Source organism: Melitaea cinxia, chromosome Z (assembly GCF_905220565.1).
Source record: "Melitaea cinxia chromosome Z, ilMelCinx1.1, whole genome shotgun sequence".
In the NCBI taxonomy this organism is placed as follows: Eukaryota; Metazoa; Arthropoda; class Insecta; order Lepidoptera; family Nymphalidae; genus Melitaea; species Melitaea cinxia.
The window spans coordinates 19699698-19972776 of record NC_059424.1 but is presented as its reverse complement, the minus strand read 5'-3'; the positions used below and the strand labels follow the sequence as shown (position 1 = coordinate 19972776).

Sequence of the window (273079 nt, the reverse complement as noted above, 5' to 3'; positions counted from 1 at the left end):
TTTATATAATCACAACCTCCCAGCGGTGATGGTTTTGAAAATTTTAATAATGTAACCTAGGATGAAAGAACTTTTAAGTGGAACTACTCAATGATATTTCAGATTAGCTTTTCACCAACTTTTAAGTGTTGTTATTCAGTTGTTCGAGATCCATACGTATTAATTATTAGGTAATTTATAAAATATATTCAGCGTAGTTTCGGGCTAGTTTTGTATATCCGTCCTAAGAACTTTTAATGGACAAAAATTTTCTTTCTTTGTTCACATTGAACTTTAAATTGATTATTAGATTAGAGATTTAGATAATTTTGTATTCTATTTTAGAGATTATATCTTGAAGCTTTAATTATAGATCCTATTTAATTTCAATAATTACTACAAATTTTATTACTATTAATTTTTTGATTGACATCGCGAAACTTCATTTCACTTCGTCCGCGTAATAAAAAAAAAAATATTCAGTTCGCAGTTACAAAAAAAACATTCAAAAATAAAAGTAGTCCAAGTTACTCCTTATTACATCAGCTATCTGCCAGTGAGAGTCACGTCACAATCGGTCCAACCGTTACCAGACAGACAGACAGGTAAAAATTGTAAAAAAATGATACAACATTCATTTTATCATTTTTTACAACAATTTTACATAGTTAATGCTTTGGGGAATGCACTACCGCCAGTAATATTTCCAAGAGTGCACTTTAAGCACCATATGCTTGCGGATGCTCCAGCTGGAATGATAAGCTTAGTCACGAAAACTGGCTGGATGAATTTGGAATAACAGTATTATTTAGCAAAATTACCAAGAAAATAGGTATCTGAGAGATATCTATTTTCTTGTTAACGGTGACTTGTTAATTTTTGATGAGACTTTAGAGTAAATGGTTTAAGACTGCCTAATAGTACAAATAAACGAGTGGAAATGTCTTTTATTGCATTTTTTTTTTCAATAGATCGAGTATGCCCCTTATGATTCAGTGTAACCCATGAGATGATCCAAAGTCCACCCCCGGGTCACAGTGGATCATTTCATATATTTTTAAAAAGCTGTTATTACTTGAAAGTTTATGTAGTAATTGTCGATAAGTTCCTTTTTTTTCTTTAAAGATTAGGTACACGTTCTATGACTAATTATCAGAGATTAGTTATTTCGGTATAATTTGCAGATTTACAAGGCTTTGATAAAAAATGATTCACTGTTACCCTACGTACCGTGTACACATCCATATTCATTTAGTTAAAAGCGGTTATTTTAATATTACAAACAAACACTTCAATTTTATTTATTTGTATAGATGTTAGACTATAAACTAGCCTTAAAATTTCATTAAATCTTAAAATTATATTAATATATAATCTTAAAATTTCGTAAAAGCACCAAAACCCAAATAAGTAACCCGCTGATGTGGTGATACACATATATGGGTCGGTACGTTACAAACAACGTACCGATTTCAAAAATTAGTCCGGTATCGACAGTGTATTAAACTTATACTAACTTACAAACTAATATGAACGTTTGGGCAGTGTAAGTTTAATATTGACGATACGGAATTATTCACGGCTATATATATTTAGCTGATAAGAATTTTTATAGCGCGATTTAATTTCGTACAGTGCCATCTAGTGGGTGGATTGTTGATGTTAAACGTGACATCCCCATTCTACTCTCATCCCAATCCTCTTCACCCTCCCCCATAAAAGACTTATATAAGCCCATATAAACCTTATTTTATACACAATACGGCTCGAAATAACAATTATCCATTATTTATTAATAAAATCCTTTTTTAAGTTTATTGAAAGGAAAATATAGTTAATCAATGTAATTATTTTTAGTTTTAAAGTTAAATCACGAATATGTTTTTTATTTGATGTGGTTTTTTCAAGAAATAATGTCAAAAGATGAATTATATGTCAAATTAGCTGTGTCCGCGACTTCGTCCGCGTGGAATTTAACAATGAAATGAAATGAAATGAATGATACACCAGAGCGGTTATTAAGTGCGTCACGTATTAAGTTTGGACTTCTGACTTCTTCACAAAATATCGTCGTTACGTTAAAGACGTCTTGTTTAGAAGAAACAAAGAGCTGTTAAGTTAAAATTTAAAATGCATTTTTTAATCTAATATTTAAATCATTTCAAAAATCAAGAAACGAGGCTCGAGTCAAACCTAAAAAGGGTTTTGTGACTTCGTTAACATTAATTATATTATTTACTAGCCGTGCCCGCGACTTTGTCCGCGTGGAATTTATTAAAAAAATTATTGTTCAGTTCACAGACTTATAAAATAAATAAATTTCTAAAATAAAAGTAGCCTAAGTTACTCCTTACTAAATTAGCTATCTGCCAATGAAAGTCAAAATCGGCCCAGCCGTTTCATCAGCCGGAATAAACAGATAGAGACGGACAAATATTTAAAAAAAATGTTATTTTGGTATATGTACCGTGTATACATACATATGAATTTATTAAAAAGCGGTTATTTTTATATTACAAACAGACACACTTGTCTATAAAGTCTATAACGGATTGGCAAACTTACCACAAATAACAATAGTTATCTAATATTTATGATGTACCCAGCTAGACTCGTAAGATCATAAAGATTATAGGAATATTCGTAAGATCTAGGCTAGAAAATAATAAACATTCTTACAAATACAAGTACACTTTCCTAACAGGAATAAACTACACTGTCACAATCGACAGATTCTGTAAATGTAATTTGAGTACAACGATATCAAAATGTTTGTCTATTTTGTTATATATCCTTTCCTATCTTTTGATATACCGGAACTTCAAATAAAATGTGCTCTCGATTTCACTAATAATAATATTTTATAACTTCCTCAACAAAAACATTAGATTTGATTCGGAATTAGAAGATTAGGCATTTAGATTAACAAAGAACTTTGTTGTGTATAAATAAACGAAAACATAGAACTTTTGATTGATACGAATTCCCAAGTTATTTAAACAGGAAAATATCGCTTATTCTAGAAACAATAGAAATAGTCTTTCGAAATGAAATAAAATTCGCTGAAATTTGAATTTCACTACTAGCTGGATTTGACTTTCCAACAAAGTGGTTAAATCTTTAATTTCAGCAAGAAAAGCCTCAATCAGAGGCCTTTTTTTTAAGTCGAAAATTGGAATTCCAGAATTATTTTACTTCTAGCTGCTAAAATACTACAACGGATAGGTAAGTTTGTTTTTTATTTTTATTTTAAAAATTATCCATCATTTTTTTTTTTGTAAATATCTGGTCAAGACCATCACAGCCTAATTCTTACTATATTCACGGAAGCGATTCTTACTGCCCTTACTTAGAGTAGTTCTAACATACTAGCACCCACGCCCACACAACACACACACACACACACACACACACACACACCATCTAACCCATATCATACCACGAATAACATAAAATATACTAACCTTAGATATACAAAGTTACTATCTCATATAATATTGTTTACAACAAAATTGTTAATGCCCGTATGATGGATGATAATTGAAATGTACTTTTTGAAGGGGTGGAGACCTGGTGTCCTGAAACACAGGCCGCGAGCCTATCTTAGGCACCAGTCTCCCACAATATTAGTGCTCATGTTATTATCTACCTATCTAATGTCCTGTAGCAATATTGTGGTGAGAAAATAAATAAATCTTCTTATTATTCTTATTATTATATTAAAAATTCAGTAATGGAAAGAGAATCATTGATAAAGTATGACAATACTGATTAATAATTTTGCTCCATCAGACAAAGGCTCGGCTAAAGCAGACAAATAACACCCACGTCGTACTTATACTTAGTCAAAGCTTTGTGCTAGCCTAATTGTTGGTAAAGTAAGTAGCACCGTACATTAAAATAGAGCAGCTAAATTTATCCGTAAGTAGAAATGTGGATTTATTGTTGTAAATGTTATTAAAAAGTACTTTTTAATTCGCATGAGGATCATATGTTAAAGCGTAGTCAAAGACCGACTAAACTACACTGTTAAAAATATTTGTAAAATTACAATAATTTTACGGAACTATTCGTCGAATTTCCTTAAAACTTTGAGATTTACAAACACTGTTTGTAATTTGGTTTACTAGTAATTTTTTATAAAATTACAAACAGTACAGTAAAATAAATTAAAATGGAGTCTTTTTTAAGATTTCAATTTACTGCGAATTTCGTGTTATGTTCTTAAATACATATATAGATGGAATGTATAGTAAAAGTACAATAAAGCATTCTAAAATTGCTAAGTTGATTATGATGACGCTCGCAAAAATATGGCTGTGGAAGTTGCTGAGTCTTGTTACATATTATGCTTAGTTTGCATTTTGTTGAATCAATCTGTACCAATAGCATAAAGCAGAAGAGTTTGTTTGTTTGTTATAGTTAGAATTTAGTATTTTTGTGGTAGATGGTCCATTTACAGATATAAATATAGGATAATAGGTTATATGTATAATATTTTTACGTGGATAAAACCGTGGGTTGCAGCTAGTAAAATATAATGAGCTAGTAATATATTATTAATTTTATGCCAAACCCTTGAATTGTAATAATTATGAATTGATTATCAGTTAACGATCAGCGCTAATTTAATCATATTCAATGATTATTATCAACGTTTTAATATTAAATTTATATAATAAATAATAGCGAATAATAGCGTGAAGCAAAAACTTTATACCCATTTTTACGAAAATTGCGTCAACGGAGAAGAATAAAATTTCGCACACTTATAGTTTATATAGAGAAGGAGTGAGAACGCTAATATTTTTTTTATTGTGCATAAAAAATACATTAAATCAATAAAAGAAAACATTACACACACCCTGTATTTGAAACACACACGCGTATATACTCTTTTGTTTATTATTATAGAATTATCGTTCTTTGACAACGCAACCTTAATAATGTTCAAACTTATAATTTAAATAAGGTAGATCGATTATCGCCCTCGAAAAAAAAATTTAAATTTCATGAAAATCGTTGGAGCTTTAGCCGCGTTATTTCATCATATATATAAAACAAATTTTCTCTTATTTATCAATCTCATTGGTCCACACCATTTAGAATCTATCACTAAGATAAATTACATTAAACTAAAAAATCTTAAGTATATAATATATATATATAATATAAAAACTAAAAAATATTATTAAGAGGAGTCCCTTTAGGCAAGGTTCCGAAGATACTGGCAGCGTTCCCCCTTTGAATAGCTAGACTAATTCTTTGTATGAAGTAGCTGCCAGCTACACACCACCTTTCGATTAAAAAAAATTTGTCGAAATCGGTCAACACGGTCAAAAGTTCTGATGTAAAATACATAAAAAAATACAGTCGAATTGGGAACCTCCTCCTTTTTGGAAGTCGGTTAAAAAAACCACTTAAATGGTTTTATACATCATCTGAACTTTATTTTGTGTACACTATATATATTAAAGTAGATTTATATGTAATATTAATTTATATGTATAATATGTTATTGATTATTAATTTATTATAATTGGATGAAGCGGAATTAATTAACACTAATTAATTGACATGTATTTGGATGTTACGATACCCGTTTTACATTTTGTAATTAGGTTAGCAATAGGCATTTGATAATAAGCATAATAAAAATAATTTATACTACATAAATATTATAATTTTTCATTAATTTACATAATTCATAATCATTTAATTCATAAAATGAAATTCATGTGGTTCTTAAAAAATTGTTTTAGGCTAAGTTGGTGTAATTTGTCAATTATATACATATTCTAGCTGACCCCGCAAACGTTTCTTTGCTATATATGTTATTAACCCACTTAATCCCCCCCCCCCCCCCCCTTATAACTTCGGGGTATGAAAAATAGATGTTGGCCGATTCTCAGACCTACCCGATATGCCCATAAAATTTTATTAAAATCGGTCGAGCCGTTTCGGAGAAGTTCAATGTTTAACACCATGACACGAGAATTCTATATATTAGATGATAGAAATAAGCCGCCTAATGATTTATTAAATTGTTTTGAATATGTTTCTCAGATTATAATATTTTGTGTACAATATATTAATTTGTAAATTTGCTTCATGTAATTTTAATATCATATTTCGAAGATACTTTCAGTTTTTTATAAAATAATTAATGATAATAAAAATATTGTAATCTAAAAAAATATTGTAATCTATCTTCTAGGAAACGATTTAAAACATCTTTACAGTAATACCCATAGAGAAAATCATTTATTTATAAAAATGTTTTTATTCCCAATTAAATATACTCTTAATTTGAAAGTTTACTGTTCTATTTTAATCTTAAAATTTGAATTTTTTTACTTACAATACCAACGGTGAAATATAACCACAGAAAGGAAATACTAAACATTGCGATTCTCATCATTGTCCTCGTTGCCTATCAATTAACTGCTATTTTCTCGAATGCTATCGAGGAAAACTTCTGTTTAGCAAACAATTTTTCGTTTACTCTGTGAGTAAAACGTGACCTAAAATTGTTTGGGTTAAAATGTTTTCAGACGTGATTAAAAACGCTGCGTAAAATAATGAATTTGTACATTCTATTGTTCTTTGAATCGTCGTCAATATTGTCATTAATGATGTGATATTACAAGTTAATTTTATTGATTAAGTTAATAGGACAGAAGTGATACAATTTACTCACTATAAAAATATATTTAGGTATAAGTATGATGTTGATATATATACTAGCTGTGCCCACGACTTCGTCCGCGTGGAATTTAACAAAAAAATTATTGTTCAGTTCGCACAGTTATAAAATAAATAAATTTCTAAAATAAAAGTTACATCAGCTATCTGCCAGTCAAAATCCCGTCAAAATCGATGCAGCCGTTTCAGAGATTAGCTAGAACAAACAGATAGACAGACAGACAACAATTATTTTATAGTGTATACGTCCATGTGAATTTATTAAAGTGGTTATTTTAACATTACAAACAGACACTCGAATTTTATTTATTTGTATAGATGACTGTTAGTTTTAATCCAAAAAAAAAATGTAATAAAATAATCTAAACGGCGAGTGACGGCATCGACGGCAGGAATCAACATCACACTAGAGCGGTTTTTGATTTGATTTTTGTTTGTTTTTATTACGACCATTGAAATGATACCCTTTACAGGATATCACTGCCAAAAAACACTACTCTGTAGCATTGTTGTGTTTCTGTAGTGAGTTAGGTAGCCAGAGCTCCTCGAGAAAGTCGAAATAATGCTGCGAGCATCAACAGGCTACATAAGCCTGTAATCGCTCACCATCAGGCGAATTCTTGTTTACCAAAAATAACCGTGCGATATTTCTGCTAGTCTGAAAGTTCTTTAAGGTAATTTCGTTCTCATTACAAAGAACACTAAACAGTTGCTCGTTATGTAAGCGATTATAGCAAAAAGTATATTTGTGCACGTAATATTATACTTAAGTTAACATAAAAACCCTTTCTTCAATATTTTAATCCATTACAGCTTCTTAATGTCACACACAGCTGAGTTCTTTAACATATTGGTCTATAAAATATAGCCATCTCCTCTCTCTTCGTGGGTGTCATAAAAGGTGACTAAGGACTAAAAGACTTCTACTAGTGATAGTGTTGTTTTAGAAGTGGAGTTCTTCGAACTGTAGAAGCCAATACAGGGGACGATAACCATTGTACTCCTGGCTTTTAAGCGTCAAAAATACAAAAATAAATTGTACACTTGTATTTGTATTTATTAGAATTTAAAAGACTTTTCCACGTGGAAACAGTACATATATATGTGTGTGTATTTATATTTTTATGAAAGAGTATTATTTAGATCTCCTTATGTAGAAAGTTTTTTTACTGTACTATCAGGGTGACAAACGAGTGTACGATACATCTTATAGTAAGCAGTTAATGTATAATATTCATGACTGCAAGACCAAAAAAATCACCAGAACTTTGCCCACCCAGCTTGTTCTGTCCTCAGGAGTACAGATTTTTTTATACATATACACAAGAACTCTACACTACTGGGCTTCAGTATTATTTGTCTGTCATCTTTTGTAAAGGTCGATGTACTTTCATAGTCAAACTGCTTTCTTCTTCGTCTAACCTCAATTGAATAATTTGTAAAGGTGTCTTACGAACTATAGAAACTATCACTTATAAAAGAAAGTCAGTAAAATGCATGCAGCATTTTCCATTTTAGAGAACTATTAAACTTTTGTACTTAATTGAACTCGTACATAGTCTCAAAGTTAATCAAGTTTAAAAAGAGAAATCGGCAACTTAGGAATAATAAATTTAACTCCAGAGGATTATATTTTATTAGATTAATTAGTAAAATGCTGATAATAAAGCTTGGGAGTACGAATTTCTAAGTTTACAAGGCAATGCCATTATGCTAATATGTCACGCCAAATATTTACATAAAATAAATTAAGGTCGAAAGTATGATGTGTCCATAAGCACGGTTAACTCGTATAGATACGAGAAACGTAAATATATCTAAGACCTCGGCAGAACTGGAGCCGCTAAGACGTATGTCGTCCCCCAAGTATGTCAACTGTTAAGTAAGATGATCGAGTTTATTATATAAAAACACCTCTTCACTGCCATACAAAATGGGAAACAATTACATAAAATTAAATTCATTTGCAGAAGGAGGTGGCTTGGCTTGACCTGTTATGGTGGTGGTTATCCAGAGCGGTTTTGTTCACTCCCTGTTTATTTAGAAGTTTAGTTCACTCTATTACAGTCTACTATTGGACATAAGCCTCAAGCAAAGCAAAGCAATCAAAGCCACGTTTGCTCCAACGGCCATCGGTCTTGCGACACAGGTGATCAGCCTACTGCCACTTCAACTTGCTAAAAGTAATACTATTCTTCGAGAAATGCGTCAACATACGGAGCTGAGACGTGGACATTGACGAAGGGACTGGTCCACAAGTTTAAAGTCACTCAACGTGCAATGGAACGGGCTATGTTTGGGGCTTCTCTCAAAGATATGATTAGAAATGAGGTTGTTTAGATGTGTCGGGGAGTTTATGAGATGACTTCTATATTATTTTTCAGATCAAGAATATATATGTATATGAGCTGTGCTTTGCTCTGTATATAACGTTAGCGTTTTAACGTTACGTTGTTTGTTGTTGTTATTCAGTCATGAATTGATCTCCGGTGTTTGTGCAATGCAATGTAATCCAGTCGGCTACAAGTATAGCTTGTCGACAATGTCACAACTAAAATTTGCATTCGATTTGCAACGCAAAACATGGCGAATACCTCATTTGCTGACGGATCCAAGCTACTTGTCTAATGTAATATCTAGACGGAATTTCGTGTACATTTAGCCTCAAAATTAGTAAGCGATTACCGTAGCTTATACACACCTGCAACGCCAGACGTGCGTCAAAAGTATGCGTGTAGCCAAATATATCAGGCCGTAATTAAAAAAAATCAATTAACTTGATTAATAAGCTTACACTTCCATAATAATATTTATTTTGTGTTTAATCATTGAGATTAAGAACCATTGCTCTTGAGGGATATTCGAATTGAATTTATAGCTGCGTTATATATATTATGTGTATAACTTAGGGAGGCTTATGTCCAGCAGTGGACTGCAATAGGCTGAGCTGACTGACTGACTGAGCTGATATGTCGTAGATAGTCAGAGCTCCTGGGGAAAGTTAAGGGTAGATTAACGTGTTCGCGATGATACAGATGTTGCAGGCGTCTATAGTAGTAATATGTTGTAAATTTTGGTTCGTTTCTTTACTCTTGTATACTAACTAAATCCAAGAAAAGTAAATATTCCAAAAATATTGTGTACGAAAATAATTACTAAATTATGTTATAAATTGTATAATTCCGATAAATCATGATGACACAACTTAATATTATTAATATTTTTGGTGTTAATAACATAAAAGTCAATTTACTCGTTATGTGATTATGGTTTAAACTTTCAATAAATCATTTCGAAATATGGATATTTTGTCGGCGTTACTGGCTGCAGGAAACAACAGCCTACAGTTTGAATACTAACATATAATGAAACAACTTTTTCGGACGTGATTTTCTCCCGTGGCCATGGTTGCTGTAGTATTCGAAACGTTAGGCATTTAAAAAACTTAATAAGTCGCGATAAAATACGAAAACGTTTTTTCATTATAATGCGTGAAATTAGCGTAAACATTAGAAAGCAATGTAACATATAATTATGAAACTTAAGAATTCAGCTACTATATAAAATTGTTAAACGGTTTTTTTTTGTCTAGTTTTTCAAATTTTTCGTCGTAATATACCATTTTCGTACCTACTAGTTATTGTTTAAGATAATTATTGCTTCATAAAGAATATTAGATTTAGTATTAATCTATACTAATATTATATAGCTGTAGAGTTTGTTTGTTTAAGCGCGTTAATCTCAGGAACTGTTAAATCGAACTGAAAAATATTTTTGTGTTGGATAGTACATTTAACAAGGATCACTATAAAAAAAGTTTAGAACACTGTTCCCTTAAATTAATGGGAATAAAACCGCGGGTTATTACCTGAAAAAATATAAAAGGGAATATGGAAATGCGATGAGCTCTCTGTAGGTATTTACTATATAACTTTTAAGATAAAAACTTTAGGGCTCCGAAGGGTTCAGGAAAGGTTATCTAGGTATTGGAAATAGGTTAGTAAGGAACTGTCATGAATAAAAAATAGGTGAATCAAAATATGTAAGATACAAATATAATGCAAAAATAAGTACGTAAATAAACAACCCACAACACTAAACAGATGTCAGACTTCTGTCAAGAATCCTGTTTTGAGACAATCGCAACACACACATACAACAAATATCTGTATTATACTTCTAAATATTTGTCAAAACACGGTTCAAAGCCGCGATCGTCAGAGCAACAGCAAATTGCTAAAACTATTGCGGTAGGCATTTGTCAAATGAATCTATACTAATATTATAAAGAGGTAAAGTTTCTAACTTTGTTTGTTTGTAGGGGGTAATTTTCGCAAACGCTGATCCGATTATGAAAATTCTTAACAGAAAGCTACGCTATTCAGGACTTATATAGGCTATATTTTATTGTTATTAAACAAAAAATTCAGTGCAAAATAATAGTTTATGTAAATAAAGTCGGAGAAATGCGAGTGAGATGACAACGTTACCTACTATATATTTGCATCACAAAAATAATAATTAACGCCCAACGAAGTGGGCGTGGGTCAGCTAGTATTATATAAATCAATTTTTAATTTAGCAGCATTTGTACATTTTGAATAACAAATGAGGATGGTAAAAGAAGAGTCGATATGATATATTGTACCGTTTTACGACAATTTATTATGAAAATAAAAAAGGTTCAAGCATAAAAACGAAAAATACAAAATAGATAATAAAATTACATTGAAACATTCAGAGCCAATGTATCGAATCTGAGTCGGCTTTATGAATTTCGTCAATACGAAGCTCGGACTATGCGACGTTGCAAAAATTAACAATCCGCTTTGAATCAATCAGTATCGACGAGATCTTATTGAATACCCTCTGAATATTCACAGAATTTTAATAAACGTCAAGTTTCAGAACAAATACAGACTACAATACACTCTAGGGATGATTTGAACAAAAGGATTTTTATTACGGAATATCATGATATCAATAAATACAATTAATGACTAAAGGTTTATTTCATCTTCTAGTGATAAAATCTATAAATAATAGAGTCAGGACCTTTTATGAGGACAGAAACTAAAGCTTTTGATATTCGACATTAATGTATTGTAAAACATTTTATGCGAAAAAGGATAATTATATTATAAGATGAAAAAACTTTTTTGGATTTTATCGCGGTTTATTAAGTATTTTTTTGATGCCCGACGTTTCGGATACTTTACAGCAACCATGGTCATGACGACACTCACACAACTTCTTACTTTACAACATTTCTTTTCCTTACACAACTCTTAAAGGTACAGTCAAAGACACTCGTAGAGTTAAAGGTAATAAAGCCAAAAATAACCCCACTAAATCCAAAAATCGTAGTGTTAGTGATTATGAAAGTTTAAAAACTTGTAAAATAAAAAGGAGCTTAACATTGAAACTCTAAAACGCTTAAAAGTTTATTTTGTTTTACTAGAGGTACCAGTATAAATGTCAAAACAAAAAAACTTTTTTTTATTAAAAGTATGGCCTCCGCGAACGCGACAGACTTTCATAAGCTCAGCCTTTCCTATGTCAAAGCAGTTCACGGAGTAAACAAACAAAAAAAAAAAAACACACACACACACAAAAGCGCGTATGCGAGCGAGTTTTTACCTTTTGTCGGAAAACTAGTATGTAAATTTGATAGAAACGTAGCACTATTGAGCGTTTTAAGCCTGATTTTTATATCTTCTCACGCATAGTAAATAGAGGCAGTTAGAGTGCAAAAATACTGCAAATGAACTCAGATCCCAATAGTAAAATGGTCATTATGAATTTTAAGTTGGGAATAGTCGCCCAGTCCTATATCATACGATGTGTATTTAAGCGTGTTTGTAGAAAGTGACAAAGAAAATCTTACAATTCGCTTTAGAATAAAACATTTATAAAGATTCTTAAAAATATTGTTTAAGAAAAATATTAAACATAATTTATACTTATAAGGCTGAAGAATAAGTTTGTTGAAACACTCATTAGGGTACGATTAAAAGATCCAACGAAACAAAGGAGGTACGATATAACCTTCCAGTATTCAGTTATAAATATAAGAAAATTAAGAATTATTTATTTGAAACAATCTCGATCGAGTCCTTGAGGAATGTCTAACGAAATATTTGTAAAATTTACTTGATCTTATTTATTTGCTAAAACTAAAGCATCCATGTTTTTTAATTAAAAAATTATCTTTAAGTAATTGGATAAATTTAAATACGAAATAAGCACTTTAATCGAATTAGCTTTTGAACGCTTTTCATGATTGATTATTTATTCTTCTATCTCACTAAAAGTCGAGAATGGCTGGATCGATTTGGCTGATTTTGGTCTTAAAATATTTGTGAAAGTTCAGGGAAGGCTTAAACGGTGAGAAATATAATTAATAAGAAAGGAAAATTACTAAAAACGACAATTTAGAATTCTAGCATTTAAATAATTCTGTACACTGTAAAAGCTTTGTCCTTTTGATAACCTTTTAACGTAGGTTTTAAGCTTGGCGAGTGGCAAATGTGAAATTAATTATTTTATCGCTGTAAGCGCTGTGGATTACATTAGTAACCTCAATTGTATTTATATTTAGAGCGAAAAGATCGACAAATAAACGAAACGCTACATAAGTTGCTTAAATTCGCCTTTTAATGATTTTTTGTTAACGATTATTTTACAATGACTATTGTTTTCGTAAATAGCGTTAGACTTATAATTAACGGTTCACTTGTGAGTATAAATCCTTAATGATCAACGATTTTTATAAGCAATACATATTTTTCTGTAGTATTTTAGTTGTATTTTTTTATTTAATTATAAAATAAACTATGTATATATATTGTATATGTATATATTGTATATGTATATATTGTATATGTATATATTGTTTATATAGTAGTCAAGGCTGGTGGATATGCTAGAGTGTGCTAGTTTTATAAATATGTATTAGAGCAGCGAAATATTTGTTGTCATTAGAGCATAAGCAGATGGTTTATTGAGCTGACGGTCCGTATCAATTCGTTATTGTCATTAACATCAAGTCTCATCCAAGTGTCATCAATGACCAGGCTTCGACTGTATAACATCGTGACTATTAAGAAACTGAATCAAGTTAGAATGATCACTCCTTTGATATATATATATATATATATATATATTCATATAGCTAGGTCAGCAAACAAGCTTACGGCTCACCCGATGGTAAGTCATTACCGTAGCTTATAGACCACCAGAATTATCGCAAGCGCGTTACCGACCCCATCCGCGATTCCTTTCAGGAGTTCTGATCATCCTACTCATCAACAGGAACACACTGCTTAAAATCAGGTCGAGGTACTACTCCAGACGACGACAGAGATATTTTGAGCAGAAATTGTCCAGCTGTGTACCTCAGTTAATATTTAAATATGGTATTATTTGAAGAATAAAAATAGATTATCAAACGATAGCAAAATTTGAAAAAAAATGTATGATATAACTAGCTGACCTGGCGAACTTTGTACTTCTTACTTCTTGCCTTCTTTATTTTTTTCTCAAATATAATAATTAATATATCAAAATAAAATATAGCCTATCTTTCAAGTTGGATCGAACTGCACATGTTGTGCGAATTTTATTATAATCGGTTAAGTAGTTTAGGAGTCCATTGAGGACAAACATTGTGACACGAGATTTATATATATTTAATGTAACTTTGTAGCTTTAAAAAAACTTTTTTTTTTATCCCTACTAATATTATAAATGTGAATGTAAGTTTGATTGTTACGCTTTCACGCGAAAACTACTCGACCGATCATCATGAAACTTGGTACACATATTCTTGGAGGTATTAGAAGTAACATAGGATACTTTTTATTAAAAAAAAATCAATGCGAGCGAAGTCGTGGGTAAAAGCTAGTACCATATAAGTACGTTTACAGAGATTATTTATAAAGTCTTTAGAAAAGCTTTTACTAACTAAAATTTGCTCATAGAATTTGAAATATACTTAAATAAATTTATATAGTCGTACTAGAATAATGGTACGTAGAGCTGCATACTACTATAATTCAACTTTCATTTTAATGTTATAATGCAGTTCAAGTTAAAACATTAACTATTCTTAAAACCGCTTGCGACCTCTTAGTGATGAAAACCGACAAGATAAGTGGTTCATACAGGATTTTTTATTCTACTCATCTACTCACTCATTCATTTTATCTCATTCTTGAATATCTGGTAATTTTAAGCAAATATCATGTGTATTATATTATACATACATACATGCTCTGTATACATACATATTCTGTACATAAAACTGTAATTGTATGCATTATATGTAAGCATAATACTAATAAAACGAGGATTTTATAAATGCGAAAAAAATGGCAATTAATTCAATTCGTGAAATGGCAAAATGGAAAACATTCATGCCACAGTTCCCTTAACAAAATGGTAATAATATTTGCCTAGCTTGTTGATGCCCTGCTTTCTGCTATGATGTTCGTGAGTTAGATGCCCGACTCAAGTTTAGGTGTAATATATATTTATCTATAGATGTATTGTTTATTTATATATGTATTATTTATATATATATATATATATATATATATATATATATATATATATGTATTATTTATTTATATGTGTATTATTTATTTATATGTGAATTGTTCATTCGAAACCAGCAATTTATACTAAGCTAACTCATAAAAATGAACTTTACAATAGAGGCTTATAAAAGGAAAAAACGTGATACCTTTTATATTAATTAAGAAACTTATTTTAATATTTGGTATCTTTAATAGTTAATTTATTCATTGCAATTTCACAATTTTTATTATTACAAAAAAAAACAAATTTATTCAAGTTGCATTAATAAAACCAACTTATCGAAAATTCGAGTTGGCGTAGTATAAATTATTGGTGTCGATTATATATCGAAGAAAAAGAATTATTTTAAAAAGTACTTTAATTACTTACATTTAGAAATGAAATTCGATGTGAGAATTTGGAATGAGAAATTTTATACAAAAAATAATAATAATTTATATTGCGTCGGCGGCGTCGGCGGCACGTGGCTGGATGGACGTTGCGACATGGGCTGTATCGGCTTTCCTTGTTTATTGCAATAGATGTTAACTGCTTGGTCAACAGTATTATGAGTGAGATTAGGATACCGTATGATAGACAGTGCGGTTCTGTACTTACCAAGTAGATATATTTATTATCAAAAAAATAAAAATATTTAAGTATATCTAGTTGGCTTGTCAAAAATAGCTTAATTATGACGAAAAAATCATCGTCAAACGTTTAAGGACATTATGGTTTTTGTTTATAAATTTCCCGTCGTTGGAAAAAAGCGCACAAATGTCCATACACAACGTACTTGCTTGAAAAATAAACACTGAAACGACACGGGAACAAATTGACTCTTTATGCAAATCTTTTAAATCCACGCACGAAGCGGCGTCGTTTAATTGTAAAACTCGTTTGACGCTATATTTATTTAAAAAAAGATTATTCACTTAAATATTGTTTAAAGAAATTTCGTTTTAGCGTGCTTTATTTTATAAGAAGGATAATGATTCTTACCTATTATGCCGCAGCACTTAATTCATGCAAACTATATATAAGTATACCTTTTTTTTCATATCTTCTAACACACACACACACGCATACACACACACACGCAAACGGTCGTCTGTTTCCACGGTAAGCAAGCCGACTGATATTATTATATTTTTTGATAAATTCACATAGAAATTATAAATACGAGTACAAATATTACACCCGAACTCAGGCGGGAATCGAAGTCATACCCCCGAAGCAACCGAGGCCATTACAAACTGCGCCAACGGGCTGGTCATATATTAAACTTGCGGCTTATTATCTTTTGCAGAATAAATTGAAATACATATATATCATGAGTATATGTGAAAAATTGTGCTGTGTGGTTACGGCAGTATAGAATATAGCCACGCTCTCTCTTCCCGTAGGTGTCTTAAGAGGCGATTAGGGAATGACACAGTTCCACTACCACCTTGGGACTCATAAAGGCGACCGATAGCGGGATAACCATCCAACTGCTGGCTTTGAAATACACAAGCCGAAGACGGGTAGCAGCGTCTTAGGTGCGATAAAGCCAGCCCTGCGGTCAGGTCACCCGCCTGCCCAGCGTGGTAACTATGGGCAACACACATGAGTACGCGCCATTTGTGTCGCGAACTTGTGGAGGCCTGTGTCCAGCAGTGGACGGCAGTAGGCTGAAATGATGATAATGATGACTTAACTATCGAGCTATCGGTGCTTTTTAATGATCAAATATTATATATTAAGGAAACAAATACTATAATTGACTAACTATAACACTACTGATAATGAGGAATTTAAGTTTCGTGTGTTTTGAAAATCATATATATATATATATATATATAGTTTCTGTTTTTTTGTAATATATTCGTATATATATTATTTTATTTGATATTAAAATTTATTGTTTAAAGATATTTTACGCATCGTACGGTAAATAAGAATAACTTTTAAAATTTATGTCTTTCTGTGTGACAAATACTAAGATTAATTAACTCGCAGCAAAGGCTTCGGCGTCGTTGGAGAGTTGTATTTACCATTACTAAAACATTAATAAAAAAGAAATTAGAAAAAAGTGTAAACTAATTTAATACCACGACTAATCACTTTCATTTAAAAAGTTCTTTTATGTCGGACTCCCGGCTTATTAAAAATATATGTGTATAATTTTACTGGAAGGTAAGAAACAGAAATGTTTAATATACTTCTATTTCTTGGACATTGACTATATTCAGAAAGCCTAGAACCAGAAGCCTAAGAACGTAATTTCGTAACCGACCGTTCCATGTTTTTTTTTTTTTTTTTTTACGTGGGGTAAATCCATCATGGAACCCTCCAGCGCGGAGGCGCCAGAGGGTTATGTCAGACTCCTACTGACTAACAACCACTACGTGTGAGCAGTCGTCCGCCTGGGTGGGGCGAGATGGGGTCGCGTTAGCATTCGCTACTTCGGACCGTTCCATCTTGTCTTAGCCCTTAGTACAGAGTCCATTATATCTAAGGAACAACGTTTTTTGGACAATTAAGATTTCGAATTCCTGAAATTATAATGTCAATTTTTTTTTAAAGTTAGAGGAACTGTGTTTAACAATACAATTACTTTACTACAATCTGCAACATCGTTCTTGGGGTTAGTTGCCTCTGCTACTATTGAGATTTTTGTCGATTCTTCTCATAAAATGTACACAAGATTCGCCAAATTAGCCAAAATTATATTAATGTACATTATATTTTATGACTTAAAAGCGCTTTATCGTTTTTTTTAACCGACTTCCAAAAAAGGAGGAGGTTCTCAATTCGACGGTATTTTTTTTTATGTATGTTACATCAGAACTTTTGACTGGGTGGACCGATTTCAACAAAATTTTTTTTAGTCGAAAGGTGGTATGTGCCAATTGGTCCCATTTAAATTTATTTGAGATCTAACAACTACTTTTCGAGCTATATCTAATAATGCGTTTTTACTTGACGCTTTTTTCGTCGACCTACGTTGTATTATACCGCATAACTTTCTACTGGATGTACCGATTTTGATAATTCTTTTTTGTTGGAAAGGGGATATCCCTAGTTTGGTACCATGATAAGGAAACCAGGATTTGATGATGGGATCCCAGAGATATCGAGGGAAACTCTCGAAAATCCGCAATAACTTTTTACTGGGTGTACCGATTTTGATAATTTTTAATTTAATCGAAAGCTGATGTTTATCATGTGGTCACATATAAATTTTATCGAGATCTGATAGCTACTTTTTGAGTAATCTTTGATAACGCGTAGTTACTTGAATATTTTTTCGTCGATCTACGTTGTATTACTCGTCGATATAATTGAAGTCGGTTTTTTTTCGTTTGCGAGCTAACACAATTATTAATGTTTGTTATTATAAATCTTATCCTTAAGCGTATGAAAGAAAAAGTTGCCTTACTTGTCATTCAGTAGCCAAAGTAATTAATGCATATCGATCCCCTAAATTCAGCGCGGGTCTTTCTAGATTGAATACTAATTTTTTTTGTGAAAGTAAATACTAAAGTTGCTCGCTTCAGCCTGTATCCCACTACTGGGCATAGGCCTCTTTCCCCATGTAGAAGAAGGATGCAATGCGGGTTGGCGGATATATTCCCTACTATGAGTAACGATCGCTATCAGGTGTACATGATAACAACCGGGACCGACGGCTTAACGTGCTCTCCGAGGCACGGTGGGAGACCCACAAGGACTCCATAAACACGTGGTCTGGCCACGGCAAGCACCTGTATGGCCGATACAAATGTTTGTCATGTGCGGGGATCGAACCCACAACCGCTAGCGCAACAGGTTGTAACCGTTGCGGCAACGCGGCGTCAAGTTGCTCACATTGACTAAACTGGGAATTCGCTTTGCTCTATGAATCTGGATGATGGAATATACGCAAACTGTTTGTGAAAGAATGTCCGTAAGTCATTTAACAAACGTGGCCCGGAGCTAAGAGATGAAATGAATTGATTCTCTGTTTACGTATTTAACACGATATAAGTAATGATTTGCCAAGGCGCTTGTAGTTCTCGTTCTCCATGTTACACTCACTTTACTAATAATATTTTTATCTTATTGTCTGCAATTATACTTGTTGACTTTAATGCATACGTAGTGACGTAGCCACATATTTCGTCATACGTGTCAAAATGTTGTTTTAGAGAAGAAATTATATTTTTCATACTTTAAAGTTGATAGGAATCACAGTAACGAGCCTTTCTGTTTTATACGAGTACTAGCTTTTACCCGCTGCTTCGCTCGCGTTGATTTTGTTTAGTAATAATTGTGTTTGCTCGCAAATGAAAAAAAAACCGACTTCAATTACATCGACAAGTAATACAACGTAGATCGACGAAAAATTGTCAAGCAACTACGCGTTATTAAAGATTACTCAAAAAGTTCTTATCAGATCTCGATGATATTTATATGTGACCACATGATAAACATCAGCTTTCGATTAAATTAAAAATTATCAAAATCGGTACACCCAGTAAAAAGTTATTACGGATTTTCGAGAGTTTCCCTCGATTCCTCTGGGATGCCATCATCAGATCCTAGTTTCCTTATCACAGTACTAAACTAGGGATATCCCCTTTTCAACAAAAAAAGAATTATCAAAATCGGTACATCCAGTAGAAAGTTATGCGGTATAATACAACGTAGGTCGACGAAAAAAGCGTCAAGTAAAAACACATTATTAGATATAACTCGAAAAGTAGTTGTTAGATCTCAAATAAATTTAAATGGGACCAATTGGCACACACCACCTTTCGATTAAAACAAAATTTGTCGAAATCGGTCCACACGGGCAAAAGTTCTGATGTAACATACATAAAAAAAAAATACAGTCGAATTGAGAACCTCCTCCTTTTTTGGAAGTCGGTTAAAAAGTATCCTATGTTACTTTTAATACTTCCAAAAATATATGTACAAAGTTTCATGATGATCGGTTGAGTAGTTTTCGCGTGAAAGTGTAGCAAACAAACTTATATTCACATTTATAAAAAAAAATAACAATAAATATGGAAAAATCCGAAACAGCTGAAACTATAGTCAATTGGATTGGATATTGACGTGACTGTCGATAATACAGTGCAACGGTATTACAGTACTCAGGGTTGGAACTTCATTACTGGACTGCTAGATGGCATAGAAGTAGCTGATTTTGAGATTATTTGACAAATAATTTTTTTATTTATCGTAAAAAAATATTTTTTTTTCATAAAAATTATCCTTTGTTACTTCTAATGCCTCCAAGAATATGTGTATAAAGTTTCATGATGATCGGTTATTTTCGCGTGAAAGCGTAACATACAAACTTACATTCACATATTTATAATATTACGAGTAGGTAGTAGGGATGTTTATAATATTTGTAAAGATCAATCGTAAAGATAATAATCTTGATAATATATTACTATTCGAAACTAAATTGTAGACATCAAAGTGAACCCACGTCCAATTTTAAAATTGATATATTAAGGCGACGTTAACGAAGCTTATTGAAAATATAGTTGAAGATCTAAACACAAAAACTTTTTTATGAATAGCATCCAACAAGCTTAAAATATACCAATAAAGATGAAGAATTAGTAATAAATAATAATAATAATAATAATAGATAAAGTATTTGTTTGTTTCTTAATCTCAAGAGTTACGATAATGCTAAAAGTTAGTCAGTTTTAGAAATATTGAAAATCAATACGGATGAAATCACAAGGACCGCTTATAAACTTTAAAACTGTCCATTTTCTGTGAATAACTTTTATCGTAAAGTAGCCACTTTTTCATAAAACGAATTTCCTAATATTATTATGATTAAAAAAATATCGAGGAAGAGTACGGTGGCCCATATCTTATTTATTGTTCAAAATTTTGACCAGCCTCACCAGGCTAGTACTACAATCTTACATAGTACGTTACGTTGCGTTTCTGTGGCGAATAACGTAGCAGGAAATCCCGCTCCTCGTGTTGTAGGCTATAGGCTACGACATTAGCATCCCTTGAAATGGACAATGCACTCGTTTGCGATCCTTATAGAATACAAATATTACACATACAAAATTTTTGTTGATTACAGATTACGTAACGTACTATAATTAAACATCTTAACTAATAAATGGAGCCGGTTTTTTTTTTGTTCAGTTATACTGCGTGAACTACTAAACCGAAATAATACTTGCACCATAAGATTCGACGTGTTTTGGAGTTTTATATATATAAGAGTTGCTAGTATTATTTATATACCAAGAAAAATTTTATGGCTATAAAGGCTGTATTAAATATCCTAATAATATAGGTGTGTGTGAATTGTCCAAAATATAACGATAATTGTCAAGTAAGTCGGAAAAAAAACTGCTATCTGCGAGCTATTCTGGCGTGTGATGCAAAAACTGTAGAGTTGACATGTATATAATGTGTAAGAGAAATGTTTATCTTAATAAGTCCTACAAAAAGTCCGCGACAGCATATATCTTTTATGAGTATAATACCATACATATAACCATAAATACAATAAAAATTGATAATATATTTCTAATGCACATTGCACATCTCTAATGCAATTGATTTGGTATAATTTGATATAAATTGTTTTTTTTATATCGTAGAACCAATTTTGATGAATTTTGGTATAAAGATAGGTAGAAGATCAGCTAGTACTTTATATACATGATTATTTTTTTACATTTATTAACTTAAGGAAGACTTATAGTTAATTATAAGGATGACAGAAAAGAAAATATAATATGAATACGAAAGGCCAATTATAAGTTTCCACTGTAATTGATAAATATACAGTGTTTTCTATACAGTGTTTTTGATAACACTGTTAATTTCGTATAATCATTTTTTATAGTAATAGAATTTGAATCTAGAAAACGAGTACGTATAGAGCTTTCAATGGGTTCATAATCGAACCCATATTCAAAAATTGGGATGAAATTTTGAAACGATCTGATGAATTACGGGAAAATTTTCAGCCCATATACTAACACGTGAACAAGTCGTCAGCGCGATTTAATAGAGTACAGCGACATCTATTGGCGAGGAGGTAGGGGATGGTGACGGGCTCACCCTCTTCCTCATACCAATATCTAGTTTCCCCTTAATATATCTAACATATAAACCTAAACCTTATCTCTATCACAATAAGGTAAAATTAAAAAAAATAAAAAATTTTGAAAAAAAGGAATTGATATTTAAAACGCGTTAGATATACACATTATAGCTTATTTTACCATTTTAATTGAAAATTGTAAATTTTGTTGCTTATTAGAATTGAAGGAATAATCGGAAATCGACTGTTAATATTTTTTTATTCTTATATTTTCATTTTTTGTTTTTGATCATTAGTTTTGAACAGGAACAGTAACATTTTGAGAATATTATGATTGTGTTGAATGTTTTTTATTGTTGTTTAATTGACGATTTTACGAAATTTAAACGATTGTGCAACTCCACTGAAATAAAGAAGGGTTTTTTTGATTTTTAATGTACTATATAGTTGAATCTGAGATTTTATATATTTACTAGCTGTGCCTGTGACTTCGTTCACATGGAATTTAACAAAAAAGTTATTGTCTAGTTCGCATAGTTATAAAATAAATACATTTAAAAACGTAGCCTAAGTTAATCCTTACTATATCCCGTCAAAATCAGTCCAGCCAATTCAGAGGTTAGCTGGAACAAACGCACAGACAGACAGACGAACATTGTAAAAAATGTTATTTTGGTATATGCATCGTGTATCCATATGCATTTAGTAAAAAGATTATTTTTTACATTTATTTACTTAAGGAAGACTTATAGTTAATTATAAAAATAATAGAAAAGAAAATAGAATATAAATACGAAAGACCAATTATAAGTTTCCACCGTAATTGATAAATATACAATATTTCTGTACAGTGTAATATAATTGTTTTTGTTGTACGACGAAAAGAAACCGACTTAAAAAAAACCACGACATGTGAACAAAAAATATGCATTATTAGCTATAGCTAAAAATCTATTCGTCACATCTCGCTAAAATTTAAATGAGACAACATGACAAGTAAGAGCTTTCAAACAAAAACTAATCATCAAAATCTATACGCCACTTGAAAAGTTACAACGCTTTGAGTGGGGTATTTAAAAGATTTATTTTGCTAAAATGTTTAAATAATTTAAACCGATTATCGTATAATCGATTTTGATAGTAATAGATTCTGAATCTAGAAAACGAGTACGTATAGCGCTTTCGATGGGTTCATAAATCGAAAGCATTTTCAAAAATTCTGGTAAAATTTGTAATAATATGAGGAATTACGGGAAAATTTTCAGCCCATATACTAGCACGTGAAAAAGTCGTCAGCGCGATTTAATAGGGTACAGCGACATCTATTGGCGAGGAGGTAGAGGATGGTGACGGGCTCACCCTCTTCCTCATACCAATATGTAGTTTCCCCTTAATATATCTAACATATAAACCTAAGCCTTATCTCGATCACCATAAGGTAAAATTTAAAAGAAAAATTGAAAATTTTAGCATGTGTAAATTGAAAAAAAGGAATTGATATTTAAAACGCGATAGATATACACATTATAGTTTATTTTACCATTTTAATTGAAAATTGTAAATTGTAAATTTTATTGCTTATTAGAATTGAAGAAATAATCGGAAATCGACTGTTAATATTTTTTTATTCTTATATTTTTATTTTTTGTTTTTGATCATTAGTTTTGAACAGGAACAGTAACATTTTGAGAATATTATGATTGTGATTTGAAAGTAAGTTGAATGACTAGCCCGTTGGCGCACTGACTAGCCCGTTGGCGCAGTTTGTAGTGACCCTGCTTTCTGCTCCGAGGGTTGTGGGTTCGATTCCCACCCTGAGTCTGGGTGTAATATAAATATTTATTTATATATTTATTTATATATTTATATATGTATTATTTATAAGTATGTTTATCGAAAAAAAATATATGTAGCTATATAGCAGTCGGCAGTTACCTATAACACAAGCATTAAGTTGCTTACTTTAGGAACAGACGACCGTGTGTGTAAAAAAAAATGTTTTTTTATTATTGTTTAATTGACGATTTTACGAAATTTAAACAATTGTGCAACTCCACTGAAATAAAAAAGGGTTTTATTTTTTATTTTTAATGTACTATATAGTTGAATCTGAGATTTTATATATTTACTAGCTGTGCCTGTGACTTCGTTCACATGGAATTTAACAAAAAAGTTATTGTTTAGCTCGCATAGCTATAAAATAAATAAATTTTTAAAATAAAAGTACCCTAAGCTACTCCTTACTATATCCCGTCAAAATCAGTCCAGCCAATTCAGATATTAGCTGGAACAAACGCACAGACAGACAGACGAACATTGTAAAAAATGTTATTTTGGTATATGCATCCATATGCATTTAGTAAAAAGCGGTTATTTTATTATTACAAACAGACACTCCAATTTTATTTATTTGTATAGATTCTTGTTGTTTATTGTTCATACATACACATAGACCTCCATTAACTTCGAATTAATCTAACAGAAACAGACCATGAAAACTAAATCAATTAGAAAGTGGGCGCTATTTATTCGGATCAATATATCAATTGAGAAGAAGTGTATCATATAAAACAAGTTGTTACGAACAGTTTTGCTCGCATGCGTTTTTTTTTAAATTTCGTCTAGAAAATATTTTACTGAAAAGTTCTTAAATAAAGTTTTGGCTATTTTAGATCATTCACTCTAGAAATTTCTGAATAGCGCTGAAAATCTCGCATTTTGGTCTTAATTGGCGAAATTTCAGAGTACTAACTTCTATTAGTATAATATGGTTAATTGAGTCTTTCTTGAAATTTTAGAAATTAAATCGTTGAGGTATAACAGACATAGGTTTCTACAGTTATTATATTAGTGTGAATGCCTCGGTAATGTAATAGCATTGATACCGATAAATATACAAGATTTACGTATAGCGTAAAGGAAATGTTTAGGCGTGTCTCACACATAGTATTTTGAAAATAGATCTTGTTACACACACAATTTAATATATAAAATTCTCGTGTCACAGTTTTCGTTGCCACACTCCTCCGAAACGGCTTGACCGATTTTGATGAAATTTTTTGTGCTTATCCGGTATCTATGAGAATCGGCCAACATCTATTTTTCATCCCCCTAAATGTTAGGAGTAGTCCACCCCTAAATTTTTATTTTTATTTTTTAGACAAAATTTCTAATTTCAATTTTTTATGATACTACATTAAAAATACATATAACCCTAAATTTTCAACCCTCTACCATCAACCCCTATTTTTAAATAGCGCTTAGCGGCAAGACAACGTTTGCCGGGTCAGCTAGTTTATTATATGATTTTGACGATGACTATGTACAAAATGAGGTAGAAATGTATGAATGAATATATTAATAAGATTATAATTTTGTTTAACATATGTATTATTAAATTTTTACTAAGATTTGATCCAAAACATAAACAGGAATCGATAACTGCCCAAATGTCTCTCTCACATTCTACAAAGCATTTTACAAATCAACATAAATAAATTTAAAAAAAATAATAACAATCCTGCTTGTATTTGATCTTATGCTACTTATAAATGTAATATTTGTATGTAAAACAAAAAACGGATATGATGACATCGAATTAAAAACAAGTGCACATATAAATATTTGTCTTAAAGGTAGTTCCGAAACCTACTTTATGGCAGTTCAATACACTCACAATACCATTCTCTACACTTTTGATACAAAATAATTTTCGGTCAAATTGTACATTTTATATGATTACAATGGAAATAGTATGTACGTGTATTCTAAGAATTACATTCATTCATGGAGTGAATGAATAAGAGTTAAACGAAATATTCTATCCAGTTAGTTGACCTATAATAAGATGCGATTATAAAATTAATTCTAAAAAGATTTTTTTTCAAAATGTGTATTACTTTTGACTCACACTCTTTACAGCATCACCAGTGGAGCACCAGGGTATTGAGACCCAGCCGTAAATATTAAGAGCTCTCTTAGAGTCTCACATTGGACGTTGGTTCCAAGGACGTCTGTTGTAGCGAAATAGTACCTCTTCGGATATCGTCGCAATAGCGTTTTCTTTGTAGGCATACGGTGAACAGTTAATATTTATTTATACAGTTTATTATAAAGAATACTAACTCTGATATATTTTATCAATATTAAAGTTCATTAATGACACTTTTGTTTTGTTTTCTTAGCTATGCATGAAGATGTCTTCAATGCAAACCCCAGCCAAAAAGCCTATTTTGTATAAATTTTTAGTTACTTTTCTATCGAGCCATACAAAATTTAAGTAGGTATCTACGATAATATCCATACAGAACAGGTTATATGCATACAGAACACGTTCTCTTATGTGGGGTGTTATCATAAATACATATACTAATGTGATGTAAGGATTTGATCGATGCTACTGTTTGAATTTTGTTTACTACATTGTAGACTCAATATGATCATCAATAATGTCCTCACTTATGATGTGTCACCTTGTGTTTGTTTTGTGATTATTTCTGAAATTTATTTCACTAGGTATAAAAAGTTATGCTACGGCTTCTTGGTGCAATTAAACGTAAAAGACATATTACTATGTATGGCTAGGAAATTAGAAAAAAGGAATATTCTATTTTTCTGAAATTTAAATTTTTATGTACCTAACTTGAAATATGACTGGTTTTTCTAAGAGGCGTTTCAACTTATACTTCAACCCACTACATACTGTAACACTTCTAACATCTGAACAAAAACATTCAGACCTATTTTACTTTCAAACATTATATTAGAAGCTACGGGTTTTCCCAACATCTTTCAACCCATTTTCATCCCCCTCCAAGATTTATTTGCAAGACAAAAGGTAGCCTGTGTTCTTCTCCGTACTTCAATATATCTCTATTTATCCATTGGCTGTTGATAAGAGAAGAAAATACAAAACCTTCTTTGTCTATACTTTGTTGCATAAACTGTACATTTTCTTGTTTCGTGAGCTTCGAGTCAGAATTCTTTGAATCAAATGAATTAGTCTTTGTAAAAAGTTTACAACACCAAGATTAATCGATTCTCCGAACATGTCGACAGGTCGATCACTTTATGACACATTGAATAATTTATATTTAAGTGAAAGAGTGGTTGTTTGTTTTCGTCGAAGTCTCGTTTTTTGTTCGCCCGCGTGGCCTCACAACCCAGCTTGTTTATTTATTATTTTATAGGCTTAATGTATTTTTACGCCAAATAACAAAGAACGCCTAATTTTTTTAACGCCGTCTTATCGTATTTTAATACATTTTATTTTTATTATCTTCAAAGTTTAAAGATTAAAATTATGTATTATAAAGTAAAATGGGCGGACTTATGGCTAATTAGCCATTTCTTTCAAACAACCCAAATATTATCTCAATATATTAACTAATAAAAGAAGGTTGGATATGGTGTAAAATAACGATATCTAAATATTGACTGAGAAAGTGTAGTAGGATTAAAAATATATAATGACAGGAAGCTTTTATTGTGACGCAGGTGACACCACAACGTCTTTTATACATATACTAGCTGACCTCGAAAACATTAGTTTGCCAGATATGTTATTAGCCCCCTTAACCCCTAACCTCCTATAACTTAGGGGTATGAAAAATAGATGTTGACCGATTCTCATATCTACCCAATACGCACACAAAATTTCATAAAAATCGGTCTAGCCGTTTCGGAGGGGTATCGTAAATAACAATGTGACACGAGAATTTTATACATAAGATAAGAATAATTTCTTCTGATGGCCATTTCCACAGGTCACTGATAAAATTTTATCTCATACACGAGTGACTGACAAGTTTTTCCAGTAGGAATTAAAACATGATCAGATTCCTTTTACATCTGTTAGGGAGTAGAAAGAAACATCTAACAGATAAAGTTGTGTTGGACGATGAAAAAGACAAATATGTCATAAGCCTGTATGTTACGGATTTCGTTTTGCGTCAGATAAACTATCAATAACTAGTGAAAAGACTCTTAAACAGTTGTTAGTCGTAATTGTGTAGTAATTGTTAATTCTGGTTTGTAATTAATAGTAGGAAAAAAGATATTTTGTAAGGTAGAAGTACTTTCATAATGTGTGAATGATAAGCATGATATTTACTTTTTGACCATAGCTCAATAAAAATAGTGTTAGTATCGAAGAAAAGTGATTTTAGTTTGTTTCGCGGTTATGGTGATATTATCCAGTATATTGTATCTATTGGATTAGTTGTGGATGTAAAGACGGTCAGCGAAAACTTACATAAACAACCACTATAATATTTTTAATAAAACTAAGATCGATGATACATGATTTGTCTGTCACAAATATGCGTATAAGATTCTGTGCCTGAAAAGCACAAATAGTACCAGTCAAGCAGTTTGGTAATTTATATATAAAAAAAAGATAATACAGTTATAAAACTTTTTCTTTCTAAAGTTAAAAAGTAATTCATAATAAATTTTCGTAAGGACGTCTTTGTTATTCTATGAACCACTCAATTACGTTTTTTTAGTAAACTTGATTTTTTCATTTTTCGCTGTATTGAGAATAAAATGCTGTAACCTAGAAGCGTAAATCGTATATTGTTATATTTAAAGAACTAAAATCAAAGTAAATTTACCAATACTCCGACTAAAACAAGAGAAAGTGAACAAAAGATTTCGTGTTCGACGGTATTAATACAAAACCTCTTAAGTAAATCATTATTATTTCATATTTGAAATTTGAAATTTAGAATATTTTTTTTTATATATAATAAAATTATAAAAGGAAGAAATATATAATTTTTATGGGAATCTATAATATTGAAACTAAAATTTGTCTCTCGTTGACTAGGCTGCGTATTGCATCGAAACTACTTTTCTACTACCTATATTTGGTAAGTTTAAAATGTATTTATTTATTTCGAAACACGAATGAAAAGAACACTACACTCACATAAAAATTATTAATAAAAAACGTTAAAAGACCGGGTTGACGCATTGGTCACAGCACTGGTTTGTGGCTGTTGCGCTGGCGGTTGCGGGTTCGATCCCCGCACATGACAAACATTTGTATTGGCCATGCAGGTGTTTGCCGTGGTCTTGGCGTTTGTGCAGTCCTTGAGGGTTGCGTAAGCGAAACGTTCTTCAACATAAATATTACTTCCAGTTCCCTTGGAAGAGGGGATGAAAATCAAAACATTTATTGAGGGCACAGAAGAATATATTTTGATCGGAGCCCGGAGCTACCCGACTGAGAAAGTAGCTTTTTTTTTAAATTTATTGAGAGCTGGATTCGAGTCCTTCGCTCTAGAAAGTAGCTCAATATTTCTGAATATCAAAGCTAAAAAAAAACGAGTGTGTTTTTGACCACACGACTGAAGTAATACTTCTTTAGTTGTACTACAGTAATATACGGAACGTAACTCTCTGTTTCTATCTTCACTAACTTATATCTCCCTCTCGACTTCCGTTCGTCTCGCCTGATCACACTTTTTGTAACGCTATCGTCACGGATCTACCAGCTTACTCTACAAGTCAAGCGTGCGTAAAAAGTTTTACTTCAATAATCAGTATTAAATAATTTAGCATGGTAGCCAGAGCTCATGGAGAGGATGGAGAGGGTCTGGCTAGGGTCGGTTATATGCTTGAAATGCTCATTTTTTCCGTACGCCTTGTTAAAGATGTCAATCTTTGTAATATTGTTTATTGATTTGTTTGTCTATTTTTACAGGTTTTAAGATCCAAGTCATACTTATAATACGACAAGAATGCTAGCGTTTGTTTCCAACAAAATTTTGAAGCATGGTTCCGGATATATTAGATTTTAATTTTTTTCGAGGATACAGAAGAAAATACACTGTAGCCAAGACTTATTTTTTATTATGCAGTAAGTCTAGAAATCACCCACAAAATTTTATAAAAACGCTCCGAATAGTAAATGAATGTGAGGATTTTTAAAATAGGAAAAATTATGAAAAACGTCAATTTCACTTGTGTTTTGAAAGGATGAGTCGATTGCCTTCATAATAAATATTTTACACAGTTTTGGTACTCCACTAATTAAATTCCTTATCAATGACGCTTATGACCGCTTAAAATGTCAGGTCAAAGTCTTACTCATGTGATCATAAAATATTTATAGATTACGTCCGTCAGTAAAGTAAGTACGGAGAAGTATTTATTTCATTTGTGTATTATTTTTTTTTATCGTAATAAGATATAAAATATTGTCCTGATTAATTCTTAAAGATATTATAAGAAATAAATGTTTTCGTTTATTTCTTTGTTTGTAGTTGTAATAAAGTATTTTATTCGTTAAAGAAGATATTTGCATTTAATTTTACATGATATTAAAAAAAAATGAACTATTCTTTTCAATTTATCGTGTTATTAGAATATAGGTATTACAATTCATTGAATATAAATATCATTAAAATTATTTTTTTTTTCATTTTCTTGCAATTGAATATTGAAATAAACTAACTTAATTCACTATTATTTTTTATTTAATATAATATTTAATGTACTTATATAGTAATATAGTTATCTTATATGTAATGATAGAACTTATATTTCTAGACTTATGAAAAAAAAACTTTAACACATTCACGAAGCCGCCTTTCACGAAACAAGTGTCACAGTAGACTGAAGAACACACAGATAAAAAATTAAGATTTAATTAAACATAATACCTAACTTGTGTGATACTAACCTTTTTAATTCGGGAAATTTTCCCGCTCAAAGGCGCGGTTTAGATTGATCGCTGTAGAAAACATTCGAGATGTATATGTATGGTGTACATGTATACAGGAGTTTTGGGCGTTAGGGATGAAGGATCGAGGGGACGCTACCCGGGCTAAGCAAGAGACGCGTATATATATTTTTATAGACATTCAATGTTTTGAGCGGTCGTTAATGGTATCTGAAATTAATAAATTAATTCTTTTCTTTTCTCGTTGATTTATTGTAACTAAATATAATTTGTTCGGGCAAAATTTTAATTTAAGTTTTTTTTTTTATACATGAATACTTTTATATTATTACTTTATAATACGTAGTTACTAATTTTAATTAAGTTTTATTGTAAGTAAATATGATTTCTTTTTATTGATGATATTATGAATTTTACGACAAACTTTTATATGTAAAAAGTTTTTGGTCATTATTATTTACTATTTTTTTTTTACTATAAATTGTTATGTCATGCTTTTATGCCTTTTATCCACTTTATATATCAAATTTAGAACGAACCGTCCTAATAAAATTAAAAATATATATATTTCAAGTAATTATTTAATACAATATCGATTCCATAAAAATTAAACGTTTTAAAGGCAAGGATGACAGAACACAAATAAAAAGAGAGCTGTAATGGTGCGTTAGGGACGGTACGAGTTTACGCATAGGGTAAGTCTAGCGTCGGTAACTCCGTACACTGCGTCCGTCACTCGAGGCAAGCTCGCTTGAACGTTTGGCTCACCGCTCAGTTCTTACTCGCGACTACCCGTGGCGAACGCGTTCGGATCACGCCGAGCCTAAACTTCGCGCTCATCGATACACAAACGTACCTTCGCCGTGTCTTTCATTACAGAAAGGTCAAATACCTTTTCATGAACTAAATAAGTTATATACACAAGCGAAATATGACGTTTTCGACTCTTACAAAAACCGACTCGAACAAAATTTCGTATATGAGTGATCAGTAATTTGTAAACACAGCTGATTAGAATATAAAGGTAAGTTTTTATTATTTTAAAATGCTTTGCGAATTAAAGAAAAATAATATGAATTGAATGAAATTCCTGTTTTTCCCTCTGCGATTGTAAACGTTTCGATGTTAAAAGTTTTCGAAGATAGAGGGTTGGATAAGTTTTAGTTGTTAGTGTACCTACTTCGGTGTTTACTTTTAAAATAAAGTTACGATAACTTAAATAAAATAATACATAAATTAAACTACTTCTGTAGTAGTTTGTTGAACGGAAGTCCTGAGTTTAAATTGTAATAAAGATGCCTAAAAGTTTTGCGCGATGTTAAATCTTGCGAGCTTTAAATTTAAATGTTTTTATTCTTAGAAGTAAAACGATTGTCAATTAATATTTTTATTTGTTTGAACAATTATTAAATAAATATTTTTTCACTAGCAGATTTATTGAAACCAACCTTTATTTTATTGGAAGCTTTTATGATATTTATTTTATAGATGAAACCTTGTTTTGTCATTAATTTGTTTTCGAAAATAATTTTTCGAATTTCGAATTTTTTATAGATTAACTAATAAGATACGTAGTCTGAATATTGTTACGAAACTTACCTAGAGTTTACAATCTTTTACGATAAGTGTATTTTTAGGTAATAATTAAAAATGTTTTTGTTTACACGCTTCGTATTCAGTTAAATATGCAAATAAATTTCTATTAAACATTGGTGTATGCTTGTGATGTTTGTTATAAGTCAGTTAATATGAATAAATATTTGGTTTATTATTTATTGTTATAATAAAAATGGTAATAAGTTAAGATGCTGCTGATGCGATGTATTTATATCTTAAAAACGCTTAGCGATATATTTCATTTCGTTTAGTTCGACGAGTTCTATGTCGTTATTATTCTTTTATATGTGTACTAAAGCATTCGATTTCAAAACAATTTTGGCTTTTAAAAATTAGGTAGATTTCATCCATATATTTAAATGAGAATACATTTCTGATAACATATTTTAAGAGATTTAATAATTTACCTTTATAACATTGCGAAGAAATGGTATCTCTGAGAAAAAAACCTCTAAAACCGTAATAAAAACAACAATCCTTATTATTAATAGATTAAAATCATAGTTACTAACAATAAGTTATTTACAGGCTTTTTCCACAACATTATAAAAGCCCTGTGTGGGCACAATGTTTGTTGATGTGATGTCAAACAACTAAAGATCTTATTTTTAACTTAAGACATGTTTGAAATCTCCGAAACCACTGGACCTGATTAAGTGATTAAATGTTAGCTTATTATCATAACTCACATATAAATAGGATTCGTACCGGTTTTACTCATATATATTTTTATATCTCTTGTTCGCAGTTATAAAAGAAAATCTAAAATAAAAGTTACTCCTTATTACATCAGCTATCTGCCCGTGAAAGACCCATCAAAATCGGTCCAGCTGTTTCAGAGATTAGCCGGAACAAACAAACAGACAGACATACAGACAAAAATTGAAAAAAAAAATATTTGAAATGAAATGAAACTTTGGGTATCGATTAACGCCATTTAATTTCTTCATTAATTAAATAAAAAAAGATTTATACGTACTTAACGAAAGTAAAAAAACTTTGCTAATAGGAGTTGAAAATAATTTTAATCGGTCCGTGTTTCTTTTAGATAATGCAACTATCTAATAGATACAGAGTTATTAAAATCGATTCAGGTAGTTTAGTTTTACGTGCTACATCTAAAGTGTTTCTATTTTTAACATAACTTTTTTTTGGTATAGTAAAAGTTTTAATTTGATTAATATAATTATTATAAATAAATACTATTTGTTAGAGTACTACTAACTACGAATACATCGAAAGATTAGTTTCGTTGACGACGCAGTCAGGTCGCATTCAAAATGACATTGATTTTAAAAAAAATTGCTAACTTTAGCAATAGTTATTTCTTAGTTCGAAATAGTGATACACAAAATTGTACCTAATTAGCCTTACAATTACACACATTTTTGCTCACACCCCATACAATTTGGCCTCCAGTGCTCGTAGAGTATTTTAATACTTATAATATCGCGGAAGACTATCTGGTCTAATTTCGGGATTAAGGTCACCTATTTTAAAGAAATATTTTCTCATACTATTGTGTTCTTCTGTGTGCTTATTTAAGATATAGTTATTATTAGCTATAACTAAGCAGAACTTTCGACCGTTTTAGTTTGGATGAGTCTCAATCGCCGCTGTCATGGCGATTGTAATCGATTCATTTTTAGAGTATAAATTTGCCTGTGCACGAATACTTATTGTTGATCTGCGTATGTCCTTGTGTAATAAATAATAATCATAAATACCTTATAACGATTTTGATGGAATAATTATTCAATATCCGCCCATAGAGAAGCGTGTGGTACTAAACGACTACCCTTTTCACTGTACTAGACCATCATATAGCCTATAGTCCTCCTCAGTAAATATTAATAATAATATGGTGGGTAAGATCTATATAGTATACCTTGTTTTGTTTTGGGATTTATTTCCTGTGTTTTCGTGTGGCGGCACAGGGTTCACTTTTTAAAGCGCGTCTTTTTGAGAATTTTTTTATTCGACTAATGTGCCAAACAAGCTTATGTCACATGATCGTAAGTGTTTGCCTTATAGACAAATGCAATACACGAAGCATTACAAACGCGTTGCCGGCCCTATCCCTAACTCTACCCAGAAGATCCGTATCAGATACGTTACTCGCCACAGGAACACAATACTGTTTGAAAGCAGTATTATTAAGCTGTTATCTTCTGTAATATTGAGGTACTACGCCCAAGACGAGTTGCTTCAGATTTTGAGCAAGATGTTTCATGCTCTATCCTCCTTCAATGATATAGGCTTATGAGTTTGAGGCGTTTGTTTATTGGAACGAAGTTCCTTACGGCAGGCTTGACATTTGGCTGGGCGATCGAACTGAAAAATATGCGATACTAAGACCGTAAGAAAAACATATAACGGAAGTGACGTGATATCAGTCAGACGACTGTATAATATGACGTTTGTAAAACTTAAATATTACTAGTGTAAAATTGTGTTTCTTCTATACTATCCGAAGGAACTTCATTCCTACCCGGTGTCCCATGACACCACATAATTATTAATTCATTTATACAGTTAAAAATTCAAACGTAGTAAATCACAAATGACTATTTCCAATTCTGTTCAGAACTTTCGTGTAATCTAGTTATCTAAATATCGATACGTTAAGAAAAAACTTTCTATCCTTTTGACGAAAATAGCGCGGACGGAGGAGTATGAAATTTCGCAAACTTATAGTTTATATAAAGAAGGAGTGTAAAATGCTTGCTTTAATGAAAACAATAGCATCATAACAGTATCAAGTAACTGTGACTAAACAGGAAAAAATACGCTTAGGGTAAGTGTGTACATACTGTTAATGTAATATCTGCAATCGCTGTAGGAAGTATAAATTATAAGGCGATAGGAATTAGTTTATTTACTACAGAATTTGCAATGCAAGAAGTTTTCATAACGTTCTCAATGGAAATCAAAATTTGAGACTGTAAATTTGCGCTTGGTGTTATGGTAGTAATATTGCCATGTCTTGTAAAATAAACAAAAATAAAAAATAATATACTAATTACGAAAGCCTAATATTTCGATTAATCTCTCTTCACCCTATCGCAGGTCATTGTTAGACATACGCATCCCCAAGTTCGCGCCAATCATTCCGGCTTACCGCGATCAATGAATCAATTTGATATAAAAATATTGTTTTTAGTAAAGAGAGAGTTTGACCAAACTTTAAAGGCATGTGAAGATAAAGATATACAAATAATAAGCAGTATTTTATTCATTATTTTAACAGTTTTTCGAGTTTACTCCCTAAGTCGAGATTTAAGTCACATAATTGAAGTAAAACTTACGAAACGTAACTCTCTCTCTTTCTATCTTCAGTAACTTACATCTATCTCCCTCTCACTTCACATTTTTAATTGATTACCGATACAAGTTCAAATCTAATCGTAGAATATACTATTATTGTGTAGAATTATGCTATTCTTCCGATCTGTGCTTTCATTATTCTGTGCTTTTACTTTTGCGCTTTTAGCACAAATGTGAGTGTTTAGCACAACGTAATAAACTGTTGAGATTACTAATACTAGCCAGTTGTGATATCTAATAAAAAGTAAAAAGTAACTAAAGTATTATATTTAGTAATTTATTTCTTCAAACCCGTTAATTTTCATAATTTCTCCATGTCATAAATAATTACTCAACCCCAGTTACTTTATATTACCTATACAATGCACACATTTCTAAATATATACTCGTATACTACATAAAGTAAGTAGCGGTTCAGCCTAACGACTTGAAAGCATGCAAAATTTTCACAAAGAATTTTCGTAAACGCTACGTACATTTCATACAAAGACGATACATAACGACCATTCTTTTACTTTTTATAATATTCTTTGAAAGAAAATGACAAAACGCAACTAATATATTTTTATTAAAAACTAGCTGTACTCGCGTCTTCGTCCGCGTGGTGGAATAGTGACTTTACATGTTCTTCTTCTTCTTCTTCAGGGTTAATGGCTTTCAATACTGCCAAATGGGATTTACATGTTCAACGTGATTCTTTAAATTGCCATAACTTTTTTATTTATGAACCGATTAACATGAAACAAACACTAAATGTTAAGCTAAGCTTGCCACAATATATTAGTAAAAACCACATCTAAACGGGATAAACCGTTTATGAGATTAGAGTATCGGATTTGCGGTTCAAATGAAAGTGCTGTCAGCAATTTTACCACAATTTTACGCGGACATGATTTATACTTATTACAATTAAATATTTATATAATATATTATTTTATTATTTCAGGATTTCTTATATATACGTACACTTAATCACTTACTCATATAAACACATACACAGACACTCACACACACAAACACACACACACACAAAATTTGCATTTTATATTGATTAAATATTGTAAGCCTCGGTGGATGATCGAGTTACCCAGTAACACGGGACACCAGCCAGTATAGGGGCTCTTGCGACTTGTTCCTTAAAACTTACTTATAGTTGCCCATTGGTCGAAATTCGACCACAATTAATTTAAATAAGTAAACATTATTAAGGTTCTGTTCGAACAACGAACGGGGTTGCGTAGAAGGCGCTACTTAATGCGCTTCTAGTAACGCTCCTGTGCCCGTGTCGGGCCGAGATGGAACCTGTTAGTTACGGCGTCGTCGGAATTGTTCAGAGATGAGCTGGAACGTCATCACGGAGAAGAAGTTTGGTCGGTATTGCACCCCCAAGTGCTGAAGCCGACATACGGTCTAGGACCGCCTAGCTTGGCGTCCTGGATATCACCCGTAAATGAGTTCCCCTGCGATACCAAAAAAATAAGGTTCTGTTGTCACAGACTAATATACTATATTAAATACCCAAAAGACTATACATGTGTCATCAGTGTGCTAAGAATACATCCGTGTGTGTGTCAAATACATAGTAGTGTGTGTAATATTTTTTTATTGATTTAATGTATTTTTATGCATAATTTAAAAAATATTAACATTCTGAACTCCTCCTCTATAGAAACTTTAAGTGTACAAAATTTCATACTCCTCCATCCGCGCAATTTTCGTAAAAAGCCGTAGAATTTTTTTACTTCACCTATTATTATATAGATTACGATAAATAAACTATTTTGTGTTTTTTAAATTATATAAAAACGAATGTTTGTCTGTATGTCTTTTATAGAATCGTAAATTATGTATTTGGTCATGTCATTATCTTCAGCCAAGTGTTGTGCATGAGGCTATAAAGGTTTCTGAGTTGGTACGACCAAAATAAAAAGCGTAGCAACGCGCACAGGGTACAGCTAGTAAGTTAAATATATCTTAAGTATTTGTTTATGTAAGAATATATCTATATAAATAAAAATGAATATTAAAAATGGAAGTTTGAAAATAGCACTCGTGACGGAGAAAATGAGGAGCAATAGGTTAGCGTGGTATGGGCATGAATGGAAGAGGGATGAACGCTATGTTGGTCAAAGAATGTTAGGGATGAATGTCGAAGGACGAAGAGCGATCGGCAGACCAAAAAGCGATGAATGGATTGTGTGAGTGAGGATATGAGAAAGAAAGGATTAAGAGCTGAAGTGACGAATAATAGAGAGGAATGGAAAAGGAAAATATGTTGTGCCGACCCTACGTAAGTAGGATAAGGGCAGGAAGATGATGAAATAAAAATGAATTTTGCTAAGCACATAACTCGAGAATGGCTAGATTGATTCGGCTCATTTAATTTTTGTATGTTCCTTAAGACAAACAAGGTTTTTATAACAAAAAAAAAAAGTTTACTATCAACTTTTCTGTCAACGAAGTCCGTCCGGGCAGCTAGTTCTGTATAAATAAAAATGAGATGCCAAAATGCAAATAGGTACGCCCATAACTTCCGAATGACTACACCCAATTGGATAATTATTTTTTTGTTCGTTATTGTCAGGGCAACGTTAGTATCAAAAAATGTAAAAATCGATAGATTTACGAAAAAAAAAGAGTGTGCTTTAGACCACGCAACTGAAGTAAAACTTCTTTAGTTCCAATAGTACTATACAAAACAACACTATCTTTCCCTCTCAACTTCTTCGTCTCGCCCAATCTAACTTTTCGTAACGTTCTCATCACGCATTCACCAGCTTACTCCTCGAGTCAAGCGTGCGTAAACAAGTATTACTTCAAAAAAAAAAAAAACAGTGTGCTTTAGACCACACAACTGAACTAAAACTTATGAAACGCAAGTCTATAGTAGTCTATCTTCACTAACTATTATTGAAATATGTCGAAAATTAAAGCAATCGACAAAAATGTTATCAGGCCTCCAAAACTAATTCGACCAAATACACCGCGATTTATCGGAGTATTACCTTTATTTGCGTTAAGGTTACTTTTTAACTAAACCTTTCTCACGTCTCATATTTTATAAATGATACCCGAGCGAAGTTTGGACGGGTCACTAGTATTATTATTGTTAATATTATTACATATTTAAATTGTCACCAGTATTATATTACATATGTATAGTGATGGCAAGTAATGAATAAATAATTAATATTTACAGCATGGATATAGCTTTAAAATTAATGTCGGGTTTAGGTAATAGCCGGTTGATATATATTTTTTAAAATTATGCAATAATAAAATATAATAACTTCTTGTTCTATGTATTAATTCGTGAAGCAAAAACTTTCTACCTATTTACAGGAAAATTACGCGGACGGAGGAGTATGAAATTTCGTACACTTATAATTTATTTAGAAAAGTAGTGCAGAATATTATTTTTTTTTTTAATTATGAATAAACAGTACATTAAATCAAAAGCAAAAGGCAGAAACAAAAAAAAACTTACCGTATCCAAAAATTTGAACAAGTTTATCAAAACCAGACGTGAGTGAAACCGTCGGTGAGGCTTAGCTTATATTTAACTTTGTCTATTCGTCACATTTCCACCATTTTAAAAGATTCTAATCTTTTATACGAAAATAGTTTTAACCTTATAATATAGTTTTAGACTAGACTGGTGCAGTTTCCAGTGACTCTATTTTCTGCTCCGGATTGTAAGTTAGATTCCCGCCCCAACGCTTAAGCCTGTAATATCCCACTGTTGGGCATAGGCCTTTTTCTCCATGTAGGAGAAGGATCCGTGGATGGCGTGGTCTGAGTGTTTGTACAATCCTTGTGGGTCTTTTTACCGTGCCTCGGAGAGCACGTTACGCCGTTGATCCCGGTTGTTATCATGTACATCTGATAAGGATAGTTACTTATAGTAAGGAATATATCCACCAACCCGCATTGCAGCAGCTTGGTGGATTAAGCTCTGATCCTTCTCCTACATGGGGAAAGAGGCCTGTGCCCAGTAGTGGTATATTACAGGCTGAAGCGTATATGTGGCAGTGTTCTGTGGTAAAGTTTTGACGTTAAAAATAGCCTGAGATATGCAGTCAAGTAAATAGTACGACATGATCTCGACCAAAAAACTACAGGTTCTAATGCTACACACTGCTTATTAAGCTACAGACTGCTTATTATACATAGGAGACATCCAAACTCAAGACTAAAATTGTTTAAAAATATATAAAATGAAATGTCCTCCTTTTTTTTAAAGTTGGTTAAAAATATCAATCATAAGTTGACTAGTCCGTTGGCACAGTATGTTTTGGCTCTGCTTTCTTCTCCGGGGGTTGTGCGTTCGATTCCCGCCTGAGTCTAGGTGTACTATTTGTATATATTTTATTTCTTTGTATATTTATCAAAAAAAAATGCTATAGCAGTCAACTGTCACACAAGTATTAAGTTGCTTACCGTAGGAACATACGAAAGTGTGTATATTGTGAGAAGAAATTTTATTTATCCATAATTTCTAAGCCTCTATACATAATGAACATTCTCAATATCCAATAATACCCAGTCGAGACATAGATTCTAATATACTATAAAATAAAAGCCAAATTATACTGATAGCAATCAAAAGCATTCAAAATCACTTTACAATATTGCTTCATTCCATCATTATTGTTCGATTCTATCATTTGTGATCCATTTTCATTCAATATATCTTTATCCAGTACTTGCTGACTCGGCAACTCCATACCATCATTTGACAAATATTTGTATTGGCCATATAGATGTTTGCGGTATCTGGGTGTTATCATGTTCACCAGATAGCGATCTTTACTCATAGTTGGGAATATATCCGCTAACCCGCATTAGAGCAGCGTGGTAGATTAAGCTTGGATCCTTCTCCTACATGGGGAAAGAGGCCTAAGCCTGTGTGAAGAAGTTTTATTTCAAAAAATAATAATAATATAACGTTTAAATAAATCAAAAATAGACTACAAACAGACAATTATTCATCATATCTTTCTTTGAAACAAATAACCGGTTTGATCTTCTATTATCTATTTCGGGTAACAAGTTCCAGATAACGTATCAAGAGCCTTTGTGCGGTTTCGTATTACGGGTAACAAACTTCCTCAAATATGTTTCTTGTATGTCTATGTATACGTCTTGTCAATATAAGTTACATGTGATCGATATAATTTTTACATGAATGTTCATCTGGCGCTTAAGTTATTGATTTGCTATTTGAAATTTATCAGCGAGATCTAACAGACCAAATAGGACCTTAAAGTGCGTCATTTAAGGTTTAATTCTCACGCTACTGCCTGTAATATCCCACTACTGGGCATAGGCCTCTCACCACGCTGCTCCGATGCAGGTTGGCGGATATATTCCTTACTATGAGTAACGATCGCTATCAGGTGTACATGATAACAACCGGGACCCACAGATTAACGTGCTCTCCGAGGCACGGTGGGGAGATGCACAAGGACTGCACAAACACCCAGACCACGGTAAACACCTGTATGGCCAATACAAATGCGCGGGGATCGAACCCGCAACCGCCAGCGCAACAGGACAATCCATGACTGTAACCGTTGCGCCAACGCGGCGTTAAATTTTTAAGTTATTGCTATCCATTTTGCTAGCAGAAATAAAACAGTCAAAAGAAATCATGGATATAACAACTCCTAAAAGATATCAATTTATCTTGTATCAAAAAAACTAAAATGTAAATAAATTATTTACAAGTAAATCAATATTTATATAAGTAACTCTATTATTTCGTCAGTGATTAAAAGCTACTTGCTATCTGTATTGCTTGTCTATACATAGGTAAGATTAATTTGTTCCTAATCAATAAACTCTAATATTAATAAACTGATTTTAATGATCCTTACATTGTTAGGTAGATACTTTGTGTGAAAGGTATTGACGGAGTTGTTTAGTAGTAAAAAAACAAATGGTCAGTTGGTTTCTTAGTACAGAGAAGCCCACTGACCATTTGTTCTTTGAATGTTTAGAGGATGATTCAAGTAATTCTGGTTAGAATGTTTTGAAAAAGGCGAAATTTACTATCACCTCTATCTCATACCGCATAAAATGAATCTAACATATTGTAGAAGTTTTGAAAGGTTACATCACTGTTTTCTGTATAGGTTGTATTACTGTATATTTACGTAAGGGTAAATGTGTATGTGTTTGTAAGTGTGTGTGTGCGCGTGTGTGTACTCACACACTCAAGACATTGCCACGCACGCACTCGACTATGTTGCGTGTGTGCGTATGTTTGGGTTGTTTTCAAACATATATATCTTAGATTTACCACATTTTTTATCTGTGTTTTTATTTACATAATAAAAGTAGTTGTCATCGTTAGAGTCACGCGACACGTTAGATCAATATTTCGCTAAAGATGCAAGTCATACTGGTGTTGGTAATCGTACTACAGCTGTTGTGAATGCTCGTTCACGTAATTTTGACATATTATGAAAATCATTTCCCGACGGCAGAAGTACCTCAACATTACAGATGATCACAGCTAGATAATACTTTTCTTCTGAAAACTACTTTTTCTACAAAAACTACACTCATGTGGTAGCGTAGAGCAGCCCGAGCTAGTGGACCTGAAAACCTGAAACTTTTGTGATGCTCCTGATGTTACAGCGTATGAAAAAAATATGAGAAGTAAAATCTACTGAACGAAAGACCTCTTTATGTTTTTGTTAACGCTATTTATCGGAACCCAATAGGGTTCCGACAGATGGCGTTATTTGATTCGTTTATTTAATTTGATATGGTATTAATCTTTTTTCGACTACTAAGCCTTTTTTGTAACTATTTAGGCAGTCGATCTAAAGGAGTAAACTCCAGTCGTGCGTCAGAGTTAACACACACACTTTTTTCTTTATAACAATATGGCGGCGAACAGCGTACGATACGCTTGGTGTTAAGCGATTAGGTAATATTATATCCATCTCTAGATTCATATAACGTTTTTGTGCTGAAGTTTTTTTGACTGTTTACAATGGGTATTCGTCTCATACAAATCGCAATGGATATTTGACATATCATCACCCCTTATGTCCAAAATGATGTTAGACAGCATAATGGAATGTCAAAATACCGTGTCAGACATTGTTCGCTACGCCCATACATAGTAATTAAGGACGTAGAATACAAAACATTGATATAATAAATTAGCTGTAGAAATATGTATATTTAAATTATTTATAACATAACACTTACTCAAGTTTACACAAACTCGATGCTCGCGAATAAATAATGAAGATAAATTTGTTCAATCAACAGAATTTATTTGAGTACAGACGTTAGAATGACCTGTATAATTGCTGTGTAAAATTTAGTAGCAAATATATTATACATAATATTCGTTAAATAAATTATTTAACACTTTTACAGTCACACACATCCATAAGCACGCACACAATCAAACCCGCTTTAGTGTACGTACGGGCTCCACACATGTATATACGTATACACTATAAAACTTACTCGGTAAAGTTTTTTTTATTCAGCAATGCTTTCGTGTGGTTTTTTAACGATTTATTCCTCTTTCCGTCACAAAAAAGAAAAAAGAAATGGAAGAATTTATCACTTCTATATTTATAAGACTAAGCATCCCGCCCCGGCTTAGCACGAATAAATGTAATATAGCCTATGTCACCCTTGGATAGTACAGCTTCCAAACCGGGAAAGAATTTTTCAAATCGCTTCAGTAGTTTCAGAGCCTATTCAATGCAAACAAACATAGAATCAAATATTTCCTCTTTATAACATTAGTACAGGTAAATTCGGTCCAGTTGAAAGTCCCAGAAACGTGCAATTAAAATGCACATTTATACGACTATCCACCAACAGTCAGTGGAGCAGCGTGGTGGAATAAGCTCCAATACTTCTCCTAACTGGAGAAGAGGATGGCCAGCAGTGGGATGTTGAAGGCTCGAACGGACCGCTAAGATGAAAAACAAGCTTGTACGCTTGTGTCCGCTATCTATATTCTACCAAGATTATTGGAACGAGGTTCCTTACGGCAGACTTGACATTTGGTTGGGCGACCAAACTGAAAAAAATGTGATACTAAAACCATAAGAAAATTATATAACGGAAGTGACGTAATATTATTCACACGACTATAATATGATGTTTGTAAAACTAAAATATTACTAGTAAACTTTTTTTAAAATTATTAATGTAATTTTATACTGTCGACAAAAATAAACCAAAGACATGTTTTTTTATTTCACTTCATAGTTTGAATCATTATTATTATCGTTATTATTTTGTTTGATTTATTTTATTTTACGGTATTTGTTATGTATCTAAAATACTAAATTTCCTAAATACTTTTATGTACTTAATTAAAAACCAATCAATTAAATAAAAAAAAAATCAAGAACTAGAAAATATATATAAAATTCAACTTTTTTTTCAAATTGTGTTGCTTCTATACTATCTGAAGGAACTACGTTCCTACCTGGTGTCCCATGACACCACATAATTTTTTCTATTATTCTACTCAAAAAACAATTACTAACGCAGTATAAGTAAGTTGTCCAAATCTTATAAAATAATTAAATTTCAATGGTCGTTTACTATTAATACAGTGTGTATAGCAGGGGTTCCCAAACTTATTTTGTCTACTGCCCACTTAGAGAATAAATTATTTTATAGTGCCCCCTTTCAGCAATCTTTTAATTAATATTAGTTGACATTCACAAGTTGTAGTCGAGAGTCCTAATAGATTAAATCTCTTACCCCCTTTAGTACTGCAGCTCTCACAAGGGGGCGTTATCGCCCACTTTGGCAAAGGCTGGTGTACAGGAACAGGAAGGAGTAGTTTGCTTTATTGTATTTTGCTTGTAATTTGGAATCTAGAAGATTTTTTACTGAGAATGGGATTATTCTAGGTAGTAAGGGATAGTCTCGTTAAAGAAATAATTTGGACATAGTTTAGGCTTTAAAAATTATTGCTAAACATAGACGGTATACTGACCAGGCGTAGTATAGAGAACGTGAATACTAAAATTGAATCGAAGATCTTGCCAGGTTTAATATAGCATTTTTATCTTTCATAAATCTTAAAGTTCCTTTTTACTGCATATTGCTAATATTTGCTTCCTGCTTTACGATTATATACCTAAAATAAACCCATAGTTTTGTCGATGAAGGCATTTTCTCTTCAATCAGATCAGGTAATCTTGACTCCTTTAAGGAAATTAATAATAATAATAATTTATATTTTTAAATATTTTTATTTATCTTTTTTATAAATATGTAAGGAACTAAATTGAATAAAAGAAATAATAATGGTAATTGAATAGCTTATTTAGTTACTTATAAATTTGTCATTGGTATTTCTTTCTCTCTCTTTGATATTTAAACTTTACTATATAATTTAATTTTTATTTATTTTGTCGATTGCCTATAATTTTATTACATGTTAATAAATTATTTATTGGGAATTGTTTTTTGTATTTGTAAAAGTATATCTACACACGGCCGTTTTGTATCTAGCGAGTTTGACACTTCATTACACAGTATAAAACAAAACCGCTTTCCCGCTGTCTGTATTTTTAGATGTTTAAAACTACGCAACGGATTTTGATGCGGTTTTCTTTAGTAAATAGAGTAATTCCAGAGGAAGGTTTATATGTATAATAAGTGCAAAGTACAGTAGAGAAACACTGACAATTTTTTAAGGTTTCTAATGTGATGTCGTAAATAAACACACTTTTTGCGCGTATACTATATACATATTATATTTATTTTTTGTTTTATATTTAGTATGAGCAGTGCACATTTCTTTACTTAACTTTTAGGGAGTGTATAGTATTAATGTAAATATATTATTTAACTAGCTGTGCCCGCGACTTAGTCCGCGTGGTAAGTAACAAAATAGTTATTAAGTTTGCAGAGTTGTAGAATAAATACATTTCTAAAATATAAGTAGCCTAAGTTACTCCTCACTACATCAGCTGTCTGCCAGTAAAAACTCCTTCAAAATCAGTCCAGCCGTTTCAGAGTTTATCCAGAACAAACGGACAGATAGACAGACAAAAAATAGTAAAAAATGTTAGTTTGGTATATGTACCATGTATACATCCATACGCATTACTAAAAACCGGTTATTTTAATATTACAAACAGACACTCCCATTTTATTTATTTGTATAGATAATTAAATAAATAAAAAAAAGGTATTTAAGTATAGTGACCGTACTAGGTCTATTGACGGATAAAACATGGTATATTGAGTAAGCAAACAATGGAACTCAATCAAAGTTCTAAAGCCAGGTACAATGTCACCTTTATAGGTCGTGAAAGTTCCTGATTAGTATTTAGTAAGTAAATCTGTTTGGTGTTTAATTTTAAATTAATTTTATCGTTCCAAATATAGCTTTTCGGTTTTAAATGAAATAATATTTTTTAATAGCTGTGCCCACGACATCGTCCGCGTGGTAAGTAAGAAACAAGTTATTGTTCAGTTCGCAGAGTTATAAAATAAATAAATTTCTAAAAGTAGCCTAAGTTAGTCCTGCCAGTGAAGGCCCCTCCAAATCGATCAAGCCATTTCAGAGATTAGCTGGAACAAACAGACAGTCAAACAGACAGACAAAAATTGTAAAAAATGTTACTTTGGTATACATCCATTTGCATTTAGTAAAAAGCGGTTATTTTAATATTGCAAACAGAAACTCCAATTTTATTATATGTGTTTTTAATTTTTTCAATGTATTTATTGACATTATATTTGATAAAAATTACAAATTACTAAGAATAACTCAAACAGTACTCGTTAGATTTAAACGGGACCTCATGAAAAGCACCATATATTTTTTTCTCTATTAAAGAATAATTATCAAAATCAGTCCACCCAGTTAAAAATTATGAGAGTTATGCATATTTTATATACTCATAAGCTATCATACATAAAAATACAGTCGAATCTATTCTTCTCGAACTTCCTCATTTTTTTAAAGTAATTTAAAATATAATAACAAGTTATTTGATAATTTTATTGTATACTAGCGACCCACCCCGGCTTCGCACGGGTGCAATGCTGATACTAAATATACTACAGAATATCTTTATTTATTGTGTCCAGCTAGCTTATAGCATGGTTATTAACATAATAACAACAACATTCCAATATGCGACGTTAGATTACACGTTGTTACAGAACGCGTTGAAAAAATAAAGGTACTCTGCTCGTTCCCCGTAGGTGATAGCGTGATAATTTCTAGCCTATATGTTGACCTGACTTCTTAATAATATTCGTGTAAAATTTGAAGTAAATGCATGCAGTACTTTTTGAGTTTATCCCGGACATACATACAGACAAAGAGACAAAAATTCTAAAAACGATATTTTTGGCTTCGGTATCGATTGTAGATCACACCCCAAGTATTCTTTTAATAAAATATTCAATGTACTGTTTTCACTTTCCTACCGTGTTTATAGTATAGTTTATAGTGTATGTTACAATATGTATAGACAGACACTATGCTGTATAATAGACACTGTGCTGTGTGGCTACGGCACTAAAGAATTTAGCCACCCCCTCTCTTCCCGTGGGTGTCGTAAGAGGCGACTAAGGGATAACAAGGTTCCACCTTGGAACTTAAGAAGCCGACCGATGGCGGGATAACCATCTAACTGCTGGCTTTGAAATACACAGGCCGAAGACGGGCAGCAGCGTCTTCGGTGCGACAAAGCCAGTACTGCGGTCACCAACCCGCCTGCCCAGCGTGGTGACTATGGGCAAAACATATGAGTTCACGTTATTTTTGGCGTAAACTTGTGGAGGCCTATGTCCAGCAGTGGACTGTACAGGCTGTAATGATGATGATGATGATGAGACAGACACATTTTTAAATAAACGGTTTTCGTAAATAAATGTTCAAAATAAAGGTTAATGACAGTTAATGAGCGAGTAAACTAAATGGTTAAATTTTTTAAATTACCATTGAAATATATAGAATCAATTGATTTTTTAAATTTGTATATTCGAATTAAATGAATTTCATTCGTAATTAAATACAATAATACTGCTTTTTGAGGAGTAAATTATTATTTTTTATGTAATTGGTGGAAACTTTGCTGGATTTTGTACAATGCATTTGTGATAATGTACTTTATTATGTACATATCTGTTTGTTTCCAAAACATAAATAATATAGAATAAAAATCATTATGTGTTTTGGTATGATACGAGTATATGTATAGAGCGCCCGGCGATAGAGCGAGGATCGTTTGGCCTATCGTGCCGAATTGGGAAACAGAAAATAGTTTTGTTCTTTACAAAATTAAAAATAAAATAAATTTAAAAGTTTTCGTACTCATTAAATATCTATACGTCAGTAAGTCAGCTCAGCCTATTGCAGTCCACTGCTGGACATAGGCCTTCACAAGTTCGCGCCAAAAATGGCGTGAACTTATGTGTGTTGCCCATAGTCATCACGTTGAGCAGGCGGGTTGATGACCGCAGGGCTGGCTCTGTCGTACCGAAGATGCTGCTACCCGTCTTCAGCCTATGTATTTCAAAGCTAGCAAGTGGATGGTTATCCCGCCATCGGTCGGCTTTATAAGTTCTAAGGTGGTAGTGGAACTGTGTCATCCCCTAGTCGCCTCTTAAGACACCCACGGGAAGCGAGGGATACGCTATATTCTTTAATGCCGTAGCCACACAGCACAGCATTAATGCTTTTAGTATGTATTAATTCCTAAATTAAGCGTCATTCTTTAATACTAAAAATATCAAAATTCGAACTATAAATTCTTAGATTAGCGACCTTAAAGACAAAAACCTTAAGATATCTTTATAATATTATATATATATTTTACTATACAATAATTGTACTGTAGGTTGTGAATGTTCGACAGTTGGAAATGAGAAGAAATATTTCTCATATGGAGTAGAGGCCTTGAGCCTTGAAGAGGATAAGAGCTTAATCCGATGCGCTGCTCCATGGCATACAATAAATATGTCAAATTAAATACTGTTGTGAATAGTAGAACAACGGAATGTTACTTTTTATGTTTATAATTATTATATTTATATATGTATATATGTGTTTATAATTATTAAAATATTAAAGTGGAATTATATAAACTGTTACTATATTTTTGTTACTTTTCTGTTTGTTACTCAAAAAATTATTTACTGCAGTGCTGTTTTGACATTCTTGAAAGCTGTTAATCTAAATTAATTTAATTAATTAATAATTCTAATATTTATGAAAGCTAGTGATTGGAATTTTTTCATAACGCCTAACCAAAGATTTTAAAACAAATTGAATGTGTAGAATTGTTTGAATTATTAGTCACCATGATATCATGTGCACTATTTTTTTTAATTAAACATAACCCTTATTTTAACACCACAGCATATGATTCGGTTCTCAAAAACACGAAACCACAGAGTAAAAATAAATTATCTGTCAAATGTTCCATTTGAACGAAGACGCGGGAAAAGTTACTGTTACACGATTGACCTATTTTTTCGAACGGCTATAAGTAGGGTGGCAAATGGGAATAACGAAGGCGGTTGCAAAGGAATTATTTGACTAAGGTATAAGTATAAAAACATATTGTCTTGTTAGGATATCTTTTATAACAATTATAGGATATGGAAATTGATTTAATGATAATCGATTAAATCTTTTTATTTATACAAAATTTTGTTTTACTGCGACTTGAATGATAATTTCCCACAGTTTCGTATACTGTCTAGACTCATAAAGTAATTTTTTAACTTTAAGTATATAGATCTAATTAATCGTTAGATAAGTTAATGTTTTTAAGGTTACGAAAATAATTTAAATGTATGAAATATATGCACAGCGCCATCTATTATTGGTTATAGAAGTTGTCAGCAATTAATTATGGGAAGTCGTGCTTGGGAATGTCTTGTCAATAAATATTATGGTACTAATACCATTGTAGCGCAAAGTCAAGCATAAAGGTATCCTTTATCCTGCTATTTCACGGTAAATTGGTTGATATTTTTCTAATATATTTTCCAACATATGCAGGGTTTCTCACGATATTTTCTTTTATCGTGAAACAGATGAATTATAAACAGAAAGGTACTGAAGGGAGTAAGTGATACTGATTTGATTTTAGCTGCTTGAATTACATCTTTTAAAATAGGTTTCAGTTATATTTTTAGACATAATAAAGCTAGATAAGGACTGTGGAGAACCGGCGAGTTTGACGCGAACTTGGGGAGGCCTATTTCCAGCGGACGCGGAGCGTGAGGCTGAGCTACGAGAGGCTGAAGCAATAGCGAAGCAACGTTTTTTTTTGTCAACGCACTGGTGGAGCGGTCACAGTGGGACTGTCTGTTACGCTGACGGTCGCGGTTTCGTTCCTCGCTTATAGCAAACATTTGTATAAGCCACACAGATGTTTGCCAGGGTTTGGGCGTTTATGCTTGTTTACTGTTTATCTTTCTGGACCCGACAGATGAGAGAATCCTACTGGGAGACGTTGAGCGTGATGCGTTAAGTTATTTACAATATTCTTTCTTTATCAATGATATCATAAGAATTAGGTTTTATTCAATGGCTAACACTTTGTTTGATAAAAATCGAGAAAAAGTTATATCATCAAAAGCACCACAAAGGGTCTTGCTTCGACGTAAATGAAGAATTTGGTTATATTTATATTTTTTGTCATTTTACTTAATTTACATCACATCAACCTATCGTAGTCCACTAATGGACATAGGCCTCCACAAGATCGCGCCAATGATGGCGTAAACTCATATGTTTTGTCCATAGTCACTGGGCTCGCACCACGCTGGGCAAGCGGGTTGGTGACCGCTGAGCTGGCTTTGTCGCACCGAAGACGCTGATGCCCGTCTTCAGCCTGTGTATTTCAAAGCCAGCAGTTGGATGGTTATCCCGAAATCAGTCGGTTTTTCAAGTTCCAAGTTGGTAGTGGAACTGTGTTATCCCTTAGTCACCTCTTACGACACTCACGGGAAGAGAGGGGGTGGCTATATTCTGTGTTCCCGTAACCACACAGCATTATTTAATTTTAATCTTACCTAATTATTTTGACTAACCTGTTATACGTTCGATTTCTGTCTGAATCTGTGTGTATTATTTATACTACCCCGTTGGCGCAGTTTGTCGTCACCCTGCTTTCTGCTCCGGGGGTTGTGGGTTCGATTCCCACCCCGAGTCTGGGTGTAATATATATATTTATTTATATATGTATTATTTATATGTATGTTTATCGAAAAAAAATGTGTAACTATACAGTCGGCTGTTACCTATAACACAAGCATTAAGTTGCTTACTTTAGGAACAGACGATCGTATGTGTATGTTAGAGATATTTTTTTATTTAATCTATTTTTTTATTTTATTTATTTACTTTACAATTCTAAAAGTCTGTATTGTTTTGATGTCGCTCCATATCTCTGGCGATCCTGAGTTCGATCGCACTAGGAGGGGCGTAAAACGTCAACAAAGCCGGAAATTTAATTTGATTTTGTTTAAAACAAAAAACCGTTACAAAAAAATTGCGATAGAGCCGTAGTGTGACTGAGATTAGCGATTCCTCTCAAAGCCGTGGGACCCAATTCTGTGCCTCCTGTGATAAGTGATATAAGTCGAGTTACACCCTTTTTGTGATATTAACAGATACGCAATAAAAAAAAATAACGATAATTTTGGTCCACTTCACGTTCTCCTATCTGTCATGGAAATATTTTTTACAAAAGTGATACTCGCACTCGTATAACCCTGTTTTGAACTGAAAATCGATATTTGTCAAGTTGTACCACTTTGTCAGTAATCAATCACTCTAAATATTCAACACCATTTTTCGTAGTTTCGTGCATTTCATGTTTAACTTTCAGTACATTTTTCGTAAATACTGATGTATCTAGTGTTCCCTTTGAACCTAAAACTTTCGTAAAGTGGTCACATTCACTAAATTATGTAAATAGGTGTATGATAACAGAAAAAATGTGTCTATAGGGTTATTTTATTTTCTTTTCTTTGAGGAATATTCCATTAGGATAATTATTCAAAAGTTTCTCGCGTCAGCCTGTAATATCCCACAGCTGGGTATAGGCCTCTTTCCCCATATAGGAGAAGGATAATAATAATAATAATAATAATAATAATATTTATTTAGATGAAGATTACATTATGAGGAAAATAAGTTATAAGTAATTTTTACACAAAGTTTTTTACACAAAGTTTGACAACACGATTAGCGAAGGACTGGTGCTCAAAAAAGGTATAAAATACCTGTACTATAAGTCACCAGGTCCCCCCCCCCAAAGTTAAGAATACAGGATCATGTGCTCAACTTGTCCAAATGGAGACAAGCCTCGCAGATGAAGGTATATGTAAACTTGTTTTACCAATTTATAGTAATTGCCAACAAAGACCCAAAAGGTCAACAAGAAAATTTAGGTAATTAGAAAGAAAAATAATAATAATAATAGTAATAATAAAATACAAACAATTATATACCCAGAGTCAGCTGCTAGTGAACAAGTAGGTTTTCGGTATCATCGTATGTGAAAGATCAGCTTAATCCACCATGCTGCTCCAATGCGGGTTGGCGGATATATTCCGTACTATGAGTAACGATGAGGGACCGACAGCTTAATGTAGTATTTTAGATTTTACATAAAGACAAGTTATAGATGTAAAGTAATTTAACTGTACAAGTATCTTTGAACACTTAGTGAGAACACTGAAAAAAACTCAACTCAAAAAAAGTTTTTTCGTAAAGTACTTCTAAGATCTAAGTCCCAAAAAAAAAAAATTAAATAAAATGTATATTAAAAGAAAGTGTTTTACTCTACATAAGGAGATATTCTTGTTGAACCGAGCCCACTTAGTTCACGAACACGAATTTTTTGAAATCTTGTTTTTGCTCTCCTGTAAAATGGTGATTTTCGACTTGCGTTACTTGTCACAGGAAGCACAGAATTATTTCAAAGTGGCACAAATCTCTCAAGCAAGATAGACTTAACTAAATTGGTATTCAAGAACTCCAGTGATCAGTTAAAGTAAATAAAAATACATTAAAGTTTGAACATTTATTCCTAAACATTAGGAATATTATTGTGCCTAAAATGGTACTTCTTGAATCATCATATTCTGATTTTTTAAATATCATTTAGAATAAAATATAAATGTTTTCATGTAAACCAAATATAATATATAAATATAATAAAAAATACGATGTATGGATGAAATGCAAGGAATGAATGTATGGAATACCATCAATTAAAAACAGCGTTTCTGTGGTTTCAAAGCCTAGTATTAAAAGAAAAATAAATAAGTATATTGGTAGTTTTTCCGCAAATACAACCATTTATATCTATTTAAGGAAAAGACATCCGTGTATGTTAAACAAAATAAAAATAACGCTTCAAATAATATATTAGGTAATCCGAGTAATCTGTCAAAACTAATGCAATTTTTTCAATTATATACGCAAGCAAAACGAACAAGCGAGATTGCTGCGACATCGCTAGACGGTCACACACCAGCGGCTGGTACCCTAACAAAACAATTTACTACAAAATCGATTTATCCAAGCATCTAAGTAAACGTTACCCTTTAATCAGTATAGTGGGCACTAGACAAGCAAGTCAAGATATGTCGACATATCATATGTACCAAGGTAAATCTCGGTCCGTCAAGTTCAACTATTGTCTTACGACATAACAATGGGGTTTCCTTAATTTGATTTCCGAATCAATAATCTCCATATCTCCGTTCTTCACTATTTTACATATATGAAATTTAACAAGGAATAACAAATCATTTTACTATTTGATTATCTTGCTTTGTAGGTAAAAGTGTTACAGTTACGGAATCTCCCAAAAGAAATTAGAAGAATTGGCTGACTTAATCTGCCTTACTTCAATACTTAATGTGGATTGGCGGACATGTGATAGTCCTCCTCACGGGATTTGTATAGAATGAGGTTTTTACAAATACCTTTTTTCGAAAGGGAATGTGTCTGCCAAATTATTGTAAAACACGTATTTTACTCAAGAGAGGCGAAATACATTTGCTTATATATTTATACAGGATGTTCGACACTTCATCAAATTCCATCAAATGGAGGATTCTGTAGGTATAATAAATCATGCTCCGCATTTAAAAAAATCCTAATCTAACTTTAAATTTTAATTTTTTTAATAGATGATCTACTTTGATAGACTCGTTCCGCATGATGCTTTTCGTGAGTGCGTAAGCAAGGCTATAATTTAGAATGAAAAACGTTTTGCAAGAAAAAGAATTCGTTTACATATGCGGTTCTTTAGTTGTATGCGTCAGTTACGTTTTTTGGGGTGATGAAAAATAGTATTGGACGATTATGTAAAATTACATGCTGTAAGTAACATTTAAAAAAGGACTAGGAATTATTTTTGACGTGAAACGTAATCTATAACACCTACAAAACCCCAAAACCCAAAATTTGAAGGAACGTAGCTATATCACACGCATGCCTACATATAGAGTATGCTATAGTTTTGTCAGTGTTCACAAAAGCACCCAGACCGGCAATTTTCTCACCGAGTGCGCTGACCTAATTATCTATATCCCATAAAACATTCAGCATATGAACAAACGCGACATGGAAGCTGTAATATATTTATTTATCGATACCTCCAAGGAATACCAAACACCGTTTTAGGTGTTTCCTGTTTTTATGTATTATTTATAAATGTCTTAATTATGTCTTAATTTTGTGCTTTTGGTGTATGATATGCTTAAAGTATTGGACGAGAAAGATACTTATTATTTTTTTGATTTTATTTTAATTTAATGTATAAATTAATTAAAAAAATATTAATTATTTATTTTTACTTTTATAGAACACTAAAGATATTCAATTTAATTTAATAAACAAACAGCCATTGCAACGAGTGCTAAGTATAGCTTATAAATGAAAACAAATCCTATCAGAACACAATAATAGATAATAGCACAAACTCTACTGCAGAGGATAGTAACAAAATCTAATTTTACTATCTGAATATTGATAGCACGATTAATAATAAAATATCTATTGTTATTTTGGGATCGAGATCCGCATGGACCCAACGGAATATGGATCGAAATGAACGAGGGTCGAATTCAGGCTGGCTCCGTCGAGTTTTCAAATGGTAAATTTGTGTTTATAATTCATCTCGTGCTGAGCGTTGAAGGAAAACATCGTGACGAAATTTACGTTTCGGTTGGTATTCTTAGATATGTAAATATGTCGGTTGCTATTCTAAGATGTGTAGGCACATAGTTGAAGAGCGTAGAGGAGTTAGACATAATATTCACATATAAAAATAATAGATACCGACCTAGTGATATATATAAAAAAAAAGATAGCAAATAGATAAAAAAATTATTACCCACTGTGTTTATTTATTAAGGAAAAAAATAAAGTGTGTGACCATTTTTTTTGTGATTGTACCATTACGTGAACTTCAAATAAAATCATGAAATACATTTTTTTTTTTTAATAGTAAATACGATACAATTTTTTTATAAAAAAATAATCATATTGTATACTTATATTTCGTCCAATGAATATATTGTGTTTCATTAGTGTAACTACTATAGTTTTTGAAAAATACCCGCTCAAGCGTCTATTTGATCCAGAACGCAACGAGATGAGAGGCTGAAATTATGCCCACGGTAAGTATGTATCTCCCCAATGTTGTCACATAAGTTATTTTCAATATATCTTTCCGGGTACGCTTACTCCACCTTATCCTGCTAGACCCTTTTTGCGTAGGCCATAGCCATACAGATGTTAGTCGCGGTCGTTTGTGCGTTGTATAATTTATCTTCGAATCCTTGACACAGGACTCTCATCATACTTGGGGCCGTTACGTGTGAAGTGTTTATTAATATTTATTTACCACTAAAATCAGAGAAGTTAAACCAAAATATGAATATAATTTTTTAAGTTTTCCAAATCATATACATATCACATTTTAAAACCTAAGACTCTAAGAATTTGGCTTAAAATTAATTACGATGGTTGTACAAGAGTGCTCTGGTGAATTCTCGGGATTTTAATTTATTCAAACCTTAGATAAGGCTTAGAATTTACCTTGAATGTAAACGAATCCTACAGTATCAGTAATGATAATATATTATAAGAAATTTATAAAGTATAATTAAATAAAACTGAGAAAATTATAAAGATAAAACTTTCTTTTAATCTTTAATTTGAAGAGGTAATTAAAATTGAAAACTTTCAGGCATTCTTTACTAAAGTTTTTACGTGATACAAAAAACTTTTACAAAAAAATGTGTTTCTAAATCTAAAGATTTAAGCTGTGCTCAGTCGAAATAACAAAATAGACATAAAAATACCTTAGGAATAATAAGATCTTTGTGTATTCCTGAAAGTTTATTTCTTCGGATACGTTAACCGTATTTCATTCTTGAGTGATGTTAAAACTTTGCATGTTTGAGATTATAAGTTTTCTCATCAAACAACTGTTTGCTTGTTGTCGTGAGTTAACCTTATCTATTGTAAATTACATGTTACCCCACATAAAAGGAAGGGTTATTCGAGTACAAGGGATGGTGTTATTTGTTTCAGTAATGTTAGAGGGAGACACAAAATGTAAACGTGTCCTCAGCTGTAATGATTACGCATATTATTATGGTCGATGTTTGGTTGAATTTGAAACAACATTGTTTTAGATTATCATTTATATTATTGTAGTACTTCTTTACGCATGCTTGACTTGGGGATTAAGCTGGTGAATTCGTGACGAGAGCGTTACGAAAAGTGTGACTGAGCAAAGCAACGGAAGTTTGAGGAAGATATAAGTTAGATGGAGCTAAAGAAGTTTAACTTCTGTCGTGTGGTTTAAGGCACACTCGTTTTATTACCTAGGCATATATAAAGAAGAATGCAAGTGCAGTTTCTCGGCTTATTGTATCTCTTTTTGTTTATAACATTTCTGCTTATATATCTTATATATATATATAGTACCTGGGTGACCGAGCTAAGCTCGGTATTTTTAGTAAATCGTGAAGGATTGGTAGTAGAAGAGAGAGTTAAAATGATTCGCTGCCGGTTTGGATGAAGTCTTTTTTAACCGACTTCAAAAAAGGAGGAGGTTACTCAATTCGGCTGAAGGAAACTCAATATATGTATACTGCACCTTCGGTGCAACAAAGTCACAATTCAGGACACTTTTTTTGTTATGTCTTTTATTAGGACTTTTTGATAATCAATACATATAATAAAATGGTAGGAAAGTCAAAACTGTACATTGAATATTTTTTTAAAAGAATACTTGGGGTGTGATCTACAATCGATACCGAAGCCAAAAATATAGTTTATAGAATTTTTGTCTGTTTGTCTGTTTGTCTGTATGTATGTCCGGGATAAACTCAAAAAGTACTGCATGGATTTACTTCAAATTTGGCACGAATATTATTAAGAAGTCGGGTCAACATATAGGCTACAAATTATCACGCTATCACCTACGGGGAACGAGCAGTGAACCTTTATTTCTTCAACGCATTCTGTAAGAACGTGTAATCTAACGACGCATATTTGAATGTTGTTATTATTATGTTAATAATCATGCTATAAGCTAGCTTCACAACAATAAATAAAGACATTCTGTAGTATATTTAGTATTAGTATTGCACCCGTGCGAAGCCGGGGCGGGTCGCTAGTTTAATATAAGATTTTTAAGCTATAGCAAAGAAAGTAAACTATTAATTTTATAAAGATTTCAAACCTACCATAAATAGTAATCCAGAAATGAGGAAGTAAAAGCGAAAAAAAATAATTAAAAGTCCTCTCCTGTGAAATTAAGAAATGAGCTGTTTAAAACAAAGTCGCTTTCTCTGTCCCTATGTCCCTATGTATGCTTAAATCTTTAAAACTACGCAACGGATTTTGATGCGGTTTTTTTTTTATTAGATAAGGTGATTGAAGAGGAAGGTTTATATGTATAATAACATCCATTAAATAGTGGAGAAATACTGTTATTTTTGAGGTTTCTAATGTGATGTCGTAAATAATTACATTTTTTCCGCTTACATTGCAAACGCAGCCTGAACCCTACGAGATTTATTAAAATAATGTACTAAGTATTATACACATTGAAAAGTTCTACAGAAAACTCCGCTACGGTATATGTCTATCTCTTATGGATATCCCACAATAACATTTTTTTGTCATTTACTTTTTACGACAAATAATGGCTAATTTTCAAAGCGATTTTAACCAATACAGCATTAATCCTTATCTAATTAAATACCTTAAATACATTGTTGATTTAATATAGATCTCTATGGCCCTTTACAGCATATGATTTAAATGAATATTTTTGAAGATATTATAGATTTAAAAATAAAAATTGCGATACGTAGCGTTTGCGGCAGTTACGGCCGGCTTTTACTCTAAAGTTAACGCGTGCGGGCCACGGGCAGTAATGAATAAATCAAAACTACTGGATCGATTTTAATCATTTTTCAGTGAATGACATAGGCTATAATTATATTTTATACCCGTGCGAAGCCGGAGCGGGTCGCTAGTATATATTTTAATGTATGTTCGGGGATAACTTTGTCGTTTATGAAAAGATTTTGATAATTCTTTTTTTGTTGGAAAGGAGATATCCCTGGTGTGGTAGCATGATAAGGAAACCAAGATCTGATGATGGGATCCTAGAGAAATCGAGGGAAACTCTCGAAAATCCGCATAACTTTACATTAACTACATAATACTTAACATACTACTGACTGTACTGATTTTGGTGATTTTTAACTTAATCGAAAGCCGATGTTTATCATGTGATCATATTTCATCGATATCTGATTACAACTTTTGGAGTAATCTTTGATAATGCGTATTTCTTGACTGTTTTTTCGTGTACCTACATTGTATGATTTGTCGATGTAATTGAAGTCGATATTCCCTACTAAGCGAGTAACGATCGCTATCAGGTGTACATGATAACAACCGGGGCCGACGGCTTAACGTGCTCTCCGAGGCACGGTGGGGAGACCCACAAGGACTGCACAAATACCTAGACCACGGCATACACCTGTATGGCCAATACAAATGTTTGTCACGTGCGGGGATCGAACCCGCAACTGCCAGCGCAACAGGTACAATCCATGGCGTAACCCTTGCGCCAACGCGTGTCACACACAATTACAAGATCGAGAGCAATTGCTTCTCAAAACTGATAGGCGCTCCAACAAATCGTGTTTTTTTTTAAATCATATTTACGAATTACATATTTATAAAATATGAATAATATTTTTTTTACCGACAATAATAAAAAATATAAATAAAAATAAAAAATCAAAAATAAAAAATTATTAAAAATAATAATGATAAAATATGAATAATATTTTTCGATTTTACTGCCATAATAATAAAAAATAAGAACTGCCTATTTAAATAAAAAATAACGAGTGCAATTAGAAAAAAAAAAGAAAAAATATTGATCAGGGACATGGGGATTTGAACCATGATCTTCTCGGTTGATCCCGACCGGCCGACTTCCCACCGAGCTATTGCAACTAACTTGATAAATGCGAAATTTACCTTCGTATTCTAACGATATTTTTTTCACTCCCTAAAAATAGGGATAAAACGACATTTTCTGAAAATGAATCTTAGCTAGATAGATTTATCTCCCCCGAAACCCCCTATATACTAATTTTTATGAAAATCGTTGGAGCCGTTTCCGAGATCCAGATTATATATATATATACAAGAATTGCTCGTTTAATAATATAAGATATAGTTGTAAAAAATAGATCCACTAAATACTTCTGTATCATGAGGTAAATTGAATTCTTACGGCGACAAAGCAGCATCGCTGTGATATCCCGATGACGTACTAATAAAAAAAAATATCATAAAAAAAGGTTCCAAAGTATATATCACTGATTTGGAACACGTATTTGATTACAGAAATACATCATTGAACAGATTATAGGTATATTGTAACTGATTTTTAATGAGCTTATGTAAAAAAAATATTAATATTGCTCACAATTAAGTATTATTTCGCCTACGCAAACAATATCTGTAAATCATATGTCTTGGTATCTACATAATTTTATTAATTCCAAGGATGTTGCTTCCTATCACACACTTTTATGATAACTTCTGGAAAGTTCTGTATATGAATAGTCCATATAATAAAGGTACGGACTCTGACTATAATCAAAATATAACTAGCTACATTCAAACAGGCTTGAAATGACTATTAATTGCGTAGGAAATGATGGACTGAGATATCAGAAACGTCAATTCACTATCGAGGCTAAATAGAAAACCCGTAATTAAAAATATGATAATTGGATAATTTATGACCAGAAACGAAATAAGTCATGTAACCACAACCCAACATCCGGCAATCCTTGAACAATACGATGATTGCTCGTGTCATCACAATGGAGTCCTTTATCAGGCAAATGAGAGACGTCGGTGGGGAATTTGTGAAACGAAATCTAGTGCCCTTTGTATTGCTTAGCCTTGTTATTAAATGGACGAAATGAGAAAAAAAAAATATGTCCGTAAAATCGTGGCTTGGTTGGTTTTGTGAAGAGTTCGCCAAAAATTGGTTGAGTGATTTCACGTTTAAAATTCCATAATAATTTTAAATCCAAAATATATTAATCTTAAGAATAATAATGAAGGTGAAGTTATTTTAAAATCAAAATATTAAAGCAAAAAGTAACGACGAAACGCTTGAGATTTATAAGGAAATTTCTTAAGTGTTTGTATTCGATAAATTGGACCAACAAAATTGTAAATAAAATCTTTAAACCATTTTTGTCTCGTCTCTCCTTTACCCTGAATCGTGTCTTTTTGATTTTTCCTCAAACATGATTATCGCCTTAAATACAACATTACGTAGCTTCCTCACCCATCATTGCTGAGAACCGGGATGTTTAGTGTGGAAGTGTGGGCCTATTTATAGCAGTGGATTGCAAAAGACTGAAGCGATCAAGCGAGCTATTTCAAAATCTTTAGGTCCAATGTTACTAGAGTAAATATCACCAACAATAACTATAAATTTTCTTTAGTTACATGAAATTTTTAATAAAGTTAATGTGTAAGTGTCTAGTTACATAACTAGTTCTAATATATCATTTTTTTTAATAGTTCTTATATACATTTAAAAAAAAATCATTAACACGCTTTTCATATCTTAATATATATAAATCTCGTGTCACAATGTTTGTCCGCGATGAACTCTTAAACTACTTAACCGATTTTAATCAAATTTGCACACCGTGTGCAGTTTGATCCAACTTGAAAGATAGGGTATATTTTGTTTTGATATATGTAATTATTATATTTAAGAAAAAAAAAGGCGATACGAAGTTTGCCAGGTCAGCTAGTAATTGTTATAAATCGACATAATGAGAAAAACTACACATAAAAATAAATAAAGCATATTTATTTTATAGATATTAACACTTTCACGCGAACAAGTCAATATTGTAGCTCTATGCGATATTGCACATCATTTTTTCATATAAATTCGAGCGGCGTCTAATGACGTTGTGCAAATAGCTGATGATATTAGTATTTAAATATATTGCGCTGACGTTCCTAGACGTCGTCAATCGTCAAGTCGTAATCAGCATCCGATCCAAATTCTCCATCGTCAACAAAAGGGTCTGTGGGGTGATTTCTCGTGATAACGAAAGTTCTAAGATTTTCAAAGAAGATTCCTTTTTTAGTTCATTTTACATATCTAAAACAAACAAAAAATACTAAATATGTATTTTGAACATATTCAGAATGATTAAAATAAAGTAAAATAAATTATTATAATGTATATAATGTAGTAAGATAGTAAAAATACTGACATTTTACGTCAATATTCTACGCGAACACAGATTCGGCGCACGCACTACCCCCGCGAGGCGCACAAGTCGAGTGAAGTAATAAAACTTCTTAGGCGAAACGACGTATAGTGACGTTGTGCGCTAAAAAAGTAGGTAATGTATCAGGACTGAATGCCATCAAAGAAGGCAAAATTAAATCGGTGCGGCGTAGCACTACAATTTTTAGAATTTGATATGTTGTGGCACAGCAACCAAACTTTTAAACATTAGTATGGCCAGGCACCGAACCATTACGTTGTGCTCAATAAATCGGGGTTTTGCTGAACGTTATAGTACGTTGTGCCATATCATATCTACCAATATATGACGTACATATACGTTGTTCGCATGAAAGTGTTAAAAATGAAAACGTAATTGAAGACTATTTTATGATTCGCAATCACGTCTTCACAATCAGGGACATTTGTTTAGTAGTAAAGAAATGTACCAATTTAGATATGATGCCTTGTGTGAATGTGGAGGAGCATCTTTCTTATTATATAGTGTAGCCGTAGTTTCTAGTAATTTTCAGGACAATCACTTTCAATAACCTATATATATACCTATACAAAGAAAAATAAAATATGTTGACTTGTAAAGATGCCTAATTTGAAGTCATCTGCACATTAATTAGACTAAAAACTTAAAAATAGACTTGACTAGCCCGTTGGCGCAGTTTGTAGTGACCCTGCTTTCTGTTCCGAGGGTTGTGGGTTCGATTCCCACCCCGAGTCTGGGTGTAATATAAATATTTATTTATATATTTATATATGTATTATTTATAAGTATGTTTATCGAAAAAATGTAGCTATATACCAGTTGGCTGTTACCTATAACAAAAGCATTAAATTGCTTAGTTTAGGAACAGATGACCGTGTGTATATTGTGTATATTTTTATTTATTAAAAAAAAAATTATTTTGATGATTTGCTTCAGCCTGTAATATCCCACTGCTGGGCAGAGGCCTCTTTCCCCATGTAGGAGAAGGATCGGAGCTTAATTCGCCACGCTGCTCCAATGCGGGTTGGCGGGATTCGTTGAATAGCTGAGGTAAACTACAAATCAAATAATAGTTGAAATTTCGATTTAAACTACATCTGGTAAAAGGTGTAGCGGTATTTATTGTGCGCGTATTTTTAGTACATCATTTTCACAGATTACATATAATATTTACGCACAGAGTACGTAAAACATTGAGAAACTAATATTATACAGTAAATTTTTAATAATATCTAGAAATAAGTGACATTAGTAAAGTACATTAACATCGACGCGTTGGCGCAACGGTCACAGCACTGGTTTGTGGGTGTTGCGCTGGCGGTTACGGGTACGATCTCTGAACATGGCAAACGTTTGTATTGGCCATACAGATGTTTGCCGTGGTCTGGTCGTATGTGCTTTTGTATTGTATTTCCGGATCCTTGACAGGAGTAAATGCTAGTGTGGTACCGTGGGGTGTGAAGCATTTATTTATTGATTTATCGATTTTTTTTCTTAGTTTTCCAACCTTATAAATTATAAGGTCTGTGTTATTCACTATCACTTTACGATAGAAAAAGTTATACGTACTTGAAAGTTTAATCGGTGAGCTATAAAGTTTTTTTTTTTGCAATAGTAGATGGCTCCCAGGGAAACGCAAAACGGTTTGTTACACTCTTGAACAAAGTTTACTATTAAAATTAAAACTACGTTTACATTTAAAACTAACAACTAACTTAACATTTGTTGTTATACTTTTAACAAGCGTTGCTAACAGATGAATTTGAAAAAGGAATTTCTCGATTGTTCGATTCCCGCTTGATATATATATTTATATTTATACAAATATTTCTTTCCGGTTTAGGTTTCTGTTCTTGTGGGTGTCCTCATTGTGTTCACTGTTGTACTCTTCTTGGAGAGCACGTTAAACTGTCAGTCTCGGTTGTTATCATAGACGCGCGATAGTTACTCTAACTTACTAATAGTAGGGTCATAGTATATGTCCGCCAACCCACAGTGGAGCAGCGTGGTGGATGAAGCTCCGATCCTTCTCTCGCATGAACAAAAAGGCCTATAACCGGCATTGGGATGTTACAGACTGAATTGTATCTAGATTTTCTCCAGTTCTTCTAATACCTCATAAATTACCTACCTCCAAATATTTCGTATGTTTGCTAAATTCTCTGTTCCTTTTAAAATTCGGCGGTGGTTAATTATAATAATAATCTTTAAAAACAAAATAAAAAATGATAACATAAAATGAAAGATCTACAAAGGCGATCTTATCGCTGAAAGAGCGATTTCTTGCAGAAAATCTTTGGATATAGGACACGACGAATTTAAATATTAATAATAAAATATAACGATATTAGACATACTATATACATACTCATATATATACTATTCACATTCATATCATATGTAATCGTATCTCATACAAATATATAAAGACTATATTATAAAGACGATCATGAAGTGCTTAGTGACAAATAGAGTTCACTGCTGAATTAACCCCCAACCAGCAGTCATATCTAAGCTGAAAATCTCAAGTGAGATTGATTATTTCTGCGTTCTTACACAGTTCCTATTAAACACTTCACTGAAATTGTAGCTTTATAAATCGGTAAAGCGGATTTTCGCTGAAAAAGCACTTAAAATCTCATTTGAACAAAGTTTATTTCCAATTTCGAAGCGATGCAGTTCAATTTCCTTTATTCACATACGAGTGCTATTGGTCACTCACTATCCGTTCAAAGTTTTAAGTGTGAATTTTTTTAAAAGCGTGGGGTGCTTTATATATTAAATGTAACAATTATTCTACTTGCAACTATCTTTGTGCGGAGAGTTATAAAAACATAGTAAAAAGTTATGAAAATATAGTAAAATCACCCCACGTTTTTTACTCTGAATTAACCTGTTCTCTTAATAACTTAAATTTTATTATAATTTTATTTTGAAGTAATTAATTATGATTGATTGTTCGATCTTCTACTACTGTAATATAAACATTTTGTAATAAAAAAATAATTTCTACTTTTAGTTAGATTAGCTATAAAGGCGTGGTTTTTTTTAATGTTTTTTTAAACTATAATTTATTCAATATAATGAAGGAATTAAACAAATGTACGGTCCACTTGATGGTAAGCAGATACTATATCCAATGCATGCTTGAAACATTAGGAGCATTGGAGAGGTTTGCCCTTCCCCAGTTGGGCTGCTCCAAATTTTTAGCAACATATTTCCTACTGTACCCTACCTCAGTAGAACCTATGGTGATATTGTTGAGATTATAACCTACCTATGGTGATATTGTTGAGATTATAACCTACCTATGGTGATATTGTTGAGATTATATTTATGGCATGTAATCATTTGAGCTATGCTAATCACATTGTTATTAAAGAATTATCAAGAGAATCCGGAAGTGATCAAGAAAACTTAATCACTTCAGTATCTATATTTTCAAAATACATTAAAAGATAAATTCCGTCAATCAAAGTCGGAAGAAACGACGGATAAACGATTTTTATTTAAAACAACTTTAAAACGGTATACAAGGTCTTGATTGTTAATGAAGATTTCTACATAGATATTATAAAACTCTTGAACCGTCTAATAACAATGTTTTGTGAAAGAAACCATATTACTGCCAAGCTAGCGTCTTATAGAGGTCCTAAAGATGAAACTGACTGCGCTATTCAAAACAGCAAGACGTTCAATTATTTATTTAACATTCAAGTTAACAAAGATAGAAACAATAAACTGTGATACTTATAGAAATAAAACAAATAAATTTAAGCATTCCCGTTTTAATAGAGTACAGAAAATTATCTTGCTGTATTTTAAAATTTAATAAGGACTGCTCTTTCACGATACTATAATTCACCTTAATAGCGTTTTGCAATTATAAATTGTAATAATTATACCTCAGACCGTGTTATATTGAAGCGAACTATTGTTTTAGTTTTTTTTTCTGCGAATAGTTCCAATAATTATATCTCACTGAACGATAAATCTCAGTTATCAAGTATTATAAAGAAAATAAAACAATTTTTATTAAAACACCTTTGGCAAACTAAGTAAAAAAAAACGAATTAAAAAAACGAATTGATAAAAATTGCGTGCGTACAAATTACACATGTCAGAAGTGAAACTGTTTTGACAAACTAATAAAAAAAAACTAATTAAAAAAACGAATCCAAGTACTGACCGCGCCCGATGTTGCTTAACGTCGGTGACCGGACGAGAACCGGTGTATTCAACGTGGTATGGACGTTTAAAAATTCGCGACGCGTGACGCGTGTCATCCGTAAATATTTTACCCTCACGCGCCTAGAAGTTTCACTTCAAAAATGTAATTAAAAATCCAACTTCTCCACCTGTATCCGTTGATAATTAACAAGCTGGATTTGTTTCGTACACTGTACTCAACAACGATTATTAAAAAATAATAAATTACGGATTATCGTCTTTCGAATATTGATACGACTAAACTTAATAAGTTTTTTTTTTAAATTTATGACACTTTCGTGAGTTTCAAATTTAAATATTGTTTTAATTAAGAAAAAAAGAAAAAAGCTTAAAGAGAGAAATGGGAATTAATGTTTCGAAAGCCACAGTCGACCGGAAGAACAATATATGACAGTTTATTAAATTTTAGAGGAAGCCTATTTGAGTTCACGCGTTCACTGTACAATGAAGCTGAGATACGTTTTCAACAAGGACCAGTAACAATCACGTCTCAAAACTCGCTAATGAACTGCTATTTTCCTCTCAAAATTCTCTCTTGTAATATTTCTAAAGGCTTGATTTTCAAAAACTACACAATATTTTTATTTACGGTATTCGGTAGTCTTTAGTACCGTAGCCACACAGTACAAAGATTTTTACCAGTAATACCTTTTAAAACATTACCAAAAGTATATACGGTTATGTTATACAATAAGTTAATTTCTTAAGGTTACGACATCAGATTTAGCACCATTAATTTTAGAATGTTCAACTGTTCTTGACAAGGTAGAAATTATTGTATAAAGGGTACATGGTCTTATCTACACTCGATGTACCTTTTATTTTTGTACTCTTTTAAGCAATCGTAAGATTGTATGAGTATTGCGTTTCGAGAGTAAGGAATATGATTAAATTTGGATACTTCTCTTTAGCCTATAGCAGTCCACTGCTGGACATAGGCCTCCCCAAGTTGGCGCCAAACATTCCATTTTTACGCAATCCTCATCCGGCCTCCACCGGCAATCCTACGTAGATCGTTGATTCAGCGGGCGGAGGACGTCCAACACTGCGTTTGCCTACACGCGATATCGCCTCCAGGACATGTCGCTTCAACGACCCGATCGATCCTGCTAGTTTGGTGACTGGCTGGTCGGCTACTTTAGTTCATTCGCGAATACTCTCATTCCTGATCCTATCTTTGAGACCCCAAGCCCCATTCCGTTACACATTAAACCACCTTAACTTGTGGACTAGTCCCTTTGTCAGTGTCCTCGTCTCGGCACCGTATGTTGAAACAGGCATGATCGTGGGAACTTCGAAGCGAAGAGTCGAAGAAGTCTGCCAAACACCGCTCAGCTCATCCGCATCCTCCTATAGGCTTTCGTCTCTAAGTTGTTTCAGCCCAGTTTAATTGTATAGCTTAACCAGACATTATCCTGAACAAATCCGAGAAGGGTACCATCGACAGAGACCTTGCCAGATTGTTATTGTCAAAAAAGAAATCTCAAAATTATCATCTTTTCATCACATCAAATTTGTTATTTCTATTTGTTGCGTTAGGATATTAGAGGCTTAAGCGAGCAAGCACTTTGTATTACAAGTTAATGTTATTTTCTGGTTTAGATATTTTTTTTTTTGACTTTAACCTACTGAGTTAGAAAAACTGCGTCAGGCCATAGGTTTATTTTATGGGTATATTAATATAATAAAGACCTGGTTACGACCCTTCCTCTTTGTAAGAAAATTATCTTCCAACCAGTGAATCGCATTAAGTTCCAAACCATCTCCTAAGTAGGGAAAAGGGTCTTTGTTTGACAGTGGGACATGTTTTTTCAGTTTCAGTTTGATATAATTATCAAAGACAGTTTAAGTTACACAAAAACCTTTATTCAATGAAGACAAGATAAAATGAGTACACAGTATAATTCATAAACATTGCTATGTTGTATTGTATTTTTAAATAATACAGTGACATTTCATTTTAAATCGTAACTGAGTGCCGCCGAGGGTCACAAGTAATATATAAAACAAACAAAATCAAGCATTCTCGTTCCAAAAAAGAAAAAATGACCACACTTTTTACCGCTTAAGAGAATAAACGCTCTTGTGAGTTACAATGAAAATAAGAATTTGGAAACGAAATATAAAAAAAAAGTATAACATAAACATTGAAGTAAATTCGTTCATAAAACTTTTAAAGGTTAAGTGTACAGTACGATTTTGTTATACAATTTGTATAACAAAAGTGTATTGTATAAAAGTAAAAGGTTTTTTCCGATTGCATGAATGTAAGCGTTGTATATTGCGTTTTTATACAAACAACGTAAAACGTACACATTATACGCGTATACATGAGCTTTTGTGTATAGTAACGCCCCGCGGTGTCATCCGTAGCTAAAATATTATAATTACTATTTGAGATTGCGTATTCGCTGTGTGATTACGATAGTAAAGAATATAGCTACCCCGTCTCTTCCCGTGGGTGTCGTAAGAGGCGACTAAGGGATAACACAGTTTCACTACCACCTTGGAACTTAAAAAGCCGACCGACGGCGGGATAACCATGCAACTGCTGGCTTTGAAATACACAGGCCGAAGACGGGCAGCAGCGTCTTCGGTACCGATAGAGCCAGCCGTGCGGTCACCAACCCGCTTGTTCAGCGTGGTGACTATGAGCAACACACATGAGTCGATCACGGGTTTGATCCCCGCAGATAACAATCATTTGTATTAGCCATACAGATGTTTGCCGTGGTTTGGGTGTTTGTGCAGTCCTTATGGGTCTCCCCAACGTGCCTCGGATAGCACGTGAAGTCTCGGATAGCGATCGTTACTCATAGTACGGAATATATCCGCCAACCCGCATGGGAGCAGCGTGGTGGATTCAGCTCTGATCCCTCTCCTACATGGGGAAAGAGGCCTATGCCCGGCAGTGGGATATTACAGGCTGAAGTGAAATTATTATGATTATTTCACGGATTGACTGTAGTCAATAATAATAATAAAAATTGTGAACATTTTACTATAGATTCTTGTCATATCTTTATACCATATTCTTTTTAACAGTCTTTTTAATAATAATAATTTAAAATTAGAATTTCCTGGAAACATACGAAAATTCAAAAGATATAAAAGTAAATAAGTGCTATTGTTATATTAATCTTGATTCTTCGAAAGTAATAAAAGTAATGGTCAGTTAAAGAATATTATTTAATCCGAAAAAAAGAAAATAATGTAAATATTTTGCTGTTGTATTCTAAAGTACATTTTTTAACTGATCAAGTACTCGTACTTCACTCACTTTTATAATGAACGTTTATAACTTCATTTGTAACACGTGGTTGGCTAAGAAGCGTGAGGTTCGCTTAATAATTCGCTTAATAACGGATACAATAGCCTTAGGACTTCAACAAAGGATTTATTCTTGTGTTAATTTTTATGTATATATATACTAGCTGACTCGGCAAACGTTGTCTTGCCGCTAAACGTTATTTAAAAATAGGGGTTGGTGGTAGAAGGGTGAAAATTTAGGGTTATGTGTATTTTTCAACGCTAAATTATAATAAAATAAAAAACAAATAATTTATTTAAAAATTAAAAAAAAATTTGGTCTGGACTACCCTTAACATTTAGGGGGATGAAAAATAGGTGTTGTTCGATTTTCAGACCTACCCAATATGCACACAAAATTTCATGAGAATCGGTCAAGCCGGAGGAGAGGTTCGGAGGAGTTTAACTACAAACACCGCGACACGAGAATTTAATTATTTTATCTGTTAACTCAAGTAAATAATAACATTTTATTAACAAATTAATTTAACTAGAAACAATAACATATATTTTTTTTACAACTCATTGCTGAGTGCGCGCATCACTAGGAGTCTTGACTACCGTACTAACTACTACAGGAACACATCATATCTTTTCATCACATATTTTCCACAATCTAAAGATTGCAAAACGAGCAAACGAGTAGACACTAAGCTTTTTAACATTCATACATTAGTCATTTTTGATCGTGCCGTCAACCCGCGTCACCGCTACGTTTATCTCGAGTGGAAAATTATCCATTATGGCTAAACAAACTCCGATAACATTGACATTTACTATCGAAGAGTATATTCTAATATATAAAATTCTCGTGTCGCGGTGTTTTAGTTAAACTCCTCCCAAACTTGACCTTGAAACGGCCTTGACCGATTCTCATGAAATTTTGTGTGCATATTGGGTAGGTCTGAAAATCGAATAACATCTATTTTTCATCCCCCTAAATGTTAAGGGTAGTCCACCCCTAATTTTTTTTTAATTTTTAAATATTTTTTATTTTTTATTTTTTTATGATACAACATTAAAAAATACATACAACCTTAAATTTTCAACCCTCTACATTCAACCGCTATGTTTGAATAGCGTTTAGCGGCAAAACAACGTTTGCCGAGTCAGCTAGTTACGATATGTTAATATTCAAAAGTTACATTTTTATTTTAAAAATCGTATCAAAAAGTTTTTACGCTATTTCTAATGATTCTTTTGTTGTTTTTTTTAATTAGTTATTTCTTAGTCTAAACTTCTTTTTGTCTCTTCTTCTATAGGGGAAAGAAAAGAAAAAGAGAGGAGGCGAGAGTTTGAATTAGTTTCATTTCTTATCCTTAAATGCTTTTCAGTATAGAGTCATAATTCTATAACTTTTTATTCATCATTCCAGGGACACAATAATAAAGGGGTCGTCGTATTATGTGCCCACTTAAAACAATCGCCTCAGACCCAACGTGAATTATAATAACGTTGAAGGATTAGGAACTTTGTAGATTATTTGATGAATTTAACTAATCATATTTTAAATCGCAACCGAAGGTATATACTCGTATAGAAGTATATGCAACTTTGCTTATAAAATGACGTACAACGTAATAACTTAGTTAAGGATACATAATTGGTTATCGAGACAGTATCGTAAGAAGTATAGAATGAATCGGTAATCTTATAAATGTTAATTACATTCTTGTTTATATCAGCTAATTATCTCTCTAATTAACAAAGGGGATGCGCAATTTCCCAGGGGCTAATAAAAATATATATATTACAGTCTCCTGGAGTGTTAGCAAACGCATTATGGGGCGCCGTCGGGCTCGCTGGACCGACGATCTACGTGAGATTACCCGTGGCAGCTGAATGAGGAATTCGAAAAACCGGGATGCCTGGCGCGAAATTAGGGACGTCTATACACAGCAGTGGACTGTGAGGCTGAACTGACTGAAAATAAAACTATGTAGTAACATGTGTAATATACTGCTTTTGTTTCAACTTGAGTGTTTAACGGTAATTTTAAATTTGATACATTAAAAAAAGTATTTTTCAGATTTCATCTCTCTCCCGCATCTCAGAAATAATCCCTTTACTTCAGTTGTGTTTATAGCTTCAAACTGTGTTTTGTAATGGCATAAGTAAGCCCGTTGTTGATGAAATTTACCCATAAGGGAGTAAGATACGGGTAAAACTTTGTTTGAAATACGCTTTGTTCTGACGTCAGAAGTACGAAACCTTATTTTCGACTTTTGATTACAAGAAAAAAAACAAGATATTAATGTTTTAGGCATTTAAGGGACTTAAATGTGTGTTTGGTTAGGCTGGAATCTTACAACTCAATTTTGAATCATATAGATATATCCACCATCCATATCCATCTTTAATCGATTGAGTAGCTTGTGGCGAGATTGAAGTACTCCTATTTACTTGTTTTAAATTAGTACATAGTTGTAAAAACTATTTAGGCTAGATAACTGACTTAATTGTCTTTGCCTAAAAAAAATATATAGTTACTTTATTTACTTTTGTTTAGAGTCCGTGAAAATCTGTATAGTAATTTCAGAGTTCCCTATATGAGAATAAGACTCCTAAGCTTCGTAATATTGCAGGCTGTTTACGTTCAGTTCTTAAAACAAAGGAACAATTCCGTCCTCTTTTTTACTTCAATATACACCAAATAAGTTTTGGTACCTACATTTATCAAATCAAATCAAATCGAAATGACTTAATTCAAATAGGCATCAAAAGCGCTTTCTATTTTTTAAACAAATGTACATATTCAAAGAAAAAAATATTAAAAAAATGTTCGTTGATTTAACCTTGAGCAGGCGCTATGAGCATTTTTCTCACCAAAATTTTATATCAATATTTTTTTGTCTTGATCGCATTGTGGGCTTGCTAGCTTCTCAGCGCCTTCCTAAATATTGCTCTCGTTCATAATACGCGTGAGAAAGTGCTACTCAGTTCCACTTTAACTATACTAGGAAATATGTGACACGGTCAAAAATGGCGGCATTTTGTTCATCGCGCGGCCACCCGTGTACGATTTTTTTTCTTTGTTAAAAAATAAGTTTTACAGTATTTCAGTGAATAATAATTGTACATAAATAGTTAGCAAAAAGACTACTTGGAAGAAATATAACTTACTTATCAGGTATTAAGCAAGACGTTAAGAATTCAAAAATTAAATAATAATGAAATTTTATAGGCAATATAGCTTTTAAAGTGAAATCTACCACGACTCATATGTATTCAAAATATTTCGGTTTTTTTTTTTCATATTTTAACTTTGCTATTAAGCTATATGTATCTGTTCAAAGTGCCAAAATGAGCGTGGACCTAGTGACAATGTTCATGAAGTCCATGAATAAAAAATAGACATTATAAAATAACGTAGATTTTGTGCCATAAGTTACGATGTACCTATCTAGTACGTGACATTTGTTGTAGTATTATACGCTTCTCAAGAGTTCACGGAAGAATATTGATTGATGTTGATTTTTTGCAGTCTGGCAAAAACTGCATTTATCCTGCTCATTTGATTACTTGTAATAATATGACTATAATAAGAAATCAATGTTACTTTTTTTATTAGAATTAATTTTTATAGAAAGATATTTTATATTATCTTAACAAAAATAATTAATATTTAAGAGCGAGTGAGCATTTCACCCGCGCACGCCTACTCTGTGATTTTTATGGGCACGCCTTCTCGCGGCTTTACTACATCACTGGAAAAAAATATTCTGAGCAATCCCTATGAATGGAAATTAATCGCTAAATGTTTTTATGTGCGCAAAACTCGTGAATGGCCGAACCGATTCGACAAATTCTATTTGTTATATTCTGTAAAAGTTCTTACAGAATGAAAAATCAAATAAAATTGTACAGAAGATTTAAAACTGCATTTGACAGTTTGCAAGACAAAAGTAATTATGTTGGTTAGCTAGTGTCATAAAAAAGTCGGTTTAAACTTTCAGCACAATATTTCGATTATCCCAACATTAGATATATGGTACGTGTTTGTTTTCACAACATCAGAACAGATCGCGTCAATGGCTCAGAACGATCGTAGACAAGTGTATACGTTTGCTCCGATGCTATTTGTGTTGTAATTCATTTGGTTCGGTCATTATGAAACACTTAGCGATGGCTATACGCGTCAATAGGGTTGCCACAACTATATACTGTTGTAGATTGTATATATATTATTTTATAAGAAAATATAAAAATTGTAGAAGATTTATTATTACAGGCCAAAATTTAACGTTTAACATTTTTTTGATAAGTTATAAATTTCAAAACGTGTATTTCAACCGAACAATATGTTATGTTTAGGCCACGGGCTATTAGATGAAAAGGGTATTTCAATCAATATTTTACTTATATACCTACATATCTATACTAATACTAGCTGACCCCGCAAACGTTTCTTTGCCATATATGTTATTAACCCGCTTAATCCCCCCCCCCCCCTTATAACTTAGGTGTATGAAAAATAGATGTTGGCCAATTCTCAGACCTACCCGATATGCCCACAAAATTTTATTAAAATCGGTCGAGCCGTTTCGGAGGAGTTCAATGTTTAACACCATGACACGAGCATTTTTAAACGGTTTTATTTAGCTCACCCCGTTTGTTTTATTTTTTTTTTATTATTTATTCTTGGGTCAAATTTAGTAATTCAAATTTCACCCTCTTCCTGTCAACCGATTAATCTGAAATTTTGTATACACTTTGGATTTTGGTGACAATACAATTATGTTTATTCATTATCATTATAAATTCAAGATGGCCGCCGCTACAAAATGGCGGATAATTTATGTTTTATTAATCCCATCAATATGGGTATCAAATGAAAGGGCTCAACAAGCAGAATACAATATACTATAAAAAATTGAAATCCAAGATGGCGGCCGCTATAAAATGGCGGATAACGTAGGTTTTATCAATCCCATCAATATGGGTATCAAATGAAAGGGCTCAACAAGCAGAATACAATATACTATAAAAAATTGAAATCCAAGATGGCGGCCGCTACAAAATGGCGGATAACGTAGGTTTTATCAATCCCATCAATATGGGTATCAAATGAAAGGGCTCAACAAGCAGAATACAATATACTATAAAAAATTGAAATACAAGATGGCGGCCGCTACAAAATGGCGGATAACGTAGGTTTTATCGATCCCATCAATATGGGTATCAAATGAAAGTGCTTAACCAGTATAACAATGTACTATATAAAATTAAAATCCAAGATGGCGGCCTCTACAAAATGGCGGATAACTTAGGTTTTATCAATCCCATCAACATGGGTATCAAATGAAAGGTCTCAACAAGTAGAATACAATTTACTATGCAAAATTGAAATCTAAGCTGGCCGCCGCTACCAAATGTCTGATAACAATTTTTTATCAATCCCACCAATATGGGTATCAAATAAAAGGGCTTGACAAGAAGAATACAGTGCACTATACAACCTCAATATTTAAGATGGGCCTTGCAATAATGAAGCACTAAATGAATTAAACAGAATGTGAAATAAAAACTAAAAACTAGAAAATAAAAATAGGTAAAAAAACTTTTTAAGTTAAACGGTTTTATGTTAAACATACATTGCAATGTTTAAGATAAATGTACTAAAAACCAAAAAATAATAAAATAGATACAGTCGTGGGAATTATAAACATATACATAGACTAGACTAAAATAAAACCGTGGGGCACGTCAATTGTCTACAAATTATCGACTTAATGTGCGATAGAAGAATCGTTTAATTCGTCGTTAAAATAGGCAGTTGGCCCGCAGACGGTGAGAAAATTACTTACTATTTTCTTGCTCATGGAAATTCCAATAGTTATACACTCCATGTAAATAAAAGAGATGTTTCAACTAGTTTATCGTTGGACATTCACACTGCTGGCTGGCGAGGAATCGTTTCACTGCTCGTAGTTTGTCTTTAATCGACAAAACATATGATAAAAATACTACTCGCTCACCACTATGAAACCCTAAAACTCGCTTATAATCGAGCTTGCTAGCTTGTTTCCACATTCTAGCCCTACTTATCACACGTCCATCTTTGTCGGTTGAACAACTGCCTAATTATAGTGTAACATTACAAAACAAACATTTTAATCAACGATTGTAGACAATTGACGTGCCCCACGGTTTTATTTTAGTCTAGTCTATGCATATGTTTATAATTCCCACGACTGTATCTATTTTATTATTTTTTGGTTTTTAGTACATTTATCTTAAACATTGCAATGTATGTTTAACATAAAACCGTTTAACTTAAAAAGTTTTTTTACCTATTTTTATATATATTAAGATTACAAAGTTGATAAGTGTGTTCGAATTGAAAAAAAAAATCTTTTTGTGTGTGATAGCCCATTTATTGAGAAAGGCTTTTTTTTTTTTCCTTAAATTAAAGCTGATGAAACGAGGGCACAGCTATTTAACATGAAACTTTTCTTTGACACGAGTTGTACTGTGCTATCTTCAATCACCTATCTAAGAGTAATTGCAGCTTGCGTTGCCGATACTGCTTAGCAGTTTCGTAGTCAGTGGATTGTGTGACTGATAGGTATATCCCATTTAAGGGATTTAATCGTATTACTTTAGGTTACTTACACACGCTAATACCGATTAGATTAGATTGAAAGTTGGTGCTTGTTATATGATCCTATTTAAAATTAATCGAAATCTAACGGATAATTTTAAGTTATTGGCACATACCTACATCAGCCTATTGCAGTCCACTGCTGGACATAGCCTCCACAAGTTCGCGCCAAAAATGGCATGAACTTATGTGTGTTGCCCATAGTCACCACACTGGGCAGGCGGGTTGGTGACCGCAGGGCTGGCTTTTTCGCACCGAAGACGCTGCTAAAGTTGTTTGAGCGTCGCTGTAATTGAAATCAGTTTTTTTTTTTCGTTTGCGAACAAACGCAATTATACATTATCGAGTTCGATCTGATTAGACTTGTCAACTGCTCCGCAAAAAATAATTAATCTTGTTGTCGAGAGTGGCAACCCTATTCCGTTGTTGACTATTATTCAATCATGCACACAATGCGTCTCGTGTTCTTATCCCCTAAATATATTAAATATTGTCTTAGCAAAATATTTGCTCAAGTTCTTAACGAAATGGCTCTGTATAAAACTTTGTTCATAATTTAAATTTACACAATACATCATTTGAAATTGTATTACGTTCATTTTAAATTCAGGACTCATTTCTCATTCGTTCTATTTTTAAAGTTCGATGAACTTTTCATAATCTTTTGAAGGAATGAAATGAATAAAATTATCGCTTCAATTTTTTTAATTAATAGAAATGAAAAGTATGGCAATTATTGACAGCAGTTGTTATGACAACACATTTGTCGCTATCATAATATCGAATAGTGTCTGAAAAAGAAAACATGTCATAGTTGTCTTACCAACTGCGTTGCTGTGCTGGTGTGCTGAAGTCGCTTGTTTGGATTTGACTTGATTTAGATGATTCCCGTAGCATAGTAGTCCCGTGGTAATTAACCTTGTTATTATCTGAGTGTCTAGAATATAGTAGATTAGGGGTTTACTTTCATAACTATTTTACTATTTTAATATTAAAATTGTCTATACAAAAGTTCAACGCTTTAAATAGAAAGCAAAGCAAAATGAAGATCAGCATTGAGCTTTCCAAACTCCCCAGTTTTTATACTCTTCAAACACGCGAACGAAAGTTTTGATTTTACATAAATTGTTTTATTTAACATTCACATTTAATTTTCACGAAACAACTTTACAAGAAAACTATTTGTGTATTTAAAACCACACACAAATAAGTTGGAAAAGGCTGTGGAAATTTATTGCAGACAAATGTACTTTATAATCAGTATTGTGCTACAGTTTTACAGCCTTTATGTGTAATACAAAGCGACGTTAACGCTTATGTGATATTTTTCAATCGCTTAATATTTTTATACAAATTTTTGTACCAGAATTTTATGTTTATATTGATTTCATACTGGGAATACTTCGATAGTCAGACGTTCGAAAACTTAAGCAAACTGCAACTATTACCAACTATTACTTTTGGAGATATGAACTCTAAAACACTTTCGTCAAAAAGGGTGATTAGGAATATTTTTGTTAGGCTTTACGTATTTTTGATATGAAGCCTAATTCAAATCAAATATGTTGTGAATTTCTAATCACTATAATCGCTAAATAGGTATCTCTTATGTATATTTAATTTTCTCACAAATTCAACTGAGCGACTCATTTCCAAACTTATACAAGCTTTTCATTACGATCCTTGTAAACTTTGCGGTCATTTAGTCTATAACATGTATTTACCCAATTTCCAACAACTTAAACAAGAATTTTCGTAAGTTTATATGATCCAAACGTTTTCTGAATTTTATTACCGCAATACGAATTAGCTCCTGTTCCCGCAGTTGAGCAGCGTGGTGGATTAAGACCTATGCCTAGCAGTGAAATGTTACAGGCTGAATCAATCAATCGAGCATCGACTTATAGTTTTTTTCTTATAATGGCATCAGCACTTGTTGAGGTTTATCATCAAATAAAAACTTTGTTCGAATTTCTATTTTTTGTGGTGATTGTTTATGGCCTATGATAATAATTAATAAAGTGTATGTTTTATTTATTTTTTATTTTTTATACAACTAGGTCGGCAAACAAGCGTACGGCTCATCTGATGGTAAGCGATTACCGTAGCTAATAGACGCCTAGAATACCAGAAGCATCGTAAGCACGCTGCCGACCCTAACCCTAATGAAGAAGCTCTAGTAACCTTACTCACCACAGGAACACAACACTGCTTGAAAGTAGTATTATTTTGCTGTGAGGTCGAGAAACTTATCCAGTTGATGGGTTACTCTAGATTTTGAGCAGGATATTTCCTGCTGTATCCTACCTCAGTTAATTTTCTTACACCATTGGTAACTCCTGAGATTCACCAACTTATGCGGTTTTTATAAACACTTATTCTTACGAGACTTTCAGCGATCGCCATTTTGAAATTTCCGATATTACGTCGATGATGCAGAGGCCATAATCACGGCTGGCTGCGAAACGTGTGGATGACACTTAATACGAGGAAGGCAGTTATAAAATGACAGTCGCAGCAAGTTACGTAATAGTATTTACTAATAATTTTAGTGTGTAGCATGTTTTTGAGAGATCATGACACTAACTCTGTCACACCATAAGATTTTCAATTCCAATTATCCGAGTAAGCAGTCTTAATCACCGTCCTGAACTATTTTAGGTATTTTATATTTTCAATATATAAACAAACTTTTTATCATTTAAATATTCACATAATATTCCCCTTTGTGCCCAAAACGCAAAGGAACATTAGTAAAAATGTATAGTACAAATTGTTTACTAGCAAGCGTTCTGTCACTGTAACTGTCTGTATAGCCCATAGAGGCTTCACTGACGTTTAACGAGTAAAGCGAAAACGTTAAAAACTTACTTCCTTTTAATAATGAAATGAAATAATGTAAAGTATATTGCAATAAATAAATTATATTTGATACTTTAGTAGTTGCGTTGGAGGTTTGACATTGACTTCAATTGACTAACGATTTGTTTAAATAATAGTTTCTTTATGAATTTTATTATTATAATATAATAAAAACTTACTAATTACCTACTACTTTTGTGAGACTTTGTAAGTAACTGATTGACGTGGTGTAAATAAATAATACTAAGTATTAAATATGTAATATGATTTATTTCCGAGAGGAGCGGCAACCAAGAAAACCAGACTGACATTGGCTGACCTGCTGGCGTTAGGCTTTATATATACACATACTAGCTGTGCCCGCGGCTTCGCCCGCGTTGAAATTAGTGTGTCACAAAGTTTTGCCGGCAAACTTCCAGTGAAACTCTCATCAAAATCGGCTTAGCCGTTCCGTAAACCTTCCTCTTGCCGATGGTGGAGCCCTCTCTACAATGGTGAAACCGCATGAAAATCCGTTCAGTAAATTTTGAGCGAATCGATCACATACACTATTGGGGACTTTGTTTATAATACACTAACTGTTGCCCGCGATAACGTCCTCGTGGTTACGAAGATATGTATTACTATTAAGATGTTTAACGCAAATTATTTTTTTATTTCAGTCACTTGAAATGCTTATCAAACTGAGTAACTTTTTAAAAGGCACAATTTAGTATAATTTAATAGTTATTTTTATAAAACCTCTCTATACACCACATTTTTGGTTTTATTTTCAGGCTGTATATATTTCATACAAACTATCAACGCCCTTAGCGATGGAATATCGTAAAATCCGTTCTTATCGGACGTCTGCTAACTATAATGTACATCCCTGCCAAACTTTATCTTTGTGCAATCTGGATGGATAGACCATCCAGCGGTTTTTGAGTTCTCGTGATGAGGGAGCCAATGACCTTTCTCTTTTATATATTACGATGCATTATTTGGACACCTCCTCACCATCTATAGAGCATATATTTTAAATTTCAAGTCTCTTACTTCAAAAACATGGGACTTACACACAAACTTTCAACCCCCGATTTACTCCTTTAAGGGTCGAATTTTGTAAAATCCGTTCTTAGCGGATGTCTACGCTCTATAAGGAGCCTTCCTGCCAAAGTTCAAGTTTGTAGGTATTATAGTTTCGGAGATTTCGCGATGAGTGAGTCAGCCTACCATCCCCCGTTTTAACCCCATAAGGGAGTTAATTTCTAAAAATACATTATTTGGACACCTTTTCACCATCTATAGAGCTTACATTTTAAATTTCAAGTCTCTTACTTCAAAAACATAGGATTTTCATACAAACTTCCAACCCCGTTTTACCCCCTTAGGGGTCGAGTTTCGTAAAATCCGTTCTTAGCGGATGCCTACGTCTTATAAGGAACCTACCTGCCAAATTTCAAGTTTGTAGGTGTTATAGTTTCGGAGATTTCGTGATGAGTGAGTGATCTTTCGCTTTTATATATATTATAGATATTAGAATTAGAAATTTACAAAACAAGTTTTTGCATCAAAAAATATAACAAAGAGTAACTCTGACATAATTTTTGGTCAGTAATAATATTAACGCCTATACAATATCTAGAACCGAAACAAAGTAATGGCCTTGAAGTTGACATTGAATAAAAATAACAGAGAGCCTTGCAGGCTCTTTCATAGAGCCCACGACCAACATAAAGTGAGCTTTGTTTTCACATATCATTTTATATCTACAAGCTGCGTCCCGCTTTTTACCAGTCCCGATTCAAATCAGATCTTAAAATATCTACAAAATATCTTCAAATATTAAGTTTTATTGCAAATGCAAGTGCTTTCTACATTTGTAATATTAATATGATCCAAAAACATATTATTAATATATTTCTAAATTCGGTTTCGTTCGATTAGATTGAAATACTTAAATTTGAGTCACAGAACATTAGTAAGGGTTTAATGGGAAAATTGTCTAGGCAGACCTTAACTGTAGCGAATTAATTACATCTCATCAAAGATATTTAAGACTGTTTTGTGTTGTGAATAAAAAGTCCGGAAGATAATATCCCCTTCCTTTATTTCTTTCTTTTTTTTATTTTTTTGATTCGCAATTCTGTATAAACCATCTACAGAAGAAAAGAAAAAAAAAACACCAATGCGTTCATTTTAGATTGTTTTATTAGAAGTTGGAGATAATTATACAAAAATTACAAAATAAATATGATCATTGAATTTTCTAAATATACTTAAAAAAATTTTTTTAACTGGCATTATTTTGACTTCCCGAAACGGTTAACTTCACAAAGCTAAAATTCACCAATTAAAATTCGATGAAACTGGCGAAAAAATTTTCAATATTCAACGCTGGCTCAGCTGTTTTGAGTTTATCCATTATCTAACAGAAATAACCCTAAAATTAATAATTACCAACGCCAAAAAGTTTGTTAATCTGTTCTGTATAAACTTGGTTTTAGTTATACTCTTGCAAAAGGTTATTTTATGATACATTTTATAACCAATCTGTTGGGTGTAATTTTAACGATATTTTATACATTTTAAGTGTTAAGGCCTTATCTTCTTGTAATGAAAATAATAGAAACTTCATACGCTTCTTTGTCACATATTGCCAAATAGTTAAGTCTCAAAATTTCTGATAAGATTTACAACATTCTTCAGAAAGTTTCGAATTAATAGCAAGTAAACAGATGTAAACACAGTCATTTATATTTTTTGGATACTAATAAATGATTTTAGCTAGCAAAGCTAATTGCACATTCTTTTTAGTTGGTTGGAATGTTTGCCCGAACCACAAACGTACTCGTATGTGTGTATTTTTGTTTATCTAATATATAAAATTCTCGTGTCGCGGAGTTTGTAGTGAAACTCCTCCGAAACCGCTTGACCGATTCTCATGAAATTTTGTGTGCATATTGGGTAGATCTGAGAATCGAACAACATCTATTTTTCATTCCCCCAAATGTTAAGGATAGTCCAAACCATATTTTTTTTAATTTTTAGATAAATTATTTACTTTTTATTTTATCATGAGTTGGCGTTTAAAAATACATACAACCCTAAATTTTCACCATTCTACCACCAACCCCTATTTTTAAATAGCGTTTAGCGGCACGACAACGTTTGCCGAGCCAGGTTGTATATATATACATAAAAATTAGCACAAGAATAAATCCGTTGTTGAAGTCCTAAGGCTTAGTATTCGTGTAGCATTAAGCGAACCTCACGCTTCTTAGCCAACCACGTGTTACAAATGAAGTTATAAACGTTCATTCAGATAGTCTAATATATAAAATTCTCGTGTAGCGGTGCTTGTAGTTAAACTCCTCCGAAACGGCTTGACCGATTCTCATTAAATTTATTGTGCATATTGGGTAGGTCTGAGAATCGAACAACATCTGTTTTTCATAGGTTATAAAAGGGGGGATTAAGGGCTATATATTGCAAAACAACGTTTGCTGGGTCAGCTAGTGACTTTGTATATTTTATGTAGACATCCTATAACTCACTTGCCTATCACGTAATAAAGCTATCACTGGTCCTTCGTTTTGTTTTATAATGCTTTCTAAATATATACGATATATTCATATTTCTAATAATCCTCCTAAAGATTAAACATTTAATTATATATTCATATATTTTATTTTATTTTTACATTATTAGTAACTTTGAACAAAAATAAAAGCATTAAGCGTTATAGGTCGTTTCCGAAGGATTTAGGAATTCTTGTACCCCGACTTATATTCTTTAAGATCTTTTGATTCTTTATGACTTTGTACTTTATTAACTCAAAGTATTCAATGCGATTTGGAAAGGCCCTGTTTATTAAAGGGTTTTACATCAAAGGGTAATTTTGTTGGTATGTATTTTAGCTTGGAAGGGTAGATGATTCATTAGTTGGATGTTACAAAAGCATCCATAAGATACACTGTGTAACATAATAATAATAGTGGATAAATTGAATAGAGAATTATAAATTCGTTAAGACACAAATACAATATAATATATTTCAACTGGGATATATTTCAATCGGGAGTATTAAAAGATGATAATAAATGGAAATAAAAATAGTCTAATTGATTGATTAATTGATTGTTTTAATGGCTTTTAGTTGTGCCAGAGAAGCACGGTTGATTCCGCCAATGTCACGTAGAGTGGAGAACACACGTAGGAGATGGATTGATCGGTGCAGTTGAGATAACAGTCTCAATTTAATTTTGAAAACAGGCAAAATAGTAAGACTTTCATTGTTACACCTTAACCTGAAACAACACAAACATTTAATGTTAGACTAAGACAACCACGGTTAGTAACTAAACTATTAAAAACTAATTACACTAGGACAGACACACACAGACAGGTTTATTTACAACTTAATTTTATTTATTTCAAAATATTTACACAAAAATGTACAGTAGGGACTAAACACTAACATCAACAAACATTGAACATTTATAGGGCGGGGAATATCATAGGGAAGGATGTCATATATAGGACGGAGGAGTTTGGGACAGGAAAAAAGGATGTGGGAAACCGTGCCTTCGTCAAGGCCACATTCACACAATGAGTGGTCACGAACTCTGATTTTGGCAAGATGAACAGGTGTACACGCATGACCAAGACGTAAGCGACATATGCTTGATGTGACCCAGCGACTAGCATGTCTATGAAGAAAAAAAATAGTCTAAACTGGTGTGAAACTTTTACAAAATATGTGTCATCACACTAGGTAGCGGGTAGGCGGGTCTCATAAACGTGACAAGCTGTCACGAGGAAGGGTTAGGGTTCAAAAATCGTAAAATTCATGTGACACAATTTATGGATGGCCCATGGAGTTACCAGTAATAAAGGTATTTTGTACGTGGCACGAAGACCAGATAGCAGATCTAATCCAATTTCTCTTCACAAAGGGCACGTCAAAGAAAAAAATGGACAATTGGCAAGAGTTAAAGAGCGTGATACTATTATAGAGTACTATTAGATAGTAATCTATATTTATAAAAATTTCATGTCACGATGTATGTTAGCGATAAACTTCGAAACTATTAAACCAAATTTTATCAAATTTTGTAAGCATCTGTAATTTGGCCCAACTTGGGAGATAGGTTCGTTTCTATCTCAATTATTGATCTCAATAGCTGTTATTGCCAATTAAATGCTTATTATACGAATTTAGTGTGTATTTATCGGTTACTTCTATAAAATCCTGAAAGATGGCGGTTTGTTTAAGTAAGTTCTCTCTTGATCTAAGTTGCACTGATATCCAGTAGATGTCGCCATATTTCTATTTCTAGATTATAGATGGCACGTTTGAATATAGAATTTACATATATTTTAATAAGTTATAATAACTGAGCCACAGCAACGCATAGATTGTTCAGCTAGTCTTATATATAAAATTCTCGTGTCACAATGTCAGTTACCATGCTCCTCCAAAACAGCTGGACCGATTTTTATGAAATTTCGTGTGTATTGATATGCACCTACCTGATGGTAGGTCTGAGAATCGGCGTAGCTCTAGTTTTCACACCCTTAAGTTATAAGGGGGGAGCGATCAAGGGGGTTTATGACACATATGGCAAAACAACGTTTGCAGGGTCAGCTCATCATTACAGCCTATACAGTCCACTGCTGGACATAGGCTTCCACAAGTTGACGCCAAAAATAACGTGAACTCATGTGTTTTGCCCATAGTCACCACGCTGGGCAGGCGGGTTGGTGACCGCAGTACTGGCTTTGTCGTACCGAAGACGCTGCTGCCCGTCTTCGGCCTGTGTATTTCAAAGCCAGCAGTTGGATGGTTATCCCGCCATCGGTCGGCTTCTTAAGTTCCAAGGTGGTTGTGGAACCTTGTTATCCCTTAGTCGCCTCTTACGACACCCACGGGAAGAGAGGGGGTGGCTAAATTCTTTAGTGCCGTAGCCACACAGCACAGGTCAGCTAGTATACTATATATTTTGGATGTGATTATTTATTTTTGAGTATGTTACGTGAACTAAAACAACAATTAGGTAAGGTGCAACTACTAAGCTAACCTTTTTTGTTGACAAAACATTAATGAATTTATATAATTAGATTTTTTTTTATAATTTACAAGCTGTGTCCACGAACTTCGTTCTGCTGTTTTTTTTTTTTTATATTTAAATTTATACAACTAGGTCGGTAGACAAGCGTACGACTCGACTGATGGTAACCAATTACCGTAGCTTATAGACACCTGTAACACCAGAAGCGCGTTGTCGACCCTATCCCAATGCCGCCAGGAGCTCTGATAACCTTACAAACCACAAGAAAATAATACTATTTCAAAGCAGTCGTTTGTAAAGTTGAGGTACTTTCCAAGCCAGACTGCTCCAGATTCTGAACAGCATATTTCCTCCTGTGCCCTACCTTAGTTATTATATTTATACAAATTTGCTTTCATTATATAAACGGCTAAACATGAAATGGGAGTATAATATTCGTAGTGGAAATATGTTACACGACGCGACCGCGTAACCTAACGTCGTAGAGCAAGTTATTTGTTTGATAGAAGACGCTGGCCTCATAAGACTAAAGCAATAAATATCGAATCCAACACGTTTGAAACCACAAAGTACATTTATATAAGCTTATAAAACTTAATGTTGAATACACATTCTCTGCTTTTTTTATATATAACATAAACATCCATGGGCTCTTAAGTGCCCATGCCTTTTTTTTTTACATTTTTATTTATCAAACATTCAGGCGTATTGGTTTCAACATTGTATGTTTCAAATTAGGAACTTAAGCTTAATAATCTCTAATTTGATGGCGAGTCTAGAACTGACCATCGAAAATGGCGCGAACTCATGTGTTTTGCCCATATTCACATATATAACATATAACAACATTCTCAGAATATTAATATCATAAAAAAGGTCTGGTAATCTTATATATAAAATTCTCTTGTCACAATGTTAGTTACAGTACTATTCCGACACGGCTAGACCGATTTTTATGAAATTTTGTGTCCATATTGGGTAGGTCTGAATCGATCAACATCTATTTTTCATACCCATAAGTTTTAAGGGGGTTAATAACATATATGACAAAACAACGTATGCGGCCGCACTCAGCTAGTATAAGTATAAAAAAACTAAACAATGCAATTTTCCATTGTATCTTTGATAGTGTCTGCCTCTTAATATGGCTCTTTGAATATTCCTCTAAAAATATATTTTTGTTTCAGTTACCAAGTTCTACAGTTCCACGATGCCTATAATACAGTCGTGCTGTTGCTGGCGAAGCCTCCGCCGAGGATGCTACGCTTCAGCGATTTACACAATGGTAAGAAATTATTTATTCTATGTTTATATTTTGATTTTTTTTCTCTTTCATTATGATAAGTGAGATCCTATGTAACAATAAAATAGCAGTGACGCTGAGTGAAGCTATAAGGCGCTTTCAGCCGTAGTGGTATATGTATATACCGCCATTTACCCTACCGATAAGAAAAGCGAGTGTCGATTTGTGTTTTAATTTTAGAGTTTTATTTTTTATTTGATTCATTTAAAATATTATTTTAATTGTTAAATGACATAATAATCGTTTTTAAAGAATAAACTCCAGTCGCGGGTCGGAGCTGATAAATACAACTATTTTTGAATTTCTTATTTATAAATAAATAAACATTATTTTTCCTAATCTTAAGCTATATTAATAATTTAAAGATACTGTTGTATTTTTGCTGCTATCAACCTTGATCCCTTAAGGTTTAACATTTCAGTATTGAATTATTAATTCTTTTGTGTATATACTAGCGACGCCTCGCCGTTTCATCCGGTTATTCTCGTTCTCCAGCTACCTAAGTAACAAGTTTCATTGCAATCAGAATATTTTTTTATCAATTAAAAAAAAATGTATAATATCAGTAGGATTTTATTCTTTTTCATCTTTTTTTCCCATTAATTTCCTCCAAGAAACTTTTTTTTATCTTTTTAAGAATAAAGAAACACTTAAATAAAAAAATAAAAAACATTTATAAAAAATTTCAATTTCAAAGTATAGTATTATGTTTTTATCTTTATAAATGAAAACGTAACATCATCGTTAAAGTAGGTACGTCATAAATGATTCTGCTTCTCGACATTAATATTACAGGCGGAAAACTGGAAAATATTCAAACATTTAGAACAAAAAAAAAACGAATTAAACGTTCGAGATAAGATTTTTATGGGCTATGTAACAATAAGTCATAAAAATAATTTCTTGTGTCACGTGATGTTTACATTAATTATATTTACAATTTATAGGTAAATACTGTCGAAAAAATACAAAATAAGTAGTAAGTAGTCCTTAAGTTGTGACTTGTAAATTTTTATAAAGATTAAAAAGCAAAATTTTAGAATTAGTATTAATTTTATCCTTATTTTTTATAATAGACTAGATGTATCCGCGACTTCGTTCGTGTGGAAGATCTTGATACTCATTGTTTTTAAAGGCGTGATCCTGATCCTATGAGAATTATGGGATAAAAAAAGTATATATTGTAATGTGATCTATTTTATCTTATTTTAGCCGTTCCAGAGGCAGATGTACAGACATATAGACACAAATTTAAAAAGTTTTTAATTTTTCATTCAATTAAAAAAAATGCTATAAAGACTGTTTTTGCTTGCGAAAATTATCGTACTTATTTTATAGGAAAATGTTTAGTTATTTCATATATAGGTAGGTACGCACGCGATTATTTACCACGTAAATCCCGATTTTGCGAGATTTCCGGAATAAAAAGTAGCCTATAAATGCTCTACATAATCCAAAATCTCAATAAAAATCGGTACAGCCGTTCCGAAGAATAGTCCGAACAAAGGAAAAAAGACAGACAAACATTTTAAAATCGTTTGTTGATGTTTTAGTATCATGTAAATAAATATATACACATGAAAAACACAGTTATTTTGAAATCTCAGACAGACACTTCAATTTTATTTATTTGTACAGATGATGGTCTGTTTCAGATAATTTTTATTTAATGCTAATTTAAATTTGGTTTTTTATTTCGGTCTATAGGATAATTAGAATACTTATTTTTCTCTTATCTAAGACGTAGTGCTTTTCTTTCTTTCTCTTCGTTATAATACGCATTTCCAAAGATGTGTTGAGTTAGCGCATATTTGCGTTGTATAATGAAAAATTATTATAATGTTTAAAAATGGTAACGTTATAAATTGTGTTGGCTTCCTATATAATCAGTTAAAACTTTCGACCCCCATAGAAATATCAAGCCAAAAGAGTTTTAATACAAGCTATTTACGTACAGAATTTCATTACAATCTATTCAGCAGTTGCGTACAAAAGTAACAAATATCCTTCAAACTTATGCACTTCTAATATAATATATTATCCTAATCTAATATAATCTCTTAATATAATATAATACTCCTAATATAATATAATATTTCATAGAAACGTGAAAACCATAGTTTATTTTCGTGAAAGATAAAATTAATCAAATATTAATATTATCTAATCCAAAAGAATTTCCGTTTTGGAACGAAGTTCCTTATGGGGCGTTGCGGAGGGGGTACACTAGCCAGCAAAAAACGTCCAAAACGTTCAATAAAACCGTAAGATTCTTATGTATCATGTATGACAGCTATACAGTGTCTAATGTATAGTCTAGTGATGACTATTTTATTGCAGTTTGCTGTTATTATTATATCACTCTATAATTATTATATCATATCTTATATATAAAATTCTCGTGTCACAATGTTATAATACTCCTTCGAAACGGCTGGACCGGATAAAATTTTGGGTACATATCGAGTAGGTCTGAGAATCGGCCAACGTCTATTTTTCATACCCCTAAGTTATAAGGGGGGGATTACTAATAATATATATGGCAAAACAACGTTTGCAGGGTCAGCTAGTATTTTTATAAATCATTGAAAATAAAATAAACGAGTAAAGATAATTTTGTAAAGTATTTTTTTTATTTTTATTGATAAAAAAATCATAAAAAAAATATATACCTGAATAATAATTTTCTTTATACCTCGAATAGAACTTGAAATTAATATTTCATTACGTGGTTTTTTAAAATAATTTTTGAAGTAGTCTTTTTTAGATTAAGCAGCAATGGAGATAGAAAAGAATGGAATGAATGAGTGAAATGTTGCAGGATAATAATAAAAATATTTATTACTTTACGGAAATTATCACTATTGTTAATTACGATCACTAAAACTTAAAATTTCGTAATTTTTTTTAAGATTAAAAAGTAGTAGTTTTGCTGAAAAATACCAAATAGTTCTTATAAACGTTTGTTCTTAGAGAAATACTACTAAAATAGATAAAAATACTTCTCATACAACATCTCACAGGTTCGTTTGACAATAATGAAGAACGACGACCTAATAGAGTTTAGCTGTCGGAAAAAATGAGGTTGGGATAATGGATGTAAAAATAACACTCGCACATAAAACGTTTACTAATTTATGATTTCGACTTATTCTTGCGGAACTTTTGTCGCCAAATAATTTTATACTGATCAAGCTTGAGCAACTATTTTTATATGACAGCCGTTTTGGTATAGCATTGAGAGAAGTTACCTTAACGCTACCTGTCCGTTTTCACTTCATCACTTCAGTCATCACTTCAGTCTATCGCAGTCCACTGCTGGACATAGGTCAAGTTCGCGCCAGACGTTATGGCGCGAATTCGTGTGTTTCGCCCATTCGCATTTATACAAAAAAAAAAAACATTTGATCTAGAGTCCAACCGGTTCTGGATGGCTCCTTTTACCATTAAGTAAATTAAGCACATGAATTAAGCAAGATGGCTTTCATGGACTGATTTTAAAGGAATGAAGTTGATAAGAAACTGGACAAACTGAGGAGACTGATCAAAAATAGAAGTTCCGTCCAATCCCTAAATATATGTAAATACCACATGCAGAGAACGAATACATCTTACAGAGTTACAGCTGGTAAGAGTCCGCCAGTCTTCGCCGCGATGAGCAATAGCTTTAAGGATGTCTAAATGTTATCACGGATATTACACAAGCTTCTCGCAGGCCTCCTGCTTTTTTTGTAATCGTTGTTTCTGAAAGCACATTTGAAACCAACATCATAAAATTCAACAAGATACTATTTAAATTGAGCCTTATTGGTATTACAACAGAGTTGAAATCGAATAATCAACAAAATTTAATTAATAGAATAAGCACCTTTATTTCCATTTGCACTTGCAATAGGTTAATAAACTGCCGCGTATTTAAATGGAATAGCAAGAAAGCACTGACATTAGTTTCGATAGTTGTTGTAAAATGAGGTAAAAATATTATAGGTTATACGCCAATTTTTAAAGTTTTCCGTACTTGTACATAAAGCACAAAGAAATTTAAGATGCGTTTGTCACAATATTTAAGCAACTTAAATACAATGACACCGCGTTGGCGCAACGGTCACAGCCATGGATTGTGCCTGTTGCGCTGGCGGTTGCGGGTTCGATCCCCGCACATGACAAACATTTGTATTGACCATACAGGTGTTTGCCATGGTCTGAGTGTTTGTGCAGTCCTTGTGGGTTACCCCACCGTGCCTCGGAGAGCATGTTAAGCGGTCGGTCCCGGTTGTTATCATGTACACCCGATAGCGATCGTTACTCATAGTGAGGAATATATCCGCCAACCCGCATTGGAGCAGCGTGGTGGATTAAGCTCTGATCCTTCTCCTACATAGAGAAAGAGGCCTATGCCCAGTAGTGGAATATTACAGTCTGAAGCATGAAATGCAATGAAACATACCTAATAATGTATACTTATCTTCAATGTAGATGCCAGTGGTACTTAGAGTCAGTTATTGAACGATTCAATATTTCCGAACTGGCTTTTGTTTTTAGTTTTTATATTTTAAGAGTCATCAGATAGATAGGGTATTGAAAACACTTGGTACAGTTTAGGCCATTTACAGAGCAGTGTTATTGATGGTTATGCTGTCACAAACATTTCCACGTTAATTTTGCGCTAGTGCAGCTGTAAATACACATGAATCAGTAACGTAAGGCGCTGCAGAAAATGTCTTGCTTGAAATTTCAGAGCAGCATGAGTGAGAAGGTAATTCAACTTTACAGAAAATCACAGCCATATATTGTTTCCAAATAGTTTTGTGCTAAGGCAGCTGAATGGAAGGTTAAGGGTAGGATCGACAACGCGCTTGCAATCTTCCTGATGTAGTTACAGTATCTGAAATCAGGTGGATCGTATGGTTGTGTATACCAAAGGGCAACTTATATAAAAGTTGCATATTTTTATATACTTATTTCAAGACTATGTTATACACCTCGATTCAGTATATAATTCAAGTGCCAAATACTTCCTACAATCTAAGTAACGGAAGGCTGTTCTGCACATCTTGAATGAACTTGCTATCGATTAAGGCATCAATAACGTTGTGGTTGTTATAAGGTACACTTGAACCAGGATACTGCAAAACCAATCGGCTAAAATTTTAGATGGCTGTCGATACTGATACCAATTTGGTATAACAGTAGTAAAGTCATAATACATGCGTACAGTGACGTACCTGATTGATTATATAAAGGTACAACTTTATGTTCCTTATAATCTATCTTTCGCTCACTAGAGACAAAGTTTTGATTCAATTTTCATGGAAATAATGTCAAATTTTTACCATAAGCAGAACAATGGATAAATCCAACATTGCGACTATCTTTAAGATGGCGCAGTAGTTATTTTTATGCATTCCTACAATATGGGTATCAAATAAAAGAGATTACTGAGAATAGCTCGAAACATGAATTTAAGTTGCTCCAAATCCAATATGACGGATTTTTAAAAATGGCGTTACTAGTTAGGCGCGTAGCCATTGTCATTCAAACTGAACGTGTATACAAAAATTTAGCTTAATTGGATAAAAATACATGCATCGAAATTGAGTTGCAAGATTTCACCCTAACAAACACACATACATACATACATACTTGCATACATTGCAAATTAAATATTTTTTTTAAAGGACCTGTTAGTCGAAAGTTTCCTGAGAAAATTGTTGCACCGATTTACAGTTTAAAATCTTAAGATATCAAATTACGAAGCAAGAGTGTGTGATTGCACTACGCGATATTTCGTTTCATAAGTGAAATCCATATTCTTGGAGATTGAACGACCTGACGTTCCTGAGCTGGACAAATCAAGAATCTACAGCGATATACACAATTTGAAATACATATATTAATTCATACAAATCTGAATATCATTGAATATATAGGTGAAATATTAATTTACAAAAAAGGAGCCTAGAATTTAAAAAAAAAAATTGCTAACCAACCCGAATGACAAAATTTGATATAATAGTTTGAGGTTCATTAGCGATCAATTTATATTACAACTTCCAAAATTACCGTGATTCCAGTGCCATTAAATTCATTTCCTCATTAAGCGAGTGATTCTAGCCGCGGTCAACTGGTTAAGTACACTTAACAAAATTCAAGTTACACGTATCATACCACAGAGTATAATTATGTATGTCATGTAAAGTAATTAAAGTAAGTAATAGTCCTTAAATATTCAGGAGGGCGAATTACCCTTCACCTATTTGAGACTTAATTTTAACGCGTGTAGCATAGGCATATTTACGTTTAAAGTGAAGTGGCTTTTTCATAGCATAATTATTCCAGTTATGTGCCAGTTTAGTTTACTCATTATCCTCAGAAGTTCGATTTTCGCTTGCAGCAAATATTTGTATAAATTTTATTGGTCTAAATACTTTGCCGTTGTTGAGGTGAGTCACATTAATTATAAAAAAAAACTAATGTAATTTTTTTGTTACAAACGAGCATGCGGCCTGCCTGGTGATAGGCCAAAATCTTAACCTTTAAGCTTATGGGTACGTTTTTGTTTTATAAAACTACGTCGGTAAACGAGCGTATGGCTCACCTGATAGTCTGATGGTACCTTACTCAGCACGGGAAGACCACTCTACTGGAGAGCAGTGTTAGTGTATCTTCTCCAAGGTTGAGATAGTCCAGTCTTTGCGCCGTGTGGGACTCGCAGCGGCGCGCGCTTTCGGCGGTCCTCGGACGGGATCTCTCACTGCCGAGCGTCGTAAAATTCATGCTCGACAGTGAGAGATCGTGGCAGGCGGTGGTCTCCTTCTGCGAAGAGGTGATGACGCAGAAGGAGGCCGCGAAGCGGGCCAGGGAAAATGACGTCTCCGCTGAACCACTCCGGCGCAGACGTACCGGGGCAAGGAGGACACCGACGACCCCACATGCCTGAGGGGTGGCCTTGTTGTGAGCGAGGCCACCCCCACAATTGTGCCGGGGCCCGGAGGTTTCGTCCGGGCCTACCGCCGGGGCAAGGTGGAGAATGCTAGCGTGACCCTTTTTCGCCCCACCCAGGCGGACGACTGCTTACATGTGGTGGTTTTTTAGTCAGTAGGAGTCTGACATAAGCCTTGAGCGCCCCCGCGCCGGAGGGTATCCATGATGGATTTTCCCCATGTAAAAAAAGTCCAGTCTAGTACTTATGGTTCTATAGTTTGAGGTACGTCAGTCGGGCTTCTCAAAATTTCAAGTAAAATATTTCCTGCTGTACCCTACACCAATAAACTTATAGTCTGTAAATGATAAGCTCGGTATTAACCGTTAAGCTGAAATTGCACGGTGGACTAATCTCTAAACCTTGTCCTCTATAAACGTTATTTATTGTCAAAATACTTTGCAAAGAATTTTGTGTAATTTTTTATTAAAACGACTGGAAAATATTTATCTGTTACTAAAACGGGATAAGGATGCGATTCTAACACGGATTTATGACTGAGTGTTCCTGATTTATGGTTCGTGGCGAATAAATCATGAAAGTTTAAGGTCTCAGCGGTATTATTTTATATTAGCCGTGGTTTCCTTGATAATACTAAATCAGTTAGGGAAATAAAAGAGATTCAACTTGATGAACCGATAAGGATATTTTTTGTCGAATCTGTACAATTCTGGACTAATGTGATTTTCTTTGTCTTTTATATTTTGAATCCTTTTAACCCCTTTTTAATATTAATTGACTTATCTTTATTATATACTAGATGCCCGGACAAACTTCGTCTGTCAAAAGTTAATACTAATTTTTATTATTTTTTTATTATTAAAAGCCTTCCGTGGGCCTTAAATGACATACAAAAAAAAAAAAAAATAGCCGAATCGTTCGAGCCATTCTCGAGTTATGTGCTTAGCAACATTCATTTTTATTTATATAGATTATGAATGTACTTATATATCTGTTGGTAATCATAATTGTTAAATCGTTTTATACTTTATTTTTTATTAGATGAAAGTGGAAAGATGAAAAAAAATATTCTTTTGTCCTTCAGGTTTATTTCTCCGTAACAATAGTGACAATGGGTCACTTCATTGACGTGGAACAACGTTATCTCAACGGTGACATGAAGGAACCAGAGTCTGAAAGCTTCTTGGAGCCCGATAAAATAACGCCAAGTAAGTTGATTTATAAATCACCTTAGATTTTTTTCTCTTTCTTTCTATAGTAAAACATTGTACGTGCGAATGAAATGGGTATATCTAAGTGTTTCATATTAGCTCATAGTTTAGCCACTTTGATGTATTCTTATGATCTATTTTGTGGACAAGAAAACACTTAAGTCGTATTATAGAAATTGTAAGAACAGTTTTACTAATACGATCATATCTATCAATTGTTGTTTATTTTTTATCTTTAATGTTTTTTTATTTTTGTTATCTTAATTAGGCTTATGATTAAGGTTCCATGATTACAAATTACATTCTTTTATATTACTGCTAAACTTGGAAAATGAGCTTTAATTATTTTTTCGAACTCGATTCCAAAATAATTTATTTTCTATGAAATCATTCATCATCATTTCAACCTATCGCAGTCCACTCCTGGACACAGGCCTCCACAAGTTCGCGCCAAAAATAGCGTGAACTCATGTGTTTTGCCCATAGTCACCAGGTTGGGCAGGCGCGTTAGTGACAGCGGGACTGACTTTGGCGCACCGAAAACGCTGCTGCCCGTCTTTGGTCTGGGTATTTCAAAACCAGCAGTTGGATGGTTATCCCGCCATCGGTCGGCTTTTTAAGTTCAAAGGTGATAGTGAAACTGTATTATCCTTCCTTAATCGCCTCTTACGAAACCCACGGGAAGAGAGGGGGCAAGCGTTGGCTTGTCTATTATTTTCCTGGCATTACTGACTTACGCTGGCGGTTGCGAGTTCGATTCCCACACATGATGAACATTTGTATTTGCCATACAGATGTTTGCCGTGGTCTGGGTGTTTGTGTAGTTTTTGTGAGTCTTCCCACCGTGCGTCGAAGAGGACGTTAAGCCGTCTAATCTTACATGCAACGAATTACAAAGAAGCCTATGCTCAGCAGTGGGATATTACAGGCTAAAGCAACTAAAGATAATTATTTAATTTTTATCCATTAAGCAGCTGAGTGAAGATCATGTCTACTTTGGATCTTAGACTATTAGGACTATGTTTTAGATTATATCGTAAAAAAAATGTTATTTAAATTGTACAGATATTATTACCCTTCTTGGTATTTCGTTAAGTTGAATAATTTATGTTATTTTTATATAATTACTAGCTGACCCCGCAAACGTTGTTTTTCCATATATATTATTAACCCCCTTACCCCGCCCCCATCCAGTATGAAAAATAGATGTTGGCCGATTCTCAGATCTACCCAATATGCATACAAAATTTCATAAAAATCGGTTTAGCTGTTATATAACTAACATTGTGACATGAGAATTTTATATATAAGATTCTGTATTGAATGATTTTTGTAATAATTTTTTGTTTCCCAAATAAAATAAATAAAGAAAATTGATATTTTATTACAATCAATCATATCGTATTTCTCTTATAAAGGTGATCTATTTGGTTGAAATGTATTTAGCGTCGAAGTGAATTCGATTCAATACAAAAATGAATCATCAAATTCAGATAACCGAGTTCAAATTCACGCACGATATCGCCGCAAATAATCCAATCAATCATTGTATATTGGTATGATTCGATTTTAAAATATTTCAAAATTAGAACGCGAATATTTGGCGCGAACTTGTGGAGGTCTATGTCCAGTAATGGACTGCGATAGGCTGAAATGATGATGATGATAAATCGTTTTCTATATTTGCTAATGTTAATTTTTTTATTTTATTGCGCTAATTCTTTTGTTACAATAATTTGAGTTGATAATCTGATTTGGTCATATCTATCGAGTCTTTGGTAAAAATTAAAAATAAAGGAACTCCCTAACCACAAATCAAACTCTTATATCGGTATAGTAAAAACAATAAATATCAACCAATTTCAATAAAAGCTAAAACCGGTTAAACTCTCTCGGGACCTCAAGCCACTTTGCCCTAAAATTTACTGTACCGAATTTTTTTTAGTACTTGACATTATTTTGAGTAAAAAAAAATTATAATTGAAAATATGAGGCAAGTCCGTCATCTCTTTGATCGCTTTCCTTACCTAAGATCAAAGTAAGTAATATTATATTTTGTAAAGGACATAAAAACACTGAAAGATAATGATCATTAATTTTTCAAACGGTTTTAGTCAATTTCGCTAATGCGTGAAGGCGCGCCGTTTTCAAGTTTACGACAATTGATATGGGAGCGTAGCAAAGAGGTAATTAGTGGTTGAACGGTATTTTAAGAATTATGCGTGGTTCGCGATTTCGTTTAAACTTCTTTGAAAGTTTCATGTGTAAACTATTTTTTTTTTTTTTAATTTAAAAGTGATCTTAGTAAATGATGATGAAGTTACAGGTAAAAACTAAAAATAAATTAATGTAGATTTAGAACTGTATTTTAAATAATTTAAAAAATAATTCTTTGGTTGTATATAAAAATTAATATTGGCAGATTATAATTTTAATTTCAAATTAATGTTAACACATTTATTTATTTTTTCCATCTGTTTATTCATTAATTATTTTTGTATATTGCTGTTGATTGTATGGACTTTGTCTGAAATAAAATTATTATTATTATTATTATTATATAGAAACAAAAAATAGAATATTTCTTTTTACGTCGTAATCACATGGTCATCATCAGATTAGACTACAATTATTGAAAATCATAAAATTGTGGACTTGCTCTGCTTAAAATTTTTAAGACGCACGAATCGAAAAAAAAGATGAAAGATGTAAAAGGGGGTATTTGGATAAATTACCAGCTTATGACCATGAGTTCACCCATATGAATCATGAAGAAACTTGTTTGTATGTCTTTTGACTTTTGTAACATTTTTGGTTGCCCCGTTCCTATCGATACTATCATCACTTCAAGCCTATATAGACTTTCCCGATAAAATAATAATAGTGATAATATCGTTATTTTTAATTCTAATTGTTAATAATTCAACATTATTCATTCATTGGCTGAGGCACAGTAAGAAATATCCTGCTCAATATCTTACAGAAGATCACATCTAAATAATACTGCTTTCAAGCAGTGTTGTATTCCTGTGGTGAGTAAGGTGACCAGAGCCAGGGGGATTAGGGTTGGGTCAGCAACGCGCTTGCTGGTGTTGCAAGCGTCTATAACCTACCGTAATCGCTTACCAACATGTGCTACGTGCATCAGGTATGGTTTGCCGACCTATTTGTATAAAAAAGCAACTATAGTATTCTGGAAAAATTAATAATATTTTTTTTTTTAAATTTAAACACAAAGTTTAAATTTATAGTTTGTAAAGGTTTTTAAATATGTTTAAAAAATCCTGTCGCAGGTAAAAGAATAATACTATAGCATCTATAATTAATTTGTTGTTTTTGTAAGTTATAACTAAAAAAATTACAAACTACATCAATCACAGGTAGACCACTATATCTTTTACCTTTTTTTTTTAAACCCAATCTCTTTAGACGTGGTGCACTGAACTTAACCTTAAGGAACGTCAAAGCAATTACTCACTTTGAAATAAACTTCGAGTAAATTTGTAATCGCTCAAATTTGAAAGTCAAAGAGCCTGTGAGTCTACACTAGTTCTGGATAATTAGTATGGCAAACAAGTACTATCAACCAAAAAAATCACAATAACAGATTAAATGTTTTTTTTTTTTTTTTTAAATATTCCCTAATAGCTTATTAGGCTCTTTCTATTTCCCTCCCTCTACATGTTTCAATCTTGCTTATGACTTTATTTTTCCTCCTTTTATTGTATTTCTCCTGTCCTCTTTTTTACTTTAATTTGATGTAGAGCTTTATTTGCTAATTTATTTTACTATAATAACGTATTACAAACAAAGCCTGTTTTTTTTTCTGACATTTTTATTATACAACAGATTAAACATTTAATAACAGATTAAAGTAGGATTATATAACAGTTAAATTAAGGTACAAACTTTTTTTTTATTCAACCTCAATTACCAAGTTGTTAAGCTAATGGAAGTATACCTAAGTAATTTTGAATCGGTGCCGAATAATCAATAAACAAAGATCTCTAAATCACCTTAAATTTATTTATTGTTTAAAGAAATAACCAAATCAATATATAATACCTACTCTCACTTTTCTAGTTTTTTTTTTTTTTTAATGCTTATTTGGAAATTTCAGATTTGAGGCAAGGAAATATCATATTTTAATGACTTGTGCGTTTTTGATGCTACTGAGTTTTATTTAATCGTTTTCTATAGTAATATCACTGTTCTTGTAATTTTTTACTAAATCATTTATATTTACATTTAATTGTAGTATTTAATATGTTTTCGAGTGATGTCCCGAATAAACGTGTTTCTTTATTTGTTTATTTTTGAATTATTTTGAACAGCTAATACTGGATGCTTCTGATAGCTATATTTGTTATTCTATATTAACCGATGATGGCAAAACTGACTCAAAAGTAAAGTTTTCAGTTTATTACTTTACACAGAGAATATATTAGTTTGTGGGATCATCAGAATTCAGTATGCAAATATAAAGTACTTCTACAGCAGTTAGTTTCTGTTATTATATCAAATATATATCAAACTTTAGGCTTCTTGAGACCATCGATTTTACCAATGTGAGGTAATCTAGTTTAGCAATAATCTTATGTGACATTTACCTACTTAGGGATTTTCTTCATTTGGATGACATATCTGGTAAGTGAAGAAAGTACCAATTTTTTTTCCATTGATTCTAGAAACATAATAAGAGAGAATACAAATTTGCTACTATACGCTATCTATCAAAACACTACATCGATCAGTTTTTTCTCCTCTCTAGCTATGAGGGAAGGAGGAAATAGTGACATTCAAGCGATATGGGACCGCTAAGCCGGTGAGAGCGTCAGTTTCTAGACTTTTTCGCGCAACATGCTTAATCGATGATATATTCTTTCGCGCAAGAAATATCTAGTTACCAGAGCTTCTCGTTACCAATCAGTGTGATACCTCCGTCAATTACCACCAATATTATATAACAGTTCAGCACTAGCTGAAATTCAGTGGTGAACTTCAAAACCTCATTAAATCATATCCTAACGCATAAAACTATGCAAAGCAGCTAGTATCGAGTGAATAAATATAATAATCTACATATAATAAGATAAGAGAACGTCAAAAAATAGTTTTTAACTAATTTAAATTTAGGCATTAAAAACGTTATACTTAAATACACTTCAGCCTGTAATATCCCACTTCTGGGCATAGGCCTCTTTCTCCATTTTGGGGAAGGATCAAAGCTTAATCCAGCACGCTACTCCAATGCGAGTTGGCGGATATATTCCTCACTATGAGTAACGATCGCTATCAGGCGTAGATGATAACAACCGGGACCGACGGCTTAACGTGCTCTTCGAAGCACGGTGGGGAGACCCACAAGGACTGCACAAACACCCAGACCACGGCAAACACCTGTATGGCCAATACAAATGTTTGTCATGTGCGGGTATCGAACCCGCAACCACCAACGCAACAGGCACAATCCATATACTTAAATATTAAATAAAAACTTCTCGTCAGAAATTCAGACGCTTAAGCTCCCGCTGAACTTGAATTAGTTTCACAGTAATCAATACTTTGTAATGAAACGCGGTGCTTGAGATATTAACATCAATTTATTGCTCGACTGCACCCAAGAAAGGTATAATTATTCTATAATACACCTGTATAGTTTGATGGTTTTAACGTTTGTTAACAACTTTTTTTACTGGGACTATTTATTCCACCCTTTTTTAATCCTATTTGTAAAAACAAATCCAATGTGAAGATTATATAATTATAATCTAAATCTCTGTTTTAGGTATAGATTAAATTTTATGCCGTTACTAGCTGTACCCGCGACTTCGTCCGTGTGGAATTTAACGAAAAGCTATTGTTCAGTTTGCAGTGTTATAAAATGAATAAATTTCTTAAATAAAAGTAGCCTAAGTTACTCCTTACTATATCAGCTATCTGCCAGTGAAAGTTTCGTCAAAATCCGTCCAGCGGTTTTAGAGATTAGCCGGAACAAACAGACAGACAGACAAAAATTGGGTAAATTTTTATTTCAGTATATGTACCGTGTATACATTTATATGCATTTAGTAAAAAGCGATTATTTTAATGTTACAAACAGACACTCCAATTTTATTTATTTGTATATAGATAAATGAATTATGCTAATCATCTTATTAATTAATTCCAGGTTTTTTAAAAAAGAACCTACTAGAACAGTAATATAAAAATGTCTACAAATAAATGTACTGAGAATTGAATGGAGTAAATATAGTTTTTTTTGCTCATTGTAAATAATAAAGACGTAAAATACAATTCGCTTCAGCCTGTATTCGCTCCAGGGGATAGGCCTCTTTCCACATGTAGGAGAAGGATCAGAGCTTAATCCACCACGCTGCTATACGGGTTGGCGGACATATTCCCTACTATGAGTAACGATTGCAATCAGGAATACATGATAACAACCATGACCAACGGCTTAAGGTGCTCTCCGAGGCATAGCATGTTATTCGTTATTTTGATTTTCCAATATTTTGGCATCACAAAGTAATAGCGACCACGATGTTTATTATTAGCTGTTTTAGAGACCATAAAAGTTAAAAAGTTATAAAATTCTAAATAATTTTTCTTCCAAAATTAATTTAAATATTCATTAATATAATCATTACCGAACGATGGAACTGCTTTTCGCAGACAGAGTTTAAAAGTTATCTTACAAGCAAAAAGCTGCGTACGTCGTAATTTTTGTTATTTTGTGTCAGATCTCTTCATATCTAATTTCGTTACTTATCGAAAAACAATAAAAACGAAGAGCTACGCGTAAAAGTGACGCGACTCATCTATATACGAGTACTAACATTACTACGCATATCGTAGATTAACGCAGTAAAACAAAACACCATAATTATACATATTGCATAGGTACAATAACCTTTTGACATTTCAGCCTCACTCTATATCTTGACATGTTGTCAAGTTTGTGGCGTATTACGTCAAAATACGACTAATTAACGTAAATTAACGCAGTAGTACAAACAATTATATACCTAATTATAATTTAATAATAATAATAATATACTTTATTGCACATTTAAATATAGAACAAAATTTACATTACAATTTTTAATAACTTTTTTATTTCGCATTGACACACGTTTTAAATTATTATAATGACGGTGTATGGGCGCCGACACGGCACACGCACCTCTACAGCAGAACTGTTAAACGTGAAAAGAGCGGTCAACTACAAAGCTTGTTTATCTTTCATGTATAATTTTTTCAGTCTTCCAATAACCAAATTAGTTTTGATGAAGTAAGATAAGATAAACAATCACATAATATGCCTAGTACAAAAAGCGTCTAATGGTACATACTACATTAATCTGATCCACCACTTAATCGATGTTTACCGGATACCGTCGGATTAAAATGGCGTCCACTGACCTAGAAGATATTGCACCATCTCGAATGTTCAACTAGTTATCGCTTAGTTTTTCCTATACTTCAGAACTCCAATCAAATGGTTACGCTTGTTTAAGATTTATTCGTTTTACCCTGTTGTCGAGTATTTACTTTCTTTCAATTATGTTTTTGACACAGCACTGGCTGTTGCGCTGGCATTCGGGGGTTCGATCCTCGCTCACGACAAACATTTATATTGGCCATATGGATGTTTATCGTGGTCTGAGCGTTTGTGCTTGTGTATTATGTGTGTTTCCGGACACATAAAATAATCCTAGTGGGGGTCGTGGAGTCTGAACCTTTTATTTATTATTATTTATATAGATATGAAATATCGGAATAGATTAAGTAAAATAATGTGCTTAGTTGAACTTAAATATTGGATATATCATGTGCCCGTCTCACTGAAACATTCAACTAGTGAAGTCCTCCTTAATTGAGTCGAATGTAGTGGAGTAACATGGAGTTATATGCCCAGCAGTGGGATATTAAAACATGAATTGTGATCGTGATCAAGTACAAGTTGACTAAGATTCTGCTATACGTGTGTCTCCTTCTACGTAACATTAGCGAAATTGTTTGTTCTGTCTTGACACTTCTGGACGCTGTTCTACCAAAGAAGAGAACAAAGAACAGATTCTGATATATATTTTGTAATTGAAGATTAAATGGACGTGCTCTTTATTGCTCTGCCTTTTTTCATACATCATGCATTGGTTACGTTTATCCTACAGGCGATTTTATTTATGACTACAGATCGATAGTCCAGTAACGTGTAGTATTACTAGAACAATGTCTCACGATCTTAGTTTTAAACTTTTTCTTATTTTACTTGTTACTATACGTTTTGCGATTTTCCGAACCATAGGCATAAAATGTTTTCTTTTCCTTTAAAAATAAATTCTTGAATTCTTATTGTTCTCACACTACAGACACATACACGTACTTACACATATACTCAGACAGAAGCACGTCGCTCCAAATACAACACAATAAACAATACAAACACGCACACATTTATCTTTTCACTTTCTAAGGGATACGGTGTATTTGGCAAAACACCTAAACTTTGTATCACCCAGTAGGATCTCAAACTCAGAGTTTGAGACTGCGAGAGTCGTATTTTTGGATATAATGATTCTGATATTGTATGCCATTTCAGTGCGTATCGTTGCTAATTTTCAAGGCAAGTGGCAAAAGTTCTCCACATTGATTTTACTCCTCTGACGAAAAATAACCTAAAAAAAGTTGTAAAAGAAGACTCAACTTCGAGGTAATATTAAAAAATATAATTTGAAGGTAAATTTGAATTTCACACCTTTCTATTTCAAAACATTTACGAACAGATATTAACTTCAATTTCATCGTGATGTATTAAAAAAGTATAAAATTTCATGTTTCGAAAAAAGTAATTTTACTTTCTTGTTGGTTCTTCGCAAATTGAGATTGAAATATGCCTTTGAAAACTCTTTCAAAATATTTTTTCACGTGTAAAAAAACCTGAATTTACATTGCTTACGTTGGTAATTTTTTCTATTACCGTATATCATCACTCCGTTGTGTTTTGAAACCAAATTAATTTTAATGTTTTACTTTTGCAGTGCAAGGATTTATGCTCCGAAAATTGTGGATTTAATTCCCATCCCGAGTCTAAGCTTAATGAATATATGTACGTATATTATATATATATATATATATATATATATATATATATATATATATATATTACAGACTACTATGGCTATGTAACTAGGTCAGAATAACACAGAAATTAAGTTTTGTATCTTCAGAGACGAGAGGGTGAAATGTGAATGTTTATATTTGAGTATGTAAAACTAGCAACTCGCCCCGGCTTCACACGGGTGCAATGCTGATACTAAAGATACTACAGAATGTCTTTATTTATAGTGTGAAGCTAGCTTATAGCATGGTTATTAACATAATAACAACAACATTCCAATATGCGACGTTAGATTACACGTTGTTACAGAATGCGTTGAAGAAATAAAGGTTCACTGCTCGTTCCCCGTAGGTGAAAGTGTGATATTGTATATATATAGCCTATATGTATTATATGTAGCCTATATGTTGATCCGACTTCTTAATAATATCCGTGCCAAATTTGAAGTGAATCCATGCAGCAATTTTTGAGTTTATCCCGGACATACATACAGACAAACACAAAAATTCTAAAAACTATATTTTTGGCTTCGGTGTCGATTCTAGATCATACCCCAAGTATTCTATATTTATTATTATTAATATACAAATTAAATTAATAATCTGTCAAATTTAAAATAAAATCTTAATTAAAAAGTTCGTTAACAACTTAGAAAATAAAATGCTAAAATCAATATAATCTCATCTAAGCTTCATAGATAAACGAACTTTAAAAATAAATGCTGAATTTAAATAGGAAATGTTTAAAATATGTTTACATCAAATTTTATTATAATAATAATAAATTATATGTATATCTCTTTATAAACGAATATTACAATCCTTCTTCCCGATGCCTTAGCGGGTAATACGGTTGCTTATCTGTTTCTATACGTCATGGCTTAATATTTTATCCACAAGCCACTTTTTATAACCTAATCCATCTATGAAATCCTCAATCCCGAGATTTTCGTAAGATAGACGTATCTTTTTTCATAAACTATTATTTGTACCAATAATTTATCTAATTTTTCACACATACTTCAGCATATCGCAGTCTTCTGCTGAACATAGGCCTCAAAAAGTTCGCGCAAAAAATAGCGTGAACTCATGTGTTTTGCCCATAGTCACCACGCTGGGCAGGCGGGTTGGTGACCGCCGCAGGCTTTGTTGCACCGAAGACGCTACTGCCCGTTTTCGGCCTGTGTATTTCAAAGCCAGCAGTTGGTTGGTTATCCCGCCATCGGTCTGCTTTATAAGTTCCAAGGTGGTAGTAGAACTTTGTTATCCCTTAGTCACGCCTTACGACACGCACGGGAAGAGAGGAGGTGGCTATATTCTTTACTGCCGTAACCACACGGCACAATTTTTCACATATACTCATGATATATATGTATTTCAATATATTACCAGCCCGTTGGCGCAGTTTTTAATGGCATCGCTTGCTTCGGGGGTATGACTTCGATTTCCGCCTGTGTTTGGGTATTTTTCTTCTGTTAGTTCTTGGCCAAGTCACTGAATTAAAACATCTCAACCTTACAGAAGCTTGTTGTTGTATTCCTGTGATAGTCAAAGCTCTTGGGAGATCGGTTGGCAAGATGTTATATATGTTGGCTATGTTTGCAATGCTTCTAGTGTTGCAAGCGTCTATGGTCTATATATACCATTAGGTAGGCTTTAGGCTTATTTGCCACTCTAGCCCTTTCTATAAAAAAATAATCGCACATATTGTTTCTAGAGGCCGGCAACGTACCCGCAACTTCTCTTATGTTGTAGATGTCCATGGGCGACGAAAACCATTTAATGTTAGGTAGCTCGTCGCCAGTCCTTCATAGTATAAAAAACGAAATAAAATCCGCCCTTATTATGAAGAAAAATTAAACTTGAAATGTTTCTAGTCTCTTCTCGTCTAGCTAAGGTTCTAGATTTCCCGAACTTTGATTAAAATCCCATGGAGTAAGTCAAAGGCGCGTACAACCTATTAAGAAGTGTACTTACACTATACCGAGTTTAATATTCATATAAAAAGAATTTTAACAAAAAGGAATTATAATTTTTTTTGTATATTCTTTTTTCAAAAACGTAATAATGTTTTATTTTTACCGCGAAAAGAATAAATGCGTAATGAAGTTTTATTTTTCTTTAAAATGAGGTCGTTGCCGTGTACAGTCGACTTCGAAAACATTTAAACATTAAGTAAAAATAACTAATTGTCAAAATTTAAAAAAAATAACACGAAATTAAATTTTTTGTTCAAGAGTTAATTTCAAATGTTATCTATTTTCATTTGACCAAAATTATTAGAATATGTGTAATAGGTACATTAAAAAAAAAACGAGTGTGCTTTGGACCACACGATTGAAGTAAAACTTTCTATCTTCACTGACTAATAAACTTCGGTTCGCCTCGCCCGATCACTCTTTTCGTAACGCTTCCGTCACGCATTCATCAGCTTACTCCCCAAGTCAAGCGTGCGAAAATATGTTCTAATTCAAAAAAATCAATCCAGAGACCGTCAAGTGAAAATTTAATAATACTAAACTGGATATAAAACCGCGACCATTCGTAAGATCTAAATATTAATTCCCAAATATTGAAAAAAAATTTGTTATCATTAAAACTTTTCTGACCGCGACTGTAGCTTAACCCGGTCAAATGCAAAGAATGAGTTACATTTTAAATCTCTTGACACAATTCCGCGACCTTTTATAAATTATATCATTCGTCAACTTAATCCCGGAGTTATACAAAAGCTCCTTTATTTGAAAAGTAACTCCTCTTAACCTTTTCCACTATGTATATTATATAGGAGCTGACCCGACAGACTTTTTCCTGACCTACAGACTAATTGTTATATTATCTAAAGTGTAATTTTTTTGGGGAGAGGAAATTTTTTTTTTATCATTATCTTTTTATAATAATTATGATATTTTTGACAATTACTTAGTATTCTTTACTTTGACTAGCCCGTTGGCGCAGTTTGTAGGGCTTGTTTTCTGTTCCGCGGGTTGCGGGTTCGATTCCCGCCTGAGTCTGGGTGTAATATTGTATTTATATGTTTATCTTTGTATATTTATAAAAAAAATAGTTATAACAGTCGTCTGTTAACTGTAATACAAGCATTAAGTTGCTTACCATGTGAACAGATGACCGTGTGTGAATGTTATATGATATTTATTTATTTATTTATATTTTTATTTTTATTTTTTTATACGATGATAGGCTTGCGTTTGACCACTATTACACCTGATGATAAGTGAAAATGCGGTCTAAGATGGAGTACGCTTCCCTAGAAGTAACCTATTCACTCGCGACTTAAAGATCCCCAGGTTATAATTTTCTGGAAACACAGACGCTGGTAGAGAGTTCCATTCTTTGGCTGTACGTATTATATTTATTGCCCTTTTTATATCTTGTTTTTTTTTTGTGTAGTAATAATAAAAATTCTTGACATAGGTAAAAAATCTAAATACATTAAATTACATTGTGATCGTCGAAAATATTATTATATTAATATACTAGCGAACCGCCTCGGCTTCGCGCGTTTGCAAAATTTATCAGTGTTCCTCTACTATATTATTTATGTAATAAACAAAGGTTAAGGTTTATACCTTCCTCTGGAATCATTCCATTTACTAAAGAAAACCGCATCAAAATCCGTTGCGTAGTTTTAAAGAGCTAAGCATACAGAGGCCGCGTTGGTGCAACGGTCACAGCTATGGATTGTGCCTGTTGCGCTGGCGGTTGCGGGTTCGATCCTCACACATGACAAACATTTGTATTGGCCATACAGGTGTTTGCCGTAGTCTGGGTGTTTGTGCAGTCCTTGTGGGTCCTCCCCATCGTGCCTTGGAGAGCACATTAAGTCGTCGGTCCCGGTTGTTATCACGTACACCTGATAGCAATCGTTACTCGTAGTAGGGAATATATCCGCCAACCCGCATTGGAGCAGCGTCGTGGATTAAGCTCTGATCCTTCTCCTACATGGAGAAAAAGGCCTATGCCCAATAGTGGGATATTACAGGCTGAAGCGTAAGCATACAGACAGCGGGAAGCGACTTTGTTTTATACTATGTAGTGAGGATATTTAACGAATAAGGTAATGATAAAATTATCGGTATCTCCACCGACTTTTAAATTATAATAAAATCAAAAAGAACATACTTGTAGCAAAATATATAATCGAAAACAATGTAAGATATAAATTACTAAGAAAAAGTTATAAACAAAATTATTTTTATAAAAAATATAATAACAAAATGAGTTTCGATTGTTATTCTGATATAAAAGGTTGTGTATGTGTGGGTACCCCACGAAAAAAACCTTTTTAATTTTTATTCAAAAATATATTTTGGTATAGCATTTTTGATATCAAACTTGAAGTAAAATATGTACGATATTTCGTTAATAACAGTTTTAAACTTAAAATACTGTATTTATTTATAAAAACTAAACGACATCTACAACTCTGAATCAGTCCATTAAATTTTTCATTTATACATTGATATTTTACAGTGAGTTAGATAGAAGGCTGAAATATTTAGTAACTAGCGTCATTAACTCGGATAAACCTAGTCTATTTTGGTGTATGAAATGAGTTTACCCAAAATTAATCCGGATTTTTACTCGACTCTCCTTTATGTATTTGTAACAAATTTTATACGTAAGTCTCTATGACAAATACGTTACATAGTCGTCGCGATTTTATATACTTATAATATAATTAGTCATTTGTTTAATGGTTAGTGTTCTGTTTACATCACATTTGTACGTTTTTCGTCATCATGGATATGTTAGAAATTCGAGTGATTATGGAGTATGAGTTCCGTCGTGGTAGCAAAGCGGCAGAAGCGGCACGCAACATCAACGACGTTTACGGCGCGAACACTACTAACGATCGTATCACCCGCTATTGGCTTGCTCGCTTTCGTTCCGGAAATTCGACCTAAGAAATGAACCACGTGCTCGGCTGAAAATGTTGGTCGATAATGACGAATTAAAGGCAATTGTAGAGGCTGATGATCTCTTATAGATTGAACCATGTAATAAAGAAAAAAAGAAACTCCTGTGGCGACTGACGACCGTACTTCTTTATGTGCATAACTATCTTGACTCTGCTCCTTTTGGTCTTAGCATAATGATATATACTCTATAGCCTTCCTGGGTAAAGGGGATATCTGACAGTGAAAGAAGTTTTCAAATCAAGCAGTTCCTGGGGTTAGCGCGTTCAAGCAAACAAACAAACTTTTCAGCTTTATTATATTACTACTGATATCATGTTAAATCTCAACTGAAACTATTTTAATATGTGTATCTTAACAGTGAAATAATTACTCAACTTTTGTTACAGTAACGGTATCGTTAAACATCACTTTGCTGGCCTGCAGTACACTTGGCCTCGTCGCTTGCATTCTTCTTATATTTGGCGTTTACAAGGTACAGTATATTATGTATCTTATATTATTAATTAAATTTTAGCGAAATCTTGTTAAATTTTAAAAATGTTGAACTTGTGAGATCACTAAGCTGTCACGGCCAGTTGTTCATCTATTTCATTTCGTTGTAGATGGAAAAAATAATTTGATGTTTCTTTTTAACATGTTAAAGTTAATGCAGGTTTCGAACTTTTTAAATTTTTATGATTGAAATATTTTTAATCGACTTCAAAATGGAAGAGGATAATCAAGTCGACTGTTTTTTATTTGTGGTATCTCATAAGTTTTTATTCGGTGTGTCGACTTATTTTTGTTTTTAATCGAAAGCTGGTGCTTATTATAATAATTATGTTACATTTGAAATCAATCTGAGGAAGACTATTGCGTTATCCCTATTAATGTTTTTTTTTAAGTAGAGTTCAAGGTGTGATTATAAATGTATAAAAAAAGGAGATACAAACTGTTCGTGTGTGTAATAATAGATGTCAAATTGAAATTTAAATGTGCTGCCAATGTGATGATTGCGCGATTATTGTGAAATAGTTTATTGTTTGCTAATAATGTAAATGTTGCTGTGTTACGGCAGTAAAGAATATAGCCACCCCCTCTCTTCCCGTGCGTGTCTTAAGAGGCGTGTGAGGGATAACAAAGTTCCACTACCGCCTTGGAACTTATAAAGCCGACCGATAGAGGGATAACCATCCAACTGCTGGCTTTGAAATAGACAGGCCGAAGACGAGCAGCAGCGTCTTCAGTTCGAGAAAGCCAGCCCTGCGGTTACCAACCCGCTTGCCCAGCGTGGTGACTATGGGCAAGACACATGAGTTCGAGCCATAATGTCTGGCGCGAACTTGTGGAGGCCTATATCTGGCAGTGGACTGCAATAGGCTGAAGTGACGAATAATGTAAATAATAAGTATTTTTTTACTTTTTTTTAAACAGAAATTAATAACTAATCTCATCGCTAAAACTGGTGATGTCATTTAAATTAATATAAAGCCGATGGAAACTTACAAAGGGAATTAAAAAAAATGTTCATTAACTTTTATTGTCTGTTAATTTAGTGTCTTAATAAAGACGAGAGTCGAAAATGGTGACCTATATTTTTATGTAAAAGATTTTTTTACTTTATTTACAAGGTGAATTTCGTATTTTATGTAACTGGGGTAGGGCGGAGCAGGAAATATCATGTTGAAAATCATCATCCGACTCAGCATCCGACTGGGGAAATAGACAGCTGTTACATAATACTGCTTTCAAGCAGAGTTGTTGTGGTGAATAAAGTGACCAGAGCTCCTGGGGGGATTGGGAGTAGGGTTGACAACGCGCTTGCTATGCTTCTGGTAGTGCAGGCGTCTATAGGCGACGGTAATCGCTTATCATTAGGTGAGCCGCTTGTTTGTCGACCTAGTTGTATAAAAAAATCAAACGTGCTTCTTTTTATTAAACTTGAAGATTACATTGAAAAGTTTTAATGGAAAAAATTTTGGTTTGACCATTGATATATGAAGTCAAATATAATTCGTTAAAAGTATATTAAAAATATAAATTAAGTTTTTCGTATTTCGTAATAATTTATATTTCCGAAGTAAGATTGTGTCGTTTTAATTATGTTTACTTATTTATACGATAAAGTACTGCCGTGAAGTTATTTAAATTTTAAATATTGTTTGCGTTCCTTTAAGTAAGTTTTGATACTCTAAAAATCAAAATGGTCAAAGCAGCTTAAAATTAGTTTGATACACGTAAAGAAACTTAAGTGGTTAGTTAGAACTCTCTGTTGTTATTTATAGATTTACACTTAATTAAACACTATAGCTGCAACAAGCATAACACTTACGAAATAAACCCGAAATCACTCACAACTTCAGCCTATCGCAGTCCACTGCTGGACAAAGGCCTCCCCAAGTTCAAGTATTATACATATTTGCAAAAATTATGCTCTCTATAAATAAATTAACAGCCAATTAGGTTTCAGTAAGGATATTCTGTTACGAGACGTTGGCGCTACGCAAAACAAATATAATCAGGTCTTAACAAGAACCAATCCATTCGTACGTGTTGAACACATTGGTCTCTGCAATTTACTGCTTAAACAACTTGCTTATGACGTTTTATGGACAAATATAGCCAAATAACAGTGTTAAACTACCCAGCTAGTAAGTTTTATTGATAAATTTTATGGTATAGTAATTATGAATCTTCTAATATATAAAATTCTCGTGTCGCGGTGTTTGTAGTTAAACTCCTCCGAAACGGCTTGACTGATTCTCATGAAATTTTGTGTGCATATCGGGTAGGTCTAAGAATCGAACAACATTTATTTTTCATACCCCTAAGTTATAGGGGGACTAAGAGGGCTAATAAAATATTATGAAATTTTGTGTGCATATCGGGTAGGTCTGAAACTCGGTTAAGATATATTTTTCATTCCCCTAAGTTATAAGGGGGGAGGAATTGAGAAGGTTAATGTTATGTGGCAAAACAACGTTTGCGGGGTCAGCTAGTATATTATATAGATATGTTTTATGCTAGTTAACAACCATTCTTGTGTAGTGATGCGAGTAGTCCTAGATTCCCGCTCGGGATGAAATTTGTATTTATACAAATATTTTTTCCCGATGTGGATGTCTGTCCTTGTAGTACATGTTATTGAAAATGACCAAATTTTAAAATTCAAAATGCTTTTAGTAACCTCCAGACGTTTCTGTTCCCTTGAGACTTTGCTATACCTTTTCTTTATCACGGTATTTTTAACTATGCTAGCGTGTTGACTGCAGACACGCAAGGTGTATTCATCATACTGAAAGAAGCCATTGTCTATTATTAGAACGTAATACACTAGGTATACGTCTGACTTTGTTCGTCTTCTTTGTATATAATGTTAATATTAATTGTCAGCGTTTTCGTTTCTTTGTTGATTTATTTTTTATTTTGTAACAATTTACGCACAAACACACCCAAACAGACAATATCATGAATTGATATCAGACTCATGGGTACAGCGATTAAATTTTTACTGACAGTGATCTTATTTACATTATTTATTTCTGATTATAAAGAACATGTTCAGATTTTACACCTGTTTGAGCAATTAATAATAAATTCATTATGTAGATAATTAAAATGAACTAGATAGTGTGTCATGCAAGGCTACCCATGTGAAAGGTCACCTATGCGATGGTCAGACGAAATTGAATGAGATATAGATAGATTCTTTGTATGTACAAAATTATATTCTTTATTGCACTTAAAATTTTTGTAATTGTTTCTAGAAGAGATCTCTTCCAGCCAACCTGTGATAATGAGAACTAATGTTAATAGCAGGCTAAGAAAGTGCAGTAATGTAGATAATATACAGATTGTTGAAAATAAAAAGATAAAAGCAAAATCCTCGTATACAGAGAAGTTTCATGGATATTTGGCACAAACATTGTAATATTTGGACGTAAGTAGACGTAATAACTGAGGTGAGGGCGCAGCAGAAAATTCCCCGTTCAAAATATGGAGCAGCCCAACGGACGTAGTACCTCGACCTTACAGAAGATCACAGCTAAATTATACTTTATGTAACTGAGGTAGGGCCCAGCATGAAATATGATGTTGAAAATCTGGAGCATCCGACTGGGGAAATAGACAGCAGCTACATAATACTGCTTTCAAGCAGTGCTGTGTTCCTGTTGATGAGTAAGATGACCAGAGCTCCTGGGGGATAGGGTTGGCAATGCGCTTACAATGTATCTGGTGGTGCAGGCGTCTATTAGCTACGGTAATTGCTTACTATCGAGCGAGATATACCCTTGTTTGCCGACCTACTTATACAAAAAATAATCACAAACAAGTGACGAGACTACTGTGTGGCTACGGTAGTAAAGAATATAGCCACGCCCTCTCTTCCCGTGGGCGTCGTAAGAGGCGACTAAGGGATAACAGACTATAAGGGATAACACACTACCACCTTGGAACTTACAAAGCCGACCGATGGCGGGATAATCATCCAACTGCTGGCCTTGAAATACACAGGCCGTAGACGGGCAGCAGCGTTTTCGGTGCGACAAAGCCAGCCCTGCGGTCACCAACTCGCCTGCCCAGCGTGGTGACTATGAGCAAAAGACACGAGTTCACGCCATTTTTGGTGTGAACTTATGGAGGCCTATGTCCAGCAGTGGACTGTGATCGGCTGAAATGATGAGATAACTCAAATAAATCATAGTGTTCTGTTTTATATACCTATATCACGTATGATAAATCCTACTTCTGTGGTACTTCGTAATAAAGAATTCATTATTGAGATCTTCTAAATTTTTGCGAAACATTTCCATTAGTTCAGTATCTGTAAAGTCAAACAGTGGTAAATCCAAACCAAAATGTATCCATACATCAACCAAAGTTATTTTAACTTCTTGCTTGGGTTGCTCCGTCGAAATTCAGTTTTATTAGATCAAGTGGCGTTTATGACAACTTTGTCTTCGAAAACTAAAAATTTCATCTCTAGGTAATGGTATTTCCATATATGAAAACCCGAAAAAATTCATAAGTTAAATTTTTAAAGGTAAGGGTAAAACTCAATGGAAAGCGTATTTGGTTACTTTATACTTATTTATATTCATACGACTAGCCGACCCGGCTAAACGTTGTTTTGCCGCTAAACGCTATTAAAAAAAAGGCGTTGGTTGTAGAAGAGAGATAATTTAGGGTTGTATCTGTTTTTTTTTATGGCTAAATAATGATAAAATAAAAATAAAAAATAATAAAAAGAAATAAATATATTTGGGTGTATCACTCTTAACATAATATCAAGAGTGATCCACATAAAATAAATGTTGGCCGATTTTCAGACTCCACACAAAATTTGATAAAAATCCGTCCAACCGTTTCGGAGGAGTTTGGTAACAAACACCGCGACATGACAAAAATTTATATATTATATTATTAAATAATAATGATTTTATCGTTGTTATTAATAATGATTAATTATAATAATGATTTTATCGTTGTTACAGGATATAAAATTCATGCTTCTGCCATGGGTCTTCGTAATGGGATTGGAGACGCTCGTCGAAGTCATCAACCTCATCTACTTGTTCTACTTACAAACAGTAAGTGCGATTATTTCCAACTATATATGGTATTCCATTCATACCAGGCCATCGGGTTTAGTGGGTCAATTATATGTTATAACCAGTTTAGCTTGACCCTCGTATTATACGGGGCCTGGTAAAGGTCAAGAGTCGTGTATACATATGCACGTAAAGCTCTTGAAAGCCGCATAATAATTAAAGTCTAGAATTTCATCACAATTTATCAGATTATTTTATGAATAAAAAGTTACTTTTATTGAGAAATTGTATTAGTTTTCTATATACAACTTAACCTCGCAATGTTTTACTTAAAATAAGCAACTTAGGAAAGAAGTTAATACATATGAAACTTTTTACTTTATTTTCATACAATGATATCGTCTTAAAATGACGTCTATGTTTATAGATCCTACAAGTGTATAAACACATATCAATTTTATTCCTAAACTAGCTGTGGCCGTGACTTCGTCCGCGTGGAATTAAAAAAAAATATATTGTTCAGCTCACAGTTACAAAATAAAAATATTTCTAAAATAAAAGTAGCCTAAGTTACTCCTTATTACATTAGCTTTCTGCCAGCGAAAGTCCCGTCAAAATCGTTCCAGCCGTTTCAGAGATTAGCCGGAAAAAACAGACAGACAGATAGATAGACAGACAGACATACAAAAATTGTAAAAAATGTCATTTTGGTATATGCACCGTGTATACATCAATATGCGTTTAGTAAAAAGCGGTTATTTTAATATTACAAACAGACACTCTAATTTTATTCATTTCTATAAATTATCCGTGTAGTAGAACGACAAACGGTAGATTTAAAACCTATAATTCAATTAAGGCGCTATTTATACAATCAGCACGATACACTCATATCATATCAGTGTGAATATGAATGTTTTTAATTTACAAAAAAAAAATAGTATTTTATTTTATTCATATTTTAAACAATAATTCATAAAATAAATAAGTCGCTATAAAATATATCATTAAACAGATTAATAACATTTTTATTACTTCTAAATTTTGTATAATAGCTATATTATATCTGGTTTTCCCAGTGAGAAGACATAGACACTTGTTTAGGAAATGGCTCGCTACTTTCGCACAGATTTAGATACTTAATAGGTAACAAGCCAAAAATTTTTATACTATCAGTTACAATTATTAGCTACAGTTAAAAATTATGTCCGTAAATTTAGAAAGACAACCACTCTGGTGTAGTGTTGTAAATAGCCGAGTCTATGAGTCGTTAGTCGGTTTCGATTCATACACGGGGTAGGTATTTGTATTTACAAAAAAGTTTCTAACTAACTTCCTAAGTAACACAAAACTATTTGTAATTCTTTGTGGGTTTTCCCGCCGTACCTCAGAGAGTACGTAAAGCCGTCTATACTAATGTCATATACATTTGATAGCGATCATTACTCATAATAGGGAAAATTACTCGCTAACAACAAATCAACAACAAACAAGTGTGGTGGATTAAGATCCAACACTTCTCATATACGCAGGGGGAAGCTTCGATCCTGTAGTAAATAGTTAACAGGTAATAATTGTTTCATATTAATTGCTTTAGATTATTTTGCTAAAGAATATTTGAAGAAGAAATTGATGGATTGCAATACATGTTTTCAAAGTATATACTTGTATATATATTTATATAAATATGTATCGCTCTTATATACACGTGTACGTCGATGTTTTTATACATGCGCAAATGCTATAAAAAATCAATCCTTAATAAATTACAAGGGAGGGTGATAACGGAAATGATATGAGAAATTCGTTTAGTATGAACTTCCGTGTAAAGGTAATACTTTTTTAAAAATATTTGATATAAAGCTTGAAACCGGGTCGACTATATAGTCGTGAAGGTGTGTGACGTGTGTACCGAGAAATAGAAGAATTTATAAACACGAGTGTACATAAAAGTTTGTCTGTTCATAGGGTAGGCAACCTTAATACCGTTAGGTAACTTTGAGAGTATGGTAATGTCATCTCTGGTAGAAAAAGTAATTTTTGGTATATGAGTTAAGTGAGCTATTAGGATTTTTTCATAATATCGACTGGCTATCAGACGCTATCACTTGGAAAATTTAGCACTCAAAAGAAGTATATTACGAGTATATGTATACAAGTTTCATCCAACGAATTTACTATGTTGTGCATCCTCTTTTCTAATACGATTATAATAAACGGAAGTGTGAGCATTAACATAACAGATAAAACAGCGCGTCAAATAGTTTTTTTTAATAAAAAAAAAAAACTGAGTTATCAAACTAATCAATTATTTAAAAATGTCCTGCTCATAATCTTGAGTAGCCCGACTGGGGAAGTACCTCGACCTTACAAAAGATCACAGCGAATAAAATAATTTTCGTATATACACAAATTTTTGTTTTTGCTTGTTTGAAGCACGTTGACCGAAATTCCAAACGTTATCGTAAAGGTTTGACAATGTTACTATGGATCCCCAAGTTTATCCGGAAAATCAACGTTAGGATTCAAGGTGAGTAGTCTCAAAATATATAGAGGCAGCCCGACTGGGGTACCAGATAATAGTTAAATAATACTGCTTTCAAGCGTTATTTTGTTCATGTGGTTAGTAAACTGACCAGAGCTTTGTACACATTTGATACCGGGTATCTGCCAAAGTAATTATGAGTTAAACTTCATATTTGGCCATTGTCTTAACCTGTGTTGGGAGCATACGCTGAGAAACTTTCAACTTTTATAAAATGATGAAGGTCTAGCCCTCACGGGCTCTTGGGCTATGGTCTTTTGCCGTGTAGTAGGTGAGCCGTACGTTTGTTTGCCGACCTAGTTGTATAAAAAAAGTAGATGAATAAAGTAAATGAAAATGACAAAAGTAAAATTTTTTCAAGACCATTTCTCATATGAATTTACTATTTTTAAATTAATAACAGTTGATTGTGTTGTGTGGTAACATTTCAAGCTATTCACGACAAAGCCGCTCATGTTATAGAAATTTTATTAAATTTTTAGTTCATTAATTTAAATTGAAAAGAAAGCATATACAAAAAAGAAAAACATTATTCAACTTGAACTCTTTTAATAAAAGAAAATATTTTTTTTTTTATGTATTTTAAAACTTTAACACAAATAATTGTAGAAATAGTTCATGGGAATAACTCTTAATTATTTTTTTAAATGGAAAACAAGCAATTAAAAATTTATAAAATCTTAAAAAAGAACCACCACGTTATACCAATAAATAAAATTGAAGTATCTGTTTGTAATATTAAAATGACCGCTTTTTACTAAATGTATATGGATGTATAGACGGTAATTATAACAAAATATAATTTTGTACACTGTTGCCTTTCTGTTTGTTCCGGCTAATCTCTAAAACAGCTGGACCTATTTTAGCCGGACTTTCACTGGCAGATAGTTAATGTAATAAGGAGTAGCTTAGGCTACTTTTATTTAAGTTTTTTTTTATAACTGTGAACTAAACATTTTTTTGTCAAATTCCACGCGGACGAAGTCGTGGGCACGGCTAGTTTATAACATAATATTAAAATAATTTCATCATAGTACAGTGTCAATGACTCAAAAGTCCATACATTGCATTAGCTGTGTGCTACTGTCACAGATCACCCCTGTGGCTACAGTGAATAGAAGTTAACATTGTGACGTCACACGCACTCGGGTTTATTCGGGAACTATCGGCGTACGTAACGTAGTTTACTTATGATTTTTATATCTTTTAAATAAAAACGAAAAAAAAAACAACATAAAAAATTTTTTCTATTAAAAGTTATATTTTATTTTCATTATATTTTACATTCATAACAAAAAAGAATTCAAAACTCAATTGCAAATAGTCACGGATACGGTATTTCATATTGCTACATATAAGCTACTATAATGAAATGATTTTGTGATGTACAAAAGATCGCAAGAACTTGGGAACAGCTTGTTCAATTTATAAAGTCATCAGATTTACATAATCTGTATAATTTAATAATACATTTAGGAAAAAAATATTCAAATTATTTCATGTTGGCCTTTAGTAAAAAAGCTTGCTATGTTCACTTGTAATTGAGTGTTCATTTATTAAATTTTAAATTATTATATACGTATTTTGATTAATTAAAACGAAAAATCTATGTACGAATTTTATACTCGTATTAAGATACAAAAAAAAAAAGTTTGTGTGTGGAAATCACACAGGACAAGAAGTACAACTTCTAGTAGCCTACTAGAGATTTTTGTCACCGGGAATATAAAATATTGTGTAATGTATTCTATTTCATTCTCACGCCAACTTAATCCTATATATTTCTGAGTTTTCTTGTTTATCGTGACGCATTTTCGTTTCACTGAGTTTCAAATCCCGACGATTCGAAGAAAGTTTCTTCTAACTTCAAAAACCAAGAGTGACTTTAAAAAAAGAATACATATACACGATTAAGCGAAGCGAAAGCGATCGATTCAAGAGACTTGAACTAATGGACTCGATAGTTGTTTGATTCGACGCATGTTATCACAGGGCTCCTTCACACTAGCGTAAAGCAAAGAGCATTTATTTTATTCATCACTATTCGGCCTGTAATATCGCACTGCTGGGCAAAGGCCTTCTATGTAGGAGAAGGATTAGAGCTTCATCCACCACGCTGCTCTACTGCGGGTTGACGGATATGTTCCCTACAATGAAAAAGGATCACTATCAGGTATTTATGATGACAACCGAGACCGACGGATCAAGATGATCTCCGAGGCACGATGTGCAGACCCACAAGGAGATGCATCCAAACCAGAAATAAATATTTATAAAAATACAAATATACGGAAATATACAAATATAGGGACTACTTGCACCACTACTTACTGTTCAAAACGTGTAAGGGTCGTGTTTTGACGCTTACAACCTTTTTCTCAAGACCGTAATCATCGTCGATAGAATAAATCGCAACCACCTACCTTCATACGACTTCGCAGAAGTTTCACTTCTACCGTGTGTGAAGTACACACACACACACACACAGACACACACACTTTTGACTTAGATTGCAAATAGACTGTAAATGAAAAGAAGTATGAAGATATTTCTGTTTTACTGTTTTTAAAAATATGTTTTTTTTTTGTATGTAGTTGTACAACTTCAATAAATTACTTACATTTAAAGCACGAAGTGTGTGGCTCTGATAAATGTTGTCCAAACTTAAAATAAATTCAATAAGTTTAACAGAATATGAGTAAATTTTTTTATTCAAATAGTTGCAAGTGTGGCAGTAGCATTAGACATGATTCCGTGTCTCTACGACTTTTATTTCGTTCCCTCGTTTACTGTTGTTTAACTGTCTACGAAAGTGTGATATAAAGTTTTCTACCCATAAAAGACAGGAATGCTTAGTGTGCCGAATACGTGGATCGACTCAATAAACAAAGTAGTTGCTAGTTCGAATCTAAATTGGCAAAACTATGTCCACTTTTTTTTTAATTTATCGCATGCTCGGAAAAGGAATTGTGAATAGATTTGCATATTTGAAAAAAAGATAAATATATAAGACAGCAAGAATGTGCCAGTAATGAATATTTTTGGCTGAAACAATAGAAAAAAATACTGTACTATTGTTAGTACTATCATGGCTTTACATAATTAATTATTCTACATTTATCAGAATACTTGAGAGGCACTTTTTGGCTTATAAGTTGCCACTATTGCCTCTCTCATACTATGTCATAATTTTAAACATAAAATTCCCTTTTATATAAAAAAAAATTGCCTTATCGCCAAATTATAATATAATTATTTTAAAATACTCCTTTAACCACTAACTCGTACTATGTTAAATAACGTCGTCTCAATTACAATAAAGCTAAGACAAAAAAGTAATGATTTCCTCAAGGAACGATACAGTATACGTATACTTTGTTCCTTTCTGAAGTATATTTAACACCAACAGAAAAAGTTAACTTATTTCCATCCTAATGCATTTTGTAGTTGTTTTAGATTGCTGTAGCTACATGCGTTCTTAAAGTACGGATTTCTTTCAGGCTGCGGACGAAAGATGAAAATTTCGTTTCCCTCTCATTTATTCTACTTGATTCCAGCAATACCTAACCTAACCTAACCCATTCCTCTTATTCCGTAAATATTTATACCGTATAAAAAAAATGACTCAGAAAAATTTCTCAAAAAGGTACTTGGTTTATTACAGCCTTTGAATATAATTAAGTAACCACATTTTCTGTTAATGGACAATCTCGAATCTTCTAATCCAGTATAATTACGTACAACATAATTACGAATGAAATACCTTTTCAAAATTTCAGGGACTAGCAATTACTGTACTTAAACTTGAACCTTTTTCTTTTTGTTAAAATGGTGAGCTGTAAGCTTGATTTCAGTACAAAGGTCGTAATCGTAAATTAGGTCTTGGGTAGAGAGGAATAATTAGATATGTGTGATAATCAACGTTGGAAGGAATGCCGGCAACGCGCTTGCTCCTGACGTTGTGACCGACCATAGAAATCGACTCACAATTCATGAAATAATAATTTATACAAAATTAATGTTTACCAACTTACAAACTAAAAGCTAATGTGTACTTACCAATTATATGACTAAGATTATATTGCTTGGCACCAATTATTTTATAATTAATCTCTCGAAGGGAATGTAGATGATAGTTTAAATAGAGGACATGCCTAGTTCGACTACAAATGCAAATTTCGCTACTTTGGATATTGTTGTAACATCGTCATTGTAGCCGTGGTGGACGTACGGATACGGTAACCACTTATATATACGGTAACTTTACGTCTTTTTTATCTCACAAACTTAACATTGGGTTGAGTAATCGTTATGTTGATTTTATTTTTTCTACAAATAAATCTATCCAAAAACTTGTTCAAAATGTAAATCAAATCATTTAATTTGTCAAACTGATATGAGATCTGAAATAGTAGATACCTAAATACAATAAATTACTAATAATAAATGATTTAGTTCCTATTACATAAAAGAATAATCTTTTGCATGCTATTAATAATAATAATAATAATAATAATTTTAAATACATGCGAAATCGTAAGAAAGTTCTTGCAAATTGACGAACACGAAATTACCCACAACACATAATTTTAACACAGCACACGCTGCAATTATTTGGTTTTGATCCGTAAATGCAGACAAACCAGCCGAAGGTTGAGAAAAATTACCAAATACAAACAATAATAATAATATTTTTTATTGCACACTATTAAAAGATACAAACAAAAGTAGTACAATTAGAGGAAGATGCACAAAGGCTGGTCTTATCGCTAAAAGAGCAATTTCTTCCAGACAACCTTTGGATATGGGACAGACAGATATGGGACAGGGCAGTTAGGAAGTGTAAAAATAATTGTTATAGAAATTAGAAATAAATTACAATAGAATAAACACTAACTAATTACAATAGATAAAATTATACATATAAACATACATACATACATACTTACATACACTCACACATACACATATTAAATTATATTAAAGTAAAATGTGACGGAACGGGCTTTAACTATGGTGTTATAACGCCATTTTTAACTGAATTCAAAAAAGGAGTAGGTTCGCGCAATTCGACTATGTTTTTTATGTACGTCACCTCAAAACTTTTTACTGGTTGGACCGATTTCGATGATTCGTTTTTTAATCGATACTTGTCATGTGGTTCCATTTAAATTGAATGGAGATCTGACGACTACTTTTTGAGTAGTTTTGATAACGCGTATTTAATTGACTATTATTATTATAATTGTTTTTTTTTTTTCGTTTGCGAGCAAACACAATTATTACGAATATTTTGCTAGTACAGATTAGACCAGTAGCATTTTGTATTGGCCTTGCTTTCCTCTCCGCGGGTTGCGGGTTCGATTTCCGTCTGAGTCTGGGTGTAATATTTATACGTATACATTTATATAAAAAAAATAGCTGTTACAGTCGGCCATTACCTATAAAACACAAGCATTACGTTGCATACCTTAGGAAGAGACGCCCTTGTGTGTTAGAAAAATATTATTATTAAAGCAGATTCTTCCAAATTCCTTACCATTTTCTAACTTGCTTATGTAAAGATACGCCGAGCATAACCATCTTAAACATTTATCTTATGAAGCTCATAATTAGCAGCAATGTTTCATGTTAAAATATGGTTAATGGTGCTATTTTATCTCTACTTTTCGATGAATTTAGCCTACAGGTACTGAATAATGTTGTTATCCATTGTTTATCTTGATACATTTTAATTAAAATTTAAAGTAATAATGAATAAGGACTATAATTGAAAAACGACTCTGAAGTTACTTTCCAGGTCTTTGTTGTAGATCGTTTTGCAATTTCGTTTTCATCAGTGAGGATACTATAAGCATTAAACATAAATAAAAAGTAAAAATAAAAGAATACAGATTCACACGTTATACACGTATAATTTTATTACTTTATATAAAATTATAAAACATAATCATATCGAGACAATTACACTCAAAATTCAAGAACAAGAGATACTAAGAGATACCGTAATACGCAAACAAGTAGTACCAAACTTACCAAAGCTAATTTTATCAAAGAAAACGACGTCGAATTCCTTCAATCACTCAAAGCAAGCGCAACTTGTTCCGAATCAGCGATAAGAACTTTATCCACAAAGCAAACAATATTTGCAGTATCTGAGTTCCAATTACTAATCAATAGCTACTTTCAATTTTCTATTTCGAAAAAGCAATTTTATACATAAAGCCCGACATGATTTGAAACATGAGTACATGTCGAGATGAGCGTGGAGTAAGCGAGGCACGTCGAATATTCTCAATGCAAGGCTAGCACTTGAAACGCTTTAGTCGCATCGAAATTAATTTTTGTACTCAAAAGTAATGATATTTCTGTTACTGTCATACTTTAAAAAATCTTTTTTTTAAAGTGAAAACTTCTTTTGGTGCACCGCGCACACATTATTATTTATTTGTAGGTAGTGAGTTAGGCTGATACGTCACGCTCTGAGGTGAAAGGCTCGATCGGGTGAAGATACAAACAGCTGCTCTTTGCTGCTGAACGGTGAAAGACTCAATCAAGTGAACTCGGGACTTATTGGGTTATTGCTTGATTGCGATTGCTAATGAAGTTTTCACTTCTGCTGTGCGGTTTTAATCACACACTCTAAGTTTTTAATTTAGATATTATCTTCTAATATATTTATAATCTTAATAATTAGCTGTACGATATTTCTCGTAACTACTCCATCCGTATTAGCTATAACGAAATATTTCATAGCTTTAATTTCCAAAATCGAAAGTAAACAAGTATGATCATAATAAAAATAGAAATTTACATGAACTTCTAGCATTAAGTAAATTGCTCTGGGTATTTGTTCAGTCCTTGTGGGTCTCCTCTGTATCACTGTGTTGGGAGAGCACATTAAGCCGTCGGTCCCAGTTGTTATCATAAATACCTGATAGCGATCATTACTCATTGTAGGAAATTTATCCACCAACCCGCAATTGATCAGCGTGGTGGATTAAGCTCCAGTCCTTCTTAAAAAATAATAATAATAAAATATAAATAATATTTTTCAATTTTACATACATCCATCACTTCAGCCTATGGCAGTCCACTGATGGACATAGGCCTCCCCAAGTTCGCGCCAGACATCTCGGTTTTCCGCAATCTTCATCCAGCCTACACTGGCAATCTTACGTAGATCCTCGGTCCACATTATATACATACATTATTAAATAAAAAATAACGAATGCAATAAGAAAAAAAAGAAAAAATAATAATCGATCCAGGATGTGAACCCAGCCTGGTCTTATCGATCGCGATCGGCCGATTTCCAACCTGAGCTATTACAGCTTTATTGTCGTTTGCGAAATTTACCTTCGTATTCTAACGATATTTTTTATTGTCTTAAAACTGGGATAAAACGACATTTTCTAAAAATTCTAGCTAGGTTTATTTATCTCCCCCGGAACTCGCTGCATACTTAATTTCATGAAAATCGTTGGAGCCGTTTCCGAGATTCAGATTATATATATATACAAGAATTGCTCGTTTAATAGTAAAAGATTTTAGTGTATGTTATAAGATATCGATTTATTTTATTTATTATAGTTGAGTATTATAATTCAACATTATTTTAACTTTATATATATAATTTATATCTATTAAAGAATAGATATAGGTCGGAAGAAGATCTGAACTAACTTACCAATTTAAAAAACAAAACAGTATAAGAGATGACTATTACTACAATACTATTACATTAGTTATAATAACATAACCTCTTGTTATAAACCTGGGCGGTGACCTTTTTCGTATTTACATAGATATCACTAAAAAGGCACAAAAGCGATAACCTTCGTAGCGAGTTAGTTCGACAAATGTACACAGAATCCTATATGCGTGTTCAAAAATGTTTTAAACCAATATTTTAATAATAATTTTCCTTTGTATTAAAATAAAATAAAAAATTCGTTTTTATTATACAACAATTTTGTCTACAATATATTTTCAAATTAACGGTCCAAGCAGAATATGATAGCCATATTATTATTTTTTAATATTTACGCGGATTTTACTCATTATAATGGAACAACTATATCGTATTTTATTTTACCCACGTTTAGAATACCTTGCAGCAACGAGGACTCAGGCCTTCCATGACCATGGTTCTCGTAAAATCCGAAAAAGTTGTTTCATTATAATATGTCAGTCATATTTCTTCTGTAATTGTTTCATTATAATATGATAGCCATTTTTATTTTGTAGCCGATAAAATAATAAAAATAAATTACCTATATACTTATAATTGAGGTGGTAAATAAGCTAAAGTAACCAAGTAAAGTCTTTGCTGTTCAAGTTGTGGGTGCACTCACTTTCACGTTCTTTCGGAATATCGGCATCGTTCTCTTCAAATCATTCAACATCTTGATGTTCATCTGAAGTTTGTTTTATGCACGATCATATCGTATCAGGTACACAATCGTGCGGGAATTCTCCTATTTCAGTTCTTTCTAACTTAACACTGCGTGACGGTGGTAAGCAATATTAATAGTTTTAAGGAATTCCTGTTTAAGCTTTTCACTGTCAAGCATAGACAATTAAGGTAGCAATATTTGAAAAACAAAAAACAATAAATAAATATTGTTGACGTAACCACAACCTAGACTTCCGGCCCCCATGTCATCAAAAATAAGCAGAACGAAGACCTCTCCTCACCCCTCATCAGTGCTGACGTAATATTTGAATGACCTCTTATATAGAATGACATATTTAGAAACAACAAGTACCTAAGTAAAATATATTATAATTATGTCTTTATATATTACGGGTATATACCATAAAGTGTTAGGTACAAAGTTGTATTGTAACTAAATATTCCCATAATCACATAAGCCTATAGCAATCTATTATTGGAAACAAGTCATCTCAAGGTCATTTTTTACATAATACTTATTTGAACAAAATTATTTAACGAAATATTAAACTGTGGTTGTATATACTTTAAAAAAATGTTTTGATTTGTACAAAGATTTAACAAAATCGATCTGCCGAATTAACTTTTCTAATAATTATTACTAATTTCAAATTACATCGACCTGTATAGTACAAAAGTTATGACATTGATACCCATAAAAATAAAAAATAAAAATCGAATTTAGAATCTCATCTTTTTTTCTGAAGTAGATTTAAAAAAAAACAATAATTTATTTAGCAAAGCATAGTGCTCCTTCGTTCCTAGACTTATTACAGATAATTCAATGCAATTCAATCCGAAGCTTTATTTACCTACTTTTTATTGCGATACCTGCAGACTAACAGCAAAGTTTCTAAGTAAATGGAATATAAATGGATTGTGAATCAATACCGTCGGTGATGGGTTCAAAGCCAGTCTGAGTCTATTGAGTTTTCGATTTCATTTGGACTCCAGGATGAAATCAAATATTGTGAAGAATTATGTCTCTTTTGATATAAATGCTGATATATGATATATAACATATATACATATCAAAATAACAAAAACAATAATTTTCGTTATTCAATATACCTTAAAAGCACTCTTTACGCTGGTTTTAATTTATTAATTATAGTTGAAGTGAAACTGTCACTGATTTGGAATGTAGATTCTGCGGAGAAGAATCGGCAAAAAACTCCTCAGTTACTATTTTTAAAAACTATTTGTTGCCAACCGCCAACCCAATCCATATTTCAGCTGAACGGGGAATTCCCTGATTTATTATATCATTTGTGGGTGAAGAAGTATTGCTCTAGTAGTATAACATGTACTGGATATCACACCATACCACAGTATAATTTGCGAAACATGATTATCTTATATATAAACTAGCTGATACCGCAAACGTTGTTTTGCCATATATGTTATTAACACCCTTAACCCCCCCTCCCCTATAACTTAGGGGTATGAATATAGATGTTGTTCGATTGTCAGACCTACTCGATATGCACACAAAAATTCATGAGAATCGGTCAAGCCGTTTCGGAGGAGTTTAACAACAAACACCGGGACACGAGAATTTTATATATTAGATAAAAATGAATGTTGCTAAGCGCATAACTCGAGAATGTCTCGACCGATTCGGGTATTTTTTTTTTATTCTCTATATTACTAGGCCCATAGAAGGTTTTAATATTAATAAAAAAAATTAAAAAAAATTTGCTATTAAGTTTTGACAGAACGAAGTCTGTCCGGGCAGCTAGTTAATTAATAGTTTTACTTATAATTGAAATATAAAAAATATATTTGCATTAAAATACTTTTTATCAAGTGCTACTTTATTTTAATTAAAAAAAATCAGTAGTTAACACTATAAGGAGAATAGAGAAAATTAAAGTTTAATATTATAAAATTAAAATAAAAATAAAAACTGTCCATGAATGTGTTAAAATTTATTCCGATTTAAAAATATAAAACTACATATACTGTGTTTCGACGGGTCGTATATCTTGCTTAATAAAAAAGTACCTGGGTGACCGAGATTAACTCGGTATTTTTTAGTAAATCGTGTTTCTTGGAAATTATTATTTATAAAATATGAATAATATTTTTTTTACCAACTTTTTTTTTATTTTATAACATGACTTTATTTATACAAAATATTATACATATTTACAATTCACAACTTAAGAACTAAATATTTACTGATAGTTTTGGTATAAATCATGTCCGCGTGGAATTGTGCTAAGGATGCTGGCAGCATTTCCCCGTTGAATCGCTATGCCGATTCTCTGGGCAAAAAATGCACCAGCCCTCTTGTCACCAGTGGAGGCAATAAGGCGAGGTGTTATCTCATTTAAAAATTTTTTAGCACTGCTACTCCAAGGTCCAAGTGTTTCGACTGCAAACGGCACAAAGATGTAATTTGGAATTAGTGACGAATATTTGTGCCGTTTAGTCGTTTCAGCTTTTTCCGCTGCGGCTCCCGCTTTTAAGGCTGTTTCCCTGACATGAGACGGAGCAAGTGTGTCAACGCAGGTTGCGTCCCACAAAAGCGCCCGTCCCCTTTCCCAGGGAACCAACGTCAATCCATCAGGTCTCTTGCCATCATTGCGACTAATTCCAGTTGGCTCGATAAGAGCAGGAACGTCGATGGTGGCAAGAGCTCTTTTTATGGTATCGTTTAGGGAACCGTGGCGGGAAAACCTACCTGAACTCTTGTTACAGGAAAGGCCGTGTAGTCCGAAAGAATCGACCTCTTTTCCGCACGGACATCTGTGTTCAAAGCACAAAACAATACAATTACCGACAAATTTACCGACAATGATAAAAAATATAAAAAATCTAAAATAATAAAATAATAAAATAATAAAAATAATAATGATAAAATATGAATAATATTTTTCGATTTTATCAACATACTAATAAAAAATAACAACTGGCTATTTCAATAAAAAATAACGAGTGCAACTACAAAAAAGAAAAAAATAATAATCGAACTGGATATTGAGGATTTAATTCGTATTTAAATATGATTTCCAAAAAACACAAAAAATTGCATGTTTTTAGAATAAAAAAGGACATGGGTTCATAAGCCCGTGAATGTATATCAATTGTAAAAAAAAAAAAAAAAAAACGTTTAGTTTAAACAATCGATAGTGATGAGTGTATAAAACAAGCAAACGGATGCTCCGCTTAAACTATATGCATCGACGATCAAACGTGATGTACATAAAACCTGTGCGAACAACATTTTTATTAAAGTACGTAACTGATTCACAATAATGTGAAATAATACAATCTTGTATATAAACAAAAATAAATCAACAAAACGTGTGTACGAGCATAAATTCGGAACGACCAAAGCACCAAATCAGAAAACTATTTTATTTTGCCTTCGTTACTCGCGCACTCAATGTATTGTGTAAAAAAAAATAAAAATATATACTATATACAAATGAAGTAGTTCGAAGCTATCTGGGTCAGTTAGCGTCAAGTACTTATTACATTAATGTAATCAGGCGCAATCTCAAAAAAAGCAATATTTTTAACAAAACTTTTGGCAGTGATTTATGGAAAGTCTGGTAGTAAAAAAAGAAGCACAAATATTTACAACGAAAGTTGAATAAATCCGGGCTTAACTAAAGATCTAATATAAGAAATAAACACGTTAAACGTAAACATGGTCATTTATTGCAGAGGTGAGTGCCTTGATTGCGTTATAGGTAACAGGTGACTTATGTACAGTAACTATGTTCTTTTCGATAAATATACATATATTTATATATACATTTATCATAAGAAAATAATATATATGTAAATAAAAATAACAGCACTATGACTCGGTGCAGGGAACATCAAGCAAGCTGCAATTATATGAAATAACTATAGCTGTGCCCGCGACTTCGTCCGCGTGGAATTTAACCCAAAAGCTATTTTTTAGTTCGCAGAGTTATAAAGTAAATAAATTTCTACAACAAAATTATCTCATCAGCTATCTGCCAGTGAAAGTCCCATCAAAATCGGTCCAGCCATTTCAGAGATTAGCTGCAACAAGCAGACAGACAGAAAGACAGACAAAAATTGTAACAAATGTTATTTTGGTATATGTACTGTGTATACATCTATATGAATTTAGTATAAATCGGTTGTTTTAATATTACAAACAGACACTCCAATTTTATTTATTTGTATAGATGCTGCTAAGCTATAAATTAATAAATTGAATAAACAAATCGTCTTTATAAATGATGACAAAAAGCACATAATTTAAGTACACAAGTACGTTTATTTAAGACGTTTGATAAATATCCTTAGTGATTGAGCGCGTTTTACGGATAGCGGTTTTGAGTTCCAAAGACGACAAGCTTTGACATTGAAGGATTTCGTGAAAGAAGATCATGAATTGAAATGAATATTAAGACTACGTTAAAAAGGAAAGAACCGGTTTTTTTAGATGGAAGAAATAATAATATGAATAATAATAAACACACTTTATTGTACTTCAAAGTAAAAATATCACGTTGAATAAGAATATAAAAGGTGGAGTTCTTTATGAAAAGCTGAAAAAAAAAATGAATCACATTACAGAAGAGATAGAGTGTACATTCCATTGAAGTCCAATAAAAATATAATTGATACGTCAAATTCGAAAACATTACCATATTTCTGAAATCCCAATTATAAACATAATACTGTGATTTTGTAAGCGTTCAAGTATATTTAATTGGTCCTCATTTAATTTAAAACATTTTAGAAGATTTACCTGTCGTAAAGTAAAACGGTGTAATCATTACTAAAACATTCAATTAGTCACTCGATATTTTTAAGACTTAAATTTGTCAATTACGGTATCAAGTTTGGTAAACACGATATTTTATATTATACGCAGGCAAGAATAGAGTAGATAAAGTGATAAAAAATTTTTTTTTTATTGATATTGGTAAAATTGTAAACGATAGTTAATTATGATTAAGGTAATTTTTAAACCTCAAATTTATATTTGAGACTTATTACTACCACATGTTACCCTTTTTTTTTTTTTTTTGATATCGCAGGGTAACCCATTTACGGGTGATATCCAGGATGCCCGGGTAGGCATTCCTAGACCGTATGTCGGCTTAGCACTTGGGGGTGCACTACCGACCAAAACCCCTGCGGGAGCCTTCAGCCGCTTTAATTGGAGGGTCCCGGATCTGCAGGCAACAGGATCCCTCCAGCGACAGGCTGGCCTCGGCGAAAAGACCAGACTTCTCCTCCATGGGACTGTCCGGCTCACCTCTGAACAATCCCGACGACGCCATGTCTAGCAGGACCGGGTTCCCATCCCGGCCCGACACGGGCACAGGGGCGTTACTGGAAACGCATTAAGTAGCGCCTCCTACGCACCCCCGTTCGTCGCCTGCGGACGGAGGCCTCGTCGGCGGCCCCCTCTCTCATCCGCTCGTCGTTCTCCTTCTGGGACATTACTGTCTCGCAGAAGGAGACCATCGCCTTCCAGGACTCGTCGTCGCCGAGCATCGCGGTGATAACGCTCGGCATTGACAAGTCCCCTCCGAGGACTGTCGTCAGATCGCGACGTAGCGCCGCCCATCTCGGGCACACCTCGAGGGTGTGTTGGGCAGAGTCCACCGCTGCGCCACAATCGTGACATTCAGTCGTCGGCTCCCTTTGGGCCGTCCGACACAAGTATTCACCAAAGCAGCCGTGCCCGGTGAGAACCTGCGTCAGACGGAAGGTGAGGGGTTTGCGCTTACGGCGCATCCACCGCTCAAGGACCGGGCGCAAGGCAGCCGTTACGCGTGTGCCATACGGCTGCTCCGCCAGGTCCTCCCCCCACCTCCGCATTAGTGCTTCTTGCCCCATCCGGCGCACCCGTAGGATCCCGTCCAACGTGGGGTTCTCATCGAGAGCCCTCCTACCCGAGACGTATGAGTAGGTCTCGGACCACATGTTACCCTGCACACTTCACTGGTTTCGACACAGTGACGTATCGTGCACGCATTTTACTGATCTATTTAGGTAGGGCATAGCAGGAAATACCTGTTCCAAATCTGGAGCAGCCCAATTGGGAAAGTGCCTCGACCTTACTGAAGATCACAACTTAATAATACTGTGTGTTCCTCTGATGAGTAAGATGACCAGTGCTGCTGGGGTGGATTGGATGTAGGTTCGGCAAAGCGCTTGCGATGCTTCTAGTATTGCAGGCGTCTATTAGCTACGGTAATCGCTTACCGTACGCTTGTTTGCCGAATTGGTTGTATAAAAAAATAAATAAAATATTTGAGACTTATTACCCTGAAAACTCGCCATGCAAATGTTTAAAAATTGCATCTCTAATATACAAAGTACAAATAAATTTGGCTATTGAACAATATTTTAGCTCTACCATAACGAGCCTATCTATTTTCTGTCATAGCTGTGTTGATAATGCATTGGCGAAAACTTTAAGAGCTTTTTACGAATTATTCTGTGAATTAATTAGACTCCATAAGAATAGCACACTTCAGTACTTTTATTTATTTAGAAAAAATATAACAATATACTAATATACAATAAACTATAAAATTATTACTCTATAACTATTGCACCTGCAAAAACAAAAAAAAAACTTTAAAATCAAAAAAATACAAACTTCGTAGTGAGAATTTTGATACAAAGAAAACGCGTTTCTATATAAAAATCGGAAACACATTTTAAAAACAATAGAATTCTATTATAAAAATATCAAAATATCGATATACATTTTTAAATACATTTAGAATCAATCCGTTGAATGAAATATTTGATGTGCGACAATCTGACAATCTTTAGTTATTCTGTCAATAAATCAGAATTATAATGAAATAGTTGAGGTCCGCGTTTTCTATTTACTCTTACTTTTACTATGGACTAAATCGACTCACATCACTTATATGAAGATCACTCTAGATTTGTCACATATTGGGCTTAGATTTCACGCAAATCATTGACATCAATAGTGTTACTCTTCGTTTGAGGAAGCCTCGACTCGAAGAGGACGTTTCACTGGTCTTTAAATTCCACTCCCTATATTGAAAAAAAAACCGTGTAGTGTCGTAGGACACCAAATGGTAACGAAATTCCTTATTATAAAAATATTAATTTCAAGTTCTATCCGAGGTATAAAGAAAATAATGATTCGGCTATACATTTGTTTTTAAGATTTTTTTATCGATAAAAATCAAAAAACTACAAAATTGTCTTAATTAATATTATTTTATTTACCATGATTTAAAAAACATATATAATAATTATCGAATGATATAATAATAAGAGCAAACTGCAATAATAATAACAGTCATCACGTAGACTATACATTAGATACTGTATAGCAATCATACATAGACTATACATAAAAATCTTACGTTTTTTTTAAACATTACGGACGTTTTTTGCTGGCTAGGGTGCCCCTCCGTAACGCCCCTTAAGAAACATCGTCCCAAAAAAAACGGATTCGGTTTCGCTTATCAACTGTTCAATTTTGGGCTTGACATACCTGGCGTGAATAATCTCGATCATGATATATTCAAAAATTTAATATAACGTAAGTATAGAAACAGGTCTTTAGCCTATAACCGTCTGTTATTTCTATCGGAGCTAACTCCGTTACTTTATGTATTTACCTTATTAGTGTATCTTATATAAGTACTTTACATAAAGAGCCAGAATATTGTAATAACAAAGTCTTCACTGGCTATTATTAGTAAATAAAAGAAGTAACGAAGCGTTCTAATTAACAACATGCTAATTAATTATATTAATTGGAGTATACATTATACAGATTGAGGGCACTCAGTGTATAGGGAGTTATTCGGGCATGTTCCGATACACGCTTATTCAGGCATGTTCCGGTACACGCAATTTAGATAATCGGTAATGGCGTATACATACTATGTACTGAATATGTACGTGATATCTACATATATGTTCTTTTCTAAAGAAATTTAGTACTCCTAATATGGCACCTATTAGATGACTGTGTGTGATATAAGGATTGTGTTTCTAATTTTTAGCTGTTCTAATTTGCGTTCATATAAGTTTTTCAGGTTTTAACAATACCATAACCAATACATATCTATTTTTAATTTTATTTTTTTCAAGTCGACTTTTAAAATAAGTTTGACTTGTCTTTATATAATTATAGGTTATAGTTATAGGTTCAGCTGAAACGAACTGAGCGAAACTCCACTACTACTACTACTAGTATTTTAAATAAAATAAAATATTCATAATACGTTCCTTAATTTATTTATAGATGTAATCAGAAGCCCTGTTTAAGAGTCAGTGTTACGAAGTTAGCAAAATTTTGTTATTTATATAATATTTAAAAAAATACAAACAAAAATAGTATAAAATTCAAATTTAGATATGTAAAATCGTTTTGGAAATTTCATAACATAGTGTAATAACTTTGCTGAGAAAGAAAACATTTACTTTGCAAAATCGAAAGTTATAATGTTATTGTACCTTCTTGTGTTAGTTACCATTTAATGAAAATAATTTAATGTTACGGATTACATTTTTCTTAAAACATTCCCACAGAATTACAGAATTTGGGACTCAAAGGTCTAAAATAAAAATATGTATTATTTGCTGGTCACACTGATTAATGACAATGTAAGATAACACGAGATAGTTATTATTTAACAGGGCTGAGACTAACTTCTTAGCATTCGATGGATTCACCGTGCGATTACAGGTTTCATTGTGTGACACAGGGAGAAACCCAGAGCAGTTCCCAGGACTTGCGACCTAGGTGCAGGTTTAAGGAGGCCTTTGGGATGCGCATCAACGCTCACCTTCACTACTCGAATTGCCCACCCCGCCTAGCCAAATTATAGATCGTAATATAATATCTAACAATTAATTCATTAGCACAAAAGATTGAAGGAAGTAGTTAAGCTACTAGTTGGATACAACAAGTGGACCGTGCCAAGCCAGAGCCAAGACTGCCTTAGCCGCGATTGCTTCGAACGTTTTATACACGTCAGAGTGACTCGAGTAATAGAATGAGTGAGGGTAGGCAAGTATCGAACGACGTGTTAAGTAGCATGATCTTTTGTTTATAAATTCCTTGCTAATTGCCTAGGACAGCGCAGGTGCCAACAAATACATTTTAAATATTGGTAATATAGCTATAGAAATAATTAAATATACCATTTGAGCAGTGATAGTTGGTAATTTGACAAACTTTTCAAACCGCAAATGCTGCGGAGTTGATTCTCCCAGTCAAAGATGATAAATGGGAATTCTGCTGAAGTTTGTAACTTAAATTGGTATTTAAGAAAACTGTTGTGTCACTTGTACCGTGATTATGCGACAACTAATATAGTATTAACATATACATAAACAGATTTCTTGACTTAATACCAAAGTTAGAGCTTCGTCAAAAACAGCATACAAATTGTAGCAGAAAATCTATTGCCCTATAATTACATTATGATTATTGCAGTATGTAAGCAAAATCAGAAAGTTATTTATTACTGGAACCAACCGTTGATTGTTTTTCTTTCTGAGAATAAATTTAAAGTTTGTATTAAAAAGAAAAATACTATATAAATGATAAAGATGTGTAAGGCTTCGTGATTCTGTATTCTGTAAAAAAGTAGGACTTCTATGACGTAAGCTACAAAATAAATAATCATGTACACTCAAAAATGCATTACTTTAATCCTCTGACAGTTGGATTAAAAAATTATAAAGGTAAAGTTTATAATAAGATTAGTTTCAATGACAGCGGTGACCAGCAACTCAAAGAGCCTTATAAACCGACGCCTATACAGTTCGTCAAGTTATAGTTACTTTAACAACGTAATTACCCAAAGAAAATCAAGTAAATGAGTCAACATGTTTATGGAATACAAGACGTTCTTTTTGGTTGTACTCGTTCTAATTGTAGAGAAACTTTTCCGGTAACGTGTGTCCAAGTATAAGCTTTTATAGCCTAAATTAGACCTTGATTCTAAGTTCCTGACTGTGAAAAAGGTAACAAAATTGTTTTAGTTAAGTACTGTTTATCGATTAGGATACAACAAACAAACATTTGTTTTCAATCGGTTTGAAATAATTGTCAATTAAAATATACTATAGCACTTTGTGATGGAAATTTTATTAGTTGAACTATAATTAGATCTGATACTGTCTGGCGTAATACTGTCTTCTTTGTAGGAATTAGTTACAAAGTTAACGAATAAACAATTTTTAGAGGTTTTGACACTTTGATACCGTTTGCTAGAAAATCGAAAGTAATCAAGAAGTAATCATAAACAAACTTCATCCAATAAAACTTGTAAAATCAAATAAACGCTATAATATTAAATGTAACGGTATACATATAAAAGTATACGATATTTGACCTTTCCTTTAAAGAACTTCGTAAAATAAATAACATAAATTATTTGATCTTTGACGACGCTATATAATGACGTCTTATTTATTAACTAATTATATTTTTTTCTATTCAAGCAGAAGTTATCAAATGAGTTTTTAGACTTGTAAACTTTTTTAATACAACTATGACTACGGTCGAAAAACAAGCGTACAGCTCACCTGATGGTAAACAATTACCGTAGCTCATTGACCCCTACAACACCAGATGCATCGCAAGCGTGTTGCCGAATCTAACTTAACTACAAGAATACAAGAGTGCTTGAAAGCAGTATTATTTAGCCGTGACCTTCTGTAAGGTCAAAGTGCTTCCCCCGTAGAGCTGCTCAAGATTTAATTAGACAACTATTGTTTCTAAAACATAACTCGTAACAATAATTATTTTCTAACAAGGTGAGGGTTGTATCAAACAAAGTTGCTAAGCTAGTACAGAAACTTATTTAATATCCCATATATATGTTTTAGGTTATAAATTGTAAATTTTTATGACATCACTATCCACTTGTATTTTTCTAAAATGTGACTCTGTGTCATGAACATGACAAACAAATTAATGCAATAATTTAATGCGTGTAAAACAATAAAATATCTTTATAACTTCAGCCGTCTTATATCGTTGGATTCATTAGCGTCCTTCAAACTATTGTTCGAATTATATCGATTTTTTTTCGTGTCGCATCGCGTCACGTCTTGTCTGATCGTCACTTCTCTGATCCATGACGTAATGACACTTACAAAAATGTATTATTATTAGTAAAGCCGTTGACGTATAATAAACTACATTCCTTCAAATTAAATGGCACATAGTGGGTCAAGAACATCTGTCTCTTCAATATTTCACGTGAATTATTGTATATTTACGACGTTTTTATGTGCAGTAAAACTACCAACGATTTCGTTAAGGATTTCTGTTTGTATCTACGTTTTAATCAACGTAATTGTCTTATATATCCACTTTTATTGATCATTAACTAGAAAATAAATATTACCTAGTAATTTTATTTGAAAGCTATAACTACGTACGTACGTAACGTACGTAATATATTGTATTAAATTTCACTGTAAGAAACTGAAAGTTTACAGTGGATAAAAGATGGTCACGTTTTGCTGCATTTTGTAGTAATTGTTTAAAAATTAATGTAATTCTTAGGCTTACTTGTGAAAAACTATCATAAAAAAACCGGAATATGTGGGAGACGTTCTTGGTTAATACACACATAAATCCGTTAATCCGAATCCACTTAGAATTAAGTGGGAATCGCTTTCCTCAACAAACAAAGAGAATTTTTTGAAGCTACTGGACATGTAATTCACATTCGAGAAGACCCTAAAAAATATATTCTCCTAAAAAGAGTTCCTTTTAAATTTAAAAGGAAGCCTTTTTAGGATAATATATCTATTGGAATTTAAAACAATGCAAAATATTTTACGATGTATTGGTGCGAAAATGAGAAAACACAATAAACAATCATACAAAAATGACAGATTCCAAATTAAAATGTAATATTTTGTTTATTTTTTATTATAATAGTATTTGCCAGACTATGTACATATATTTAATTTAAGTACAGATTAATACAAAAAAATAAAGGCTAAAAGTATAGATTAAGGCAGCCGTTACCCCGTTATTAATTTAACATATTTCTTCTAATAAGTATTATTTTCATCTGTATTTTGACATGTGATGTAGTAGATTTTTGCAGACATCGTATTTTGATTGTATCATGATGTATGTATTGCGGCGCCACGCCGTACACAATAAGATGAAGTTTGACAAAGTCTGGCGACGGGCGAGGTACTCAAGTGGGTTTGTTAAGATTTGGGCCGAAATTTGCACGAATACTGAAAGAAGACACTTTGTGATTTTATTTTATTCTGTTCGTTTTTTGTATGCGATCATATGTGATGTTGTTTTAGTCAAAAAAAATCAAAAATAGTTTATTTAACTGTAAAGATACACATTACATAAAAGGAACAGTGAATCCCACACTAGGCAATGCCTGTGTCGTGGGATTCAACAACTCAATTAAATAATTACCAGGCGTAGTGCGGCTTAAGAAGATAATAAGTATATTTATAACTAACTAATGATAACTGAATTACAATAGAATATATTTAATTTGCGCGTGAATTGGTAAAACATACGAGTATCTATAGTGAGCCAGAACTAGAACTATATTGGTAGCAGTGAGATTGACAGTTAAATTACAGAAATCTCAACCCAAAAGTTACAAGTAAAGATAATTTGCAATGTTACTAACTTTAAACTGAATGGTGTCAGTCAGTATTTACGATATATCTTGAAGTGTGTACGTTACGTGTATCGTTAATATGTGTGTATATGAGTGTGTTTGTGTGTGTGTGTGTGTGTGTGCGCGCGCGTGTGTGTGTGTGTGCGTGTGTCTTGTGCGTGTGTGTGCGTGTGTGGCTGTGTGTGTGTGTGTATGTGTAAAGTGAGCTCGAGCAGAAGAGTCAGAGGGATCAGTAGCCCTACGAATAGTTAGACTCTTGGGGTCTGACGGCAAACAAAATTACAGTCCACTACAATTACCTAAACACGAATTATTACTTCCGACTTGTCATAATCCCAGGATAACAAGAGCCTATGAACCTGAGATTTAGCTTCTTTAATAGAGCCGTGTCTCAAATCACAGAGTCCCGATAATCTATTATATATGTGCGGTAGAAGAAATCTGGCAAATCTCTTTGCAAACGCCGTGTTGACGCGAGGTTTAGACATTTTATAAATTCGCTTTTGGATCATATCATCGCGATCTAAAGATCTCAAATTCTGCATGTGGATATATGTGACAGCACGCATTAGAAAAAGCCTCCGGACACTCAGAACTTGAGCTTCCCGGAAGAGTTCAGTACTAGGGTACCGTCGAGACCTTCGCAATGACACTTTCAAAACAGCTCTTTTTGCCCTTTCCAACAGTATTAAGTTAGATTTAGCAGAGCCACCCCACGCAAGTATACAATAGCCCAATATGGACTGACAAAGTGCTAGGTACACCATTTTAAGTAGCTTAGTATCGGCGGACTCCCTCAGCAGCTTCATCGTGTATATAAGCTTACGAACCCGGCCTGCTGTCATTGAAATGTAATTTTTGAAGTTAAGCTTTTCGTCTAATATGACGCCTAGATATCTAAGTGAACATACATTGGTTATGCGTTCCCATGCGCAGTCCAAGATTTCCGAGTTCCCTTGAGTCATACACGATATTATATGAACTTTAAGCTGCTTAAGGAATCCGGGGGGCCGGGATGCAGCCGTTATATAAAAAAATAATTGTTTTGTTTTGTCGGCATTGAGAGTCAGTAAGTTGTTATTTAGCCACATGGATATACGGCGGAGCCCTAAAACCGCCATATCCTGTGCCTGCTGCCACGAGTCCCCGTGAAAAACCAAGGCTGTATTATTAGCGTAACACAATACATTACCATTCGGAAGTTCAAGCGAAAAAATATCATTCATGTATGCTATGAATAGCGTAGGGCCCAGTATACTACCCTGTGGAACGCCAAATGAAACAGGATTAGAATCGCTAATATTGTTAACAATTTTCAGCCAGTGAGTTCTTCCCGTCAAGTAACTAGAGAACCAATCCAGCGCGGTGCCACGTACACCATCACACACTTCCATCTTCCTTAGCAATATGGGAATCGAAACCGTGTCAAAGGCTTTGGCCAGGTCTAAAAACACGCCGACACAATATCTGCCTTCGTCCAAATGTGATACAATAGTATCAATCAGATGTCCCACCGCATCCTCCGTAGATTTACCCCGGCGGAAGCCAAATTGAAGATCTTCTAGAAGTCGATTACTCTCAAGGAAGTGGACAAGCCGCTTGTTGACTATTCGTTTGAGTAATTTGGAGTAAGCTCCAAGGAGAGATATGGGTCGATAGTTACTCGGCACATCCGTGGGTCCTCCCTTATGAATCGGCACGATCGCAGCCGTCTTCCAATGCCGGGGAAACAATCCCGACTCCATACTCAGGTTAAAAAGTGCAGCAAGAGGCTCTGACACGATATCGACAATAGCCTTTAGGAGACTATTGCATACCCCATCGTGACCGGAAGCACTACTCGAGTCCAACTTTTTGATGAGGCCTGAAACTGCAACAGACTCCGAGAGATAAAGACTCCTACTCCTTAAAGTAATAAAAATATGTAAAAACTCAACAGCATTTGTGTTGGCGAGGAAAAATGAGCCCGAGATGGTATTACACTTAGCAGGGCCTATTTTCCCAGCCAGGATCTCCTGGTTAGCTTGTAGCTCACTCAGAATCGATTCAGCAAGCTGAGATCCCACGCTCGAGAAATATGTATTACACTCATTAAGGGATTCGAGAACAGTGGATTTAATGTTAAGAAGGTCATCCGTTGATTTGGTTGCAGAGGCGCTGTGAGTAATACGTTTCATAGTGCCCCAACGTTTTTTAGACTTATTCATATTTTTGACCAATTCTTCTCGATCGTGATCAGATTTGAGCTTCCTGAGAACCGTTGTATAGAAATTCCTGTAGCGAGTGTAAACAAGTCTTTTGATATCGTTCATGGGGTCTTTACGCGAGGCCAAATGAAGTTTATCTCTGTGTCTGCTACATCTCAAAAGCCCGGGGGTCATCCACGTCCGCAGAATATGTTTGGAACGGCTAAGCTTTACCATTTTAGAGTTGTTGCATATAGCAGTTGAGATCCTTGCTGAAAATGTTTCCACAGCATCCTCAAGGTCACGGTTGGATAAAATGAAGGACCAATCAACTAGATTTAGTTCTGACTTAACCGAGTCGTAGTCAATGACAGTTTTAGGATGACATTTTCGGACATTGCTTAGGTTTTCGAGTGATATTCCTACCATTGTAACGTCGTGGTCAGTTAGGTCGGTGGAACAGACAACCGCTTCTGCCCGGCAGTGTCCAGATACAAATATATGATTAAGGCAGGTTTTATAGTGTGTAGGAATGTTAATGCAAGAGATAAGACCGTGTTCCGCCAAAGTACAAAGGTACTGCGAAATCTGAGTATTAGCAATCGTTGTATCCATTATTTCTATATTTAGATCTCCAGTCAAAACAAAACATGGGCCCTTGGAGAGAGATTTAAGAGCAGAATCAAGGGATGTTATGAAAGTTTCCGCATTCCGAAAGCTCGGTGACCTGTACACTCCCAGTACTTTGTAGAAGTTAGGGACCTCCACAAGAACGCAATTTGCCTCCTTTATATTATAATATAATTATAATTTGCCTCCGCCTAGTTACTTGATTAATATCTATATTACAAGAATATAAGGCAGTATGATAAATAATATAATTGTGTTTGCTCGCAAACGAAAAAAAACCGACTTCAATTACATCGACGAGTAATACAACGTAGATCGACGAAAAAATAGTCAAGTAACTACGCGTTATCAAAGATTACACAAAAAGTTGTTATCAGATCCCAATAAAATTTATATGTGACCACATGACAAACATCAGCCTTCGATTAAATTAAAAATTATTAAAATCGGCACACCCAGTAAAAAGTTATTGCGGATTTTCAAGAGTGAAAGGTGGTGTGTGTCAATTAGTCCCATTTAAACGTATTTGAGATCTAACAACTACTTTTCGAGTTATATCTAATAATGCGTTTTTACTTGACGCTTTTTTCGTCGACCTACGTTGTATTATACCGCATAACTTTCTACTGGATGTACCGATTTTGATAATTCTTTTTTTGTTGGAAAGGGGATATCTCTGGTGTAGTACCATGATAAGGAAACTAGGATATGATGATCGGATCTCAGAGAAATCTAGGGAAACTCTCAAAAATCTGCAAAACTTTTTACTGGGTGTACCGATTTTGATGATTTTTAAGTTAGTCGAAAGCTAATATTTATCATGTGGCCACATTTAAGTTTCATCAAGATCTGATTATAAATTTTGGAATAATCTTTGGTAATGCGTATTTACTTGACTATTTTTTCGTCTACCTACGTTGTATTCGTCGATATAACTGAAGTCGGTTTTTTTTCGTTTGCCTGCAAACACAATTATACTTGTTTCTTTTTTTTAAATGCAATAAATAATATATAAATACAATAAAATAATTGTGATTCCTCGCAAATGAAAAAAAAACCGACTTCAATTACATCGACAAGTAAAAAATACAACGTAAGTGGATGAAAAAACAATCAAGTTAATGTCCGTTATAAATGATTATTCGAAATAGTCATCAGATCACGATCAAATTTAAATGAGAATACAAGACAAGCATCAACTTTTGGTAAAATAAGAATCATCAAATTTTAAGTCGGTTTAAAAATTGGTTTATTTATTAGGTATATGTCATGAAAAAAAAACGACACGCTGAAGTTAGCTAGTCAACGAAGGAGAAGTTAGTAACGTAAAGTTAATGAAGGATAACTTCTTACATGCGTACATAAGTACACACACTTTTTTTACTACTGGCTGGAACGGGAAAATATTTTTGGGTTTTTAGGTTAAATTTTGCGCCTCTAGTCTACGTGTAATATATATATATATATATATATATATATATATATATATATATATATATATATATATATATATATATATATATATATTTATTTATTTATTTATTTATATATCTGTATCAGCCAGTTGTTGCGTGAAGTACATGACTGTATTAATTGTTTACCTTAGAAACAGACGTAAACGTAAACGTATTTATTTTAATTATTTTATTATTAACTAGCTGTGCCCGTATTTATTGTTCAGTTCGCAGAGTTATAAAATAAATAAATTTCTAAAATAAAAGTAGTCTAAATAAAGTGTATGCTAAGTTACTTCTTACTACATCAGCTATGTGTCAGTGAAAGTCCCGTCAAAATCGATCCAGCTGTATCAGAGATTAGCCGGACCAAACAGACAGACAGACAGATAAAAATGGTAAAACATGTTATTTTGGTATATGTACCGTGTATACATCCATATGCATTTAGTAAAAAGCGGTTATTTTAATATTAAAAACAGACACTCCAATTTTATTTATTTGTATAGATATTTTAAATTTACGCGTAAATCCAAAGGCAATAAGTAGAGAAACTAGACTATCAGATAAGTGCCGACTTTACAGGACATCAGTAAATCATTACGAAATGGACAATGCAATGATTTATGGATAGTTAAGAGGAATTGAGTGGGTTTTCCTTTGCGGACAGTGTATCTCAAACAAAAAAATATTTCAATTAGTGAAACAAAATAAAATGAACAATGAAAATTTTGAAGTTATACTTCTTTTGCGCGTTTGCAAAAAAAAAATGATGAGAGTGAATTTTTACGATGCGCGTTTACACTGTCACAAAAACCGACACCCTGAAGTTAGCTAGTCAATGAAGAAGTTACTAACGTGAAGTAAGCTAGATAATGAATTATGACTTCTTAGGTGTGTATGTATAAACAAAAATAAGTTGTTTTGCTGTATGATATAGCTCTTATATTTTAATAAATTAGTATTGTATGATAGTATTAAAAATACGCATGGAAAAGTCGTGTCTTCTATTGCTCTGTCTTTATTTAATTTTTTTATCATATATTTATTGAACACTAGCCGACCCACGCCCACTTCGTTGGGCGTTAATTATTATTGTGATGCGACTATATAGTAAGTTTTCATCTCGCTCGTATTTCTTCGACTTGATTTACATTAACTATTATTTTTGACTGATTTTTTTATGCAATAACAACAAAATATAGCTAATATCACTCCTGAATAGTGTAGCTTTCTGTTAGTGAAAGAATTTTCAGATCGGATCAGTATTTGCGAAGATTACCCTTACAAACAAACAAAGTTAGAAACTTTACGTCTTTATAAATATTAGTATAGATTATACATATTTACAATTCACAACTTAAGAGAGAACCTGTGAGACTTTTGAAAAATAGGTATTTAAATAAAATGTTTCTGTCTCGTTGTATGTTGCCACCGCGCCTCAATGCAATAAAGGGACAACTGCAGCTCGAACCGTTTTGGGTAGATAATTACTGACCAAAACAGCATTTCGTACTCGACTATTTTCTCTCCAAAACATGCCATTTTTTTTCTATATAACTAAAAAAACCTTAAGCTATGTCCGCCCCTGTGTTCTCGTTTTTTTTTTTTTTTTTTATAAATTTGCGTAATTTTTTTTATTGAGTGTCTAAAAATGTATAAAAAATTTGGCAATATTTCTAGTTTTTGAAGACTCCTACTCCTTATGATAATAAGAATATGTAAAAAAACCAAGACATAAGTATATGGCCATGGCAGTTAAAGGTTTTATGTAACAAAAATATTGGATCTAGTGTTACTATCAAGGGAGGAAACAGTCGACTACGTTTGTATGGAGAAAGAGCTGGTATCCTTTCCTCTTAGTAACTAAATATTTACAGATAGTTATGGTACAAATCATATCCACGTATAATCGTGCCAAGAATGCTGGCAGTATTTTCCTGTTGAATTGCTATGCCTATCTCGGCAAAAAATGAATTAATTGAACATAAATATATAACGAACCACTTTTTATCTATGACTTTTGCGGGCCAGAATTGCAGTGTATTTTGTACTACAAGTTCTTGCAAAATCTTATTACGTTTTTTTACAAAAAAAAATCACGTCTTTATTTGTAGTACGATCATAAATAAAAATATCTTTTTAGTTTTTCCCGAAATTAAATGGGAATCGATATAAACAGTTTGAGAGGCACAGCGGCGTAACGTTTCATGCTTCTGACCAGACATAGAATTGATATAATGCGACCAAATCATAATGAATGTCATACTTGTACATTTTAGTGTCGAATTTATGAATGGAAATTTATCAGGGTAATTTATATATTAATCATACTCGTAGTAAAGAACCTATTTTTTATTGTAGCAATTTAAATTATACATTTTTAATGAAATATGGAAAATGTGATTTTATGTGAAATGTTTTTCATATATATGTAAAATATTGATAATATACATATTATATCTATGTATGACTAGGTGTATTATCAAGAAATTTGTTAGTTTACAATTTGTCAAAAGTAAACTACAAAATGATGTACACAGTACCTAATTTCGGACAAGAAACAAAATAAATTAGCTTATGACTTTATTTGACTAAAACAGTGAAGACTAGCAAAAAGATTGAACTTATCAGACTGTCAACCGACTCTCACTAAAAGAAAATAAATTCATAACATTAATTAGCATTAGTTACATACAATTAGGTACGACTTTGAAAGTTGAAGATTTACGGCGGATCTTTCAAAATATTACAGTTAAAAGTAATAACTAAGGTAAGTATTATTGACAATTTCATAGAAGCAATTTCATGAAATCTATTAAATGCAATGTTCCGAAACTTTATTACGGAGTTACAGGCTTCACTGATTTAACAAGTGCTTAAGTCCCGTTTCACTAGTTGTTGTATCCAACAGATACAACAGCTACATATATATATATATATATATATATATATATATATATATATGTTGCAGTCAGAACTCTTAACCAGTCAAAAGTACTTTTGACTGGACAAGTTGGTCAAAAGTGATTTTGACTGAAAATTATTGGTTACTAGTACTTTTGACTGCAAATTCGCGGTTAAAAATACTTTTGACTGATGCTCTCCGTCAAAAGTATTTTTAACTGCAAAAAAGCGTCAGTCAAAAGCACTATTAACTCGTTAGATGTGAATAAATTTAGTCAAATGATCCTGATAAACCATAATAAATTTATGCCCACGATCTTCTTGCGACTGCATGTCAATCAGATCGACTTGACAGCGGCTGTTCATTTCAGTGTGCAGGATCGGTTTCTAAACCTGACCCATCCTTTTCTTGCTTTTCTTCCTTTGGCATACTTCGCACATTGATAAATATCTATTAATCATTTCTTTTGTAATATTAGCGTACTTTTTTACCGTTTCATTCTTAAGTCTATCGCGACCACCATGCCCTATAGAAATATGAGCAGCATCAATAATGTCGTAGATTTCCTCAGCCGGCAAAAATATTTGACAGGTTCTGTGTTTGTAACTAATTTTTTATACCACAAACTTCAATGTGTTAAAGCGTTGTTATCTACTGTACTGTAACGGTGTTTCCTTTTCATTAAATTTCGCGTCTTCCACGTCTTTTGTCATCACATTGAAATGACTATCTTTCATATCTTCCATAGCTAAAATTCTTTGCAAAAAGCCTTCTTTCTTTTCGTAGTCACTCATTTTTGTTATAATATTAGCACGTTCTCCACTAATAATGAGTAATATAAAAGTTTATATGTGCGTTTGTCGTTATTTTTATCAACCACCTTAACTTTTTAAGAGTTTTGACTGATACAACCAGTCAAAACCACTTTTGACGGAATCATTTAGTCAAAAGTACTTTTAACCAGCTCCATTGGGCAAAAGTACTTTCAACTGTTATTTTAGTCAAAAGTGTTATTGACTAAATCATACGGTCAAAAGTACTTCTGACTGATTTTGCTAGTCAATAGTGCTTTTGACTGGTTAAGAGTTTTGACTGCAACATATACACTTCTGTCGAAAATTTCTATTCTGTGAATTTGTATTCAGTTTATTATTTGCATCCTTTAGATAAAACTTATCTGTAAATATTATACACGACATATAATTTATCAGACACTTAGCTGTTAGGATATATCATAAGGTCATCTGTAATTTAGTAAGGTAAACCTACATAACGTGTGACGGCACCAAATCGTCTGCTGAATAATTCTATTTAATATAATTGATGATGATTCCTATAAAGTCTATCCGTTACTTATGTAGGAGATATACTTCATCAGTAAGTGGTAAAATAGGCTTCGAGGAGAAGTTCTGTGACATTTGACTCCTTGTAAAGAAACAATGGAAAAGACAAAAAATAGGAGTTTTCCCAGTTGTACATTTAAATTTTATCTAGTAGGTTTAGTAAAAAATCCCTAATTTCAATTTATTTCATACTAGCAGCCTGCCCTGGCTTCGCAGGGTTGCAATGCTGATACTAAATATACTACAGAATGTCTTTATTTATAGTGTGCAGCTGGCTTATAGCATGGTTATTAACATAATAACAACAGTATTCAAATATGCGTCGTTAGGTTACGCGTTGTTACAGAATGCGTTAAAGAAATAAAGGTTCACTGCTCGTTCCCTTTAGGTGATAGGGTGATAATGTGTAGCCTATATGTTGACCCGATTTCTTAATAATATTCGTGGCAAATTTGAAGTAAATCCTTGCAGTACTTTTTGAGATTATCCCGCACATACATACAGACAAACAGACAAAAATTCTAAAAACTATATTTTTGGCTTCGGTATCGATTGTAGATCACACCCCAAGTATTCTTTTAAAAATATATTTAATGTACAGTTTTGACTTTCCTACCATTTTATTATATTTCATATAAGTCGGTTAACTTTTGTAAATTATCACTTAAACTTTGTTAGTTATACGTTAAGATGTACAAACAGAAAGTTGTCTAAACTGTTCTACTGTGATATTAACTTAGACTATGGGTAGACCAATAAAATCCTGTGCGCATAACTCTGATAATTTTGACTTAACTAAGAAGTTTTAATTGTTTTGACTTTATGTTTCATAAAGTTATCTGGACCCTTTGTGTGTCTACTAACCTTTTGTGCGACGATTAACTATTTTATTAATAACTAGCTGTACACACGACTTCATTTGCCATTGCTTTTTCTTTCAACGGCTTATAAGATAAAGTATGCAAGCCTACGTAAGTTGAGCTTTGGATTTAAAAGTTTTGATACATTCCGAATTTCAAGCTATGTAGAATACTGAGGGTTGTAACGTCTATAACTGCTGAACTCACAAACCCATTTTTTAAAAATAAGTACAGTACAATCGGTGAACTAGTTATATCATGTTTAGCACAAAAAGAATAATTCTAGTACGTAAGAAATGAAAGAGTTTCACAGAAAAAAAGGTAGTGTCGAAACAAATATTTCTTTGTGAGTAAAATTTCCAATACAATATTGGTACTTGAAAATTCTGTAACATTTATCTAGATTCAACCGACTGCTGGAAATATGGACAGGCTCTTTTCGCAGAGCCTTACTATTTACGAGAGATACTAGAAGCTTAGTACAGTACACCTTTACGTATGTATTAGTCGTTCGAAAATTGTTTTCATTTGATTTTAATAAGTATACGTATTTTGTTAATAGACAGCATTTGCGTTTTGAATACAAATGTTCTCCGATTTATGGATAAGCACGTAGCATACTGCACATAGCAGTCCAGAATATATTTTCCGATCACCCGACTGATCATTCGATGAATATTAACATAAAATGTCACTGCACTTTTGTAACACTAATCGAATATCGTGTACACTGTTCGTCCCTGTCTCACTTTTTAAAATAACAACGTGTGCGAGAAAGACAGATTGATTTTTAGTAATGCGTGTGCAATGAGTGTCACGTGTCAGCGTTTATTAATTTACGTTACATTATAATAGTATAGATTATGAGTGTACCAATAACCGCTCTGGTGTAGTGATGCGAGTGGTCGCCTAAAACACCGACGGTTTGCAGGCTGATGATACCGGCTGAATTCAAAAATGTGCTATATAGTCTGCTATAAATGTATAAAATACTAGCTGACCCGGCGAACTTCGTATCGCCTAACACAAACTTTATCGTATGGTATTAAAGTTCAAATTGACTTTTAAGTATTATCACAAATCTTTTGTATGGGAGTATAGAAACGTGTTGTTTTTAGACTTTTTCAGGAAATTTAATTTTTTTTTTTTTTTGAATTTTTCTCTCCGTAAGAACCATCCTCGTACTTCAAGGAATATTTTAAAAAAAGAATTAGCGAAATCGGTCCAACCGTTCTCGAGTTTTGCGCTTAGCAACACATTCAGCGACTCATTTTTATATTAGAGATTGACGTTACAACGATTGTCCTTAATGGTTTGATAGAATTTATAGAAGTCCATCGTTTCGCATCGCTCGCTCATTTCAACCTGTAATATCCCATTGCTGGGTATAAGTCTCTTTCGTCATGTAAAAGAATGATCAGAGCGTAATCCACCACACTGCTCCAATGCGGGTTGGTGGATATATTCCCTACTATGAGTAACGAGCGCTATCAGGTATATATGATAACAACCGGGACCGGCAGCTTAACGTGCTCTCTGAGGCACGTTGGGGTGACCCACAAGGACTAACAACCAGACTGGAAATAAATATTTGTATAAACACAAATATCCACTCCAAGCGGAAATCGAACCTGCAACCGTCGGTGTTTAGGTGCCGCCGACGCGGCTCACACCATTACACCAGAGCGGTTGATCGTTTCGCATAATATCGCCAAATAGAAAACATACTTCCAAATATAAATCTATATTTGAAGGGAGTAATTACCACAAGATTATATTTACAAAAGAAAACTTTACAGTAAAAGTATTTACATACGTAAAAGTATTACATATTACATATATATATATATATATAGATTGATATACAAATCAGGCCCGCGTGAAATGGTGTCAAGAAGGCTTCTATTACATCCCATTGAACCGCTGTTTCTTTAATCGAAAACAAACCAGACCTTAAGTCTATATTGAGGCAATGACTATCAAATAAATAACACACAAGTAAAATACAACGTTTACATTTGAAATACACTGATAACGTAATAAATAAAATATAATTATGTATCAAATTTATTCACTGTCACGAACGGAATGTGATTAATTAAATCGGTACGTCAATATTTCGATAGTGACGATAGCCTTTCGAATTGTGCTTGTTATAAAAAATATGATGTCTAATGATATAAATTGAGTTTCCCAAACCATTTAGCAAGAAGGCTAGATAACCTATAGTTATATAACGAGCGCGGTTTTACTCATATTTATATCTGCAGCTTCCTTTATATGACATAGTGTTGATCTTGTAGTGGTTATTCACAGGTAGAAACTTTCCTTAAATAAGGTCTATAGCGCAATGTAATTGTTGAAATTAGTAATGTCAATAATCAAACGAGCTCTGCTACCCAAGCTGCATAATTTCCTAATATAGCTCTTTATGATTCCCCTCTTCCACAACTATGTGGTTCTCAATATGACTACTGAATTACGAAGTACAATAAGGTATATCAGTGGCTTACCCGTTGCAGATCAGTCGTGCAACATTTTTATCGCCATCGGAACTTCGGGGTGGGGATCTAAGTTTGCATCGTTGTCTCATTTGTGCGAGCTATCATCGCAACCCCACAATGATTGGCTACTTTTTGGTAAGTGGTCATAACATTGTAGATTTTGATAATTTTGGTACAACCCTGATATTCTTATTCGTATTTTAAGCAACGTAGCAAGTGACAGCTTTCCTCTGAATTATTAAAGTTAATTGTTCATATTTATTTATTTGTTCATACATACAAAAATACTGAGCTTTGCTCCAGCCACAAATAAGTCAGACAAAAAAAAAGAAACAACACAGGCATGTCAAAATTAAGAAAATAATGATAAATACAGAATTATAAATATACAATCTTATCAAATTACAATAACTAAGATGTGTAATCTATATATTAATACATGAAGCAAAAACTTTGTACCCTTTTTACGAAAATTGCGCGGGCGGAGGACTCACAATTACTATGAAACTTCGTACACTTATAGTTTATATGGATTAGGAACGCAGAATGCTAATATATTTTTTAAATTAAGTATAAAAATATATTAAATCACTAAAAAACAAAATTACACATACTACAATGTGTTTGACCCACACACGCACTTTTTTGTTGATTGTTAAAAGTCTGTAGTCAAATTGAAAATTTTTAAAAAGGTTTCTTATTTTCATCATTTTTTATTTTTCTTTAATTTAATTTTTAATTGTGGTTGAAATTCGACCTCTGGGCGACCACTAGTGTTAATAAAAATACATTACTGTCAGTGGATTAAAATATTAAAAGAATTAAATATCACTCATTTGGATAAAAAATTAATATGCGGAAATTGTAATTTACCGTAATTTACGATAATGTAAAAATATAATATCTAATTAAAATTTAGAATTTTATTTATATAAAAAAATAGATGTCCAAAAAAATCAAAATTAGAAAAAAATTACTTATGTTTTTATTTTAAGGTTAACGATACTCTTATCATACGCCAACCCGCATTGGAGCAGCGTGGTGGATTAAGCTCTGACCACACACACACACACACACACACTCATATACCTAACATATTATGATTAATATGATTAAACAGCACTTAAACAGCACTATATTCCTTGCTCTTGTATTCATTTATAATTAATTCCATCCCACGAATGATTGCTTCGAATTAGCGCGATGAGATGTCTATTAATCATTTCCATAAGTCAGTGCCAGGTCAGCGATAAGTTAAGGAATCGTGATCGCGCATAACCTATGAGGAGTGATTGATGGGCAGATATGTTTCGACAGCTCACTTTGTTACAAAATCAACAATGGAAAAAAAATCTTCTTAGCTTTTCGTTACTCATTATTTTTGTTAGAATCGACCGAATTTCTTAGTGCTAACTTTACGTTTTTATTTATCTGGCATCTTTTATACTTGGTATTGATGAATTATTTGATAGAATGTATTGTCTAGACGCATCACCGTGCCTTGGTGTGACACTTTTTTATTATGGGAAATACGTGTCGTTTTGTAACATATAGTTTCATGAGGCGTGTTTGTAGGTTCAACAATGAATGTGATGTGTCACTTTTTGATGGATCATATTCGAATGGTAAATACTGAGTTTTTATATCTTATACTATTATACGAGCAATTCTTGTATATATATAGAGTCTGAATCTCGGAAACGGCTCCAACGATTATCATGAAATTTAGTATGCAGGGGATTTCAGGGGAGATAAATAAATCTAGCTAGGATTCATTTTTAGAAAATGTCGTTTTATCCTACTTTTTAGACAGTGAAAAAATATCGTTAGAAAAAAATTAAGAAAGTTGTAATAGCTCAGGTGATGACCGAAAAGACCAGGGTTCAAATCCTCGATCGATTATTATTTTTTCTTTTTTTTTTCTAATTGCACTCGTTATTTTTTATTTAATAATATATGTAAAATCGAAAAAAAAATATTTATATTTTATCATTATTATTTTTTAATTACTGTTTTAATTTTTATATTTATTTATATTCTTTATCATTGTCGGTAAAAAAATATTTTTCATATTTTATAAATATGTAATTCATAACTAAATATGATTTCCAAAAAAAAAACACGATTTACTAAACATATCGAGCTGAGCTCGGTCACCCAGGTACTGTATATTGTAGTACGAGTAGATATCGGTCATACGTATGAGTCATTTTTTTTATTCAACTAGCTCTGCAAAGACGCGTACGGCTCACCTGATGGTTACACGGACTACATTGTACGCCATTAGTGTACAACATCATAAGCATCGCAAGCGCGGTGGCGACCCTACCCTCGAACATACCCAGGAGCTTTGGTTACCGTACTCACCACTGGAACACAACACCGCTCGAAAGAAGTATTCTATATATTATCTTCAATAGTAAGTCAGATCATCTAATCTAATCAGATCAGAAAATAGAGTCAATAGAAAAACGTTTTACATATACTGTCAGTAAGGCTTGAATCCTGTGTTGAAGGTCTGGAACCATAAACAAACAAAAACATAAATGCCCAGACCACTGCAAAAATATGTAAGGCCTATACAAACATTCGTCTTGTAAGGGGATTGAACTCGCAACCATCGGCTTCGGCCGCTTGTTGTGACTACTGCACATAGGTATCACCAAATAGTAATATTAATATTTCAAAGTTTCAAATGCGAAATTTGACGTTAATATAATGGCACTCAGCGTCGCATCATTGTAATGTGGCTTAAGCCTAAGCGGCGTCTTGAAATTAATTGGTGACCAAGGAATTGTCGATAATTATCTTCGACGAGCAAATTATTGGTTTTTATGAGAGTTGTTTTCCTCTGAAGATTAAGTTCGGTAATGTTTTAGTCTATAATCTCATGTCGCCAAAACAAAAAAAAGTTATATAAAATTAAATTGTCTCAACATAAATTTAAAGTTTTTATTAAAAAAAAATGATAGATAAAGCGTATTATTCGGTGGAGGATTCGCTTCAGCTGTAATATCCCAGTGTTGGGCATAGGCCTCTTTCCCCATGTAGGAGAAGGATCAGAGCTTAATCCACCACGCTGCTCCAATGCGGGTTGGCGGATATATTCCCTACTATGAGTAACGATCGCTATCAGGTCATCAGGTGCAGGATTACATGGTTGCTAAAGATGTGTGGACTTAGTGACGATGTATTTCATGTAAGATATTATTAATTTTGCACTAAAACACAGTTTATATATTATTTTCAAAAGAGTAACTGCGGAGTTTCTTGCCGATTCTTCTCTGCAGAATCTACATTCCGAATCGGTGGTAGCTTAACTTTTACAAAAAATAATAATAATTTTATATTTAATTTGTAAAATGACAATTCGAAAGTGCTCATGGGGCCTATATGAATAAAATTGTTTTTGATTTTGATTTTTAACCGATTTCAAAAAAAGGAGGAGGTTACTCAATTCGACCGTATATGTTTTTTTTATGTATGTTCTGGGATAGCTCAGGCGTTTATGAACCGATTTTGATAATTCTTTTTTTGTTGGAAAGGATATATCCCTAGTTTAGTACCATGATAAGGAAATTAGGATCTGATGATGGGATCCCAGAGAAATCGAGGGAAACTCTCGAAAATCCGCAATAACTTTTTACTGGGTGTACCGATTTTGATAATTTTTAATTTAATCGAAAGCTGATATTTATCATGTGGCCATATATAAATTTTATCGGGATCTGATAACTACTTTTTGAGTAATCTTTGATAACGCGTAGTTGCTTGACTATTTTTTCGTCGATCTACGTTGTATTACTTGTCGATGTAATTGAAGTCGGTTTTTTTTTCGTTTGCGAGCAAACACAATTATTTGATTCGTTTATTTAGCGTTTACATATTACTTGTTACGGTTTATTTTACGTATTACTCTCTTACTTAGACTAGTAAGCCTTTTTTGTGCCTATTTAGACAGTTGATCTGAAGAAGTAAACTCCAGTCGTGAGTCGGAGCTGACACACACACACTTTTTTATTTTATTTGAAACAAACCTTGTTATGACGATAACGAACAACAGAAAATCCTATTATCCAATTTGATGCCATAGGTCTTGCATAAGATCTCTGTCTAATACTGACTTTGCGCTATTGTTGTTGTATTTAAATTTTTAAATTTTTAATGATCATTTTTGTATTTTAAAATAACTTTCTATACGAATAAACAATACAAAAAAAAAAGTTAAAACTAATCCCGTTAATTATGTGTATATTTGCAACGTTTCTTAACACGTAAAGCGCCGCCTTGATTTTTTAGTTTTTCTATTTGCGCCATGTGACCATGTAGTCGACGCACAATTGTTTCGTTGGTGACCGCGAACCAGAATCAACTTAAAAAGTATGATTTAGAAAAATATATCCGATAATGTAAGAAAAAATAGGTAAGTTATTTAAGAATGGGTGATAGTGCAATAATAACTTATCATTGAAATTTTCTAAGTAAGCAATTTTAGGCTGGCATCGACTACATAAGTGAGGCTCAGCTGGTGAAACCATTGGCATTCAACGTTTTAATATTTTATGATAAACGTCTTTGATGTTAGCATACGATACATTAAGGTTAGCTTATAATGTTTAATACACAATCATGTTAGATAGATGTCTATACAAACCACGTAGTCATCAAGTTCCAAAGATTTAATCTTACCGACGTCGAATAATAATTAACATGGATATAATACCGAGTCCTAATTAAAAATGGAAATTATTATTTTCGTTAGTCGTTTCAGCTTACTTAGCATATAAAGTGGTAAAGATTTATCCGATTAGGAAATTTCTTTTTTTCTTACATAACTAGCTGTATTCGCGACTTCGTCCGCGTGGACTTGAACTAAATATGTATTGTTCAGTTCGCGGAGTTATAATGGGACACCAGGTAGGAACGAAGTTCCTTCGGATAGTAACACAATTTGAAAAAAAAAATGTTGAATTTTATATAAATTTTCTAGTACTTGATTTTTTTTTTTTTTTAATTTTGTTGATTGGTTTTTAATGAAGTAAATAGAAGTATTTAGGAAATTTAGTATTTTAGAAAATAACAAATACCGTAAAATAAAATAAATCAAACAAAATAATAATTATAATTCAAACTATTAAGTGAAATAAAAAAACATATGTCTCTATTTATTTTTGTCGACAGTGTAAAATTACATAAATAGTTTAAAAAAAGTTTGCTAGTAATATTTTAGTTTTACAAACGTCATACAGTCGTGTGACTGATATTACGTCACTTCCGTTATATATTTTTCTTACGGTTTTAGTATCACATTTTTTTCAGTTCGCTCGCCTAGCCAAATGTCAAGCCTGCCGTAAGGAACTTCGTTCCAATAAATAAATTTCTAAAATAAAAATAGCCTAAGTTACTCTTTATTACATTAGCGATAGCTAATGTAATAAAGAGTAATAATCTGTCAGTGAAAGTACCATCAAAATCGGTCTAGCCATTTCAGAGATTAGACGAAATAAACAGACAGACAGACAAAAATTGTAAAAAATGTTATTTTGGTACATGTACCGTGTATACATCCATATGCATTTAGTAGGAAGCGGTTATTTTAATATTACAAACAGACACTCCAATTAGTCGCGGGCACAGCTAGTAAATTAATAAATTTTTATTTTATTATTATAAATGAAAGATAACAAATAATTAATCTTTGAATCGTATCAATTTTACTTTGATATCGTTGATTTTCGGGCGAAAATAAATTATTCCTCTTGTCATTGTGACTAATTTCTACTATTATTCCCATTATATACAGAATACATTTATATAAATAATTTGTCTGAGGTTTGACGAAGGTCACTTCAGAACGACTTGTCTGAAGACATTATCTGTTTGATTTTTTTTTTTGTTATGGTATTATTGTCGGGGCAAAGATAAATACAATTTTATTTTTAAAATCACTTCAAGATTGTCGACGAAATATATTCAGTTCGTTTCGGTATAATTGCTATTTTATGATGCCTGAAAATAAGTTTGATGTCGAACGAGTACAGACACTATAAATAAAATCGTAAGCATAGCTGTAGTAAATTGTCAGTATACTTAAATTATAAGACAAAACTGAAGTTTGATATTAAAAGCAATCATTTGATATATTTTGACGATAAAAAAGATAGTGTAATTGAATATTATTTTTTGTTTAGAGTAGCAGTGTTTTAAATGTTTTTTATAAATATATTATGTGTTACTTACTTTATCAAAACAATAATTATTTAATTTTGTGTAAAATCAAATTTAATGTTATAAATAATATTTGAAAATAGAAACAGTTTGGATCCCAATGATAAGCCTATCAATTTATATTAATTTAAGCCTGTCAAATTCAAAATTTGGTTTGACAGAGAATACAATGAAATATACTTATTTATAAAATCGAATTTTGTTTTTGCGTACAACTTCCGACCAATGTCATCAGATTTGATAATTTATTTTTTGTTATAACTAAAAAACTTATATCAGAAGACTTGCTCATGAAAACAATTTAATTTTAAGATATTAACTAATTGTAAGCATATATTAAAATACATTTAACAATAATGAATAATATTAAGTAAAGGAATCCAATTTCTAAGCAGGCGGTGACTGGGTGGCTGGTGTACCAAGGAAGCAGTAATGACTGCCGGCGAAAAACTATATAGCATTCTGTACTAATACAATCGGTAAACATTTTACTGTTAGAACCTTCTCTGCATACAGAAAAATACAATTGTAGCTTTTGTTTGCATATAACCAGGTCAGAAAAGAAGTGTACGGTTCACCTGATGATAAGCAATTCATCACATCATCACATCAGCCTTTCGTAGTCCACTACTGAACATAGGCCTCCACAAGTTCACGCCAAAGATGGCGTGAAGTCATGTGTTTTGCCCATAGTCACCAGGCTGGGCAGGCGGGTTGGTGACCGCAGGGCTGGCTTTGTCGCACCGAAGACGCTGCTGCTCGTCTTCGGCCTGTGTATTTGAAAGCCAGCAGTCGGATGGTTATCCCGCCATTAGTCGGCTTTTTAAGTTCTAAGGTAGTAGTTGAACTGTGTTATCTCTTAGTCGCTTCTTACGACACCCACTGAAAGAGAGGGGGTGGCTATATTCTTTATTGCCGTAGCCACACAGCTTAAAAACTAAATTTGCTTGTCAACAATATGCTTATTATTAAGCTAATTAGAATTAAACACCATTATATCAGAAAAGTTGGTAAGCGGTCTCATAGTCATTACACATTTGATAAACAAAATATCGCTTAAGTATCGTTTTGATACGTTTAAAAATCCCAACGACGCGGAGGGACAAGAGGACTATAGTTCAAGCACTTTTAAGCGCTTAAATTCATTCATAAATTCTAAATCGGTACTTTTAACTATAATTAATTAATTAAAATTAATAATTAAATTTAAATTTGTAAAATGTCGATTTAAAAGTGCTTTTAAAGCCTACTTTAATTTTTGATTTTGATTTTGAATGAAATATATTAACAAAATTATAATCTACATGAATAAAAAATAATCGAGGAAATGTATGTACGCATAACATCCTTTTTTAGTTCTTTATTATCAGACTTTAAAAAAAACCTTGTGACGAAAAATGACAAATTTTTGTGTACCTATTCACACAATGTATGAAATTTTATCTTTTACGCCATCAAACTCCACTTTATTCAGCAGTTTAAAAATAGTGGTTTTTATACTTGATAAAATCTATCAGTGACTTATGTGAAATATAAACTTTATCACCAAACAGTGGCATAGGTCCTTACTTCGTTATAATCACTTTCCTTATGTTAAAAAATTATCCATTCAATTAAATATTTATTCGCGTTAGATTCACATTAATTCAAACAAAAAAAGGTCCAAGTATAAATTAAAATATACCGCTAAACAAATAAAAAAAGTTATTTTTTTGGTAGTATAGTGTGTGAAAATCATTAGCCCAATTTTTCGTCTTGGGCTGCCAACAAGCCAACCTCCATGGTTAGGCTAAGTCTAAGGAGTAAATAGAAACAAGCCAGTTCACGGCTTCTGAGCCGCTAACAAAGCGTTACAGTTTATTTACTATAATAAGCTTGTAGCGTGGTTTTGTCTCTAGTACTTTACTATATTTATGTCCTCTCTCTCTTTCTCTCTCTCTCTCCTTCTCTCTCTCTAGCCTATCGCAGTCCACTTCTGGACATAGACGTTCTCAACTTCGCGCCTAGCATTCCATACAATTAGTAATTACTAAGTCATTTCAATCTTATAGCCTTGATCCCCATCTATACTACCCATCTGCGTTACCTACTGCACTAAAAGTATTAACCTATTATATGTACGTCTTACAATATATTTTTTTATCACCATACGTATAAAAAAGAAACAAGAAAGGAGTTTTTATGAAGTATAAACTCAACGTCTTAAGCTATATTTTAGGATTTTTCAATTAAGTTTTTCACAGAGAATATAATTTTTATTCGCATGCCACTTTTTAATAAAATTAACAATGAAATCTGTCAGTGTCATATTATATAAGTAGGGGATGATATTAGGGGTTGACGTTAGAGGAAAATATTAATTAATGTTTTATCAATATAATTACCAAAAGTGTTAGATAAATCTCTATAGGGATTAATGATCTCGAAAGGTAAAAATGTAAACGTAATGTGAATTATGTCAAAAAAACCATCGCATTAGTATATAAGTAGTGTTTTTTTTCTGTTTTCTTCTATTTTTTGCATGAATTAATTTAACACCAACCTATGGTGAGCTTGACATAGCAATAGATTTAATAGCCCAAGACGTCTGCGGCATCAAACGATTAAAAAATAGGACATCCTTAAAATCTCAAACGTTATTTTTATATAACGGTATTAACTCTTGAAATGAACTCAACCCATATAATTAAAGGTGATATTTTAATCAATATATTGTGTCAAAAACAATCGTGAACGCATTGCAGCAACGCATGTACGCGCATAACTTTCGAATGATTGCACCAAACGGGATAATTCTTTTTTACGTGCTCAGTATTCTGTCAGGAATATTGAATGAAACAAAATTAAAAAACGAGCGTGCTTTAGACCACACGACTGTAGTAAAATTTCTTTAGTTCCACCTAACTTATATCTCCTTCTTAACTTCCGTTCAAAAACCTCGCCTAATTACACTTTTCGTAACGCTCTCGTCGCACATTCACCAGCTTACTCCCCAAGTACGCTTGACCGTAAAGGAATCTTTTAATTGAAAAAATCGATATCTTACGAAAAAAAAATAATGGTAATATACGAACTTTGACGGATCAGATAGTATGTTATGCAATATGTCTTCAAGAAAACAAATTCGATAAATAAGAACGATAAACAAATACGATACTAAGAATTGATGAAATCTAAGCCTGTTTCCTTTGATACCAGTTGAAAAATAGGTTTCTATAAACCCACCTGAAGTATATATTTCTAGACAATATTATCTTTAATTAAAAATACAATCATATTTCTAATGACTTTTTTCTGTTCCAGATGGACTTCAATCCAATAACGTCGTTTTTATTCACTCTCGACTTTTTCATCATCGTATTGAACGTGAGTACAATTTTTTTTTTATTCAATTCGTTAAAAAAGGACGCGTCGTAAAAGTTTTATCTTCGCCGTTCAGCGTCAGAGTCAATTGAAGTCAAAATAGACCACTGAACGAAACGTCCTTTATCGCTTCCGTTTAACTCACGACTAGATGTCCCACACAGTACCACCAGCGTCGAAATTCGTTGCGAATAATTCATTTTTAGGGTTTGAACTTCTAAGGCAAAGCATTCAAAAGATACGGCCGCTTATGGTTCAAATTTTCGACACTTGCAAGGGAATCTAAACCTATATATTATATGTGTGTGTGTGTGTGTGTGTGTGTATCTAATATATAAAATTCTCGTGTCATGGTGTTAAACATTGAACTCTTCCGAAACAGCTCGACCGATTTTAATAAAATTTTGTGGGCATATCGGGTAGGTCTGAGAATCGGCGAACATCCATTTTTCATACACCTAAGTTATAAGGGGGGAGATTAAGCGGATTAATAACATATATGGCAAAGAAACGTTTGCGGGATCAGCTAGTAATTATATATATTTAATGTACGTTCGGGGATAACATCGTCGTTTATGAAAAGATTTTGATAATTCTTTTTTGTTGGAGAGGAGATCCCTGGTGTGGTACCATGATAAGGAAATCAGGATATGATGATGAGATCCCAGAGAAATCGAGGGAAACTCTCGAAAATTCGCATAACTTTTTACTGAGTGTACCGATTTTGATGATTTCTAACTTAATCGAAAGCCGATGTTTATCCTGTGATCATATTTTATCGAGACCTGATTACAACTTTTGGAATAATCTTTGATAATGCGTATTTCTTGACTATTTTTTCGTGTACGTACATTGTGTTGCATGTCGACGAAGTCGATTTTTTTTTCATTTACCTGCAAACACAATTATTAATAATGAAATAACGATAAAAATAAATAATGACGAATAATTAAAAATTGATGCAAAATACACAATTACAAGATTGAGAGTAATTGCTTCTCAAAAACTGATAGGGGCTCCAACAAATCGTGTTTTTTAGAAATTCTATTATAATACGAATTAAAATACGAATTACATATTTATAAAATATGAATTTTATTTTTTTTACTGAAAATAAAAAAATATAAATAAATATAAAAAATCAAAAATAAAAAATAATTAAAAAATTATAATGATAAAATATGAATAATATTTTTCGATTTTACCGACATAATAATAAAAAACAAGAACTGCCTATTTAAATAAAAATAATAATCGAGCGAGGATTTGAACATTCATGGTATTTTCGATCACGACCGGTCGATTTTCCAACTGAGCTATCAAAACTTTACTGACGGTTGCGAAATTTACCTTTGTATTCTAACGATATTTTTTCATTGTCTAAAAACTGGGCTAAAACGACATTTCCTAAAAATAAATCCTAGCTAGATTTATTTATCTCCCCCGAAATTCCCTGCATACTAAATTTCACGAAAATCATTGGAGCCGTTTCCGAGATTCAGATTATATATATATACAAGAATTGCTCGTTTAAAAGTATAAGATAGATATCGACTAATGAAAATTTATACTGCTGATGGTAATGAAAACTGCGGATGATTGAAGGGAGAGGGGGGGAATCAGGTTTTATTCACGTCTATATCGCGCAAGGTTTTCAGAATCTCTTTTTATCGTATAGACCCTTAAAACATATGAAGGGATAAATATAATATCACATGGAAATAAATGAAAAATTCATTACCTTCATTTTTGTTGCATTACAGTCAGTCTTCATAGCCGTAGGTGATTGATGGTAATGAAAGTGAAGGTAGTGAATTTTTAAAGCTGTTTTTGATTTTACTCGGCAATTAATAGATTAACGTAAATAATTATAATTATAAATATGAATATATGAATTACAAATACTTCGAGACCAAAACTATAAAAAAACCATAACTACTTAACATGAACAATCTGCTGTAGGTAATGAAATCGAAATTGGTTGAAGCACATAGTTGACGATCTTTTTTAACCGTTGCGAAAAAACTGACGAGCGTCCTGCTCATTTGTTGTAGCTGGCAAACTGATTGGCAAGTGAGTAGGCGGGAGAGGGCGCGTGATCCGGTTACGATTCATATACAGTCTGATTTTTGATATTTCAAACTAGGCTGAAGGCAATGAAATATTTTTTCGGACAAATTGTTTTTATCACAGTGTATTTAAATAATAACAATATTACAACTAGTAAGATCACAATTAAATTCCTTATTCTGTACTTGAAGTTCCTTAAGTAACAATACGCAGCATTAATCTCTACGTATATTTAAAAGTAATTTGTTTTCTAACTCGTCATGAAAAAGACACTGAAGGTAATGAAATTTAAGCAACTAAAATATTAATTTCAGTTAGTAATACGTCATGAATATTTTAATTCCACGTGGCAGGAATAGTTAAACAGCCCATTTACATAAAAAAAAGTTTGTGGGCTCCTAGGGTGTTCAGATTGGCCAAAAAATTCATGCACATACGCTTTGCATGAAACCATAGAAATACTCGGCTATGCTTGGGGTTTCTCTCAAAGATAGGATTAAAAATGAGACTATTCACGAGAGAACAAAAGTAACCGACATAGCCCACAGAATTAGCAAGTTGAAGTGGCAGTGGGCTGGTCATCTGCGTCGCAGGACCGATGGCCGTTGGAGCAGACGGGTCCTGGAGTGGAGACCGCGTCTTGGCAAGCGCAGTGTGGAACGTCCTCCGGCCCGTTGGACCGACGATTTACGTAGGATTGCTGGTGTAGGCTGGATGAAGATTGCGGAAAACCGGGATGTCTGGCGCGAACTTGAGGAGGCCTTTGTCCAACAGTGGACTGCAATAGGCTGAGCTGAGATAGTTATGTATGATAGTTTAATATTAGTAAACTGCATCCTACTAATATTATAAACGTGAAAGTTTGTATGTATGGATGTATGGATGTTTGGGTTGTCTGGAAAAATTGGCTAAATAGCCATAAGTCCGCCCATTGTACTTCACAGTCTGTAAAAGTTTTTTAAATGTTTTTATTGTTTAAAATGTAGGTGTGGTGTACAATAAAGTATAAATAAATAAATAAATCTTTGTTCCTCTTTCACGCAAGAACTACCGAATGGATTTTAATGAAAGCTTACAATAATATAGTTTATACATAAGAATAACACATAGGCTATAATTTTTAAAGATAGTGTCTGAATTGTCCAAAATATAACGATAATTGTCAAGTAAGTCAGAAAAAAATCAGCCATCTGCGAGCTATTCTGGCGAGCGCTACCAAAACTTGTTTAAAAAGTTTACACCTATATAATGTATAAGAGAAATGTTTATCCTATAGTCGTCACAAAATAAATGGCCCGTTTTGACATTTGACAAATGCTTTTTAATATCATATGAAAAATGATGAGGTGATGCAGGTTCAATCCCCGCTGGAACAATCGATTTTTGATATGATATTAAATAATTGTGTTTGCTCGCAAACGAAAAAAAAAAACCGACTTCAATTACATCGACAAGTAATACAACGTAGATTGGCGAAAAAATAGTCAAGCAACTACGCGTTATCAAAGATTACTCAAAAAGTAGTTATCAGATCTCGATAAAATTTATATATGACCACATGATAAACATCAGCTTTCGATTAAATTAAAAATTATCAAAATCGGTACACCCAGTAAAAAGTTATTACGGATTTTCGAGAGTTTCCCTCGATTTCTCTAGGATCCCATCATCAGATCCTGGTTTCCTTATCACGGTACCAAACTAGGGATATCCCCTTTCCAACTAAAAAAGAATTATCAAAATCGGTACATCCAGTAGAAAGTTATGCCGTATAATACAACGTAAGTCGACGAAAAAAGCGTCAAGTAAAAACGCATTATTAGATATAACTCGAAAAGTAGTTGTTAGATCTCAAATACATTTAAATGGGACCAATTGGCACACACCACCTTTCGATTAAAACAAAATTTGTCGAAATCGGTCCACCCGGTCAAAAGTTCTGATGTAACATACATAAAAAAAAAAAAAAACAGTCGAATTGAGAACCTCCTCCTTTTTTGGAAGTCGGTTAAAAATGTTTAGAATTTCCTAATGTGCGGGTGACAAAAATAAAATCGTACAAATTTATAGCTTAGCTTAGCTAGTCGCCGATAGATGTCACTAGTTATATAATCAGCTGTTGTAAGATTGATAAACTTAGTTCATTCACAGATGGCGCTAGTTAGAGTTGGGTTATCGACTTGGTAACTTTTATCCAAAGTTAGGTTATGTTGGTATGATTTTCGGAGTAATTACTATTTTTTGGTTGTTTTGTCGCCTTTGTAACTTTCTTATTAATTTTTCTCTTATTTGTTGACTATATCTCGTTTCTCGGTGTTTTTCGTGGTTTTTACACTTACATAGATTGTCCGTTAAGTTACCTCTTTCTGCCTTTATATTTTGGTTATTCCACTATTATTCACCAATTCACTTGTAGTCAAAGTTGTTTTCCGAAGAAGAAGAAGAAGTTATTTTAATTATGGATATTATTTGGTCTTTTTAAACACGTGTAACTATTATTTGTACTTTTAATTATCGGAGCTCACGAAAGCAGTTGTTTATTGCGCAACGGTGGCCTACCCGGCGAAAGAAATATTCCTACCAAATTTCAAGTCTCTACGCCTTAAGGTTCCAGACATATCGTGTTGAGAATTCTTCTTATATATATAAATATAGGTAAATTTCTAAAATAAAAGTAGCTTAAGTTACTCCTTACTACATCAGCTATCTACCAGTGAAAGTCCCGTCAAAATCGGTCAGCCGTTTGTTGAAGCCAACTGTTGCAGCAGTAACCAACCAGACTCAACATCTGTCTAATTCAAATTCAAATTCAAATTCAAAATATTTTATTCAGCATAAAATTATTACAATTTCTTACTGAACGTCATGAGTCTACTACCAGTTCGGAAAGAAGAAGCCTCTGACCTGAGAAGAACTGGCGGAAGAAACTCAGCGGGACTAATATCATATTTTTTTTTTTTACAGTAATGTTTTTTTTTTTTTTCCCAAAGCAAATCGAATTGAACAATAATTTTATAAGTTGAAATAGCCTGGAAGCGATCACATCATTCCCAAGGCGTACTGTCTTCTAGAAAATCATTAATCGAATAATATCCTTTACTACACAATCGTTTTTTCACAATTTTTTTAAATTTAGCAATAGAAGCTTTTTGAACGTTTTCTGGGAGCCTGTTGTATAAGCGTATACATTGTCCATAAAAGGAATTACTGACTCGGCGTAAGCGAGTTACAGGCACTGCAAGTTTATGTTTGTTCCTAGTATTAATGCTATGCATGTCGCAATTCCTGGGAAATTCGTGTATATTTTTATGAACATACATAACATTTTCGTACACATATTGAGAAGCAACAGTCAATATTTTTATTTCTTTAAACTTATCTCTTAATGATACTCTAGGGCCTAAACTATAAATTGCACGAATAGCTCTTTTCTGCAGGACAAAAATAGTATTGACAGTAGCTGCATTTCCCCATAATAAGATTCCATATGACATAATGCTATGGAAATAACTAAAATATACTACGCGAGCTGTATCTACGTCAGTAATAAGTCTAATTTTTTTAACCGCGAACGCTGCAGAGCTGAGCCTATTCGCTATCCCCTCAATATGAAGATCCCACCGCAATTTCGAATCTATAGTGATGCCTAGGAATTTAGTGGACTCCACCGGTTTTAACATCTCTCCTCCCAATTCTACACCATTATCAACAAGTTTAACATTAGGTGTCGTGAATTTTATTAATTTTGTTTTTTTTTTATTTAATAATAAATTATTTGAATCAAACCAGTAGACAACCTTTGAGAGAGCATCGTTTACATCGTCGTATATAAGTAAATTACGTTTCACCTTAAAAATAAGTGAAGTGTCATCAGCGAACAATACTATCTCATGCTTGTCCTGTACAAAAAATGGCAAATCATTTATGTAAATAAGGAAGAGAAATGGGCCAAGGATAGAGCCCTGTGGAACCCCCATATCCAGAGGAGCCCCAGGAGATCTCTTACCATTTATATCAACCCTCTGTATTCTATTATTCAAATAGGAATTCAGGAGGTCGAGTGCCTTATCTCTAATCCCATAATGATGCAGTTTCCTGATCAACGTCTCATGGTGCACACAATCAAAGGCCTTGGATAAGTCACAGAATATCCCAAGAGCATCCTGCGACCTCTCCCATGCCTCAAAAATATTTTTAATTAGCTCAACACTAGCATCTGTTGTGGAGCGACCTTTTGTAAAACCAAACTGTTTCTTATGTAGTAGATTGTGTGCATTAAAATGCGATAACATTTGCCCGAGGATGATTTTTTCAAAAATTTTACTAAATGTTGGGAGTACTGAAATTGGTCTGAAATTATTAGGATCTAGGGTACTGCCTGATTTAAAAATAGGAATTACTTTACTGTGTTTCATTAGATCAGGAAACACACCATGTTCTATACAGCCATTAAATATAGTAGCTAGATGAGGTGCGACAACATCAATTATCGAACTAACGACTTTTACAGATAAACCCCATAGATCAGCTGTTTTCTTGACGTCCAGGCTTCTGAAGGCTATTATTATATCTTTGGGGTTTACAGGTTTAAATGTAAATATTACATTACATTCTTTAACGTTTTTCTTTAGCAAAAATTCGGCAATGCCTGGAGACGAATTAAGTGATTGCGTTGTAGAAAGCGGAATGTCAGTGAAAAATTTTTCAAACTCAGATGCAACTTCTCGGTCTGAGGTAACAAATTTATCATTGACATTTAACTTAAAATCGAAGCTGCGATCTGTGACTCTTCCACTTTCACAAGCAATTATGTTCCATGTCATTTTAATTTTATTATGCGCATTTCTTATTTTGTCTTTAATATACAAGGATTTTGCCATGGAACATACTCTTCTAAACATTTTTGAGTAGGCACTTACAAAAGAAGCAAACGATACACTATGATTATAGGCTTTTTCACTGTACAATTCATAAAGCCTTTGCCTGCTCTTGTATATGCCAGTAGTTGCCATTCACCAAATGTCAAGAGACCCCCTGAATTGACTGTTTTTGAAGTGAATATTGTAGAAAATTCAGTTTTTACTAATTTAAATAAAGAGTTATATAAGTAGTTAGGGTCATTAATGTATGATAAATAAGGAAGTTTTGCCACAATACTACCTCTAAACTTCTCCACACGTGTAGCACTTATAGGTACAAAGGTCTTTTTTAAAATATTTTTGTTGACATTTAAAGAATAAGAAAAGGAAGCTAACTGGCCACAATGGTCTGAGCTTAACTTATTAATAATAGCTTTAGAATAAGGTTTACAGTTTGTAAATATGTTGTCAATACATGTAGCACTAGTAGCAGTGATTCTAGTGGGTTCAGTAAATAAGTTATGTAGGTTATATGATAGAAGCATAGACTTAAATCTCAGACTTATATTAGAATTATCTAATAAATCAATATTAAAATCCCCACATACAACAATAGCCTTATTAGAATTATTTGATTTTAACAAAACTTCTTCCAATACTTTCTCAAAGTACTCATATAACCCACTAGGAGGTCTGTATACGCATACAACAATGAAGTGCTCAAGCTCTACGCAGGCTAATTCAATAGTTTGCTCAACAGAGAGGCTCACAATGTCTTTACGTTCTTTATATTTAAAAAGTTTACTTACAATTATTAAAGAGCCACCGCGTATAGCTTTTTCTCTGTTGAACATACTAGCTACCTGGTGACCGCTGAAGTTAAATATGGACTGGGAAATAGAGAGCCAGTGTTCTGTTAAACATAAAATATTGATATTTTCACCATTCATAAATAACTCCAGTTCAAGATCTTTACCTAGCATGCCCTGTATATTTTGGTGCACCAGGTTTACAGTATATAAATTTTTACAACTGTGGGCTTTCCTTACCAAATTATTATGACATTTATCTGATTTAATGTCATGGATTATTAATATGCTAGAGGTTTCCTCTGTTGTCTTAATAATTAATTTAAATTATTATTTGGAACGGATTCCACGTCAGAAAATGTCATATTACAGTTTTGCTCAATATGAGCAGATATCAAAGTAACCAGATTATTGGCTATGTCTGTTTGTATATAATATGATAGCACAGATGCTATCTGTCGTTTAAAGAAAAATGGTAGGCTCAGCCTACTATATGTCAACATATAATTATTATTGTTCCATAAATTATTTATGTCAATAACATCAATTTTGTTACTTTTTTTAATATTTACATTTAAATACTTACAAGTAGTTATTGTGTGCATTAGATTATTAATGTCATATCTTAACCTATTTTCCTGTGGCAATTTAGCTAAATAAGGTAGTGTAAACAATAAAATTTTATTTATATTTAACTGATTCAATCTATTTAAAATGTTTTCCATTAGGTGTTTGTTTACATTACCCCTTCTCCCAATTAATAAAATAATAGTTGTGTTGGGACAGTGAGCCTCACTCAAAATGCTATTTACTATTTGATTATAAGTGGCTCCGGGCATGCAATGATTGATTACTCGCTGGCCCACACAAAAATCACTCAATAATACTCCCATACCTTTTCCTAACTCATCACTGTAAATTTTTATTTTATTTTTTTCCTCAGGAATAGATATGGAATGTACAGGTAGTTGTACATTATAATATTTGGGGTCGGTGTGAGTCCCCGCAGGCCGAGTAAGGGATTCACTAGTTAAGCTAGTATCTATCTGCCCTGTTGGACCGGAGGCTGAAATGTGGCATTCGCAATTATGATAATTAATAAAAGAGTCAAAACGCTCGAGGTTATTGTTGCCAAGTTTCACCAGGTCATCCATGGCAGATATGTGTTCAGCAATTTCTTTCTGAGCAGTACTGTATTTAGATGTTAATATTTCTAAACTATGCTTTAAATTTCCAATCTCAGACTGCAGTGAGCTAACATCCGCCTCATAGTCTTTTTTTAATATATTAATTTCTTGACAGTATGATATCATTTTTGTTTTAATTTCTATTTTCTCTTTACAAATATTATTATACTTTTTATAAATATTTTTTGTTTTTAAGAATTTGTGACATTTTTTGATGAGTTTATTAATTTTGATATATTTTTTTAATTTATTTTTACTTGGCATAGGGATGGTAGTGTTCGAGTCATCACTGGTTAAATCTATTACACTAATATTATTTTTCAAGTTTGAGACAGAAGACACTAAGTTTGGTGCGTTTTCAACCAATTCATTGTATAGACACTGGGTTTGAGAGGCTGTTAGACTATGGTTTATATTTTTAAGCTGAATAACTTGTTTATTTGCCTCATGCAGCTGATGTTTCAATTCACTGTTGAATTTGAGGGTTTCCTCATACTCATCTCTGCACTGGTCAAACCCATTGACTATTTTGAGAAGATTTTCATTTTCATTTTTTACATTAGTATATTCAGTATACATTTGTGACATTTGTTTTTTTAATTCTGTATTTTTTTTGAAAATCTTCTCCAACTCCTTCTCATTTTCGTCTCTCTCCCTTAGTAATTGCTCACACTGTACCCTGTATGTCTTTAGCTCCTGGAGCGCCAGCTGGAGTTGTTCCTCCGCCTGGCGCGCCTTGGATCCACGAGTCATCATTTTTATTTTTTATGTTTAAGAATTTAGATAAATGTAACAATCTCTAACGTATGTACAGGTTGTGTGGACAATGTATTATACTCAACAATCTATGAAAAGATCAAGGAAAGAAATTACAATGACAAAGATATAATTTAAATCTCGAGTTCGTTACCTGTACGATGACAGCCGACGAACACAATTTATCTTTTGGGTATTCCTTTTATGAATACTTATTACAAATTTGGCACTTCGAGTAAATTACTACTTATTTAAACTAAGCTAGTTATTTTAAATATACAAAATTTATCAAAAATAAATAAAATAATTGGGAGAAGTTATTATGACATGTACACTCAGTGTTGCCATAATCCAAGTATCTGGTCGGAGAATCCTCTCTTATCGATGGTGGGTGAGAAATTTTCCACCGTGATCCAAACCAACCTCAAACCGGTGGCCCCGACCTGTGATCACGTGACTACGTCGGGGTCACCACGCCGGTTTAAGTTTGGTGTGGAACACGGTGGAAAGTTTACCACCCACCATCGCAAAGGGAGAATCCTCCGACCAGACGGAAGTCTCGTCTGGTGGGCTACTGCTCCGACGGCTGTTGGTAGGTTCTGTGTACTTAGTTTCAATCGCTCGGCAAACTTTAATATCGCGATGTAGAATACTTCAGTTCTTAGTTCCTATGTGGCGAGGATAGATGTCGCTACACATTTATCTTTTATGAGCAAACCATTATCGCAAAAACAGTAAACCATAAATACAATAAAATTGGTAATATATTTCTAATGCACATTTGGCAGTAACAAATTGATTTTTATGTCGCAGAACCAATTTTGATAAATTTTGGTATAAAGACAGATATTAAGAACATAATAAGCTACTCGAAGTACTTACTTACTAATCTTGCGCAGGCGAAATCGCGGGTAACAGCTAGTATTTATATACGTTTTCAAGTATGTAATTACGTTGTATAAACTGGAAAGTTAGACGGTATGTTATAGTCACAATCGAGAAAATAAAACTATCCTTAAGTATTGAAATAAATTTGCCTTAATTATTCGTTTCTGGTACATTCTAGAACAGTTCGCAAAAGTAAAAATAAAAAAATACTAATGGATATTTTTACATACATCAAATAAATATTAATAGATTGTATTCAATTGTAGTCATACTTCGATCGAGATATTGTTTTTGTACCTAAACAATTATTTGCATATTGCTTTTAAACGATATTTTTATGTTCCATCGTCAAAATTTTATCCAAGAGCATGGGACGTTTATTCACTTAATTTATAGCCCACCCACGCGCTATATATTTCTTACTATTTGAATAAGGGAATTGTTAGATATAACAACACATCGGCATGACACGGGAAATCTTTTATTACGATGGATGTGTTAATTCAAGGATTAGAACAATACATCTTAAATACTCCTGTTTTCCTAGTAGCCAGTTCCAGTTTTCAGAATTATTTCTCAATCAATAGAGATTATCGGCCTAATTGGACAGCTTTCTGTTTACATAATAGCTACCAAAATAAGACAAAACACGGCCGTGTAAAATACAGATACATTCTTAGTAAACTAATACTGTTAAATGATTGTGCCATGTCTTAAAGTATTTTTGTTGCGAAGTTTATTTTTTCGAACGAAAAGGCCGAATTATAATACCGTTTTTGTTAGTTAATTGACTATTTACTGACTTTTGTTAGTTATTCCACTTGTTTATTTAATTCGTTTCGACAGCTTAATACTTAGTTTTATAGTTATACATACAAATAAATTAAAATTAAAAAAAAAAAACTTTTATATTAATAATTATCTACAAAATAAAAAATAAAGTAACCAATTATTAAGTAAATTTATATACCCACTGCTATACCATGCGATAAAACCAATAATAACTCAGCATTATATAATTCAAGAACGAAGAGATTTGATATAATAAATACGAATTTATTTCGTTTTCTTAATAAATTCTATACACATTACATCAACTGGAAACTCATTTTTTTTTTTAATCATAAAATTACACTTTATTTTCTTTTTGCGTTATGAACTGTGAATTATATAGGGAGTAATAGCCAGCGGACAATTTTTTTTTCGTTATTATTAAAAAAAATAGCTTGTAAGAATTCCTTTTATACAGATTCTATGCAGACGATTGTACGCAGATACATAATTGTTGTAGAAGTTCACATACTTATAACGGAACCGTTTTTTTTGTTATGTCTTTAAAACATACGTATGAACATGACTCTAAGAGCCTATGTTTTCCATTACTGATAATGTTACCTTAGTTATAACAGTAACGAAAGCTTAGAATACACTTTTTTCATAATCGAAGTCCTCGTATCTGTTAGATTCTAATTGCAAACTGTGAAGCAAAAAGTTATAATTTATTCTAGTTATTTGTACCTTCTATAAACCCTTACTAAAATATTTAATACTTAAGATGCATTTCTTGAAAAAACTATAACAGCCTATATAAATATTGTTTCGTAAGCTTAACATCTCTTTATGTGTATGCATATTTTTATTTACTGACCTACCCGGCCAGTCGGATTTCTTTTAATACTACCTTCATAATTATGTTGTTTTGTTTTGATTAAGAACTGTGTTGTGATTCTTGTGTTGCGAATGATTGTTGAACGACATATTACTATGTAAACCTAATTGGCTTTTTTTGTAAATGTGTAATTTGTATTTTTGTTACATGTTTGTATGGTCATAATAAATAAAATAAAAATTTATTATTAATAATCTCTGTTAAAATAAAACGAATATTTCTTTATCTGATTAATACTCATATCTCTATAAAAAGAAATATTTCTTCTCGAGATAATTACATTAAATATAAAAAAGTTTATTGATTAAACAAAACATGTCCAATTATTATTTAAATAAATATTTAAGGTAACGATTAAATAGAACGAATTGAATAAATGTACGCAGCTTTAAATTGCTTTACAAACAAACTCAAAAACAATTAATCTCATTTGGCCCTAAGTTCATGTTTTCCAATCAATTAACGTGTCGTTTTCGCTTATAAAAGAAATAATTAAAATAATGACAATTATTAAAATAAGCGATTTATATTATGAAATTTTAAAATTTAAGGGCTTGTATCATTTTATGTTACATATATTGTGTATGCCTTTAAACTAAATTACGTCAGATGGTATTTTAATTTGTTTCAGATTTAGGTACATAATGATACAATTTATAAAAACAGAGTTTTTTTATACAACTAAGTCGGCAAAAAAAACGTACGTCTCACCTAATGGTAAGCGATTACCGTAGCTTGTCGACGCCGGCAACACAAGAAGCATTGCAAGCGTGTTGCCGACTTTGTTTCCAATCCTCCCCAGGAATTTTGTTCACCGTACTCAGCACAAGAAACTAAAACTGCTTGAAAACTATATTATTTAGCTGTGATCTTCCTAAGGTCGAGGTTATTTCCCATTCGGTTTTTTACCGATTTTGAACAGGATATTTTCTGCTGTGCTACCTGCCTACCTTAGTTACATATACACATGATTACGGTTAGGTATATTTGTTTTAAATTTGAAATAAAAACTGTTTATTTATTTTAGACTACTAGCTGACCTGGCAAACTTCGTATCGCCTTATTTTTTTTCTCAAATATAATAATGACATATATCAAAACAAAATATACCCTATCTTTCAAGTTGGATCAAACTGCTCACGGTGTGCAAATTTGATTAAAATCGGTTAAGTAGTTTAAGAGTTCATCGCGGACAAACATTGTGACACGAGATTAATATATATTAAGATATCACAGTGCACAGTAATTTGTGCTCCCGTAACAATAATGTATACTAACGATTCCAAATAATCGAAACGATTCAATGGAAACCGCGACGGGCAGCAGTCCATTAATAAAACAAGACAAACGAAAACAGCTTTTATATTAAAACATAATATATATCGCACACCGGCTTTAACCGGTTAAGTCTAGTAAAGCGATTCAAGATTCCAAACAAATTGGTACAAATTGCTGAACAAATACCGCACTCCTTGACTTTCGGTCAAGATATATTTATGTTTATAAGGAAATATTACACAGAGTTTAGATTATTCAAATCATTTTGCTGAGCTCGATATCGACATTATCTACAAATATTTAGTAATTTCAATGGCTTCTCGTACCAGTCGGTGTATAATATCTAATGGCGTTCTGTCGCGAGTATCTGAGCATCGTGAAACTCAATCTAATGGTTCGGTTCGGCTTTCAGAAGAAGTTCCTCGATGGCTGATTTCTTAGTGCCCTTGTTTTTTACCGCCTTGATGTTTTCGTTGATACTTGTACGACAATATACCGTACGTTTCTACCGTTTAACAGAGGACTTACCACAACTACGGTTGACTTTGTACACTCCGGGTTTTTCCAGAGGAAAGATACCTTAAAGTGAACGCAACATTTGCCCTATTTTCTTGAAGGGAGTGAAGATAGTCTTCATCGCATACTTGCTTAAGACTCTAGATATTGTGACAGATGAGAATATGTCACTCTTCAACATATGGCATAAATGCTGGTTGTCTTTCAGCCCTGTAATATCTCAGTAACTTTTTATCCCTTGTAGCCGTGTTTCGCACATTATATCCATTCCGCAGTAGGACCTATCTAACGTGTGCTAGCTCTGACTGTATATGGTGTTCGTTACAAAGGTCATGTGCGCAATTGACCAATGATGGTACAACAGCGATTAAGTGTCGAGGATGGTGGTGTAAGTTAGCATGCAGATACGGTTACTGTTCAGTTGATTTAAGCATTTTATTGCGTCACTAGCTGTACCAGGGACTTCGTCCGCGTGGAATTAAAAAAAATTGTTCAGCTCGCAGTTACAAAACAAAAAAAATCTAAAATAAATGTAGCCTAAGTGACTCCTCATACATCAGCTATCTGCCAGTGAAAGTCCCGTCAAAATCGGTCCAGCCGTTTCATAGATTAGCCGGAACAAACAGACAGACAGACAGACAAAAATTAAAAAAAATGACATTTTGGTATATTTACCGTATATACATCTATATGCATTTACTAAAAAGCGGTTATTTTAATATAACAAAAACGCTTAAATGTTATTTATTTGTATAGATCACTGTCCCCCGTTATGATGGCAAATACGTCATCTACATACTTCTTCCACAGTTTAATAGTAGTTATTGCCTTTTTCGTTGACATGGCTATCTCTTCGAAATGTTCCATCCAAATATTCGTGACTAGAGGAGCGACTGGGTAGTACTCTCATTGGTAAATAAAGTAAGTGGTTTCCAGACAAAGATGCACCTTTATGACATCTATACATTCGATGACCGGCACATTCGTGAATCTCAACTCGACGTCAAAACTGACCATCAAGTCATCAGGTTCAACTTTAGTCGAACGCACGATGTCACAGACATGTCCTTGACATGAGATTTCGTCTGGTCTGCCGACGGCTGTAGTTGTACTATTGATACATGTTTTGCCAATTCGTAGATGGGCGAGCCAATCTGACTTTCTATCGCCCTCAGCGGGACATTTGGCTTATGTATTTTGGGTAGTCCGTATAATTTAGGTGGTTGTATGTTTCTCGGCCTGAGTAAATATTTGGTTTTCTCATGTCCAATAACATCCTCACACGTTTTGATTAAAGTTTTTGTAGCCCGGTTTGTTCTTGCCGTAGCGTCATTGGTCACTTTTTTAATTTTATTATATAAAAAAAATCCAATCAAATTGAGAAGCTCCTCCTTTTTAGCCAACTTCTAAAAAAGAAATTTTCCATTCGATTGATTTTTAAGCTATTGTGCTTATTGCTATTGTATATGGTACGACTGTACAAAGCTCGCACGGATCGAGTCGAGCTGTCCATCCAGTCCATGTATTGTAAGATAATAAAAATATTTTAAACGATATTAACTTCTCATTTATTCAATGAAAGAAAAAAAGTGTTTTCTTACGGCCACCACGTTCAAAAAGTGTAACTTGAATTATTATCAAATAAAAAAAAATACTTCATAAATAATACGCTTTAGCCTGTAATATCCCAGTACTGGGCATAGGCCTCTTTCCCCATGTAGGAGAAGGATCAGAGCTTAATTCACCACGCTTCTCCAATGCGGGTTGGCGGATATATTCCCTACTATGAGACCGAGACCGAATGCTTAACGTGCTCTCCGAGGCACGGTGAGGAGACCCACAAGGACTGTACAAATACCCAGACCACAACAAACACATGTATGGCCAATACAAATGTACATCATGTGCGGAGATCGAACCCGCAACCGCCAGCGCAACAGGTACAATCCATGGCTGTGACCGTTGCGCCAATGAGGCGCATAAATAAAAAATAAATAAATAATTATATTTGCATAAGTTGATAAAAAATGCTATGCAATAGCTTTACCGCGGCAGTCCCCGAGTGCCACACGTTTCTTTTTTTTAATGTATCTTACCGTAGAACTTTTGACTGGGTGGACCGATTTCGATGATTTTTTTTTTTATCGGAAGGTGTTGCGTATCAAGTTGCTTCATTTGAATATAGCAGAGATCAGACAAGTACTGTTTGAGTTATATCTAATAATGCGTATTTACTTGAAAATTGTTTTGTCGAACTCCGTTGTATTATACCTTATAACTTTTCACTGAATTTGCCGATTTTGATGATTCTTACTATAATCGAAAGCTAATGTTTGTTATGTGGTAATGTGGTCTCATTTAAATTTGACTGAGATTTGGTTACTGCTTTTTGTAGTTATCTTTGATAACGTGTTTTTACTTGACTACACATGTACATGTCGATGTAATTGAAGTCGGTTTTTTTTAGTTTGCAAGCAAACACAATTGTGTAGAAGTCGGTTATTTAAGCTATAAAATGGTTTGTTTGTTTGCTTGAGTCACAGGAATTACTAATTCGATTTAAAAAATTCTTTTTGTGTTGGATAGCCCATTAGCTGGGGAAGGCAGCCAAACAGAAGGCTATTGGCCTTTTTTTCCTCGATTAATGTAGGTTAAACCGTCAGGCATAGCTAGTATGGTCTACAGAGTATATCATGAGCGATGATTGGAATTCCGACCATCAACACAACAAATAGAAGAATGATTACTGCACCTACGCGTCATCGATTGGTTTATTTAGAATAATTAAGTAGTTAATTTAGTATTAATCTGTAAATTAACAGCAGACACGCACGCACACATACTCTCACTAAGGTAGGTCATAGCAGGGAATATCCTGCTTAAAATATGGAGCAGCCCGACTTGAAAGTACCCTACAGAAGATCACAGATCAATAATACTGCTTTCAATCAAAGTTGTGTTCCTGGCGTGAGTAAGGTGAGCAGAGTTCTCGGGGGGATTGGGGATTTGGTCAGCAACACAATTGCGATGCTGCTAGTCTTGCGCGTCTATAAGCTACGCCAATCGCTCAATCCGGTCAGCCGTACGCTTGTTTGCTGACGAAGTTGTTGTACCTCGATTCATCTTTAGCAAATAATTTTTTAAGTATAAGAAAAACCTATGTAATAGATACAATCTTTTACATACCGGTCAGTCATATCTGCACATTTTAATTGGGTGGTGTTTAGCTATGTTTTCCCTATTGAAATAAGCTCGTTCTATTCAAATTTTTCCGTCAACCCTATTGTAAAGAACCCGTAGAGGGTAAGATTATCCCGGATGTTTAATTTCAAATTCCAATGGTCTGCGATGTCTTGACCGGATGTAATCGAGCTTTTTATGTGGTCACGTCGACTATTTGTAGACTCGATTGCCTGTCTGGTTTTATCTGTATCTGCTTAACCCCTTTAGATATTTGTTTTCTTTTAAGCCAACTTATTTAGTATTATTAATGTGCTTATCATTTAAAATTAAAGTACCTGGGTGACCGAGCCCAGCTCAGTATTTTTAGTAAATTGTGAAGGATTAGTAGTAGAAGAGAGAGTTAAAATGATTCGCTGCCGGTTTGGATGAAGTATTTTTTAACCAACTTCAAAAAGGAGGAGGTTACTCAATTCGGCTGAAGGAAACTCAATATATATATATATATATATATATATATATATATATATATATATATATCCCACCTTCGGTGCAACAAAGTCGAAACAGCTCATTTCTTAATTTTACAGGAGAGGACTTTTAATTTTTTTTTTTTCGCTTTTACTTCCTCATTTCTGGATTACTATTTATAGTAAGTTATGTATAGTAAGTTATATATATATATATATATATATATATATATATATATAACTATATAGTATAAAACAAAGTTGCTTTCTCTGTCCCTATGTCCCTATGTATGCTTAAATCTTTAAAAGTACGCAACGGATTTTAATGCGGTTTTTTTAAATAGATAGAGTGATTAAAGAGAAAGGGTTATATGTATAATAACATCCAATAAATAGTTGAGAAATACTGTTTTTAAGGTTTCTAATGTGATGTCGTAAATAATTACATTTTTTCCGCTTACTTTGCAAACGCAGCCTGAACCCTACGAGATTTAGCAAAATAATGTACTAAGTATTATACATATTGAAAAGTTCTATAGAAAGCTCCGCTATGGTATATGTCTATCTGTTATGGATATCCCACCATAACATTTTTTTGTCATTTACTTTTTACGACAAATAATGGCTAATTTTCAAAGCGATTTTAACCAATACAGCATTAATCCTTAGCTAATTAAATACCTTAAATACATTGTTGATTTAATATGGATCTATATGGCCCTTTACAGCATGTGATTTAAATGAATATTTTTGAAGATATTATAGATTGAAAAATTGCGATACGTAGATTTTGCGGCAGTTCCGGCCGGCTTTTACTCTAAAGTTAACGCGTGCGGGCCACGGGCAGTAATGAATAAATCAAAACTACTGGATCGATTTTAATCATTTTTCAGTGAATGACATAGGCTATAATTTTATTTTATACCCGTGCGAAGCCAGAGCGGGTCGCTAGTATATATATATTTAAATGTATGTTCGGGGATAACTTCATCGTTTATGAAAAGATTTTGATAATTCTTTTTTTGGTGGAAAGGAGATATCCCTGGTGTGGTAGCATGATAAGGAAACCAGGATCTGATGATGGGATCCTAGAGAAATCGAGGGAAACTCTCGAAAATCCGCATAACTTTACATTAACTACATAATACTTAACATACTACTGGGTGTACTGATTTTAATGATTTTTAACTTAATCGAAAGCCGATGTTTATCATGTGGTCATATTTCATCGAGATCTGATTACAACTTTTGGAGTAATCTTTGATAATGCGTATTTACTTGACTATTTTTTCGTATAACTAAGTTGTTATTACTTGTCGATATAATTGAAGTCGGTTTTTTTTCGTTTGCCTGCAAACACAATTATTAATAATTAATTAACGCAAAATAAAAATAAAAAATAACGATAAATTAAAAATTGATACAAAATACACAATTACAACGCTTCAGCTTGTAATATCCCACTATTGGGCATAGGCCTCTTTCCCCGTGTAGGAGAAGGATCAGAGCTTAATCCACCACGCTTCTCCAATGCGGGTTGGCGGATATATTCCCTACTAAGCAAGTAACGGTCGCTATCAGGTGTACATGATATCAACCGGGGCCGGCGGCTTAACGTGCTCTCCGAGGCACGGTGGGGACGTAACCGTTGCGCCAACGCTTGTCACACACAGTTACAAGATTGAGAGTAATTGCTTCTCAAAAACTGACAGGCGCTCCAACAAATCGTGTTTTTTTTTCTGAAAATCATATTTAAATACGAATTACATTATTTATAAAATATGAATAATATTTTTTTTACCGACAATAATAAAAAAATATAAATAAATATAAAAAATCAAAAATCAAAAATAATTAAATAATAATAGTGCTAAAATATGAATAATATTGTTCGTTTTTACCGACACTAATAAAAAACAAGAAGAGCCTATTTAAATAAAAAATAACGAGTGCAATTAGAAAAAGAAAAAGAAAAATTGATCAGGGACATAGGGATTTGAACCATGATCTTCTCGGTTGATCCCGACTGGCTGATTTCCCACCGAGCTATTGCAACTAAAAATTAACAAATGTGAAATTTACCTTCGTATTCTAACGATATTTTTTTCACTCCCTAAAAACAGGGATAAAACGACATTTTCTGAAAATGCTAGCTAGATAGATTAATCTCCCCCGAAACCCCCTATATACTAAATTTTATGAAAATCGTTAGAGCCGTTCCCGAGATTCTGATTCTATATATATATACAAGAATTGCTCGTTTAATAGTATAAGATTTGTCTGTCAACAATACGCTTAAAAATCGGCTCATATACAAGAAAACTTGTAAAGAATGTATTCTTTAAATAATTACAAACGGTTAATATGGAATGGCTTACAAAACTAAATTATTAAGTGAATGAGGCTTTACTTGAAGTAATTAAAATTAACACATAAATAGACTGATAATGATATTAAATTAATTAAAATAATAATAATAATAATAATGAAAGTAAAAACATAACATTTATCTAACAAAGTTATGAATGCCTGTACAGCATTGTCACTTCGCTTCAGCCTGTAATATCCCACTGCTGGGCATAGGCCTCTTGCCCCATGTAGGAGAAGGATCAGAGCTTAATACACAGTGAGGAGACCCACAAGGACTGCACATACAACCAGATCACGGCAAACATCTGTACGGACAATACAAATGTTTATCATGTGCGGGGATTGAACCCGCAACCGCCAGCGCGACAGCCATATACCAGTTCCTTGACATTTAAATAATTTATTCAGAATTGAAGACAATAAAATATTTTTATATAATATATCTTATCAAACAATAATTTAAAAAAATAATAACAAATAATAAAACAAATATTGAATACAGAAAATCATCAAATGCAACAATATTAATAAATGACAGTTGAGGTTGATTTGATTTATAATAAAAAACAATATTAAACAAGAATAAATATTTAAAATCTCAAAAGCAACTATATAGGTATAAGAAAACCTTTCTTTATTTCAGTGGAGTTGTTTGTACAATGTTTGAATTTCGTAGAATCGTCAATTAAACAATAATAAAAACATTCAAATCACAATCATAATATTCTCAAAATGTCACTGTTCCTGTTCAAAATTAATGATCAAAAATAAAATAAAAATATAAGAATAAAAAAATACATATTTACAATTACAAATAATTTACAATTTATTTTTTTATCTCCTGCTTCCTCGCCAATAGATGTGCACATTTAAATCGCGCTGACGACTTGTTCACGTACAAGTATATAAGCTGAAAATGTTCTGGTTAGCTCATCCATACCACTTTTATCACGATATTCAAAATAATTTTTGTATGCAGGTTCGACTTACGAACCCATCCTATAACAATTCTAAGTACATTAATACTAAAGATATGAACTGTTCTGCACAATCCATTAACATATAATATAAGAAAAACAAAATTTAGTTTTGTTAACCATTGTACTACATAACCTAGTTCTTTGAATTGATTAAATAAATATCGGTTTATCTTTAGTCGATTTAATAAAAATAACTAATCGCTTTCTGCAAAATATCGATTTCTTTTAGTATTAAAAAAACTACATTATTATCATATTCCAAAAATAAACCTAAGAGATATTTACAATTTATTAGATTGAAAGTCAAATATTATAAAATGATCTGAATAAAAAAATAACAATTAAAATCCCTTAAACTTTCGAGGTAAAGAATAAGAAAACCAAATATCATCATTGATGTAAATTTTCAGTTCTACCAAATGTTTTATTGGAATAAAAATAAAATGATAAGCATCCAAAAAAAAAAATGACAACCATATTGTCTTAAAAACAAAATATAAATCATATAAAATGTTGCCCTAAAAGTCCTGTACTATTTTACATTTAAATACTTACAAACGGCCAATTTGGAATGGCTTACAAAACTAAATTATGAAGGGAATGAGGCTGTACTTGAAGTAATTACTTAATTATTATGCATACGTTAGAAACATCTTAGAATACGCTGCTCCTATATGGTCTCCAAGGTATGATGTTTATATAAAACGCATTGAAAGTGTACAAAAGAAATTTGTTCATCACCTTAAATTTAAGTGTAAAAAAGCCGATATAAGTGATGAATACGTAAATATCTGCCGAGCTTATAACCTTCTGACGTTAACGGAACGCAGGGAGGTATTAGACATGGGGCTATTGTATGATATATTTCGTGGCCGCATCAACTGCCCGGAGCTTGCTGAACGCATTATACTAAACAACCCTTCACGACGCACAAGACACACTGCCTTATTTTATGTCCCGAAGTGCTCCACCAACTATGTACAGAATTCTATACTTACAAGATTACCTAACTCCTACAATTTGAAATTTCAAGACGTAGATATTTTCAAAGGTTCAAAAAATATTTTTCAAAATAAAATAAAACAACAGTTCTTTAAAAAAAATAATTAAAACAACAACTAAAATATATATAATTTACATATATTTCATAAATATTTACATAATCTTCACTATTATTATTATCAATATTATATTTCCTTCCAATAGAGTAAATTGTTTTTAATTTATACTTCCCATGGGTACTTATAGGTTAGATATAGAAATAAGTTTGTTTTTTTTCTTTTATTCTCACCGTGTTAATGGTTTTGTGTTTCCTTTTTTTTTGTTTTTCAAGTTTGTTAATTTAAATTTTAAACCGATGGATGGTCGTAATTGGCCTTTTTAATTATATTTAATCCTTGTTTGTTTTATAATTTTTTCTGTGCTGTGTACCATCCCTTGTATATAAATAAAAAAATAAATAAATAAATAAAATATTTACGATTCTCAAGACACGAAAGAGTCCCCAATCAATAGTTTGGCATTTTTGAAATTAAATGCATGACATAAATTTATGATACACTGCTTACAGACGCCACATGACTAACAAAATGTGAGTGTGATACAAGTAAAAAAAAATGAATGAAAATTAAAATTAAAAAAAGAAGGAAGAAAAGAGTAATAAAAAATTCTGCATCTCATTGTAAATGTAAACAATTAACACATAAATAGACTGATAAAAATATTAAATAAAGTAAAATAACAATAATAACAAAAGCAAAACATAACATTCATCAGCCAAAGCTATAATATAGTATATAGTACATAGGACTCTTTCCTCACGTTGGAGAAGGATCAGAGCTTAATCCAGCACGCTACTTCAATGCGGGTTGGCGGCTATGCCACAAGTAACGATCGCTATCAGGTGTAATTGATAACGACCGGAATCGACGGCTTAACGTGCTCTCCGAGGCATGGTAGGGAGACCCACAAGGACTACAAACACACACAGACCAGGGCAAATATCTGTATAGCCAATACACAAGTTTGTCATGTGCGAGGATCAAACCCGCAACCGTCAGCGCAATAGCGACAAATCAGTGCTGTGCCCGTGCACGTCTAGACGGCAACAGCTGTGGATCGCAACAACACAAAGGCCACTCAGCATTTGTAGAAATACCCTAAATAAAACGCCCATATTTCGAACGCTGATTTTAGTAGCTGCCTAGGTTACCATGCTAACAAAAGCGGCAGTAGTAAATAAAGAACAATATTGATATATTTAGCAAATGGCTATGTAAATATATGTTAACAAAGTCCGGGACACTTCATTTAAGTACTTATTAGATTAATTTATAATATTTCTTAGATGTATACAATTTATCTGTGAATTGGTTGCTATGGAGCTGCAAATATTCATACATATGTATACGCAATGAAAATAACCTTAGGAGTTTGAACGAATCCCTCTTTAAGTCTATTAAAGTAAAATGTATTGTTAATTTCGTTATTAAGCAAGGCAATGGCCGAAATTCAAATCGTAAAATACCCCTTAACTTTAATTAGTCTTAAGTCGCACATTGTCACCGAAACGAAAGGACGGTGTTTGAGACAGTACGAGATTTAATTGCATGTTAAATGAAATAAATCTATAATTAACCTTTAATCCATTTCATTGATTAGTTAGTGACCTTCTTCACCTCTGGGACATCCACATAATACTGAACACATTTGTTATATATAAGTAACTATCTTCCAACCCTGGTGTTACCGATACGAAACCAGAAGATTTTCAGGAGGTCGTAGTCTGTAGCTTTCTACACGCAAACACACAAAATAAAGTCCTGAAACCATATCCCATATGAATGTTCTGTCATTTCCATACTGACCTTTCTACGTATATATCAAGCTATATAACCTTAAATTAAAAGAATTGGTTCACATTAACGGAGATAGTTTTAATGGATGATCCTATTAAACGGTTCCGCGGTGGAACATTCTGGATAATTGGCCTGAAGCCAGAATTAATGCTCATTTTCAGGAAGGGTCTTCAAAGGCCAGTCATTTGCATAAATCCAATATAATTTTACCCGATTTTCAGATCTTAGATAAAGTCAAGAATAAAATACACGGAAACTAACTTTTGGGCGTGGTTTTGATGCCGTTTTTTAGTAATTTTAGATGACCTGAATGTAACCTCATATCAGGTTTAATCTCGTATCAGAAAGGTTTACAAGCGGACATTATTCCGCATTTTGTTTCAACTTTTTTTAAATAGAATAACCAAATTAAAATAATTAAAATACCCAAGTTTGTGATATCAAGGCTATCTGCAATCCTCGTCCTGGGTGTATCGATAGCTAAGTATTAAAATAATAAATAGGTCTTTAGTTATTTCAAAATATACTCTGTGTCGAGAACTAAGCGATTAAAACCACAGGGTATAGCTATCGAGTATTATACAAGCTATGTATACCTACACGTTATGTATTGACCCTTAGTTTAGCATGCAGACGACCAGTCACCACAGTATTGGCACTATTGAATTTCGATGTGGTTTTACGCCAATCGCCTAAGCGTCGTCGCCAAAGACCCATCAAAGATAGATTTGGTATTATAACGAAGTTCTTAATGAAGATGTCAACCGAATATAATTGTGTGGGTAGCTAAATAATTTTACTTACAATCAAAGCAATCGGTAGACTGTAGTAGTATACTGTTTCGTGTATGTGTGTATGCATACACTTGTACTTGTTTATGCATTACTTAATGCGTAAAAAAATATATTGTAATTTAAAGCAATTTATTTATTTGAATGCATTATATAATTTTATTCAAGTATAATGATTGGTTTACTCATTAAACATGCGACGTTGAATGTACTTGTGAATATTTTTAATGAGAAATATGTGTAATATATATTCTCTAAAAACACGAAAATATATGTACTTATATCTGGTTAATTCCACTCGATTTGAACTACGTCTTATATTTGTATACATTACATAGTTCATATAATAATTATTATATATTATGTAAGTTTGTTTTACAACTAAAACCGTAATAAAATTCTGTGAAATATACTGGTGTCCTTCCATTCAATTGCGATATCAGAATCGATATTATAACCTAAATATACAACTTATTTGCCCTAACGCTTTAATGAAAATAATAAAATTAAGAGTAAAATAACTATTATTTATATAATGACCGTCGTGTCTACGCTAGTGTCATGTCAATTTCTTCTTAATTAAAATTCAAAAATCCTAATTTCTATTTAAAACTAAAATTATAAATTCTCTTTGCTGCTTCTGACATCGGAGACGCTAACATACTTTGAAAATTCTTACAGAATTTAAATATAGAATCGGAGTCAAAATCTTATCAACAAGTTAGACTTAGATGGCAGTGTATAGCGACAATTTAGCGTACTGTAAATTTCTATTAAGAATATTGTAACATTGTCCCTACATAGTGTCCAATTTAAAAAAATAAATAAATTTTACTAGCTATTTGTCGTCATATATTTGAAATAAAACTTCTTCAGACATTTTGTAAGTTACATTGGTTAATTGTACCACGTATTTATTGTTACGATGTCTATGATTTTCATTTTCACCAAACGGCTGACAGGCGCGAAATAACTCCAAGCCTTAAAATCGCCTTTTGTTTCAATTGTTATTTTTTTTTTTCCTTTCGAAATCGAATTAGTACCTGATTGTTTTGGTAATTTAAGATGTTAATCAATTAATAATTAATTAATTAAAGTAATACAATCGAGTATTTACATATACGACTAAGTTTTGTGTCATAATTATATCTTTTTATTGTTGTATTATATTTCTTTTGTTTTAACTTAATAAAAATATCCACCGGTGTCTAATTTAGGGAGTCTTTGTTACCATCATTTTTATTTCAAAGTTATTTTAGATTTGATGTCGTAAGACGGCGATAAAGATAGAGATGGCCGAGTTTGCGAATTTTATATATATTTTCTTGAAATTAAACCTTCATATGTTAGAAATTTTATTACAGGCCACAGAGACTTTTGTGTTGGTCTGTGCATTTGCGATGTTAGCTACGGTCTTAGCTATTGTGATTTTGTTTTTGTTTTTTGTGTTAGAATTCACAACCTGGTAAGGGCTGTTCTTTATAAAACGCTTGTTATCAACATCGATTTATGCAATGAAAATGCACAAATCTTGTCTTTTGAAAGATATTTGCAATATATACAAGCTCGTCAAAGTTTAATTTACTTCAACGCGTTCGACAAATTTGGTATGAGCTCCGAAACCTATAGTCGTATAAAACAATTCGAACTTAAAGCGAAGTTTTTACGAGCCTCGTCTAGATGATCGTGTACAATTTGTAAATATAATGAGATTTGAATATAGGACCACAGTATCGCTTTAGAGAAATTGATACTGGAAGTTTATTTTTAAACACATTAAATGTAACAAAATATTAAAGTCAAATAAACTTGTAACTTAAACATTATCTACGATAATAATTTATTTAAGTCGATTATTAATAATATACAATATATTTAATATATAAAATTCTCGTGTCGCGGTGTTTGTAGTTAAACTCCTCCGAAACGGCATGACCAATTCTCATGAACTTTCGTGTGCATATTGGGTAGGTCTGAGAATTGAACAACATCTATTTTCACCTCCGTAAATGCTAAGGGTAGTCCACACCAAATTTTTTTTTTAATTTTTAGATAAATTATGTATTATTTATTTTATTGTGATTTGTCGTTGAAAAATACATACAACCCTAAATTTTCACCCTTCTACCACCAACCCCTACTTTTAAATAGCGTTTAGCGGCAAGACGACGTTTGCCGAGTCAGCTAGTATTATTATTACTTATTATAATTAATTAATATTGTCAAGTATAATGAATGTAACAACTGCTAGCAAACCAATTTAAATAAATAAATAAATAAATAAATAAATTATTATAAAATATTTTTATTCAATAAAGGAAATAATGTTGATATATACGTTTTTATTAAAAAGACATGGTCAATTTCAAGTTCGTTTTTTCATTTTTATTGAAAAATTTAAACAAACTGTATAATGATAAATTGTCACAATATAAAAAAATCCTAAGGTTGAATTCTCGACCACAACGAACAATATTCACTGTATATTCTTAGTCGCACGTGTTATCAGAGAAATGTCGACACACTTGAGATTGGCTCATAAGTTCGCATATGTCATTTAACTACGTCGTCCCATAGAGGAAAGTACAACCAGGCTTGGCTCAGGCTTGGCACAGCTATTTAGAATTACCAAGACTTGGACAGGCTTGGCCTTGGCCCTGTGGTACTTTTCTCTATGAGTATGTAGCAATTAGTAAGTCAATTCAGTCTATTGCAGTCAACTGCTGGACATAGGCCTCCCCAAGTTGGGTATGTGTACTTTAAAAAGAGCGACACTGCAATGCCGGGACGAGCCGTGACGGGAGTCGAGCGAGCTCCTTACTTAATAACTTCCCATCGTTTTCCAAAAATCAGTTACATACAGTGGGTACCACCGTATGGTACAGGTGAGTCGTATTTACTAGAACAGATTGGGTATTTAAGGAGACTAGGTCGCACCTATTCCAATTGTCGTAAGACTTGGTCCACCTAGTCTCGTGTACATTCGCACGATGACACTTGACAGCACTTACGCGTATCACGTACAACACACCCATTCATTTGTCATGACTAGTTAGTAATTAATTTCATAAGAATTCTTCTTAATTTCATAATTTAGTTTCTGACAATAATTTTTATATTTAATCTCGAATATTCATTACTGTATGCTACATGGACATTTTTTTATTTGACTTATTTCAATTTTGATGATATTCTTAGTAATTTAATAACACTTGTAAAAAAGTAGGCAATTATCTAAATACCGGTGTTTACTTTGTTAACGTTGTATTTGTTGTTGTACTGCTTGTTGGTGTTGACTTTAGAATGGATAAATAAATATAATAAGCCTGTTAAAGTATTAAGAAGGGATTTTAACTCAGTGATTGTTCTATATCAGTGATCTCATCTATTCTTTCGAGTTTTGATACGTAAAGGACTCTCAACGTGAATCAGTCAATACTAATGGGTATTAGGATCGTGTATTAGTAAGGACTAGGAATAGGTGAAGTTGCTCTTATATTAAGGGCGGCTTGCAGCGTGTGTTAAATCTAGATTTAAAACTCGATTTTGCCTTAAATCAGATTGAATGTCTTGCACGTCACCGATTTAGCTTAAATCTCGATTCAAATAAACGTCAAAGTTAAATCGGCACCAGAGTCGGTTTAGCGTAATTAAATCTCGATTTTGTTAACCATCATTTGCGAATACCTACGCGACGTTATTGTTTATTTGTTCGTTTCTTTCTGTTGTCTTATGAAAATGGATTTTCCTTTGGACCATGAGTACGATTTGTTATCAGATGATGATGAAGAAATCCTGCAGTATTTGGAAACGCCGTTTTTCTTTCGAAGAGTCTTTGTTCAAAGTGATTTGTTCAGTTCATTACGAGAAGACGAATTTTTGAAAAGGTTTCGCTTAAGTAAACAAAGCGCAGTGTTCCTGCTTGATAAAATTGTTCATAATTTTCCAAATGATGTCAACAGGTGAGCTAATTAATGGTAGTTTGCAAGTTCAAATAAACATAACCATAAAGGTATGCAGCTAACCTAAAATATCAATCATAAATTTTGTTATATGTTTAGGAACCGAAACGCTGTATCACCAATGAACCAGCTCTTATGCACATTAAGATATTTCGCAACTGGTAGCCAACTAACTGCTTGTGGCGATGTCATTGGAGCTCATGAGTCTACCGCCTGTAGAATATTACACCGAGTGACACACGCTATTGCCTTTTTATATTCAGATTTTATAAAAATGCCCGTTACTGCTACTGAACAAAACAGTGTCGGGGCTAAGTTTTACGATGTAGCAAAATTTCCCCGTGTCATTAGGGCAATAGATTGCACCCATACAAAAATTTTATCTCCAGGTAAGTTTCCAGAAATGTTTTTTCATTGCATTTTGTAAAATTTACTTATTAAATAACTATGTTATCTATTATCAATAGGTGGTGAACATGCAGAAATTTATAGGAATAGAAAAGGATACTTTTCCATTAATACCCAGTGCATATGTTCAGCCAATCTACTTTTTTTAGATGTAGTGGCCCGTTGGCATGGTTCAGTACATGATGCCAATATTTGGATAGGATTATGAACCATGTATATGTACATGCATGAAATCATATTGAATACAACAAAAATAAGTTATCTCTTACCCTTGATAGCCATTTTTTCGTTGGAGTGCATTTTCTTAACTTTAACTTTTTGGTTTTTATAGCAAGACTGCAACTTTTCGGCAGTTCTTGGTGAAAAATTCGTTTGCGAATTGTATTCAATGGCTAAGTTGTGCCAAGCTAGTTGCTTATCTTTTGTTGTAGCTCCGTCTGTTTTTTTATTTTCTATGACAGGATATTTTTCAACAAGTATCAAAAGATGCATTATTTCATCATTAGTAAAATTAGGCGCCCTGGATTTTTTCATTCTAATGTTGCAAACGGAAAATCAGAAAACTCGAAAAACACAAAATCAACTATAACAAAAACACAACACGAAACAAAACTGCCTGACTTAAAATATGCGCGGAAACATAACCTATGAATATAACAAATTAACAAATTGTTCAGTTCACTTCTTTGCTTAAATGGCTTTTAGTTGTATTATAACAAATTGTTATAAAAATTATATTATAACAAATTGACACCTACTATTACAATGTACTCTGTGATTGACACTGATAAATATACGTTTCTGTGTACGCAATATTGCTTTGGTGTACATTATTGTATCTAAAACGGAACGTAAAGAACGAACGGCGACTGAAAGATACGCAAAATCTCGATTTAGTTAAACTGGACATAATTTTATTATGGGCAACGCAACTTCGATGAGACTTAAGTTAAATCGAGTTTAGGGTAAAATCTAGTTTTAATAAAATCGAGATTTTTGTAATTTTGCTGCAAGTGGCCCTAAGTTAGTAAAAGCCCATCACTTCAAACAATACGTGAACTTTTAAATTTTAAGGTGAAACGATACGACACTTTGTCCGTAGCTCAAGTGACGACTACTGAAAAGCGTTGCTGGCGTCTGGCCGGCTTATATAGACGCGACCGAGGGAGGTGATTTGACGCGCGAGAATCTGGCCAGCGCGATTTAGAAAAACAACTTGAGTTGTACAGCGACATCTAGGAAATCATATCTGAACTAGAACAATAATAATATTCGAAGCAATTTGCCTTGAAATTTTCCTTACTTAAGCAGGTATAACCTTGCTTTATTGCTTAAAATAAACTGACCCAATTGTATTATCTGTCGGGATCATATGCAGACATAGCCTACATATTCTCTATGATTCGCCCATGCTTGAGCTTGCCTCCATACAGCGCATCCCTCTATCCTGGCGACGATCTAAACCGAGGTGCGATTTCAATTCTGAGGCCAACATACACGATTATTTATTTATTTATTTAAGCACACTAACAATATACATAGTTTTACATTGATATAAACACATTAGGTATACAGTAAGGTCCTTAATACATATATCAATAAGTAGCATGCATAACATTCAATTATTTTCAGCTTGCATTACACAAAATAAAACTATTAATTACTTTAAAAAAAAGGATTACAAAAGAGAATATTAATAAAGAAAAAAAAACGATTAAAAAGACCCGGGACGCTGAACGTAAATACTCAAATCACGCCGTATGTAACCGAACGACCTTTTGTTTATTTTACATAATTATATAATATATACTTTGACCTTAATCGTCTTTAATAATTCTAACAGTTACAACTACACTATATAGAAATATCGTATATTAATTATCGATTACTTCTTTACTTCAGTAGAAACTTGTAATTGATCTTAGTTCTTACGTATTCATATTATAATATTCTTAAAATGTCACTGTTCCTTCAAAGTTAATATATTAATATATATATAAATATATATATATATATGAATTATTTATATATAATATATAAAATTCTCGTGTCGCCGCGGTATTTGTAGTTAAACTCCTCCGAAACGGCTTGACCGATTCTCATGAAATTTTGTGTGGATATTGGGTAAGTCTGAGAATCGAACAACATCTATTTTTTATCCCCCTAAATGTTAAGGGTAGTCCATCCCAATTTTTTTTTTTCATAAATTATTTGTTTTTTATTTTATTATGATTTGGCGTTGAAAAATACATACAACCCTAAATTTTCACCCTTCTACCACGAACCCCTGTTTTTAAATAGCGTTTAGCGGTAACACAACGTTTGCCGAGTCAGCTAGTATAAATATATATGAAAAGAAATTTACAGTCGATTTCCGATTATTTCGTCAATAGTAATAAAAAACAAAATTTTGAATTTTCAATTGACTTGGTAAAATAAGCTACAATACATTTTATCTATCACGTTTTAAATTTAATACCTTTTTAAATCTATTAACATTAAACACATGTTGAAATTTTCATACTTTTTTTAAAAAATTTACCTTATTGTGTTAAGTTATAAGGTTTAGGTTTATGTGTTAGACATAGTAATTAAGGGGAAACTAGATATCGGTATGAGGAAGAGGCTGATTCCGTTCACCACCTCCTACATCATCGCCAATAGATGTCACTGTGCACTATTTAATCGCGCTGAAGACTTGTTCACGTACCAGTATATAGCCTGAAAATTTTCAAGTAAGACTCACCATACATCTGCCGATTATTTATATTTATTAAATTTTTGAAATTGGGTTCGATTTATGAACCTGTCCCATTGAAAGCCTATACAACATATAGTCTATATAATCTGTACTAATAATATAAGGAGCAAAGATTTGGTTGTTTGTTTGCATTGCATAGGCTTCGAAACTACTGAACCGATTTGAAAAATCTTTCACTGGTGGGAAGCTACGCTATCTGCAAGTAACATAAGCTATATTATATTTTTTTTTAAATTGAGAAAAAATATTTTGAAATTTTTGTTACGTACCCGTGCGAAGCCGGGGCGGGTTGCTAGTATAATATGTAAACAATTTTAATTTGTTAACTATTGTACTAGTATTGTATCTCTTTGAATTGATTTAATAAACATCGATTTTTCTTTAATCGATTAATCGCTTTCTGAAAAAACCGATTTTTTTTTTCTTTTATATAACAATATACACGATTTTCCTATTCCAATAATAAACCTAAGAAAGTCATATTTAAAATCCTATAAAATCATATGAATAAATAATAAGCAATTCAAAACTAAAAATCAAAGCGAATGATCCTGTAAACTTTCAAGGTAAATAAGAATAAGGAAACCAAATACCATCATTGATACAAATTTTATTTTTTTTTTTATCTCTATTTACGTTTATTGAATTGATTTAAAAGTATTCATCTGATTTTAAGCTTTATAATTATATCGAGTTTACACTATTAGTCATAAATTGCTTTAAAACGCCGATGTTTTAATTTGTTATGAACTTATTTTTTACAAATAAAAAGTTACTATAATATAATGTAGGAGAAATGTTTATTGGCTTAAAATCACTTATTCAGGATAAATCAGCATCTTCTATATAAATAAATAAATGAATGTTACTGAGCGAATGTTACTCGAGAATGACTCGACCAATTCGGCTAATTTATTTATTTGCTTGTTCCTTAAGGCCCACGGAAGGTTTTAATTCCGAAAAAAAAAAATTGTACTATTAACTTTTTATGCAGTGTGGTTACGGCAGTAAGAATATAGTCACCCCCTCTCTTCCCGTGGGTGTCGTAAGAGGCGACTAAGGGATAACACAGTTCCACTACCACCTTGGAACTTAAAAAGCCGACCGATGGCGGGCTTTGAAATACACATGCCGAAGACGGGCAGCAGCGTCTTCGATGCGACAAAGCCAGCTGCGGTCACCAACCCGCCTGCCAACACATGAGTGCACGCCATTTTTGGCGCGAACTTTTAGAGGCCTATATCCAGCAGTGGACTGTATTAGGCTGAAGTGAAGATGATGATTAGTGATGATTACCTTTTGACAGAACGAAGTCGGTCCGAGCAGCTAGTTATATAATAAAAACGTAGTTTAAGCCATAAAATATCAAACTATGCGTAATAAAATCGGTATAAGAGTAATAAACTTAACACGCGTGAAACAACAAAATGTTTCCAAAATAAATTAATAAAATCGTAAACTTATTATACTTAGTACTGGTTTTACCAAATCAAATTGACTTCTAATTTTGTTATGTCAAGATTTTTTTAGCTATGACTAGTATTTACCAGTTTTAGCATTGGCCATCGTAATAACATTATAATTGAATTTAAAATCGACAGTGTCGATTGAAATAAAAGTATAAAAATAAGTAATTTGACTTATACGAAAAGTATTTCATACTTAAACTATACAAATAAATAAAATTGGAGTGTTTGTTTGTAATATTAAAGTAGCCGATTTTTACTAAATGCATATGTATATTAACGTACATATAAAATAGTACCAATATAACATTTTTTACAATTTTTGTCTGTCTGTCTGTTTGTTCCGACTAATCTCTGAAACGGCTGGACCGATTTTGACGGAATTTTCACTGGCAGATGCCGATGTAATAAGAAGTAACTTAGGCTACTTTTATTTTAGAAATTTATTTATTTTAAAGTCAGCGAACTGAATAATAACTTTTTGTCAAATTACACGCGAACGAAGTCGCGGGCACAGCTAGTTAATAAATAATAACAATAACCAATTTATCAATATTTTATACTCTAAATACCTTATGTCTATGATTAGAGGTAAATTGGAAAAATTGTAATTCGAAACATTCCGCCTCCAATGACAATGGTCACACATTGACGTTATTTACTAAGCAAAAAGAAGCCATTATACAAGAAGAAGAAGAACAAAGAACATTCTAGAGCATAATTCGTAGGTTTCATTCACTTTTGTCTTGTCGCTGTTATTCTTGAATATAACATTGTAAAAAAAATAAAAATATAATAATTATTTATCATCATTACAGCCTATACAGTCCACTACTGGACATAGGCCTCCATAAGTTCACGCCAAAAATAACGTGAACTCATGTGATTTGCCCATAGTCACCACGCTGGGCAGGCGGGTTGGTGACCGCAGTACTGGCTTTGTCGCACCGAAGACGCTGCTGCCCGTCTTCGGCCTATCTATTTCAAAGCCAGCAGTTGGATGGTTATCCTGCCATCGGTCGGCTTCTTAAGTTCCAAGGTGGTTGTGGAACCTTGTTATCCCTTAGTCGCCTCTTACGACACCCACGGGAAGAGAGGGGGTGGCTAAATTCTTTAGTGCCGTAGCCACACAGCACCTAATTATTTATATATAATTTTTAATGTAAGTATAATATTCGATTCATCCGATATGACCTAACGTCTAAAAATAGAAAATATATTTCGTTACATATCTCTACTAAAACTTTTAACCAACAGACCTCCTGGATGTCGAAAGAGAACGTTTTGAAAGGATTAGTTTGATTCGCGCTAATAATAAAAAGAAATCGCAATTACAGGAGCTTTTGACAGTAACGTTCTACATTAAAAATAATTTCAAACGAAACTAGGCTATAATAATTACTTATATGATTATATAAAAATGTATATTTTATGCCTACGGCCACCCACCTTGGCTCAGTAAAATAAAACTGTCAAATTCGAAAGGAACCAGAAACGTTCGTTAAAAACTTTTACTCCTAATTGGGCAATTGCTATTCCAGATTTCCTTAAGAGTGTATGCTACCTCAAATTGCTTATTTTCTACTCGGCAGGATGTCCATATCTTCCAAACTATTGAATATTTAAGTTTGAAATTAATGTATGGTAAAGTTCAGGACATAAACTATCTTTCATATGTTTCAAAACACGATTCCATAAAATTTTCTCGATACAAAAAAAAACCGCAAAGTTACCTCTATTTTTGTATTAAAACCTTAATATCTCAGTAAATATAGAAGTTATGGACTTGAGATTAAGCATGGTAATTGAAATAAGTATGAAGAACATTTTATATGTTGCGTTTTTTAAAAAACAACTATTGATAATGTTTGTTTGGAGAAAATACACATAATTCGCGCGATGAACAACCAAGCGTTCTCAATTCTCATGTGTATTTAGTACGGGTGAAATCTGAACTCGAGCTGAGGTAGTGTAGCCCCTTAAAAGAATTCTAAGGATTGCGTCTAGAAATTTCCATACAATTTACGCCAGGTTATGAAATGACGCATCCGTGAACACATAGCGTGTAATTACAATAGCTTCGCCAAATGGACCGAAAAGACATTAAAACGATATTAACGTCAGCGTTTATTACTATATTTCGTAAGTAATTACTTCTGAATCGCTTTTCCCGCTTGCTAGCAATAACCTGCCTCGTATATTCTGGTGCGGGGTAACCAGACCATACGTCTGATCGCTTCATATGCTCATTTTAAATTATGTATTTTATGAGTATACATTATATTATATTAAATAGAATTACATATGTTTTTACTGATACTGTTGCCTTAATTTTATTTTAACTGTAACTGTCCATATCCTTTACCTGAAACTAAGTGCGTTGACCGCCATAATGAACCGTATCATTATAGTATCTAGAGCAAAAACAGTCGAGAAAACTACAGTAATGTCTGTTCACTTTTTTTTGGGTGTCTTATCTTGGCATAGTGCAAATACAGCAAAGGAGAACTATATATCTCAATCAAGAAAGTTTACTCGTTACGTTTCGGGAAATTAGTTAATATATTCATATATATATATATAACTTTTATTTATTGACCATTCAAAAAAAGATACCAATAAAGTATATATTATACATACAAATAATATATACAAACACAAACACTATATACATTGTACATATTACAATGTATTCCTGTTCTTATCGAGCCTGGAATTAGTCGCGATGATGGCAAGAGACCTGATGGATTGACGTTGGTTCCCTAGGAAAGGCGAGGGGCTTTTGTGGGACGCAACCTGCGTTGTCACATTTGCTCCGTCGCATGTCAGGGAAACAGCCTTAAAAGCAGGAGCCGCAGCGGAAAAAGCTGAAACGACTAAACGACACAAATATTCGTCACAAATTCCAAATTACATCTTTGTGCCGTTTGCAGTCGAAACACTTGGACCTTGGAGTAGCAGTGTTAAAAAATTTTTACTATCTGTAAATATTTAGTTCTTAAGTTGTGAATTGTAAACGTGTATAATCTTTAGTCCGAATAAAATTATTTTTAGGTTATTAATTAATAATTTTTATATGTTATATACAATATTTGTCTGATTTCAATTTTAATGTAGAAACGCAAGAGTACTGTTGAATAAATTTGAAAGTGAACATCTAAACATACTTCTAATTACTTTGTACTGAATCCAAATAGTTGGTAGATTCTTTGTTACCTTATGTATATTAATGTATTTGTATATGGTAATATTTTATTCGCTACCAAATTTTGAACAAAGATTACGAAGCTCTAAAAAATCCAATTTTAATAAAATAAAAATTTAACTTCGAATTGTTTTGATGCATATCACCGCGGCCGTAAAAATAAAGAATACCGTTTTATATGAAGATTTTGTATAGCAATAAAATTTACCGCCACTCTCAATACAGAGCATTTCAGCGTCTCAGCGTTTATTAAAAAAGGGAAAAAAAAATATTCAGGATTCAACATTTCACTATAGCATATAAAAATACCCTTGCCATGAATCTTACCAAAAAGTTGCATTTTTATCGAATAAAGTTAATTTATGGTGTAATTTTATGCATGGTGTTTAAACAAGAAGGGTACGTACGTACGGTAAAGGTACGTTTGTTGGCCAACCTTCACATAAAACATTTTTACTGCCTTTGATTTATATGATAAAACTTTTCACGGCGTTTTTATGTTCGTTTTGATTGAACGTAATTTAATTTGCAAACAATGTAGTCGATATATATCTAATATTATTATGTTGTATGAGATTGAATTTACAACAAAAATTAATTAACTTCAGAATTAATTCTATTCATTCGTTAGTTTGAGGTAAGGCTGTATTAATTTTATTCATTTTAATTCCACGTGGACATGATTTATACCACAACTATCTGTAAATATTTAGTTCTTAAGTTGCGAATTGTAAATATGTATAATGTTTAAAAAACTATTGTTGATTTAAAAAAAATATTTTACGTAAATAATAATTTTGAAGTTACTTGATAACTTGTAAAAGAATCAAGCTGATTCAAATAAAATTTAGAATAATCTTAATAATTAACTGTGTGTAAATCGAAGCTTCCAGAAGATCATTTTGATCGATCCAAAAAATAAAACAGCTACCACTTTACGAAAGCACAATATCATTGATATAGAAACAAGTTTTAAGGAGAAAATTTGCCCCGCGCTCGCACTAAATATAAATAAAAAAGGTGCGTGCGTACAAAGTATTTGTACTTTGTCAGACGTAAATCTTCTTTGGCAAACTAATATTTTTAAGTATCTTTTATATTGATACAAATTTAAAGTTTTAAATTTCCGTTCCAGCGCCATCGACAAAAACGCTTAACGTGTTCTCCGAGGCACGCAAACTAATTACAACTCACGGGGCAAAATAACTAATCGCTTTATGCGAAATATTAATTTTTTCTATCATTAAAAGATCTAAATATTAAGTTATGACGATACTGATACTTTATCAGAAAACAAGTGGGTAAACACAAAAACTTAACAAACAGCTCAAAAACCGCGACTACGCTCGTAACATTTATTATTTTTAATTTTTAACTATATAGTAAATTTTAAATTTTGATTATAAATGAAATCTGCAATACAAATTAATCTACAATGAATATTAACTTAGTTTGGTTCAAAAACAGAGAGTATATAAACCAAACTAGACGGTACACAATTCACAAAACAACACACAAAAACACGGACAAGACTATTTCCAACACCCAAAGACAACTAAATACTGGGAATATTAGGACCCATTGGGAACCGCTGTTATGGGGTAATATGAAAAGATATAATTAAAATTACTCAGACTACAAAAAAAAAGAGTAATTAAATAAAAATAAATAAATTAAATTAATTTATTACAGAGTCAAGGCACAGGCAGTCATGGCCTAAGGCACATTCATGAATTATACTAAAGAGACAAAAAAGTAATATCAAAGAATAATTTTCTATATTTATGAACAAACTAGATACGTTAATATTTTACAGTTTAAAAAAAATATCGAAAAGTTTTGCGTAATTAATTTCGTGTGATTCGTGCTTGTGTTCCTGATATTTAGCTAGGAACCGATAAAGGGCAAAACTACTTAACCGGGTCAGTCAACAATCGGGACCGACGTCTTAGCGTGCTCTCCAAGGCACAGTGGGGAGACCCACAAGGACTGCACAAACACTCAAACTTTGCAATAAAAATAAAATGATAAGCGTCCAAAAAAAAAGACAACCTTATTGTCGTAACCCTAGATCACTAATCATTCGTCTCACAGTCGACAGAACTCTTCCGCATTCGGTGTACAGGTATGTTCGGTGTACAAATATAAATGTTACTATTATTTTATGTGTAAATATAATTGTTCTTTACTTTTGATGAGTTAAAAGGAACATTCGCTTTGATTTTAAGTTTTGAATTGTTTTTTTTTTTTTTTTAATTCAAATCATTTTATAATATTTTATTTTTAATCTAATCAATTGTACGAATGACTTAGGTTTATTATTGGAATATAAATAAACAAATAAATAAAAATCTATACAATACACATACGGTCGTCTGTTCATAAAGTAAGCAACTTAATGCTTGTATAGGTAACAGCTGACTGGTATAGCTACATTTTTTTTTCGATATACTAACTAATAAAAAACACATAATTATATAAATATAGTAATAAATATTTATATCGCATCCAGACTCGTGGTGGCAATCGAACCCACAACCCTCAGAGCAGAAAGCAGGCTCACTACAAACTGCGCCAACGGGCTAGACAAAAAAAAAAACATGAAAATAATGTACATCTTTTTTTATAATAGAAAAAATCGATATTTGACAGAAAGCGATTAGTTATTTTTAACCGACTTCAAAAAAAGGAGGAAGTTACTCAATTCGACCGTATATATGTTTTTTTATGTATGTTCGGGGATAACTCCGTCGTTTATGAACCGATTTTGATAATTATTTTTTTGTTGGAAAGGAGATATCCCTAGTTTAGTACCATGATAAGGAAACCAGTATCTGTTTAATGAAACAACTTTTTTCGGATTTTATCGCGGTTTATTATTAACTTTTGATTCCCGACGTTTCGGATACTTTACAGCAACCATAGGTCACGGGAGGACTGAGGTGTCAGACGTCCCAACGTTACAAAGTTATTCGAAACTACCCGACATACATCAATATCTTATTTAGTCCTATCTACGCAGAATGTGCTAATTGAGTCTTTAATCTGTGGTGAATTATGCTTGGTTTTTGATTTAATTATATTAATAATGGGGTCCCAAGCAGGTGGTAATTGCCAGCCATCTTCTCTATTGAAATTTGGATGTTTTTTAATTTCAATAGCCTCACGGATCATCCTTGGTTGGAATCGGTGTTCTTTTGACACCTGGAGACCGAACTTCAACATGTCAAGCAAGTACTGCGAGACAACAAGCTTCGGGTATCGCGTCCTCATCGCAGTGAACGTGTGAAACCAGCCACCGTCGAACGAGTACCTGCTGTGCTACCTTTTATGAAATGGGTCACTGACAAGATTGGCTTCATCTTAAAGCGAGCTTCTATAAAAACTTAAAATATTTACAAATTTTTATCTCCTGCTTCCTCGCCAGTAGATGTCACTGTGCACTTTTTAATCGCGCTGACGACTTGTTCACGTACAAGTATATAAGCTGAAAATTTTCTACTTGGCTTGCCCCCACCGGCAAAAACATGCTTACTTAATGTGTCGGTTAATAACACATGTAGTAAGCACAGTAAACTTACAATAAAAACAATTTAACACGTTAACTATTGTACGCAGAAACACGCTTACTAAATGTGTCGGTTAATAACACATTTAGTAAGCATAGTAATCTAATATAAAAACAATTTACGGTATTTCCATGATTTGGTGCAAATCGCATGTCCACGAATTTTTTGGCCAAACTGAACATCCTAGGAGCCCACAAACATTTTTTATATATAAACGGGTTGTTTATCTATTTCTGACACGTAGAATTAAAATAATCATGACGGGTTTACTGACTGAAATTAATATTTTAGTTGCTTAAATTTCATTACGTTCAGTGTCTTTTTTGCGACGAGTTAGAAAACAAATTATTTTTACATATAAGTCGAGATTTATGCTGCGTATTGTTACTTGAGGTACCTCAAGTACAGAATAAGGAATTTAATTGTGATCTTACTAGTTGTGATATTGTTATTATTTAAATACACTGCGATAAAAACAATTTGTCCGAAAAAATATTTCATTACCTTCAGCCTGGTTTGAAATATCAAAAATCAGAGTGTATATGTATTGTAGCCGGATCGTGCACCCCCTACCGCCTACTCACTTGCCAATCAGTCGGCTTGCTACAACAAATGGACAGGACGTGCTTTAGTTTTTTTGCGACGGTTAAAAAAGATCGCCAATTATGTGCTTCAACCAATTTCGATTTCATTACCAACAGCAGATTGTTCATGTTAAGTAGTTATAGTTTTTTTATAGTTTTGGTCTCGAAGTATTTGTAATTCGTCTATTCATATTTATAATAATTATTATTTACGTTGCTCGATTATGCTGATTGAAATCAAAAACAGCAATCGGGACCGACGTCTTAGCGTGCTCTCCGAGTCACAGTGGAGAGACCCACAAGGACTGCAGATGCTGAGTAAAATAAAAAACAGCTTTGAAAATTCATTACCCTCACTTTCATTACCATCGATTACCTTCAGCTATGACTGTACGCTGTACTGTAACGCAATAAAAATGAAGATAATGAATTTCACATTTGTTTCTATGTGATATTATATTTAACCCTTTATATGTTTTAAGGTTCTATACGACAAAACGAGGTCCTTAAACCCTTGCGCGATCTAGACATGAATAAAGCTAGTGGTCCTGACGGAATACCTGCAAAGCTACTAAGCTTTCATCATCGGCGTAGGGTGGCCGGCCTGTCGGTTATTTATCATTACATTCGGATACATTTCGGAGAGTGTGCGTAGGAACTCCATACCCGATTCCCCTCTTCCTCTTCCATCATCCACATTCACAGTTTTCATTACCATTAGCAGTATCGATTTTCATTAGTCGATATTTATTTATCTAATGCGTATAATTTTGTATAAATCACATAAATAGTTTATGTAGTCGGTAAAGATTTTTTGTGAGTGTTGAAAAAAAGCTTTTGACACAAATCTGTCTGAATTGCAACAAATCATAGTACTGTATGAACTAGTTCTTTGATAAATACATATCGATCTTTCTTTAGGAGATTTAATAAAAATAACTAATCGCTTTATGCGAAATATCGAGTTTATATATATATATATATATATATATATATATATATATATATATATATATATATATATATATATATATATATATATATATATATATATATATATATATATATATAGACAAAAAAGCAATATTAAACAATAATAAAAACATTCAAATCACAATCACATATATCAAAAAATATTTACAGTCGATCTCCGATGATTTCGTCAATTGTAATAACAAACAAAACAACGTTAGTAGTGTTCGTACCGTAAACGTCGTTGATGTTGCGTGCTGCTTCTGCCGCTTTGCTACCACGACGGAACTCATACTCCATAATCACTCGAATTTTTAGCATATTATGATCACGAAAAACGCACAAATGCGATGTTAACAGAGCGCTAACCATGAAACAAATGATTAATTATAATAAAAGAATTATATATTTTTTAAATAAAAATAATTTGAATAAGAGTTCTTAACGATTTTTTTTTTTTTTAGTTTTGATAGAGAGTACGACGAAACGGCAATTTCATAGGTAAAGACCTAATATTGTATATCATATGGGTTATAAACTATAGTTTATAACTTTAATATTAATATATTTAGGATTGAAATATGATATTCATAAATCAAACCCGTATTCAAAAATTATCCTGAGTTTTGATGGAAGGTTTCTACGGTACAGGTGAGCTGACCAGAAAATTTTCAGTTTATATAGTAGCACGTGAACAAGTCGTCAGCACGATTTAATAGTGCACAGCGACATCTATTGGCGAGGAAGCAGGAGATGGTAAACGGGTTCACCATCTTCCTCATACCAATATCTAGTTTCCCCTTAATAAATCTAAACCTTATCACTAACCCAAACAGTAAAATTAAAAAAAAAAATGAAAATTTTAACGTAATATGTTTAATATTAATAGATTGAAAAAAGCTATTGATATTTACAACACGGTAGACTGACATGGTAGCTTATTTCACCACTTCAATTTAAAATCCCACATTTTGTTTGTTATTATTATTGACGAAATCATCGGAGATCGACTGTAATTTTTGTTTTATATTTTTATTTTTGATCATTAAATTTGAACAGGAACAGTGACATTTTGAGAATATTAATTAATTATTAATTGAATGTTTTTATTAATGTTTAATTGACGATTTTACGAAACATAAACAACTCTCAGAAATAAAAAAGGGTTTTTTTTAATACCCATATTAACGTATCTATCTAGTTTGTTCATAAATATGAAAAATTATTATTTAATATTTATTTTTTGTCTCTTTAGTATAATTCATTAATTTGCCTTAGCGTGACTCTTTGTAATAAATTAATTTAATATTTTTATTTTTATTTAATTAAACTCTTTTTTGTAGTCTGAGTAATTTTAATTATATCTATTCAAAATACCCCGTAACAGCGGTGCCCAACGGATTTTTATATTCCCGGTATGTAGTCGTCTTTGGGTGTTGCAAATAGTCTTGTCCGTGTTTTTGTGTGTTGTTTTGTGAATTGTGTACTGTCTAGTTTGGTTTATATACTCTCTGGTTTGAAGCAAACTAAGTTAATTAAAGTTAATAACTAAGTAAATTTATAGTCAAAATTTAAAATTTATAATATAGTAAAAAATTTAAAATATTAAATGTTACGAGCGTGGTCGCGGTTTTTGAGTTGTTTGTTAAATTTTTGCGCTTACCCGCTTCTTTTGTTATAAAGTATCAGTATGGTCGTAACTTAATTCTTCTATCTACCCTCTGTAACGGATATTTTTGGTAAATTTTAACCAACTTCAAAAAAGGAGAAGGCTTCTCAATTCAACCGTATATATATAAACTCGATATTTTGCATAAAGCGAGTAGTTATTTTCAATAAATCTCCTAAAGAACGATCGATATTTATCAAAGAACTAGTTTATACAGAACAATAGTTAATATATTAAATTATTTTTATATTAAATGGATTGTGCTTACGAAATGTGTTCTTCACCACAACTTTCTTATTCATATCATTTTATAATTTTTTATTTTTAATCTATTAAATTGTAAATATGAATCTCTTAGGTTTAAAGCCGACCGATGGCGGGATAACTATCCAACTGCTGCCGTTGAAATACAGAGGCCGGAGACGGGCAGCAGCGTCTTCGGTGCGACAAAGCCAGCCCCGCGGTCACCAACACGCCTGTCCAGTGGTGACTATGGGCAAAACACATGAGTTCACGCCATTTTTGGCTCGAACTTGGAGGCCTATGTCCAGCAGTGGACAGTATTAGGCTGTAGTGAAAATCCTGTTGGTGGTTTTTATTAAATAAATAAATAAACAAATAATGGGTCATATAGCTTGACTGTTCTATCTTCATTGCCCCGTTTCCAATTAAATTCTTGGTTAACGGTTTGGGAATTTTGCGCTTGTCTTAAAATATTTTGATGAACGACCGCGTATCAAACCAAATTTTAATTAATTTTTTAAACTCGTAAATTGTGTCTAGTAAGTTGAGACATTCGTAAATAATTATTCAGCGATTTGTCACGAATCGATTTTAATAAAAATAAATGTAATTATTTTGTCATTTCTTTTAATGGTGCACAGTTATTATTATTATTATGTTTAATCACTTTCTGCGAAAAAATTAAAATATTCGTGTACCCGCAATTACAAATGGGCACGATATTCACTGACTTACAATACTGACGCTCGGGTAATTAATATTAAATAGTAATACATATTGTTACAATTAGTCACCTTTAAATAATATTTTACAACACAGTTAAAAAAATTTCAAAACGTCATGTTATTAAATCATTGTGTTTGCTCGCAAACGGAAAAAAACCGACTTCAATTAAATCGACGAGTAATACAACGTAGATCGACGAAAAAATTGTCAAGTAACTACGCGTTATCAAAGACTACTCAAAAAGTAGTTATCAAATTTCAATAAAATTTATATGTGACCACATGACAAACACCAGCTTTCGATTAAATTAAAAATTATTAAAATCGGTACACCCAGTAAAAAGTTATTGCGGATTTTCAAGAGTTTCCCTCGATTTCTCTAGGATCCCATCATCAGATCCTGGTTTCCTTATCATGGTACTAAACTAGGGATATCTTATTTCCAACAAAAAAAGAATTATCAAAATCGGTATACCCAGTAAAAAGTTATTGCGGATTTTCGAGAGTTTCCCTCGATTTCTCTGGGATCCCATCATCAGATCCTGGTTTCCTTATCATGGTACCAAACTAGGGATATCTTCTTTCCAACAAAAAAAGAATTATTAAAATCGGTACATCTAGTAGAAAGTTACGCGGTATAATACAACGTAAGTCGACGAAAAAAGCGTCAAATAAAAACGCATTATTAGATATTTAAATGGGACCAAATGATACACACCACCTTTCGATTAAAAAAAATTGTCGAAATCGGTCCACTCGGTCAAAAGTTCTGATGTAACATACATAAAAAAAAATACAGTCAAATTGAGAAACTCCTCCTTTTTTGGAAGTCGGTTAAAAAATAAAATTATTCTAGATTAAAAAGAATTTACTGTTGGGCTAATTTAATAATTTAACAATTTCTCAGGTCCTTAAGGTGATAAAATATTTTCAAATAATACATTACATCAAACAGTGGTTTAAAAAATAATAGCAAAAAATAAAACAAATAAGGAATAGGTACAGAGAATCATCAAAAGTGCAACAATATTAATAAATGACAGTTGAGGTTGATTTGATTTATAATAAAAATATATAAACAACAAGAATAATTATTTAAAATCTCATAAGCAACTATATACTTTATTGCACTCAAAAATACATATAGAAAATAATAGTAACGTATCAGTAACATATAACGTATCAGTAAGTAACATATCATTATGGCAAAGGTGGACTTAACTCTGAAAGAGATTTCTTCAAGTCAACCCACAGTCATGAGTAAGTGTTTCATATCGCTATAGCGAGGCAAACAGTGCAAGAAGTATTCGTTAAGAAGAAAAATAAATATATAAATTAAAAAAAAACACACCAAAGAAAAATAAATAAATAAAAGATAAAGAATAACTATACAGGTATAAAGAAAACTTTTCTTTATTTCAATGGAGTTGCACAATTGTTGAAATTTCGTAAAATCGTCAATTAAACAACAATAAAAACATTCAAATCACAATCATAATATTCTCAAAATGCCACTGTTCTTGTTCAAAATTAATGATCAAAAATAAGATAAAAATATAAAAAAAAATATTTACAATTTCTTTTATCTCCTGCTTCCTCGCCAATAGATGTCACTGTGCACTTTTAAATCGCGCTGACGACTTGTTCAAGTACAAGTATATAAGCGGCAAATTTTCTCATTAGCTCATCCCCATTAGCACAAACGCTTACTAAATATGACGAATTTTTGAAAGTGGGTTCGATTTATGGACCCACCCCATATAGATATTAAACATCATTACAGCCTACACAGTCCACTGCTGGACATAGGCCTCCACAAGTTTACGCCAAAAATAACGTGAACTCATGTGTTTTGCCCATAGTCACCACGCTGGGCAGGCGGGTTGGTGACCGCAGTACTGGCTTTGTCGCACCGAAGACGCTGCTGCCCGTCTTCGGCCTGTGTATTTCAAAGCCAGCAGTTGGATGGTTATCCCGCCATCGGTCGGCTTCATAAGTTCCAAGGTGGTTGTGGAACCTTGTTATCCCTTAGTCGCCTCTTACGACACCCACGGGAAGAGAGGGGGTGGCTAAATTCTTTAGTGCCGTAGCCACACATTATTATATAATTAAACATATTAATTAATAATTAATACTTATATTACGAACTAAAGTTATAATATCGATCTTTCTTTAGTCGATTTAATAAAAATAACTAATCGCTTTATGCGAAATATCGATTTCTGCTATAGTTAAAGAAATCTAGGCTATTTGCATATTCTAATAATAAACCTAAGAGCTACAACATATTTAAAAAAATTTAGTTTGAAAAGTTTACTAGTGATATTTTAGTTTTACTAACGTCATATATTATATATATCTTGTTTTTTTGGAAGAGTCCTAATTGGTAAACAAACCGCTGTCAATCGTAATTCACGTTTTTTCCGCATTTATCACTCACTTTCACAACATATTAGCTTACGGACACTTGTAAAACTCCATTTACTATTTATTTCACTAAAAACAAATATCAATTTATCATTTTAAACACATAAAAACTACAAAATACGAATTCCGACAGTACAGATAACTAATATTTTCGAATATGACATTTCAATATCTTTTTTTATAAGGCAAATAGGGATGTGGTCATAATATTTTTAGAAGTGAATGAGTATAAGTGAATGAACAGCATGAGCGATAAAATAGGCCATGTTCTTTAACTATATTTTAAAATTTCACGAATTTTAACTTGTTAAATAATATTACAGTAAAGCGATTTGTTATTTATTTGTATTTTGTTATTAATTGTTTTTTTTCTTCTTTTTTTATGTTGAGCGCACAAAAAAAATGCTTACAAAATATTGCAAATGTCAATCATTTATGGTAAAGTGTTCATTGTAAAGGTTTTATTTTATGAATATTTCTGAATATCAATTTCATCCTGAACATTTTTAATGCTATCCCATATAATATTAAAGTATACCACATAGCAACGGCATAAACGTTTACTGTAGTTCACAGGAAAAAATTTTGAGACTTTAGGATGAGACTTAGGATTACCCAATGAGAGCTTCGTGGAGTACAATGTTATTATTCCTTTTTTAGATGTTAGAGAGAGTGTGCCGCCGGCGCAAGTTTTTTTATTCATAGTAAATACAAATAGTGTGACAATAATATTAATAGGGTCGACTTTTTTTAGACACAGGCGGCCCCTTTATTTTGTTGTAAATTTTATTTTTGGCTTTTATTACCGACCATATCACATAAACGAAATATATAGGGGACTGTCCACTTTGTATGGGGGTTTCGACCCCGAGTGGACAGTCACTGAGAATAATAATTATATATTAAGTTAGTAGTACTAACAAGTATGAATTAGAAAAATGATATAGTTTTGTATCCAGGTGTTTCATTTTTTGTTTTTTTTGTGGATAATTACAAGAAGGTTTCTGAAATAAAAAATCATTGTTTTGTTATTTTTGTTTTACTAATCGGATTCGTACGTTAACAGAATGTTATCTAAAAACTAGGCAGGTAGATTTATAAAATCTTGAAACCTTTTTCAGCCCAAAAACCAAATAATTTCATGACATGGCCACAACAACCTACTGTCCGTCGACCAACCATGCAGTTGCAATAATATTTTTTTATGGCTTTTCTGCCTGACCTTTATTGTTTACATATAAAATAAATACAAAATATATTTTCCTACTTATGAATATGCCTACTGTGTATTTTACGTCGCAGTAGTGATGAATTCTCGGTTGACGGAAAACCTTACAGTAGGTTGCTATATCACCATGAAAGCAACATCGAAGTCAAATGAATGTATGAAACAAAAGTCTGTAGTTTAGGGTTGCCATAATAAATAATATTATCAATAAACAAATAAATCGATTAAATCGATAATCGAATGTTATATAATTAATTGCTTGCTTTTTATTTAGTCAATAACAATGTTTCTAAAATAGTTTATTTTTCACCAGAGTTAAATGTTTTTTTACTAAATACACTTTTATAGACTTTTTTCTTATTAATTCGATTTAACAATACTTTTAATCGATTTTAACAAATAATTGATTTAAAAATATTTTAAAATCAATTGTTCGTTAATAATAATTGTTTGTTTAAGACTGGCAACGTGTTGTAATTAAATCACCAACCGAAAATAAACTAGAAGTATATAATTAATGAATTAAAATACTTATTAAATAAACTTTTCATCAGTTTATATTGATAAAACTGCAATTCACGAATAAACATGATTTAATTTATGAAAATTATTGGTATATTTGTTTTTTTGTATGAATTCTGTTCACCTTGGGCCAAAATGGACAGTCCCCTTTGTTGCCTTTTATGCTCGATGCTCGATTAATATTTTTTTTCGTAATTCTGGACCTTTACTAATTATTAACAAAATTATTTAATATATTATTAGTTTTTGAAATAATTTCAGCAACATGGTATCATTAAATATTTCGATGTAAAATTAATTTTACTTTGTCTATGGCTTATTGATATTGTTCATTCATTTGCTCTTTGTGTCACTTCACTAAGCTACACTATACTCTAATTGTCTGTGGTCATAAGTACGCCATATTTGTTTACCAATTAGGACAATTCCAAAAAAACAGACCTTAGTTGTGTGACCGATATTACGTCACTTCCGTTATATATTTTTCTTACAGTTTTAGTATCACATTTTTTTCAGTTCGGTCGCCCAGCTAAGTGTCAAGCCTGCCGTAAGGAACTTCGTTCCAATAAAAAATATTAAATAAATTATTGTTACAAATATCCAGTCCTATTTTACATTTTACTAGTTTAAAATAATCCATTAATATTACTCGTATTTGGACGTACGAGCTTAGCTCGGTATTTTTTTTAGTAAATCGTGGTTTTTAGAAATCTTGTCTTAAAATATTTTGATGAACGATCGGGTATTTAACCAAGTAATGTTAGCTACTTTTTAAATTGAACAAAAATTTCAGTAAGTTAAGATATTAATTAAGATTTTTTTACCTGCGAGGCATCAAAAAATGTCGAGTAATATATTTTGGTCTAATTAATAAAAACGTAATTACTAGAATATATAATTGTGTTTGCAGGCAAACGAAGAAAAACCGACTTCAATTATATCGACAAGTAATACAACGTAGGTAGACGAAAAAATAATCAAGTAAATACGCATTATCAAAGATTACTTCAAAAGTTGTAATCAGATCTCGATGAAATTTAAATGTGACCACATGACAAACATCGGCTTTCGATTAAATTAAAAATTATTAAAATCGGTACACGCAGTAAAAAGTTATGCGGATTTTCGAGAGTTTCCCTCGATTTCACTGGGATCCCATCGTCAGATCCTGGTTTCCTATCATGGCACCAAATTAGGGATCTCCTTTCCAACAAAAAAAGAATAAAGAATATATATATATATATATATATATATATATATATATATATATATATATATATGTGTGTGTGTGTGTGTGTGTGTGTGTGTTTATACGGTCGAATTGAGTTAACCTCCTCCTTTTTTTAAGTCGGTTCATAATAATGACCAACTTAAAACTATTGATTGCCTAATCATTGCTGAATTTGACCTTAAAGCTCTCGTTCGATTCTGGGGTACATCTGAAACATAGATGAATATGTGAGCACATAAGAATTACTGAGACTTATATCTCATTGTATCTCGCCATTCTGTATAAGAATTATGAAAGAGACAAAAGTGATTCCCAAGCATATTCTTTATAACATTCACATACTTACTTGTGGAAGTTGGAAAACACCTATTTTACAATATTCTGTTCAGTTTTATCCAAAAAAGAGCGGGACCCTCGACTTAAAAAGAAAAACAAAAAACGTAATTAAATAAAATTCTTAATATAGGATGTTCCTAATGTGTTCTTGAGGTTTCGTCTAATATAAAATTGCAATTCCCGTTTATATAAGTACTAGCTGACTCAGCGACACGTTGCTGTGGCTCAGTAATTAGAATACATTGAAACAATTTTTTACTAATTACATTTGATTCATCTATAGAAATACGGTGCCTTATACCGGATATATGTACAACTTAGATGCCACACCGTCATCTATTAGGATTTAGCAGTCACCGATAAATACACACTAAGGTCGTATAATAAACATTTAAATTGCAAAAACAAATATTGAGATTAATAATTAAAACCATCTCCAAAATTGGACCAAATTACGGATCCTTACAAAATTTCATAAAAATTGGTTCTGTAGTTTCAGAGTTTATCGCTAACATACATCGTGACAATTTTTTTTTTTTTTTTATTATTGTATTATCATTATTATAAAGCATTTCTTAACTTCTAAAAAGAATGTTATGACTGTGTTTCAGTTGCTTTTGCAACACGCTACCCAGATTGCGTAACATAATTAAAATATAAATAAGTTTAAAACCAATAAATTAAGGTACAGAAATACGACATGTCTACACCTAATGTTTATTTACAATATAGGTACATAGACGAAATAAAATACTGTCTTGTTTATTTAGCCCGAACGTATACTCACTAAGCCTCAAGGGAGCTAGTGCATTAATCTCGTTCCTTTACGAAATGAAAGACCTTTTCCAACCCTGGGGCTGAAACTGTATCTTTACTCTTATTAAATGGAACTTTACTGTTGTAATTAACATATTTATCTTGCACCTTTCGATGCGGGACCATAATTTCTGTCTACACACCCACGGACTTTTTAAATACAGGTCCGTTTTAAGGTATTTTAAGAGAAACATATATTATATATATATATAAAAATACCGAGCCTTTAAGGGACTGTGAATTTATAAAACCAAAAAAAAGGCGAAAATCAATATGATTCCTTCCAACCCTTCGAGGGCTTCACTTAATTTCTCTAATTTACGTATTTTTAACCGACTTCCAAAAAGGAGGAGGTTCTCAATCCGACTGTATTTTTTTATGTATGTTACCTTAGAACTTTTGACTGGATGAACCGATTTCGACAATTTTTTTTAATCGAAAGTTGGTGAGTGTCGTTTGGTCCCATTTAAATTATATATTATATTTGAGATCTAACAACTACTTTTTCAGTTATATCTAATAATCTGTTTTTACTTGACGCTTTTTTCGTCGACCGTTGTATTCGTTGTATTATAACCGCATGACTTTTTACTAGATATACCGATTTTGGTAATTCTTTTTTGTTGGAAAGGAGATATCCCTAGTTTAGTACCATGATAAGGAAACCAGGATCTGATGATGGGATCCTAGAGAAATCGTGGGAAACTCTCGAAAATCCTCAATTTCATCGAGATCTGATTACAATTTTTAGAGTAATCTTTGATAATGTGTATTTACTTGTCTATTTCTTCGTCTACCTACGTTGTATTACTTGTCGATGTAATTGAAGTCGGTTTTATTCGTTTGCCAGCAGACACGATTATTAACTATATAACTAAAAATCATCATTCAATTACAATTATGTTGTGAAGAGAAGTTGTGAAAGTGAATTAGTGTGTAAAAAGTTTTCGAATGTAATCAAGACGGGGTTGTCGTCTATACAAATAAATAAAATTGGAGTGTCTGTTTGTATTATATTAAAATTACCATTTTTTACTAAATTCATATATAGCATTTTTTTATAAATTTTGTCTGTTTATCTGTCTCTGAAACGGCTGGACCGATTTTGACGGGACCTCCACTGGCAGACGGCCGATGTAATAAGGAGTAACTTAGGCTAATTTTATTTTGTTTTTTTATTACTCTGTGAACTGAACTTTTCGTTTTATCAAATTCCACGCGGACGAAGTCGCGGGCACAACTAGTTATATATATTTTACTTTTTTTGATAGCGTAAAAGCGCGTATAAAGAGCACACTGGGACTTCGTTTTTTATGTTCGTCTAGTGGTATTGATAATTTTAGTTAATTGACTAGCTTAGTAACAGAACAACGGCACTTTAGTAATTTAGTTATCATTTTGTTGTACATCGTTATAATTACAAGATAAAATAATGACACCAGACAAGTAAAACTATAAGAAAAATAAATCACACGACCTAGCAAAAAGTTTACTAAAATTAAGTACGAAAGCGTATAATTAATTATCTTAGTGGAAAGTCTAAACTTTAACGCCTCAAACAAAGTAAGCGCCTCGTGCAAGCCTAATCTAGACTGCTAAGAGTAATAGAACAGATTTGTTTACTATCTAGATTTCAATTTATTTTAAACTTATCAAAATATTTTTTTTTTTATCTTTTCTTCCTCACTTAACTAGTGTCTCTGTGTGTGTGTGTGTGTGTGTGTGTGTGTGTGTGTGTGTGTGTGCAATTCAAACACGTCAGAAGTGAAACTTCTGAATGTTGTATGAGGCCCTTGCGATTTTCTATTCTATCGACGATGATTACGGTCTCATGCAAAAGGTCGTAAGTGTAAGCAAAACGTCGCATACACGCTTTGAACAGTGATGTATCTCACTCATACTTTCCTATACATTTATGTGTTTGTTTGTGAATAAATAAAACTAATAATAATAATGATGTGTCTATTTCTTTCTAGATCTACGCCATGGTGTGCGTGATATCGCAGTTTCAAGAGTACCTCGATGGACGGGGCACAGCCGCCTTCGACTATTCAGATAGGGTGAGTTGTCTATTTTTCTACCATGTTTCTTTCTGAACTGTTCAAATTTTTAACAGTTTAACTCAAATGGTTAAACCAGATATTAAAGGAGCGAAGATATTCGGTTCGATTCTAAATATTTCGTAGGTTATTTTAAAATTCACTGTAACACTTAGAGTGAAAGTTCTGTAGAATGTGAAGTGTAGAAATATTTTTTTAATATATAAAATATTAAATATATTTGAACTCGAAGACAAAACGGTATTATACATGTGGTTTCAATTTCTGCAACTTTTGTTGGCAACACTTTTTCTTTATATACTGGGTGTTACTTTAGTAATATAAAAAACCTAAGGCTAATTCTACTAAGTGCTGTTTTTAAATACTAATGAAAATTTGTTAAATATAACAAAACAAAGAACGAATGAAATTTTCGTTCAATCTCTACAAAATATGTCGTATAATAGATCGGAAATGAAAGTGTTATTGAAGCGTAATAACTAATTGAGCTCAACATCCGTGCGTAATATAAGTTCGCAAAATAAACAACCAGCGAACGAAACTATTTCTATAAATAGCTACGATCATTCTAGCGAATACTTCAGACAAAACATCGTGCAAACGGTAAAAGTTAGTACTAAAATTTTTAAACCAATAAACAATGTAAAGAAGAGATATTTTCTAATTTATTGTAAGTAAATAAACTATGAAAAACATTTCTAGCTTAAGTTATGATTCAACCTAACGTTCCAATGCTGGGCATATGCCTCTTATCCATCTAGGAGAAGGATCGGAACTTAAAAAAAGCAAGTAGCTCCACTGCGGGCTAGCGGATATATTCCCTACTATTAGTAACGATCGCTATTAACTGTTTATAATAACAACCGGAACCAACATCTTAAAGTACTCTCGTGACAGACACCGAGATCGGACTAAAATTTTATACAAATACGTAGATACTTAATATAATTTATCTAGCAGCTATATGGGCTATGTTGGGTGATGAAATGACTTATCGCATCGGTCGGATGTAAATACATATGCAATTAAACCTTGATCAATGAACCGAAGTCTTCGATTGAATAGCTATAATGTACACATAGCATGTTAGCTGTTTTAATGCACCTCTATTCATCTAAAAGATAATTCATCTATCACTGTACATACCATTTGACAACTGTTCAAATTTAGTGCGAGTTGATACGCCTGTGATGACGTTCGATTCTCGCTAAAGATTTTTGTAGTTGTACACATGTAAGCGATCGTTAACCGTGGTAGGAAAATCATCAGCTAACCTGCTGTGGATCGGCGTGATGAAGTAAGCTCCACTCATTTTTCTACAGAGAGACGCAGCTGTCGATGCTCAGCAGTGACAAACTGGTTTGTTTTCATTCATTATCGCATAAATGCTCAGCCCAAGAAACCGTATATACAACGGTCTACCGTCGAAAATTTCAACCAACCAATGTCGCATTTAGCAATCGTGTGATTTATTCACAAACATTTCATACAAATAACGTATGATTTTCTAAATATTTCGCAAAACGAGATATTGGTATCGCAAAATTTATGAGAATTCTAAAAAAGAGTGACAGCTCACGGTTGACACTCTTACGCGAGGTAATTTTTCAATAATGACAATTCTATTTCTTTATACGCGTTTATCTATCAATAAAAAAAGCATTACACGCACAACCATGTATTTGACACACACACACGCTTAATATAATTTTTTGTTGTCAAAGTCTTGAGCCAAATTGAAAATTTTTAAAAAAGGTTTTTTAATTTCATTATTTTTTTTACTTAATTTTTAATTATGGTTAAATTTCGACCACTGGGTGACCACTAGTTATTGTAAATAGCCAGTTTTGATCATTCATATTATTATCTTTTGTAAAAAAAGAAGTTATACTAAAATTGTGTTTTATACTTAAACGTAGATTTTAATGTAGAATTTAATATTGTAGTGATTTAAATTAGTTTTTAGTATTGTAAATATTAAATTTAAGTGTATTTTAGGGTATATTATTTGAATTATATTATATAAATTATGTACGTACAACGTTAGACCTGACAATAACGAAGACAAAAAAGAACAATCCAATTTGGTACATTTTTATATATAAAAAAAAAAATTAAAAACTGAATTAAGGTAAACAAATATAAAGTACCTATAATTAATAAAAATAAAATTTCAACCTTTTTTTTATCATCAAAACCATCATTACAAAATCCATCACGTCACGTGATTTATCAACATCAAAAATACCGTCACAATAGCATCTAAAGCGCGTATCGAACAATGACCATAACCAGTAAGTCATCAGCAGTTCGGCCTTTTGATGACATGCTAATCAATCAACTTAATACTTTATCGTAATGGCCGTGTGGTATCACACACATTGGGGATTAGCTTCTGAGACAGAGTCGAACTTAGGTGCAAGTCTATATTACAAAAATCAGTGTATATATTATGCTTTTTATTTCATCGGTCAGTTAGTTAATCTGTAGTTAAATAAGGTGACCACATTGCTATTTTTTTTAAGAATTATTACAGTTATAATTTTTGATCTGTGATCAGCTGTGGATTGTGCCGGTTGCGTTGGCGGTTGCGGGTTCGATCCCCGCACATGACAAACACTTGCATTGGCCATACAGGTGTTTGCCGTGGTCTGGGTGTTTGCGCAGTCCTTGTGGGTCTCCCCACCGTGCCTCGGAGAGCACGTTAAGCCGTCGGTCCCGGTTGTTATCATGTACACCTGATAGCGATCGTTACTCATAGTAGGGAATATATCCGCCAACCCGCATTGGAGCAGCGTGGTGGATTAAGCTCTGATCCTTCTTCTACATGGGGAAAGAGGCCTATGCCCAACAGTGGGATATTACAGGCTGAAGCGAATTTTTGATCTTAACATTTCTTGAAAAGTGAAAGTAAAGATTAAGTAAAATGCAACAGAAAACCTGTGTATTAAATGCAGGTTTAATCCATAAAAGCATACGCTTTTAATCCTGGAAGCGAAGTAGTAAACTTCGTGCAGAAAATAGTTTTCACTTGCAATTATTATGTGATGTACTATAATATTGATTTTCTATCGGAAAAAACAAAGACTAATATTGTAGGTAATTACGATTTTTTGTTATAAGTAAATACGTAATATATTGATTGATTTGTTTAATGGCTATCAGTTGTATCGGTGGAGCATGGTTGATTTTGTCAAAGTGACGTGGAGTAGAGAACACACGAAGAAGATTGATGATCTGTGTGGTTGAGATAACAGTTACGTTGTGTATACCTGTAGAACCAAAATTATTTTGACAACGTAATTGATATTGAATATATACATTACACTTAAAGCTTTGTAAAATTCAGTTTAAAAAAACAGTACTAGTACGTATCACACGAGGAGGAAATAAAGTGATATCCTATACAAAGGTTTCTAGTTAGGAGTCAGTCCCTACCTTCGTTTGCAAACAGCCAAGTAATGCTCTTAGTAGCGTTGTAGGTTTTATTACAGTATTATACTATGTTTTATGGTGTGGGTATGTGATTTTTAACTAAAAGAACTGTACTATATATTTGTAAGCGCTGTTGATTGTATACCAATAAATAAATAAAATAAGTAGATAGAGGAAAAATTAATCAAGTAAAAACTTGTACTCGTCAGATGTCAATTATATTTAATTATTACGACATGACAAGCGCCAGATTTCCAATTTAATAAGATTAAAAAGAATATGTAATAAAAACCCGTTAAAAAGTTATGGCACACCCAGCTGAATTAAGGACCTCATTTGTGAAGTCATTTAAAAATAATTCTAGAGGCAATAATAGTGCGTGACTTAAAATCGTTGATCGCACAACTTGTGATAGTCTAGGAAAGATCCGGACCTGTTCTGCTGTGATATAATCCAACCCTAAATTAAACCCGTGTCGCTAAGTAATGTTATACCGTCGCTAGTTTGATAACCGAAGCGTAGAAACGGTAAGCTAATTTAGATAACACAGCTAATATGTGAAAGGCTTAGGAAGCATTTAACGTTGTTTGTTTTGAAAACATTGATTTTTTTACGTTAAGTATAGTTCTTTTCTTCTTTTTTTTTAATTCGAAATTATTAAGAATGTTAGAAGATTTTATAAATGATAAGTAACACCCAAATAACTTTTGTTAAAAATCATTTCATATAACCTATTAATTTGGCCAAGATTTACTGAGAGTTAGATTTTCTATAATATAAATGCGAAAGTAGCTCTGTCTGTCTGTCGCGCTTTCACGCCAAAACTACTGAACCGGTTAAACGAAATTTGGTACACAGATAGTCTAGAGCCTGAGAAAGGTCGTAGGCTAATTTTAAATGCGAAAAAGGGGGTGTAAGCCGTTGATAGGTGGGGATGGAAATTGTATGGAATTATCGTCATTTTTTAGAGCTAATAGTTTGAAACTTATTTTTTGTCTGTTGATTCGATAGATCTTTGGGGGAGGGGTACGACGCGGTGTAGGTGGAGAAATATGCCTAAGTGTGCTTACTCGAATTAATAAGCTCTTTGCAGTGTAAAAATGCACATAGCTCGTTAAAGTATTTATACGCACGTGTCTTATTTGTAAAATAATTAGCCAAAGGCACTATTCCACGCGGACGAAGTCGCGTTCACAGTTAGTAAATAATTTAAGAATACTAAAACAAATCGAAGTTACGGTACACGGTAATATTATAAAAATTCGCGAGTCTAACGATGCACAATTAACTTAAATATTTCATTAAGACATTGGTTTGACATGGATAATTTTCTATAAATTCATTTTTTTACAGCTAGCAGTAGTGCAGTACACTGCTACTGCTCAGCACACCACTACCACAAGTTCTGCTCCAAGCGGACGTCGCCGATCAGCTCCAAGACCGCTGCCCAGTCGATGTGACCCTGAAGAGTTTTCAGAAGCCCCTACTCGAGTTATATGTAAGTTAACAAATATTTTCTAATCAGCTGATCGCAATCCTCTGCTGGATATAGGTCTCTGCAAGTTCACTCCAAATATCCCGGTTCTTGGCAATTCTCATATCGAATCCACCGGCAATCTTACGTAAATCGTCGGTCCAGCAGGCCGAAGGGTATCCAACTCTGATTATTAACAAATACTGATTAACATTATAAGATAAGATGGCTGGATATAATTTAAAGAGTTTAAAATACCTAGCAGAAGTGCTAACAGCAGCAAATTTCATCTTTGCTCACAACAAATATCTATATGACATGCAGATATTTTTCATGGCGTGTGCGTTGGCGTAGTGTGTGTGTATGTGAAACCCGAATAATTTCAACATATTGGGTGCTGTAGGGTTTTGTAGTGATACCTCTAATTGTATATTAGAAAGTGCACATGACAAACTAAAAAAACAAGTAAGGGACGCACATGAAAGGGTCGAAAAATGCTATTGACGTTACCAGAAATATTTATCCGACTGTATGTGAGTACACAATCAGGAGTGTCTTTTTTTGGTTGGACATATTGGTGAATGCTCGAAATATCGTGTTCGACAAACTTTTCTAACGTGTAAAATATGAAGTGAAGTTAATATTTTAGAAAATGGTCTCAAACGTCCGTTTAAAATACCACAATGAAATATTTTTACACTAGATTACCAAAAGTATTTAACTGAGGTAGGGCACAGCAGGAATTTCCTGCTCAAAACATGGAGCAGCCCGAATGGGGTAGTACCTCGACCTTACAGAAGACCATAGCTAAATAATACTGTTTTCAAGCAGTATTGTGTTCCTGTTGGTGAGTAAGGTTACCAGAGCTCTTGGGGGTTTGGGGATTGGGTCGGCAACGCGCTTGCGATGCTTCTGGTGTTGCAGGGGTCTATAAGCTACGGTAATCTCTTACCATCAGGTGAGCCGTATGCTTGTTTGCCGAACTAGTGAAATAAAAAAAAAAGTATCATAAAACAAATAGGTTTATTAACAGTAGGAACACCCACACAGTAGGAACAGAGAACAACTATATAAAACACGAAAGATATTTATCTTAATTGCAACTGGCATTTGGAGATTTCCATCTCTCCTTACTTCGTAATTAAAGACTTTTAATTGAATTTATAAAAACAAACTTAGAACTAATTTCAAGGAAACGTACCTTACAAAACTTGAACGGAGCTTAGAAAGGAAATAAGCGGTAGGGATAATTAATTAATACTTCTCGAACTACGTCAATTAACCCATTAATAGAAAATCGTTGCGGTGCTAACCATGACAACACGGATTAAATTATGTATCGAATATGTTACAAAACCAGATGTTAACATTTTTTACTAACAGATTTGAAAAATTAAAACGCTCAAATTATATCATCATTACAGCCTATACAGTCCACTGCTGGACATAGGCCTCCACAAGTTTACGCCAAAAATAACGTGAACTCATGTGTTTTGCCCATAGTCACCACGCTGGGCAGGCGGGTTGGTGACCAATTATATAACCGCGTAAAAAAGATGAAAGCGTAATACTATATAAATAAAATTATCTAATATAATAAACAAAATACTTTCAAGCTCTGACCACGACCAATTGCGTGGAAGAGGTTTGAAATATATTGTTTTAATTATCGAATAGTATCTTGATACTTACTATACGATTACTTTTGAACAATTCTAATAAATAAACCACAAATAGCTCAACGGTTATATTTCTCAAACACTTTTAAACCCTCATCATATTTTCCGCCTTGTGATCTATAGATTGGCGTATTAGGAAAAGACAAGGGTCCTTTCAGGAAATGAAATGAAAGATTTTATTAATACAATTTTGAAGATATAAAAATTGTCAAAGAAAAAATTGGATGAAAATTATAAGGAAAGAACTTGGTCAAATCGATTAGAATGACTAAAAGTTTCAAAAACAAACCCTCCTTGAATAGTTGGTGAAGTTCACGTAACAGAAGATGGTGCGCAGGTGCCACCAAACCTTGATAAAAAATTAAAATGGTTGCGAAAGATACCCTCAATGCCCTATTGTAAATTCACAGCTTGTATTTGTTATGTATCACGTATATATTAGGTGATATTAGGTACGAGTTTTACTTTTCGCTAACCTTTGTTTACGGCTCATCTTCCGTTGTTATCCATTTGTAGACTCTCTTCACACTACAGTATTGTATTTACGATTATAATGAAATAAATAATCATTACTACAAATATACAAAATAAAAATACCAAGAAGAATAGCCGTAACGTATGCATTAATTCTCACTATAAATAGTCTTTAGCACTACACTTTAATATATGTATAGCGTTTATTATATCGACACCATAGATATAGTAAAAAAAAGTAGATAATGCGCGGCCTTTGTTGTTGGTGAAGCCACAAAACTCGGCTCCTTCAAGTAAATACACGCGCTCACGCACACATATGCATCAAACTACGCTCATTTTCGTCATGCTTCATACAGTAACTTTGCTTATAAAATGCCGTCTTGTGTGATTAAATGGTGCAAAAACAATACCAAAGTAAACAAAAAATCTGAAGGAATATCGTTTCACACGTAAGTACATATAAAACTTTAAATTTATTGTTATTCCAAAATAATATTGAGGTTATTCGGAACTTATAATTTCAATGTCACGAAATGACGTACCACGGGAGTGTTGCCAGTAGTTCTTTTTTTCAATACCCCAAAATGTGGGTAAGTAAATTGTACGCAATCAGAAAAATAATTAAGTAAAAAGTAGACATAGTTATTGTTTTTTTTTCTCGTGTTATTTTATGTTACATAAATTGAAAATAAAAAAATCAAAATATATTTATGAATTATTAACTCGTTTGTTTTATGTTTTAACTTTTTACAATTTTTGAGTAAACTAGGTACCCATATTTTACTATCAAATTTCATGGTTTTAGGTTTCCAACGAATATTTTAATAAGAGGTGAATGGGTAGCGGCTGTAAGACTGAGAAAATGACCACGATTATGCTGGCCATGCGCATAAAGTCAATTTAATACGATTAGTGATTGAAAAATATTTGAACATAAGACTACATTATATTAGTAAAATGCAAACAATGACGATGACTCTGAGTTCTAAGCGACAAAAATTTAAAAAACTTATACAACATAAAGGATTCTAGGTTTAAGAAAAATAGTTAAAAAAAAACCGACTGCAAACTGAAAAGAGATAAACAGAGGGGATAGGAAGTGTCCATTCATACGATTATCTTACGAATATATTTTTTTATTATTCTACCGATTTTTTGTTTTATTTTTATTAAATTTATTTAAAACTATAAACAGGTTTTTATTTTCACATACCCATTTTACCTATATTAAATTAATTGTTTAATAAAAATTTTAGGGACTTTTTTTAAAAGGTGTCAACACTTCACTCACTCACACATCTTTAAAAAAGTGGCTTCAGTTTTCTGTTCTAGGTGCGTTATCTACCTTTTTTTACTTGATCTATGATCGACACCTGATATGAAGAACATTGTATCTGATTTAGCAGCGTTTTACAATTTTGTTGCATTTAAAAAGTGGATAAGTGATGTTAAATAAAACCGCATCCGTAATGAAGTAAATTGTTCTACAATTAATTTTTGTGTTCTGTAGTATGAACTTGACCACGTTGTGAAACATCAAACGGAAAACTGTTTTTGTTCAAGTTACAGTTATTAAGAATACGATTGTTTTAGTTTAAAAACATTGTATGTGTAGTTCTAATAATGTAGCGTATCAATGTATATTATAAGCTGCCGTGATGTTTAAAATTTCACTAAAAAAATGGTATATCTCATTACAATGTTACTGTGTTCAAAGAAGACCAATTTTATATATAATTTTATTTTCGTAATCGAATCTACAATATTTTTAACTAGAAATCTGAATTGCAATGATTTTTTTTTTCATTTAAAAATCGTTGTAGTGGTCATATAAATACGGTTCGCAGATTGAAAGATACCTTTTTCCTTTCAGTATTTTGATAGTATAGTTAGAAAACATTGTTTCATTAGTTACAATGTTCTTCATACCAGGTGTTTTTGCTTTTTATTGATAAAAAGCTAAGCAAGTTATCTTTGATACTAAGGATATACGATGTTGAAAATACGGCGAAATTGACATGAATTAATGTCACTTCAAGCTAAATTTAACGTTTTATTTGTTGTGCACGCTACCCGTCAGTGTGAAGCCGGACTTGTAAATATTTTATACGTTAATCCAATTCGAATGTACGTAAGTACCTGTAGGGAATGGAACACCTTCACGCAATCCAACGTCGGGGTATCTATATACGAGGTGTTTAACTTAATAACGTATTCATATAGACTTATGTTTTAATGAAATTATGATAATTCTTAGTACTTTTTCGTTATCTTTGGTCGAAGAGTTAGTGTCTTAATACAATTATTATTTTAAAATTTTAATTACGAAATGTATTTAAGTTATCTATCTAATATATTTGTATCTATATTAATATTATAAAGAGGAAAGATGTAATTGTTTGTTTGTTTGCATTGAATAGGCTCTGAAAGTAGTGAACCGATTTGATAAAGTATTTCACTGTTGTGAAGCTACACTATCTAAACAAAGAATATATTGATTTTTTTGTTAAATACCCGTGCTAAGCGGGGTCGGGAAGCTAGTCGTCAATATCGCGCAAGTGTTGATATAACATTTTGAATCTATATTTTTATATGACGAACATTTTTTTTTGTTAATTTAAATTAAATTTTTAAATTTTTTTATTGCTTTATTAAGCTCTTTAAATATGGTACATCTGTCACATTACTATACATGCACATTTGTTTAATTTTAATTTCGAGAAAATACTTATTTATATTTAAGTTACAGTTGTATACTGTTTTTATTCTATTTATAACGTCTTAATCAAGAAAAACTCTTCAAATTCTTACCGTTACTAGATGTTTGAAGAATAACACCACCCTAAATATATTGTGACACAATCGTGACGTTAGGTATTTGTTATGAGATTTATTTATTTTTTCAAAGATCGAATTCGAACGTGACTTAATTTAGACAATTGCTGACCTCAATATTCTAGTTAACTAGTCTTCGTAAATAAAACCTAAACCGTTATAGTGACCTGTCACGACCCGTCCGCCGTGTTCACTGAACAAATACATCAAATTATTGTCCGATCGCTTTACTTGTTCGATTCGTTCCTAATCGTTCTCTTTTGTTCTCATTTCGTAGTAGAATTATTTTAAATAGGCTATCAATTTCGTTTTATACAACTGGGTCGGAAAACAAGCATACGGGTTGGGGCCAAGCGATTACTGTAGCTTTTAGACGCGTGCAACACCAGAAGTATCGGAAGTGCGATGTCGACCCTACCTCCAATCCCCTCCAGGAGCTCTGGTCACCTTACTCACCACAAAACACACCGCTAATCAGTATTATTTAGCTGTGATCTTCTGTAAGGTACAGTAAGTTACAGAAGAGGTAAGGTAACCTTAGATAAACCACAACCACAATTTCAGTGATTTTCACACTCAGTGCAATAAGTAACTGAAGGTGGGAAGAATTCACTAATAGCAGTATAGCATGATAGACAGTAAAAAAATATCTGCTAGTGTCGCTAATAATAACGCCGAAATGGTAAAAATGTGCGAATTACTGGGAATACGGCAGATATCGTGTTTTGTCCATTGTCCCAACTAAGTAGATAAAGAAGCTAGACCACTTGAATTTAAAAATCAGACCCTGTATGAATTCAGTTGCTTCTCCTCTGCTGCTACGCAAGTATAGGGAGAAAACTCAAGAAGCCAAGACCAAAAAAGTGTTGGAATGGAACATCTGGATGAGCTTTATAGTTCAGCACAGACATTTACATCAATAAATACAATGGCGATACAGTATTATATCTCTATCGGCAACACAGATTTTTTTATAAGGGTATATAATGTTATCAAGAAAAGTTAGGCTGATGTAGACCAAATTTATTTTAATACTTTTAATTGCGCATAAGTAATTGTTGACTAGCCCGTTGGCGCAGTTTGTAGTGGTCCTGCTAACTGTTCCGCGGGTCGCGGGTTCGATTCGCGCCTGAGTCTGGTTGTAATATGTGTACTTATGTATGTATTATTTTTATGTATATTTATCAAAAAAAGACTACCTATAACAGTCGGCTGTTACCTGTAATACAAGCATTAATATGCTTAACATGGGAACTAACCCCAGTGTGTGTATGTTATAAGATATTTATATTAGATATTAATTATAAAAATAAATAATAAAACTCAACGGCCCCCAGTTGGATTTGCTCCTGTTTTGGGGGTCCAGAAACAGACACAATACACAAGCACAACGCCCAGACCACGACAAACATCTATATGGCCAATACAAATGTCTGTCGTTCGCAACAGCCAGTGCTATGGCCGCTGCGCCAACGCGTCGTAAAAAAAAAATTGTGTTTTCTAGAAAACGAAAAAAAAACGAATTCAATTTCAATGAACAGTAATCCAAAATAAGTAAACGAAAAGAGTCAAATAAATACGCAGAGATAACTCAAAAAGTCCATGTCAAAACTCCATCAAAAGGATTTTAAAAAAAGTTTTCGGTATTTATGGGTGTTCAAAAATCTATATTTCACATCACTACAATGTTTACTATTCTTTAGAATGTTAGAACTAAGTTATTTATATTCCTTTATATTCTTGTTGTCAACTGTCTTAGATGTAGATTGATATATGCGTATATTTTCACAATGTGTGTAAGCTATAACTATAGTAGTCTGACTAAAATTGGTTCTGTATTTTTGAGATTTTTGTGTTCATAAAATCGAGGAAATTAAGTTTTTTGTTTGTATTTTTATCAACCCCAGGTTTATTCCCAGGGGCTACTACTAGGAGAATCAGTGTAGTGAATTGGACTGTAATCTGTAACATTGATAGGAATGTTTTATCTAGCAGTGAGATTTTTCATTGTACAAAAAATACAATTACGAAAAGAATACAGTTGCCAGTCCCAGGAAACCTCAGAATGACTATAACTATAATATTGGACATTCGAAACTCAAAATCTTTATTGAAACAGGTTTGAAAAAACGATTGAATCGTATATATTAAAATTATATTTATCTTCGTAAATAATTTGTAAATAAATTATATATTTAATATTACGAATAAATTATATATAACAATAAAAAATTATATTAATTGCACGATAACAGCGCAACTATCGCAAATCGCTCAATTATTGCTTGTAGGTTGCCGGGCTAACTTTCATTTAATTAATTGCAAGCAAAAGTAATTTTCCAGCAACGGAATAGTGTTAAAAATTATTTTAAGTCCCATTGCAAACGACGCCTGTTTACTACTCATTCAAAGTTAAACAAGTGCAATTAAAAAATCACCGTCGCATTTTCTCGGACGCATCCCTTTATTGCTCGAGGGTTCTTGAAAAGGTTGTTCGCAGCGGCACTTTGAGAACATCTGCTATGCTTTCATTGTATAATATTCCAGTTACTTCGTAACGTACCTTCGTCTTGATATAATGTTACTAGTTCATACTATTTATTATAAGCTACTACAACCTAAAATTTGATTAAAATTGCTTTAGTAATATAGTAATTATCGATATTTTTCCCATACAAACTTCAGAGAAGCTGTGCCTACAAGAAATCTACTGAACGTGGTAGTGACAACGTATCAATATACATAATATATTTTGTATGTAATCTATCGCTTATTATTGATTGTTGAGACACAAGTGCGGCCTAACCTTGTACAAAATCTTCTTTAATTTTAAAACTATTTTTAAAAGTAATGACAAATTGACAATGCGTAAAATAATTAAAGAAAGAAATGTGTTTATAAAGTTTCTGATCAAACGCTCACAGAGCAATAAGGCAAACTTCTTAACGCACGTCGCACATTAACATAGCTTATAACAATTTTATAGTTTAACGGTTATTGTTTCAAAGTTGAACATCGAGAATGATTTATTACGCAGATCTATGTAGATTACGAGCTTTTGTAATATGATTGACGATCGACATAATTCACACCATGACTAAATCGATTATGAATAATAATTATGAAAACTGACGTTTTTAGAATATACCTATGAACTGTATCCTCTTCTATAATACGACCGTCAACGAAGATTAGGAATTTAGGACATTCGTTGTACGAACAATCATTGACTGTAATATTTACTATCACTGGTTTTTTTAATTAAGATTCGATTCAGTTATCGTTGATTGTACTACGTTATTATTGTTATCTTTCTCTTTTTTCATTTACTTTTATTATTTATTCTGATATTTTTGTTAATTATATGGTTTAGAAACTATTCAATATTTACGAAGTTAACTATATACATATAACAAGTAATTTTAAAATTGTTTCATATACCATTATCCTAATGCCAATGTTTTTTTTTTGTCTGATATTTATTTATAACATTGTCCTGTATTAATCTCTCTCCAATATTTATTTGTAGAGAAAAAAACTATTAATTCAAGTTACATAAGTTAACAAATTTCGAGAAAACAAGACGAAAAAATACAGTCCGATTTTAACTACCTTTCAATTTGAACTCGTTTAAAAAGAAATAGGTATAAAATACAAATTAGTTTTGAGAACAAAGACCTTTAGGTTTAAAGAATATTTCTTCTCTCATTGAAAACACACAGTTACTTATATGAGAAACTATCAACATATTATTTGGGTAAAAATACAAAAATTGTCCAGCAGTTCACAGATACATTACGATTTGTTTTAAACTTTAACTACAACGAATTTCTATCACCAAACATTTTACATACTAAAATTAGACCATTCCTCAACCTTTATTCACATTGACATAAGTTCAAGATACCATCAACGTCTATTAATCACGAAGTTCTCAATACAGAAAGTTTAGTTCTTATAGTCAAATAATATCCGCGATCGAACTTAGCGGAGACAGTTCTATTTTAGGCTTTATATGCACAATGTTAAAACTATTTGAAAAATCAACTTTTAAATGGATGAACCCTTATTTTAAGTTTTTCGTTACATTTATTAACTTTTAATCATGAAACAATTTAGAGTTTAGACAAATAGCGGACAATATATTGTCAGAGTATCCTTCAGTTTAATAATTTAAGTTAATTATGTTCATTTTCGTTTTTTTAGTCATTTAAAGAATGATATATTTTGAACAAATGATACGATATCAAGATTATACGATATCTTTGGCAGTCCAAACCGCCTTCAAACATTGAATTGATTCCCGTCCGAATGTTTTTTTTTTTTAGTAAATGTGTCAATGAACTAGCTATAAAATGGCAAAAGTGCATAGATAGCAATGGTATTTTGATTAATTAAACATATTATATATAAAAAAATCGACTTTATGTTCCGACCATACAAAACGCCAATATCATATGTAAGTATCATATGTAAGTAAAGTATGATTTAAAAAGTTTTCAAAATTTCAACTAGAACCTATTTCCTATGTGGCACGAGAATTGGTCATATCAATACATACACCAATATTCGTTACCGCCTGAAGGCAGTACAAATGACACGTACCAGCCGTACGTTTCGAGTAATCTTATTTTGTGTATCGACACGACACTTAACCTATTCAAAGACTCGGTAGGGAATACCCACAACGATAGCCTATGTGTCTAGTCTTATACAGACTACGACTACACTAGCTCATCACTAAAGTATGTTGCTGTGACACAATATTCTTAGGGAATAATACGTATACAAAAATATATAAATACAAATATTACACACAGAATTGCTTAATAGTTTTGGCTAGCAAAAATTATTATTATTTTCTTCTCATACACTCACAACAACACTCAGTGTTGGCTTACGCTAATGGTAAACGTTTTAAACATATTTTTCCTACGAGGGAAATAAGGAATCTCTCTGGGTTTCTTCTTCTGCTACACGATGGACCCGGCACCCGCACGGTGAATCCATAGTCATCCAAGTTAATTAATAACTATCTTATGTTACCTTAATTACATACATAATTATATATATATATATATATATATATATATATATATATATATTATCATTTAGTAAGATACTTCATGAAATAGTTGTTTGTGTACTCGTATACTAGGATCCCAGAGGTCGATAGAGATTTACCAGTTACAGTACATCAAGTGACAGTGACCTGGTACCGCACTTGCTGATCTTTATTATAAATCGTAGGTTTTGAAAGCTTGAAAAGTATTTTTTTATTATAAAATTTTTTTTTAAAAATTATTTATTTATCACATAAATAGTAATATTTCGAATATACTTAAAATTATTAATACGTTGTGAAAATTTTATCTTATGGTTATTTTGTTAATGAATCCTGTTTTACTTATGTCATAAACTGAGCCGATTGGTTTTAAGCCATTCCCTCGGTTTTACCGAACTGAACCGTTAAATTGGCTTATCCGCCTAGCACGGAATCGGCTGCAGTAAATTATTGTTTTATTATGCATTATTTCATTAACTTTAGATTTTATGTATATCAAGAATAGCGAGAACTTATAGTATGTAAGAATAGCTTTTAAGGATCAAATAATAATAATATATTATTATATAATATATAAATTCATATGCATGTATGTGTACACGGTACATATACCAAATGATATTTTGTACAATTTTTGTCTGTCTGTCTGTCTGTTTGTTCCGGCTAATCTCTGAAACGGCTGGATCGATTTTTACGGGATTTTCACTGGCAGATAGCTGATGTAATAAGGAGTAACTTAAGCTACTTTTATTTTAGAAATTTATTTTATAACTCTGCGAACTGAACAAAAACTTTTTTGTTACACTCCACGCGGTCGAAGTCACGGGCACAGCTAGTGTAATATAGTTTTTACGTCCTCTGTGATCTCCGTGCTATATAGCTTGTTGGAATAATTAAATTCCTAAAATAGACAATAGATAAAAATGAGTATTCATAAAAGTTGTTATTGATATTCCTAAAACGATATGATTACGAAAATAGAATATACATTTTTTTATTAAATTTAATTAATATTATTAAACTAAACGTTTCTTAAGTTACTGAGTAAATATTCCAATATTCTTATATTTCTTACTTTCTTTTCATATACGTAGGACTAACAAGAAGCTATAATGGTTTTAGAAGAACACAGCGTCTAATACTATCCGTTTATAAGATATTAACAGTTTTACAGAACCGATGGCTTTTAAGAATGGTTTGATGATTGACTAAATGTAATCCTTTTTTTACAGCATCCGTGCTCTCAAAGCCGAGTCGCTCAGCTGTGAAGAAGCACGTCCAATTCCCTGATGAGCAGAGCTGCATCGAGGAAGCTAATGAAGCTCCAAACGGTAATGAAAAACCAGGTAAGCATTAATCATCTCACAGCATTGTATTTCATCTATTTGAAATCCTTCACTTATTTATTATTTTTGAAGTGAAACTTCTTCAAGCACGCTTGACTTGGGTAATAAGCTGGTGAATGCGTGACGAGAGCGTTACGTAGTGTGAACGAGTGAGGCGAGCAAGAGAGAGACGTGCGAGCACACATTTTCTTTCTCTCTATTTCTTAAAGCCAGTTACGTCTCGTCTATCGAAGACACAGTGCAGGCCTATTGCTACAGAAGTTTCACTTCAGTCGTGTGGTCTTAAGCGCACTCGTTTATTAAGTTTACTTCTTAAGAACAATATACGACAACGACAAAAGATAAAACAGCTATTTTTGTGTCTTTGTGTGTTTTACTTGTTACAAATAATAAATAATAAAGTTTAACCATTATATATTTAATGAAACTAAATATGTTAAAGTTTGTAAAATGGTCATCGCATACAATTATTATTTGTAATAAGCCCTTTCTACATTTTTTTTTATACATTACGTAAAGTGAACGTCTACATTGACGTATGGTATGTGAAACCGTACGTAGTTTTTCAATAAAACTCCACTTTTCAAATTTCAATTTGCTCGTACGAATGTAACGGCCGCGCTCAGTCAATTGACAACGACAGAGAATTCGTCGGACGTTTTGAAAAAGAACACTTTTAACACCATACTGCGAAACCTGGTAAATTTTATAAAATACAGGCGTTCCAGTTACGAATCAAGATCTAGAATACGGTATTTCTTTTCTAACTACTTTTCGAATTATTACATAATCAGGTCGAGTCGTGGTGAGTTAGTCTTTTTATTTCCGTGGTCTCAGTTTGTAGTGGCCGTGCTTTCTTCTCCGCGGATTGCGGGCTCGATTCCCGCCTGAGTGTAATATTTGTATTTATGTATATATGTATTATTGCGTATATATTATTTGTTATTTCTATGTACATTTATTAAAAAAATTGCTATAGCAGTCGGCTGTTATCTGTGACTCGCTTACTATAGGAACAGACGACCGAGTGTAAGTTTTAGGATATTTATTTTACTTATTTATTTTTATTTTATATATTATTTTTCGTATAATACGTCTTAACTTTACCAAATTACTGGGTAAGGGTCTCTTGCTCCATGTAGGAGTAGGGTCGGGGCTTTAATTCACTGCTTCTCTGCGGATTGACGTATAGTTTCCATCCTAGATGCAACTGTAGCTAGCAGGCGTCTGTGACAATAGAGCTGGTAACGAGAAGCTATTATATTATAGCTTTGCATTCTCTCCGAGCCGCTATGAAGAGACCATAAGAAAATACAGAGTGTATATTCTTGGTGGTCTCTTCATAGCGCCAGAACCAATCAGAAATAAGTATTTCTGGTATTTAAATTAAAATAAAAAACATTTTTAAAATTGAAACACGGGATTTAGACGAGTACATGCACCATTACAAAGTAGTGGTCACCCTATATATATTTACATTTATAAAATATTCGTAAACAATACAATACAACATAAGCTTATCTAACGTTATTTTCTAATGAAAGTCGATAGTAATTTATATCGGAGTTACTAAATAATAAACTGGATATAAATGACTGAAAAACCAGCGCTGATTTCACCTATTTATTTGAATGATCTTTTTCAAAGTGCCCAATAAAGTTATTTACCTAATTTTTTTAAGCGATTCCTTAAAAACTTGAGAAAAAATAAGAAGCGCGAAAGGAAAGTAAAATTCCGAATAAAAAGTAATCAATTGAAATTCAAACGTGTCACAAATTTTGATAACATTCAATAATAATTCGGAATTTGTTTAATTTATCAACTTAAGGTGTTCAGGCTGTAACCAATAAGAAGTTCTAAATTTTATTACTTATTACTTTGTACAGGTGCTTTGCCGCTTTGTCGTCGAGAAATGTCATTTTTAAAGATTATAGTAATTTTCAATGTACCGTCATTAAAATATTTGTCATTATATCATTGACACTGTACGGGTCAACGCACATTGAGCAATATGATTGTTTTGCTAATTAGTAACCTCTTTAATTTAGCTGATTTATTACGAAATTGTTATTTTTCTTATGCAGATTTCTAATGAAATTGATATTTGTTTGCTACGATTGACGTCAAATGACGTCTGTACTTCTGCCTATATATACTCAAAATAATCTGAATAAATTTAGTGTTAGATCGACTTTCATTGGGTTTGGTTTCCCTCGTAACCTTCCCTCACATGTCATCTCTCACTCAACCATAGACTGTACCATACAGTTTTTTGGTCCTTCGAGAATACAGCCTTGCTGCTGACAAGCTGCGCAGTCATTCTGAACCTGCAAGCTAGAAGACAACAGTCTTACTTCGAGGATACATACAGTTTTTTGGTCCTTCGAGAATACAGCCTTGCTGCTGACAAGCTGCGCAGTCATTCTGAACCTGCAAGCTAGAAGACAACAGTCTTACTTCGAGGATCATACAGTTTTTTGGTCCTTCGAGAATACAGCCTTGCTGTTGACAAGCTGTGGATTTCCATCGACGTTTGGAAGATAATACAGCAACTTCAAGCAAAATACAAGCTTTCTATAAGACAACAGTCTTTCTTCGAGGATCATACAGTTTTTTGGTCCTTCGAGAATACAGCCTTACTGCTGACAAGCTGCGCAGTCATTCTGAACCTGCAAGCTACAAGACAACAGTCTTACTTCGAGGATACATACAGTCGTTGATCCTTCGAGAAAAAATAAATATTCCTTCGAGAAATCGCTCAAGAAAACAGTCAATCAAGACTATAAACTCTACGGATTTCCATCGACATTTGGAGAATCCACATACAGTGGCCACAACGCTCACGTGGAATTTGTGTGACTGCGAATCGGTTGACTGGCTTCCCAGAAGCGGGTTCCACCAGTTAAATTGAGAAGGCGCAATCAAGGTCGCACTATCCACTGAGAGATTGGCCTGGACCCCTGAAGACGGTCCTATCAATTTTACATCAACGTCAGCATTAAAAAATAAATATGGAAAATATCCTGCAACGACAACAAGAAATTGTCGAAGCAATAAAAAGGATAGAGAGGAACTTCAACAAAGATTCCGTATCCCGGAAGACCCGTAAATACTTGGACGAGCGACTCGATGTCCTTGACAAATTATGGGCCGAGTTCCAAGGTAACGACCAACGGTTGTCGCTCTACCATAACGATACTGATCCTTATTTTAAAGAAAATCAATACGTACAGGCAAGAGAATACTTTGATTCTGTACGCATCAAGGTAGCGTCATTTTCGCCAGCAAGGGAGACTTCTGTGTCACCGACACCAGGAGCTGGCAAACCACTGGAATCACCTGCGATTCCGACAACACCAAAGCTGCAGCCAAGACTCACATTGCTAACAAGTTCAAATGCCACTAAGATCTCAACGTCGGATCGAGGTCAGGCAACAGAATTGATGTCACTGCAAAGAACAAACTTCCAAGCTTTTCATCGACAAATAAATCGCTTGAAAATAAATGAAATCCAAGACAAATGGGAGCTGGAAGACGAGTTACGCAACATACAAACGCGCTGGAACGCAATAGACGCTTTGCACTTGCAAATAGATAATATCCTACAAGGATCGGACACCCAGTACGATAGTGAGTTTTACGCCTACGAAGATTCATATAAGTCAATCAAAAGGGCGTTGAATCTTAAACTCACATCGACCATTCATCACGAAAAATCGACACCACAGATCGACTTGCCTACATTTACAGGCAAATATACGCAATGGCCTACGTTTTATGACTTATACGTAGAAAGTATTCATAATAACAATTTGATTACAAAAACTCAGAAGATGCAACACCTAAAGAGCAAATTACGAGGAGATGCTGAACGAATCATCCAACATCTAACTATCTCAGCGGACAACTACGACACAGCGTGGGAATTGTTGACACACAGATATAACAATCCACAATTGTTATTTACTAAACAAATCGAAATCTTTATTAATCAGCCAGCCGCTCAAAAACAATCAGCCTACGAGATTAGACGTATTTACGACACGTCAATGGAATGTATCTACGCTATTAAAAACCTGGGTATCGATACAAGTACCTGGGACCCATTATTAGTTCATATTATTACAAAAAAGCTGGATACAGTCACCTATAACGACTACAAGGAAGCCCGGAAAATGCCACGAGAATTACCTTCACTCTCGGAGCTAATGGACTTCTTAGAGAGCAAATTCATCGCTTTAGAACCAAGCGGCATAAGAGATAGAGAAACGTCGTCATCATTCAAAAAATATAATCAACAAAAATCAGTTAATAACAAGACTTACAAGCCTCAATTTCAAAAGGAACATCGGTATGGAAAATTAATAAATAAAGAATATCAAAGCGTTGCGACATACATGTCAAATTGCCCGATTTGTAACAAGAAACATCCCTTATACAAATGCGAGAAGTTTATCAAATTAACACCGGGCGAACGTTATCGAATTATCGAAGATTTTAACCTTTGTCATAATTGCTTGTACACACATAACAAGAATTTATGTACGTCAATGAAAAAATGCAAACTATGTAAAAAGAGTCATAACACAATGTTACATGACGCCTATACTATAAACATTAATAAGCAGTCTACAAACTCGCTGACTGACATGTCTAGTGGGTCATCAACCCAACTGAATACTCAAACTCCGCAAAAATATCAAGTGTCCTCCTGTGTCCTGAATAGACAGGATAGTACTAAGACTACTAAGAAATATGTGAAAAGTAATAAAAAATATGAAAAAGATAAAACCAAATTTTCTGTAAACGAGGACCTTCTACGAGCCTTATTAAAAAATCAAACAAGTATCATAGAAGCGCAATATAACATTCTTCAGAGGAATGAAGTTATATTAAACAAGCAATTCGGAATACTACAGAAATGTCTAACGAATCTTTCTTTTGCTAGTAATCGAACTGAGAAGATAGCTAACAATGAATTACGCATTTTGTCATCCTCAGTCTCAGCTATGATTATATCAAACCTACGACACTTGCAAGAAAGCGTTATAAACACTTTAACAAGCCTCGCAAACGGTCATTTAGACGATCATTTTTGCTGCCTGAACAATTGGAAGAACAATTAAATATCATATACCGACATATACCGAATGACCTGACTTTGCCTGCCGATAAAAACGATTTTAAAGAACTTTATAAGTTAATGAAGGTCAACGGCGACATTGGTTCTTCTTATTTGATAATCGAAATCAAGATCCCTTTGGTAATTAAGGAAAATTTTGAACTGGATAGAGTAATAACCCTTCCTCAGCAGCATTATAACGTAGAATTTATCGCACCATACATTGCATTCAATCTACAAAAGGACTTACTACTCATCTTGACAGAATCAGATGTAGAAAATTGTGTCCACATACAGACAAACAAATTATTATGCGCTCTCGATAAGCCGATATACGAATTACAAATAACCAGCGGAATGTGTAACTTGAGTATACACAATACAACAATATGTAAAACAAAGGAGGCACCATGTCGCGTGAGCTGGGTCAAGTTACATAACAATAACATGTGGCTTTATTCCTGCTGTGGGAAATGCACAGTGCGCATATTTTGCATTGACACTGGAGTTGTATTGACAACACTGACCGGGAATGGCCTTTTACAAATCGGTCAAGGTTGTACAATAAAAGGTGACACCTTCTCTATATTCACTCAAAATAGTTACATGAGCCAAGTTAAGGTCCAAGAAAACATACCGATCCCAGCCGATTATTCAATATTAAATTCCATAATAAATACTTCGGATTTCCAACTATTCACACCCGAGGATCATGAAGACTTGTGGCGCCGGATGAAGTCTCAGATCATTAACCTCAAGGAGCAGGAAAACGCATCACTCAGTATACACGATATACATCAGTACTCTGTCTTGTATATAATCTTAGGGTCTATCATTGTTGCGGGATGTCTCTACGGTACCATGCGATATCGCAGAAACAAAATTATACAGAGCAGTGCTGTGAAAGACGTCTCCATGACCGCAGTTCCAGTTGCAGCAGATAAGAACGAAGACCAGGAGGCCCCTGCTCCCCCGAGCGCGCGACCGCGATTCGTTCGACTGGACATACCAATTAAAGAGTAGTGCAGTGATGATTATTATATAAGTTATTTAAATCTAGGTACTTAAATTTTAATTGTATTGTTATTATTGTTATTGTAGATTTTAATATCAAAATTATCTTTCTTCTTTGAGTCGGCAGGATGTACGGGTCAACGCACATTGAGCAATATGATTGTTTTGCTAATTAGTAACCTCTTTAATTTAGCTGATTTATTACGAAATTGTTATTTTTCTTATGCAGATTTCTAATGAAATTGATATTTGTTTGCTACGATTGACGTCAAATGACGTCTGTACTTCTGCCTATATATACTCAAAATAATCTGAATAAATTTAGTGTTAGATCGACTTTCATTGGGTTTGGTTTCCCTCGTAACCTTCCCTCACATGTCATCTCTCACTCAACCATAGACTGTACCATACAGACACGTAAAGGAACTTTATTTTATTCTACAAATCAATTTTTAAGAACACGATCAAGCGAATATAGCTAAGCATTTGTATCGTTCCTCTTTTTTCATAAATTTCTTTCTCTTTTCGATACTGAAAGAAAAACCGCTAAGCGTACCAAATAATTATAGCGCTATCACAAGATTATTTATTATTAAATTTTGTATTTTCTTAATACTTTTTGCTTTTATGACTTGGATGATGGATATGTGTTGTTAGTTTTGTAGTCGGTGATATTTTCTATCGATAACAAAGTTAGTATATAATGTAATTTTATTCAAATAGTGTTGTGGTAGACAAAATGTTATCATTGGTATGCATGGATTATGTATTTATTTACATATGTATATGCTGGTATAAGTGTAGCACAAAGAAAATTCTTTGACGCTAAACTTTTACCGGCGTAGATACGGGGAGAAATGAGGTCATTTGCGACTCAACCTATTTCTTTGACGCATTTAGCCTAAGTGTGACAATGTTCTAATTCTGAATTTACTAGGTTTTTCATGTACGCAATACAATGCATTATCTTTACTACACAGCACCATAAATACAGCACTAACTATAGAATATTAAAATATCCTTACTAAATATTAGTTAAAATTTGCTCTGAAAATGTTTCGTATTTTCTTAAACTATCGTGAAAACTAATAAAAGAGTTAAATTATTGAAGTCTAATAAGTATGGAAAGCCTTTTTAAAAATATATATATTTAAAATGTGTACTGATACGTTTAACTTTAAAAGAAAAACATAAAACAATGGAACCGAAATAAATCCGTTAATTTACATTATAAATGAAATCATTGCTCGGACAATGTTTAAAATTACGCAATTCGTTTCATTCGGTGTAAACGAAGGATAGTAATTTATTTTAATAAAAGAGTAAAAATGTTGTAATTAAATCGAATTAATTTAAAAAAATGTATCACAATACTCATCTGCGCGACAACAAAAAGCACTTACAAGATGAAAAATAATTTTGCAATATAGAAACTCGTATTACATCATACAGTCATCTTTTCCGATTTCACTTTCGTTAATTTATTGTGCAAGTCGTATTTCATATTACTTGATATTTATTTCCCAAAAAAAGCAAACACATCTTAAATAAACTGATTTCATTCTTTAAAAAAACTCCTAAAAATACTACTCACGGCATCTGAGGTATTATGAAAAATATTTATCCATGCGGCAAGTGTCATAACCTAATGAGACAGAAAACACAAGAGGGCCGTCTAGTCACAAACATTTAATTAATCCAATGACACCAATAGCAACGCATCGTATTTCTGTATGGAAATGTAGCTTTTCACTTTTGGCTGCCTTCCAAATACAATTAGCTTAATAAGCCGTGTCACTAAGGTCTATAATAAAATTGATTACGGCTTAGTTGGAAGACAAAATAATATCAATTGAAAAAATTTGTAATGATAATACATTAGTAAACATTATTGAGTTACTGAGGATGCACCTCAACTTTACTGAAGGTCACAGCTAAATAGCACTTCTCCCGAGTGGTGTTGTGTCCCTGTGGTGGGTAAGGTGACCAGAGCTCCTGGGTAGGGTCAGGGATAGGGGCGGCAACACTCTTGCAATGTTTCTATGTACAAGCGTCGTATAGGCTACGGTAACTTATTGCCATCAGATGCGCCGTAAACTTGTTTCCTGACCTAGTCTTATAAAAATAAATTGGTTTACAAGGTTTTTAGCAATAGTTGTGATGTCTAATACATCTGTGTTTAAGAATTCTCCTGTTGGACATAAAATACATCTTACGTAATACTTAAAGATTCACTTCATAATTAAATATTATCAAAAAAATAAACCCCCACATTTGAATTATTTTTATTTTATTAATTTTATTTTTTCGTAAAATTACTTGAATTGAGAAATTTACGATTAACAGCAACCTAAAGTCAATATCCGCCGCGTTGGCGCAACGATCACCATACTTAGGATATCTCCTTTCCAACAAAAGAAGAATTATTAAAATCGATTCATAAACGAGGAAGTTATCCCCGAACATACATAAAAATATATATATATGTTTACGTTCAAATTGAGTAAACTCCTCCTTTTTCGAAGTCGGTTAAAAAAAGGTCATCAAGAAAATAACGATTTCCTGGCCACTAATGTATCCTAGTCCTTACATCTCCTTCATTTATTTGGACGTCTCGTTTAATGGTTCAACGTCCATTTTAGGATCACTTTCCAACTACTAACCATTAATGAATGAACTTTTGAAGCGTTTTTGAACCATGTTTTCACAGCGTAACATACATAAAGCGTACATTAACAGTAAATCGACGTTTATTTACAGACAGCCGATTGTCTAAACTACTTTAGATAAAAACTAGTGACAAAATTGATAAATCTACCACTTTTTACAATACAAACTTATCCTCTTTGATACGTAGCATTTGTGTGAAGGAAACACGCTCATAACACATTCGTTTACCTATATTTTCTTGTAATGCATATTTTATTAATTTTAGAAGGAATCATGTCTGTGAAATCTGTATTCGGAAGATTTGATCAGCGGACATAAGACGTACATTTGTACAAACATTTCTCTCAAATAGTTCAAGAGATTGAAGCGAATGTTTCAAACGCTTTCGACAACTAGTTGCGTAGTGTGAATAACTTTATATTGAGAGGAAGTGAAACGATTTGTTGCGAACGAGAAACCAACACAACTGAATTAACATATACGAATTTTGTTAATATTTTCTAGAAATTTCTTTTGAACAAAGCTAATCTTTTTTTTTAACTAATATTTTGGTATTCAGTAATAATAGACCAGTGCTAGCAAGGCAAAAGCCTTTGAAAATGGTAAAAAGTGAATAAACCGTAGTAGGATGAAACCCACTGGGAAAGGAAGAGAATACAACGAAAATGAAAGGAGTTTGGGGGAGTGATGGACGGGGCGTTATATTCCTCATTAACCACTGAAGCGGGAGAATCCTCCAACCAGACGGGCGTTGTATCTCGTCTCAACAATTGTTGTCGAGTTCTTGTATATATACTCAATCACTCTGATAACTTTCATAGCGCGATGTAGAATACGTCAGTTTTATTTAGTTTTATATGTCGCGAAATAGATGTCGCAACAGGAATATAATTATATATTCGTGTGTGTTAAATACATAGTAGTGTGTGTAATGGTTTTTTTCTTATTGATTTAAAGTATTATTTATCCATACTTTACAAAAAATATTAGCATTCTGCACTCCTTATCTATAGAAATTTATATGTGTTAAATTTCATACTCCTTGCGCAATTTTCGTAAAAAGTAGTACAAAGTTCTTGCTTCATGTATTAATTAATATATAGATTAAGTACTAACTTACACAACGAACTTTGCTTCGCCATTTTTTTTTCAACAGTATATAGATTTGTTTTTTATTTTTTTATTTTATTATATACTAATCTTGTTCTAACAATAACGAACGCAAAAAAAATGCAATTTGATGAAGTATTGTGGGTTTTATCGATTTCTTAGTTAAGATCATAAGCTTAATCATAAATGATAATAAAGATCATAATATTTTTTTATAAAAAGAAAATTTTCTCTAAAAACTAAGTCTGTAATATCTGATGCTGTATCTACGTCAAAGAGTATTTGTAGAACGACGTAAAACAACTTACGCCAAATTGAAATATAAATAAACAATCGTTCTCTTCACTACGTACAAAATGTATCAAACGTTTTTCGTTATTTTTTCATCAAGACTACAAAAGTCTTGACGTGGCTCAAGAGACTAAGCAATATTATTGTAAGAATAATCCTACTTAAATTTTTATCGGTTAATATAAGTTCTGACTTTCTTGCAAATGAAAAAATAAAATGTAAAATGTAGCAAATAGAATTTGTTTTTAAAATTATTTGTTGACGAGTACAAGTATATAACTAATCAGTAATGTATAAGGAAATAATTTAAAGATATTATTAATTAATCGTTGTTACAAGTTGAAACTGTATTTACAAAACACGCTTAAGAGTTATAGGTGTTCCGATATAATATCACTAAATAATATCTGGGGGCACGGTAGTGCCCCGCCAAGACGAGCCAAAAAAAAAAAAACGAAAAGCCTATCTTTTCTCGAAGTGCTTCGTCGGTTTTTTGAACCCTCATAACTTGGGTTTGGATTATACCAGATAAACAAAATTCTTTGGACATGATGTCAATAGTGGACTTATTAAACGTATAAGATTTCAATTGTATAGCTCTTATACTTTAGATTTTATTGACATCTAAAAAACCCCGATTTCGTCACTCACTGATGATCATAATAATTACATATAACAAAATAAAATATAGCCCAAGTTATCAAGTTGGAACGAACTGCACACGGTGTGCAAACTTGTTTAGAATTAGTGACGCGTAATTTATATAAAATAAGATGCTATTGACAGTTCCGAAGTTGTCTCACAATGTATTTTTTATTTATTATCCAGATCTCTTACAGACAACCTCCAAAAATAGAGAAAATTTGTTAAAATAAACAATAAAAGATGAAAATTAATTATTCAAACTACACTTTATGTACAGTATTCGAAAATAAAGTTAATTAAATTCAAACAACTCAATAGACGTACAAAAAGATATTTACCTTTAATATATATATCATAATGTATATAACATAAATAATTATCGGTTTATCTTATACCTTTTACTGATTCTTATACCGGTCTTCTTATCGACTTTAACACCGATAAAAATAATATAACTACTTAGTGATTGATTCTTGTTCTTTCGTAATGCTTGATTTTCTACACACACCGTTTGCCTCACACGATCTCGACAAATATATAAGTATTATTATTATTATTATTGTATTTAATGTATTTCGTTATTATTACATTTTTAAGTATATCTATAAAAAAAAAAAAAAAAAACAAATAAAAATATTTAAAAATATAAAAATAGTAGTCCTCCGGTGGCAGGTTAGTTAGGTTCTAGGCTGAGGAACCTCCTCACGATGCGGGCCGTTTCAAGCAACACTGCCTTTTGCTGCCTTGATCCAACAGCCAAGCGCGAGTTTCTTGGGTCTCTCTTTTGAGGTGTTGGTCGAAACTCTTCGCTAATAGACCAATAAACGACACAACAACATGAACGATTATTGTTGAAATAATAACTAGTGGTGCCCCAGTAGTTGTAGTTAATTTAAATTGTAAGTTAAACATTATTAAGGTTCTGATGTCAAAGACTATACTTCTATAATAATATACGAAAGAGTATATATGCGTGTGTCAAATACATGGTAGTGTGTGTAATGTTTTTATTTATTTATTAATTTAATGTATTTTTTATGAAGACAAAAAATCAAATATATGATATTATTCCACAGGCAATTTACATGACACACTATAACCGGGCTCATATAATATGACTCATGCATAAAAGAGATGAGTCAAATAATCTATAAAGACTAAAAAGGGCACGGGCGAATACGAACTCGTGGATGTTCTGTCTCCAAATAATAATAATAATTATTATAATAATAAAGTGTCTATAAAATCATATATATTTCCAGATTCACGCGTGATCAGCTCCCTCTGGATGGAGCTCGAGTCGGAAGCCCCCGCGCCGGAACGCTGACGACGTCGTAGCGAGCAGTACTACCGGCCGGTCTTTCGTGCTCGAAACGAGCGACGAAAGATGTCGACCGCCGGAGTACCGCCCGCTGACAAGACCAAGGACTCATATCTGTAAAGATACGGCTGATTGCTTTAAATATACACGACATGTAACAATAATATTGTATTCTACTACTTAGCTCTTATTGATCATCTTGCTTCAGTATCATTACGATGGAAAGATATTTGGACAGTTGATTCATAGGGCAGGTCCCTATGAATCAACGAACATTGGAATATTATAAAAATTAAAAATGTTCTATGTTGTGATCTGAATATTATCTATAAAAAATTGTATATATTTTTTATAATAGGAAACTATCCCTTATGCTTATCAAACTTTATGATCAAAGGACTTACAGTTAAACCATAAAATTATGTCCATAATTATTTATACGAATGTCAAAAAATTGTCAAATATTAAACTCTATAATTGAATAATAATTACGTGATAATTAATATATTAGTAAATAATATTTTAATTTTTCATGTCTTTTCATGTGTTTATAATTATTACGTTATAATTTATTTTATAACGCTATTATTTCTTTATATTTAATTTTTGAATAATTATGTATTTTTATATAATGTAACGTCATGTGAAATCTATTTTAATATATTTAAATACGCGTTTTTGACTACTAAAAATATTTACTACTGATTATATCAAAGTTTTTTGCGTACAGCGTATCGACTTAAGTAACTAAGTAAGAAGGTAAGAAAACGTCTTAAAGACGATTAGGTGGAACGTTGTGCAACCTAAAGAATATACACAGATTTAAATATTCTTTTCAATACATAAAATGTAGATATTATATGTGTTAAAAGGTACTTTATTTAGTTTTTTCAAAAGCCACCATCTATAAAACTTTATTAATTAAATAATAATTAAAAGTAATTATTTTCCTTTTGTTTTTTCTTATGTGCCTACGGCACTGTATATAATTGATTCATTAATTACTTTCTAGAACAGTTTTTTGAATATTATTCATATTTATGTTATTTTTTCTTAGTTATTTTATTTTTAATTAAAGCTTAAAATTTTCGACTTTTCTTCCTTTTATTGTTTGATTCTGAAAGTGTTTGTGTTCAGTTTTATCTCGACTCATTGTTAATAAAATGAAATATTGACTGCACAAACGACTTCAAAGTGAATGTGGGTACATTATGCAAATACGGATGCAGTTATACTACTCGAGGAACAAGTCGATTTCCCGCGACGAGAGGAAACTGCAACTTTCTGACGATGTAATTCTTTGAAAACTAATTTGCCATATAAATATGGCGGGCGCATTTAGAATTCTTCAAACACGTGACGTGCATTTGTTATATTTATTTATTTTTAACCGTTTATTTTCTTAAACATAATCTCTTTTGACTAATGTTTTGACAGAATAATATACCTCTAATTATTGTTTTGAAAAAGAAATTTTGTAAACTCAGTCTGTCAGTTTAGAAAAACTAAAATATTTGGTTTAATATAATATGATATTAAAATTGTATCATTTATTGTAATATCAGTATAGGTTTTTACGCAATGTGACGCAGTGTGTTTAACAAAGATAACTATCGATCTTTAAAGACATCTGTATGAGACTAGATAAGATGATATGACGATTTTAATTCGGCGATTTCGTGTATAGCTTTTTTTTAACTACACTAATTTGCTATAGCATTTAAAACTCTTAAGGAAAAAAAATTGATACCTGTTACTTTTATGTGCTAATACCGTAGTATAATGTCTGGATTAATTTTTATATTTAAAAGCGATTTGCAACTCATGTGCATGTGTGTAACCTAACGGTTATACAATATTATTATTTTTCTTTTATAGATATGGGTTACCTTTAAGAAACTACAATACATATATAGGTAGTACAGTAAATTACAATCAGTAAAGGTCGTTTACCTTTGCATTCTGTTTAGTTTGTATGTGTAGTATTAATAATAAATAAATAAAATGTCTAGAATTTGACACAGAGCAATTGATTGCACAATTACAGTGCGGATATCGTAATCTGCTTATTATAGTTAATAGCGACGATTCAACGATGTAATAAATGCTAAATATTCTCCCAATTATCATACATAATATATCCTTACTAATCTTCCATAATAATAATTCCCTTTTAATATAGAATATTTCGACAATATCATTTATAAACATTATTGCGATTAGTATCAATACGAGTTTTAGTTTATGAGTATTATTAAGCGGGCTGTGTATTGGAATATTGTTATCTGGATTTTACAGTTAAAATTTTCAACGCTGTAACTATGTTTCACAAAGTTCGTGTTACCTTAATGGAATAGACTTACCTTAATTTTTGTAATTTAAATCATCTAATAATTTATTAATATTATTAATTATTAATAATATTATAATATTATTAATACTATTATTATGTTGTACAAAATATGTCCGTATTTTATTCTGTTTCGTGTAGGTATTACAGATAATCCTGAAACACGCTCTGGATTTTAGCCAGGCTATAATAAAATTTTGCGATTGTTTATTATAATGGTTTGTTCGGATATATTTTTATTTATGATCTGAGACTTGTAATACTTGTATATGAACAATAAAGAACAATATTCTGTCCCTATAAAAGTACAGAAAAAAGTAAGTGTAAACTATTTCATTCATGAGTTCTGTAGGCGCCTTTCGATTAAAGTATAAATATAAATTTGGTCGTATCTTTAAGGCGGTTGTGTTGCCAGAGGGAACAGGGTATTTGAACGATGTAATGTATAAATACGTGAAATGCAGAGATTGTATATACATATATATTGTTTTCGCACAGGTCATTGTTTAATCTAGTTTAATTTACCGCGAAGCCAAAAGATTCTCTATCTTACGTAAGATGTACACAAAATAATAATAAAAAAATGTTGAGACCAAAAATTAGTATGTACCTAGTTTTATGTCGTGGAGAATATTGCAAATACGCGTATGCAAAAGTATTTATATTGAAAATTGTGAACTAGTAGGTGTTGAAATAATTTTGAAATATTTTCCTTTTCTAGTTTAGGAACGCGTTTCGGCATTATCTTCTACGGTATAAATTTCCCATTCTCGAATTTAAATGTTAATGTTTATGAAACGTAGGAAATAATTGTAATAATTAAAGTGTATTAACTTCCATTGTCACTAACATTATGATGTATATGAAAAAAAAAAAATATATTTTCATGTATGTCATTAGTAATGGCTATAATTCTTAGTCATAGTACTGAAATATCGGTAACTCAAAATAACCAACAAGAAACATAGTCGACATCGGTAGATAACACTCTTGATTAATATAAAAAATAATAATAAATTTATAGAGCACTCATCAAATTTCCTTGTCCATAAAACGATGAAGTACAGTTGAAGGTCAGCGCTCAATATCCGGACAGATAATATATACGCCTATAAGATAATCTTTTTACAAAAAAAAAATGTTAATCAGTTAAACCTATTTCTTTGTTCGAACATGTCTCGTAGGTTCGATGTTCCTGGTCTTCTAATTACTTTATAGGCTTATATTTAATTTCTAAAATATATATAATAATATTCTAAAACACATTATTAAGTATGTTATGTTTAGCTAATCTTCAAAGATTTAAGCATATTATAAGTAAGGATTGCCAAGCAATTTATAAATTAATATAGACGTAATTTAGTGATGGCAACATAAAGTCATCGACACCTTGTATTGATGAGTTTATTTTTCGACCCTTAAATGACATCAAATATAACACAAAATTTTTCAACACAAAATTTGACTAGCCCGTTGGCGCAGTTTGCAGTGGCCCTGCTTTTTGTGCCGCGGGTTGCGGGTTCGATTCTCACTTAAGTCTGGGTTTAATATTTGTATTTATATATTTAAATGTATTATTTCTTTAAATGTATTATTTCTTTATATATTTATAAAAATTATATATAGTTACAACAGTCGGCTGTTACCTGTAACACAAGCATTAAGTTGCTTATCATAGGAACAGACGACCGTATGTGTATGTTATATGATATTTATTAATTTATTTATTATTATTGTAACGAAGTTCCTTACGGCATGTTATTCATCGTTTCTCAAGTCATCGTTTGTATACTTCTTACGCTAAAGTTACACAGAGCCATGACTAATATGCATTATTATAAAACAATAATTGTTGATATACTAACGAGTATAATGGCTATACGATTCAGTTACAATACAAAATGTACCCTGATTCCATAATGACGTTTTTACTCACATGAAGTCGTGGCTACATTTACGTGTCAAATCATTTGATCGTACTGCAAATGTCATTGTTCACTAAGGCGTACCTAAGTGTAGCCCTAGCATTAGAATTAAGTTAGCAACACGTAACTAACATACTCGTACCTTTTAAAAATGTTGCTGTTTTGTAGCGTATACTGCATAAATCTAAATGTTAATAATTAAAAGTTTAACTTACACATTTAATGAATTACTGATAATTTTAATGTTATATCAATAATTTAAAGTAGTTTGATTAAGTTACGATACTATTTTTATCTCTGTATTAACCATTGTAATTACAAAACAATAAATAATTTAAAACAAAAAACTTTTTATTGCTAATTTAGTTTCAGCTAATGCAAAGTAATAAGAATTTCATATATATGAATATTTCATTAAAACTATAAAATTTATATTAAATATTATTATTGATTAAAATTGTGATTTCAACTAGTTTCCAAGATAGTAAAGATAACAGCCCCGGATCTACGATTTTTTCGAACCGGGGTAAAAACTAAATAGTGATGCTACCTCCCGTCAGCGTTTGAGAAAAACTATCAAAACTAACAAATGAGTACCATTTTTTGTGACCATTTTTGAAAATAATAATCTATACAAATGTTTTTTTTTTTCTTTGTGTAATACCCGACACGGTGAGTCGGGGGCGAATGTTCGATCCCCAGTGGAGTGGTAGGTATTTTTGATATGATATTTAAAAAATGTTTATGTGTACAAATAAATTAAATTAGAGCGTCTGATTGTAATATTAAAAAAACCGCTTTTCACTTAATGCTGATTTCACCAGCTTCATTTGATTTTATTTGTAATCAAATATGTGTAGTAGATCTTTACTGAAAAAAAGAGCTTGGCGCACAAAGCCTTAAATAAAATTTTGATTAGGCTAATAAACCACGATAAAATCCGAAAAAATTTTTGATTATAATGATTAAAATTCGTGTAAACATTAGAAAACAATACAAAAATATACAAGATACGCGCGAAAAACATAACCCTTCCTTGGCAGTCGGGTAAAAATAAACACAAATTGACCTTTTATACCATTGTATTGTTTCAATTTACCTACAATATTAACGTTTAAGTTAAATTCCTGATCAAAATTTTAATCAAATTCACTTTTGACTTGACATTAAATAGTCAAATCGATCAAATACTCATACAAACTTGAATCGATTTATCGTGAGTATCGAATATCCAGTCGTATGGTTACTTCACTATTTACGTCCCGATGACAAATGTCAAAACGGGCCTATTATTTTGTGAAAACTGTAGTCCAAAGAGAATAATAATAAAATACGCTGTAGTCGCTTTTATGTTTTCGCTATCTGACTACGTAACAATAAACTAATTTTTTGGCAAGACACTGTGGCCTGTAAAGCCTGGCGCTGACTACAGCAGAATCGAAGCGAGTCGCATTTGTGCGTCTATCTCTGACGAACCGAACCGAACTAAGGTAGAATAAGATATAATAGAGATGATGATAGTATAATTATTAATATTATAATGAACTCTTTTTGACGCTATTAATTAGTTTTTGGAACTTTCTCGGTTCTAAAAATTATTCAACACTATAATATACGCACATGAGTCCACGCCGGTTTGGCGCGAACTTGGGGAGGCCTATGTTTAGCAACTGTTTTGTGAATCGCCAATTAAACTATAATAAAAACATTCAAATCACAATAATATTCTCAAAATGTCAGTTCAAGTAAAGTTCCTTACGGCAGGCTTGATAATTAGGTTGCTGCGCGACCATAATTTTGTTATTTATTTATATCATTTTATAATATTTTATTTTCAATCTAATAAATTGTAAATATGAATCTCTTAGGTTTATTGTTGAAGTATGAAATAATTATCATCATCATTATCATCGTCATCAGTTCAGCCTAATACTGATGTTAATATAGGTATCAAGAAAAACCTTCTTTATTTCAATGGAGTTGCACAATTGTTGAAATTTCGTAAAATCGTCAATTAAACAATAATAAAAACATTCAAATCATAATCATAATATTCTCAAAATGTCACTGTTCCTGTTCAAAATTAATGATCAAAAATAAAATAAAAATTTAAGAAACAAATATTTAGAATTTTCATTATTTATCGTTGTGTCCATTTGTTATAAGTATTCTTTGACGATTAGCAGGAAAGTGGACATAGGGTGCCAATCAAACCACCAATTGCAAATTCATGCGACGTTTCGATCCTTTATTGGACCATCATCAGGCATCTACAAAATACAAAACATTGAAGAAAGTTGTATACCCAATTAATCTACAACAACAACAAAACAGAGTACAACAACAAACTTTGAGCACGAAATCGGCTGCAGTAAATTATGGTTTTATTATGCATTATTTCATTAACTTTAGATTTTATGTATATCAAGAATAGCGAGAACTTATAGTATGTAAGAATAGCTTTTAAGGATCAAATAATAATAATATATTATTATATAATATATAAATTCATATGCATGTATGTATACACGGTACATGTATCAAATGACATTTTGTACAATTTTTATCTGTCGGCCTGTCTGTCTCTTTGTTCCGAATATTCTCTGAAATGGCTGGACTGATTTTGTCGGGATTTTCACTGTCAGTTAGTCGATGTAATAAGGAGTAACTCAGGCTATTTGTTTAAGAAATTTATTTATTTTATAACTCTGCGAACTGAATAATAACTTTTTGTTAAACTCCACGCGGACGAAGTCGCGGGCACAGCTAGTGTAATATAATATTCACGTCCTCTGTGATGTTACTGGCTATATAGCTTGTTGTGATAATTAAATTCCTAAAATCTATAATATAAAAATGAGTCGCTGAATGTGTTGCTAAGCGCAAAACTCGAGAACGGTTGGACCGATTTCGCTAATTCTTTTTTTAAAATGTTCCTTGAAGTACGAGGATGGTTCTTACGGAGAGAAAAATTCTAAAAAAAAAATTAATTTTCCTGAAAAAGTCTAAAAACAACACTTTTCTATACTCCCATACAAAAGATTTGTGATAATACTTAAAAGTCAATTTGAACTAAATATATAATAACTATATATATCTCTTATATATAAAAATGAATCACAAAATGTGTTGGTAAGCGCATAACTCAACAACGCCTAGACTAATTTTACCAATTCTTTCTTTTAAATGTTCATTGAAGTCCAAGAATGGTTTTTACGGCGAGAAAAATTCGAATAATTTCCAGGAAAACCCTAAAAACATGCCTTTTCTTTTCCCACAAAAACGTTTTCTAACTAAAATATAGAGTCAATTTGAACTTTATTGCTATTCAATAGTGCTGTGTGGTTACGGCACTAAAGAATTTAGCCACCCCATCTCTTCCCGTGGGTGTCGTAAGAGGCGACTAAGGGATAGCACAGTTCCACTACCACCTTGGAACTTAAAAGGCCGACCGATGGCGGGATAGCCATCCAACTGCTGGCTTTTTAAATGCACAGACCGAGGACGGGCAGCAGCGTCTTCGGTGCGACAAAGTCAGCCCTGCGGTCACCAACCCGCCTGCCCAGCGTGGTGACTATGGGCAAAAACCCCCATGAGTTCGAACCTAAAAATAAGGCCCTCAGTTCCCGGCAGCCCCACTATTCCCGGCTACGGCAGCGGCCGTGGTAACGGTGGGGTAGAGGGTGCTAAGAATCACCGGGGTACGGGAGGCTGCCATAGAAAAATATTCCTGGCTACGTATAATGGACGCACGCTACGGTTGGACCATCACCTCACCGAACTTGAGGTAGAACTTAGTCACATTAAGTGGAGCATACTGGGGTTGTCTGAAGTCCGAAGAGAGGGAGAGGACACGATGATCCTGGACTCCGGGCACTTGTTCTATTTCCGTGAAGGTGATGGGCTTTCCCAAGGTGGCGTCGGTTTTCTGGTTCACAAGACTCTCACTAACAACGTTGTGGAAGTCAGTAGTGTGTCGACCCGGGTAGCGTACCTTGTACTTAAACTCACCGACAGGTACTCCCTGAAAGTGATACAGGTATATGCGCCGACCTCGGCACACTCTGACGATGAAGTCGAAGCCTTGTATGAAGATATTACAAGGGCCATACATGGCACTACTTCGACCTTCTACAGCGTTGTTATGGGAGACTTCAACGCTAAAGTGGGAGTACAAGGCCGCGACGGATCGAGCATCGGACCACACGGATTGGGGCACAGGAATCACAGGGGGCAGACGCTTGTCAACTTCCTCGAATCGGAGGGGCTCTTCTTGATGAACTCATTTTTTGAGAAGAAGCCCCAAAGGAGGTGGACATGGCAAAGCCCCGATACTGTGACGAGGAACGAGATAGATTTCATCATAGCGGATAAAAGGCATATATTCAGAGATGTCTCAGTGGTTAACAGGTTTAACACCGGCAGCGACCACCGGCTAGTACGGGGCACTCTGAATATATGTCTCCGAAAGGAGCGGACCCGCTTGATGAAATCTACTCTCCGACCTACGCTGCCCCAAATACTATGTGGCTCCGAGCAGTTTCAGTTGGAACTCCAAAACCGATTCGATTCGCTGGAAACTACTAGTGACGTGGACGAGATAACCGACAACGTGGTGAAGACGGTGTGTACACTGGGTCGCAGGCACTTTCCACCAACAAAGCCAACGAAGCAGTCCAAACTTTCTCCCGAAGCCTTGGATCTGATGCGGCAGAGGCGCGAGTTGCCGGCTGCTTCGCCAGAACAGAGGGCTCTTTCCAAGAGGGTACGGAAAATTATTCGCCGAGACCTCCGCTGCTCAAATACGAGAGAGGTTGCTACTCTGATTGAGCAGAATAGGGGGTCCAAAGTTTTCCAAAGACCATTGGGGAGAAGCCTTCTTGCGAAGCTTAAAACAGCAGATGGCAGAACCGTCTGCTCTCGCCCTCAGGTCCGAGAAGAGGTTGAGAATTTTTATGGACAGCTGTACTCGTCGAGCGCACGCAAGCCTGCGACTTGGGACACCGAAGATCCACGGGCACCACTGTTGCGCCATTATTCGGAGTGTATCCCGGACTTCGAAGAGGATGAGATTGGTGCAGCGCTCGGGCAGCTTAAAAACGGAAGGGCCCCGGGGGATGACGGAGTTACCACTGAACTCCTTAAAGCCGCAGGGCGACCTGTCCTGAAAGCCTTGGCAAGACTATTTAACGCCGTCTTCCACCGAGGTACCACGCCGGAGGCGTGGTCCAGGAGTGTGGTGGTGCTGTTCTTTAAGAGAGGCGATAAGTCTCTGTTAAAGAATTACAGACCGATCTCACTTCTGAGCCACGTCTATAAGCTGTTTTCGAGGGTTGTCACGAATCGTCTCGCCAGAAGACTCGACGAATTCCAACCACCAGAGCAGGCTGGGTTTCGAAATGGCTACAGCACCGTGGACCACATCCATACTGTTCGGCAGATTATCCAAAAGACGGAAGAATATAATCAACCGCTGTGTATGGCATTTGTGGACTACGAGAAAGCCTTCGACTCCGTCGAGACCTGGGCTGTCCTGGACTCTCTGCAGAGATGTCATATCGACTGGCGATATATCGAGGTACTAAAATCTATGTACGACGCGGCGACGATGACCGTTCATGTCAATGACCAAAGAACAAGACCTATTTCCCTCCGGCGCGGGGTAAGACAGGGGGATGTAATATCACCGAAACTGTTTACCACTGCGCTAGAGGATGTTTTTAAGACCTTGGATTGGGGGGAACGGGGCATCAACGTCAATGGTGAATTCATCTCTCACCTTCGTTTCGCCGACGATATTGTCATCTTTGCGGAGACGCTGGATGAGTTAGGCCAAATGCTGGCCGGCCTAAACGAGTCCTCCCGACGTGTCGGTCTCTGTATGAACTTGGATAAGACGAAAGTTATGTTTAACAACCAAGTCATACCGATACCGGTATCGGTCGATGGTACCCTTCTCGAAGTTGTTCAGGATTATATTTACCTAGGCCATACTATCCAACTAGGCCGCAACAACTTCGAGAAGGAGGCCGATAGGAGGATTCGGTTGGGCTGGGCGGCGTTTGGCAGACTCCGTCGAGTCTTCACTTCGAAGATTCCGCAATGCTTGAAGACAAAAGTTTTCGAGCAATGCGTCCTGCCTGTGTTAACATACGGAGCCGAGACGTGGACACTGACCAAGGGACTGGTCCACAAGTTTAAAGTCGCTCAACGTGCAATGGAACGGGCTATGCTTGGGGTCTCTCTCAAAGACAGGATTAGAAATGAGACTATCCGCGAGAGAACGAAAGTAACCGACATAGCCCACAGAATTAGCAAGTTGAAGTGGCAGTGGGCTGGTCATCTGTGTCGCAGGACCGATGGCCGTTGGAGTAGACGGGTCCTAGAGTGGAGACCGCGTCTTGGCAAACGCAGTGTGGGACGTCCTCCGGCCCGTTGGACCGACGATCTACGTAAGATTGCCGGTGTAGGCTGGATGAGGATTGCGGAAGACCGGGATGTGTGGCGCGAACTTGGGGAGGCCTATGTCCAGCAGTGGACTGCGATAGGCTGAAGTGGTAGTGGTGGCTATTCAATAAAGTTCATGTTAAGTAATATATTAGGGCGCATTTTACGTAAGTTATTAATGATTAAATTGATCTTAATTGTAGACCGCATTTTAATTTAATTTTACATACAGTAAAAATGATATTAACTAGCTATTTCTCATTACTTATAATGTTCTTGCGGGGGCGTTAACAATGGAAAATTCCCGTTTTTAAACTATCGACTCCAAATTTGGTACGAATTTCCTTTATGTGATGTAGAAATGATCAATGAGCGAATTTTAGGATAACTCATCCCCAATAAGGATTGCGCGGGTGAGCGTTAACAATAAAAATTTTAAATGTATGTCCGAAACAACTGAACCAATTTTTATCAAATTTTTTAAGCATCTGTAATTTGGTCTAACTTGGGAGATAGGGTAGTTTTTATCTCAATTGAACCCGATAGGTGGCGCTGCTATTGGTATGTAACTCCGAAACTACTGAACCAATTTTTATCAAATTTTGTACGCATCTATAATTTGGTCCAACTTGGGAGATAGGGTAGTTTTTATCTCAATCGGACCTGGTAGGTGGCGCTGCTATCTGTATGTAGCTCCGAAACTACAAAACCAATTTTTATCAAGTTTTGTAAACATCTGTAATTTTGTCTGACTTGGAAGATATGGTAGTTTTTATCTCAATTGGACCCGGTAGGTACAAATTACATACAAATTAAATTAAATTATTATTATTAAATTATAATATTCTTATATTTCTTACTTTCTTTTCATATACGTAGGACTAACAAGGAGCTATAATGGTTTTAGAAGAACACAGCGTCTAATACTATCCGTTTATATGATATTAACAGCTTTACAGAACCGATGGCTATTAAGAGTGGTTTGATGATTGACTAAATGTAATCCTTTTTTTACAGCATCCGTGCTCTCAAAGCCGAGTCGCTCAGCTGTGAAGAAGCACGTCCAATTCCCTGATGAGCAGAGCTGCATCGAGGAAACTAATGAAGCTCCCGACGGTGATGAAAAACTACGTAGGCATTAATCATATCACAGCATTGTATTTCATCTGTTTCAAATCCTTCACTTATTTACTATTTTTGAAGTGAAACTTCTTCAAGCACGCTTGACTTGGGCAGTGAGCTGCTGAATGCGTGACGAGAGCGTTACGAAGTGTGATCGAGTGAGGCGAACGGAGTAAGAGAGAGAGGTGCGAGCACACATTTTCTTTCTCTCTAGTTCTTAAAGCCAGTTACGTCTCGTCTATCGAAGATACAGTGCAGGCCTATTGCCACAGAAGTTTCACTTCAGTCGTGTGGTCTCAAGCGCACTCGTTTATTTAGTTCACTTCTTAGGAACAATATACGACAACGACAAAAGATAAAACAGCTATTTTTGTGTCTGTGTGCGTTTTACTTGTTACAAATAATATATAAGTACCTGGGTGAACGAGCTTAGCTCGGTATTTTTAGTAAATCGTTGTTTTGGAAATCATATTTAAATACGAATTACAAATTTATAAAATATGAACGATATTTTTCGATTTTTATTTTTGATTTTTAAAAAAATAAGAACTGGCTATTTAAATATAAAATAATAAGTGCAATAAGAAAAAACAGAAAAATAATAAGCAATCTGGAAATTTGAAGACTTGCACCGTGGTATTTTCGTCGATCGCGACCGGCCAATTTCCCACCTGAGCTATTACAACTTTATTGACAAGTGCGAAATATACCTTCGTATTCTAACAATATTGTAGCTATTTTTTCACTGTCTAAAAATTGGGATAAAACGAGATTTTCTAAAAATGAATCCTAGCTAGATTTATTTATTTCCCCCGATATCCCCCGCATACTAAATTTCATGAAAACCGTTGCAGCCGTTTCCGAAAGTCAAATTCTATACATATATATATATACTCGTGTATATAAAAGAATTGCTCGTTTAATAGTATTAGATAAGGTTTAACTATTATATATTTATTGCAACTAAATATGTTAAAGTTTGTAAAATGGTCATCGCATACAATTATTATTTGTGATAAGCCCTTTATACATTTTTTTATTCATTACGTAAAGTGAACGTCTACATTGACATATGGTATGTGAAACCGTACGTAGGTTTTCAATAAAACTCCACTTTTCAAATCTCAATTTGCTCGTACGAATGTAACGGCCGCGCACAATCAATTGACAACGAGAGAGAATTCGTCGGACGTTTTGAAAAAGAACACTTTTAACACAATACTGCGAAACCTGGTAAAAGGTATAAAATACAGGCGTTCCAATAACGAAACAAGATCTAGAATGCGGTATTTCTTTTTAAAGAAAAAAAATCTAGCTATACCAGTCAGCTGTTACCTATAACACAAGCATTAAGTTGCTTACTTTAATAACAGACGACCGTATGTGTATTGTGTAGATTTTTATTTATTTGTTTATTTATATGCCAATAATAAACCTAAGAGATTCATTCGTACAATTAATTAGATTGAAAATAAAATATTATAAAATGGTATGAATTGAAAAATAAACAATTCAAAACTTAAAATCAAAGCGAATGTTCCTTTTAACTTAGCAAAAGTAAAGAGCAATTACATTTACACATAAGATAATAGTAACATTTATATTTGTTACATTGCCGATTTCTCTGGGATACAATCGTCAAATCCTGGTTTCTTTATCATCCTTTCCAACAAAAAAAGAATTATGAAAATCGGTTCACAAACGACGAAGTTATCCGTAACATAACGTTAACCTCCTCCTTTTCTGAAGTTGGTTAAAAATAACATCAAAAATATCCGTTACAGAGGGTAAACAGAAATATAAAGTTACGACGATACTGATACTTTAGTGGGTAAACGCAAAACACACACATACATTTTTTTAATTTATTATATATACATTTTTTTTAATTTATTTATCAAATAAACATTACTGTACTTATTTATTATAAATAGCATTAAAAAAACCACGCAGGTTTATGACAATGCTATTTAGTTATAACCAATGAACTAAAAAAATATATAAAATAATCACATATTTATCCACCCTCCTATTAGAAGCAAGCTGAGACTGAAAACTCAAATAAAAAGATGCACACAACCAAATATATCAAGTCATAATAGTATCGAGAAAGTAATTTTTAAGTTTATTTTTTAAATTAATTGGTGTAATACTTTCAATCAATTTTGATGGAAAATTTGTGTTGTGTATGCGCCTAGTAGTCCATAACATGTTGTCAGAATTTTTGATTTAAATAATTTTCCTTTAAAATTATATACTTTCAAATTGAATAAACTCGATATTTCGCAGAAAGCGATTAGTTTTTTTTATTAAATCTCCTAAAGAAAGATCGATATTTATCAAAGATCTAATTCATATAGTACAATAGTTAACATATTAAATTGTTTTTATCTTAAACGGATTATCAACTATAGTTCGTAATTTTAATATTATTTATTGTTAATATCTTGAGGATTGGAATGGGTCCATAAATCGAACCCACTTTCAAAAATTCGTCACATTTAGTAAGCGTTTGTACTAATGGGGATGAGCTAACGATTTATTTATTTTTTTTTTTTCGAATTGTAGAGTGCTGTTGGCCCTAGCGGCCTTTACAGCGTCACCGGTGAAACCGGCCGCGAAGGAAGAAGGGGAGCCCTCTGGGAGGGCTCGGAGGGGAAAACGCCCGCCCTAAGGGTGTCTCGTAGCGAGATCGCACCTCGACGGCTTACAGACGGTCAGCTACGCGCCTAGGCGCGTGCGAGCCGTCAGAACGCGGGGAATGAGTTAACGAGAAAATTTTCAGCTTATATACTTGTACGTGAACAAGTCGTCAGCGCGATTTAAAAGTGCACAGTGACATCTATTGGCGAGGAAGCAGGAGATAAAAAAATAAATTGTAAATATTTGGTACCAATTTTTTTTGTGTATTAATTATAGTCCTCTTGTCTTGTGTTAACGCATTAGTGCACGTGTCTGTTCTATATTTAAGTTTACTTGTGTACCTGTATGTGGAAACTTTTAATTGTCCTTTATGTATCTATTTGCATATTTAAATCCATGTTATTCAGCTGTAAGTTTTCCTGTAAAATAAATAAATAAATAAACTGTATAACAAATCGCTTTACGGTAACATTGTTTTATAACTTATTAAAAAATTGTATTTCGTGAAATTTCAAAATATATGTAAAGGACATGGCCTATTTTATCATTCATTTTGTTCATTCACTTATTGGAACGAAGTTCCTTACGGCAGGCTTGACATTTGGCTGGGTAACCGAACTGAAAAAAATGTGATACTAAAACCGTAAGAAAAATATGTAACGGAAGTGACGTAATATCAGTCACACGACTGATTAATATGACGTTTGTAATACTAAAATATTACTAGTAAACGTTTTTTAAATTATTTATGTAATTTTATACTGTAGATAAAAATAGGTAAATAGAGACACATGTTTTTTTATTTCACTTAATAGTTTGAATTATTATTATTATTATTATTATTATTTTGTTTGGTTTATTTTCTTTTACGGTATTTGTTACTTTCTAAAATACTTAATTTCCTAAATACTTTTATGTACTTAATTAAAAACCAATCAACAAAATAAAACAAAAATCAAGAACTAGAAAATATATATAAAATTCAACATATTTTTTTCTAATTGTGTGGCTTCTATAATATCCGAGGGAACTTCGTTCCTACCTGGTGTCCCATGACACCACATAATTTTTATACTAATTCACCTCTAAAAATATAATCACCACATCCCTATTTCATAAGTGAAACATTAAAAAATTTAAAAATATTAATGACTAAATAAGTAAACATGTTTATTTTCGTGTAGTTTATGAATCTTTAATACGATATTAAAGTAACAATGGCAAGTGAACTAACATGTGACTTAAATGAAACTGCCAGTCATAGTAGATGAAAATTAACTAGCGCAAACGTAGCGCTACGTAAGTATAAGTTTATAAATATAGTTATCGTACATGGTTAATAATTAATATTGTATATACAACTCTGCCCTACTAGTTGTACTTGCAATAATCGATACTATAATTCAGAATTGTAATAGATTTTGGAAGTTGACTACTGCAGTACTTGCAAAATGGTTATTTGGAGATAAACGTGATAAACATATTTCTTAATCTTATTATCACAATCAAAATTTTGTTTTTTAATTCGTATTTATAATCAATCTACAAAACTTGTTTCAGAAACAATTTTTACCTTAGCTTTTAAATATATTATCAAAATTAAATTATTATTTTATTTTATTACTGTAAGTAATGTAATGTGTAAATAATAATGTATGTAAATGTGTACATAATGAGTATTCTACACTTTCAATACTCTCAATGTCTCAATTGTCATTATAATACTAATAATTATATTATCATCATCACCATCATTATCATTTCAGCTTATTTCAGTCCACTGCTAGACATATGCCTCCCCAAGTTCGTGCCAAAAACGGCGTGGACTAATTTATATTGTAATGTAGAATAATTTTTAGAACCGAGAAAGTTAAACGTTTGTATAATAATAATAAAGGACATGGCCAAAAAAGTACATTCCACGTACACATACATATAAATATTTACTAAGTATTAAAAAGAGAAAGATGAATTATGGCGTAGTTTTTAACCTCTCTGAACTTGCCAGTTTTTATTTCAAAAAAAAATAAATACAACATGAATTCGTCAACTACCGCCATACTGTACTATAGAGAAATCTATTTAAAATAATGGACGTTCCTCGCCATGCGTATTACTAATGTAGACGCGTTTTTAGATAACAAATGCTTTTATTAAGAGCATTTTATTAATATCGAAACTGTGTTTATTGCTATTTTTTCATTCAATAAATGAAAAATAAAAAAATAAAAAAAATGTATTAAAATAACGATGTTAATATGAGTATTATTTAATATCATTCCCACTGTCTGCAGTTTAATACATAAAATGGAACGGGTTTAAGTGCTTGACAATGTGTCATCTATGTCAACAGGCAATGTTAGGATATTGTTATTTGATTGGATTGCCGGTCGTTTCTTCGCTGCGCTTGCGTTCGTTATACGTACTGTGTTTGTTTTTGCGATTATTCTGTAATATTTTTGACCCGTGCTTTTACCTATGCTTTATTTTGACACTGAACATAATGGTGATTCTGTTCTAAGAGCTATTTTAGGTTATTACTGTAATTGTCTTGTAGGGAACAGGACTGTTGGTTGTTGTTGTCATGTAATGACTGTAATCTGTTACCTTGGTTGGCCAAGACACCAAAACAATATAATTTTATTTATTTATTTATTTTTTTATGTCACTAGGTCGGCAAACAAGCGTACGGCTCACCTGATGGTAAGCGATTACCGTAGCTTATAGACGCCTGCAACACCAGAAGCATCGCAAGCGCGTTACCGACCCAATCCCCAATCCCCCAGGAGCTTATAATATTTTATTTTCAATCTAATTAATTGTACGAATGAATCTCTTTGGTTCATTATTGGCATATAAATAAACAAATAAATAAAAATCTACACAATACACATACGGTCGTCTGTTATTAAAGTAAGCAACTTAATGCTTGTGTTATAGGTAACAGCTGACTGGTATAGCTAGATTTTTTTTCTTTAAAAAGAAATACCGCATTCTAGATCTTGTTTCGTTATTGGAACGCCTGTATTTTATACCTTTTACCAGGTTTCGCAGTATTGTGTTAAAAGTGTTCTTTTTCAAAACGTCCGACGAATTCTCTCTCGTTGTCAATTGATTGTGCGCGGCCGTTACATTCGTACGAGCAAATTGAGATTTGAAAAGTGGAGTTTTATTGAAAACCTACGGTACGGTTTCACACACCGTATGTCAGTGTAGACCTTCACTTTATGTAATGTATAAAGCGTTTATTACAAATAATAATTGTATGCGATGACCATTTTACAAACTTTAACATATTTAGTTTCATTAAATATATAATAGTTAAACTTTATTATTTATTATTTGTAACAAGTAAAACACATACAGACACAAAAATAGCTGTTTTATCTTTTGTCGTTGTCGTATATTGTTCCTAAGAAGTAAACTAAATAAACGAGTGCGCTTGAGACCACACGACTGAAGTGAAACTTCTGTGGCATCAGGCCTGCACTGTGTCTTCGATAGACGAAACGTAACTGGCTTTAAGAACTAGAGAGAAAGAAAATGTGTGCTCGCACGTCTCTCTTGATCCGTTCGCCTCACTCGATCACACTTCGTAATGCTCTCGTCACGCATTCACCAGCTTATTACCCAAGTCAGCGTGCTTGAAGAAGTTTCACTTCAAAAATAATAAATAAATGAAGGATTTGAAATAGATGAAATACAATGCTGTGATGTGATTAATGCTTACCTGGTTTTTCATCACCGTTTGGAGCTTCATTAGCTTCCTCGATGCAGCTCTGCTCATCAGGGAATTGGACGTGCTTCTTCACAGCTGAGCGACTCGGCTTTGAGAGCACGGATGCTGTAAAAAAAGGATTACATTTAGTCAATCATCAAAACATTCTTAATAGCCATCGGTTCTGTAAAGCTGTTAATATCATATAAACGGATAGTATTAGACGCTGTGTTCTTCTAAAACCATTATAACTCTTTGTTAGTGCTACGTATATGAAAAGAAAGTAAGAAATATAAGAATATTATAATTTAATAATAATAATTAAATTTAATTTGTATACGTCGATGTACTAAAACTGTATATTCTAGTTTTGTAATGTTACCGTTTCAGGAATATCAATAACAACTTTTATGACTACTCATTTTTTATTTATTGTACATTTTAGGAATTTAATTATCACAACAAGCTATATAGCCAGTAACATCACAGAGGACGTGAATATTATATTACACTAGCTGTGCCCGCGAGTTCGTCCGCGTGGAGTTTAACAAAAAAGTTATTATTTAGTTCGCAGAGATAAAATAAATAAATTTCTTAAACAAATTGCCTGAGTTACTCCTTATTACATCGACTAACTGCCAGTGAAAATCCCGACAAAATCAGTCCAGCCATTTCAGAGAATAGTCGGAACAAAGAGACAGACAGGCCGACAGATAAAAATTGTACAAAATGTCATTTGATACATGTACCGTGTATACATACATACATACATAATTATTATTAATTATTATATGTTTAATATTGATATGGGGTGGGTCCATAAATCAAACCCACTTTCAAAAATTCAGTGTATTTAGTAAGCGTATGTCCTTATGGGGTTGAGCTAACGAGAAAATTTTCCGCTTATATACTTGTACGTGAACGAATTGTCAGCGCGATTTAAAAGTGCACAGTGACATCTATTGACGAGGAAGCAGGAGATAAAAGAAATTGTAAATATTTAATATGTACAGTTTTATTTTTGTATTACCTACACATTAGGAATTCTAAACATTTTTGAATATCATATCAAAAACTCACTACAGACGGCGCCACGGTTCGCTTAAACCGAAAATAAAAATCATCATATAAAAAATTTATTAGCGGGTACATCGTTCCATAGCTTAATTGGCTAGAGCGCCGACACGGTCAGTCGGAGACGCAGTTCGATCCCCGCGGGAGCGGTCAATTTTTGATATGATATTCAAAAATGTTTGTGAATATTTTTTTCTTATATTTTTATTTTATTTTTGGTCATTAATTTTGAACCGGAACAGTGACATTTTGAGACTATTATGATTGTGATTTGAATGTTTTTATTATTGTTTAATTGACAATTTTACGAAATTTCAACAATTGTGCAACCCCATCGAAATAAAGAAGGGTTTTCTTGATACATTTATTAACATCAGTATTAGACTGAACTGATGATGATGATGATGATGATTTCATATTCCAACAATAAACCTAAGAGATTCATATAGAAAGTTATGGTCGCCCAGTAACATATCAAGCCTGCCGTAAGAAACTTCGTTTCAAAAATATTTAAAATTTATTTTTTTATCTCCTGCTTCCTCGCCAATAGATGTCACTGTGCACTTTTAAAACGCGCTGATGACTTGTTTATGTACAAGTATATAAGCTGAAAATTTTCTACTAAGCTTGCCTTAGGACGAACGTTACCCCCGTGCCCGTCGAAAAGGACCCACACCTTCCTTCGCGGCCGGTGTCTTCAGTACCCGGCCCCTCTCACCGGTGACGCTGTAAAGGCCAGTAGCCAACAGCAACAGTCATTTCGAAAAAAAATAATACTAAGCTTGCCTCCACCGGCAAAAGCATGCTTACTAAATGTGTCGGTTAATGTAGTAAGCATAGTAAACTTAATATAAAAACAATTTAACACGTTAACTATTGTACTGTATGAACTAGTTCTTTGATAAATATCGATCTTTCTTTAGTCGATTTAATAAAATAACTAATCGCTTTATGCGAAATATCGGATTCTTCTATAGTTAAAAAAATCTACATCATTTTCATATTATTTTGTCTAGCCTGTTGGCGCAGTTTGTAGTGACCCTGCTTCCTGCTCCGAGGATTGTGGGTTCGATTCCCACCCTGAGTCTTGCTGCAATGTAAATATTTCTTTATATATTTATTAGATATCTATTATTTATAAGTTTGTTTATCGGAAAAAAATATGCAGTAGTAGCAGTACAAACAACTCGAAAATCGTGATTACGCCCGTAACATTTAATATTTAAAAAAATTTAACTATTTAATAAATTTTAAATTTTGACAATAAATGAATTCTTCAATATAAATGAATCTACAATTAATATTAACTTAGTTTGCTTCAAAAATAGAAAATATATTAACAAAATTAGACAGTGCCTAATTCACAAAACAACACACAAAAACACGGACACGACCATTTCCAACACCCAAAGACAACTAAATACAGGGAATATTAATTATTAAAACCCGTTGCGCAAAGCTGTTACGGGGTATTTTGAAGAGATATAATTAAAATTACTCAGACTACAAAAAAAGAGGATACTTAAATGAAAAAATAAATTAATTTATTACAGAGTCAAGCTAAGGAACATTAATGAATTATACTAAACAGACAAAAAAGAAATAACAAACAATAATTTTCTATATTTATGAACAAACTAGATACGTTCATATTTTACAGTTTAAAAAAAAATATCGAAAAGGTGTGCCTAATTAATTCCGTGTGATTCGTGTTTGTGTTCCTGATATTTAGCTAGGAATCGATGAAGGGCAAAACTACTTAACCGGGTCGGTCAACAATCGGGCCAGACGTCTTAGCGTGCTCTCCAAGGCACAGTGGGGAGACCCACAAGGACTCCACAAAAACCCAGACCTTGCAATACAAATAAAATAATAAGCACCAAAAAAATGACAACCTTACTGTCGTAAAAAATTGGCAAAATTTACTTTCATATTTTAACGATAGCAGTTTGTAGCAGTTTTTCATTGCCTGGAAACACGGATAAAACGACACTTCCCAATAATGAATCCCAGCTAGATCGATTTATTGCACACAAATTATTCACGATGATAAAAAAAGGTTATGGTAAAAGCTTGAGTCCTTAATAATAATATTAAGGTGTGTCGTTACGACTATTAGCTTCTGCGAAAAAATTAAAATGTTCGTATACCCGCAGTTACAAATGGGCACTAACTGGGTAATTAATAGTATAAAATAGTAATACATATTGTTACAAATAGTCAAAAAGAATTTACACTTGGACTAATTTAATAATTTAACAATTTCTTTAGGCGATAAAATATTTTAAAATAATATATCATATCAAATAGTGAAAGTCCTTAAGGCGGTAAAATATTTTAAAATAATATATCATATACATATCATATCACAGTGAAAAAATAATAACAAATATGTAAAAAATAAGGAATACAGAAAATCATCAAAAGTGCAACAAAATTAATAAATTAATAACAGTTGAGGTTGATTTGATTTATAATAAAAAACAATAAACAACAAGAATAAATATTTAAAATCTCATAATCTAAGTAGGTAAAGAAAACCTTACTTTATTTCAATGGAGTTGCACAATTGTTGAAATTTCGTAAAATCGTCAATTAAACAATAATAAAAACATTCAAATCACAATCATAATATTCTCAAAATGTCACTGTTCCTGTTCAAAATTAATGATCAAAAATAAAATAAAAATATAAGAATACAAAAATATTCACAATTTTTTTTATATCCTGCTTCCTCGCCTATAGATGTCACTGTGCACATTTAAATCGCGCTGACGACTTGTTCACGTGCTAGTATATAAGCTGAAAATGTTCTGGTGAGCTCATCCATACCACTTTTATCACGATATTCAAAACAATTTTTGTATGCAGATTCGATTTACGAATCCATCCTATTTCAATTCTAATAACATTAATATTAAAGTTATAATCTCTAGTTTACAATCCATTAATATATAATATAAGAAAAACAAAATTTAATTTGCTAACCATTGTACTACATAACCTAGTTTTTTGAATTGATTAAATAAATATCGGTTTATCTTTAGTCGATTTAATAACAATAACTAATCGCTTTCAGCGAAATATCGATTTTTTTATTATTATTAAAAAACTACATTATTATCATATTCCAATAATAAACCTAAGATATTCGTATTTACAATTTATTAGATTTAAAATCAAATATTATAAAATGATATGAATAAAAAAATAACAATTCAAAATTTAAAATGTTAAACTTCCCTTAAACTTTCAAGGAATAAGGAAACCAAATATCATCATTGATGCAAATTTCAGTTCCATTAAACGTTTTATATTGTAATAAAAATAAAATGATAAGCATCCAAAATAATCACAACCTTGTTGTTTCAAGAATAAAATATAAATCATATAAAAAAATTGCCTTAAAAGTCAGGTACTATTTTACATTTGACAAGTTTTAAAATAAAATTGGTATTTAAAATGATATTTAAAGAACTAAATAACCGATAATCGTGTTCTCAAAACTAAAATATAAAACAAACATATCGTTAACCTTAAAACAATGAAAAATTAAAAATAATTATTGTCACAATATCCAGTCCTATTTTACATTTTACTAGTTTAAAATAATCCATTAATATTACTCGTATCTGGATGTACGAGCTTACCTCGGTGGATATGGGAGCACATAAGAATTACTGAGGCTTATAGCTCATTGTATCTCGCCATTCTGTATAAGAAGATTTTAACTGAGGTAGGGCACGGCAGGAACTGAGGTAGGGCACAGCAGGAATTTCCTGCTCAAAATCTGGAGCAGCCCGACTGGGGTAGTACCTCGACCTTACAGACGATCACTGCAAAATAATACTTCTTTCGAGCAGTATTGTGTTCCTGTTGGTGAGTAAGGTGACCAGAGCTCCTGGGGTATTGGGGATTGGGCAACGCGCTTGCGATGTCTCTGGTGTTGCTGGCGTCTATAAGCTACGGTAATCTCTTACCATCAGGTGAGCCGTACGCTTGTTTGCCGACCTAGTGATATATAAAAAAAAAGAATTATGAAAAAGACAAAAGTTGAGATTCCCAAGCATATTCTTCAAAACCTATCCTGAATAAATCAATGAGCTCAATTGTGTCGGTGTTTTAAATTCAGCATTTTCTTGTTTGATAACGTCTCCTTTTTTATAATTGAAAAGAGAAGTTATAATGTGTTTCTTACAAAAGACATATTTAAATATTATTTTTAAGCGTACATAATAGACACAAATCTATAAGAATGTGATAAAAAGACACACATACTTACTTTTGGAAGTTTTTTCGAACAGATGGTAAAGGTTTGGGTTGGGTTTTTTACAATAATCTGTTCAGTTTTATCTTAAAAAACCGGATTATGTGACCCCGGATTTAAACAGAAAAGCAAAAAATGCCAGTCGTTGTTAACATAAACATATATTTGCGTCACATTGTCGAGATTTTTTTTAGTCACTAAAGGTAAGAACGTAACTGAAGTATCACATATTTTACTATATTGAAATCTAAAACTCTTGCTTTAAACACCGCTGAACAGACTAAAGCGGTCTAGATCATGTTAATTTTATTTTAAATGAATATTTAAGACTTATTTAAGTAAAGTTATTATGCGGCCAAGACCGAACATTCTAACTGGATATAAACATCGGATAACCTTGAAGAAAGTATGTAAACATGGAAATTGCTAACCAAGTTAAAATGCTATGAATAAAGATTGCTTGTTTAACAATCTTTTACGTCAGAGGAAAATGACAAAGCAAGATTGAAGGGTTATGTGCTGGATTCTGCGAATGATAATTATATATATTTAACTAGACGTTCTAGAGGATCTAATTATTTTTACTGATTTGATATTTATTATTTTTGTCTGCACTCGTGATTCATAGCGTGATATTTTATAGCCTTCTCTAACAAACAAACATTGCTAAATTAAGGAATCTAAAATTAATAATTTTTAAGATTATGGTGAAATACATAAAGTCTTATTGAGTACATACCGTTGCGTAGCCTTTGTCTACGTCGTAACCTCATGCTACGCGTAGACATCATAGTTGCGTAGCGCATACAACTGTTCACTCATTTGTAATTTTACTATAATAAAATTTTTAATACGATAAATTTTATAGTTCTATTTCGCTCATCTGTTTTATCTTTATAAGTTCATTTATAGGTCTTCAACTGTTAGATTGAAATGAAAAGTTATTTTTGTGCTGGAAAGTCTTCTCGTGCAAGGAACCTCATGTAACTACTAGTGCTTCACAAAATCAAATGACAATTGTACTGCGTAAGAAAACTTACTTATGGAGAAATATATTTTCGAAAACGTATTACATGAATCCTTGCCTGAAGATGTCAAAGGATGAATCATTGTATTATGAAACAATTGTAATTTTTCTGAAAATACGTCGAATACAAATTAAGATTCCAATCTAACTTAGAGCAATATTTATGTCATACTCGTTAATATTTTAAATTATTAGAAATAATATTAAGAAAGTAGGTTCTAAGTAACTTATAACTATTTGTTTACGCTTACATGAATAATTATAATTGATTTGATTAAACTATTTCGACCTCCATTTTGTGATCGTCGATTTTCTCTTGCAAGTTACTTGCAAGTTACTTACTTTCCCTTACTTGAAATAAGTGACGCCTGGGCATGAACGGTGTTACCAGTTGAAAAAACTAATTTCCTGTGTTGCAAGTTTGTACAATAAAACTTTTAACTTAAAATATTTATGATAAAAATCTTCATATTAGTCACAGCCTAAACACTATTAGAATTGATAATTCCATAAAAAATTCTTAATGTAGGATGTTATTAACCTGTTCTTGAGGCTTCATCTCATTTAACATTGTAGTTCCCGTTTACATAAGTACTAGCTGACTCAGCGACGCGTTGCTGTGGCTCAGAAATTTTAATACATTGAATCAATTTTTTTAATGTTGTCTTGACTAGCGAAAATATGTGTAGATATCCGATGAGTTGGAATAGAATGAGTAAATTGTTTATATTTCCAAATGAGCGGACGGTCTACTATATAATATATAGTATATATAAGATTAGGCCAAAAGAACAATTACTTTTTTAACCGACTTCAAAAACGGAGGAGGTTTCTCAATTCAGCTGTATATATATTACGTTTATGAACCGATTTTAAAAATTCTTTTTTTTTTGTTGTTGGAAAGGAGATATCGCTAGTGTGGTGCCATGATAAGGAAACCAGGATCTGATGATAAGATCCTAGAGAAATCGAGGGAAACTCTCGAATATCCGCATAACTTTTTACTGGGTGTACCGATTTCGATGATTTTTAAATTAATCAAAAGCGGATGTTTATTTTGTAATCAAATTTAAATTTTATCGAGATCTGATTGCAACTTTTGGAGTAGTCTTTGACAATGTGTATTTACTTGACTGTTTTTTCGTCTAACCTAGGTTGTATTACTTGTCAATATAATTGAAGTCGGTTTTTTTTCGTTTGCCTGCAAACACAATTATTCAATGATACTGTAAAACACCATTCATGTTGATAATAAAAATGATCGTGAGAGTGAGAGCACTTAATAATTATATTAAGGGGTGTGTCGTTACGACTATAGGTTTTTAAAATGTAATCGCATTTTTTTACTCAAAACTCGTCAATTATCAATTTGAAAAATTTTAGCGATGCATATTATTAAAGGATATTTAATTTCCTATAAAAAACTCTGTCAGTAAGTTTATGTAAAACGAGCTGTTTCCTTGTAATCGTGCCATAAACATTAATTTACTTTTTAAATTTTGCGTTTTGATTTTGGATTTTTATAACTACCAGAAATATCAATATTTTTATGGTTCAAAATACTTTTATTCAAAGGAAATTTAATACTTTACAAAAAAAGATTCTTAACCATTTTAATTAAATTCACTCCTTTCAAAGTTATTCGACATTGAGGTTAAATTCAAATTTCGTTTCATTTTCGTTTTATTTTTCGCGTGACATATGATTTTGCTATTATTCCACTGAATAACTCACTAGCTTACGACTTTATTTATAATACTTTATTTAGTAAATATTTTTATTGTTAATCTCGCTACACGATTGTGTAGATAACCAATCGTTAAAAAGCAAAATAACAAAAAAGTTATTATATAGTTCGCAGAGTTATAAAACAAATAAATTTCTAAAAATATAGCCTAAGCTACTCCTTATTACATCAGCTATCTGCCAATGAAAGTCCCGTCATAATCGGTCCAACCGTTTAAGAGAACAAACAGACAGACAGACAGACGGTCAGACAAATATTGGTTATTTTGGTATATGTACCGTGTACCAATACCGTTACGGGGTAATTTGAAATGAATAAAAATTACGCAGACTACAAAAAAGTTAGTAATTAAATAGAAATAAAAAAAAAATTTAATTTAATTAAAGAGTCAAGCTAAGGCACATTAATGAATTTACTTTTTTTTTTTTTTTTTTTTTTATGCCACTAGGTCGGCAAACAGGCGTACGGCTCACCTGATGGTAAGCGATTACCGTAGCTTATAGACGCCTGCAACACCAGAAGCATCGCAAGCGCGTTGCCGACCCAATCCCCAATCCCCCCAGGAGCTCTGGTCACCTTACTCACCAACAGGAACACAATACTGCTTGAAACAGTATTATTTAGCTGTGATCTTCTGTAAGGTCGAGGTACTACCCCAGTTGGGCTGCTCCATATTTTGAGCAGGAAATTCCTGCTGTGCCCTACCTCAGTTATACTAAAGAAATATCAAACAATAATTTTCTAAATTTATGAACAAACTAGATACGTTAATATTTTACAGTTTAAAAAAATGTCAAAAAGATTTGCGTAATTAGTTTCGTGAGATCCGTGCTTTTATTCCTGATATTTAGCTGGGAATCGATAAAGGGCTAAACAACTTAACCGGGTCGGTTGTCACAAGCGGATCATGTGGCACCGCACACGCCGGAAACACCGTGTACAGTCACCGCCTCTGGGAACTCCGAAGTACTCCTTCTTCGGGTGGTTGACACTGGCCAGGGAGAGGACCAAGCGTTGATAAATGGGCTCGGTGAAGAGGGAGTTCCGTGTCAAAGGGATTGTTACAAAAGGTTGCAAGACAGTAATGGCCCATAATGAACAAAAATACACCACCTACACTATACCTATATTATATTTAAAAATAGAAAATACAGCATTTAACACACACGTTGGATAATTAAGCAGACTAAAATTAATTACTTAATAATAAAATTATTTTAACAATAACTCACTCAACGCCTGTGTTTTATGTAACCTGCTCGTGGCTGAAGGCGAAAAAATGGAAGACCCTCGCAAAACAACCTACCATATACCGTCGGCCGCTAGCAACCCTACCTACATGTCCCTTACCTCGCAATCACATACGCGAGAGGCGACCAACGTCACACGAACTGAATTTATACGAAACGTTTAATGCCTGGCAAAATTAAAGAGCAATTACGTTTATACATAAAGTAATAGTGACATTTATATATGTTACAATACCCTCCTCGTCAGAGAAACGATTATATATATATATAGGATCTGACTTTCGGAAACGGCTCCAACGATTTTCATGTATGCGAGGGATTTCGGGGGACATAAATAAATCTAGCTAGGATTCATTTTTAGAAAATGTCATTTTATCCCAACTTTTGAACAATGAAAAATAGCTACACTATTATTAGAATACGAAGGTATATTTCGCACTTGTCAATAAAGTTGTAATAGCTCAGGTGGGAAATTGGCCGGTCGCGATCGACGAAAATACCACGGTGCAAGTCTTCAAATTTCCAGATTGCTTATTATTTTTCTGTTTTTTCTAATTGCACTCATCATTTTTTATAAATTTGTAATTCGTATTTAAGAACGATTTCCAAAACCACGATATACTAAAAATACCGAGCTAAGCTCGTTCACCCAGTTACTTATATATTATTTGTAACAATTAAAACACACACAGACACAAAAATAGCTGTTTTATCTTTTGTCGTTGTCGTATATTGTTCCTAAGAAGTAAACTTAAACAAACGAGTGCCCTAAAGACCACACGACTGAAGTAAAACTTCTGTAGCAATAGGCCTGCACTGTGTCTTCTCTCTTGCTCCGTTCGCCTCACTCGATCACACTTCGTAACGCTCTCGTCACGCATTCACCAGCTCACTGCCCAAGTCAAGCGTGCTTGAAGAAGTTTTACTTCAAAAATAATAAATAAGTGAAGGATTTGAAATAGATGAAATACAATGCTGTGATATGATTAATGCTTACGTAGTTTTTCATCACCGTTGGTAGCTTCATTAGCTTCCTCGATGCAGCTCTGCTCATCAGGGAATTGGACGTGCTTCTTCACAGCTGAGCGACTCGGCTTTGAGAGCACGGATGCTGTAAAAATAAGGATTACATTTAGTCAATCATCAAACCATTCTTAAAAGCCATCGGTTTTGTTAAGCTGTTAATATCATATAAACGGATAGTATTAGACGCTGTGTTCTTCTAAAACCATTATAGCTCCTTGTTAGTCCTACGTATATGAAAAGAAAGTAAGAAATATAAGAATATTATAATTTAATAATAATAATTAAATTTAATTTGTATACGTCGATGTACTAAAACTGTATATTCTAGTTTTGTAATGTTACCGTTTCAGGAATATCAACAACAACTTTTATGACTACTCATTTTTTATTTATTGTACATTTTAGGAATTTAATTATCACAACAAGCTATATAGCCAGTAACATCACAGAGGACGTGAATATTATATTACACTAGCTGTGCCCGCGACTTCGTCCGCGTGGAGTTTAACAAAAAAGTTATTATTCAGTTCGCAGAGTTATAAAATAGATAAATTTCTTAAACAAATAGCCTGAGTTACTCCTTATTACATCGGCTAACTGCCAGTGAAAATCCCGACAAAATAAGTCCAGCCATTTCAGAGAATAGTCGGAACAAAGAGACAGACAGGCCGACAGATAAAAATTGTACAAAATGTCATTTGATACATGTACCTTGTATACATACTTATTATTTGTTATTAATTATTAATATGTTTAATATTGTGGGGTGGGTCCATAAAACAAACCCACTGTCAAAAATTCAGTGTATTTAGTAAGCGTATGTCCTAATGGGGTTGAGCTAACGAGAAAATTTTCAGCTTATATACTTGTACGTGAACAAGTCGTCAGCGCGATTTAAAAGTGCACAGTGACATCTATTGGCGAGGAAGCAGGAAATAAAAAACCGTATCCGTTACAGAGGGTAAACAGAAATATAAAGTTACGCCGATACTGATACTTTATCACAAAACAAGAGGGTAAACGCAAAAACTTAACAAACAACTCGAAAATCGTGACTACTCTTGTAACAATTAATATTTAAAAATTTTAACTATATAATAAAATTTAAATTTTGACAATAAATGAATTCTTCAATATAAATGAATCTACAATGAATATTAACTTAGTTTGCTTCAAAAATAGAAAGTATATTAACAAAATAAGACAGTGCACAATTCACAAAACAACACACAAAATCACGGACACGATCATTTCCAACACCCAAAGACAACTAAACACCGAGAATATTAATTATTAAAACCCGTTGCGCAAAGCTGTTACGGGGTATTTTGCAGAGATATAATTAAAATTACTCAGACTACAAAAAAAGAGGGTACTTAAATGAAAAAATAAATTAATTTATTACAGAGTCAAGCTAAGGAACATTAATGAATTATACTAAACAGACAAAAAAGAAATAATAAACAATAATTTTCTATATTTATAAACAAACTAGGTACGTTAATATTTTACAGTTAAAAAAAATGTCGAAAAGGTTTCCGTAATTAATTTCGAGTGATTCGTGCTTGTGTTGCTGATATTTAGCTAGGAATCGATAAAGGGCAAAACTACTTAACCGGGTCGGTCAACAATCGGGACCGACGTCTTAGCGTGCTCTCCAAGGCACAGTGGGGAGACCGACAAGGACTGCACAAACACCCAGACTTTGCAATAAAAATAAAATAATAAGTATCCAAAAAATGACAACCTTATTGTCGTAACCCTAGATCACTAATCATTCGTCTCACAGTCGACAGACCTCTTCCGCATTCGGTGTGCAGGTATGTTCCCGACGCCTCACTGCGCTGCCCGCGTGAGTACCTTCTCGATTGGTTAATTAATGTCGCTTGCGGAAGCGACGCAGTTGTACCCATAACAGTTCCGGAGATACTGCGAATTATTCGACCTACAAAGGAATGTTTAGTGACACTGTTTGAAAAACAGTCAAGCTATCATTTTAATTTTTTTTTTTTTATTGTTTATTAATACTTATATAGATCAATTGTAATACAATATTATTTCTCGTTTGTATGTATAATAATAATAAATTTGCCTCTTGGAATGTACTTTGTGAAGTATTTGTGTGAACCTTCGTATGGAAGTAATACAGACATTACTATCGATAATGGATATAGTTTTCTTCTGTTCCTTTAGCTTCAGAACTCTTCAGAACTTGCTACTGGTTGCAGTAATAAGAAAAAGATTCCATCAGAAATTAAAAACTCAAAGGTAAGTATGTTGGCCCTTATATGTTTGGTTTTGCTGCTGAGCAAGCTCCAGTGTCATTGAAACCTAAGTCTAACAAGATAGTATATGTTCTGTGTACTGCTTACGATCAACCTAATATTAATGTCGTGACAAGTAAACCAGAAACAATTAATTTCTATAATATTACCAAAGGTGCCGTCGATACCATCAATCAAAATTGTTCAGGTATGAGTGCTAATCGTAAGACTAACAGGTGGCCTCAAGCAGTATTGACCATGGTCAATGTATATGTCATTTTTGCGCCTAATATGGTCAAGCTAGGTCAAAAGCTCTTGAAGTGTAGATCTCTCATCCAAAAGCTAGCTGATGGTCTTACTGAACCTTGCTTCACGAACGCTATGACATCATTTTCCATTTGTAATATAATTATGTAATTAAAGTATTATTAAATATCTTGCATTGACAATTTAATACATTTGAAAATTGACATTGACTAAAAAGAAAAAAATATTTTATGAATATAAAAAAAATTATTAATTTTCAAAGATATCTATATAATAAAAATTAAATTCAAAACTTTAAAAAATCAAATTACAAATCAAAAATAAAATGTATCCAAATTATATCTACTTATTTAGTTAATATCGTGCATTCATGCAAGATTGACCCTATTATTTGAGGGAGAAGGCCTCCTCCAGACTTTATAGTTGTCATATTAATGGATTGATGTGCCAACACGTCGAACCGCCGATGCCGAAAAGCCGATTATGTCATATTCCATATTTTCCAAAAAGTTCAATATATTAGACGGTAACTGGTTGTTAAACTTTTCACCTTATATGTTGCTATGTGCAATAGATTATTTTTAGAAGACTCTTCCGCGGTGACTGACCGTAATGTATGGAGTGGAGTGGAGTTATAGGGGAATTTTGTAATTTTCATTGCTTATTGATTTGCGTGACGTTCTCATGCTGATCTTGAGAGTTGATAACGTGATTATAAACTTAATTTGGCTTCTAAATAATAAAATCTTTAAGGCTTAAGACTTTATCTTTTTATTTGGTTCTTTTTTTTTTTGATTTTGCACTTACTTTTTTATATGTATTGTCTCCAGAGATTAAAATATCTTTTATTTGGCTGTCTATGAAGGACTTGTTGATCTTTATTCTTTACTACAGTTAGTTAGTCATATCTAATGTAGCCCTTATGGCCAAGTTGTTTTTCTTTTTATAATTGAACTTGTAACTATTTACGCTTCTTCGGTATATCTAATTCGGTAAGTCTTCTTTGAAGCAGAATGGCGTATTTTTCGGAAGTTTCGTATTTCTCAATATATTTTTGTTTAAACCCATTGTAGTAAAAGTAATTTTATGGGTCTAATCGTGTCTTTCTTTTTTCCGAACCTTCTGATATCTTCTATACTGCAATTATTATACTGGAGTTTAAAGTATTCATTTATCAATTCTATAACGGTCTTTTCTAAGTCATGGTATAATTTTTCCTGTTCCTCTACACCAAAAAAATAAGATATTTGCATCGCAAATATCAGTCGAAGTTCTTTATTGCTGTATTTTGTTGTTGAAGTTTAGTTTCAAACAGATTCTGTTGTGTCACTAAATATGTAAATTTTTCATTTAAATTATTTATAATGGTTGTTGTTATATCCTCTTTTATTGCCAACATCTCAGATTTTGTTTCCCTATTTTCTTGCTGCATATTGTTGAACATCATTTTTATTTGTTAGATGTTTTATGCTATATGTAGCCCCCTCTAGCGCCCTCGATATGTAACCCAGAGTTATA

At 32.8% G+C, this 273079-nt stretch overlaps 2 protein-coding genes across 2 annotated transcripts; both read left to right on the top strand.

Annotated features, from left to right (window-relative positions):
* The first annotated feature begins 86124 nt into the window (after positions 1-86124).
* On the top strand, positions 86125-230981 carry LOC123668911. The gene is made up of 10 exons (XM_045602603.1): positions 86125-86199; positions 94245-94368; positions 108824-108909; positions 113912-114007; positions 159026-159088; positions 211867-211950; positions 216739-216876; positions 228107-228110; positions 228148-228261; positions 230752-230981. The coding sequence occupies exons 1-10, from the start codon at positions 86125-86127 to the stop codon at positions 230979-230981; spliced, it is 1014 nt and encodes a 337-aa protein (XP_045458559.1).
* Positions 230982-233464: 2483 nt separating this feature from the next.
* LOC123668910 lies at positions 233465-234406 on the top strand. The gene has a single exon (XM_045602602.1). It carries the CDS (start codon positions 233465-233467, stop codon positions 234404-234406), a length of 942 nt encoding a protein of 313 aa, XP_045458558.1.
* Positions 234407-273079: the final 38673 nt, after the last annotated feature.

Coding starts and splice junctions, on each gene's coding strand:
- LOC123668911 (XM_045602603.1), top strand. CDS start 86,125: ATGCCTATAATACAGTCGTGCTGTTGCTGGCGAAGCCTCCGCCGAGGA. Junction 108,910..113,911: donor TTATATTTGGCGTTTACAAG/GTACAGTATATT, acceptor TCGTTGTTACAG/GATATAAAATTCATGCTTCT. Junction 211,951..216,738: donor CCTTCGACTATTCAGATAGG/GTGAGTTGTCTA, acceptor ATTTTTTTACAG/CTAGCAGTAGTGCAGTACAC.
- LOC123668910 (XM_045602602.1), top strand. CDS start 233,465: ATGAAGGTCAACGGCGACATTGGTTCTTCTTATTTGATAATCGAAATC.